Source organism: Chrysemys picta, chromosome 2 (assembly GCF_011386835.1).
Source record: "Chrysemys picta bellii isolate R12L10 chromosome 2, ASM1138683v2, whole genome shotgun sequence".
Taxonomy (NCBI): Eukaryota; Metazoa; Chordata; order Testudines; family Emydidae; genus Chrysemys; species Chrysemys picta.
Window position 1 is genome coordinate 126431109 of NC_088792.1, and position 258989 is coordinate 126690097.

At 45.0% G+C, this 258989-nt stretch overlaps 1 protein-coding gene and 1 long non-coding RNA gene across 7 annotated transcripts; one reads left to right on the plus strand and one right to left on the minus strand.

Annotated features, from left to right (window-relative positions):
- Positions 1-44755: 44755 nt before the first annotated feature.
- LPCAT1 (lysophosphatidylcholine acyltransferase 1) lies at positions 44756-220278 on the plus strand. Of its 6 annotated transcripts, XR_010598503.1 has the most exons (15): positions 44756-45115; positions 78279-78421; positions 79472-79686; positions 97944-98056; positions 102547-102607; positions 105323-105381; positions 110324-110358; positions 113419-113473; positions 132146-132228; positions 156635-156760; positions 174229-174382; positions 180475-180573; positions 184237-184351; positions 193791-193929; positions 218900-220278. XR_010598503.1 is itself a non-coding variant. In XM_065584158.1 (14 exons), exons 1-14 carry the CDS (start codon positions 44780-44782, stop codon positions 200457-200459), a joined length of 1746 nt encoding a protein of 581 aa, XP_065440230.1. In that variant the 5' UTR covers positions 44757-44779; the 3' UTR covers positions 200460-200594. The 6 variants fall into 6 exon arrangements, 5 of the variants coding, with proteins under 5 accessions (XP_065440230.1, XP_065440231.1, XP_065440229.1 ...); XM_065584158.1 differs by lacking the exons at positions 184237-184351; positions 218900-220278 and adding an exon at positions 200332-200594 and having other exon boundaries at positions 44757-45115; XM_065584157.1 differs by lacking the exon at positions 184237-184351 and having other exon boundaries at positions 44759-45115.
- On the minus strand, positions 133798-151959 carry LOC122172297 (uncharacterized). The gene is made up of 3 exons (XR_006172474.2): positions 151840-151959; positions 136438-136513; positions 133798-133925 (listed from the first exon to the last, which is right to left on the minus strand). It is a non-coding gene; the product is annotated as an uncharacterized LOC122172297 (long non-coding RNA).
- Positions 220279-258989: the final 38711 nt, after the last annotated feature.

The following is a 258989-nucleotide window of genomic DNA, read 5'->3' on the forward strand; positions in this document are numbered from 1 at the left end:
GGCATTATTTCTTTTTAATAGGGGTTCAGTCAACTTGATGTTAAATTTGAACATTTGTACTGCATAGTTCTGATTGATTGCTGTTGAACTCACTTGAATGGGAGTAATTTTACCAGGTGTCCTGTATTCAGCATAGGGAAATATGGTCACCCTACTTGTCTACAAATGCTAGAAGTCTAAATAATAAGATGGGTGAATTAGAGAGCCTCATATTAAATGAAGATATTGATATAATAGGCATCACAGAAACTTGGTGGAAGGAGGATAATCAATGAGACACAGTAATACCAGGATACAAAATATATCCGAAGGACAGAGCAGGTCATGCTGGTGGGGGAGGGGTACTATATGTGAAAGAAAATGTAGAATCAAATGAAATAAAAATCTTAAATGAACCAAATTGTACCATAGCATCTCTCTGGATACTCATTCCATGCTCTACTCCTGGGGGAATTCTGCGCCACTGCACACTGCAAAATTTTGCAGAAATTAACATGCAAGCAGAATTTCCTTTCCCCCACAGAAATCAGCTGCAGTGATGCTAGGGGCTGCTTAACCCAGCAAAATCCAATTTGCACATAGAAGACCAGGGTGGAGGGGGAGTGAACTAGAGGGTTTCTGGCACCTCCATTTCTCAGAATGCCCTGAGAGAAGGAGACAGCAGCACACAGGAAAATCCATGCAAGCCTGGGACCAAGCATCAGGCTGTTTCTCCCTCTGGATCCCTGGGCTCGGGACAGGGCGGGTGGGGGTCTGGGCTGGGTAGGCCACAGCTGGACTCTATGGGGAAGAGGGGGTGGGTGTCTGGGTTCTGGGGAGGGGGGCCCATGGCTTGGCTTGTGCGGGGAGAGGGGTTGTGGGTGCCTGGCTCCAGCTGGGCTCAGGGGGGAGGGGGCAGAGAAAACTGGGTTGTCATAGGGGTTTCTTTAACTCTCTACTCCTGGGGGGATTGCGTGTGTGTGTGTGTATTTTTACAGGCCTACTTGCTGGCAGGTACTTTGAAATAAATTACCAAAATAATTAAAACTGGTGTAATTTTATAGTGTTGTTTTGACAAATAAAATTTACAGAATTTTGCAAATTTTAAAAATATTGTGCACAGAATTTTTAATCTTTTGGTGTGGAATGCCCCCAGGAGTAATTCTTGAATAATAAGAATATAGCAGTAGCAATATACTGCTGCCCACCTGACCAGGATGGTGATAGTGACTGTGAAATGCTCATGGAAATTAGAGAGAATATTAAAATAAAAAAAACCTCAATAATAATGGGGGATTTCAGCTATTCCCTTATTGATTGGGTACATGTCACTTCAGGACAGGATGTGGAGATAAAGTTTCTTGACACCTTAAATGATTGCTTCTTGAAGCAGCTAGTCCTGAACACACAAGAGGAGAGGCAATTCTTGATTTAGTCATAAATGGAGCACAGGATCTGATCCAAGAGGTGAATATAGCTGGACCACTTGGTAATAGTGACCAGAATATAATTAACTTTAACATCCCCGTGAGGGCGAAACCACCACAACAGCCCAATACGGTAGCATTTAATTTCAGAAAGGGGAACTACACAAAAATGAGGAAGTTAGTCAGGGCTAGCCTTAGGGGAAATGGCACCCTGGGCAAACTTGCATTTTAGTGCATCTGGCCCCTGTGGGCATGGCATGGCCCCCCAACAGCACCTGGCCCCCATGGGCTCCCCACCCTCCCTTCACCCCTAACTGCTACACTGTGCCTTCTTCACCCCTAATCTCTCCACTCCCCTCCTGTACCCCTAACCTCTGCACTGTGCCCCTTTACACCTAACCTCTGCATCCCCCTCCTACAGCCATGTGAGAAAACTGACCTGGATGCACGGATGGAGCAGCTGGCATTGCTGCTCACTCCCCCACTGAACTGCTGCTCCTCCAACCTGTGCACCCCTAGGGGGCTGTGAGTGGAGAAGTGAGGAGCAACATCAGGGCTCCCTGCATCCAGGTCACTTTCCCTGCCTGGGCAGTGTAAGGACAGGGCAGAAGAGCAGCAACTCCTGTTGGTTGCCTCACAGCACAGCCCAAGTGGGGAAGGTGACCTGGATGCAGGGAGCCCTCGTGTGTGTGTTTGGGGGACTCTGAGTGAGTATCAGAGGAGTAGCTGTGTTTGTTGCTTTTTACAGATCCAGACTGAGTTTTGTGGCACCTTTAAGACTAACAGATATATTGGAGCATAAGCTTTCGTGGGTGAATACCTGCATCTGACGAAGTGGGTATTCACCCACGAAAGCTTATGCTCCAATATATCTGTTAGTCTGAGTGAGTGAGAGTACGAGCACACAGTTTCTTTAAGAAAGCACTCAGGGTCAGATGCCTGAAGGTTTGTTCAGACACAAGCAGCTGCCGGCAGCTCCTGGACCCAGAGACGCAGCAACAGCACACACAGATTCCTCCTATCCTGTCACCCCAACTCAGTGGAGACCAGGTACATGGGTGGGAGGAGGGGGGAGACACAAACATCAGCCCCTCCTGCTCCCCCACAGAGCAGACAAGAGGACGCTCCCAGTCCAGAGTGGCCAGGGGCAGCTCCAGGTAAGGAATGGGGGAGGGGAGGGAGAGAAACAGGAGCAGTGACACCTGCATATGGCAATGGAGCAGAGAAGTCACTTGGCTTGGCTGGTTGTCCAACTGCCCCCTGCACCTTGGGTCTGTGAAAGTAGAATGAATTATATTGTAAAAATAGAATGGATTAAAGAAATGCTGTATGTACCTTTAAGCAGAAAAAAGGGAATGTTGAAATACAGGTATCAGGAAAAGAAACATTAAGGCATAAACAATGAGTCCCCTTAAGCTAATGGTGGAACATTCACCGGAGATCGGTAAAAGTTAGTAAGGAAATTACATATGCATGTCTAGCCTCAGGTAAACTTGTCAGTTCTGCCTTCTTTGTCCTCTTGTTAAGTTTGTGCCCTTTTTATCTGTATAAAATAAGGTAGTGGGGGTCTTGCATGGTGCTCACATTATCTGGGTGTATTAGCAGAGCGCTGTGCTAATAAACAGAGTAGTCTAACAAATTGTGAGTCCTGAATCTGACTTTGACAGGTCCCTCCCCCATCTCCAGATGCTGCTGCTCCACCTGCCTGCCACCTCCCTCAGCCCAGCTGGCTCTCGGCAGGTCAGGTAGGAATCAGGCACACCCTGCGCATGGCACCCTCTTTGACAGGCTGCCCTGGGCTGCCGCCTGGAACACCCATGCCAGTCTTTAAGTTAAAGAGAAATTAAAAGGTCCAGTGCCAAAAAGTGAAATCCCTGCAAACTGCATGGAAACTTCTTAAAAACAACATAATAGAGACTCAACTTAAATGTATACCCCAAATTAAAAAATAGTAAGAGAACCAAAAAAGTGCCCCAGTGGCTAAACAACAAACTAAAAGAAGCAGTGAGAGGCAAAAAGGCATCCTTTTAAAAAGTGGAAGTTAAATCCTAGTGAGGAAAATAGAAAGGAGCATAGGCTCTGGAAAGTAAAGTGTAAAAATATAATTAGGAAGGCCAAAAAATAACTTGAAGAACAGCTAGGCAAAGACTTGAAAAGTAATAGCAAAAAAATAAGTTTATCAGAAACAGGAAGCCTGCTAAACAACCAGTGGGGCCATTGGACAATCGAGATGCTAAAGGAGCACTGAAGGATGATAAGGCCATTGTGGAGAAACTAAATGAATCCTTTGCATCAGTCTTCATGGCTGAGGATGCAAGGGAGATTCCCAAACATGAGCCATTCTTTTTAGGTGACCAATCTGAAGAACTGTCCCAGATTGAGATGTCATTAGAGGAGATTTTGGAACAAATTGATACATTAAACAATAATAAGTCACCAGGACCAGATGGTATTCACCCAAGAGTTCTGAAGGAACTCAAATGTGAAATTGCAGGACTACTAACTATAGTCTGTAACCTATCATTTAAATCAGCTTCTGTACCAAATGACTGGAGGATAGCTAAAAGGGCTCCAGAGGTGATCCTCTGGCAATTACAGGCCAGTAAGCCTGACTTCAGTACTGGGCAAACTATTTAAAACTGTAGTAAAGAATACAATTGTCAGACACATAAATGAACACAATTTGTTGGGGAAAAGTCAATGTTTTTTGTAGAGGGAAATCATCCCTCACCAATCTACTAGAATTCTTTGAGGGGGTAAACAAGCATGTGGACAACAGGGGGGGGGGGTCCAGTGGATATAGTATACTTAGATTTTCAGAAAGCCTTTGACAAGCTCCTGCACCAAAGGCTCTTAAGCATAGGTGGGGGAAGTAAGGGTGGGGGGGTGCTGCAGCACCCCCAAATTTTATGCAGGGCCCTGCACCTGCCCCCAGCCATGGCACCAGCCTCCTCCCAGGCTTAGCTCTGGGGAAAGGAGGGGGGCGCGTGCAAGGTAAAAAGTTTGGGGATAGTTTTGTTGGCTTTCATTACCCCCCCCCACACACACACACACACTATAAAAAGCGTTCCAGTGCCACTGCTCCTAAGCAAAGTAAGCTGTCATGGGATAAGAGGGAAGATGCTCTCATAGATAGGAAACAAAGGATAGGAATAAATGGTCAGTTTTCAGAATAGAGAGGTAAATAGTGGTGTCCCTCAAGGGTCTGTACTGAGATCAGTCCTATTCAACATATTCATAAATAATCTGAAAAATTTGCAGATGATACAAAACTACTCAAGATAGTTAAATCTAAAACAGACTGAAGACTGACAAAGGCATCTCACGAAACTGCGTGACTGGGCAACAAAATGGCAGATGAAATTTCAATGTTGATAAATGCAAAGTAATGCACATTGGAAAACATAATTCCAACTATATACACACACACACACACACTATACATACATATATACACACACAGAGAAAGGTGGAATCTAGATTAGCTGTTACCACTCAAGAAAAAGATCTTGGAGTCATTGTGGATAGTTCTCTGAAAACATCCACTCAATGTGCAGTGGCAGTCAAAAAATCAAACAGCATATTGGGAATCATTAAGGGATAGATAATAAGCCAGAAAATATATTTATTTATAAATGCTTCTAAATCCATGGTACGCCCACCTCTTGAATACTGTGTGCGGATGTGGGCACCCCATCTTAAAAAAAAAAAAAAAAAAAAGATATTGGGATTGGAAAAGGTTCATAAAAGAACAACAAAAAGGATTAGGGGTATGGAACAGCTGCCATAGGAGGAGCGATTAATAAGATTGGGACTTTACAGCTTGGAAAAGAGATGACTAAGGGGGATATGATAAAGGTTTATAAAATCAGGACACGTGTGGAGAAAGTAAATAAGGAAGTGTTATGTACTCCTGCTCATAACACAAGAATTAGGGGTCACCCGATGAAATTAATAGGCAGCAGGTTTAAAAACAAACAAAAGGAAGTATTTCTTCACACAACGCACAGTCAACCTGTGGAACTCTGCCAGAGGATGTTGTGAAGGCCAAGACTGTAACAGGGTTCAAAAAGGAACTAGATAAATTCATGGAGAATAGGTCCATCAATGGCTATTAGCCAGGATGGGCAGTATGGTGTCCCTAGCCTCTGTTTGCCAGAAGCTAGGAATGAGAGACAGAGGATGGATCACTTGATGATTACCTGTTCTGTTCATTCCCTCTGGGGCACCTGGCATTGGCCCCTGTCGGAAGACAGGATACTGCGCTACATGGATGTTTGGTCTGATCCAGTATGGCTGTTCTTATGCTACATTAATAATAAACAAAACTCCAAAATAATCGAAGAGCCATTTTGAGCGACTGCTTTACTTAAATGTAGTTAAATGACTGCTTTTTAAATAAAATAATGAAAAATCTAGGTAAGCAAATAACATAAAACTTACCAATGAGAATTCCTATCAGGCAAGTAGACTAGAAAAGAACATATGCAAGTTAAAAGCTCTAGTGTGTTGGAATTCAAAGGGTTTTGTAATATTTATACAAAGATATAGCTATGAGGTCCGCAGAAAGCTTAAGACATCCTTAAAATGTCCTTATCTAAATTATATAATTTGTTCTGGAAAAAGTAATTCTTTAAGATGGAAAATATTGACATAGTAAATACTATTTCAAGCTGCTGAAATAAATAGGCCAGTAATGTTATATAAGTGCAATTTTAGCTAATTTGTAATTGTGCATGGAGTTCAAACGACACTGAGAAAGCTTCTTTTGATTACATTCTATGGATAAATTTTATATAAGAGAATATATGTTCCACCTCAGTCAACAGATCTTTAGATTTACAAATATTGTTATTCACAGATTCCCAACCAGAAGTTGCTAAGAACAGTATAATGGTACAGTATTTCCAACTTCACAGGTATGTCTACACTGCAATTAGACACCTGCGGCTGATTCAGGCTCGCTGGGCTCAGACTAAGGGGTGGTTTAATTGCAGTGTAGATATTTGGGCTTGGGCTGCAGTCCAAGATCTGGGACCCTTCCACTTCACAGGGTCCTAGAGCCCAGGCTCCAGACCAAGCCCAAACATCTACACCAGTGGTTCTCAACTTTTCCAGGCTACTGTATTCCTTCCAGGAGTCTGATTTGTCTTGCGTACCCTCAAGTTACACCTCATTTAAAAACTACTTGCTTACAAAATCAGATATAAAACACAAAAATGTCACAGCACACTATTACTGAAAAATTGCTTACTTTCTCATTTTTACAATATAATTATAAAATAAATCAACTGGAATATAAATATTGTACTTCCATTTCAGTGTATATAGAGCAGTATATACAAGTCATCTGTATGTTAGTTTGTACTGACTTTGCTATTGCTTTTCAGTAGCCTGTCGTAAAATTAGGCAAATATCTAGAGGAGTTGATGTACTCCCTGGAAGACCTCTGCATACCCCCAGAGGTATGCGTACCCCGGCTTGAGAACCACTGATCTATACAGCAATTAAACAGCCCCTTGACCCAAGCCATGCAAGCCTGAGTCAGCTGGCACAGGCCAGCCATGGGTTTTTAATTGTGGTGTAGATATACCCCAAGTGTTCACTCTTGCTGCAGGATCCCCCACAGGTCTTCTTCTAGGGGCTCTATCTCTGTCCTGACAATCTTCCCCAGCTACCACTCTCTTGGCTCTACCACAGGAGACTTCTTACTCCCTGTGAATCAGCAGCACAGCTTATGGGAGGTGCCACTTCTGGGCTGCTGTCACATGACTTACAGGCCAGTGATCGGGGCCTTTACCTCTTACAGATGAAGCTCACCTTGTGAAAGGAGAAAACTATGGCATTTTTATTTCCCTAGGTTGAGCTTTTCCCTTGGGTCTAGAAGCTTTTTTTAAAAAAAAAAAAATAAACAGAGCCCACAGCTAAGAAATTCAGGGTCATGAAGAAAAGGTAAGGTCTATGAAGAGAAAAAAGGAAAGGCTACAAATAAAGCCAAAAACAGCTATATTAATTTATTGAAAAATATTTATTGTTTAAAATTTTAAAAATTAATTTGCCTTATAGAAAAACTTTTCATAGGCTACATCTACACTATGGCACCGGTGTGTAATTCCCCAGAGCTAGCATGAGTATAAATAGCAAAGTAGCCATAGTAGCAGCAGTGGATACATACCAAGTACATACCTACCAGTTTCAGGCTGGTTTGCACTCAGCATGGTTCAGATGTGCCTCTGCTGCTGCTACTTTTATTTATACTCGTACTAGCTTGATGAGAGCTAGCACGAGTATGTGTGCATGAGCAGTGGTATCACACCCTTATCTTATAATGCAGGACTGTAATAGGTCCTTGCCGGGGCTCGACCCTTCCGGGCAGGAGGGGAGCCACACCGACTCACTACTGTGGGAACAAGCAGTCAGTTAGTCCAGAAGCTCCGGCCCTCTGGTGCAGGGGCGGAGCAAAGCCAACAGCTAGCTCAGGCCCTCAGGTGCAGGGACTGAGCCGACAGCAATTAGTTCCAGGCTCAGGCCCTCTGGTGCAGGGGCGGGGCCGACAACAGTTAGTTCCAGGCTCCGGCCCTCTGGTGCAGGGGCGGAGCCGACAACAGTTAGTTCAGGGCTCAGGCCTTCTGGTGCAGGGGCTGAGCAGACAGCAGTTCGTTCAAGCCTCAGGCCCTCTGGTGCAGGGGCTGAGCGGGCAAACAGTTAAGGAGCCCAGGCCCTGGATCAGGGCGGGGCACACACAGTTATGGCTCAGGCCTTTTGGGACAACTGAGTTCAAATCCCCAATCTGAATCAGGCAGAGCAATAGTTTGAACTTGGGTCTCCTGCATCTTAGGTGCATGTGCTGGGTAGTGGATAGGGGGGGGGGGGGTGCAACACAACTTCTTTGCTGTCTTTTGTGCTATTATATGTGCTCAGAGCATGCCTACCAGATCAGACTCCACAAGCAAGCCAGACCGAGGAACACTTAGTTTGTGAATCTCACCAAGGCTTACACATGAGAGGCTGGTGTCAAACAGCTCAGTGGTGTCTGGAGTGAGGCAGTTTTGTATATGTCCACCAACAGAAATTTAGGTATGCAGGGAATTTAGGTATGCAGGGAATTTAGGCACCTATAGCGTTAGGTGGCATCTGAGCAGGGGTTGAGAGGATCTAAATTTTGGAGCTTAAAAGTAGCAGTTAGGCACCTAAATCCTTTTGTGGATCTAGCCCAGGGGCAGGCAAACTTTTTGGCCCAAGGGCCACATTGGGGTTGCAAAGCTGTATGGAGGGCCGGGTAGGGAAGGCTGTGCCTCCTGCAACAGCCTGGCCCCCGCCCCCTATCCACCCCCTCCCACCCCCCTCAGAATCCCCAACCCATCCAACCCCCCCTGCTCCTTGTCCCCTGACTACCCCCCGACCTCTATCCACACCCCCACCCCCTGACAAGTCCCCCGGGACCCCATGCCTATCCAACCCCCCCCCCCCCGTTCCCTGTCCCCACCCCCTGCCTTCTGACAGGCCCCCCAGGACTCCCATGCTTATCCAACCCCCACCCCTGAACCTCCACCCTTTTCCAATGTCCCGGCCCCCTTACCATACTGTTCAGAGCAGTATGTCTGGCAGCTACGCTGCCGGCCAGAGCCAGACACGCTGCCCTGCAGGAGTGTGCAACCCCGCCGCCCAGAGCGCTGCCCATGCGGCGGCGTGGCTGCGGGGGAGGGGGGACAACAGGGGAGGGGCCGGGGGCTGGCCTCCCCGGCCAGGAGCTCAGGGGCCAGGCAGGACGGTCCCGTGGGCCGGAGTGGCCCGCAGGCCATAGTTTGCCCACCTCTGATCTAGTCCTTCAGTTAGTTCTACAGCAGAAGGCTATAGGATGGATGGGTTAGTGGAGGGTGTGGGAAAGCAAGACAAGTAGAGTTCCTGAGTGGTCGTGGGGGGCATAGAAACTAGCAGCATTGTTTCACGTGCTTGCACTGAGGTAGATGAGGGACAAGATAGAGAAGTGGAGGAAGAGAGAACTATTGGGGATACTACTATAGTTCCCTGGGCAGCTGAATCCACTTTCCTTTTGCTTGCAATACTTTGCATTAAAATGTTTTTGCGCATGCAGCAGCAATTAGCATCTGGTTAATCCTTTACCAAGTGGTACCAGATGTTAGAACCTTGCAGATCAGTTCTCATATGGAGCAGAAATTGGTGATGCATAGTCAGGTATTTTCTTAGTGATATGTTTATATACAAAATGTACCCAAGTCCTACTTCCTTGTACAGTGGTGATAAGAAACAGCACACGAGTTTTTGTAGAAAACTCAGCTAAGGGCCAGTCGCTCAGTCCCAAGAAACAGCTGTCTTGGCCTCTGTCTCCCTCTGAGGCCTCACACACCTCTAACAGCTTACCAAAACAGTTTTCACTACCTGTCCTGAACTTTACCCTTCTTGCTCAAAGCTCCTCCTCAGGGACTATGTAACCTTAAAAGGAGAACCTGGGGATTACCCACCTTTTGTGTGGCTAGGTTGCAATACAAAGGCTCCGAAGAGCTTTAATGCCAGACAAAGAGTGCTTTTACCCACAAAATCTCCTTAATAAGCGTCTGGGTGCTTATACATTAATGACAGGGTGCCCAGACATCCTGTTTTTAAAGGGACAGTCCTGTTTTTAAGCCCTCCTGCAGGTGTCCCAATTTTCTTGAAAACAGGCAAATTGTCCCATATTTTCTGTCTCTCCCCATCAGTACTGGTGGGTCCTGCTGCTAGCCAGATCCTGCTTGCCAGCTGCCCTCCCACCAGCGGTGAGTGGGGGTGCCAATGGGTGACTGAGGGTGGGAGTGCAAGGCTGGTGGCGGGGCAAAGCTGCAGCATGCAGCGCCAGCCGCTGTCCCCACTGCCTGCCATCTCTTGGCCAACAGGGCCCTGCCCCCTGTCCTGTTTCTGGCCGGCACAGGCTGTGCACTGAGAGCTGGGGTGGCTGGTGAGTGAGGGCAGGTACCCGGCAGCAGCTGGTTATGTGTCATCTCTGCTGCCTAGCCATAGGCCCTTTATGTGCTCCCCCTCTCGCTGTCCTCTCCCTGCTTTGCCCCCAGCCTCTCCATCTCCCGCCAGCATGTCCTGCTCCCAGTGCTGTGCAGAGAATCAGTCTCTTGCGGGAGCGCTCAGCTCACCAACAGCCTGGCCAGCAGGCTCCTTCCTTCCCCCACTACATCTGGCTGGGCCGACGCCCTGGGAAAGCCTAAGACCCTCTGGCCTGGGGCACTGGCCAGGAGGAGTGGAGCCCTGCATGTACCAAAGCCACACAGAGCGCTAACGTGGGGAAGCCTCTTTGCCCCTCAGATAAGCTCTGGAGTGGCGGGGGGGAGGGGGAGGGGAAGGGAAGCGATTTCCAGCCTGTTTGTGCCCCAACCCTGCAGGATCCACAGAAGCCCCCCCAGGCAGGGTAGGGTTGCCAACTTTCTAATCACACAAAACTGAACTGAACACCCTAGCCCCTTCCCTTCCCCAAGGCGCCCCCCCCCCACTACATTCACCCTCCCTTGGTGGCTTGCTCTCCCACACCCTCACTCACTTTCACTGGGCTGGGGCGGCAGGCTTGGGGGTGGGGCCAGAAATGAGGAGTTCAGGGTGTGGGAGGGGCCTGGGGTGTGGGAGGGGATGAAGGCTCCAGCTGGGGGTGCGGGCTAGGGCCTGGATGAGAGGTTTGTGGTGCAAGAGGGGGCTCCAGGTGGGGGGTGGGGCTGAGGGATTTGGAGTGTGCGAGGGGACTGTGGGTTGAGGCAGGGGGGTTTGGTTGGAGGGAGTGAGGGCTCTGGGCTGGGATGAGAGGTTTGGGGTGCAAGAGGGGGCAGCAAGTCTGACTCCTAGACAGGGGGGCCAGGAGGCTCTGCAAACTGCTCTTGCCCACAGGCACCCCCACCCCCCATTGGATGCGGTTCCCTGCCAATGGGAGTGCAGAGCTGTTCCTCAGGGCAGGGGCAGCACACAGAGCCCTGTGGCTTCCAGGGCGCAGCACAGTGCTAGGACAGGTAGGGACTAGCCTGCCTTAGCCCTGCAGCACCGTCGACTGGACTTTTAACAGCCCAGTCGACAGTGCTGACTGGAGCCACTATGGTCCCTTTTCGACCAGGCATTCCGGTCGAAAACCAGACACCTGGTAACTCTAGGGCAGAGGCTTAGCATCCTCCCGCAGTGTCCCCCCCCCCCCCGCCCTGGGTCCTGTCCTGCCCCCAGGGAGCATGGGGCTGCTCCATTTTCTAGGCGCGTGTGCACACACACACACACACACACACACACACACACACACACCCACACACACACACACCCCTGCTGAGCTACTTCTCTGGCTGGGTTTGCTGAAGCCCCTGCAGTCAGGTTCCCTGGGCCCTTCACCCCCCTCCTCCTCCCCTGCATCTGGAAGCAGCCCCTGTCCCTTCCCTCCCACACAGTGCTAAAAGGCTGCTGCTGGCAACATTCTGGTGTGAACCCTGGCAGAAATCTGGGGAAGGGGAACATGTGACCCTGCGTGCCCTCCAACATGTTGCCTCGGGAAGACGCAGCGCCAGGTAACAGGAGAGGAGGGTCCGTCCCAGGGGCCCAGCCAGACATGGAGAGCACTGGGCAGGGAGGGTTGGGTCGGTTGGTCACCCCCGTCTGTCTGTCAGTCCTCTCCCAGTGTGAGCCCTAAAGTCTTAAAGATAAAAAGGTAAATAAAAAGAATCCAACTATGCATTATTTCTTTTTAACAGGGGTTCAGTCAACTTGATGTTTATTTGAACATTTGTACTGCATAGTTCTGACTGATTGCCGTTGAACTCGCTTGAGTATGAGTAATTGTACCAGGTGTCCAGTATTCTGGATAGGGAAATATGGCCACCCTATCTATGGAAGAACAACAAAAGTCTCAACAATGTTCTAAGCTTAGTCAGTCAGAAAGGCAGAAGCTAAATAAGGAAAAGTGCATTTTCTGCCTACCTGAAATTGAGTTTTTGGGGCAGACAAACACAGATAGAATCAGTCCTAGCCAAGAGAAAGAAAAATTCATGAGGATTGAATAAATCAACAATTATACTAGAACTTACCTTGCTTGATACGTACAAGTCCTTTCTACAGTGACAAAACCATTGAATGAACTATTAAATGTCCAACACATCATGGCTATCACATCAGGAGACTGCCTTCAAAAAGGTAAAAAAAAAAATTCTCAACAGCTCCAGTCAAGTACTTTTATGTGAACTAACCCACAGTGGTTAGTGAGAATGCAAGCAGCTATGGCCTAGGTGTTGCAACAACATGGATCTAAGTGGAAGCCAATTACATTTTTCTCTTGCACACACACAGAAGTAGAAAAACCAATATGCACAGATTGAAAAAGGTGTGTCTGCCAGCACATGGATATGTGAGAACTTTTACAGATAGCTGAGTAGATTAGATTCTTTTACACTGATAACAAACCATAAATTGCTTGGAACCCTCATCAGTGGAAAAGACCTGGACCAAACAGATGCCCATCTCTTTTGATCAGGTTAATACAATTTAACCCAATTGCTAAATATGTTCCTGGGTAAAATCTGGTAGTAGCGTACACTGTCATAGAGCTTAACATTGCACTCAACTACCCATGAGCTCGAAGATGACATACAGGTGTACATGGACACTGTGGACACATACAGACCACTGTCAAAAGACAACACAAGCTACAAAAAGCAACCTTGACAGACATGCAACTTCAAGAAGTTCTAAGTTACATTAGGGTTGACTGGCCCAGATATCTAAAGGACACTAGGAAGTGCCACGATAATTCTCTGTGTACTGCAAAGTAGTAAGTGAGTCAAACAGAGCCAGGATTAAAGGTGATTGCATTGTAATTCCAAACACAGTGAGAGGAGAAATGCTAAACCTAATCCATAAAGGACATCAAAGATTAACTAAATGCTGTGAATGGGCCAACCAGTCAGTATGGTGGCTGGGCATCAGCAAAAACAAAGACTAAATGATGTACATGTGAATACTGAAGAATTAACAGATCAACACAACAAAGAATCTTTCATAACAGCACCTCTACCAGACAGGCCTTGAAAGAGACTAGCTGCAGATTTATGTGAATTCAGAAGACATCTTTACCTGGTCATAGTGAATCATTTTTTCCAGATATATAGAAATAATGTTCTTGAAAGACATAACGTGTCACAATGTTATCAAGAAACTGAAGTGAACTTTTGTTCATTTCATATTCCTGAACAGCTAGTGACAGACCACTGACCAGTTTACGGCAGTGGAATTTAAATAATGCCAAACATAATATGATTATCATAGTATTACTAGCAGCCCACATTACCCACAGATAGGCTGAGAGAGCTGTACAGACAGCCAAGCCCTACAGTAATGTCTAGGTCTGCAGATTTCCCAGGCAGCAACTCTCTCCATGTCACCATTTAACATCTTTTGCTATGGAAACACTTGACATGAACCTCAAGGATGCATAAACCTAACAGGACATGCTGCCCACAGAGGGCCCAATTGACAGGACATTCCTGATTGGTCCAAGCATACTACTTAAGCCTGGGAAGGATACAGGAAGTTTGACTGTGCAACTAGGTGGAATCTAAGCTAGCTGATGCTAAGACCCTGATTCCTTGCCCTGGTTCCTGACCTTGGTTTTATCTCCTGATGCTGATATCCAGTTCTGACTTGGCTTTGTCTCCTGCTTCACCAAACCCCTCTACATCCAATACCACAGTGAGAGAATGCAGACAGAAGGCATTCTGGCACCCAGTGAATCCCGAGGGGTTCTGGACATGCAGGAGAAGGTCAATCAAATGCAGGTGGAAAATCAGGCCCTGAGGACTCAAATAGCATAGCTGATGGCAGAAAAATCAAGTCCTTTGTGACCAGGTAGCCTATTTGCAAGTGAGAAATGCCATGCTCCAAGCTCAGGGTGCTAATCTGCCCCCAGAACAAGGCCCCACTGTGCTTTTTCCAGAATGGTTTGACAGGGATTGGCAGAAGTTCATAAACTTCTTAAATCAGTGCCACCTACTTTGTATAGATTTCAGAGTAGCAGCCATGTTAGTCTGTATCCATAAAAAGAACAGGAGTACTTGTGGCACCTTAGAGACTAACAAATTTATTTGAGCATAAGCTTTTGTAGGCTACAGCCCACTTCATCGGATGCACGTGTAGCCTACAAAAGCTTATGCTCAAATAAATTTGCTAGTCTCTAAGGTGCCACAAGTACTCCTGTTCTTTCTACTTTTTAATAATCTTCCCTCAAAGTTACCCCACCAACCAGGCCAAAATGGGGCTGGTGATAAGTCTGCTGTCATGAGAGGCTTTAGATTGGCCCTCCCCCTTGCTGCAGCAGCATGCTGACCAACTAGAATGCCTCCCTCACCCTTTTCCACCATCTTTGACAATCCCCACCCTGACCACTCAGCTAAGGCTGCCATTTGGAAACTCCTGGCAAGAACTATGGTTGGCTAGCACATATGTTACACAGTTCCATCAGCTTCTTGCTGATACCAAGTGGAATGAGACAGCCCAGCTGTGCTATTCAGGACAGGAGGTCAAAGAGGAGTTGGCCTGAGTGGAGGCTCCCATGACTTAGCCTCATTCATAGATTTATCTATTCACATTAATGCACAACTGCGTGAGCGAAGAGAAGAGAAGAAGGGAACCACATTGCCACCCTCCCCCCAAGCCCTGTTTGGGACCCGTCTCAGGCTGCCAAGGTGTGACGTTGCACTCTATATGATTTTATGAAAATATGCTAATGTAACTGAAATATGCTTCATGCAAAAGGTCTCTTGTAAGGAATCATTACAAAGCTTATAATCCACTGTGTGATCATCCTGTTCGTATAAATGTACCACTCTTGTATCTGAAACTAGAAATATGAAATATAACTGACAGCCTATTGTAATTATGCAAAGTGTGGGCCATTAATGATGGTTTGGAATCTTGATGACTCCCATTAACTAGGACAATTGACTGCAGATGGCACTGTCTAACCTGTAAGTCTTCCTATATACGTGTTTGCTGGCAAGTGGGTAATGAAGTCTTACAGTGACATGTATCAGAGGGGTAGCCATGTTAGTCTGAATCTGTAAAAAGCAACAGAGGGTCCTGTGGCACCTTTAAGACTAACAGAAGTATTGGGAGCATAAGTTTTTGTGGGTAAGAACCTCACTTCTTCAGATGCATGTAATGGAAATCTCCAGAGGCAGGTATAAATCAGTGTGGAGATAACTAGGTTAGTTCAATCAGGGAGGGTGAGGTGCTCTGCTAGCAGTTGAGGTGTGAACACCAAGGGAGGAGAAACTGCTTCTGTAGTTGGATAGCCATTCACAGTCTTTGTTTAATCCTGATCTGATGGTGTCAAATTTGCAAATGAACTGGAGCTCAGCAGTTTCTCTTTGGAGTCTGGTCCTGAAGTTTTTTTGCTGTAAGATGGCTACCTTTACATCTTCTATTGTGTGGCCAGGGAGGTTGTACAGGTTTTTGTATATTGCCATTCCCGATATCTGACTTGTGTCCATTTATCCTCTTGCGTAGTGACTGTCCAGTTTGGCCAATGTACATAGCAGAGGGGCATTGCTGGCATATATAACATTGGTGGACATGCAGGTGAATGAGCCGGTGATGTTGTAGCTGATCTGGTTAGGTCCTGTGATTCTATAGGCCACTTTCCTCAGATCCCACTGAGGAATACACTAAGAAACTGCACCATCTACTCAGGACACTCCCTACACTAACACAGGAACAAATCAACATACCCTTAGAGCCCCGACCGGGGTTATTCTATCTACTACCTAAAATCCACAAACCTGGAAATCCTGGACGCCCCATCATCTCGGGCATTGGCACTCTCACTGAAGGACTGTCTGGATATGTGGACTCCCTACTCAGACCCTACGCCACTAGCACTCCCAGCTATCTCCGTGACACCACAGATTTCTTGAGAAAACTACAATGCATTGGTGACCTCCCAGAAAACACCATCCTAGCCACCATGGATGTAGAGGCTCTCTACACAAACATCCCACACACAGATGGAATACAAGCTGTCAGAAACAGTATCCCTGATGACACAGCACAACTTATTGCTGAGCTCTGTGACTTTATCCTCACACACAATTATTTCAAATTTGATGACAATATATACCTCCAGACCAGTGGCACCGCTATGGGCACCCGCATGGCCCCACAATATGCCAACATTTTTATGGCTGACCTGGAACAACGCTTCCTCAGCTCTCGTCCACTCATGCCCCTTCTCTACCTACGCTATATTGATGACATCTTCATCATCTGGACCCATGGGAAGGAGACCCTGGAAGAATTCCACCATGATTTCAACAGCTTCCACCCCACCATCAACCTCAGCCTGGACCAATCTACATGGGAGATCCACTTCCTAGACACCACTGTACAAATAAGCGATGGCCACATTAACACCAGCCTATACCAAAAACCCACCGACCGCTACATCTATCTTCATGCCTCCAGTTTCCACCCCGGTCACACCACACGATCCATCGTCCACAGCCAAGCACTGAGGTACAATCGCATCTGCTCCAACCCCTCAGACAGAGACCAACACCTACAAGATCTTCACCAAGCATTCTCAAAACTACGATACGCACACAAGGAAATAGAGAAACAAATCAACAGAGCCAGAGGTGTACCCAGAAGCCTCCTGCTACAAGACAATCCCAAAAAAGAAACTAACAGAACTCCACTGGCCATCACCTACAGTCCTCAGCTTAAACCTCTCCAATGCATCAGTGATCTACAACCTATCCTGGACAATGATCCCTCACTTTCACAGACCTTGGGAGGCAGGCCAGTCCTCACCCACAGACAACCTGCCAACCTTAAGCATATTCTCACCAGCAACCACGCACCGCACCATAACAACTCTAACTCAGGAACCAACCCATGCAACAAACCTCAATGCCAACTCTGCCCACATATCTACACCAGCAACACCATCATGTTAGTCTTAAAGGTGCCACAGGACCCTCTCTTGCTTTTTACAGTGACATGTGATCATGTCACCTGAACTGGAATCATCTTTAACCTAGTGCTTTTCCATTGAGAAGGGGGGGCCAGAGGGACAAAGGATTCCTGCCTTATGCAAAAGATATATAAGTGGCTGGAGCAGAGAAAAGAGAGCCATCATGAGGAATCCCCTAGCTACCACCTGAGCTGGAACAAGGGCTGTTCCAGGGGAAAGGATTGTGCCCAGACTAGGAAGGCATCTAGTCTGTGAAAGAAATGTATCGAAACATCTGAGGGTGAGATCTTACCTGTATTCAGTTTCTTACTGTATTAGACAGACTTACATGTTTTATTTTATTTTGCTTGGTAATTCACTTTGTTCTGCCTGTACTACTTGAAACCACTTAAATCCTACTTTCTGTATTTAATAAAAATCACTTTACTTATTAATTAATCCAGAGTATGTATTAATACCAGGGGAGGGAAAACAGCTGTGCATATCTCTCTATCAGTGTTATAGAGGGTGAACAATTTATGAGTTTACCCTGTATAACCTTTATACAGCATAAAACTGCTTTATTTGGTTTTAGACCCTCATTGGGAGTTGGACATCTGAGTGTTAAAGACAAGAACCCTTCTGTAAACTGCTTTCAGTTACATCTGCAGCTTTGGGGCAAGTAATTCATAACCTGGGTCTGTGTTGGAGCAGAAGGGCGTGTCTGGCTCAGCAAGACAGGGTGCTGGGGTGGCAGGGAAGGCAAGGCAAGACAGGGGGAGAAGTAGTCTTGGCACATCACTTCATAGAATATCACGGTTGGAAGGGATCTCAGGAGGTCATCTAATCCAACCCCCCACTCAAAGCAGGACCAATCCCCAACTAAATCATCCCAGCCACTGCTTTGTCAAGCCTGACCTTAAAAACCTCTAAGGAAGGAGATTCCACCACCTCCCTAGGTAACTCATTCCAGTGCTTCACCACTCTCCTAGTGAAAAAGTTTTCCCCCACTGCAACTTGAGACCATTACTCCTTGTTCTGTCATCTGGTACCACTGAGAACCGTCTAGATCCATCCTCTTTGGAACTCCCTTTCAGGTAGTTGAAAGCAGCTATCAAATCCCCCCTCATTTTTCTCTTCTGTAGACTAAACAATCCCAGTTCCCTCAGCCTCTCCTCATAAGTCATGTGCTCCAGACCCCTAATCATTTTTGTTGCCCTCTGCTGGACTCTTTCCAAGTTTTCCACATCCTCCTTGTAGTGTGAGGCCCAAAACTGGACACAATACTGCAAATGAGGCCTCACCAATGTCGAATAGAGGGGCATGATCACATCCCTCGGTCTGCTGGCAGAGATCTACACAGCCCAAAATGCCATTAGCCTTCTTGGCAACAAGGGCACACTGTCAACTCATATCCAGCTTCTCGTCTACTGTAACCCCTAGGTCCTTTCATGCAGAACTGCTGCCTAGTCACTCGGTCCCTAGTCTATAGCAGTGCATGGGATTCTTCTGTCCTAAGTGCAGGACTCTGCACTTGTCCTTGTTGAACCTCATCAGATTTCTTTTGGCCCAATCCTCTAATTTGTCTAGGTCCCTCTGTATCCTATCCCTACCCTCCAGCGTATCTACCACTCCTCCCAGTTTAGCATCATCTGCAAACTTGCTGAGGGTGCAGTCCATGCCATCCTTCAGATCATTAATGAAGATATTGAACAAAACCTGCCCAAGGACCGACCCTTGGGGCACTCCGCTTGATACCAGCTGCCAACTAGACATGGAGCCATTGATCACTACCCGTTGAGCCAGACAATCTAGCCAGCTTTCTATCCACTTTATAGTCCATTCATCCAGCCCACTTCTTTAACTTGCTGTCAAGAATACTGTGGAAGACTGTATCAAAAGCTTTGCTAAAGTCAAGAAATAACACATCCACTGCTTTCCCCTCATCCACAGATTCAGTTAGAGTCATAGAAGGCAATTAGGTTAGTCAGGCATGACTTGCCCTTGGTGAATCCATGCTGACTGTTCCTGATCACTTTCCTCTCCTCTAAGTGCTTCAGAATTGATTCCCTGAGGACCTACTCCATGATTTTTCCAGGGACTTAGGTGAGGCTGACTGGCCTGTCGTTCCCCGGATCCTCCTCCTTCCCTCTTTTAAAGATGTACTTGTGGCACCTTAGAGACTAACAAATTTATTAGAGCATAAGCTTTCGTGGACTACAGCCCACTTCTTCGGATGCATATAGAGTGGAATAAATATTGAGGAGATATATATACACACACACATACAGAGAGCATAAACAGGTGGGAGTTGTCTTACCAACTCTGAGAGGCCAATTAAGTAAGAGAAAAAAAACTTTTGAAGTGATAATCAAGATAGCCCAGTACAGACAGTTTGATAAGAAGTATGAGAATACTTACAAGGGGAGATAGATTCAATGTTTTTAATGGCTCAGCCATTCCCAGTCCTTATTCAATCCTGAGTTGATTGTGTCTAGTTTGCATATCAATTCCAGCTCAGCAGTCTCTCGTTGGAGTCTGTTTTTGAAGTTTTTCTGTTGTAATATAGCCACCCGCAGGTGCCACAAGTACTCCTGTTTTTGTGGATACAGACTAACACGGCTCTACTCTGAAACCTTTTAAAGATGGGCACTACATCCAGTCATCCGGGACCTCCCCGGATCGCCATGAGTTTTCAAAGATAATGGCCAATGGCTCTGCAATCACATCCGCCAACTCCTTTAGCATCCTCGGATGCAGCACATCCAGCCCCATTGACTTGGGCTCGTCCAGCTTTTCTAAATAGTCCTGAACCACTTCTTTCTCCATAGCGGGCTGTTCACCTCCACCCCATACTGTACTGCCCAGTGCAGTAGTCTGGGAGCTGACTTGGCAGTTCCCAAGGGGGTTTCTGTGATTCAACCCATCACACAAGGCTCTTGCCAAGAAGTACATACATCTCCCATCATTATTGTGTAATGCTCATTTCAGCATCTGCACAAATTGCTCAAACCACTGAGCTATCCTTCCCCAAAAATAGCAGGTAACAAGACTCTCAATTGAGTCTAAATTTGCTTTTTTTATTATATCATGAAGAGAAGAAGGAAAATCAAAGGGTTTCTAGGACCCTTACACAGGGCCCACACCACCAGGTATGGGTAACCCCACCCACCAATCTTTATTAAATACATAATACTGTGACAATGCAGTTCTGGCGGGACCCAACTGAGAGTGCCAATCCAGGACAAATTGCTAAAACAGGGCAGTTACAGCCCAAGGCTGGGGTTTCTCCGCCTCTAAGGCAAACCAAACCAGCCAGACAAAGAGGACTTCGGTCTCACCCTACTGGCGAACCACAAGTCACACAAACAATTCCCTTAGACACTCCAGTTTTCCAGTATCACCACCAGTGCCCCTCGTTATGGGGACAAATGGTTATGAAAACCAATATCCCAATATACTCAAAAAAGGTTCTCGATCCCAAAGGACCAAACCCCAGACCCAGGTCAATATACAACTCAGATCTTTCCCACAAATCACGCTGTTGCCAATCCTTTAGAATCTAAAATCTAAAGGTTTATTCATAAAAGGAAAAAGATAGAGATGAGAGTTAGAATTGGTTAAATGGAATCAATTACATACAGTAATGGCAAAGTTCTTGGTTCAGGCTTGTAGCAGGGATAGAATAAACTGCAGGTTCAAATCAAATCTCTGGAATACATCCCCCGCTGGGATGGGTCCTCAGTCCTTTGTTCAGAGCTTCAGTTTGTAGCAAAGTCCCTCCAGAGGTAAGAAGCAGGACTGAAGACAAGATGGAGATGAGGCATCAGCCTTATATAGTCTTTTCCAGGTGTAAGAACACCTTTGTTCTCACTGTGGAAAATTACAGCAAAATGGAGTCTGGAGTCACATGGGCCAGTCCCTGCATACTTTGCTGAGTTACAAGGCGTATCTGCCTTCTCTCAATGGGTCCATTGTATAGCTGATGGTCCTTAATGGGCCATCAAGCAGGCTAGGCAGAGCTAACACCAGTTTGTCTGGGATGTCACCCAGCAGCATAGCATAAGTTTGAAATACAGACAGTATAGAGCCAATATTCATAACTTCAACTACAAAATTGATACACATATAGACAGCATAATCATAACCAGTAAACCATAACCTTGTCTTAGACACCCCATTTGACCCCCTTTATACAGGATCTGGGTGCCACTACAGGACCTTGGTTGCAACAATGATCTATATGGTCCCAGATTATATCAATAACGTCACAAATACATAAATACATTAACCATTAAATACATATGCTTATTTTTTTCTGTAACGTCAACGTGCAGCCATTTCCATAGGTACCATGGTGCCTTTTCTGGCATGGTTCAATGGCTATGACAGGAGTCTCAATGACTACTTTCAATTTCTGTAGCCTTCCATTTTTATTACCCCTTGGTGCTGGTCATGTATTTCCACTAGCATCCTTTTCCATAAACGTTTTGGTATTAATACTCATAGCCAACAACCATCCTCCATGGATAATTCCAGTTTCCTGAAATGTAAGGGCTTAATTTCTCTTTAGTTATGTGATGGGGCTACCCCGAAACTGCATAATGAATCACCTTAACCAAAATGGGGGTCTTTTATTGTTTCCAGAGTAATTTCTTTACGTATAATAGGGAGCTCATCTAGGAAAGAGACTCTATATACAGAATATTCCTCTCTATATTTCCCTGTGTAAAGGGCCAAACTGGACAGTGCATCTGCATTAGTATGTTTTTCTGATGATCAACAATAAATGTCAAACTGGTAGGCAGCTGTTGCTATTGGTGGAACACCTACTTTTGGGTATTTTTTAACAATTGTTTATAATCAGTGATGAGGGATTCCCCCTCCAAACAGGTATGCATAGAATTTAATAACCCCAAAACTGGTGCCTAAAGCCTCTTTCTATCTGTGAATAGTTTCTCATCTTTTGCAAATGTTATGGAAGTTAAGGGTTTTCACTCCCATCTTTACAAATATATACAATGACAGCCCCAGCTCATATAGGAGAGGCATCACAGGCTATATTAAGTAAAGTTCTGGATTACAATGTCCCAAAAAGCTGAAACTACTCAGTTTCTTTCTCACTTCCTCAAAAGCCTTATTTTCACTTTCTGTCCAAACCCATTTCAAGGTCTGTCCTGATACAGAAAAATATGGACTGATTAATGTTGATAAGTTTGATAATATCTATGTATTTTTTTTCTCTGTGATGCTTTTCTCTTTAAAATAAAGGTGTTAACTTAAAAATAGTTATGAGGTAACTTGTAACTGCTGGGCAGCCAAAGAGTGGTGGCTGCTGACTGAGGGCCCAGTTCTGCAGGCAGCAATGCAGAAGTAAGGGTGGCAATACCATACCATGCTATCCTTACTTCTGCAATGGTGCTGGCGGTGGCTCTTCCTTCAGAGCTGGGCTCATGGCCAGCAGCTGCCGCTCTCCAGCTGCCCAGCTCTGAAGGCAGTGCTGCAGTCTGCAGCAGCGCAGAAGTAAAGGTAGCAGTGCCGCAATCCCCCTACAATAACCTGGCGACCCCCACCACCATCTCCTTTTTGGGTCAGGACTCCTACAATTACAACACCAAGAATTTTCAGATTTAAATAGCAAATTTCATGATTTCAGCTATTTTTAAAATCCTAGAACTGTGAAATTGACCAAAATGGACTGTAAATTTGGTAGGGCACTACTCAGCCTTTGGAGAGAAAGCAACACACAGGTGCTAGCCATTAGGCAGACTGGCCTTCTGGGGATATCACAGTGTAAGGCAGGAAGCAGGGCTGCCTTAAAACCCCTGGTCAGAAATGAGTGGGGCAAGAGTCAGTGCTAACAAGGCCAATTCAATTAAGGTGGATGTGGCCTATTCTTTTGATTTCTTTTGTAGTGCTAATGAGGCCAATGCAATCAAGGTGGACGACGTCCATTTCGACAGTTGACAAAAAGGTGTGAGTATCAGGAGAGGGAAAGTTACTTTTTGTAGTGACCCATCCACTCCCAGTCTAATTTGATGGTGTCCATGCGGCTACCCATAGCAGTGCCTCTGACTTGAAGGTATAAATTGTCCCCAAATCTGAAATAGTTGTGGGTGAGAACAAAGTCACAAAGCTCAGCCACCAGGTTTGCCATGACATTATCGGGGATATTATTCCTGACGACTTGTAGTCCACCTTTGTGTGGACTGTTGGTGTAGAGCGCTTCTACATTCATAGTGGCTAGGATGGTGTTTTCTGGAAGATCACCAATGGATTGTAGTTTCCTCAGGAAGTCAGTGGCGTAAAGTCAGCGGCACTGCTATGGCTGACTTAGAACAATGCTTCCTCAGCTCTTGTCCCCTAGCACCCTTACTCTACTTGCGCTACATTGATGACATCATCTGGACCCATGGGAAAAAGGCCCTTGAGGAATTCCACCAGGATTTCAACAATTTCTACCCCACCATCAACCTCACCCTGGACCAGTCCACACAAGAGATCCACTTCCTGGACACTACAGTTTAAATAAGCGATGGTCACATAACCATCACCCTATACTGGAAACCTACTGACCGGTATACGTACCTACATGCCTCCAGCTTTCATCCAGACCACATCACACGATCCACTGTCTACAGCCAAGCTCTAAGATACAACCGCATTTGCTCTAATCCCTCAGACAGAGGCAAACACCTACAGGATCTCTATCAAGCATTCTTAAAACTACAATATCCACCTGGGGAAATGAAGAAACAGATTGACAGAGCCAGAGGGGTACCCAGAAGTCACCTACTACAGGACAGGCCCAACAAAGAAAGTAACAGAATGCCACTAGCCATCACCTACAGCCCCCAACTAAAACCCCTCCAGAGGATCATCAAGGATCTACAACCTGCCCTGAAGGACAATCCCTCACTCACAGACCTTGGGAGACAGGCCAATCCTCGCTTACAGACAGCCCCCCAACCTGAAGCAAATACTCACCAGCAACTACACACCACACAACAAAAACACTAACCCAGGAATCAATCCTGCAACAAACCCCATTGCCAACTCTGTCCACATATCTATTCAAGGGACACCATCATAGGACCTAACCACATCAGCCACACCATCAGGGGCTCGTTCACCTGCATATCTACCAATGTGATATATGCCATCATGTACATTGGCCAAACCAGATAGTCTCTACACAAAAGAATAAATGGACACAAATCAGACATCAAGAAATGTAACATTCAAAAACCAGTAGGAGAGCACTTCAATCTCCCTGGACACTCAGACTTAAAAATGGCAATTCTTCCACAAACAAACTTCAAAAACAGACTTCAACAAGAAACTGCAGAACTGGAATTAATTTGCAAACTGGACACCATCAAATTAGGCCTGAATAAAGACTGGGAGTGGATGGGTCACTACAAAAAATAATTTCCCCTCTGCTGATACTCACACCTTTTTGTCAACCATTGAAAATGGACAAAGTCCACCTTGATTGCATTAGCCTTGTTAGCACTACAGAAGTAATCAACTGTTGAGAATAGACCACTTCTACCTTAATTGAATTGGCCTCATTAGCACTGACCCCCCACTTGGTAAGGCAACTCCCATTTTATATATGCGCACACACACACACACTCATCTATATCTATATATACACACACACACACACACACACAGCTTACTGTATTTTTCACTCCATGCATCTGATGAAGTGGGTTTTAGCCCACGAAAGCTTATGTCCAAATAAATTTGTTAGTCTAAGGTGCCACAGGACGACTCTTTGTTATAAATAGTACAGTGGCTCCTAGCCTCTTTAGTCACTGATAGCTTTCTCTTGGCACATGGTTTTATGCCATGGTGCACTCTGGCAAGCAGCACAGTGTTCCTTATGGTGTGCTGTCCCTAAACAGTGGAAACATGGCTCTCTCCATTCTGTATCCTGTCAGAGGTGCTGAGCTGTGTCAATATCTTCTTCACTCCCTGCTTAAGTCCTTTCTTCCCAGACATGGCACAATGGGACCAGTTTATTGTCAAATTGTGGCTCATTTTTCTTTGTCGATTCAAACAGATCAGTCTCCTCAGTCCCATTTAGTGGCAGTTCCTTGTTATAAACAACATTCCCTGCCTCTTTCAGAAAATTATCAAAACAATAAGTAGCAGACAGCTTTTTCATGCTTGCCAAAAATTCAGAGATACTTTCTATTTCTATTTGGTTTCTTAGATTAAACTTGTATCGTTCTGTTAAAAAAATGGGTGGTAGGCACAATTTTTTTTTAGAATCTCTATTAGGTCATTATACTCCAGTTCACCTGGTTCTTGTGGAAAAATATAAATTGTTAAGCACTCTAAGTGCTTGTTTTGCCCACCAATGTTAGGAAAACAGCCCTTTGTTTATAAGCGTGTTCTATAGTATTTACATAAAAACACTACTCAAGTCTCTGAATATAGGTCAGAAAAATCTTCCCCTTTTCATTGGCTCTCTAATATAATAATCCTCATCACCAGTTTTCTGTGTTATGTTCACAGCATACACAGAAAAATGAGATAAAAGTAGGTTGCAACATAACACTGTGTAGTGAGGTGGACTGGCCCGCCTCAGACACAGAGGAAGAGGGTAGCTACACCACCTCGTGGGCAGAGCCCTACCCCGTAGCTCCAACCCCCCGGAAGCCAAGGGGTGGGGCTGGAAGTATAAGGGTGGGACCCGGAAGCTCACTTGGGCCCAGATACTGGAGGGGACAGATGCTTCCCCTGAGTACTCGCACTGGGACGTGGCAGCAGGCCCGCAGAGTGCAGATGACAGGCCCGGACCGCCTGGACTGACCTGACCCCGGGGGAAGCAGTCAACTGGCCTGGACCCCTGGACAACCTGGCCCCACAGAAAGCAGATGACTGGCCCGGATCACCCGGACCCCTGGACAACCTGGCCGCCTAGGAGACGGACTGCTGGCCCAGACTGCCAGCTGGTCCAACCCCAGCAGAGCTTCTGCTGGCAACTGAGGCCCTACCAATCACCTCACCTCACTGGATCAGCTGTTACCCTTGGAGGGGCAGTGTGGAAGTGGCCCAGGGATGGTAGACCCCTGTCTGGCTGCAATGCTGGCAGAGGGTAGGGTTACCATACATCTGGTTTTTCCCGGACATGTCCGGCTTTTCGGCAATCAAACCCTCGTCCAGGGGGAATTGCCAAAAAGTCAAACATGTCTGGGAAAATGCTGGCCGGGCACTTCCCCTCCCGCGGCTGCTCTGCTCCTCACCTGACTCTTCGGCTCTGTTTAAGAGCCGAGCTGCCCGAGCGCTATGGGCTTCAGGCAGCCCCCTTGCCTCCGGACCCCAGCCGCCGGCCGGGCACTTCCCCTCCCGGGCTCCGGCGGCGCAGGGTCCGGAGGCATGGGGGCTGCCTGAAGCCGGTAGCACTCGGGCAGCTCGGCTCTTAAACAGAGCCGAAGAGTCAGGGGCAGAGCCGCCGCGGCCGGAGGCTCTGCTCCTCCCCTGACTCTTCGGCTCTGTCCCTGACTCTTCGGCTCTGTTTAAGAGCCGAGCGCTACGGGCTTTGGGCAGCCCCCATGCCTCCGGACCCTGCGCCTCCGGAGCCCGGGAGGGGAAGTGCCTGGCCGGGGGTGCAGGGTCCAGAGGCACAGGGGCTGCCCGAAGCCCAAGCGCTACTGACTTCACGGTTTGCCGGGCAGCCTCCAGACCCTGCGCCCCCGGCTGGGCGCTTCCCCTCCCGGGCTCCAGCTGCGCTGGGGAAGCCCAGCAAACCGTGAAGCCAGTAGCGCTCGGGCAGCCCTTTTTGCGTGGCTGGGAGTGGGAGGGAGGAGGGGGTGGAGTTAGGGCAGGGTTGGGGCGGGGAAGGGGCGGAGTTGGGGCTGGGCTGGGGCTGGGCTGGGGGTGGGAAATGGGCGGGGCCATGGCCCCCGTGGAGGGTCCTCTTTTTTTATTTGTTAAATATGGTAACCCTAGCAGAGGGGGAGTCAGCGTGTTGCAGCTTGGATCCCCACTGATGCGGTGGCAGACCCCTCCACCACCCTTAGGGCCCTGGGCTGGGACACAATGGAGTGGGAGGGCCTGCGTCACCCTCCCTCAGGCTAGCTGAAGGAACCAGAGCCTGGGCTCGTTAACTGCTTGCAGCTCCACTTGAGTACAGGTTGGAACTGAGAGACTTTGTTTACTGCCCTGCTCTGAACCAGAGCCTAGGCTGATTGACTGTTTCATGCTCAGGCCTGTACTCAGGCTGGGCAGCTGACTCTTTACTGTCCTGCCCTGCCCAGGGGCTGGGGCTCCATAACTGTGTTTATTGTTTGGCCCTGACCACAGGCCCGAGCTCATGTCTCCTGTCACCCTGCTGATTCCCCAAGTCAGGTGACCCCCGGAGATGTAGTGGGGCGGATTGGCTGCCCACAGACCTTGTTGGGATCCACTAGGCATAGCTACCAGGTAACTCGGGAGAGTGGAAGGCCAAAAGTGCCGATGAAGCTCTTTTGTTCTGGGTCTGTGAACCACAGTGACTCCATCTTGGGAACTCTCACCTACTTCTATGCTAACTGCTTACATGCTCTGAAGTAGGCTGAAGCAGAAATGTATTGGTCAGCGTTTCTGGCAGATGGCTGCAGTTTCACTCACACTAGCAGAAATAATAGAGATAAGGAGGAGGGAACAGAGAGAGATAGTTTGTAGTTGTTTTCCCATATATCCCCAAGGCATTTAGTGCAAAGGGTCAAGGGATGTACCTTGTTCTCCCTTCAACATGATAAGTGTATCCGCAACAGATGTCTCTTGTATCCCCTTCCCCAAAATAATACATGTATTCTGTGTAACCTGTTATCTATAGGTCAGCATAATGACGTAAAAAGGATGAGAACTGAGTTGTTTGTTACTGGTTATAAAAAGGGCCTATGTTGCCCATGTAAGGTGTGTCTCTTCTGGCATAAGTCGAGGAGCACCCTCTCAGCTGACTGACAAATAAAGGACCTGGTACCCGTCTTCTTGTCTCTCCGTGCCTCCCTGGTGTAATTAGGTAAGCTCCGGGGGGAAACGGGCCCTGTTTGGCTAACAACCTGGAAGAGGGGGAGTGGCTCCCCCTAACAGACTACGCACTACTTTATTCCTTATCATTCAGAATAACAGAACTGAAAGAGAAAGAAAACAGGTTACTCCCCAAGGTAGTGAGGCACAATTCAACCACTTTGCTTTAAGCTAGTTCTTTTCAGACTGACTTGCCTCACATACTTTCCATACAGCCCCTTTGCCTGCAAGCAAGACCAGGAAATCCCCTTGCTTTTAAAGTAATATCTTGCAATTCCAACACAGTCTTCAATACACAACACAAGACACAGAACAAAAGTTAATAAATACAAATTATAACTAGAGTTTAATTCAAACTACAGGATTGTTTAAAATGGTCATTTTTGTTTTTCTTTTTCAATCGTTTTTCCCTATGTTTTGGGCATATTTAATTTGCACAGAAAATGTTGCTTATGTTATTGCATTTGCAAAAAAAGTTTTTGAAGTTTCATTACAGTTAGCACTGCAAAATAGTTTTATCACTACAGAATCTGTTAGCACTGAGCTCAGCTATGTTGTCATTAAGAAATAATCTTAAAAAAAATTAGCTAGATTCTATTCTGCCTCAACAAAATTGCTAATAAATCCTCATTGAAGAATCTATATTACTGATGGCAATGCAAAATAAAAACATTCTGATTTTCTGTTCCCAAACTGAGTTTGCCATTAAGGATTTTTGAAAACACAGCCTTTGATTTATACACTGAACAAATTTGTGATTGGAGTCATTGAGAGAAAATAAATATGGGGCTCTATGTTATCAACTTTGAAAAGTTCACTTTTCAGAGTACACCCTCACTTGAAGGGGATTCTGAGAGGGAGCAACTGGTTCTACTGCATATAAAGAAAGTCAAGAACTACCATCTTAAAAATCAAAGCAAGGACTAAGACTCATTGTTCTCTGGTGTGAATGATATTTCATTTTTGTGCAGTATGGTGGTAAGACTACTGTATTTGCTTTTTATAAAGATTTATTTGATTTACTTTTAAAGACAACACTTTGGGTTCAGATGTTAAATATTGAAGTGTCCTCTTCCTGGCTCTGAGATGTACTTCATTGTATAAAAAGCATACAAATATTGACTTAGTACTATTATTTGTACAGCTTATAAAATCATATGTTAGTGTGGAAAAGACCTATTAGACCATCCAGCCCAGCTTTGTGCTAGGGCAGGACGGCTCCCACAGTATTACATTGGACAAAATAATCTAGTTTTAAAAGTTCTAAATTCCATAGGCTATGGAAAAACCTCCCAGGAGAGACTAATATATCTTATCAGGAATTCAGTCTAATTTTTTAATTTCATCATAATGCACCGAGTTAGATCTCATTTTTGCATGCTAAATATTTGTTCTCTATTCTTAGTGTTTACTGTACATCCTTCAATTATTTGTATTCTGCTTAAGTCATTGCTTAGGCAAACTACATTATTGATAGCAACTCCATATTTATGGTTGCATTGTGATTTCACTTAAAGCAGGACTACAAGCCCTGTTTTATACTCTTATGGTTGCATTCAGTCTTCAATTTTACTTACAAAAAAACTATGCTAAGGTTGATTTAACATGCAGTATTTATATCATGTAACCTTTTAGGATATGGGACTACAAAACATCTGAACTGAACTCCTGAAAACCAGCACAGTTAAAATATTGCCATCCTGGCAGTATACCTGCACAACCTTTCCTCTGCCTGCTTAGGGATTTAAAAAAAAAAAAAAAACCAATCACATCAGGTGAAATCTTGCAGTCCAGTCTAGGGGAAGGGACAGCTAAAATGGCTTTACTGCTGAGTTGACTGTGGACAGCAGCACTCACCTTCTCCTCAAGCCTTCCCCTTGCATGCCCCCTATGCTAGAACTTGTGGAAGAGGCCTTGGCTTACTCAATGCCTGCACTGGAGCAATTGTCTTTAGGGCTTTTAAAGTCTCTCTCTGCTGCCACAAAGTGAAGGGTCCATAACAAGAGGGAGAATCCCTTCCCTTAAATTTAAGAGAGAAAAAAAAAAAAAAAAAAAGAAAAAAAAGAAAATGCACAGTTAATGTCTCCTATAACACAATCTGGTTGTGCACAGTTGGCAGTCATGCTCTGTGGGAGCATTTGAAACTTCCATAAGAGTCTGTGTAATCACATATAAAATCCCAGAACCTTATAAAAACCTCATTTATTTCCTTGTAACAGTCAAAGCAATGACCAATCTCATATATATAATACACAATCATGCTATGAAAATAACAATGAATGCAGCAAAATTAGGGTTACCATCTTTTAATTTTTAAAAAGGAGGACACTCCATGGGGACCCGGCCCTGCCCCTTCCCCGCCCTCAGCCAAATCAAATGTTCGCGGGAAGCCTGAAACAGGGAGGCAGCAGGTAAGCTGGGGCTGAGGCAGGGTGCAGCGCGGCCCAGTCTGGCCCCCCGGCTGAGCAGCTCCCTCCAGCTGCCGGCCGGCCCAGGCCAAGAGGCTCTGGCCCCGGCATCTCCCGCCCAGCTTGGCTCAGGCCCTGGGGCACTGACCCCCGGCCCAGCACCGCGCCCCCGGCTCCCGGCCCCAGCACCACACCGGCCCCAGCACCGTGCCCCCAGCTCCTGCCGAGCACCGCTGGCCCCGGACCCAGCGGCCCCGGCCGAGCATCGCCGAGCCCTCCCTCCCTATTTTCCCAGACATGTCCGGCTTTTGGGGATTTCCCCCCGGACAGGGATTTGAGCCCCAAAAAGCCGGACATGTCCGGGAAAATCCGGATGTATGGTAACCCTAGCAAAATGCTTGCAAATTTAATAATACAAAGAAATATAAGACACACATAGCCTTTCCTAATATGTTGGGTTTTAAAAAGCATGGCCCCTTGAAAACCTCATCCTGAGGGAGAGAAAGTTCTGGTTGTTCCAGGCAGAAGTGGTGCTGATTGTACCAGGGGAAGGACAGTGGAGAAAGTGTGACAGGGGCATGGTGTGTCTGGAGCTCCAGACCAGAGGGCCTTTAGCGAACAACCCCTCTTGTAGCAAAGCAGCCAAGAACTAGCCCAAAGTCCAAGAGGGACAAGAGCTGCCAGCTGAGGACATCCAAGGACAGGAGCCAGGAAGAGCACCGGTGCCAGGCAGGAAACATCTGAAAGGGACAAACTGTACCCAGACTCGATATCACTAATGCCCAGAACTGCATGGGACCATGAGTACTGGGGCTTGTGAATTGCATTGGGATAAGGAGGTAGGCTGTAGCTATTTAAGTGGAGAGATTGTTGCTCTGTGTAGATTGAAGAACAGGAGGACTTGTGGCACCTTAGAGACTAACAAATTTATTAGAGCATAAGCTTTCGTGGACTACAGCCCACTTCTTCGGATGCATATAGAATGGAACATATATTGAGGAGATATATATACACACATACAGAGAGCATAAACAGGTGGGAGTTGTCTTACCACCTCTGAGAGGCCAATTAATTAAGAGAAAAAAAACTTTTGAAGTGATAATCAAGCTAGCCCAGTACAGACAGACAGTTAGATAACAAGTGTGAGAATACTTACAAGGGGAGATAGATTCAATGTTTGTAATGGCTCAGCCATTCCCAGTCCTTATTCAAACCGGAGTTGATTGTGTCTAGTTTGCATATCAATTCTAGCTCAGCAGTTTCTCGTTGGAGTCTGTTTTTGAAGTTTTTCTGTTGTAATATAGCCACCCGCAGGTCTGTCACTGAATGGCCAGACAGGTTAAAGTGTTCTCCCACTGGTTTTTGAGTATTTTGATTCCTGATGTCAGATTTGTGTCCATTAATTCTTTTGCGTAGAGACTGTCCGGTTTGGCCAATGTACATGGCAGAGGGGCATTGCTGGCACATGATGGCATATATCACATTGGTAGATGTGCAGGTGAACGAGCCCCTGATGGTATGGCTGATGTGATTAGGTCCTATGATGATGTCACTGGAATAGATATGTGGACAGAGTTGACATCGGGGTTTGTTACAAGGATAGGTTCCTGGGTTATTGGTTTTGTTCAGTGATGTGTGGTTGCTGGTGAGATTGAATCTGTGTAGATTGTTGCTTCTGCTGCAGAGAGCAGCAGAAGAGGGCACCAGAGGGATTTGTTGGGGAAAGTTTACTGGTGCCGAAGATGACTAGGAGCACCCAAGACTCCCTGCTGGACTGGAACTCTGGCTCTGGATTCCTGAGCTTTAAGTCTAGACACATTGCTCGACATCTATGCTTTTATATTGTGATACCACTAATCCTGTGAGTCCTTGTCGTGTAGGTGACCCTATTTTAATCGCTCTCCTGATCTCCTCCTCCTGTAGTTTTTTCTCCATTCATCCCTCTGTAAATAAATATTTCCCTTTGCTATATTTGTTGCACTATTCAGTGTGTGTATGTTTACTTCGGGGGGGGGGGGGGGTTGGAACGGGTGCCCCTGAGGTGGAAGGGAGTTTTCACATTGTGCTTCTGGGAGTGTCTTTTCTTGGCTGGAGCCTCCTGCAGAGCACATTCCATCTTGCCCATGAGGGTACCGTAGTTACAAACAATTCTAAAAGGAAAACTTTGTATAAATACTAAATAAATAGTAAATGAACTCTAATTATTTCTTGTAAATTTCTATACCTCCTTCACTGGACACCACAATCCTAGAAGATAATACAAATGTCATAAGTATTTATATGAAGAATGTAAAATTATTTCACCTCACTTCAGAAGCATCTCTTGGTTTAGGAAAATTAAGAAATAGATTCATAGATTCTAAAGCCAGAAGGGATCATTAGATTATCTAGTCTGATCTGTTTTTCACAGGCCATGAAATTACACCCAGTTATCTCTGTTTTGAGCCCAACAACTTGTGTTTGACTAAAGCATCTCTTCCAGAAAGGCAGCCAGTCTCGATTTGAAGACACCAGGGAATGAAGAATCTACCACATCCCTTCATAGTTTGTTCCAAAAACCCCCACTGTTAAAAATTTTTGCCTTATTTCCTATTTGAATTTGTCTGGCTTCCAGATATTGGTTTTTGTTATGCTTTTTTCCATGAAGAGACCTTTAGTACCCAGTATTTTCTCCCTGTGAAAATACTTATACACTGTAATCAAGTCATCTCTGAATCTTCTTTTTAAATAAGCAAAACAGATTAAGCTTTGCAAGTTTCTGTTAAGACGTTTTCTTAACATTGTTTTTGTGGCTCTTTTCTGCATCCTCTCAGTTTTTCAACATCCTTTTTGAAACATGACACTAGAACTGTATACAGTAGTCCAATATCAGCCTCACCAATGCTGTATATACTGAAGTAAAATCACCTCCCTACACCTATTCGCTACCTCCATGTATACATCCAAGGATCACATTAGCCCTTTTTGCCACAGAATCACACTAGGAGCTCATGTTGAGTTGCTTGTCCACAGTGACTCCTAAATCCTTTTCAGTCACTGCTTTCCAGCATACAGTTCCCCGTTATGTAGCTATGGCCTGCTTTCCTTGTTCATAGATGCATAACTTTATATTTAACTGTATTAAAGTGCATTTTGTTTGAATGGGTCCATCTTATCAAGAGAGCCAGATCACTCTGTATGACTGCCCTGTCTTCATCATTATCAGTCCAATCTTTGTGTCATCCACAAATTTTATCAGCAGTAATTTTAAGTTTACTTCTAGTTCACTGATGAAAATGTTGAACACTAATCCAATCCCTGTGTAACCTCACTATAATCAACCCTGCTTAATGAGGATATCCCATTGACAGCTACTTTTTGAGATCTGACAGTTCTTAATCCCTTTAATGTGTACTTTACTGATATTGATCATGTTAATTTTTAAATCAGAATGTCATGTGTTACTAAGTCAAATGCCTTACAAAAGTCTAACTATATTACATCTACATAATTAACAACATTAGCACTCTTCCAGTCTTTGGAATTTCCCTGGTTTGCCAAGAAATATTAAAAAGTCACATCTGCCAGCTCTTTTAGGACTCTTGGATGCAAGTTATACAGGCTGCTCATTTAAAAATGTGTATCCTTAGTAGATATTTACAGCCTCCTTGGTTACTAATGGCTTGCAAAGGATTTTATCATTCTTATGTGACAAGCACATCATCCTGCTTCTTTCCAAATACAGAACAGAAATATTTATTGAACACTTCCCCTTTTGGGTATTGTGACAAGATGGTTGACATAGTATGGTGGGGGCTAAAATACCATCCCTTACCCCTGCTCTTGGGGCACTGAGGGCCCCACTAGTGGCCCAGGAAGGTGGTAAAGAAGGGAAGCAGGGGAGGGGTCTGGGTTTGCTCCTCACTCTGAGTCCCAGCCCCTCTCAACCCCTGCAGGTTCTTACCCTCTTCTCCCTTGGGTGGGGTACCTTCATTCCTTAAACACTGAGGCAGGGTCTCCCTTACTCCAGTTTTCTGTTCCTCCAAGTCTAACAGCACACCTCCAAGCTCCAGTTCTCTCTCTCTTTCCCCCTGACTGCCTGAAACGGGGGGGGAGGTGGGGGGGTGGGTATTAGGTTTCTAACAGGGCCTTAATTGATTACAGGTGCACCAATTAACCTGTAGCAACCCTCCCTAGTCTACAGGGAACCACGCCTTAATTAACCTAGGGTTTATATACTTCCCTTCTACCACTTCCCACTGCTCCCTGGCCCTCCTGTATCATCAACAACAATTTTACATCTCTATCTAATTATGGGCCTATATCATTGCTATGATTTATTTTGTTCCTAATATACTTAAAAACTCCTTCTTATTGTCTCTAGTGCTGCCATCCATGAATTTTCCCCCAATTTCTTTAGCTTCTCTTACCAATTTTCTACACTTCATAATGTCAAGAATGTCCTCTGGGCAGCCTAGGAGCTCAGCAGAGTTGCAGCAGGGCCATCTGATCGACCACTCTACCTGATTGACCAAGGAAGTCGGCAAGCTTGTTCTTAAGCCGAACAGCAACAACTGATCTCTGGCTGTTCAATGTACATGCCTGCAGCTGCATTCTCTCCTGTGCTTGCCCCTAGCCTTCCTCCAGCCCTGAACCTGCCTTGTTCCTGTCCTACCCTGACCTCTCCAGCCCTGCTTCCTTACTGACTTCCTGACTCCAGCTCTGCCCTCAGGCTTTGGTTTTTGACTCTGACCCCTTGGCTCTGGTTACTGGCTTCCAGACTCTATCTCCTGCTCTAACCACTAAATCTGACCGCTCACATCCTGGTTTGCAACACAACTTCTAATCTACATTCATTGCTATCTATTTCCTCCCCCCTCCCCAGTATATTTTTCTAATTTCTGCTTTCACTTTGCCATGGAAGCAGGATGGGCTTTTAGACAAAGTTGTCTTCTTTCTTGGGTGTGGAATGATGGCTTTAAGGCCATCCAATAAACAATTCCTAAAGAACACCCAATTTTCATTCATTTTTCTATCTAAACATTTACACCAGTCAATTTCACTCATAATTTTTCTTGTCTTTGGAAAGCATCAAGTATATATATTACTAGTTGGGACTGTCCTCTCTTTATCAACATTGAATGTAATCAAATCTTGATCACCCACCAATCCAATGATTAATTTATCTTCATCCATCAAAATGAGGTCTAAAGTAGTATCATCTCATGTTGGGTGATAACTTTCTAACAGAAAAAATTTATCTATAATTTTTGGCACTCTGATATTTTACTACTGTCTGCCTAGACCTCGAGCATTTGTCTCCCAAATTGAATACTTTCTGTTGTAATTATTGGGCCTACAAATTTACCCTAATTGTCAATTCAACTGTAAAAGGTGAGTGTAAGTTCATAAGATGTCACAATAACCTATAAAAACAGATGTTGGAAAAGGGTGCAAAAGCAAGACAGACTGAATTAGTCCAAACAAAAAGGCCTCCTGATATAATTCAAGGACTGTGTTAAGATCATGGTTGGTAAACAAAACAATGAACCAAAATTGGTGTGTCAGAAATTAGCTCTAATTGGTGGAAAAAATAAGGAGGGGATGGGCTATTCCACCTATCACTCCCTTTTGGGGTCCTTAAAAAGAGACCTTGGGGAGAAAAATGAGCTAGTAGAATGTGTTTCACCATCATGGCTGCCACCCCCACCATCTCCTGGGACCCTTCATCATCCTAATCCTGAAAGATGTCCAGACAGGGCTAGAGAGAGGGAGCGAGATGAAATCACCACCTCCAGCTGAATCCCAACAACCACCTGGGATATGAAACTTTGTCTCTTCCCTCACACAATGTATCCTTTTCCTTCCCTACCTTATTTATCCTATTTCCTATCTCCCTTCTTTTTCCTTTTGTCTAATACAGTGGTTCTCAAACTTTTGTACTGGTGATCCCTTTCACATAGCAAGCCTCTGAGTGCAACCCCCCTTATAAATTAAAACCACCTTTTTATATATTTAACACCATTATAAATGTTGGATGCAAAGCAGGGTTTGGGGTGCAGGCTGACAGCTCACAACCCCCCATATAATAATCTCGTGACCCCGAGGGGTCCCAACCCCCAGTTTGAGAACCCCAGGTCTAATAAGAGTCTATCCTAGCTGGCCAAGACTGCATATTTTGCAACACTGCTATAAGCCTGTGCCCAGAAAAAGACAATTGAAAGCAATGCCCTAAACAGCCCACTACTGGTAAAAGTTTGCCTGGTCTTAGAGTGGCTGAAAAGACTGTGCTGTGCCTATTTTTCCAGCAGCGAGGCTACAAGTTGGGGGTCAACACTAGAGACAGAATCTGAATTTTCTATGTGTGATGGTTCGGTCACAGAGACTCCCTTGTGACTGCCACCTGATGTGCTGAGACTACCTCTGAGCCCATTTTCTCTGCCAGTTTGGGTCTTCAGAACCCTGTCTTGTTGAACCAGACATGCTAGCCTGCTGCAAACACAGACCCAGGTCTGAACCATGTCCCCAAAGCTGCAGACTTAACTGAAAACAGCTTAAGAAGTGCTCCTGTCTCCAGCACCAAGACACCCAACTCCCAATGGGATCCAAACCCCAAATAAATCTGTTTTACTATGTATAAAGCTTATACAGGGTAAACTCATAAATTGTCCGCCCTCTATAACACTGATAGAGAGATATGCACAGCTCTTTGCTCCCCCAGGTATTGAACCCAGAGTTAGTGACTAATAATAAGCAAAAATGATTTTATTAAGTATAAAAAGTAGGATTTAAGTGGTTCCAAGTAATAACAGACAGAACAAAGTAAGTTACCAAGCAAAATAAAGCAAAACACGCAAGTCTAAGCCTAAGTGCCCATTAAGAAACTGATTTCAGATAAAATCTCACCCTTAGAGATGTTCCAATGAGCTTCTTTCACAGACTACAGTCCTTTCTAGTCTGGGCCCAATCATTTTCCCTAGTACAGTTCTTGTTCCAGCTCAGGTGGTAACTAGGGGATTTCTCATGACTGGCAGCCCCCTTTGTTCAGTTCCACCCCCTTTTATAGCTTTGGCACAAGGCGGGAATCTTTTGTCTCTCTGGGACCCCACCCTTCCTTCTAAATGGAAAAGCACCAGGTTTAAGATGGATTTCAGTACCAGGTGACATGGTCACACACATGTCCTGTAAGACCCCCAAGCCTTCATTCTTCCTAGCCTGACTCACAGGAAGGCTTGCAAGTAAACAGAGCCATTTACAACCAATTGTCCTAGTTGATGGAAGACATCAAGATTCCAAACCACCATTAATGGCCCACACTTTGCAGAATTACAATAGGACCTCAGAGTTATGTTTCATATTTCTAGTTTCAGATACAAGAATGATACATTTATACAAATAGGATGACCACACTCAGTAGATTATAAGCTTTGTAATAATACCTTACAAGAGACCTTTTGCATGAAGCATATTCCAGTTACATTATATTCACACTCATTAGCATATTTTCATAGAATCATATGGAGTGCAACATCACACTATGGCCTAGTCTACAATACAAAGTTAGGTTGATGTAAGTTGCCTTGTTTCAACCTAGTTGTGCATGTGTCTACATACATTTGTCTCCCATTGATGTAGGTACCCCATTACAGCAACAACACCTCCCTGAATGGTGTTGAGCTATGATTGACCTGCTGTGAGTGTAGATAGTGTGTGACCTACATCAATCCTAACAGTTCTCCAGCAGCTATCCTACAGCTCTGCTCACAGTTGTGAACTCCACTGCCCAGGGATCATGGAGACCAGAAGCCCCCTAACCTTTTCAAAACCCCATGTATCTTTGAAATGCCTTTTCCTGATTGCCCAGCATGGCGAGCACACCTAGAAGCTCTCCCTTGTTCTGTGCAACTGCCCAACCAACCATGCCAGCTCCGGATATGTTCCTGTCTGGAGTAAATAGGAGATATTGGATCTCTTGGACTTATGGGGAGAAGAGGCTGTGCAGGCACAGCTACAGAGCAGTTACAGAGGTATGGACATCTATAAGCAGATTGCACGGGGAATGCTGGTGAAGGGGTATGACTGGGATCAGCAGCCATGCCGCATGAAAATGAAGGAATCGCAGCAGGCATACCAGAAGGCCAACCATCTTCCACTTTTACAACAAGTTGCATGCCCTATTGAGTGGAGACTCCACTACCAATGCACAGAGCCCCATAGATATCTTCAAGGAGCCAGAGACACAGACCCCCTGCTGTGAACAGCAAGGAGGAGGAAGATGTGAGACGTGACCAGGGAGTCCAGCTATGTTGTGAGTCAGGATCTGTATGAGGCTCTACCACAATAATCTAGTCATTCGCTGCACCTGAGCACAGGCAAGACTGATGCAGGGAAAGGAACTTCAGATAAGTGTGTTCATGCATTTCCAAAGTTTAAATATACAGATGGCACCGAACCCCAATGCAGCAGGCCCTCCCTCTCTATCAGGTCCCAACCAAGGGCCCTGTTGGTGGGAGGGTTGCCTCCCACCAGTTTGGCAGGGATCCTGCCAAAACACACCCAGCTAGTCTGTGCAAAGTTTCCCTGGGTCACTTCCTACCCATTTCTCCACAGCTAGCCATCTCGGGGTCCTCACAGTCTTTCCTCCCTCTGCAGAATCCCAAGCCTGGGGGTCGTGAGTCATCTCCAGCTGGCTGGCATCTGTTTCCTCGAGTACAGGCAGTCATTCCACAGGAGCCAACAGTGCACCTCCTTCCTCTTTAGAGATCAGCCCAAACTGAGCTGCGCTGCTTCCTTTTATATCCTGGTTCCTGCTGGAGTATGCCCAGCAGAGCCGAGGGGGCAGGGCCTCCTCAGCCCAAAGAGACGGATGAACCCCTGCTGCACCAGCATGATGCTGGTACACCCCATCACACTGAGTGTTTTCACTTTTATTTGCTGATAACCATCTCTACCTCTATTTCTTTTTTGTGGTATCACCTAACCTATGTCCTGTTAATAAACTTGTTTTATTTTAATCAAAACCAACCCACTGTTGTATTTGAATTGAAGTGATTGTTAACTCCAACTAATGTGGCAAACTGCTGAGTATTGTCTCTTTAAAGATGCAAACAAATCTTATTATTTCTCTGAATGGTCCAGGAGAGGGCGGGATATTTCAGGGCAGATGGTTTGGGTGAAATTCAGGACTGGGGGTGTGTTTCGGTCAGTTGGCTAGTAGTAATCAAGACTGCTGGAGATCAGAGTGTGGCTGTGGTGTAACAAGCAGGCTGCTGGAGTCAGAGTTGCTGATCCAGGGATGCATATTACAGACATTCAGTGCATGCTTGTATGCTGGCTGGGAGTAGCGAGAAAAGAAAGCTACAGCAATCGAGCATTTTAAGGCAATCAGAATTATAGGGCAGATAGTGATACAAACTCTCACTGGTCTGGATTTCACCCCAAAACATGATAGCATTATATTGGCCCAGCCATCTTCAGGATGCCGTCAGCAACTGTGCTTTCTGTGCCTTTGTTACCCTGAAGAGTGAGATATCAGCTAAAATCACAACTGCCTGTGAAAAAGAGTGCCAAGGCTTCAGTGCCATTGCCTTGCACTCATACCCAGGGAAATAGGGGCAAAGTTTTATTATTTCATGCAACTGAATAATTCCCTCCTCATTCCTTCCCCCAGCACTCTGCCAGAGAGCAGGCTGATTACTAGCTTCCCCCTTTTGTCTGGTGTGTGGGGGTGGAACAGGAAAAGCAGCCTATATTGGTTCAGGAAGCCCCAGAATTTCCAACGATACCCACCAAACCATTCAGAGAGTGACACAGCAGGAACCAGTTCAGGGGATGGGTGCTCTGTTCGGGTATGTAACATCACTGCTTCTCCCTGTGAGTGTGCTAGTTGCTCACATATGGTCTGTGCTTCCTGTGCTAGCAACAGGACTAACTACTCATACAGGCTCTGTGCTTCAATTGCACACTGTATAGCTTGGGTCTTTAGTTCAATGTTCTCCGCCTGCAGAGGAGTGACTTGGTCCTGCACCATCACAGAGCCATTGGTCGGAAGGTCACCTGCCCCTTTCATCATCTTCAGAGGGGAGGAGCTGGAAGCAGTATGAGAAAACTGTTAGGCCAGGGGCAGCTTGTGTGCACAGGTCAGCTGCTAAGTTGCTGTCAGGCTGAGTAGAGGGGTTGGAAGCAAGTGGGTTCAGAATGCCAGGAAGTCAGGGTGAAGCACCAAGTTGCAGGCAAATAGGAGAGTTGGTATAGTGGCAGGTCAGGATATCAAGAAGTTAGGATCAGGTTATTGACAACAAGCAAATAACAAAGTTGAGAACAAACCAGGGTCAGAAACCAGAGTCTAGGGTTTCTAGCAAGATCTGGAGCAAAAGCAAGCAAGCTGGCTACACAGTTGCTCAGACAACTCCCTATAAGGGTTTCCTGGTTTAAATACTAGGATCAGCCAATCAGGGGGCTGTGAGGAGCTGCCATTCAGGCCCTGCTGTGTGGACTTCCTGCACAGGCTACCTCCACTGATTAACTCAGGTTAAAGTAATAACACTGGTCTACAATTTTTGAGAAGTCGTCTGCTTCAGAGATAAAATGTGCTATTTATTATGTATTTTCATGTGCTGAATTCAAATATGACAATTAAAACAATTGGCTACTGTTTCTAAGATATTTAAGTTTTTACATTTTATGTCTATGTATATTGTGTAGATAGTAGAGTTTTAATCATAAATTGTAAACCTAGGTCTTTTCATGTGTTTATGGTTGCTTTACAGGATAATATTTCACCTGTCCTGTTTATGTAACACTTTAAAAATCAGCAAAAGGGTTATATAAATAAAATTTATTATGAAACAAAAGGCAAAAAACTATTATGTACATAGTTTAGTCCTATTCAGCGTCTACTCAGCGCTTCTTGGCTTGTCTCTTGTATTCATTAAATGGAGCATCTCTTGTCACTGTCCAGCAATAGTCTGGAAGCATTGATGGGCTCCATTTGCCCTGATAGCGTTTCTCCATTGTTGCAATGTCCTGGTGAAATCGATCGCCATGCTCATCGCTCACTTCTCCGCAGTTCGGTGGAAAAAAATCTAGATGAGAGTGCAAAAAATGTATCTTTAGTGACATGTAGCAACCAAGGCTTTTGTATGCCTTGAGGAGGTTTTCCACCAACAACCTGTAGTTGTCTGCCTTGTTGTTTCCGAGAAAATTTTGGAAATTTTCCACGGAGGTACTTGAAAGCTGCTTGACAAAGTTCTTCATCAGACCCAGCTTGATGTGTAAGGGTGGTAACAAAATCTTCCTTGATTCAACAAGTGCTGGATGCTGAACACTTTTCCTCCCAGGCTCCAATGACTGTCGGAGTGGCCAATCTTTCTTGATGTAGTGGGAATCTCTTGCACGACTATCCCATTCGCAGAGAAAACAGCAGTACTTTGTGTATCCAGTCTGCAGACCAAGCAAGAGAGCAACAACCTTCAAATCGCCACAAAGCTGCCACTGATGTTGGTCATAGTTTATGCACCTCAGGTTTCCTTCATATGGACTGCATGACCAACTGGAATTGATGGCAAAACATTGCCATTATGCAGTAAAGCAGCTTTAAGACTCGTCTTCGATGAATCAATGAACAGTCTCCACTCATCTGGATCGTGAACAATGTTGAGGGCTGCCATCACACCATTGATGTTGTTGCAGGCTTCAAGATCACCTTCCATGAAGAAGAATGGGACAAGATCCTTTTGATGGTCACAGAACATGGAAACCCTAACATCACCTGCCAGGAGATTCCACTGCTGTAGTCTGGAGCCCAACAGCTCTGCCTTACTCTTGGGTAGTTCCAAATCCCTGACAAGGTTATTCAGTTCACCTTGTGTTATGAAGTGTGGTTCAGAGGAGGAGGATGGGAGAAAATATGGGTCCTGTGACACTGATGGTTCAGGACCAGAAGTTTCATCCTCTTCCTCTTCCTCGTCTGACTCAAGTGAGAATGATTCTGGTGCATCAGGAACTGGCAGTCCTTCTCCGTGGGGTACTGGGCGTATAGCTGGTGGAATGTTTGGATTATGCACAGTCCCCTTTTTCTTCTTTGACACACCTTTCCGAACTGGAGGCACCATGCAGAAGTAACAATTGCTGGTATGATCTGTTGGCTCTCTCCAAATCATTGGCACTGCAAAAGGCATAGATTTCCTTTTCCTGTTCAACCACTGGCGAAGATTTGTTGCACAAGTGTTGCAGCATATGTGTGGGGCCCACCTCTTGTCCTGATCTCCAATTTTGCAGCCAAAATAAAGGTAATAGACTTTCTTAACCATAGTGGTTATACTGCGCTTTTGTGATGCAAAAGTCACTTCACCACAAACATAGCAGAAGTTATCTGCACTGTTCACACAAGTACGAGGCATCTCTGCTCACTTTGGCTAAACAGAAATGTGTCCCTTTGCAAAATCAAACACTGACAAATAAGAGAGCACGACACTGTATGATTTCTAGAGCTGATATAGGGCAATTTGTTCAGCAGAGTGATGTAAGCTTCGTTATGATTGCATCATCCATGACTTCTAGGAATAACATGATGCAATTCATATAATGTATGACATAATACCAGCTTCAGATTGCATCATTCATTGTTTTGCCTAAAAAGCAAGTACTGTCCAAACCCAGTCATAGATTTATTCATAGATCCAGTCAAAGATGTATTTTAGTCATTTCTGGTTTAAATTGAGATCCCTTCCCTTTATAACTTACTTATCCTTCGCCATTCCCAAGTCAATGGTCGTATATACTGACCCAATAGCATATCTTGAAAACTAGAGCCAATCAACAATTTTAAGCATCATTTTCGTTCTCAGTGACCCAGAATTAGTAAAGTTTGACTACATTTATTTCAGAAGCATTTTGGCTGTAGAGCAGTGTAATCTGAGCTTTTGTCCCTTTAAAGGAGCAACAAACCTTGTTAATTCTCTAAGTGTTCTAGGAGAGGGATGGATACTACAGGACAGAAGATTTAGGGGAAATTCAGGACTGGGTGTGTGTTGGGGTCATCCTGAAAGTAGTAACCAAGGCTGGAGACCTGGGTGGGGCTGTTAAATTGTAGGCAAACTGCTGGGGTCAGAGTGCTGAACCAGGCTGCACAGCACACATTCAGGGAACTGCATGCTTGTCTGCGAGCTGTTGGTGTCCAGGCTATGAGAAAAAGCAGCAAAGCATTTAAGGCTCACAGGGTTACAGGACAGGTGGTGACACAACTTGTCTGGGTTGAAACTCAAATCATGACCACGATATACTAAATGCAGCAGCTTTATGTCTATGTAACTTGCGTCAATAAAAGTTGGTAGTGTAGACATTGCCTATGTGTGCTATTCTTCTTTCTCCCCTTTTGTGTGTGTTTGTCTTGTTTTGTCTTTTGGGAAACAGGATCTTTAACAAGAACAGCAACAATGACAGCTAGAGTCCATTCCAACTATCTTCTTCTCTTTTTCCCCAAAAGGACAGTTATTGTCCTATTTAATAACATCTAAGAGACTGCCAAACAAGGAGGGTTTTTTCTTCTGAAAACTCTCTTCAACTAAAGGCAACAAAGGTGGTCCTTGAGTGGGCCTGACTGGTATATAAGGGTAGTCAGCAGTGAACCAGCTGAGGGGCGAACAGCAGAGGCTAACAGAGGGAGTTTGCCTGGGAGCTGTCCGAGAGGAAGTACGCTAAGTGCTGCATTAGGGGGACTGTGTTGGTGAGTATCTAAGTGGACAGTTGCTCAGTTTGACCATGTGCTTGATTGCTTGCTTGTTTGTTTGAAAAGTGTGAATTGGGAGTGCTTTGTTCCAGGTGGGCCTGACTGGTATATAAGGGCAGTCAGCAGCGAGCCAGCTGAGCGGCGAACAGAGGGAGTTTGCCTGGGAGTTCGCTTCGGGGGAGCTCACTGAGGCTTTCATCTGCAGGTTCCTCTGAGTATTTCCTGCAACAGCTGAGGAAGCTCTTAAGAGGACGGTGATATGGAAGGTGAGCGATCAGCTGTTGTAACCTGCACAGGTTGTGCCATGTTTGTCTTTCTTCCACAGGACAGAAGCGACTTTGTCTGTACAAAGTGCAAGCTGGTCTCCATATTGGAAGAGAAGGTTCGAGGGCTGGAGAAACGAGTATCGACTCTGCGTTGCATAAGGGAAAATGAAGATTTCCTGAACAGACGTCAGGAGATGCTTCTACGGCCACAATATTCCGAAGATTCAGAGCAGGCGCAGCAGGGACAGAAGGATTGTGAAGAGGTTTGGCAGCATGTGACCTCCAGAAGGAGAAAGAGGAGCGTCCATGCACCAGCAATGGAGATACAGGTGAGCAATCGTTTCCATGTTCTCTCTACAGGTACTAATGTGGAGAGTGGACTAGATGACCTATCTGAGGGAAGGGAGCAGAAGGAGACTCCACCGATTGGAAGGCAAAAGATGCACTGTCCTAGGGATGCGGGTTCCACGACCACCACTCCCAAGAGGAGGAGGAGGGTGGTGGTGGTCGGGGACTCCCTCCTCAGGGGGACTGAGTCATCTATCTGCCGCCCAGACCAGGAAAACCGAGAGGTCTGCTGCTTGCCAAGAGCTAGGATACACGATGTGACGGAGAGACTGCCGAGACTCATCAAGCCCTCAGATCGCTACCCCTTCCTGCTTCTCCACGTGGGCACCAATGATACTCCCAAGAATTACCTTGAGCGGATCACTGCAGATTACGTGGCTCTGGGAAAAAGGATAAAGGAGTTTGAGGCGCAAGTGGTGTTCTTGTCCATCCTCCCTGTGCAAGGAAAAGGCCTGGGTAGAGACCGTCGAATCGTGGAAGTCAACGAATGGCTATGCAGGTGGTGTCGGAGAGAAGGCTTTGGATTCTTCGACCATGGGATGGTGTTTCAAGAAGGAGGAGTGCTAGGCAGAGACGGGCTCCACCTAACGAAGAGAGGGAAGAGCATCTTCGCCAGCAGGCTGGCTAACCTAGTGAGGAGGGTTTTAAACTAGGTTCACCGGGGGAAGGAGACCAAAGCCCTGAGGTAAGTGGGGAAATGGGATCCTGGGAGGAAGCACAAGCAGGAGAGCGCAAGAGGGGAGGACTCCTGTCTCATACTGAGAAAGAGGGACGATAGATGAGTTATCTTAAGTGCCTATACACAAATGCAAGAAGCCTGGGAAACAAGCAGGGAGAACTGGAAGTCCTGGCACAGTCAGGGAACTATGATGCGATTGGAATAACAGAGACTTGGTGGGATAACTCACATGACTGGAGTACTATCGTGGATGGACATAAACTGTTCAGGAAGGACAGGCAGGGCAGAAAAGGTGGGGGAGTTGCATTGTATGTAAGAGAGGAGTATGACTGCTCAGAGCTCTGGTATGAAACTGCAGAAAAATCTGAGAGTCTCTGGATAAAGTTGAGAAGTGTGAGCAACAAGGGTGATGTCGTGGTTGGAGTCTGCTATAGACCACCAGACCGGGGGGATAAGGTGGACGAGGCTTTCTTCTGGCAACTAGCAGAAGTTGCTAGATCGCAGGCCCTGGTTCTCATGGGAGACTTTAATCACCCTGATATCTCCTGGGAGAGCAATACAGCGGTGCACAGACAATCCAGGAAGTTTTTGGAAAGTGTAGGGGACAATTTCCTGGTGCAAGTGCTGGAGGAACCAACTAGGGGCAGAGCTTTTCTTGACCTGCTGCTCACAAACAGGGAAGAATTAGTAGGGGAAGCAAAAGTGGATGGGAACCTGGGAGGCAGTGACCATGAGATGGTCAAGTTCAGGATCCTGACACAAGGAAGAAAGAGGAGCAGCTGAATACGGACCCTGGACTTCAGAAAAGCAGACTTTGACTCCCTCAGGGAACAGATGGGCAGGATCCCCTGGGAGAATAACATGAAGGGCAAAGGGGTCCAGGAGAGCTGGCTGTATTTTAAAGAATCCTTATTGCAGTTGCAGGAACAAACCATCCCGATGTGTAGAAAGAATAGTAAATATGGCAGGCGACCAGCTTGGCTAAACAGTGAAATCCTTGCTGATCTTAAACGCAAAAAAGAAGCTTACAAGAAGTGGAAGATTGGACAAATGAACAGGGAGGAGTATAAAAATATTGCTCAGGCATGCAGGGGTGAAATCAGGAAGGCCAAATCACACTTGGAGTTGCAGCTAGCAAGAGATGTTAAGAGTAACAAGAAGGGTTTCTTCAGGTATGTTAGCAACAAGAAGAAAGTCAAGGAAAGTGTGGGCCCCTTACTGAATGAGGGAGGCAACCTAGTGACTGAGGATGTGGAAAAAGCTAATGTACTCAATGCTTTTTTTGCCTCTGTCTTCATGAACAAGGTCAGCTCCCAGACTGCTGCACTGGGCAGCACAATATAGGGAGAAGGTGACCAGCCCTCTGTGGAGAAAGAAGTGGTTCGGGACTATTTAGAAAAATTGGACGTGCACAAGTCCATGGGGCCAGATGCGCTGCATCCGAGGGTGCTAAAGGAGTCGGTGGATGAGATTGCAGAGCCCTTAGCCATTATTTTTGAAATGTCATGGCGATCGGGGGAGGTCCCAGATGACTGGAAAAAGGCTAATGTAGTGCCCTTCTTTAAAAAAGGGAAGAAGGAGGATCCGGGGAACTATAGGCCAGTCAGTCTCACCTCAGTCCCTGGAAAAATCTTGGAGCAAGTCCTCAAGGAATCAATTATGAAACACTTAGAGGAGAGGAAAGTGATCAGGAACAGTCAGCATGGATTCACGAAGGGGAAGTCGTGCCTGACTAACCTAATTGCCTTCTATGATGAGATAACTGGCTCTGTGGATGAGGGGAAAGCAGTGGATGTGTTATTCCTTGACTTTAGCAAAGCTTTTGATACGGTCTCCCACAGTATTCTTGCCGCCAAGTTAAAGAAGTATGGGCTGGATGAATGGACTGTAAGGTGGATAGAAAGCTGGCTAGATCGTCGGGCTCAACGGATAGTGATCAATGGCTCCATGTCTAGTTGGCAGCCGGTTTCAAGCGGAGTGCCCCAAGGGTCGGTCCTCGGGCCGGTTTTGTTTAATTTCTTTATTAATGATCTGGAGGATGGTGTGGACTGCACTCTCAGCAAGTTTGCAGATGACACTAAACTAGGAGGCGTGGTAGATACACTAGAGGGTAGGGATCGGATACAGAGGGACCTAGACAAATTAGAGGATTGGGCCAAAAAAAACCTGATGAGGTTCAACAAGGACAAGTGCAGAGTTCTGCACTTAGGACGGAAGAATCCCATGCACTGCTACAGACTAGGGACCGAATGGCTAGGTAGCAGTTCTGCAGAAAAGGCCCTAGGGGTCACAGTGGACGAGAAGCTGGATATGAGTCGACAGTGTGCTCTTGTTGCCAAGAAGGCTAACAGCATTTTGGGCTGTATAAGTAGGGGCATTGCCAGCAGATCGAGGAACATGATCGTTCCCCTTTATTCAACATTGGTGAGGCCTCATCTGGAATACTGTGTCCAGTTTTGGGCCCCACACTACAAGAAGGATGTGGAAAAATTGGAAAGAGTCCAGCGAAGGGCAACAAAAATGATTAGGGGTCTGGAGCACATGACTTATGAGGAGAGGCTGAGGGAACTGGGATTGTTTAGTCTCCAGAAGAGAAGAATGAGGGGGGATTTGATAGCAGCCTTCAACTATCTGAAGGGGGGTTCCAAAGAGGATGGAGCTCGGCTGTTCTCAGTGGTGGCAGATGACAGAACAAGGAGCAATGGTCTCAAGTTGCAGTGCGGGAGGTCCAGGTTGGATATTAGGAAACACTATTTCACTAGGAGGGTGGTGAAGCACTGGAATGTGTTACCTAGGGAGGTGGTGGAGTCTCCTTCCTTGGAGGTTTTTAAGGCCCGGCTTGACAAAGCCCTGGCTGGGATGATTTAGTTGGGGATTGGTCCTGCTTTGAGCAGGGGGTTGGACTAGATGACCTCCTAAGGTCCCTTCCAACCCTGATATTCTATGATTCTATGATTCTATTATAAGGATATTGTTAAAATGAAAGTCTTACTTAATACTTTCCATTTCAAATGCTTTAACTGTTTTCCTTTTTTTTCTGTATCTTTAATAAAAGGTAAAATGATGTTTAATTGTGTGTTTGCCATAGTATTAAGAAGGCTGAGGTCTCTATATACCAAACCCTGCGTAACACAGTTTAATGTTGGACAGTGACTAGGTTATGTAAACACCTTTTACCCTTTGAGTTTGGACCATGTATTCATTCTAAATGAATATAACACCACATTCCTCCCACACACGCACAATATAGACCGGTACTTAAGGAGTACCTCATCCTGATCTCTGGTTTGATTCAGTGGTTTTTAATTACACACTCCTGGGCAGGCGCGTCACCAGCTTTTTTGCCGCCCTAGGCGGCGGAAGGTCCCGCCCCGAACAGAGGCGACGGAAGGTCCCGCCCCCGAAATATTGCCGACAACCGGGGCGGCCGAAGATCTGGCCGCCGCGTTCGCCAACCCCCAAATGTTAGCGCCCTAGGCGATTGCCTAGGTCGCCTAATGGGTTGCGCCAGCCCTGCTCCTGGGCATTGTAAGTTAATACATTGGTGCAGATGCAATAAAAATTCTGAAAATACAGAAAGCATCAGGATCTAATGGGTTTTTGGCCAAATTTCTACAACTCGTTAAGAAATATTTATAGTGAAGTGTTTCCTATAAAATTGACATTCAGAGATGGGCAATGAAAATGATTAGAGGAATGGAAAATTTCCATATGAAGATTGATTGAAAAGATAGAGACTCTACTTTAGAATGGAGATGAGTAAGAGGACCACTAATAGGCATAATGCAACCTTTAACTGAGCTGGTTAGGAAGAAGCTTGCCCTATGGTCAAGATGTGATACACAGATTCCTCAGCAAAGGGTCTCCTTTTCTTTGCAAACAAGTCTCACCTCAGATCTAACAAACTCACTACACCAGACATGTCTTGCAGGATATTTCTCCATAAAGAATAGCATGTAAGGTGTCTAGAGATAGCTTGTAACTTGTTAAGATTCATAATCATTGTGAGATGTATGCATGGGTAACATTTAAGTAATAATGTAATTATGCTGAAAATATACTTTATGGACTTGGAGTAAAAGTTAATCAAGGATAAAATGTCTCAGTGATGGCCCATTCACGCAGGAGGGAGTTGTCACTCTGTCCTGTTCAGCTGATGATGTAATGCAAGGCTTAATGGTCTAGCTTGCCTTGCTCTATCCCAAGACTTAACAATGGAAAACCATCAGAAACAACTGAAACCACTTGGAGATAAAAAAAGTAATATTATAACAGACAATCACCCTGCATAGGAATAAATACAAAGGACCATTTCCGTATAAGAGGGGGTTTGGAAAAGCACTCTGTATCCTTTCATCTTGGGGATTGGGAACAGTCTCACAAAAAATTGGATCCTGGTTCCTGTGAAGCCTGTCTACTTTATTCCTTAAGAAACAGGGGCGGCTCTAGGCACCAGCAAAGCAAGCACCTGCTTGGGGCAGCCCATTTGCAGGAGCGGCAGGGATCCAGCATGGGAGCTGAGAACCAACAGGGGGCCCTGGGAGCTGTAGTTCCTTGGTTAGCTCCCTGCCTATAGAGCCAGCCCTGGAGCAGGGAAAGAACTACATTTCCCAGCATTCCCTTGGCCACTACCAACAGGAAAGAGGGGGAGGGAGTGAGGTAGCTGAGACCTCATGCTGCAGCCTGCCCTGAATGGAGAGCTGCACTGTGAGTAGGGATACCATATTTTAACATTAAAAAAATAGGACACTCCACAGGGAGGGAGGGTAACCTCACCCTGCCACCATCTACTCCCTCCGACTGCCCCCCACAGAAACCCCAACTCATCGAATCCCCCATCCCCTGATCACCCCCCCAGGACCCTACCCCCTATCTAAGCGCTGCTGCTCCTTGTCCCCTGATTGCCCCCTCCTGGGACCCCATCTAAGCCTCCCTTCTCCTTGTCCCCAACTGCCTCTTCCTGAGACACCCCCCACAACTTCCACCCTAGGACCCCACCCCCTACCTGTCCCCTGACAAACCCCTGGGACTCCCATGCCTATCCAACCGCTGCCTGTCCCCTGACTGCCCCCCCAACCCCCTGACCCATATAACCCCCCCTTCTCCCTGCCCCTGACTGCCCCCCCCCCGATTCTCTGCCCCATCCAACCCCCCAGCTCCCTTACCGTGCCACTCAGACCACCGTGTCTGGCTCCGCGCAGCGCCAGACCACCGTGTCTGGCTCCGCGCAGCGCCAGACACACTGCTGCATACATGCTGCCATGCTCCCCCGCAGAGCCACAGCCCCCTTCCCCCCTCCCCCAGCACCTGCCTTCCAGATTTGAACACCTCAAAATTCAGGAGTGCTCAAGCTCAGTTTGGGCAGCTATTACTTCATTTCTCCCAAATCAAATATACTGATCCACTGTAACTTGCTGTAGAAAAAGTAGGATAAATTTGAGCAAGAAATGCTTCCCAGTGGTTATTAGGACTGGAATTGCTATTTTCAACAGCCATTGCCTTTTTTGTTTGTTTGTTTGTTTGTTTGTTTGTTTGTTTGTTTGTGTAAAAGGAAGACAGTGATATTGCATTGGCAAATTCCCCATAGAAAGAAAGAGTGGAACAAAAGAATAATAAAGGCACCTCAACTTTTCCTCATTTATGTAGGACAGTCTTATCCAATCACACAAGCTGAAAATTGTTCCACTGTACTGCACTTCTGTAACCATATGGGAACCAATCCTGTCTGTGTTCTGTGCACATCTAAAATTCCTGCTGAATGACCTGCCATGGGAGCGAGTTACCAGTGACCCAGGTCTGCGGCGGAAGGAAGGTGCAGGTGGGGAGGGGAGAGAGCCCAGGTCTGGGGCGGCAGGAGGTGTGTGTGGGGGGCAATGGTGGGGGGGGAATGAGGGAACCCAGACCTGGGGCGACAGGGGGTGTGGGTGGGGGGGGAGAACCCAGGGCTGAGGCAGCAGGGGGGTGCAGCGAGGAGCCCAGAGCTGGGACTGGGGGGCAGCCAAAATTTTTTTTGCTTGGGGCGGCAAAAAAACTAGAGCCAGCCCTGTTAGGAAAGGTGACTAATTAATAACTGTAGACCCAAGTTTGTGTTTTATTATTTTATTTCAGAGTAGCAGCCGTGTTAGTCTGTATCCGCAAAAAGAAGAACAGGAGGACTTGTGGCACCTTAGAGACTAACAAATTTATTAGAGCATAAGCTTTCGTGGACTACAGCCCACTTCTTCGGATGCATATAGAATGGAACAAGAATGTTCCATTCTATATGCATCCGAAGAAGTGGGCTGTAGTCCACGAAAGCTTATGCTCTAATAAATTTGTTAGTCTCTAAGGTGCCACAAGTCCTCCTGTTCTTATTATTTTATTGTGTATTTAACCATTTGTTTCCACAATTCTCTCTTGTTTCTAGTCAACTCTCCATTTTTTCTTCAATTCTTTCTTTTGTTTTATTATAAGTATTGAACAGTGTTGTGTGTTATACAAGAGCGGTGATTTAAACTGGTAAACTGAGTACACTGCCCATTGGGCAGTGCTGAGGATCTGGGAATTCTGTGAGTAGCCAGGGAAAGGGGCTGGATATCACAAAGAAATGATTCAAAGTGACTCTGGGACTGGGTGCACCTATTGTTAATCTGCAAGAAACAGGTCTGGCATTGCCCAGAGAAGAGTGCTTGAGTGACTGAAAGGCTGGTGGTATAAGGGAGCTTACGCCCAGACACCACACACCACACTGTTTTGCTGGTGACAGGAGGAGGTAACAAGGTGACTCTGTGGCCTGGGTGTCCCAAGAATGGCCACACAGGTTATTCCATAGCTGCCAAATTTAGGGTTTCTTGTACCTTCCTCTGAAACATTTGATACTGGCATCTGTAATACAGGAAACAGGACTAGAAGGACCATGATCCAATGGCTGTGATCCAATGGCAATTCCCTTGATCATATTTAACCATCTTTTATTCTATCCTGTCTCTAGACAGGGCATGTCAAAATCTTGCTGCTTTTTCCTTCACATTTACAAGATCCAGACCTTTTTCTGTCTTCATCATCAAAATTCAGTTTCAAATTATCTTCCATCTTGACCCTAGAATGGGCCAGGTAATAGGCTGGCAGTCCAGCACTTCTTTTTGAGGATGCCATCTTTTTTTCCAGAATCTCAGCTTTCATTTAAAAAATAAAAAGTAAGTTTTAAAAATATGTCTAGCTCTTATGATTGCACAGAAAATGTTGAAAACACAGAACAAATGTAACCAGTTCAATTATGTGTGCCTTAAACTAAACCATTTGAAACAATAGCTCTGAGAGGTGTAAACTGCCCAGTTACCTCAAAACTCCAATACCCCCACAGCAGCCCCCCAACTCCATGCCCCGAAAACAAAACCTTAATCTCCACCTGAAGACAGCCTCCTCTATCCCCCAAAACAAACACCCAACTCCCCAGGGAAACAACCCCTCCCCCGAACTCAAATATCCAATTGTAATTTAAATGTCAATATTAACTATTGCATCGATTTCAAAGTATTTAGACATGTGAAAAGGATCACAGATCTGTATAATCTACCGCAGCGGTTTTCAACTGTCCGTTCATGGCCCCCTGGGGGTCCATGAGCCCTTTCAAGAGGTCCATGGGGCCCTGTGCCTGAAACCCAGACCCCGAGCCTTAGCGCCCCCCGTGAGGCTGAAGCCCCGATCCCCACCAGCACCCTCTGCGGAGCTGAAGCTGGGAGGTGCAGGGCTGAAGCCCCGATCCCTGCCGGCGCCCCGTGGGGCTGAAGCTGGGAGGCACAGGGCTGAAGCCCTGATCCCCACCAGTGCCCTCTGCGGGGCTGAAGCTGGGAGGTGCGGGGCTGAAGCCCCGAGCTCTGTTGTGTGGTGGCACAAACAGCTCCCTGGCAGAATTTCCTATCTAGGCTATACTGATCATGCTCACCCGAACTGAGCAGGCTCTGTAGGTAACTGCTATTGGTGGGAAAATGTGCCTGCTGCTGTTTTTGCCATTACACCGGGCAGTATGGGGCAGCTGCTGCTCTGGCTGGTGCCATGGAGCAGGCAGCCACAGCATTCCCTCCTTTCCTGCTGGTGCCCCAGGTTGAAGCTGGTCCTCAGCTCCCGAGTCCCAGCCCCCTTTGCTCCTGCAGAGGCAGCCAGTAAGAGCCGCCCGGGTGGGGAGACCCGGCTCTGTGGCTGGCAGACCCCTCCAGGAACAGGGACCCAGCACACAGCCCCTAGTACCCCCCTCCCTGTACACAAACCCAGCTACCCCCTTCCCTGCACCCTGAGCTACCTGCACAGCCCCCAGCCACCCCCCTCCTTGCACCCACAGCTACTCTGTGCACACACAGCCCAATACCCCCTCTGCACCTTGAGCTACCCTATCTGCATGCAGCCCCTAGCTACTCTTCTCTGCACCCTGAGCTACCCCACTACCTGAATACAGCCCCTAGTTACCCCATCCCTGTGCCCTAAACTGTTGAGTTGAGTCGGGGGTGGAGGTGGCATTCCCTGGACTGCTGGCCCCTGCTCCCACCCAAAAGAAGTCAAACTATGCCTATGCCCAAAGCCCCTGCCCCCTCCCCCCCATCCCCGTCCCCGGGCCCTGGAGTTTTTATAGCATGTCGAGCAGGGCCTCAGAGAGAAAAAGGTTGAGAACCCCTGTGAATGGTGTCTCATTTTAGTACTACCAGAGGATGGTGATTGAGAGAAGACAACCACTTTTTCCCCAATCTGACCTGTAGAGCCAAAAGTTTAGAAACAGCCCAGAAGGCATCTGAGCCCCCAAGGGAGGGGAAGCCAATCCCACAGTCCCCAGCTGGCAGCATTACCAACCTTGGTAATATTTTGCAGATTGGGCCACATTGAAAGGCTATAGCAACAATTGAATCTGCAATAGCTGACTTTCTGGGCTATAAATTACTTTATGAAATTTGGATGATTTTACTTATAACTTGGCTGCTTCCCTGTCCCTCTGTCTTTGCTGCAACCTGGTGGCCTTTCAAATCAGCAGACACTGAAATGCATGCACAGCTTGATCAAAACCACCTTTGCCAGCCAGCACAAGACATGATGCAGCACATGTACCATTGGGAACAGAGCCCTGCCAGCTATGGCAAAGCAGGGCTTCCCATTGGCCGCTATTTGGGGGGTGGCTAGAGTTTTGTTTTGAGGGGGTTGGGGAGGCTGTCTTCCACTGGGGGTTAGGGTTTTGTTTTGGGGGCATCGAGGGCTGTTCCAGGGGTGGGTTTGGGTTTTGTTTCCCAGGAGTCGGTTCTAATGGGGTTGTGGTTTTTCTTCTGGGAGCGGGTTGGGGGGCTATTCTGGGGGAGTTGGGGGTAAGCTGATGTGGGGTGGGTCTGGGTCCGTGTGTTGCGGGGGGGGGGGGAGGAGGAGCTGCTGCAGGGAGGGGAGCTGATGCTGGCTGGGTCCAGGTGTTGGGGGGGCTGCTGCGGGCTGGGTCTAGGAGTAGCGGGGGGGGGGGGGGCTGGGTCCAGGTGTTGCGGGGGGACGGGGCTGCTGCGAGCTGGGTCCGGGTGTTGCGTGGGGTGGGGGGGTGTCTCTCCTCCCGATTCCCGGCGGGTGTCGGTAGCTGCCTCCCCCACGCGCAGAGACGAGCTCGGCAGAAGCCGCCTCGGCGTCCAGGCGCATGCGCGGATCCCCGGGAGGGCGGGGCAGGCGAGCGGCGGCGTTGGTCCGATCCGGGTCGTACATCCTCTTGCTGCCGTCGCCGCCGGTGGGATCCGGGCTGCGCAGCATCCTGCGCCGCGCCCCCCGCTCCGCCGCGCCCTCGCCAGGACCAGCCCGGCGGTTGCGCGCGCCCTACTCTGCGATGAGGCTGAGCAGCCGCGGCAGGGGATGCTGCGCGGCGGGCGGCAGAGAGCGCGGCCCGCCCCCGCGGAGCCCCTTCGTGCACCAGCTGCGCCTCAGCGCCCTGCAGAAAGCCAAGGTGGGTGCCCGCTTCTCCCCCTCCCCCCCGCCGGAGTGGTTGTGCCTGTCTGGCCGCGCTGGGGCGGGGATTCCCGCTGCTGCCTTGCGGGGCCCCGCTGGGGTCACAGGGCGCATGGCCCGGCTGAACCGCTAACGTGCTGCCCGCCCAAAATGTTGCCGCCTTCCCCGCGGGACCCCACCTGGCTCACCAAGCCCCTGCCGGCCCGGGGCGCTTGGCAAATCCTCTGCACTGCGCTGGCCCCAGTGCGAGCCCCAGAAACATGCTAGAAACATCTAGTTTACGTGAACTGCTTAATAAATGGACTAAAGGGGAAATTTGAAAACAAACATAATTCAACACATCTTTTAACAGGCAAAAAGTCTTGTGTGTGTGCAAGTTTATATTCACAGAAGTTGTGTGCAAGTAAGAATTTTTTATACAACATTTGTCAGCAGTGACTTGGAGGTGCAAGTTTTAACCCACTGAAATAAATACGTTTCATCATCGTTTGGTTTTCATATTTGTGAGGGGCTAGCTACATTATTGCCTACCACATTGCTCACAAATTTCCCTGCGTGCATGGATAATGTATGTATTCTTTTGCATGCAAAATACATCCCAAGACAAGAAAACAGTGATAAGAAACAAATGTTTCCAAATTAAAAGTGACCTTTTTCTAGATTGGGGGTGGGGGAATTGTGTGATTTGAGAAGGACAGTTGGGAGAATTGCCTTTCATAAGCTGTAGACTATGGTGACACTTTGAATGTTTGCAAGTTCTTTCTTGGTTAAGCCTTTTTTTTTTTTTTTTACTTTAAGGATATGGTGTTTGAGTAATGCATTTCACTAAAAAGGAGTGAGCCATCCATGCAGCAGATGGGGCATTATGACATGAAAGTTAATAGATCATGAAAATAATGATTTTGTTTTGTTATTGTAACCACATGGTAACAAAATATTGTCATTGGAAGTAATGAACTTCTACTCTCCTAGTAGAATTTTGAAAGGAGATATTCTTAATTTCCTAAGAAATTATATATTCCTCTTGGGTGCAAGTATAATGTTTTTCAGATGGGAAGTCAAGAATTCAGAAGTAAGTAAATGCCAGAACTAAGGTAGCCTATGCAACTTTAATTCAGTGCCCTTGTGAGCATACAGCTTCTAATAACATGACTGCTTACTGTCTTTTCCACTGGACCCCTGCCTCATTCAGTTCATAAGATGGATGGTGCTCACTGAATGAATAGCTATTCATTATTTCTTTTTATCCTTGTCATTCAGTGTGTGGCTCCAGGCTTTATTAATGGTCTGCCATTCAAACTCTGCACTAAATTAATTTCCTCGTGGCCTTTTCTTCCTAAAGCATTCGTCACTAACATCTGAGTTTTCACAAACATTAGTAAACTACCTGACAGGGATATTGTGAAGATTAAACTGTTATTTTTAAAGCTGGCTGAAAAAGGGAATCCCTTTCTGTGAAAAATGTTGCATTTAAAAAAAAATTGCATTTGAATACTGCTGAAAATGTGAACTATTTTTATGGAATGGGATTTAGAGCAAAATTTTGATTAGGGCGAGTGGAACCAGAATTTTCTGGCTGCCTCTTCTCCCCCCCCAGGCTGTTGCCACTTCCCCTTGTTAAATTGACAAGAGCCTTCCACTGGGCTGCTGAAGAGGCAGAGAACTTCAGCACTTTGACTCCCAACCTCCTCCTTAGGCCTGGGGAAAAAGAGGCAGACCACCTGGTTTCTTTTCCTCTCCCAAAGTTGGAGAGGAGGTGGGGAGGCAAGGCAGAGTGCCCTGGTGTTCTGCCCCTCTCTCTTTCTCCCAGAGCTAGCCCTCCTAGAAATCTTTTGTCAGTTTCACTGGAAGAAAGTGAAATTGACAACAGCAATTCAGGCAGGCAGCCATGGAGCCATCATTTCTATTTTCTCAATGGAAAATTGAAATAGGTTGGCAAAAACTGAAATTTTTCTCAAAGAAAATTTTGGTTTTGACAAAAGGGCATTTTCTGGCAGAAAAGCATTTTGACAAAAAACTTCCAAGGAGCTCTAGGTGTTTTTCCTAATTTATGATCTTGGCAAAGACTCCCATCTTTAAAGTGTTGACTAATTTTGGATGCGCAAGCAGACATGCCTTGGGCTTGATTTTTGTATTTAGGGTTTTTTTTATAGCATTTTATATGTTCAAAATACAGCTCATAGGTACTTAAGTGGTAGATGTGAGGCTCAGCCCTTCTGCAAATGAGGCCCCAAGATGTCCCAAGTTAAACAATCATCAGATGATGCCACTTGTGGAAAAGTTTTTGGTTTAAGTCACTTTCTCAGCATTACATAGAAACTGTGAGGCACTGACAAGGACAGATTTCAATTTAGGGTGGATTCAGATGTTTTAACCAACCTTTTCTTTCTTACAATCTCTGGCCTCGTTCTCTACCTTCTTATGGCTCTGTGGGAGGGATGTCCTGTTCCTGCTGGTGCTAGAGGAGGAGCCTGATGGTGGTGTTGCATGGCTTCTGCTTAGCTGTTGCTGGGAGGGAGAGGAAGTGGTGTGGAGCTCTCTCTCCACCCCGTTCACTCCCCAACTGTTTCTGGTGACTGACTGCATGCCTCCAGCTGCCTGGGGCTATAGCAGCATAACTTCCTGCTTCCTTGCAAAATGCATGTGGGCACATGTGCTCCCCCTTGAACTTTCCACCCCTTTCTTCCCTCAGCCTGCACTGGGCTGGTGGGCCTCCTTCTGCCTGACCACCAGCCCCTGCCCCCCACTTTGTGTTTCACTGTTCTCACCCATTTTGCATTGGTCCCTGCTCCCAACCTTGTGATTTGCTGCTCCCACCTGTCTGTCTCAGGCAGATCTGTCCCCTTTGCAGCTCTCTGCTCCTGCCCATCTGTCTCATGTGGGTCCCCCCCACCTTTGCAGTTTGCTGCTTCCATGGGTCCCCTGCCTCTTTGTGGTTCAGTGCTCCCATCTGTCTATCTCATGAGTCCTCCCAGCCACCCTTGTGGTTTGCTGCTTCTGCCCATCTTGTGTGGTGCCTCTTGTGATCGCCTCTCTCCTTGTTATTGACTGCCATTCCCAGCCAACCTGTCCAGTGTATTTGTGCATGCCTGTGCTTGTTTCTCCCTTCCCCATTGTGATGTTCCCCTCTGGTGTTGTCTGGACCAGTGATCTGCTAGGCCACTCCAATCCTTGACTCTGGGAGCCAGCCTTAACCTGCTCTGCTGTGAGAACCCCCACTCCTGGACTGTTCACGCATAGCCTCTGGCATGTAAGCTGCTCCCAGCTACTTGCAAGCAAATGACACTAGCCAATATCTCCGGTCCCAGACGCAACCCTAGGAATCTCCATCTTGCAGTGTCCAGTAATGCCTGCTGGACGCTGCAAGCTTATATAAGTTCGTCAATTTAGCAAAAAAATTGATATGTACCAGGCTTGTTATCTCAAATAGAGTCTCTGACACACTTCAAACCAAATGCACTGCTTCAGGTAGAATAAACAAACAAAATTATGAAGTACAAAGATAGATTTTAAGTGATTATAGGTCAAAGCATAACAAGTCAGATTTGATCAAATGAAATAAAAGCAAAACGCATTCTAAGCTGATCTTAACACTTCCAGTGTCCTTACAAACTTAGATGCTTCTCACCACAGGCTGGCTGGTTACTTTTCAGTCAGGCTCTCTTCTTTGATCAGCACTTCAGTCGCTTGGTGGTGGTGTCTCTAGAGGTAGGTAAAAGAGAGAAAGCATGGCAAAATGTTTCTCCTTTTATCATGTCCTTTCTTTCCGCCAGGCTTTGCCCCCACCCCCGTTCAGAGTCAGTTGAACATTACCTCATCGCAGTCCCAAACTGCCCAAAAGAAGGGGGTGACTCCCTTGAGGATCTAAGAGATTCTTTTGTTGTTGCCTAAGCCAGTGTCCATTGTTCCTGTGAGGCTGGGTTGGGTTTGTCCCATCCATGCCCTGACAAGGTGTGAACTGCCTCTCTGTTCTTGGAGAGTTTTTGCATGGGCTTGCTTTAAGCCATGAGGATACATTTTCCGCCTCATAACTATTGTGACAGACCCAGACCAGTGGAGTACAGGAGTCTGGTAGAGGGCAAATATACTGGTCACTGGATGAGTAGTTTTCTGTTCCCTGAGTGACCAGAGCAGGGGCTGCATTAGAGTAATCAGGAACCTGCTAGAACCAGTTAAGGCAGGCTAATTAGGACACCTAGAGCCAATTAAGAAGCCGCTAGAATCAATTAAGGCAGGCTAATCAGGGCACCTGGGTTTTAAAAGGAGCTCACTTCAGTTTGTGGTGCGAGTGTGAGGAGCTGGGAGCAAGAGGTGCAAGGAGCTGAGTGAGAGGGTGTGCTGCTGGAGGACTGAGGAGCACAAGCGTTATCAGACACCAGGAGGAAGGTCCTGTGGTGAGAATAAGGAAGGTGTTTGGAGGAGACCCTGAGGAAGTAGCCCAGGGAGTTGTAGCTGTCATGCAGCTGTTACAGGAGGCACTATAGACAGCTTCAGTCCACAGGGCCCTGGGCTGGAACCCAGAGTAGAGGGCGGGCCCGGGTTCCCCCCAAACTTCCCAATTGACCTGGACTGTAGGTTTTTCCAGAGGGGAAGGTCTCTGGGCTGTTCCCCTCCCGGATAGCGAACATAAGGTAGGGTAGTAGGGTGTTCCAATCCTTCCCGTCCCGACTTACCACCTTCCTTATCATAGCCTTGAGGGTTCGATTAAACCTTTCTACTAACCCATCAGTCTGCAGATGGTAGACCGAAGTTCTCAGGGTATGTATGTGGGGCAGCGTACAGAGGTTCTTCATTAGCTTCGACATAAGTGGGATTCCTTGGTCGGTTAATATCTCCTTCAGTAGCCCCATTCGGGCAAAGATCCCCACCAGCTCTTTGGCTATAGTTTTAGAGGCCGTGTTCCGCACGGGGGCGGCTTCTGGGTAGCGAGTAACATAGTCCAAAACAACAAGTATATATTGGTGGCCCCGAGCAGCCTTCTCCAGGGGTCCCACTAGGTCCATGACTATTCGCTCGAAGGGGACCTCTATGATGGGAAGGGGTACTAAAGGTGCCCTCAAGTGGGGACGGGGACTGTGCAGCTGACACTCCGGGCAGGAGGCACAGTACCTCCGCACTTCTTCATGTATTCCGGGCCAGAAGAACCGTCGTAGGACTCGTGCCAGGGCCTTCTCTACCCCCAAATGCCCCCCAAAAAGATGACTATGAGCAAGACTTAATACAGCGTTCTGGTGTTTTTGAGATACTAGGATCTGCTGTATGTTCTGCCCCTGTACTGGTGCAACCCGGTACAAGAGATCCTTCATTATGAAGTAGGGTCCTGGTCCCTGGGTTTTCCTTCCACAGGGACCCCATCTATTTCAGTCACCTCCTTCCTAATGTTGTCATAGCTTGGGTCTTCTGCCTGGTCCCGTCCAAAATTTCCTCTCCCGGGGCTAATCTGCCCAAGATCTAGGGGCCCAGTCTCTGTTGCCTCTACTGGTTCAGAAGCATTAGGGTGGGGGTCAGACTCAGGTGCTTTTCCCTCCTGCGTGGCCTCCTTTTCAGCTGCGTGGGTCCGCCAACCTACAAGAGCGACCCTCTGGCTTTGGGTCAGTATTCGGGTTCCCAAGGCCTTAGCTGCCCTTCTTTCCCTTTTTGTCTTTCTATCCTGTCTGGGAGTGGAGAACAAATCTGGGGATATTTCAGAGAAGATTGGGGGTTGACAGTCTGCTGTGGATGCTTCACTAATTTTAGGGTCCCCATCTTTCTCCAATCCCCCTACTGGGAGTAAGTTTCCAAACCCTGGGAAGTCCCTCCCTATGACCACCGGGTATGGGAGTTTAGGGACTACTGCTGCTACCTCAGTAGTGTTCCCTTGGATCTCGATTTTTACTGGGATGGTGGGGTAGTAACTAACTGTCCCATGGACACATGTTATCCCCGTACGTTTAGCCTGTAGCAGCTGACTGCGCTTCACGAGCTTCCCTGAGATAAGCGTGATAGCACTCCCCGAATCAACCAGTGCCGTGGTCCCTACCCCATTTAGTTTCACTGGTCTCGTATACATATGTGGGTTAGTGAGACCCCCACAAGGTGGATTAGGGAGCATGGATCTGCCCAGTTCCCCAGGTTACACTGCATAGGCTCCTCAGAATTGGGACACTGGGCAGCTATGTGTCCCCACTCCCCACAGACATAACATCTGTATGGAGCCCTAGGCGTTCCCCGGTCTCTTGGTTTGGGCAGTCTAACATCACGATCCTCTTCTCCCTCAGGGCTCCGACTCTTTGTGGCCTCTGATGGGCCTTCAGCCTCTCTTTTTCCACCTGGGCCCTCCTGGTGGCCCAGTCACCCGAACTTTAGGGCTTGGTGCTGCTAGTTTAACCCGGGGTGCCTCTTCCTTAACTGGTCGGGTCAGCTCCCTCGCTGTCCTTCGCCTCTCTACCAGGGCGACAACCTCATCATAGGTGAAGGGTTCGTTCCAGCTTACCCAGGCACGAAGGTCTGGTGGTAGTCCCCTCATGTATCAGTCGATGATCAGAACCACTAGTATCTGTTCCGGACTCCGGGACTCTGTTTGCAACCACTTTCGTGTGAGATGGATGAGGTCATACAATTGGGACCGTGGGGTTTTGTCTTCCTGGTACCTCCAACCGTGATACTGCTGGGCCCGCACTGATGTCGTTACCCCAGATGTGGCCAGGATCTCTGCTTTCAGCTGGGGGTAGTCTGCCGCAGCCTCTTCAGGCAGATCATGGTAGGCCTTCTGGGCCTCCCCACACAGGAATGGGGCAAGGATGCCAGACCACTGATCTCGAAGCCAGGCCTCCCGTAGGGCTGTCCTCTCAAAGGCCAGAAGGTATGCCTTTACATCATCCTCCCGTGTCATTTTCTGCAGCCAATGGCTGGCCCGTATGAGCCGCGTCCCATCATGGCCGCGATTCAGCTCTGTAAGGGACTTTACCTGGTTTACAGTTCCCGCAACATAGCTCGGTCTTGAGCAGCCTGGTCCATCAGCAGGCGATTAGTCTCTTGCTGCAGCCGCACTGCCTCCTGTTGGGCGGCCTGGACACGGGTAGCCTCCTCCTGGGCCGCCGTAGCTTGTATCAGTGCCCGCACTACGTCATCCATTGTGGTGAAAAAAAATAAACCCTCTCCTTTTGTGTGTGTGTTCTTTTTTTTAAATCACCCTCCTTCTTCCACCGTGCTGTGCACCCCAAGATCCCACTCTGACACCAGTGTGACAAAGTTCCTCCTCTATCTTGGTGGGTCCTGTGCTTATTGGCGGATTTTCTTGCCTCAGAGATTCACCAGGTGCCCTGATTAGCCTGCCTGCCTTAACTGGTTCTAGCAGGTTCCTGATTACTCTAGTGCAGCCCCTGCTCTGGTCACTCAGGGAACAGAAAACTACTCATCCAGTGACCAGTATATTTGCCTTCTACCAGACTCCTGTACCCCACTGGTCTGGATCTGTCACATATCCCTCCCCCCTGCTCAACGCCAAGGGTTTGGGCAGCTTGGGACGCCAGACAGTGCACACGTGACAAGCCATCGGCTTTGCCATGACGGCTCCCTGCTCTGTGTTGCACACGGAACTGGAAAGGTTGGAGGGATAAGAACCATCTGGTCACCCTGGTGGTGTTCTCCTTGTTCCGCTGCATCCATTGAAGAGGGGCGTGATCGGTCACGAGGACAAATCTCCCCCCGAGCAGGTAGTAGCGCAATGTTTCCATGGCCCATTTTACAGCGAGGCATTCTCTCTCCAAGATTGCATATTTTCGTTCCCTTGGAAGGAGTTTCCGACTGAGGTATAGAATTGGGTGTTCCTCCTCCCCGACCATCTGGGATAGAATGGCCCCCAACCCTACTTCCGATGCATCCGTCTGCAGGATAAACTCCTTGGTAAAATCAGGGGCTATCAGTACGGGGTTACTGCAGAGGGCAATCCGTAGGTCTGCGAATGCTTCCTCTGCTGCGTCAGACCATCTCACCAGATCAGGTCCACAGGCTTTCACTAGGTCTGTCAGGGGGCTTGCCCTTGTGGCAAAGTGGGGGATAAATTGTCGGTAATACCCCACCACACTGAGGCACGCCTGGACTTGTTTCTTGCGACTTGGTCGGGGCCAGTTTTTTGGATGGCCTCTAACTTGTTCACTTGGGGTTTTACCAAACCTTTTCCCACAATGTAGCCAAGATATTTGGCCTCTGTAAACCCTACAGCGCACTTGGCAGGGTTTGCTGTAAGGCCAGCTCGCCTGAAAGTATCGAGGACTGCCTTCACCTTCTCCAGGTGGGTTTCCCAGTCTGGGGTATGAATGACCACATCGTCCAAGTAGGCAGCAGCATAACTATTATGCGGGCATAATAGCTTGTCCATGAGGCGCTGGAAGGTAGCTGGGGCCCCATGTAGTCTAAAAGGGAGGACAGTATATTGAAAAAGACCCTCTGGTGTAGAGAACGCAGTCTTTTCCTTTGCGTCTTCTGCAAGGGGAATCTGCCAGTACCCCTTTGTCAAGTCTAGGGTAGTCAAGTACCGGGCATTACCCAGACTGTCCACTAGCTCATCTATGCAAGGTATGGGGTATGCGTCGAACTGGGATACTTCGTTTAGTCGCCGGAAGTCTTTGCAAAATCTTGTGGTGTCATCAGGTTTGGGCACCAGCACAATTGGACTGGACCACTGACTGGGATTCTTCGATGATCCCCAACTCCAGCATTCTTTTTTACTTCTGCTTTTATTTCCTCCCTTTTTGCTGCTGGCACCCGATAGGGTCTCATTGTTACTCTGGCCCCAGCGTTCATGACAATGTGGTGATATGTCTCGATTATTCGACACGGTTTTGTCGAGAACACATCTTGGTTCTGGAAGATCATCTCAGACACCTCATTCTTCTGGTCACGTGTTAAATCGGGAGACACTCTCACCTGTTTGGAAGGCTTGTTTTCCTGGGTTACGTCTTTTTGGACTGTTATGCATGCCTCTTGTGTATGCCAGGGTTTCAGAAGGTTAACGTGATAAATCTGTTCTTGTTTTCTGCGTCCTGGCTGCCACACCTTGTAGGTTACTTCCCCCATGGGTTCAACCACCTCATAGGGCCCCTGTCATTGGGCCAGAGGCATGCTTTCTGCCGTGGGTACCAACACCATAACCCGATCCCCTGGTTGGAACTGTCGCACTTTTGCCTGGCGATTGTAATGGGTTCGCTGGGCCTCCTGTGCCTTCTCCAAATGTTCCCGTACAATAGGGGTAATCCGGGCTATCCGGTCTCGCATCTGCATTACATGCCAATAAGCGCAGGACCCACCAAGATAGAGGAGGAACTTTGTCACACTGTATACATGAAATTAAACCTTACTCTAATATTACCTTAACAGTTACTATAACATCACTCTAACAGCCATGCTCAGTGCATCATGAGCCTTCTGAAGACACCCAACATGACAAACTTGCATTGGATACCACACAATCATTTTGTAAAGATGAACATGTGGGTGCTGAGTGTTTCCTCGAGTTACAGAACGTCACGCCCATCTACTGCACTTTTCTGCTTATATATTCTCCCTCACTCCCAGTGCAGCTCGAGTTGATTGTCTTTCCCCACATATTGTTTGCTCTATTCCCTATTGTTTGTTTGATTAACTTTGCATTTATGCCTTCTTTAAGCATACGCAGGCTAGTGGGGAGGAGTGGTTAGCTTCTTCCCCTCTCCTCCTCTGGTGGCTGTTCCCCTCACCTGAACTTGATGGCGGATCTGGAAACAGCCATGGGTGAGGCTTCTGTTCCAGCAGCTTTGTCTGTGGAGGGAAGGGAGGCGCTGCGAGAGAATCCCTGGCCATTATCATCACTCCACTTTGGCTCTCTCCGCCATCTACCTCCAGGTCTACGACCAACACCTTTTCCAGTGTCGTCGTCATCTCCCTGCAGAAAACACAGACAGGGACTCCACTGTCAAAACTGTGACCACCTATGGAGCACCCTCAGGCAGCAAGAAGGACCATGACACAATAAAAGGAAAGAGCCTGCCCAGAAGGCTCCTTCTGCAGCAGTGGTTGCTACTACTGCTGCTCTGCTGTCAGCTGCGGCTCCTCCTCCACCATTCTGTCCCTTCCACCAGCTCTGGGGGTGCTGCCAGAGCTCATGGCTCCTAACCCAGTAACCATAACACCTATTACCAAGGCAGCAAGCACTGAGTCCGTTGTGCTGCCCACGCCTGGTGCTGTGGAGGAGCCCCCTGACTGTGTCCCTCTAATTCCTGTGATTGATGGTGCTGCCCTCAGCAGTATGGCCACTGTTGACCCCAATCTTATTCCTGACCCTTTCCCTTTATGGCACTCCAGGGTGCAATCCAGACCAGTGAGGGGCTATGTTACCCTTATTCTGCAAACTGGGGTTCCTCACAATTCTTTGCTGCTGTAGCTCCCAACCTTGTAGGTAACACCCTGAGTGTCTATGTATAGTTGCATCCTGCCAGCCACACATCAGTCACACTCTGGCTTCCACCAGCCTTGGTTACCACTTGCAGGATGACACCAACCCAGTCACAGATTTCCCCCCAAAATGTGTATTCTGCACTATCCAACCCTCTCCTGGAACCATAGTTTGTTGCAACTCTAAGGAATCAATATACAACAGTCTGCTACTTTTAAATGAAGTTCCCAGACAACTCACAACACTGGATTGATTTTAATTAAAGAATAAAACAAGTTTATTTAACTACAAGAAGTTAGGTTTTAAGTTAGTACAAGTATAAGGCATTACATTCAGAAATGGCTAGAAAAGAAATAAAGATAAAACACTTCCTAGTACTAACTTAACAAACTAGACTTGGTTCAAGATGAAGTCTCTTACCCCGTTTTCCAAGTAACACTGCTGACCAAACTCTCAGGGCAGGGTCTGCTCCCAAAGTCCAACAGCTGTTTATTTTGTCATCCTTGGGGAGTTTTGCCCATTGCTCTTTTTGGTTCAGTCACCCTTTGAAATGTATTTTCCTGAGGGTTATCCCCAGTGGTGAGCTGGAGCTGGTTCGCAGGAACCGGTTGTTAAATTTAGAAGCCCTTTTAGAACCGGTTGTCCAACCGGTTCTAAAAGGGCTTTTAAATTTAAAGTGGCGCCTTAGGCGCCGACTCCGTGAGCTCCGGCAGCTCCCGGTCCCAGCTCACCTCTGCTCCGCCTCCTCCCCTGAACGATCCGCCCTGCTTCTCCTCCCCTCCCCCCCCCCCCCCGCTTCCTGCAAATCAGCTGTTCGCGCGGGAAGCCTGGGAGGGCTGAGAAGCAAGCGGCGGCTTCGCCCAGGGAGGTGGTGACGGAGTGGAGGTGAGCTGGGGCGGGGGAGTGCGAGGAGGGCCACCCATGCCACGGCAGGTAACCCCCTGCTTCCCCCCAGCTACGCTACCCCACCCCTAGGAGCCAGAGGGACCTACTGTATGCTTCCCGGGAGCCTCCCCAGGTAAGAACCGCCGGGACTCCCCACCTTGCCCCCCGGCAGGTCCCTTTGGCTCTTAGGGGCGGGGTGGGCACCCACTCCGGTGGCCCACGAGACCCTCCTGCCCGACCCCTGAGCTCCCGGCTGGGGAGGCTAGTCCCTAGCTGTTCCCCCTCCCCCGCAGCTTCAGCTCGCCCTGGCGCATGCTCTGGGTGGCTGGCTGCGAGCTCGGCCTGACCCGGTGCTCCAGCCGAGCGGCACGGCTGTAGCGCCGCCAGCCACCAGTGCTCCGCGCGGTGGCAGTGGCCTGGCCCGGCTACAGCTGAGCGGCACGGCTGTAGCACCACCAGCCACCTCCAGGCAGCACAGTAAGGAGGCAGGGGGTGGGGGTGGGAGTTGGATAAAGGGCAGGGGAGTTCGGAGGGTGGTCGGGGGTGGATGGGGTCGGGGCGGTCAGAGGGCGAGGAACAGGGGGATTGAATGGGGGCAAGGGTCCCGGGGGGGCAGTCAGGAAGGAGCAGGGGTTGGATGGGGCGGTGGGAGGTAGTCAGGGGCAGGGATTCTAGGGGCAGTCAGGGGACAGAGAGAAGGGGTGGTTGGATGGGGCAGGGGTCTCGGGGGGCCATCAGGAATGAGAGGAGGTGTTGGATGGGGTGGCGGGGGGCAGTCGGGATAGGGAAGGGGGGGTTGATGGGTGTGGGGGGGCATCAAGGAATGCAGGGGGTTGGATGGGGCAGGGTTCCCGGGGGGCGGGGGTGGCCACGACTCCCTCGTGGGGTGAGGAGGGAACCGGTTGTTAAAATTTTGGCAGCTCATCACTGGTTATCCCTAGATAAAGGTAATTCGAGCTGTGAAGTTGGAGTCAAGGAGTCTGATGGTGAAAGAGGTTCCATGCTGCTGTTTGCTAAAATGCAGATCTGTTTTTCTGTCCCTGTCCTTAACAAAGAATGGCCATTTGATGGCATACCCTGAGTCTTTGCAGGTGCCAATTACTCTAGACCTTTGGGTGGGGGGTACTCTGATCCTGTGACATTCCTCAGGAGATTGATGCCAATCCACATACTGAAGCCAGATGGTGGCTGGAGATGGGAGGGCAGGCTGTACTTTAGGCACTCATCGAGTTTTCAGGTGGCCTGACAATCTTGTTGTTCCTAGACCGATGGTCTGAGGTGCTAGGGGTTGCTGATGTGCTAGGTCACCTGCTGCATCTCTAGGTCTGGGTGGGAGGGACTCAACCTCATTTACTCTGGTACTGGGCCTGAAGCGGGTGTGATTCTATCAGCAGGCATCCACCTGCCTCAGCATCTTGGATCCTTGCAAGTGTCTGGTTCTAGGTGGAATTTAACTCCATCCTGTCAAGTATCAGAAGGGTAGCCGTGTTAGTCTGGATCTGTAAAAAGCGACAGAGTCCTCATGCGTCTGACGAAGTGGGTATTTACCCACAAAAGCTTATGCTCCAATATGTCTGTTAGTCTATAAGGTGCCACAGGACTCTTTGTCGCTTCTAACTCCATCCTGAACATGCTGGACCATGTTGGGAGATAGAAGTGCCAAACCACTGTGGATATTCTCATGAAGATCGTTGACCATTACTTCCTGATCCACCCACCCAAACATCTCTACCAATTTGGCTTGGTGGAGGAGACTCTATCATGCCATTTGCAGCAGGATCACTTCTACGTCTCCTGTTTTAACATCTTGTGGGCCCACTTCTCCAGCATCAGCAAGGCCCTCTTCTTGGACCACCACCTGGTGGTTGTGACAGTCTCTTTAACTCCTGAGCAGCCACGGCCAGCCAACTGGCATTTCAACAACAGCATGTTGGAAGCCATGGCTTCATGGCATCCTTCTGGGAATTCTGGCTGGTCTTGTGGGGGCAGAGGCACATCTTTCCCTAGATGCAGAGGTGGTGGGATGTGGGGAAGGTAGGTGCCTAGCTCCTCTGCCACGACTACACCCAGGGAGCCAATTGGAGGAGGGGTTTTGTTATAGAGCATTTGGAACAGGAGGTTTTGGAGCTGGAGGGCCACCTGGCTGCTTGCCCTGGAGATCCATCCATCTGCAGAGTGTGTTGAGAGAAGCGCGGTGGGCTCTGGGCTCTAAATTACCATGGGCCAAAGGTACTTTTGTTTAGTTGCAAATCCATCTCCTTCAGGAGATGGATTCTGATTCCCACTTTTTCTGTACCCTGGAGAGGAAGAGCAGGGCCAAAAATCACATCTCGTGGCAGGGGTCGGCAAGTAGTGATGCGTGAAAGGTTGAGCACTTTCTATGCTAACTTCTTCTCCCCACATCTGACCGATGCTGACGCTTACAGAGTCCTGTGGGGTAAAATCCCTATGGTCAATGTAGGTGACAGGGACTGGCTGGAGCTTTCTCTCACTCTGGCCAAGTTTTTGGAAACCCTTTGTCTGATGCCCACCAATAAATCTCTGGGTGTTGGTAGGCTGAGGGTGGAGTTCTGCCACATGTGCTGTTGTCTTGGACCTGTCCTTTGTTCACCCTGCTGCCAAAGAAGGGGGACCTTGATGACCTGAGGAATTGGCGTTTGATATTGCTACTCAGATTGCAAGATCACGTTGAAGGCTGTGTCGCTGTGGTTGAAGTCCATGTGGGCAGACATGGTCCACTCCAATCAGACCTACGCTGTTCTGGGCCAGATAATCTTCAGTCATCTAGTCCAGGACCACCTTCATGTGGTGTATAGGGATGGTCTGTCACTTGCCCGCCTCTCCTTTGGTTAGAAGAGGGTGTTTGACATTGGCGATCAGGGTATCTCATGGACATTCTGCTGGTGTTCAGATTCCTCCTGTTGATGTATACTTCTGAGGAGTGTTTGGTCACACTCAACTGGATCCTGACCGAGCCTGACATCCTCAGTCAAGAAGTGTGTTCCGGCTGCCTGCTATGTGACCAACTGTATGCCAATATCATTGAGCCCTTCTTCCATTTCCTCTGCTGCTCTCTCGGTGTTCGCTTTTCTGCCACTAATCCCTTCCCACTGTGGAAAATTGTCTGACTGTCTGCAGAAATGGATGGGGCTACTCAGTACCTTTTCCTTTGTTGGAGGGTGCTGGTTATCAACCAGCTTGTCCTGTCCATGTGCTGGTACCAGTTCAACACTGAGAGCCTGCCCCCGGGGACTCTAGCCAACTCCAGAGTAAGATCCTGGAGTTCTGTCTGGAGAACCATTGGAGATCTGTGGGTGTCTTGAGCCTGCATCTAGGGGAGGATGGGCAGGCCGTGATCTAGAGCTGCAGCCAGGTCCACACTTTCGGTTTTCAGGCCCTTCAGAGATTCTTTTATGGCACATGGAGTGTGCTGGCACATGCCTTCCTCTGAGGGCTTCAGTGTCACTCCCAGCTCTTTAATCTGCCCCCGAGAGGTCTCTCTCGAGACTTCAGAGTTGCTAGTCTTTTCTCAGGACCTGGAAACTATTTTCAGTGACTAGGTCTGTAGTGGCCACTGACAGGGAAGACCTCCTCACAGACCCCCGTTACAAAACACACACTTTGGCGTGCAGGTGGTGGAGTCCCTCTTGGTGCACTGAAAGGTGGTTCTGGCTGGCGTCACCAGATTCGGAGACTAGGACTATGGTCGGAGCGACTGGGTAAACCTTGTGGCACTTGGCCAGTGCATTGGGTTACCTGTCCCTTCTATACCCTGTTGTGTTCCAGGAGGTGAGAGTAGCCTTGACCCCTGCCTCTTTCGCTTATCTTGAATAGGTCATTCCCTGCTCATCTCTCACTTTTGGTGCTCCAGAGCTCGTCATTGGGTGTTGCCCTATGAGCCCCTCTTTCGCTCCGCTGAATATCTCTGATGCACCACTTGAGCAAGCTGAAATGACATCCAGCTGGTCTTTCACTGAACCATGCCCCAGGAACAGCTCTGTGCGTTTGTACTCCATACCAAGTGATGGGACTTGCTGCCACCTGCGGAGGGCGGAGGGCAGAGGGCAGTCTGTACTCCACTGTAGTCCTGCGGCTCTCTATGGAGCCATGAGCACGGTTGCGTGGCTGATGTGGTTCATGGAGTCTTCCGACACTTGCCCGTTTTGCAGTGAGAAGGAGACCCTGGCTTTGGCAATCAGGGTCCAGACACCCCAGGGGGAAAACAGGGGGTCTCAGCCCCTAAAAATAAGCAATTGAACCAATTGGTTGTAGACAAAATTATTGTGTATTAAATTTGTTGAGTTAAGTTTATTTGTGAAACTTGTAATGCCCTAAACTTGATGGTCATTACGAGATATGTATACAGGTTATAGTTGTGTGTGTGTGTGTGTGTGTATTTTTTATATATATATATATATATATATATATATAAACATTGTAACTATAGTGAAACTACAGTATCATCTCAAAGCAGTATAGTGAGGCAGTCAGGCAGGGAGGGCACATCCCAGACCAAGTGTTTACACATACCACTAGCATTGTGCAGCCAGAAAGAGAGAATGCTAAGCCATTAAAGTTAATTGGAAAACATTGGAACAACTTGAAACTGAAAAGAACCCCTCAACCTGGGAAACCTGCCCAGCTCTGCGTAACCATGAATTACCATAGTGTGAGGAAAAGGAAAAAAAACCCCTTCAAACCCTGTTAAAAGGGAGGGGATTTGATGTGAAGGCTATCCCGAAACTGAGTGCCAACATCTAAGATAGGTGCTGTCCATGAAATACTGGATTCCCTCCTGTGCTGTAGGGGAATGGCGTACTGGCACTTTTGCTGCACAGTGAGGTCATGCCACATGGAGGGCACTATTTGATACAAAAACAAAATGGCATCCTCCATGTAGCTGCATGGAGGATGCCATCTTTAGAGAAAAACAGCATCCTCTTCACAATGTGACCTTGCATGCTCCGTACATGCTTGGTCACACCGGCAGGGGTGGAATACCTGCATGTCAAATATCAGGATTGCACCACTGATCCCCTCTGGCTCAGAGGGCACACTGGGAAACTGTTCAGAGACAATAGATAACTTGTATTAGAAACAGGACTTAGGTAATATGTAAAGCCTGAGATTGCACCTTTTTTTATTTTATGTATAACTTGTATGTATTTGCTTTTCCTTACTATTTCATCTTTGATTCTATGATTTTTCTATTAAATAAACTTTTTGTTTATTTTTACCTCAAGCTGGTCTCTGTTGTGCGAACTGTGTGTGAACGCCAAAGTGAACTGATAGTTGAGGGCAGGTTTCACTCCTTTGAGGATGACAAGCCAAAGGGGGAAAGTATGAGGATCCGGTAGTTAAGAACTTGGAGACGGGTTTGGGGGTGGGGGACTCGGGACCAGAAGGGATTGTTGAGGTCACCCTGCAAAAAGTAACTATGCTGGTGGAAGCCAGGGTGGGACTGTGATGCTTGTAGGCTGGCTACTGGTGTCAGCATGGTGAACCACAGCAGCTCAGCATTAAGACATCCAATGTTAGAAGGCAGGTAGTAACAGAACCCCCTGTTAGTCTGGGTGATCCTCCAAATGTTATAGTGGCATAATTGTTACAGGACTTGCACCACAATGTCAGTGAACAGAGGTTTGCATATCAAACACTTGTAGTAACAGACCCTAATGGATTCAAAAGTAAGGAAGCAAAGTACAATCTTATAGTTTATTTCCTTTTATTTATTTCACATTAAGGGAAATAGAACAAGGAAAGGGGAAAATGAGTGAGTTACAGTCATTGGACATTACACTGGCACACACTTCTGAAGCGTGTGTTAAGCTGCAACCCCTCTTCCAGCTTCTCTAGAATCTTCTGCTGAGGTTCTGGCTGAATTTTCTTCCCCTCACCTTCTTGTATGTGTACACACCATCCATAACTCCATAAAGTCTTGAGACCTCCTTGTTCTCAACTTGCTGGCACTGGCCAGTATGGCCATCAACCAGGCCAGGAGAAGGAAACTTCATGGAGGAGTTCTGCAACGTTGGGCCCTATTTTTGATCCATCTTGGGCACATCTTGGGCAGAGTTTCTTTGGGGAGTGTCCACTGGCTGCTTGAACTCCTTTTAGGAGCAGTGGGCACTGTCCAGGGTTCTCTGCTCAGAATCCCACTCTGGATCCCTTGTTTTGGCCCTTTGACTTTAACTCCTGTCCCTGGTTTCTTAGTTTTTGTCCCCTGAACTCAGTTGTCATCTGGGCTTTGTGGTTCCCAGGTGATTCCTTCTCCCACCTCAGTTGAGGGAGTGGGCCTTTAGTTTTTGGCAGGCCCAGGCCCACCCATCCTAGTACTCACAATATATACTGACTTTCCAGTTTTCACAACAAATGAGGCAAACGTTTGGCAGACAATAGCTTCTTTCTCTACACTCATTCCCTGAGTGCCATCCATCCATCTTGAGCACTGAATGAGGCAGGGTATCGAGGAAAAATAGTATGTAATCATTTAAAGACCTTATTAGAAGGCATATGCGCAAGGATATTTTCAGTACTTGACTTCACAACCGTAACACTCTTTCAATGTAGTTTTTATATAATTTCTGACATTTTAAAAAAGCAAACAACAAAAACAAATTCTATCAAATGAAACCATTACTGACTACTTCATGTGTTATCAAGAGTGTTAGAACTTTTAAATCCACACTACAAACCTCTCCCACTTTAGCTATCAGAGTAAATGATAAATGTATGAACCATCTACTATATGTGGATGAGACGTGCATTTTGCCAGTGGGTTTTGGAGATTTTTTGCTGACAGCTGAGGACTTTCAAGTCAAGAATCCTGGATTCAGTTCCAGGTTCTGGTGGGGAGTGTGCTCTAACCATTGCATACCCCTTTGAGTGTCTTGTGGAGAAAACAGGCACCTTTGTAATTTTGTCCTCTTTTCTCTCTCACTATTTGTCTGCTGTTTTTAAGGCAGTATTCTGAACAATACATAGCAAAAGACTACAGACCTGTCAATCAGCATGTATTCATATTCATAGAATATCAGGGTTGGAAGGGACCTCAGGAGGTCATCTAGTTCAACCCTTGCTCAAAGCAGGACCAATCCCCAGTGTAGAGCAGCAAAGAGGAGTAGCTGGTCCAAGGAAACAGGCATGTGTAATTCCATGGACAAGTTAGTGATAGAAAGGTGAAGGATTTGTCATTTGAGTAAAAATCTACAGAATCATAATTTCAATGGTGTTATCTTCTGCAGCATGGCAGCGGAGACTTGCTGCCCCCAACCCCCTAGCTCCCAGCTCCAGGTCCTCCAGTTGCTGGAAATCTTATCGGAAATAGGTTATTTGGCATCCTTCTAAAGCCATTTCTCCCATGAACATAATGGTACCAAACTTGACAAACCTAGATCAATTATGTCCTATATATTCAAGAAAATATTTAAAAATCAACTTAGAAGGGGGAAGAGTTGCAGCTGAAAGTGTCTGTGTAGCAGAGCTAGCAGTTTAGCTGAAGTTGTCACAGGAACTGAGTGATAAGCCCGGTTTCTCAGGCTGTTCACCACGTTAAAAACAGCTGGCTCATTGGTTGGAACTGCTGCAAGTAAGAGCTAGGGGGCTCTGCTACCAGCTTTTCCCCTCTGCCTGGGTAATCCTCACAATTTATCAGGAGATGGGCAAAGGGGGCAAGCAGGTGCTTGAGAGCTATTAGGTGTGGAACTTCCTGCCCAGCTCCTTCACCTCCATACAGAGTACCAGTGTAGAATATCAGGGTTGGAAGGGACCTCAGGAGGTCATCTAGTCCAACACCCTGCTCAAAGCAGGACCAATCCGCAGACAGATTTTTGCCCCTGATCCCTAAGTGACCCCCTCAAGGATTGAACTCACAACCCTGGATTTAGCAGGCCAGTGCTCAAACCACTGAGCTGAAGAGAGAGATGCTGCTGTGACCTAATCATCCATCAGTCATGCCAATCATAATACATTTCATGGCTGAAGGTGAATCATTCAAGCTCGTAGAATCATAGAAGATTAAGATTGGAAGACACCTCAAAGCAGCGTTTATCTTGGGAGCTTCTTGTTAAAATTGTTTCAGATTTTCTGCAGACACATCTATCAATTGTAAGACCTAGTTTGCTTTTTGTGAATTTCAGAGAGGGTGCAAATTCAGCTTTAAACAGAAACTTAGCCTCTGTCTTAACTGTGAAAGAGCTAGTGGGCACTCTGTAATATTTTATGTGCATTTAGCTGTCTTGTAATGCAATTTAGCAGCTGGAAATAAAACTAGCTACCTCTTTACAGATTTCCAGTGGTGGTTAGACCACAGTTGGGGTGCTCTACCCTAAATCCACCTATGCAAAAAGCGCTCAATTGTCTGTGATTTTTAATAGTGTTATAAGAGATTGATTATTTAAAGTTTTTACAGAGACAGTGTTATAAAGTCTGTTTTAGAAGTAAATGGTAGAGTTTCTATTTGTGGCAGTGAATAGAGGATGAGTCAGAATATGGATGGCATGCTTGTGCTTGACTAAAATATACTGTGTGGTCTGTTCGTTTGGGGGACCGTGTGCTGATTGTATGTGTGCTGAGTCTAGTGGCCTGCTGGGCAAGGCTGAGAGCTTCTTAATGAGGCTTTGATCCCTAAGCCCTTTAGCGCCTGTCAACCCTTAATCAGAGGGTGGAGCTACTCATGAAGACCAAGGCTTTAAAAAGCCCGCGCCTAAGGAACCAGGAGAGCTAGCAAACAGGAGCAGCTAACGGGCGTTTTGCGAGGGAGTTGTGAGATGGGGCTAAATACACTTAACATTGTTTAAACCAGGGTGGATTTGATTTAAATGAAATTGATTTAAATCATGATTTAAATCACTAGTCAGGAAGACTTGATTTAATCATGGATTTCTACATAAAAGTGCATTCTTGTTGATTGTTATAACCTTAATACATATTCTTCACAACTAAGAGATAGATGTAGGTTTCATTTTTAGAAGGTACACACTATACATTTTTTAAGTGATTTATTTTGAAAACTTTTCAGATTAGTTTTACAGCTATATCAGAAAATGAATGACTGGTTATTTCATTTACTAAAGGTAATTGAAGCAGATATTTATGAAGTCATTGGGAGGTAAACAGGTTAATCATTAATTTTTGGAGGATTTTCTTGCCATGTTATATTAGGAGGAGAACATCACCAGACAGACATTTAAATTGTTTTATTTAACTAAAACAACAATGTTATGTATTCTGGATTTTTTTTCTTCAACAGCAAACACATACTATTTTAACAAAACAAGCATATGAATTTTTGAATTTAGTTAAACATTGAAGTTTTTTAAAATCAGGTTTGTTTTTGTTAAAATTGTTTTTGTTAAAATTGTTTTTAACTAAAATAGTTAAATGAAATATTTAGGAAAAAAACAACAAAAATTAAATAGACTGTGTCAGCCAGGTCAACATGAGAAATTTAAAATATTGGCTTCTGCAGCTAACTCAGTCATCTTTACCTTCATTTTCCTGTTTGTTCATAATCTGGAAAAGAAAAACAAGCTTTCCTGCTTTTTCAGGTCCCAAACGATTTCTCAATTTGGAATGAAGGATGAAAATATTCTTTCTACACCGGCAGAATAAGCTACTGCTGTTAAAAGTGAGATTATCACTTCAAGAGTCTCTGAATCCAAGTGCTTAAGTGACTTCCACCAGTTCACTGGTGTGACTTTCTTTAAAACATGATCATATAATTAAAGACTGTGCCATAATGCATATGCACAAGGGAACCAAATTAATTCTGGAATATTATCATTTTTGAGTGCTTGGCTTTGCAACCATGATGTATGTGACACTCTATACCTTGGGAGAGCTCCCTGTAACCCCCATATGCCTCATCTATATATAATTGTGATATTACATATAAAGGATGCCATGTGAGGTATCATAGAATATCAGGGTTGGAAGGGACCTCAGCAGGTCATCTAGTCTAACCCCCTGCTCAAAGCAGGACCAATCCCCAACTAAATCATCCCAGCCAGGGCTTTGTCAAGCCTGACCTTAAAAACCTCTAAGGAAGGAGATTCCACCACCTCCCTAGGTAATCACTCACTTGCACAAGGCCACACCAGGGGAATTGCTCAACTTTGCAATGCCCACCAGACATGCCTGGACTTCTCTTCTCCAAGCACATGGACTAAGGGTATAAAACAGAACACAATGGCCCCATGCTTTACCTTTTCTCCTCCCCCTACCTATGCTGCAAGCAACAAGGACGCTCAGAAGACTGAAGACTCCAACAGAGGAGACTGGTCCAGGTTTAAGAGACAAACCAGTATACTAAGGACTGTAAGATCCAGTGTGGTGAGAACATTGCTTGATCTAAATACTGTCTAGTGTGATAAGGGTTAAGGTTCAGACTGCATGCTTATATTTTCTTTTCTTTTTCTTTTGGTAACCACTCTGACTTTTTGCTTATCACTTGTAATCACTTAAAATCTGTATTTTGTAATCAATAAATTTGTTTTACCGTTTATCTTTACCAGTGAGTTTGCCTGAAGTGCTTGGTAAATCTGCTCAGGTTTACAAATGCTGGTGTATGTCCACTTTCCATTGATGAAGTGGTGAACCAATTAATAAACTTGCATTACTCAAGAAAGGGTCTTGAACAGTGCAAGACGGTATAATTCTGAGGTACAAGGCTGGGAGCTGGTGGGATTTGGCTGGTGCCTTTCTCTGTGTGATTTTACGAGTGGCTCTGGGAGCATTCATGCAATCTAGCTGGGTGTGGGGCTCCACATGCTGTTGTGCCGAGTGATAAGTGTCTGGAGGGGTTTGCTGCTTGTCACTAGCAAAGCATTGTGAGAGACAGCCCAGGCTAGAGAGTTAAGGGGGCACAGTGGTCCCATAGTCCCAGGCTGCACCCCGGGAATCCTGTCACAATGTACTTTTAATGTAACTTTGTGTGTGTATAATGTGTCATATAATGACAAAATATATTTTTAATTTTTCAAATGATTGACCCTTTTTGTCTCAAACTTTATTTAACGAAAAAAATAGTTAAGAATTCACCCTTACGCATGGAATATTTTTTTTTTAACTAACATTCTTTAAGTTTCAGAATGGTGGACATGTTAGTTTGTATCAGCAAAAACAACAACACCACCTTGTTGTTTATTCTTTTTAAGTGTTTCTTAAAATAGTAAACTTTTTCCCATCAGTCTAGATTACATATTAAAATAACAACATTGTTTGGGTTTTGCAGATTGCCTTCATGACCTTGACTTTGTTCCCCATCCGACTCTTTTTTGCTGCTTTTATGATGTTACTGGCCTGGCCTTTTGCATTCATTGCTTCAATTGGATCTGCTGAGAGAGAACTGGAAAAGCCCCTCTCCTGGTGGCGAAAGTGAGTCACTGCATTCATTGATTCGGTAAAGCATACGCTGAAGTACAATAAATAGATAAGTTATATAATGGTTATCAGCTTCAAGGAGAGAAGTCCTGGAATAACCTGACAGTACTAGACAGTTTTCCTTTTAATATGGGAAAGGCAGATCTGTGGCAAGTGTAAAATCTATCACTTACACATTTTTTCCCTAATGAGAAGTTAAAAATATGTGAATTGACTGAATACATATATGCATTATCAGTTGGCCCTTAGATTGCAGAGACAGAGGGGGATTTAAGTCAGTTTTGTGAAGCACAATTTGTGCAGTTTCGTTTTAATATTTTTTAACTTGCATTATTTCCATAAATATCTATTTCTCCTTACTGCAAAGAAGGTTTTCTGGAAAGATTAGCAAACCACCAACAGTTATGTAATTTTTAAATTAAGGTCTCTGCTAAAGTCAAGATGACACTTTATAGAAAACATTCTTAATAATCTTAAAGGTCTATACCCAGTGATGGTTTTCTTAGTGGTCAAAACCAAAATCAGTTAGTGTTCATTGCTTCAAAATTGGGGACTTCTGTGTAAGAAAGATGCCTTTAATACTCAGGAATTAAATAAAATATAACTGAACTAGGTGCTGTTGGTTTGAAAATGGCTTACACATGTTCAGAAAATGAGAACAAAATAACTTTATTAAATGTTTCTGGTTCAAAAAAACAGAACAGGTTTGGAAGGATTAGATTTTTATTGATACATGTCAGCAGACATCAATTTCACCATATACACACAAATCAATAAAAACATTTCCATTGATGATCAAAATTTGCATGTAAGCAAAGTAAGAAAAGGCTCGATACAAATGGAATAGCAAATGAATAGTAAAAACAGATGTCATTTATTGTTTTAAGGATATTTACTTTGTATATCTTGATGTGATATTGAAAATTTGTGTTTTAACTGTTTAAAGCTTTAATTTCTTGAATATACACAACACGTTTAAAAACAATTTTTGTAACACTTTTACATTACTGAAGTAGTGTAACATTATATCTAAATTATTTACAGAGTAGTGGACTTTTTGCTGAAAGCAATCATGAGAACAATGTGGCTTGCTGGAGGATTCCATTGGATAAATGTAAAGGGCAGACAGGCTTTACCAGCAGAAGCAGCAATATTAACTCTGGCTCCACATTCCTCATACTTCGATGCCATTCCTGTGACCATGACTATGGCTTCCATTGTGATGAAGGCAGAAAGCAAAGATATTCCTGTATGGGGAAGTAAGTTCAGTTAGTCAAATTTTTATTTTCCAAGTAAGATTAAAAATAAAGTCCTAGAAATGTCATGACTGCATATTAAATTTGGCAGATCGGGGATGGACCGTAAGCAAAGAAACAAAGTTAAGTTACAACAAGTGAAGAAGCGAAATTTTACAGGGCTGTTTTGATTATTAAATGAGTTAACTGAAAAGTATGACATGGTTGTTCCAAAACCTGTAGGAAGCAAAACCAAATAATTCCACAGAATCCAGAGGTAAGTCATGAATTCGAGTTTCTCAGAACACAACATCCTGAGGGCAGAGTGTGAACTGTAAGAGTAGAGAGAGAGACAACTATTTAAAGTTCTGATATGTAGGGACACTGTAGAACAAGTCCACCCAGAATTCCTTTCCTGATTTTTCCACTTGAGGAAGCTGGTCTCGTGAAAGGAAGAGACCTAGATGGAATGGAGGGACACATTTCTTCTGATTGAGATAGAGAAGGCTGATCGCACCAAGGAGGTGGTTCTAGGCAATGAGGTTACAGTTTGAGACAGAGGCAAACTGGAGTGGTTTCTGGTTGGTCATTAGAAACATATATGGTTCTGAGATACGACTTGTTTAGCTATCTTGCAAATAGCTAAACAAACTTCTAGTAACTGTGGGAAGAAGCCTGTGGTTGTGGTACATATTGATGACATAAGGAGGTGTAGGAGAGAGGGTGTGGAAGCTGAATTCAGATTGTTAGGAAGATTTAGGGTCAGAGGTCAATGGAAGCATTTCAGAGAAAGCTACTAGTTTCATGCATGGGTCAGCTAGACAGAGCTCAGCATCTCAATGTACGGATATAAAGACCCATAGAAAGAGAATGGGTTTAAATTAGACACTGGATGGGGAACACTTCGGTGTAGAGAGAGCCTAGACAAATGGGATGAATTCCACTTTAATCAAGAGGAACCAGACTATTGACACACATGAATAATAGTTTTGGGGATTTGGTTAAACTAGAAGTTGGAGCAGAACTGACAAGTGTTGAACAATCAAGTCTGATGAAGACATCTGTTAGAGAAGTCAGTGATATGGATGTATCTCTGTATCAAGTAAAGGATAGGCCAGAACTACAACAGAACAGGAAACGTCAAGGTCACAGAGCTAAATTCTGTTAAATCAAGTCAGAATACTAAAGAGTTTTGTAGAAGTAGACACATGGTTAAAACAAAAATCTACAAATTTCTCAATACAAATGAATGAAGCCTAAAAGCAAAAATAGTTTGTCTGAAAGTGGAAGAGGACCTTGCTATAACAGTGATTACTGAAATGTGGCGGAATGACAAAAATCGGTGGGATATAATATCTGCCTAAATTCCACAAAGAAAGGCTAGATTGTGTTGAAGGTGAGAGAGTAACTCTATCTAAAAGATTACGTAGTGAGAGAAGCTCTAAGGAGAGGTGATCATGAAGTTGAATCTGTAGGGATACAGAGATTGCAGATAAAATTCAAATTTGATAGATACAAAGTAATGCACACTGAATAATTCAAATAATTTCCTCTATAAACCTCACTGGGTTCTCAATTAACTGTATTGACTTAAGGAAAAGACTTGGAGCGAAATCCTGCCCCTGTTGAAGTAAAAAGCTAAATTCCCATTGACTTCCCTAGGGCCAGGATTTAATCCCTGAGGATTATTATAGACAGGCCCACGAACACCTCTGCTCAATGTCCAGCAGCCGTCAAAAATCAGTAATGCTAGAATGTATAAGAAATTGGATGGAAAAATATGGAAAGCATTATACCATCATGTAAATCAATGGTACATTCTTATCTGGAATACTGCATTCAGTTCTTGTCACCAGCATCTTCACAACAACAGATTTGGAGGGTGTTTGGACATGGGCAATAAGACTGATTAGAAACATGGAAAAGAGAGAAAAGATTGGAACTGTTCACTTTAGAGAGGAGATGAACAGGTGGAGCATAATAGTGAATAGTAAAAAAGGAGTTTGATCAGTAACGTAGTCACCTTTTATGTAATGACAGATTAAGGAACGTTCAGTAAAATTGAAAGGTAGCAAATTCAAAACTGGTAAAAAGAAATACAACATGTACTCTGGTTGTTAAAGGGACCAAGAGCTTAACAGGATTCAAAAAAGGATTAGACATTTATATGAATAACAAGAATGGCCAATGTTATAATAGCAAGTATTTAAAAAATAAATAAGAGCTTTGAATGGGATGTAAATCCTCAAATTTCAGGGAATAAACCTACTTCTAACCTTTGGGTTTTAGGAGGAAACTTGCCCTGTAGGGCTGCTTCTTCTGAAGGATACTGGAGTAAATGGAGCTACTGGTCTGATTCTGAATGGAAATTCCTGTGTTCCTATCTATAGTCTTACTTTGGATATGCTTTATATTGGAGTTATGTTGTTTATGATCCACCAAAACTGGGTCCCATATATTTTTTGGATTGCAGAGTTGATTCTCGGAGATTATATATTTTTTACATAATCTAGTACATTCACTTGAAACTAATGAATATGTTGAAAGGCTTAATTATGTGTATTTTATCAGTGCTGTGACCTAGAAATAATTTAGTCTGAAATTTGTTTTTGGATTCTTAAGGCTTTGTAGTATGTGATTTTTAGCAGTAGTTTTATTGCAAACAAATTTCTAGCTTTTACAGTTTTGTTGATACTTCATAACTCTGCAGAACAGTAAGAAGTTACATATGACGGTCTTAAGAAGGGTGGTCCCCAGATATCTCTGGCTCTGAGTGACTGAATTTTACATAATTGGTAACCTCAAAAACAAGTGGTTAACTGTGAAGAATTTCAATTTAAGTATTCAGTGTAGATCCCTACTCTTAGGAGGATTTGAACTTCTCACACCCATGGCCAGAATCCTCTGGAAAGCAGTGTATGCTCTGTGCAGAGCTGAATATTGTGATACAAAGAAATGTAGCTCTATTTTCATCTCGTACCTTTTAGACCAGTATGTGAGGCCTCAACCTTTTATCATTATGGCTGTTTCTAGGCTGGGCACATTGCTGTAAAATAGGATGTAGGAGGCATTTTTGGAGAAAAGTAGATAAAGAAGTTACCTTTCGTAATTTGAATGTGCTGAAACTGGAAAAAAAAAATGTTTACCAGGATGAAGTTTGAACATTTCACTTTCTAAATTGGAGATCAAAATTTAAATACAATTTGAAAAATTAGTAAATTTCTATGGTTTTTATTCCACTACATACAGTTGTTGTATATTCCACACGTTGTTTAGACAAGCATAATTTAACAGTTGATACGTATGCCAACATGCTCCTTGCATTTACAGGCTGCAGTCTATGCCAGTGTGGCTTTCTGCAGCTACAGCATTGTGATATGCACTCTTTGACACATCCACAGATGGTAATTTCTGTACAGCTGTCAGGTATTGGCTGCATTGACATAAGCTTGGGTATCAGTTCTCCACTGTGTTTGGTCCAACCCATATTCTGCAGTGGGATTGTTGCATTTGCCTGCCTCCAGACCATGGCTTGAAAGTGAGCTCTTTGGATGTAATAGCATGGTGCATCTCTAGTTCGGGACAGAGCATCTGGTGATAGATACTTAGAGAAGAATATCACCCATGCTTTGTCGCAGTTCTTCCTCATCAGACAATTTGTACGTGTTACAGATTAACTCTTTTGCTGAAATGGGAAGGATGATCTACAGAATTAACCAAGTTCCTTAAAGTCCCTGTTTCTCCATGAATATTGTCAAAGCCATTTTCTTGCTGTGCCCAGCAATATGGGAAACTGTATCACAGCCTGTCAGTACATGGAAGGAGAGTATTGTTCCTATGTCTGCTTCACGAAATACAGGCAGAAGCTTCATTCAGACAGTATGCACAAGAATGTGCATCAAAAAACCCAAATACGACTTGCTGCAAGGCATTTTGTCAGTGTGTCACTAACAGAAGAACATCAGTGTCTTGTGCTGACACGATGACACAATCAGCATCTATATGCATACAGTGCAGTACAGTCCTGGTGTCTGCCTCTTCATGGTCAGTTTTGTAACTCGCTTGTGTCCACAGGTGGGTTTGATGATTTAACTGAACTGTCTTCTTTGAACCCTCCGGATATGAAAATTGTTTTGGTATGTGGAGCATTGGTATGTGGGTAGGAGTTTTTCAGAGATGAAAGAAGCCAGATCAGCTTTATTTTTGGGATGGGTCAAGTGGTCTGGTTAGCAGTTGAGTGGAACAGATTTGTCTTCAATCATAGAAGCTTTGGCGCACATCTGTTGTGTCATTCCTTTAATAGAATCCTGTCTGTACCTGTCAAATATATAGTCCTGCTGAAATGCTGTCCAGAATGATGAACTCGCTCAACAAAAATGTTTGCAAGGTTTCCAATGATTGTATATTGAAGAGGTTTTCCTAGTGCCACTACATGTGCTTGGCTAACCATCACCAGAGAGGATGTACTATCAAGTGTTATCTCACAAGGAGAAGGATGTCTCTGGTTAAAATGTCTATCATAACAGGCTTATTTCTAACTTTAGACACCAATTTACCTCAGCAAGAGTAAATTGAACTAGCATTAGCTCAGGACACAATATTTTGAGCAAATCCACTGTCATTGTAGGCAGTAACTATGCACTTAGTGTCAGAAGATCAGCCTTTATTGTGATTACCTTGTCTTTGCTTTTCATTTCTTTTCCGGCTGCATAGAGGGAGGAAAATGTCAGAGCCCTTGTCCTTTTCAGTAGGTCTCGGAATTTGGTATGGGCACCTCCTTCCTTTGGTGTCATTAGCCTTTCCTGAACAAAAATATTAAGGGCATGTCTACACTACGAAATTAGGTCGATTTTATAGAAGTCGATCTTTAGCAGCCGATTTTATATAGTTGATCGTGCATGTCCCCACTAAGTGCATTAGGTCGGCAGAATGCATCCTCAATACTGTGACTAGCATCGACTCACGGAGTGGTGCACTGTGGGTAGCTATCCCACAGTCCCCGCTACCCATTGGAATTCTGGATTAACCCCCCAATGCCTGATGGAGCAAAAACATTGTTGCGGGTGGTTTTGGGTACATGTCGTCAATCTTCGCTCCTCCCTCCCTCCTTGAAAGCAATGGCAAACAATCATTTTGTGCCTTTTTCCCTGGGTTATCTGTGCAGATGCCATAGCATGGCAAGCATGGAGCCGGTCAGCTGTACACTGCTTTTGTGTGCATTGCAAACACCTCACGCGTTATCCTGCAGTATGTGCAGAGCCTAGCTAGGAGCCACCAGTACAAGGAAGATTGTGAGGAGGACATGGACACAGAGTTCCTGAAAGCACGGGATGTGGCAATTGGGATATCATGGCAGCATTGGGGCATGTTAATACAGTGGAATGCCGATTCTGGGCCCGGCAAACAAGCACAGACTGGTGGGACCGCATAATGTTGCAGGTATGGAATGATTCCCACTGTCTGCGAAACTTTCGCATGTGTAAGGCTACTTTCATGGAACTTTGTGAGTTGCTTTCCCCTGTCCTGAAGCACAGGAATACCAAGATGTGAGACCTGCCCTGACAGTTGAGAAGCAAGTGGCGATAGCTCTGTGGAAGCTTGCAATGCCTGACTGCTACTGGTCAGTCGGGAATCAATTCGGAAAGGGCAAATCTACTGTGGGGGCTGCTGTGATCCAAGTAGCCAGGGCAATCAATACTCTTCTGCTAAGAAGTGTAGTGAGTCTGGGAAATGTGCAGGACATAGTGGATGGCTTTGCTGCAATGGGGTTCCCTAACTGTGGTGGGGCAATAGACAGAACGCATATCCCTATCTTGGCACCGGACCACCTTGCCAAAGAGTGCATAAACCGCAAAGGGTACTTCTCAATGATGTTGCAAGCACTAGTGGATCATAAGGGCCATTTCACGGACATCAACATGGGATGGTCAGGAAAGGTGCATGATGCTCGCATCTTTCGGAACTCGGCTGTTCAGGAAAGCTGCAAGAAGGGACTTTCTTCCCAGACCGGAAAATTACCGTTGGGGATGTTGAAATGCCAATAGTTATCCTTGGGGACCCAGCCTACCTCTTGCTCCCATGGCTCATGAAGCCGTACACAGGCAGCCTGGACAGCAGTAAGGAGCAGTTCAACTATAACCTGAGCAAGTGCAGAATGGTGGTAGAATGTGCCTTTGGGTGTTTAAAACGACGCTGGCATAGTTTGCTGAGTAGGTTAGACTTCAGTGAAAGCCATATTCCCATTGTTATTGCTGCTTGCTGTGTGTTTCATAATATCTGTGAGAGTAAAGGGAAGACGTTTATGGCGGGATGGGAGGTTGAGGCAGATCATCTGGCGGCCAATTTTGAATAGCCAGACACCAGGGCAATTAGAGGCGCACTACGCATCAGAGAGGCTTTGAAAAACAGTTTCATGACTGACCAGTCTATGGTGTGACAGTTGTGTGTGTTTGCCCTTGATACAAAGCCGCCCCCTTTGGTGAACGTACTTCCCTGTAAGCCAGTCCCCATCCCCCCTTCGACCACAGGTGGCATAGGAAATAAAGTCCCTATTGTTCTGAATCAATTCATTCTTTATTTATTAAAAAAAACTTGAGATCACTGGCAACGCTAACTAGTAAAAAGAAGCCCTGGTGTACAAAGGGTATGATAATGGGGTGGGGTCGGGGAGGAGGGAAGGACAAGGCCACATTGCTTATTGTAGCCACACTACAAATCAAAGCTGTTTGAATGACAGCTTTCTGTTGCTTGGGTCATCCCCTGGAATTGAGTGGCAGGGTGCGCAGAGCCTCTCCCTCTCTTCCCCCCCCCCCCCCCCCCCCCCAGCGTTCTTGGGCATCTGGGTGACGAGGATATGGAACTTGGTGAGGAGGGCAGGTGGTTACACAATGGCTGCAGCGGGGGTCTGTAGTCTAGTTGCCTTTCCCGCAGCTCCACCAGATGCCTCATCATGTCCGTTTGCTCCCCCTTTAGCCCCAGCATCTCCTCCTGCGTGTTACGATCATGCTCACTGTATGCTTTCCTGGCCTCTGCCACCGAATGCCTCCATGCATTCAGCTGTGCCCTATCAGTGCGGGAGGACTGCATGAGCTCTGAAAACGTGTCATTGCGAGTGCGTTTTTTTCGCCTTTTAATCTGCGATAATCTCAGGGACAGAGCTGATGCAGGGAGCATAGAAACATTTGCAGCTGTAGGGGGGAAAAAGGGTGAGTAGATGTTACAGAAGATATATTTCTGAGAACAAAAGGGGGACTCTTTCACAGTGAACCAAGCAATTCACAGCAGACGGCACCTGTGTTTTAGGTACAAGGTCGCATTTTGCTTTTTATATTGAGCGCCTGCTGGTATGGTGACACATCACATATGGCTGGGCCACACAATTCGGTTTGCAGGCAGCCATGGTAAGCAAAAGGGCACGTGGGGTTGGCTTCTTCCGTGTTCATAACATGTGGAAATGTTTTCAAACTGCAGCGCCCTCCTTTCCCATAGCAACCAATGCCGGTTGTGTTGGCCGTTTAAAAGGAGGGGCTGCGTTTAAAAGGAGGGGCTGCAGTTGTCATTTAAAAAGAGCGGCTGCGGTTTTGGGGTGGATGTGCAAAACACCCCTCCCTCCCAGCGTGGCTATTTTCCGGGATGATCTCTTTTAGCAAAGCGCAAACAGCCCAGCATGCCCAGGGTCTAATGTGTCGGGGATCACTAAACAGAGGGGATTACTGTTCCCTTACTAAACTTCCCCTATTTCAACCAGGTGACCATGAATGATATCACTCTCCTGAGGCTGACACAAAAAATAACAACTGAATGTTGTATGAATGCGACCCAGGACCATTCGCTGCCATGCTTTGTGCTGCGATGATTCCAGACCACTTACTACTGGCATGGCATGGTAAAGTGTCCTACTGTGGAGGATGAAATAAGGCAGCCCTCCCCAGAAACCTTCTGCAAAGGCTTTCAGAGTACCTCCAGGAGAGCTTCATGGAGATGTCCCTGGAGGATTCCTGCTCCATCCTCAGACATGTAAACAGACTTTTCCATTAGCTGTACTGGCCGCAAATGCATCCCAATTGTAGTGTCATATTGAGGGATACTTCAGGTACAAGATTGCATCCCTCTTTAGAATACCTGATGAATAACTGATGAAAATAAATATAATTAATAACTACCGCATGAAGATTGAATACATAATAAATATTTGCTAGTATGTATCTTATGCCATGCCATGGCATAGGTATCCAAATCAATACTCCTCATTTACACTGTAAGCAAAAGCTGGTTAGGTTAGATTACTGTTTCGGCTAATGATTAGCTAATAATAATTTATATTTTTGAAAGAGGAGAACGTATGGAAATAACTATATCATACTGTGTTGTGTATGATTCTTTGTGTAATCCCTGTCAGTGCATTTAACTCCTTCCTGTATCAAAAATACCTGAAAAGTAGTTTGTTTACTTAGTCGTAAATGTCATTTTTACTACAAAATTCAAGTGCATATCATCACGTGACTAGAAGAAGTAGAGAGTATGATCTTCAGCAGATATCATTCCCTGCATCTTCTGATAGTACAGTATTCCAAAATGGGAATGTATTCCATATTTAGTATCTTTTACTTTCTGTTTATTTTTTTAAGTTACAAATTATAACCATTTTTCTTTTTTGTTTTACTTATCTTAAAGTTCAAAATTCAGTTTGGTAAACATCATTTTCAGATTCAGCCCTTGGTTTTAGGATTAGTTATTTATTTAGTTAAAATTCTTCTTTAGTTCTCCCCTCCCCCAAATTCAGCCGTTGCAACTAAATACTTCCTCTCCACCATCTAGGGCTACTTACGCCTTTGGTGCTGAGGCAAAATCTCTAGACTCGGAGTCCTGTCTATCCTTCTGTGATGTTTTTGTGCCCCTGAATGATGAGCACATCAAGTGCTTTCCTTGTTGATAAAAACCATATCCCAGATCAGTGCTCCATCTGCCAGTCCTCAGAAAGGACACAGATCCAGGGATATTAACCTCCAACTTTTCCTGTTAGAGCATTCAATGAGAGCAGCAGATTCTACAATGAGTGAGATGCAAACAGAAGAGGGATTGTGCCCCTGTGAGCTGGGACTCTGATCACCTTGAGCCACTGCTACCAGTGATGTGGATGTGGCTCGAGCATCTGTTGTCTTTCCGGACACCTCTAAGCCCAGCGCTGGCCCCCAGTACTGCCTTGAGCTTTTCTAGCTAGGGCAAAAAGGAGCACAGCTCCAAAACTGACTCCAGGCATCAGTCTCCCTCTCTGACATAGATTGAAAAAAAGAATTGGTCACCAGGTCCATGACTCTTCTAAAGTCACACCTTCCAAATCAGTCACCAGCTTGGCTCTACAATCACTCCTGAGACCCCCTTACTGAGCATGCCCATAATTATGTTGCCACTAACCATGTCAAGGGAAGCTGTCCCACCATTAACCATATCCAGGGAAGCTCTCCTGCTTCAGTACTGATTTCCTCTGTGCCAGTCTTAGTATTGCAACCATTGATACCAATCATAGTGGTACCAACCACATTTTCAATATCAGTGGGTTCTTCTGAGTAGGCAACAAGAATCCTAAATCTAGCACCAATTATGATACCAAAACTCACAATACCAATACCTATAGTACTCTCACTCCTATGGGCATTTTAGGGCCCCCTCATCCTAGAGCACCAGTAACACCGGGGAAATCTGACTCCACTTTGACATCTACTCCATCACCTCTTCCTTCCCCTCACCCCATTAGGGAGCCATCATCTGAACCCATCCCTTGTTCATCCTCACAGGACCAAGACTGAGATCTCATTCTCTGGCTAGACTCCCAAGCACAACTAAGCCATCTGATCCAACGTGGGTGACAGGAATAGAAGCCCAAGAGGATGAAGGAGAGGGAAGTGTTGCCTACCAAGAGGAAGATGTCCCTTCTAATCCACCTGCAATTCCCTCACTATCGCTTCCTCCATTCTGGAGGATACTGGAACTCCAACTATCCTTTCCCCTCCAGATGACTTGAAATTCTTCCAAGATCACCTGAGCCATAGTGCTGACACTCTGGATATACAACTCAAAGTTGTCTAAGACAATTGATGACATTTTTTGATCACCTTCATTCTTCTGCAGCTGGCAGACTAGCTATGCCAATTAATGGTGGGTTTGAGCCTGTCAAGGCAAACCCATCCTGTATATCTCCCACAACTAAGGCCATGTGTATACTGCTGCAATCGATGCTCTCTCCCATCAACTCCGGTACTCCAGCTGCCCGAGAAGAGAAGTGTCTCCTGTTGACACAGCACGGTGTAGACACCTCGGCTAGTTGACCTAAGCTACGTTGACTTCAGTTACATTATTCACGTAACTGAAGTAGTGTAACTTAGGTTGACTTACCGCAGTAATGTAGACAAGACCTAAGATCAGCATTACCAGCCCTTCTCCCACCCCGCTCACCCAAGAGGCTTCAAATATTTCTACATGAACTAAGTCCTGTGCTGTTAGGTCTTTGCAATACATAAGAGATCTAAACAGCTGGCAGGTCTGAAAATGACATTGTAGGACAAGGACCCCAAAAGGCTGGAACTCTTTTGGCTGAAAGGTCTGTTCTTCCACCAGTCTCCAAATGCACATAGTAAATTATCAGGTGCTTCTAGTGAAATGTGACTACCTCCAGTGGGATAAAGTGTCTCAGTTTCTGGACAAGCTGTGAGGCGAAAGAAGAGGTGGAGGCCAATTTATCAGGACAAGTTCGCTTCTATCACGTCTGCCTGTGCTATGCCTACCTCAATTTCCGTGCACAAGTTACCATGATTTCAATACTCTGGCATTTCTAAAGAAGTCTAGATAATAGAAGACCTGACCTTTAAGGGACTGCAGCTATTCCACAGCAAGACAGATAAGGCTGTCCATATTCTGACTCCAGAGCTACTCTGTCTTTGGGCCTCTATATCTTATCTCTAAAACAAAGACATACAAGTGTCAAATGCTCTTCAGACAGCTTGCTTCTCTTACCAACAACAGAAGACATTTGGCCTTCTTGAAAAGGCCTCATTGTTCAAGAAGTTCAGCCTCCATTGGTACTATCCACATGGCATCATCATCCAGGCATCAGGTTTGATGTACCAATTCTTGTGGATCCATATACTTTCCTCCCCTCCTTTTGAAAATAGCCTTGCCTTTCTTTTGGCAGTATGGGCTGGAATCACCATGGACTGGGTCCTGGAGTTAATTGACAAAGACTATTCTGTGTGATTCCATCTCTACATACTCCCCCACCCACTTTCTAATTCCTTTTCAGGGATCCTGCTCATGAGACATCATTAAGAAAAGCAGACTCCCTATTGCAATGTAAGCAGTAGGAGAGTTGTCACAGGATGTTTTATTTCCCTTATTTTCTCATCTTGAAAAGTTCTACACCCCATTCTAAATCTGAGAAGACAAAACAGATTCATCCACCTCAAGTTCAGAATGCTGACCCGAGTCTCAATTATTCCCTCCGAGGACCCCCAAAATTGGTTTGTGACACTTGACCTTGAGGACACCTATTTTTACCTGACAATTCATGCAGCACACAGAAAATACTTGCATTCAGTAGTAGAGAAACATCCATTACCTGTACACATTTCTACCCTTTGGTCTGTCCACAGCACTAAAGGGGTTCGCCAAACAAATGACACTAATGGTTGCTCACTTACAACATTCAAGGCATTGACATACCCCTCCTGACTATTAGCTAATGTGACACTCTGTCTCAAAGTAGTACCCTGGAACCCCCATATTCACCATTGTGATATAACTATATGTTTTATGCAAAGTTTGCTTTGAGATATCATTTTGTAAGTCTTGATCTGTTGAACAATAATATCCTGTTGGATTTTATGCACTATTGTACGCAAAGTTATGAAGTATTTCTATATGTGTTACTGAAATATGTTGTGAGGTTGGGAATACCCACAACCAGCCTTTCAATTGCAACAAAGGAGGGCTCAGATAGTGTTAATGGCCCATCAATAAAACAATCCACTATCCCGGAGGCTCCTTGGAGAAGGCACACACACAATGGAGACTGCTTGACTAATGGGGACTCACTGACCCACATGTCACAGCAAGGATCTTTCTAGCAGCTGGAAGAAGATATAAAAAGAGAAACAGTGATATCACCACTTAGCCTCTCTACCTCCCTCCTCTCCCCCCGAAATCCCATCTCAATACCTGGAAAAATGTCTGGAGGAAAAAGACTTTGAACTGGGGAGGAATGGTCCCAGCCTGGAAAGGGAGTCCAGTCTGTGTATTGAGGAACAATAACCTGCTTGTACCATCTGTTAGGGTGAGATATTGCTTGATTTAAATCTTGCTTAGTGTGTTAAAGTTAGAATTAAACTGTGAATTTAATTTTGTTTCTTAGGTAACCAACTTTGATCTCTATGCCTGCTACTTATAATCACGTAATCTATCTTTTTGTAGTTAATAAATCTGTTTTACAGTTTACCTAAAATTGTGTTTTGGTGGAAGTGTTTGGGAAATCTCATCTCAGATTACAAAGGCTGGTGCATGTCCACTTTCCTATGAAGAAGAGGCAAACTAAGGGTATGTCTTCACTACCAGCCGGATGGGTGGGCAGCGATCGATCCAGTGGAGATTGATTTATCGTGTCTAGTCTAGTCGTGATAAATCGGTCCCCGAGCGTTCTCCCGTCGACTCCAATGCTGCAAGAGACACAGGCAGAGTCGATGGGGGAGCGGCAGCAGTCGACTCACTGTAGTGAAGACACCACGGTAAGTCAATCTAAGTACGTCGACTTCAGCTATGTTATTCACGTAGCTGAAGTTGCGTAACTTAGATCGATTTCCCCCCCAGTGTAGACCAGGCCTAAGTAATCAACTTACACTGGTCTGGCTTCTGACCAGCACACAACAGTACAGTTTGGGGGTGCAAGGCTGGGGAGTTGGGGGGGAGGGAAATTGGCTTGAGGCTCTCTATTGATGGTTCATGAGTGGCTGCAAGATCATTCACGTAACACAGTTGGGTGTGTCCCTGCATGTGGATGTCTGTGTAAGTGCAGCGCCTGTTAGGCTTGTAGCTTGACATCAGCATCACAGTGTGAGAGGCAGCCCAGGTTGGTGGAACAGAGGGCATAGTGGTCCCACAGTCCAGGTTGCACCCCGGGGACCCATCACAGAGGTGAGATGACCAGTTCTTTATGCACAGTCCTGACCTGATCCCCCTTGGACTCAAGTCAATTAAAGTTAACTCCAGCGCATATCCTAAAGTTTACAGGGGTAGTCATGGACTGAAAATAAGCAAAAGTTTACATCCCTTTGGAAAAGTCTTCAACTACAGCTTCATCTCTAGTCTCCAAAAACAACATCGGGAACTTGCCTCAGATTTCTGGGGCATAAGAACATAAGAATGACTCTGCTGGGTCAGACTAATGGTCCATCTTGCCCAGTATCCTGTCTTCTGACTGGCCAGTGCGGATGCTTCCAAGGGAATGAACAGCACAGGGCCATTATCAAGTGATCCATACCCTATCATTCATTCCCAGGTCATTGATGGACCTATCCTCCATGAATTTATCTAATCCTTTTTTTTAAACCCAGTTATAGTTTTGACCTTCACAGCATCTCCTAGCAACAAGTTCCCCAAATTAATTGTGCATTGTGTGAAGAAGCACTTCCTTATGTTTGTTTTAAACTTGCTGCCTATTAATATAATATAACCAGGGGACCCCTGGTTCTTGTGTTGTTTAAACGGGTAAAATAATACTTCCTTTTTCACTTTCTCCATACCATTCATGGTTTTATAGACCTCTCCTACCTTAGTAATCTCTTTTCTAAGATGAACAGTCCCACTCTTTTTAATCTCTCCTTTTATGGAAAACGTTCCATACCCCAGTCATTTTTGTTGCCCTTCTTTGTTGTTCTGTCCAATTCAAATACATCTTTTTTTGAGATGGAGCAACCAGAATCACAGTACAATAGAACCTCAGAGTTACGAACTGACCAATCAACCGCACACCTCATTTGGAACCAGAAGTGTGTAATCAGGCAGCAACAGAGACCGAAAAAAAAAAAGGCAAATACAGTATAGTATTGTGTTTAAATGTAAGCTATTAAAAAATAAAAGGAAAGCGGCATTTTTTTCTGATCGTAAAGTTTCAAAGCTGTGTTAAGTTAATGTTCAGTTGTAAACTTTTGAAAGAACAACTGTAACGTTTTGTTCAGAGTTATGAACACTTCAGAGTTACAAACAACCTCTATTCCCTAGGTGTTCGTAACTCAGGTTCTACCCAATTCAAGGTGTGGGCGTACTTTTGATTTATATAATGGCATTATATTTTCTATCTTATTATTCATCCCTTTCCTAAGGGTTCCTAACATTCTGTTAGCTTTTGCGACTGCAGCTGCACATGGAGCACATGTTTTCAGAGAACTATTTATGATAACTACAAGATCTTTCTTGAGTGGTAAGAGCTAATTTAGACCCCATCATTTTGTATGTGTAATTGGGATTATTGTTTCCAATGTGCATTACTTCGCATTTATCAGCATTGAATTTCAACTGCCCTTTTGTTGCCCACTTATCCAGTTTAGTGAGATCTCTTTGTAAGACGTCAGTCAGGTTTGGACTTAACTGTCTTGAGTAATTTTGTATCCTCTGCAAATTTTGCCACCTCACTGTTTACCTCCTTTTCCAGATCACTTATGGATATGTTGAACAGCACAGGTCCCAGTACAGAGCCTTGGGGGACCCCACTGTTTACCTCTATTCTGAAAACTGAACATTTATTCCTATTCTTTGTTTCCCATCTTTTAACCAGTTACTGATCCATGAAATCACCTTCCTTTTTATCCCATGACTGCTTCGCTTTCTTAAGAGCCTTTGGTCTGGGACCTTATCAATGGCTTTCTGGAAGTCCAAGTACACTATATAAACTGGATCACCCTTGTCCACATGCTTATTGACTCCCTCAAAGAAAAAACAACTGCAAGGATTAAGCATTAAGAATAGCTTTGTTGAAGTCCAGCTTAAAGGTTACAAGCAAAAGAAAAAAAAACACCTGGGGTTAGCACAGAGGAATCCACAAGCCATAAAGAAATAAACCTAATCGCGTCTTCCTAGATATTTCTTGATCTACTTACATATCTGGGGTTTTAAGTGAGTAGTTTCTAGGTATGATACTGAAGATTTTTCATACCTGGCCCAAAGCTTCTTACAGCATAACTGCAGCCCTCTCTGCCTCTTCCCGGAGAACAACCACAGATGGACAAAAGGGGAGTCGTTTTTCAATTTTAAAAAGTTTTAGCCTTCCCATTGGCTCTTTTGGCCAGGTGTCCACTCACTTCCTTTTACCTATGCATAGCAGTGAAACTTTTTTCTTAACCCTTTACAGGTAGAGCAATTAGCAAAAAGCCACTAAGAGCGGTTTTATAGCTGCTGGCTGGCTGGGTGACCATAAAAGGGAGCTGCTCCCCCCCTTCATTTATCACAGATGTGCTATGCTTTTCCTTTCTACCAAAAGACACAAGATCCGATTAAGTACAGACTGGTGGCTATATTGCAGGAAAAGATATGTTTTCTGGAAGTGCAAGTTTGAACTTGGACAACCAGTTTCAGAAATGCTTGCCACAGACTTCACAAGGGGAAGTCATAAGAGCAGAAGGTGATCACTGATTTTCCAGTCCATTTGTAACTAAGGAGGATATTAGCATCTATTAAGGCAAAATATTCTTAAATCAGCAGGCTTGAATATCTTACACCCAACAGCTCTAAAAGAGCTGGCTGAGGAGATCTTTGGCCTGCTGATAATTTTTAATAAATCATGTAATACCAGGGAAATTCCAGAAGACTGGAAGACAGTTAATGTACCAATATTCAAAAAGGCAAGTTAGGTCAGTTAGCTTGACATCAGTTCTGGGCAAATTAATAGAAAAACTGATGTGGAATTCAATTAATAAAGAATTAAAGGATAGGACTATAGTTAAAGCCAGTCAATACGGTTTTATGGAAAATAAGTCTAGTCAAACAAACCTGATTTAATTTTTTTAGGAGATGACAAGTTTGGTTGATGTAAAAGACTTAAATTTTTGAAAGGCATTTGACTAAATACCACATGGCATTCTGATTAATATTAGCACTATACAGTATCAGTAAAGCATATGTTAAGTGGATAAAGAAATGAGTAGCTCACAGATCTCAAAGAAGCTGTCAATGAGGAATCATTGTTGAATGCAGATGTTTCTAGTGAGATTTCACAGGGATCAATATTAGGGCCAATGGTATTCAACATTTTCATTATGATTTCGAAATAAAATCACTGCTGATAAAATTTGTGGATGACCAACAGATTGGCAGAATGGTAAATAATGGTGAGACCGGGACAGTCATGCAAAGCAATCTGGATCGCTTAATAACCTGAGGCCACCCAAATAAAATTTTTTACTACAAAGTTACATATTTAGGAACAAGGAATTGGGGCCAGAGCTACAGAATGGGGAACTGTATCCTGGAAAGCAGTGACTATGAAAAGGATTTAGGGGTCATAGTGGACATGTAACTCAACACTTTCCCAGTGTGATTCTGTGGCAAAAATGTATAATGCAAGCCTTGTATGTATAAACGGGAGTAGTGAGTAGGAGTAGAGATATGACTTTTTTACTTCTGTATATGGTGTGGTTAGACCAATTGTGGAATACTGCATACAGTTCTGGTGTCCAATGTTTTAACGCCCTTTTAAAAACATGAAGAGAGTGCAGAAAAGAACCCCAAAGTCATTTGAGGGCTGCAGAACAATGCCCTACAGCAGGGGTGCCCAACCTACGGCCTGCAAGCCATACATGGCCCACCAGAGCATTTTCATAAGACCCGCAGCCTGCTTCAACACAATGTATTAACAGCCACTTCATTAGCATTTTGTTGTCATGTTTACATCATTTTAATTTACATAACTGTGTAAATAGACAATACTGTACATAGAAACAACCTACCTAAGTACATACAAAGCAGGTTGAACTTAAAATATAAATCAATACAGGTGACTTTAAATCTTATTAAAATACGTAGAATCTGTTTGGTCCACACAAGGTTGTGCTTAGGTTTATGTGGTGGTCCTGTGTAATAAGGTTGGGCACCACTGCACAGGAAGAGACTTTGGGAGCTCAATCACTTTAGCTTATCAAAAAGATTAGAAGATGACTTAATTATCATGTATAAATTCCTTCACAGGAGAAAATACTGGCTTACTAAACGTCTTTTTAATCTAGCCCAGAAAATAAAATAGATGTGTTGCCTATGGGGAGAAATGCTTCAGCAGCATGTCTTAATGGAGACTTGTAAAGTAGCAACTTGAAGTTCCAAACACCTTTACCAAGCCAGGTTTGGGATGTGTCTTGTGAATTACTGCACAACAGAAGAAATCCTGCTTTCCAGTAGGATTGTGAGGGGGATCTCAATGAGGGAGATGCTCACAGAGGTTCTCCTCCCAGGAGGAAATGTTCTGGCCCATGGGTGGACAAACATAACTACTTTGCCGCCCCAAAAAAGTAAGTGTGCATTAAATGATACAGTCAAATTCATATTTTAGAATCACATTCACATAAAGTCTCCTGTTACAAATAAGGTCTTGTTATTACAAGTCTATTACAAGTGCATTTAAAAAAATCTAATTTACTTTTCATTATTCATTTTACTCTTTGCATTTCTCTCAGGTTAGGTAATGAAAATGGTTCAAGGATTTGCTTTAATTTTACATTGAAATATTATAATATAAGCCAATCAAAAAGAGTCATTATTTGCTTGTAACAAGGACTCCTGTTCGAAGGATGGCCATGATATAACATTAATTTATTTAGCTTAAGAAAGAAAAGATTTAAAGGTGACCTAATTACAGTCTGTAAGTACCTACATAGGGAACAAATATTTAATAATGGGCTCTTCAGTCTAGCAGTGAAAGGTATAATGTGATCCACTTGCTAGAAATTGAAGCTACACAAATTCAGACTGGAAATAAGGCGTAAAAATTTAATTAACTATTGGAACAATTTACCAAGGTCATGGTGGATTCTCCTTCACTGACAATTTTTAAGTCAGATTGGATGTTTTCTCTCAAAGCTATGCTCTAGGAATTATTTTGGGGAAGTTCTGTGGCCCTTTATACAGGAGGTCAGACTAGATGATCACAGTGGTCCCTTCTGTCTTTGAATATTTCATAGATTCATTGATTTTTAAAGCAGTTCTATGAAAAATTCGTGTTTTTTTGTTTGTTTGTTTTGTTTTGTTTTCAGCTTTAATAAAATACATACGACCAGTATTTGTGTCTCGGTCAGACCAGGATTCTCGCAGAAAAACTGTTGAGGAGATAAAGAGACGGGCTCAATCTGATGGCAAATGGCCACAGGTATAGTATAACCTCTTTTATGTGATATTTGACATTTGGTGGCTTTGAGAAGCAAAATTTAGTCTTTTTTTTTTTTTCTTTTTTTCTCCATAGAGGACACATTAGACCTACATGCTTTTTCTCCATGAATGCAAGATTTAAAATGTTTCTTTGCACAACATATTGCTAGCATGATCTTTAAGTTATATTGTAACAATTTTTACTCCTTGGAGAAAATTTCCATTGGACCAAAAATGTTAGTAGCATCTGAAGCCTTTAAATTTAATCAGCAGCTGAGGTTCTTGCACTTGAATTTTATAATTGTTATGATATGGTACGCTTTTGGGGGGAGGGAGGAAATAGAAAAGGAGGGACGGTTATGACTACTGTATTTCAGCCCTAAACTTTCCAGAAGTATGTGCATTTTTATTTTAAAATTTGAAGCATATTAAAAACTCTCCTGTTTTCTGAAGCTAGCCAGTCTCTGGCTTTAGTCTTAGCACTAGATGTGCATCTATGTAATCCCTTTTCTCGGTAAGTGCACATATTAATAAGTCATATTTGATAAGCATATGTGCCAACATAATCGGGCAAACAAGTAGATTTTAAATAGACATAAATTTCTATTAGAGTAGTTCCTGATTTTGTACGGTCCCTCAGTGAGAGAGGACTTGGCATGTACTCCCTTTCCTATACCATTAGCACCCACAACAAGTGAGAAGAGCTTGGAGCCTTACAAAGTACCATCACAAAGTACCTGTGCATTAAAAAGTGCATTCCAATTGATATAAAGAGGGTGGGTGTTGGCGGATGGTCCTTGCCCTTTCTTTCCCATCCATTGCATTCACATTCAGAAAAACTGAACCAGTTTGGCTCAAACTAAAAAAACAAAACCCCAAACTCCAAAACCCTATTTTGGGAGAGACAAGGTACCTGAAAGATGAAAATTCGTGAACTGTTGAAAGACCTATAGAATGAAATATTAAGCAATGCAAATTATAGCTCCTCTTAAGCACACCAGGTATAATCCTATAGTCAACATGAATAAGAAACAGAATACGTCAATGCCATAAGACAGTCACTCACCTCTATAAGTGTTTTAAGATTGGGACCTTAATAGTTGATCCTTTGCCTTTGCTCAGCAACTCAAGTCAAAATATAATGTAATGCAATCTTTTTTACTGCTGTGATTAAAATATAAATGGTATAGTTTAAGCACTGTTTCCCAATCTCTTCAATTCCAAGCTCTGATTCAGGAAAATGAAACTAATTGCACCCGTTGCAACCTCACTGTGTGTTGCTCATAGCCTTCATAGTTTAACTTGCACATCTTCCATGCCCTGTTGGCAAATCCTTTGTGTCCCCTTCCCTTCTTCCTCCCTCCCCCGTGATATACCGAGGGTACAATGCAGACTGAGTAGCTGTGTCACCCCTGCCCTCTAACCTGGGGTGCTCTTTAAACTGCTTTGCGGCTGTAGCCTCCAGTCAGGACTGCTTGCAAACAGCCTTCAACATGTAAGGCACTCCCAGCTATGTTGCCCCACCTTGGCTATGTTGCAGGGTGACCATTTCATCCCAGTCCTAGATTTTCTCCCCAAAATGTATGTCCTGTACCGCCCAGTTCTTTCCTGGACAATACAAACTTATATAAAGTCCCACATTTTATTAATAGAATTGATATGCACACATCTTGTTACCCCAGATGGAGTTTGACAGACACTTCAGTTTAAACACACTAGATAAGATAAAACAAGTTTAACTAAAAAGAGATTTTGAGAGTAAAAATGATGAGGCATTAAAGTCAGAAATAGTTACAAGAAAAATAAAGATAAAGCTTAACTAGTGCCTTATTTAACAAACTACGTTAAGCAAAGTTCATTTCACCACATTCTCTCAGCAGTCTCACTGACCAAACTTCTTAGGTCAGTGTTACCAGATTTGCCTGTTACTTTGGGGTACACTCATTTATTAGGGTTACTCTTCTGAGGGTGGGAAGGGAGGTTCTGTAATTCTATCAATGGACTGCTTGTGTCACTTGTTTTCATATGGAGCTCTACTTCTCCCTTCTGCAAGTTCCCTCCCAAAGGAGCCATCCTGCAGGACCTAGGTTCCCCAGGGCTGGGTTCCTCCAGGCCCAGAATGACTGACATACACTCTCACTCACACTCAGCGGACTGGGTCAATCAGCACTCCCAAGCTGCCACCCTTATATGCCCCTGGACTCAGCAGGCTAGGTCGAGCACCACTTCCAAGCTGCCACCCTCATTTGCCACAGGTTCAGCACGTCCCTATCCCCATTTTCACATTACAACTGTTCTGGTAGTAACCCACTTGATGAGCAAACCCCACAGGATTTTTGGGCGCTACAGGGATCTTCAGCTTGGGTAAAAGGAGTATTGTTGCAGAGCAAATGGGGAAGCCAAAAACATGAGAGGAAGGGAAGGAAGCAACCAGCTTAACCATAAAAGTTATTTATGGCCTGGTAGTAACCATACAAAGAGAGCCAAACAAACAAAACAGTTACAATATTAAATCTAGCTTAAATTTGATTACAAAAGTTAGGTTTAGAAAACTATACCTGATCACCCAAGTCAGGGTTGGAAAGCTATACCTAGAGTAGAAAAAAAAAATATAGCGAGAGGGAGGGAGAGTTGGGTTCTTACCACTCCGTGAAGCTTGAACTGGTCGGGTTTCCCAGGTGGTGGTGGTAGCTGAAGGTCTGGAGTGCTGGAGACAGGCAGAGCCCACAGCATGATCAGTCAGGAGAAGATGAAGTCCCAATGGAACTGATGCAGATTTTGGATTCAGGCATCAGAACCCTTACTTGAGCGTGAGTAGAGGTTTTTGTAAGGAAACAACAATGATTCAAGGGAGAACTCTAGATTTGTTTATGGGTAAACTGATGGTTCAGAGGAGTATACCAAAGTTGTTTTCAGGCTAGACAATAGGAACTGATCATTCCTGGCTATGGGCAGTGTTCCTTCGAGGGAGTTCACAATGCAATTAGGCAGCTTCAGTATTTTGGATACCAATAAAGGATTTATTACTAGATTTGGTCTGATAACTACTGAGCTGGGTGTCTGCAGGCGTGGGTTCATTAACATCTGGAGCAAAGATTCCCCATCATGCAGTGCTTCCCTGCTTTTCTGGTCCCAGAGTTCAGTGTGGTTCTTGCCTTGGAACCTCTGTTCTCCATTCTGTATGCTAATGGCGATGCCTCCATGTTGCATCTTCAATGCTGATAAGGCTAGGGGAGTTGCTTTAATCCTGTCACAGTTGTCCGGAGGGGTTTAGGTGTGTCTCCCACTCTTTAAGTCTTTCTTCTGGTCAGTTTTGGTTCAAGCAGAGGCTGGGGTGGAGGGTCCTTCGTGAGTCCGACAGGCTGGATACTGCACCCTGGTTCCCCAAGAACACAGAACTGACGGGTAACATCGGGACCCCTTCTCCAGTTCAATAGCTGCTTCCTTTGTTCCTTTTGATGTAGTGAATCGAAGGACAGAGAAAGAGGATGGGTGCCTTGGGGTGTTTATCCCTCATGTTTATAGTATCGGTCCCTTTCTTGGAAAACATTTCCAGCTGAGATTCAGGAGACAGTCTCCATAGGAAAGGATGTTCCCTGCTGCTTTTCCTTATCTGTTGGATCCTATTTTTTGTTTCCCTTCCTGCTTGATGACTTTGTTTACTGCTTAAAGGCAAATTAAGCAGATCATACATTCCTTTGTTTGAGACTGACCTGTTTGCCAACCTCAGTTTGGAGCATGTGTTAATAACACCATACGGTGGAATTGTATAACTTCACATACAATGTTACTACACACATTTTATGAGGACAGGATTGGCCAGCAAATTATACGTTTTCAAATGATATCTTAAAAGCATACTTTGTACAAAGATATTAGAATAGTGTCTAGGGAGCGGACATGGGTACATTGTCACCCCTCCCAAATAAAAACCACTTTGGGAAACACTAGTGGTGCATCCTTTCTTACGTGCTCTAATAACTGAAGTAGTTATCAGTGTTGACATTTAAAGTATCGTTGCAAAGTTAGCACCTATTGAAGTGAATGTAACAGTTACATCTGAGAACCATTGGTTGTGTTATGCTCTCTTCAAACTCAAGCAGGCCTCTCTCTATCAGTTACACATGGTTCATGTGTTTTGTTTCCTTTTTTTTTTTTTTTTTTTTTAATGAAACTGAGGATCTGGAAAATAGTTTGGCAGTCTGTTCCCCCTGTTCTCCCACCAGCTAGTCCTTCATGCTACCCTGTGCCATGGAAAACACTGGTTTAAAGAATAAATAAAATATCCTATTCCACAGTTTGTGCCAGATTCCATGCATCTGAAAGTTTTTGTGACTTCAAAAGACCATGCAATCATTTAAACATTTTGTTTAACTTGCTTACTTTTTCTTAAATTACTATAACTCAGATGTGAAGAGTTTTAATATTGTTTTTGAAAAGATGTAAATACAACAAATATTCTGTAACAGTAAATTTTGTTTTTGCTCCAAGATAATGATATTCCCAGAAGGAACTTGCACAAACCGATCTTGTCTAATTACCTTCAAGCCTGGTAGGTATGAAGCATAGCTTTCTTTACAGAATGTTCTCATATTGTATAATTTTTTAAATATATTGATTGCCATTGTAAGTGGTTTGCAGTTATAGAATTTGAATAAAAAAACTGGTAATGAGGTGCGGTTGAAGTGGAATTTTTTGATCCTATAGATGGACTCTAACTGGAATGTGTATAAGAATCTGAAAGACGAATGTTTTTCCTACTGAATTTTTGCATTCCTTATGATGCTGGAGCGGTCTTAGCACCCCTCTGAAACATGCAGTCTAAGGGTTCAATGTACATCTGTGACTATTTGAGGCTGCTACAGTACTTGCTGCTGGGCAGTCTGTAGTTGACTGTCCTCTTCCCATTGGATGCCACACATGTTCTTCAGCGGAGTTGCCCTCTGGCCAGGCCTATGCTAAGACTTTTGGCAATATAGTAATATCAGTTAGGAGGACTTCCCCTTCCTCCCCCCCCAACATTTCTGTACTGCCAAAAGCCCTATTGTAAACACAGTTATAGTAGTACCAAAGTGCTTTTGCTGGTATAGCTTATTTGGAATAAAGAAGAGGAGTACTTGTGGCACCTTAGAGACTAACAAATTTATTAGAGCATAAGCTTTCGTGGACTACAGCCCACTTCTTCGGATACATATAGAGAGAAACATATATTGAGGAGATATATACACACACACACATACAGAGAGCATGAACAGATGGACTCCCGTGTGTGTGTGTGTGTGTGTGTGTGTATATATATATATATATATATATATATATACACAGGTGGGAGTCCATCTGTTCATGCTCTCTGTTTGTGTGTGTATATATATCTCCTCAATATATGTTTCACTCTATATGCATCCGAAGAAGTGGGCTGTAGTCCACGAAAGCTTATGCTCTAATAAATTTGTTAGTCTCTAAGGTGCCACAAGTACTCCTGTTCTTTTTGCGGATACAGACTAACACGGCTGCTACTCTGAAACCTGTCATTATTTGGCATAGTTTGTCAACTCAGTATAAGCTATACCAGCAAAAGCACTTTTATACTAATATAAATGTGTGTATGTTAGGAGAGTTTGCTGGCTCTCCTGCTCCCCGATGCACTCTAGACCACCCAGAAACATGGTACAAAATCCCTTTACTGCCTCAAGTTCCTATTGCGCCCACACTTCCAGTTTTCCACTGATCCGGCCCATTCTGCTCTCCACCCCCATTGCAAATGTACTCAACCTCCCTACTTCCCCTGGTCCTAGCTGTCTTAGTCTCCGCTCCCTTCACCCATTTCCTCTGAAATCTTATTGCCTCTGACTTTCCCACTTGCTTCTTGGTGCCAAAAGTCCTTTTCAGAGTCATTACTTTGCAGAATACATTTCCCCATTCTGTATGGCCTACGTTCTTTGTTCCTAGCTGGGTGACCTTCCAGATGCACTTTAATGCAGGCAAATGGTTCATATGAGCTGTTCTTGCCAGGCACTCCAGATTACTTTGTGTAAGTGATCTATTTATCTGATTTACCACTTGACAGATCTTTATCTGCAAACTTTACTGGTAGAGATTGTATATCTTCTTCCTGACCACTAATAGACATTAAATACCACTGAGACAAGAACAGATTACTGCTTGACCCCCCTCAAAGTACCGTCAGTTGGTGGTGAATCCACATTAATAATTACATTTTGTACAATAGTTTTTAGAGTGCTATTTTTAATCAGAATGTATTGTAGTACAAAGTCAAATGCCCTACAGAAGTCTGTTATGTCAACAGAGTTACCTTTATCAACAAAACTGGTAACTTCATAAAAATATATCAAATTTGTTTGCAAGACTTTTTTACGAGATACTTGACTATCAGATTTTTACAAAATTCACATCTGACAACAACTGTTAAAAGGCAGAAGCAACAAATATATATATAAAAAAATCAACAATCCTGACCATGAGTCAAATTTAGGGATTGGGCTATAATAAAATATGAATTGATATGCAAACTAGACACAATCAACTCCGGTTTGAATAAGGACTGGGAATGGCTGAGCCATTACAAACATTGATTCTATCTCCCCTTGTAAGTATGCTCACACTTCTTAACAAACTGTCTGTACTGGGCTATCTTGATTATCACTTCAAAAGTTTTTTTTCTCTTAATTAATTGGCCTCTCAGAGTTGGTAAGACAACTCCCACCTGTTTATGCTCTCTGTATGTGTGTATATATATCTCCTCAATATATGTTCCATTCTGTATGCATCCGAAGAAGTGGGCTGTAGTCCACGAAAGCTTATGCTCTAATAAATTTGTTAGTCTCTAAGGTGCCACAAGTACTCCTGTTCTTCTTTTTGCGGATACAGACTAACACGGCTGCTACTCTGAAATAAAATATGTATGTCTTCATAATTTATTATGATTTATGTAGGTTTTGGTGGATTTCGAATGTCTATATTTCCATTCTTCTAAATGCTTGTATCTTCTAAATAAGATAGATATATACATTGTTGTCAGTTACCAACACTGCCTTTTTTTAAATGACTTTTTCTGTGGAATATTGATGTATATTTTGCTACTTCCAGATCTTGTATTCTTTCCACTAGCATGCTATGAATTTCTGCTACTGTACACACCAGACTAACGACGTAACCAATAATCACATAATCTTTTTTGTAATGAGTAATTTATTTGACAATAAGAAAATATGCCAAAGAGTAATGATGTGTAATGTGTGCTTTCCAGGAGCATTTATTCCTGGAGTTCCTGTCCAGCCAGTAGTTTTGCGTTATCCGAACAAATTGGTAAGTTTAGCTTGCTCTGTAGATTAAGGGTAATAGGACATGTTACTTTTCTGGATATTGCCAGCCCCATTAGATGGAACTAAAAACAATTAGAGAAGAGGAACTGTCCACAGATTGTACAAGGGAATGTGCAGATCATTAGACACTTGGGGAATGTATGGATGAGTAAAGCAAAATGGCCAAGAAACAGTATTTAGTCCACGGGGTCATTTTCAGTTAATTAATTATGCTTTTCTGGGATGATGGGTGAACATCCTGCCCATAAAAAGGAAGGGACTATAGGCCTTGCAGGAGCCTAGGCATAACTTGCTGTGTGAACCAAAGGTTGTGAACCAGAGTAGGACTGGCCTTAGCAGAATAGTAATTCACTGGGTATCAGCTAACCAAGTAAGCACATTCCTAACTGGAGAGGATGGTACAAAAAGACACATCTCTCAAGTAACTATTTAAAAGCATTCATAAGAAAGAGATGATACAAGAAAACACTGACCCCTTGTAAAGATAAAGAGGGGATGCAGGATAATGGATAAGTGTCTTTTGTTCGAACTCGTGTGTATGAGGATTAGGGTGGTAACTAACACCTACTGGTGTGTAGTAGCTAACTTGTTTGTATCAAAATATAAAAGGAGACGTGATGGGAGGGGGATCTTTGTGCTAGTCTAGGGGACAGAATCCTAGTGTCCTGATTGAACGGGTACCATTGTTGCAGACATACATGAGTTAGTATACTTGTAGCTCCTACGAGGCACTTGTACTGTGCTTTGTCAACAATAAACCTGGCTGAGCGCCTTTGCCATCAAACCGAACCTTGATGTTATTCATAAAGAAAGACCACAAGGGTTGTTGAATCAGCAAGCTGAGCTCTCTGCTAGTGCAGCTAACACTGGAGCTCCAAGGACAGCAGCACTAGTAGCATTAATAACTTAGCAGCCTTAACAACACTCCACAGCACTAATACCATCTGATTTCCTCATGTATTCCTTCATGCTCCTTCATATTCTGCTGCATGAAATTTTCTTTGTTTTTTTGACCCTTGTCCTTACTTAAAGCCTACAGCAACAATTTTGCTTATTCCATTGCTTTGCAGATTTCCATGACTTGTTCTCCAGTCAGCTAACAATTTCTCCGTAAATATGTGCTTTCTCATCACTATAGCCTACCACCAGCTTGTCTCTTACCAGGAAATCCTCAAAGGGGCCTTAAAATTGCAAGACTGTCTCTTGAGCGTTGAGCTTGTGACACATTCTTCAATACTTTCTTGTTCCTTTTGCACTCTTGTGTGGAAGAGGAATCTTGCAAAGGTTTCACTTTCTAGGTACACAAGCTTCAACCTGTGCTATGACCCTATCATAATCAGTGCTATCCATGAGTGAGAGCTGGAAGCTATTATAAATATTTAGAGCATCGACATCAGCCACAGATAACGTCAGTTTTCTGGCACTACTCGTTGTCTGTGTTTACATAACAGGGTAGTGAGAGCCTATTATAAGCTTCAGCCAGTGTGTCTCCTGCAGCCAGGAACCCCACCTTCCAAAATAGAGACTGATTATTGGTCTTTGCAGCCACTGCCCATATCCTTACTTAGTAATGACAGTTAATCTACACATGGGGTGGGAGGGACACATGAGTTACAACTGCTTGAGGTGACTTTTGGGTTGAGAGTTTTTTGCCCAGGAATGTTAACAGATGCAACAAACTGCTAGAATTTCCCAGGTCAGAGAGGTCATATCAGCTGCTTAAAGTGGTGGCCAGAATACTGAGTTTACCTAACAATTACTAATGATATCACTGTCCAGAAAAGAGGTACTATGAAATTGCCCACTTTTGAGAAATGACTGTCCTATCTGCTGGTCAAATAGTGACAATCTAGGGAGGAGGCTTGATTTCTCTGGTATCTACAGGACTATGATTGCTGCTCTAGGCCATAGGTGTACTCTGATTTGAGAGATTCAGGCAAACACTCAGACGCTGAGAGGGTACCTGAAAATGAAAGACTCCTATAAAAGAAACGCAGACTTAATAGGTCTGCAGTCCCAGGGCCTGCAGCTCCAGGATCACCAATAGCAGCCCTTCTAGCAATGGAAGATTACAACTGGCTATTGGAAGTTGCCACATCACCCTAGAAGTAGGATGAGTCTTAAGTCACATTCCAGCGTTGGTTATGGTGGAAAGTGCCCCTTTTTCTTTTAATATAACATATTTTTGTTTTTATCGAGATCAGAAACAGTGTTAAACTCAAGATTTAACTTTAGCCATTATAGGCAATTCACTATTTCTTTTTCTTAGCTGCTGACCTTTCAGATTCATTTAAGCATATTTAACTTTGATTTTTGTGTTTTTTGTACATGCTACTTTCTTTTATTCTGTTTCTGTTTTAAGCAGTGATGAAGGTATTAAGGCAAGATTTTGACATTGTCCATAACTTTCAAGATCCTGGACTCTTAATCTTATTGATTCTGAATTGAGCTTGGGTACCTAGCATCAGATTTAGAAACATACAGTTAGGAAGGTGTAGTGCTTAAACTACTATCTATCTGATATTTCCTTCTTGAAAACTGAACTCCCTATCTTTCTTCCAAACCCTCTTTACTCCTCCATTTTCCATTACCCATAACCTGGAAGTCATTGTAAACTCCTCTCCCCCCCCCCCCTTACATCGCAAATTCAGGTCTTTGCCAAATCTTTCATTTTCTTCCTCCAGCATTTCTAAGGTTCTGTCTTTTTTTTTTTCCCCCCCCCCATCCACACATTTAAAACATTTTTTTCTATAGGCACTCATAGTCTTCCCTTTGGCTGCTGTCACCTGCTCCTTTCTTGCCTCCCTGACACCCATGTTGTTACCCTTTTCCCATTCCTGTCCATTCAGAACATGGGCACTAAGAAAACCTTCCTCACTTGATCTAAATATTGCATCTCCCCATTATTCCTTTCTTCACTGAATCAAGTTTGCTTCTTGTGCTCCTCTTCTAGGCCCTGCATAACTATCCCTTCCTACTTTCTACCCTTGTCTCTTACGTCATGTTTCACTCCTTTTACTCCACCCGTGATAGCCTTGATGCCTATCTTGTTCACTTCTTCCACAATAATTTCTGTGCCTTTTTTTCCAGGCTTCCCCTTACACATGGAACTAGTCTTTTCTGAACTAGTCTGCAAAGGCAGTACCCTCTCCTGTTTCAAAGTCCCTCTTAAAGTCCCACTTCTACTATAATGCCAACAAAAAGGTAGCCAACTCATATTGGCAAAGTTGAAGAGCTATTGAGAATAGCTTTATTTCTGTGTAACAAAAATGGAAGACACTGAACTAATAACATCTGTGCCAGTCATTACCTTGACCATTCTGTATATTGTATCCTTCTCTTCCATCTTTCACTGGTTTTGTCTTTTTAGATTATAAGTTCTTCATGGTACAGACTGTAGCTTCCTATATATCTGTACACCACCTACCATATATTGAATGATTTTGCTATATAAATGAGTGCCTTTCCTGGCAATTCTCTTGTCACAAAGTCAGCGCAGACCTCCAAGATTAAATTAATTAAGGAAAAATTTACAGGGCAGAGTCTGTGGAGTAATTATAATGCTTTTGGTTTTGTTTGTGTGTGTGTGTGTATGTGTATTGCATCTTCAATTTTCTATGGCTGGTTTTCTTCAGAGAAAAAGAAATATTTTGTGTTCAAGACAATACAGAGAGTCGGAGGAGAGGCAGTACTTCTCTCGAGACAGTAATCTTTCGAGACAGTACATCTGTTCCTTTACTGTTTTGTTGTTTTAAGCAAAAGTCAAGGATGCTGACAGTGTTTTTTGTATGTGAAAAATCTGCTAATTAGGGAAACGAATCTGCACCATATTTATTTCTAAGTATATTTTTCAATGTTCTGTTTTTTGAGGGATTTCTGGGTCTGTAAGTGGACTATAAATTGGATTATTTTGTGTGTAAAAGCTGGGCTTAACTGATATTTGTTTTCTAGCTGTATAAAAGGCAGATTGAAGTTCCTGTCTTAGCGGGCTTACTTTTAATGTAAGGTAGATTTTTAAAATAGTGGATTGTGGTTTCCATGAAAATTTAGAGCAGGGGTGGGCAAACTACAGCCTGCGGGCCACATCTGGCCTGCGGGACCGTCCTGCCCGGCCCCCAAGCTCCTGGCCCCTCCCCTGATGTCTCCCCTCCCCCGCAGCCTCAGCTCACTCGTTCTGGCGCAATGCTCTGGGCAGTGGGGCTGTGAGCTCCTGGGGCAGCGCAGCTGCAGAGCCTGGCCTGACCTGGTGCTCTGTGCTGCATGGGGGCGGTGGCAGCAGCATAGCCCGGCTATAGCGCCGCCAACCACCAATGCTCCAGGCAGCGCAGTAAGGGGGCAGGGAGCAGGGGAGGTTGGATAGAGGGCAGGGGAGTTCGGGGTGGTGGTCAGGGGGCGGGGATGTGGATGGTGGTTGGGGAGGAAATGGGGTTGAATGGGTACAGGGGTTCTGGGGAGCAGTCAGGAAGGAGGGGGGGTTGGATGGGGCGGCAGGGGGCAGTCAGGGGCAGAGGGTCTGGGGGCAGTCAGGGGACAGGGAGAAGAGGGGGTTAGATGGGGCAGGGGTCCCAGGAGGGCCGTCAGGAATGAGAGGAGGGGTTGGATGGGGCGACGGAGGTCCGGGGGTAGTCGGGACAGGGAGCAGATGTGTGTGGATGGGGCAAGGGTCCCAGAGGGGCCATCAGGGAACGGAGGGGTTGGATGGGGCAGGAGTCACGGGGGGAGGAGGGTGGGCAGATAGGAGGTGGGGGCCGGGCTATGACCCTCCTCCCCTCACTGGCCCTCCATACAATTTACAAAACCCGATGCGGCCCTCAGGCCAAAAAGTTTGCCCACCCCTTATTTAGAGCATGTGCCATGCATTGTACTGTGAAAGAGTTTACAATACAAATTAATTGAATTTGCAATGTGTCTTTGTTTGTTTTTAGGATACGATCACATGGACATGGCAAGGTCCAGGAGCGTAAGTCAATCCTCTTTTATTCCCTCTGTGCTGCAGTTGCTTTCCTGAATTAGTTTGGTATTGTTATATGAAATTGTAGAAGTGTGCTTTCAAATATTTTAACTCCATTCCCACCCAAAAAAAGTCTGGAGATAGAGGGTTTTGAATAAGAAATGAATGACAGATTTTGAATCTTGTAGCCCAGGGATTGGCAACCTATGGCACGCGTGCCAAAGACGGCATGCGAGTCGATTTTTAATGGCACGCTGCTGCCTGCCCGAGCAGAGTGCCATTAAAAATCCTGCCTGGCCCGGCCCACTCTTCTCCTCCCCCTCCCGCCCCGCGGGGCCAAGGAGGCAGAAGCATAGGCGTGTGCACAGGGTGTGTCCAAGCACACCCTGCCAAATGGCCCCACTCTCCCGGCGCGGCAAGCCGCGGGGTCCGCGCTCTCGGGCCGGAGCGCCCAGCTGAGCGCAGCAAGCCACTGGCCCCTCCCCCGCCTTCCCCCTCTCCTGGAGCCCTGCCGCCGCGCATGCAGCGCTCTGGGGGCCGGGGCTGTGCGCTCCCGCGGGGCAGCGTTTGGCTCCACGGGGAGGCAGATACGCTCCCCACTCATCTGGACCCATGCAGCTGCGCGCGCAGCACTCTGGGGGGCGGGGCTGCCCGCTACTGCGGGGCAGCGTGTCTGGCTCTGCGTGGAGCAGAACATGCTGCTGGACAGGGGGGTTGGATAAGGGGTAGGGGCAGTCAGGGGATAGGGAGCAAGGGGGATTGGATAGGGGGTGGGATCCTGGGCGGGGTGGTTAGGGGCGGGGGGGTCTCTGGAGGGGGCAGTCAGGGAGCAGGGCGGGTTGGATGGGGTATGGGAGTCCCGGGGTCTGCAGAGAAGAAGCAGGGGCTGGGCCTTGGGGAAGGGGTGGGTAGGTGGAATAGGGGCACACACACCCCCGGCCCCTCCACACACACCCCCAGCCCTCTGCCCTGAGCCCCGCAGCCCCACACACACCCCAGGCCCGTGCCCTGAGCCCCGCACACACCCCAGGTTCCTGCCCTGAGCCCTGTATCCCCCTCATACACACCCAGCCCTCTGCTTGACTCTTGCACCGCCCCACATCCCCAGCCCCCCCACACTCCATGCACCCCCCCACATCCTGACTCTTGCACCCCCCACATCCCCACCCCCACCCTGAGCACCAAATTGGAGCTCCTGCGTGCGCACACACCCCACATTCCCACCTGCACCCCTCACACCAAATGGGATCTGCCCAGGTAAGTGCCCCACACCCAAACCTCCTGCCACAACCCTGAGCCCCCTCCCTAATTCTAGCTCCTGGCCAGACCCTTCACCCCCAACCCTGTGCTCAGTGTACTCCCACCCTCAGCTCAGTGCAGAGAGAGGAAGAGAATGGGCCAGAACCAGGGAGAAGGTAGGTACCCACTGTATGTGGGCAGGGCTGGGACCCCAGACCGTCAACGGGCTGAGCGGGTTCGGCAGCTGGGATCCCGGCTGGCAGGAGCTGGTGGATGGAATCCCTGAGTGGCAGTGGGCTGAGCGGTCTGGGGTCCCGACCGCCGGCCTCGTACAGCCCGCTGCCGGTCTGGGGTTCTGGCTGCCGGACCCTTGCCAGCTGGGGTCCCAGCTGCAGGCCCCACTCAGCCCGCTGCTGGCCTAGGTGAACAGAACCCCAGACCAGCAGCGGGCCGGTGGCGTAAGATCAACATTTTAATTTAATTTTAAATAAAGCTTCTTAAACATTTTTAAAACCTTGTTTATTTTACAATACAACAGTAGTTTAGTTATATAATATATAGACTTCTAGAGAGAGACCTTCTAAAAAACATTAAAATGTATTACCTGCACGCGAAACCTTAAGTTAAAGTGAATAAATGAAGACTAGGCACACCAATTCTAAAAGGTTGCCGACCCCTGTTGTAGACCAAGAGGAAAAGTGAATTCTATGGAAAATGCCCTTCCATTAGTCTCCTCCTGTATCTGAGCTATTAGCTTAGTGCCTTAATTGATCTTACCTGCTGTAATATAGCATCAAGATAAGAGGCTGTTTTTCAGGCAGCCAGAACTCTAATCATTTAAAGCTTTGTAGGTTTAAACCAGCACCTCAAACTGAATCAGAAACCAGTGTGGACTAAGGTGTAAGATGTTTTCTGGGAAAATATCTCTAAGTGGGCTGCCACACTCGATACTTCTGAAAGTTTCCTCCATACAGCTCTGTTCACTCAACCTGGTACTTGCCAAATGTCAAGCAAAGAAGACTCTACATTTGTCTGTCCCCCACCAGAAAAGGGTCTGTTTCCTAAAGGCAAATAATCCATTCTGAATCCAGGCAGTCTGTGAAGTACATTGAAAACTCCTGACAACACAAAACACATACAACTCTGCTACTGATTGGAGGTAACTCAGATTCACCAGGCTGCTATGAGACAGAAGTTCTGGTTCTTCTTCAAATGGTAGTGTCTCATTCCTCATCTGCTTCAGTTCCTTGGTGAATTAGTGCCTATGGGACTTCTGTAGCTATAGTGGAAGACAAAATATTTTAGAACCCTACTAAATCATTGGCTGCCTGAAGAATAGTTTCTCAGTGCCGTCTGAAACTGAACTGGTTCTGTTATTTTCCAAGGCTAGACTAATAAAACAGGTCTTCTGCTTTTACACCTAACTTCAAAATAAAGGTGGATAATAGTTTGTTCCACAAGTCAAAACAAAAAGTCTCAGCAACTTCTGACTTTTTTATTTAAATGACATAGGTGTTGACCATGACGCTTTTTTAAAGCAAATTTACTACTTTGTTAAAAGTATGTAAATGTGGACTTGTTACATAATGAATGTCACTTTTTCTACAGCTTCAGATTTCCCACTTTATTGCCTGGCTTTTAATATGGAATCTTGGAATAAACATTCTTAGATGGTCACAGAAACCAGTAAAAACACATAAAGGTGCAATCCAAAAGTAGTTTTATTTTTTAAAGATGCATCTTACCTGAAAAATATAATGTTAGGTGAAGAGTTTGGCATTCTGTGTATTGCTTATTTGCTATATTCAAAACTTGTCTTTTTTTTTTAAGGCTGGAAATTCTGTGGCTTACCTTGTGTCAGTTTCACAATTTTGTGGAAATTGAGGTTAGTATAAAAGCAGTAATGCTTTCTATTTTAGGTAATTCTAAACTTCATTTCTTGTAGACTGTGTATACATGATATACTATTATTTCTGCAGCAAAACAGTGTAATTAAAATGTATAATCAGACTTAAAATGTTAACACTGAATTGCACGCAGACTGAATACGACTCACATTTTGGATAAATAGTTCTGTTGTTTGAAAGCTTGATTCACCAAAGTTTCAGCAGAACTAGCCTTCCTTTCCACTTACAAGATTAACCTCTTAATCACCATGTAGTTCTGTCTCCTAAGGGATCGTTATGCATAAGACTGCTTTCTAAAGGGCTTATTGTCATTCCAGTTAACATACTAATAACTATGTATATTTTATTTTAGATGTTAGTATTGATGTGCAACTAAGGATTTTCTTCAGGAGTAAAAGTAACTGCATACAATTTCTTCTCATCCAAACAAACTCTTACTTCATGCCACAAATGTTAAAGTTGCACAGTTAAGCACACAAGAGTCAGGAAATGCAGAAGTTAAGGTTTCATGTACAACCTTAACTTTGTTCTCTTGTGCATTTTTACTACAATATTCTTCTATTACATGATAACATACTATTTTTCTCAAAAGATACAGTTTAATATACATTTTTCTATAGCATTGCTCATGTATTTTGTAGCACTTTGTACTGTATTTCATTCTTGAATGCTTATACTATTTTGATTGTCATAATTGTCCAGGGTATCTTTGATAGGTTTTTTGTTTTGTTTTTTATGTTTTCTTCTCTCAGGTACATATTTTAATAACTTACCAGCTGTTTCTCTCATAACAACACCACCTTCTTTAGGTGCAGTAGATTCATAGATTAAGGCCTGAAGGCACCATTGTGATCATCTAAATTAATAATTTTGTAGAGGAGATGAGGCAGTTAGTTTGCAGTTAACACTTACATTGTGTAACAAAGCAATAGTATCACTGGTTAAATATAAGTTATTTTTAAAAACGATCTATGGCATAAATAGGGTAGCACACAGTACATGTTGCTAAACAAATTTGTCTCAGGTTGTAGAAACACTTGTACAATATCTTATTGGAGTATTTGCATGCAGTTAACTTCTGCGTTTCCTGATTTTTTTTCAGTGCTTAACCATGTGTTCTTTAATGTTCTCAGCATAATTAAATTAATTTCCCAGGTTTTTTGTGAAAAGATAAAAAGTAGTTCCCCTCCAGGGCTTCAGAACTCTGCTGGATTACAAAAATTGGCAAACAAGTCTGGAACTATTTAACTAGAAAGCACTGAATCTTTGTTCTATGGCATTCTTGTGCACTTCATAGAGAGGTGAGCTTAAAAGTTATGTGGCAGGGGATGACATTTTATTCCTTAAGGTACATTAGAGTGGAGCTCCCTCCTGTACACCTCCATAATGTGCATAGGAACACTACCTCAATTACTTTCACTTTACAACATCTACAGGCTATAAAGGGACTGGTACTGTTACCCTTTGTCATTCTTGCATAGTATCTTATGTTGTCCTTTGTCCAAATGTACGTTTATGTGGTAAATTGAATGGAAAATCAATATTACTGTTTACACAGTAAATTGTTTCTCGGAGAAATTAAGGGCAGCAGAATCAGACTCTTGGCGTGCAGGAGCCTTCTCTCAACCCATGCTCACTTTATTATCTTGAGCTTTATATGTTACATAAAGTGATGCAGGGATAACTACTTTTAAGTCAGGTTTCAGAATAGCAGCCGTGTTAGTCTGTATCCGCAAAAAGAACAGGAGTACTTGTGGCACCTTAGAGACTAACAAATTTATTTGAGCATAAGCTTTAGTGGGCTACAGCTCACTTCATCAGATGCAACAGAGGGTCCTGTGGCACCTTTGAGACTAACAGAAGTATTGGGAGCATAAGCTTTCGTGGGTAAGAACCTCACTTCTTCAGATGCAAGTAATGGAAATCTCCAGAGGCAGGTATTAAATCAGTGTGGAGATAACGAGGTTAGTTCAATCAGGGAGGGTGAGGTGCTCTGCTAGCAGTTGAGGTGTGAACACCAAGGGAGGAGAAACTGCTTCTGTAGTTGGATACCCATTCACAGTCTTTGTTTAATCCTGATCTGATGGTGTCAAATTTGCAAATGAACTGGAGCTCAGCAGTTTCTCTTTGGAGTCTGGTCCTGAAGTTTTTTTGCTGTAAGATGGCTACCTTTACATCTGCTATTGTGTGGCCAGGGAGGTTGAAGTGTTCTCCTACAGGTTTTTGTATATTGCCAATCCTGATATCTGACTTGTGTCCATTTATCCTCTTGCGTAGTGACTGTCCAGTTTGGCCAATGTACATAGCAGAGGGGCATTGCTGGCATATGATGGCATATATAACATTGGTGGACATGCAGGTGAATGAGCCGGTGATGTTGTAGCTGATCTGGTTAGGTTCTGTGATGGTGTTTCTGGTGTAGATATGTGGGCAGAGTTGGCATTGAGGTTTGTTGCATGGGTTGGTTCCTGAGTTAGAGTTGTTATGGTGCAGTGCGTGGTTGCTGGTGAGAATATGCTTAAGGTTGGCAGGTTGTCTGTGGGCGAGGACTGGCCTGCCTCCCAAGGTCTGTGAAAGTGAGGGATCATTGTCCAGGATGGGTTGTAGATCACTGATGATGCATTGGAGAGGTTTGAACTGAGGACTGTAGGTGATGGCCAGTGGAGTTCTGTTGGTTTCTCTTCTGGGCCTGTCTTGTAGCAGGCGGCTTCTGGGTACACGTCTGGCTCTGTTGATTTGTTTCTTTATTTCCTTGTGTGGGTATTGTAGTTTTGAGAATGCTTGGTGAAGATCTTGTAGGTGTTGGTCTCTATCTGAATGCTTCCGCCGACGTGCACAGGCAGAAATTGTGGAAAAACAACATCGCTTGCCTCATAACCTAAGTCGTGCAGAACGCAATGCCATCCACAGCCTCAGAAACCACCCTGACATTATCATCAAAGAGGCTGATAAAGGAGGTGCTGTTGTCATCATGAACAGGTCTGACTACCAGAAGGAGGCTGCCAGACAACTCTCCAATACCAAATTCTACAGGCCACTTTCCTCAGATCCCACTGAGGAATACACTAAGAAACTGCACCATCTACTCAGGACACTCCCTACACTAACACAGGAACAAATCAACATACCCTTAGAGCCCCGACCGGGGTTATTCTATCTACTACCTAAGATCCACAAACCTGGAAATCCTGGACGCCCCATCATCTCGGGCATTGGCACTCGCACTGAAGGACTGTCTGGATATGTGGATTCCCTACTCAGACCCAACGCTACCAGCACTCCCAGCTATCTCCGTGACACCACAGATTTCCTGAGAAAACTACAATGCATTGGTGACCTCCCAGAAAACACCATCCTAGCCACCATGGATGTAGAGGCTCTCTACACAAACATCCCACACACAGATGGAATACAAGCTGTCAGGAACAGTATCCCTGATGATGACACAGCACAACTTATTGTTGAGCTCTGTGACTTTATCCTCACGCACAATTATTTCAAATTTGGTGACAATATATACCTCCAGACCAGTGGCACCGCTATGGGCACCCGCATGGCCCCACAATATGCCAACATTTTTATGGCTGACCTGGAACAATGCTTCCTCAGCTCTCGTCCACTCATGCCCCTTCTCTACCTACGCTATATTGATGACATCTTCATCATCTGGACCCATGGGAAGGAGACCCTGGAAGAATTCCACCATGATTTCAACAGCTTCCACCCCACCATCAACCTCAGTCTGGACCAATCTACACGGGAGATCCATTTCCTAGACACCACTGTACAAATAAGCGATGGCCACGTTAACACCACCCTATACCGAAAACCACCAGAGAGGTCCTTTGGGGCCATCTGCCTGTCCCAAGTCAGGATAAAGGAGGAGGGTTGGGCGTGGGGCTAGCAATTCCACCCCGTAAAAAATCAACCTGCTATAGAAACGCCAACAACAGAGATAACAGAGACTTTTAGCCTGGAAAAAGAAGGGTCTTCGACTCGAAGACGCATGACGCTTGGTGGTGAAAGTCGTGAGGAAGCCACTAAGCCGATTACCCTTCTTGCAACCAGGAGGATTACCATCGGTACATGGAACGTGAGGACCATGTACGAGTCAAGAAAGATGGCACAGGTCGCAGCAGAGATGAGGAGCAACAACTTGACCCTACTAGGCATTAGCGAGACAAGATGGACGCAAGCTGGACAAAGACGACTGTTGACAGGAGAGCTGTTGTTGTATTCCGGACATGAAGAGAGTGACGCACCCCACACACAGGGAGTAGGCTTCATGTTGTCCAAGCAGGCACAGAGAGCACTGATTGGTTGGGAGGCACATGGTTCCAGGATCATCACAGCATCCTTCAGAACTAAAATGAAGAGGATTAAGATGAATGTTGTACAGTGCTATGCTCCAACCAATGACAGTGAAGAGGGGGACAAAGACTATTTTTACAATAGACTTCAGAAAATATTAGAGATTCTCCCAGACAAAGACATTACCATCCTTATGGGAGATTTTAATGCCAAAATTGGACCGGACAACACAGGATATGAACAAGTCATGGGAACCCACGCTCTGGGAGAGATGAGTGAGAATGGAGAGAGATTTGTGGATCTGTGTGCACTTAACAACTTGGTCATAGGAGGTAGCATCTTTCCTCACAAGCGGATCCACAAGAGTACCTGGGTATCACCAGCAGGCACGATAGAAAACCAGATCGATCATGTCTGTATTAGCAAGAAGTTCAGAAGATCTTTGCAGGACGTTAGAGTTAGAAGAGGAGCAGACGTAGCGTCCGACCATCACTTAGTGGTGGCCAGATTGAAGCTGAAGCTGAAGAAGAACTGGATAGACGCGTCAGATAGAAGAGTGAAGTTCAACGTTAGCCTTTTGAAGGATCATAAGATCAAGGAAGATTTTGGACTGATGCTGAAGAATAAGTTTTCAGTACTACAGGATCGGTCTGAGGAAGAGGAAGACAGTGTATCCATCAGATGGCAGAAAGTGAGAGAGACACTTAGGTCAGCATGCCAGGAAGTGCTTGGAATTAAGAAATATCAGCAGAAAGAGTGGATCACAGCAGAGACCTTGACTAAGATAGAAGATAGAAAGAAGAAGAAGGCAGTAGTTAATAACAGCAGGACTAGAGCAGCAAAGGCTAAAGCGCAAAAAGAGTATGCTGAAGCCCATAGAGTAGTGAAGAGGAATATTAGGAAGGATAAGAGAGATTATGTGGATGGACTGGCAGCAGAAGCGGAGCAGGCAGCATACAATGGTAATATGAAACAGCTGTATGACATCACCAAGCGACTGTCTGGAAAGTTCAGCAAAACAGAGCGTCCCGTCAAAGACAAGCAGGGAAAGTCTATAACAGAAATAGAACAACAGATGAATAGATGGGCGGAGCACTTTGAGGAACTCCTGAATAGACCAGCACCATTAAATCCACCAGACATTGACCCAGCCAATGAAGACCTTCCAATCAATTGTGATAGACCAACCAGAGATGAGATCAGAAAAGCCATCACTATGATGAAGAATAGGAAGGCAGCTGGACCTGACGATATTCCAGCAGAGGCCCTGAAAGTGGATCTGGATGTTTCAGTGGAAATACTGTACCCCCTCTTTGAGAAGATATGGGAAGAAGTGATTCCAGCAGACTGGAAAGAGGGATATCTTATTAAAATCCCCAAGAAAGGAGACCTAAGCAATTGTGCCAACTACAGAGGAATCACACTTCTGTCGGTGCCAGGGAAGGTCTTCAACCAAGTCCTCTTAGAGAGAATGAAGGATGCCGTCGACCCACAGCTACGAGATGAGCAAGCAGGTTTCCGGCAAAATAGATCATGCACAGACCAGATAGCAACGCTCCGCATCATAGTCGAGCAGTCTATGGAGTGGAACTCCTCATTGTACATCAACTTTGTTGACTATGAGAAAGCATTCGATAGCGTGGATCGAGAGACTCTCTGGAAGCTCCTTCGGCACTATGGTATCCCAGCAAAGGTGGTCAACCTGATTAAGAACTTATATGATGGCATACACTGTAGAGTGATCCATGGAGGGCAGCTTACAAACAGCTTCCAGGTGCGAACCGGAGTCAGACAAGCATGCTTGTTGTCACCATTTCTCTTTCTCCTTGTCATTGATTGGATTATGAAGACATCCACTTATGAGCGTAGGAACGGAATCCAGTGGACGTTGTGGACCCAGCTTGATGACCTGGATTTTGCCGATGACCTTGCACTCCTTTCGCATAGCAAACAGCAGATGTAAGAGAAGACCAACGTAGTGGCAGCCATGTAATCACAGGTTGGCCTCAACATCCACAAGGACAAGACCAAGATCCTCAAGATTAACTCCATCAGTAACGACCCAGTCACACTGAATGGAAGTCCTCTGGAAGAAGTGCAGTCCTTCACCTACCTAGGCAGTATCATCGACCAACAGGGTGGCACGGACGCAGACATCAAAGCAAGGATTGGTAAGGCAAGAGCAGCTTTCTTACAGCTCAAGAACATCTGGAGCTCTAGAGAGCTGTCTTTGGCAACAAAGATTAGACTGTTCAATTCCAACGTGAAATCAGTCTTATTATATGGAGCTGAAACCTGGAGGATAATTAAAACAACCACCAGGAAGATCCAGACCTTCATAAATAGTTGCCTTAGAAGGATTCTCCAGATCCGCTGGCCAGACACCATCAGCAATATCTACCTCTTGGAGAGGACCCATCAACTTCCAGCAGAGGAAGAAATTAGAAGGAGAAGGTGGGGTTGGATAGGACACACACTACGCAAGCAGCCAACCAACATCACTAGACAGGCATTGCGGTGGAACCCCCAAGGCAAGCGGAAAAGAGGCCGTCCAAGAAACACCTGGCGACGCGACCTTCAGGCTGATAGCATAAAAATGGGCTATACCTGGAACCAGCTAGAGCAAATGGCCCAGGATAAAGGACTCTGGAGATCTGTGGTTGGCGGCCCATACCCCAACTGGGGTGACGGGCATGAGTGAGTGAGTGAGTGATACCGAAAACCCACCGACCACTACGCCTACCTTCATGCCTCCAGCTTCCACCCCGGTCACACCACACGATCCATCGTCTACAGCCAAGCACTGAGGTACAATCGCATCTGCTCCAACCCCTCAGACAGAGACCAACACCTACAAGATCTTCACCAAGCATTCTCAAAACTACGATACCCACACAAGGAAATAAAGAAACAAATCAACAGAGCCAGACGTGTACCCAGAAGCCGCCTGCTACAAGACAGGCCCAGAAGAGAAACCAACAGAACTCCACTGGCCATCACCTACAGTCCTCAGTTCAAACCTCTCCAATGCATCATCAGTGATCTACAACCCATCCTGGACAATGATCCCTCACTTTCACAGACCTTGGGAGGCAGGCCAGTCCTCACCCACAGACAACCTGCCAACCTTAAGCATATTCTCACCAGCAACCACGCACCGCACCATAACAACTCTAACTCAGGAACCAATCCATGCAACAAATTTCGATGCCAATTCTGCCCACATATCTACACCAGCAACACCATTACAGGACCTAACCAGATCAGCTACAACATCACCGGCTCATTCACCTGCATGTCCACCAATGTTATATATGCCATCATATGCCAGCAATGCCCCTCTGCTATGTACATTGGCCAAACTGGACAGTCACTACGCAAGAGGATAAATGGACACAAGTCAGATATCAGGAATGGCAATATACAAAAACCTGTAGGAGAACACTTCAACCTCCTTGGCCACACAATAGCAGATGTAAAGGTAGCCATCTTACAGCAAAAAAACTTCAGGACCAGACTCCAAAGAGAAACTGCTGAGCTCCAGTTCATTTGCAAATTTGACACCATCAGATCAGGATTAAACAAAGACTGTGAATGGGTATCCAACTACAGAAGCAGTTTCTCCTCCCTTGGTGTTCACACCTCAACTGCTAGCAGAGCACCTCACCCTCCCTGATTGAACTAACCTAGTTATCTCCACACTGATTTATACCTGCCTCTGGAGATTTCCATTACTTGCATCTGAAGAAGTGAGGTTCTTACCCACAAAAGCTTATGCTCCCAATACTTCTGTTAGTCTCAAAGGTGCCACAGGACCCTCTGTTGCTTTTTACAGATTCAGACTAACACGGCTACCCCTCTGATACTTCATCAGATGCTTATGCTCAAGTAAATTTGTTAGTCTCTAAGGTGCCACAAGTACTCCTGTTCTGTTCTGTTTTATTTTATTTTTTTTAAGTCAGTGGAATTGATTTAGATTTATACAGTTGTAACTGAGAAAAATGTGCCTTTATGGGGTTCTGAACAGAGAGAAGGTCACACTCCCTGTCCCAAAGAAGGATTAACTATTTTTATATTGGTGCACTTAACTTTAACAGATTAAGAAGGTTTCTAGATTTCAAAGTGGAATAACAATATTTAATCAGTTAGTGTTAAAAAGAAAGAAAGAAAAAGGAAAAATTGAGACCCAAACAACCATCTCTTTCACAACTGGATATTTGAAATAAAATGAAAAAAATTCTGCTACTAATTGAGATAAAGTAACTTTTATATAAAATATATTTCACAAGTTAAATTTCTATGTTAAAGGGTTTTTAGTAAAATCTACATTTTTGTACATTTTGAACAAGTTTAAATAGAATCCATTCCAAATACATTTTCAAGTTCTTTACAGACATTATGCACTGGGTGTCTACTCAAGGATATTGTGCTTCCAGTGTAAGACAGCAAGGAACTCTTAGCTGTCAAAGGTATCTTGGTTCTTTAAATCAGTGTTTCTCAACCTTTCTGATACTATGGACTGGCTTGCTGCCTTCCTAAATGGTGTCAGGGAGATCTCAGGAACCAGCACTGGTCCATGGACCTGTTGTTGGGAAACAGTGCTCTAAATCAGTGGTTCTCAAAGCCGGTCCGCCGCTTGTTCACGGAAAGCCCCTGCCGGGCCGGTTGCTTTACCTACCGGTTCCGCAGGTTCGGCCGATCGCGGCTCCCACTCGCCGCAGTTCGCCGCTCCAGGCCAATCGGGGCTGCGGGAAGCGGTGACCAACACATCTCTCGGCCCTCGCCATTTCCCGCAGCCCCGATTGCCCTGGAGTGGCGAACCGCAGCCAGTGGGAGCCATGATCGTCCGAACCTGTGGATGCAGCAGGTAAACAAACCGGCGCGGCCCACCAGGGCTTTCCCTGAACAAACGGCGGACCGGCTTTGAGAACCACTGTTCTAAATTACTGGTAGCTCAGACACATTTTAACTTGCCCCTGGAATATCCAGTGTTGTCCCAGTTTCCTCTTTGGCTGGCTAAGATTGCCAGCTTCCATTTGATACCTATCCAGGAAGTAGAAATCACTTGATAAGCTTCTAAAACAAATTGTCTCCTTGAACTCTATTTTAAATGGGGTTTAAGAAAACATCATCTCTTCAAACTACTCTACTCTCCCAGTGTATTCAACAGTTCAAAAAACTGAGTGGATTTTCAAGAGTTTAGCTTTGGTTTAACTCTTTTCCCATTGAAATCAATCTGAGTTTTACCATGGACTTCAATAGAAGCAAAGGTAGGCCATTCTGAGTACTTTTCAAAATGCATGGGATTTTGCACAAAGCCCATGGGAGAGTTTGGTGTTTCAGATAGCTTTGGTTAGAAGACAAATTGGCCAAACTTATTAAAGTAACTCCTCACTTAATGTCGTCCCAGTTAATGTTGTTTCACTGTTATGTTGCTGATCTGTTAGAGAACATGCTTGTTTAAAAACAACAAGGAGTCTGGTGGCACCTTAGAGACTAACAGATTTATTTGGGCATAAGCTTTCGTGGGTAAAAACCTCACTTCTTCAGATGCATAGAGTGAAAGTTACAAATGCAGGCATTATATACTGACACATGGAGAGCAGGGAGTTATTTCGCAAGAGGAGAACCAGTGTTGACAGGGCCAATTCAATCAGGGTGAATGTAGTCCACTCCCAATAATAGATGAGGAGGTGTCAATTCCAGGAGAGGAAAAACTGCTTCTGTAATGAGCCAGCCACTCCCAGTCCCTATTCAAGCCCAGATTAATGGTGTTAAATTTGCAAATGAATTTTAGTTCTACTGTTTCTCTTTGAAGTCTGTTTCTGAAGTTTTTTTGTTCAATGATAGTGACTTTTAAATCTGTAATAGAATGACCAGGGAGAATGAAGTGTTCACTTACTGGCCTATATATGTTACCATTCCTGATGTCCGATTTGTGTCCATTTAGTCTTTTGTGGAGGGACTGTCCGGTTTAGCGAATGTACATGGCAGAGGGGCATTGTTGGCACATGATGGCATATATAACATTAGTGGATGTGCAGGTGAATGAGCCCTTGATGGTGTGGCTGATGTGGTTGGGTCCTCTGATGCTGTTGCCAGAGTAGATATGGGGACAGAGTAGGCAACGAGGTTTGCTACAGGGGTTGGTGTTTCTGTGGTGTGGTGTGTAGTTGCTGGTGAGTATTTGCTTCAGGTTGGGGGGTTGTCTGTAAGCGAGGACTGGCCTGCCTCCCAAGGTCTGTGAGAGTGAGGGATCATTTTCCAGGATAGGTTGTAGATCGTGGATAATGCGCTGGAGAGGTTTTAGCTGGGGGCTGTATGTGATGGCCAGTGGTGTTCTGTTATTGTCCTTGTTGGGCCTGTCCTGTAGTAGGTGATTTCTGGGTACCCGTCTTGCTCTGTCAGTCTGTTTCCTCACTTCCCCAGGTGGGTATTATAGTTTTACAAATGTTTGATAAAGATCTTGTAGGTGTTTGTCTCTGTCTGAGGGGTTGGAGCAAATTCGGTTGTATCTTAGGGCTTGTCTGTAGACAATGGATCGTGTGATGTGTCTTGGATGGAGGTTGGAGGCATGTAGGTACGTATAGCGGTCAGTAGGGTTCCGGTATAGGGGGTGTTTATGTGACCATCACTTATTTGCACTGTAGTGTCCAGGAAGTGGATCTCTTGTGTGGACTGGTCCAGGCTGAGGTTGATGGTGGGGTGGAAATTGTTGAAGTCCAGGCGGAATTCTTCAAGGGCCTCCTTTCCGTGGGTCCATATGATGAAGATGTCATCAATGTAGCGCAAGTAGAGGAGGGGCACTAGGGGACGAGAGCTGAGGAAGCGTTGTTCTAAGTCAGCCATAAAAATGTTGGCATACTGTGGGGCCATGCGGGTACCCATAGCAGTGCCACTGACTTGAAGGTATCAGTTGTCCCCAAATCTGAAGTGGTTGTCGGTGAGGACAAAGTCACAAAGCTCAGTCACCAGGCATGCTGTAGCCTCATCAGGGATACTGTTCCTGACAGCTTGTTGTCCATCCTCATGTGGAATATTGGTGTAAAGTGCTTCTACATCCATGGTGGCCAGGATGGTGTTTTCAGGAAGAACACCAATGTATTGTAGTTTCCTCAGGAAGTTGGTGGTGTCTCGAAGATAACTGGGAGTGCTGGTAGTGTAGGGTCTGAGGAGAGAGTCCAAATAGCCAGATAATCCTGCTGTAAGAGTGCCAATGCCTGAGATGATGGGGCGTCCAGGGTTTCCGGGTTTATGGATCTTGGGTAGCAGATAGAATATCCCTGGTCGGGGTTCTGGGGGTGTGTCCATGTAGATTTGTTCCCGTACTGTAGCTGTAGTGGTTCTCCACTTGCGAAGTAACTCCCTGCTCTCCATGTGTCAGTATATAATGCCTGCATCTGTAACTTTCACTCTATGCATCTGAAGAAGTGAGGTTTTTACCCACGAAAGCTTATGCCCAAATAAATCTGTTAGTCTCTAAGGTGCACCAGACTTGCATCTGAAGAAGTGAGGTTCTTACCCACGAAAGCTTATGCTCCCTATACTTCTGTTAGTCTTAAAGGTGCCACAGGACCCTCTGTTGCTTTTTACAGATTCAGACTAACACGGCTACCCCGCTGATACTTGACACCAGACTCCTTGTTGTTTTTGTAGATACAGACTAACATGGCTACCCCCTGATGCTTGTTTAAAGATGCGCAATATTCCCTTATAACGTTGTTTGGCAGCCGCCTGCCTTGTCCACTGCTTGCAGGAAGAGCAGTCTGTTGGAGCTAGCTGGTGGGGGCTTGGAACCAGGGTGGACTGGCAGCCCTCCATCAGCTCCCCTAAGTTCCCTGTGCAGCAACCACCCAGCAGGCTATCAATTGCCAGGCAGTTCAGGTGTCCCTCCCCTCACTGCCATGTGCCGCTCCTGCCCCTCTGCTTGGAGTTGCTCCTGGGAGCCTCCTGTTTGCTGTGCAGGAGGTGTGGGGGAATAGGGGTGCTGATGTCAGGATGTCCCCCTCCTCCCGCTCCTGCCCCCTGCTCCTGTACCCATCTCTGACAGGGTTCAGGATGGAGGGAGCTTGCTGGCAGCAGCTGCTGTCTCAACTTGCTGATCTACTTAAAAAGGCAGTGTACTTAGGGTGGGGTCAACGTACTTAAAGGGGCAATGCGTGTCTTTCACTCAGTCACTCACAGACACATACACACGCACGATGTGTCTCCATCTCTCTTTCACCTGCACCCCCTGGTACTTTGGAAAGTTGAGGGAGTGATGCGCTCCATTGGGATAGTGTGGGTTCATCATCATGTTCAGTTTCCACAGGGAATGTTTGCAGCCACTGCCATGCGTCTGTTGTGTCTCCACCCTCAATTCTTGCTGCCTTGTAGAGTGTGAGGCTACAGTAACAACTATGTGTTAACTCTTGAGGGCTCAACCGAGTGTTTGTTCATCATTTAGCAGCAAGGCATTCCCTGGGAAATATCCCACCCTCTGACTCCACCTTCTCAACCAAGCTTCACAATCATCATTGCTGTGTACAGTATTAAATTGTTTGTTTAAAACTTATACTGTGTGTGTGTGTGTGTGTGTGTGTGTGTGTGTGTGTATATATATATATATGTGTATATATAATCTTTTGTCTGGCAAAAAAAATTTCCCTGGAACCTAACCTCTCTCTCTTCCCCCCCCCCCCCCATTTACATTAATTCTTATGTGGAAATTGGGTTTGCTTAACATCGTTTCGCTTAAAGTAACATTTTTGAATAACATAACGACAACGTTAAGCGAGGAGTTACTGTACATAGCACCCACAAACTCTAATATTGGTTACTGAGACACTCATAATGAAAGGTCTTGCTAGTAAAGTGTGTCAGTACTCTGTTGCAGACTACCAGACCTATTTAGCTAAATAATTTAGTAATGTGGAATGTCTTCAGCAAAAGGTAGTGTTCAAAAAAGTTGCTTTAGCAGGTATAGGCTAGGCCTGGCCTGGCCCAAGATGTTGGATGCCCATTGATGCAGGCAATACAATGGTGAAAGCTGTAATGCCCATAGATACTCATGTCGGTTCGCTTCAGTTTTTGGGAGATTCATATGCTTTTATGCAGCATTTTCCATCACCTTGGCCTCCATATCTGATTCCTAGTTTGGGCAAGCTATCTTGTAGCCTCTTTTATATCTTTTAGAGGAAGTAAAGATGTTGTAATTCTTGTTATCTAAAGATACTAGGCCAGATTCTCCATTACAGCTAAACTGCACAGAACACAAGCCAGGACGGATGGTAGTGCAAAGGATATTTTCAGTTAATTTTTATATGTTCTGAACAACTTGCAATGTGTTTGAGGACTCTTGGGCTACTTTCATCATGCTGAACTGCAATGTCCATGTGGGGCAGAAAACAGTGGAGGACTGAGGTAGCAGTCTGACCACTCGCTTCCCTTGCTACACTGGCAGAAGGGATAAGGGGGTTGTAGATTAAAACCCCCTAGATCAGCTCTGGGCTACCAAAGGATCATCCTTCTACTGGCCTGTTTATTCATACTGTGATTGTTTAGTCTGCCCTTTTCTGTAACTCAGGCCATAGGACATGGTTGTATTAATTTCTGCTTCAGGTCTGATAGCTGTAGTTGAACTAGAGTATTTCTTTTGCAAAACCATCTAATCTTCCTTTTAAAATTGCCAGCAGTGGAAAACTGGAGCTTACAAAGCTGTTCCACTGATTAATTGCCTTCCCTGGTGTGTTTTTTAAAAGGTGAGCCTTATTTCTCGTCTGAATTTTCCTGGCTTCAGCTTCCATCCATTGGTTCTTGTTGTATCTTTGTCTGCTATATTGAAGAGCCTTCTGTTACCAAATATTTGTTCCTCAAGAAGGAACATATAGATTGTGATCAACTCACCCGTTAACCTTCTCTTTGATAAGCTAAATAGATTGAGCTCCTTGAGTCTATCACTCTAAGGCATGTTTTCCAATCTTTTAATCATTCTTCAGCTTTTCTCTGAACCCTTTCCAATTTTTCAAAATCCTTCTTGAACTGTTGACATCAGAACTAGACAGTATTTGAGTAACTGTCACTCCATTGCCAAATACAGATATAAAATAACCTTTCAACCATTACTCAGTATTCCCATTTGTAAACCCAAAGGTCGTATTAGCCCTTTTGGCCAAAGCATTGCACTGTGAGTTCATGTTCAGCTGATTATCTACTATGACCCCTGACTATGACTTTTCAGAGTTGTTGCTTCCCAGGATAGTCTCTACCCTCTTGTAACTATGGCCTAAATTCTTTGTTCCTAGGTGTATGACCTTACATTTGGCCATATTGAAACACCTTGTTTGCTTGTGTCCTGTTTACCAAGTGGTCCAGGTCACTCTATATCAGTGACCTGTCCTCTTCATTATTTGCCAGTCCACCGATCTTTGTGTCATCTACAGACTTTATCAGTGATGATTTTGTTTTCTTCCAGGTCATTGATAAAAACATTAGTGTAGAGCCAAGAACCAATTGCTGTGGGGTCCTGTGATTCCTCATTTACAGTAACATTTAGAGACTTGTCAGTTAGCTGGCTTTTAACCCATTTTATATGTGCCATGTTGATTTTGTATTCTAGTTTCTTCATCAAGATGTCTTATAGTTCCAAGTCAAATGCATTATAGAAGTCTAAATATATTACATCAATATTACCTTTTATAATCAAACCTATCATCTTGTAAAAAGATACCAAGTTAGTTGGAAAAGATCTAGTTTCTATAAACACATAGTGATTAGCATTTAATTATATTCTTCTCCTTTAATTCTTTATTAATTTAATCTCATATCACCTGCTCTGTTGCCCCTAGGACAGGGGTTCTCAAATTTAATTGCACTGTGACCCCTTCTGCTAAGAAACGTTGCTACGCAACCCCAGGACGGGGGGACTGAAGCCTGAGCCTGCCAGAGCCTCGCCGCCCTGGGAGGAGGTGGCCAAAGCTCAAGTCCCACTGCCCCAAGAGCTTCAGCCTCAGGTGACAGAGCTCAGGCTTTAGCCCGGGGTGGTGGGCTTCAGTTTCAGCCCTGGGTGACGGGGCTTGGGCTTTGGCCCCAGCAAGTCTAATGCCAGCCCTGGTGACCCCATTAAAACGGGGTCATGACCCACGAACTGCTGGCCTAGGATTAATAGCAGACTGACAGACCTATAGTTATCCAGATCTTCCTGCTTACCCGTTCTTAATATTGGCACATTATTAGCTTTCTTTCAGTCCCCTGGAATTTTTCCAGTGTTCCAATAGTTACTGAACATCAACATTAATGATCCAAAGTGCTCCTCAGCCAACTTTTCTAAAGTTCTAGGGTGCAAGTTAGCTGGACCTGCTGATTTAAGTGTGTAATTTATTAGTGGCTGCTGTTTAATGTCAGACTGAATTACTGTTAGAATGAAAAGTATTTCTTCATATGCTATATACATCTGTTTCTGTCACAAATACAGAACAGAAATATTTATTGAACACTTCTGACTTTTCTGCATTATGATTGACAATTCTACCATGTCTGTCTAGGAATGGACCAACACCCTTGTTAAGATTCCTTTTTGTTTTTGATATACTTTAAAATAAATAAATACAACCTCCTTATTGTCCTTAACTCTGCTTGTCATAAATTCTCAATGTGTCCCTTTGCTGGTTTAAGTCAGCTTTAGTAACACATTATGTCAGAAGCCTCATTGGATTTGAGAATTTGATCCAGCATATCACTGGCCTCCCACTCTATTTAAAAGTTGAAATGTTATTCATACATCTGGATTTTTTGGTATGTTTGAATTGACTGAAATTTAGGAGCCATTGCTTTCCACTGATAAAGGAATTGATTTAGAAGATTTTAGCAGTAGAAGAGGTACTAATGAATAGTAAGAAAACTGTAGGTTACAGCTACCAGTACCACAGAGATCCCCAAAAAACTTTGTGTGAGGAAAATTTATGGTTTACTGCACCAGTAGCTCAAGAATGAAATCCGATGATATATCCTCAGAGCATAAGCGTTACAAGGTACTTCATTCATAAATTGTATACCTCTGACAAGCAAGTCATTTTCTCATGAGGCGCTTTAATACTCTTTTGTCATGCTGTTAAATTTTCAGTATTAGACACCTGTCGCATCCAGATAAGTGAGGGGTTGTCACCACCTGCCCTGCAACCTTGGGTGCCTCACAATGCTTTGATGTTGTAGCTCCCAACCTGAGCCACTCACAGAAAACCTATTAACATGCAGGTCACACGCTGACTGTGTATAGCTACCGCCCTGGTCCAGGAGCTCTGACCCCAGCAGCCTGTCAGCAACACACCAGTCACACTCTGGCTTCCACCAGCCTTGGTTACTACTTGCTGGTTGACCCCAACACACTCCCAGTGCCAAATTTTCCCAACAATGTGTGTTCTGCACTATCCAGGCCACTCCTGGATAGTTCAGTTATTAAAGGTCAGTTGCCCTTCAGCAGTTTGCCACTTTAAGTGGAATTCCCAAACAGTTCAGTTTAAACACAGCACTGGATTGGTTTGGATTAAAAAATGTTAATTTATTAACAAAAGAAGATAGGATTCTAAGTGAATTCCAGTATCAGGTATTAAAGTCAGAAATGGGGTACAAGAAAAATAAAGATGAAATGTTTTTTCATAGCTAAAACTTAATAATCTAAATATGGTTAAAGGTAAAATCCTTACCATGTTTCCAGCAACATGGCTGATCAAATTCTCAGGTCAGGATCCCCCCCCAAAATCAAAGGGCTGGTTCCTTTGTTGTCTTAGATGAAAGAGAGAGAGCGAGTTTGGGGTTTTCTGTCACTTTCTCGTATAGTCCAGTTAATCTTTTAAGTGGATTCTTCTGAGGGTTACCCCTCAAAGCAAAGTTTATTCAAACAGTAAAGAAGGTGAGTCTGGTGGTGAAGGAAGCTCCCATGCTCTTTCTTCTCACTTGCGTTTGGTCAAATGCCATTTCCTCTGCCTGCTGTCTCACAGACCGTCTTTACTACTTACCATATATACTCGTTCATAAGCCGAATATTTTTGGTAAAAAGGTGATGCATCAAAGAGCGGGGATCGGCTTATAAATGGGTCTACACCAAAATGTGATGATTTTAAACTCTGTGGAATCATTGAATTGAATATCTAATACATTGTCATTTTGTTTACCTGGCACGCCACTTCCCGCAGCTCCCATTGGCTGAGAACGGCGAACCGCGGCCAGAGGGAGCTGAGGGGCTCCATGCCTGCAGACTCTTCAAGTAAACAAAATGTCCCGACCCACCAACGTCTTCCCCTGACGGGCCGGGAGCCAAAGTTTTCCAACCCCTGAAATATAGGGTCGGCTTATGAAAGGATCATACAGTTTTTGCTATTTTTGCCTATCCATTTTGGGGAGTCGTCTTATAGACCGAACGGGGTAATGAACGAGTATATACAGTATATATAAATTGAGGTCAACACACATTTCTTCATTCAGAAAACTTCTGCCTGGGCAAGGCTGCATGGTTTTGAACATGTGCTAAGAACGGCAAGCCAGGAGAATTCATAACTTTACATGTGTTTCTACATACATTTCACCATGATATTATTGACCAGCGAGTTAGTTTTCATAAAGTATCTTTTGTACAAAGATGATTACAGTCGTGAGTAGGATGTGAATACGTGGTGCTTTCGCTCACAGTACCCAAAAAGGGAGAAAAGCCAGAGACTCCATGATGTCCACTAAGATCTTCACTATTCCTAATCTGTTTTATGTGAAAGGTGTTTGGATGTTAGGATAAGCAGCAGTATATAATCCTAAAATAGATAATGAAATCAGTAAGTATGCCTAATGAATTAGAACCATCTAAGTTCTCAAAACAATGTATGGATCACTACCACAATTGGTGTGGTCACTGCTCTTCCTGGTTATCCACACAGCCAGGAACAAACAAACCAGGAACCAGATAATGGAGGATTGAAAGATTAGAGGTATGGGCAGGATCCATAAAACAAATGTTCTCTTATGAAATGGTGTGCAGAATGAAGATGGAGAATCATTGAGTTTGGGGAAAACAGTTAATATCTTCCTGCCCCCAACTCAGAAGAGGAAATCAATCACTTAATCTGTGTCTGTAAGGTAGAAATAAGCAGAGTCATAGCTGTATGGTCATCTATAGCATTTGATGTGGCTTTTCTTAGCTCAGGGTGCGAAGATTTAATTTTCTAAATTTTATTTTTGATTGCTTTCAACTTGATATTATTGTTGCAGTCCTATAAATATAAGTAGCAGTTCTGTTTTATTTTTCACTGTAATGTTATAATACAAATATTTTTGAATGTTAAATACTTTGCTTTAATTTAGTTTTCTATGTACAGTTCCTCCCTGTTTATATACCTTCAGAAGAGGAAAAGAAAAACCCATCTTTGTATGCAAATAATGTCAGACGTGTAATGGCAGAGTAAGTATGCTGATAATATATTGGATTATAGACTAGAAATAGATGCTTGATTTCACTTTGGTAACCTTCAATACTTCTTTTTGATATCAGTATTTGCCTGCCTGCAGATAAATGTAGGTTATATTTCATAATGATATATTTAAAACTTCTTACATATTGTTAACTTTTCTTTCTGATGCATTTTATTATTTGAGAAAAGTAAGAAACTGCAATGATTGGCAGAAAGCAAGTACTATAGCAACACTATACTGACTTTACTGTAGTTCCTTTAGCTGTCTACGTACCTCAGATTTTAACATGGCACTTACCACATTTTGTTATGGTTTAAGAACTTGGCAAAAAGAAATAGTGACTATAACTTGAAGTTTAAGCTTTGTAAGAGAATTTACTTGTTTAAAAAAATTGAGGAAAAAATAGATTACACCTAGGATCATAAATGTGTATATAATTTTTCTGTCTGACATTATTTCAAATCTAAAAATATAGAAATCTAAAAAGAGGTTCATGATAGTGAGCTCAGTCTGCCTTAATGATATAATACTGATTAAATGGGAAACACTATTTCCAAAGGCAAATAATGTTGCACAGTTAAGGATTCATGAAATGCACAAACTTTAACACTATTCCATTATGTTTATGCACTGATAGTGTAGGTACACAATCATATGTTTATTTCTCAAGTAATATATATTGTACAATTTTTGTACTACCTCAGCAATACACACATAGCACCTTATAATTCTTACATAATTTCCCTGTCATAATAGTCCAGTGTTTCTTTTGACTTAAACTTATAATACATGTCTTACTTTCTATATATTTATCTTAATTTGGTCAGCAACCTTGTAATTTACATTTAACAGGATATTTTATGTCCTTATTTTATTTTTTTATTTATATATATATATATAATAAAAAATAATTGGGCTTGCTTAGGATAGTATTGATGTATGTTTTTAATGATTACTTGTTTGACGGTATTGCTAACATAGAAATGTATCTGATATGTATTTTTCCTGTGGCTTATACTCAAACTGTCTTAAGGAAGTTCAAATATTACTTTATCTAAATACTGGATGTGTTCTAAATGTTTCTAAGCTGTTGCTTTAATTTGACATATGAATGTGTGTAGAATTTATACTCAAACACTGATTTAAAGGTTGTATATATTTCTAACTAGACAAAAAATAAAATGAAAACTGATTTTTCCATAGAATTGCCATAAAATGTATGCTTTTCCATGAGATAAGTATAAGAAAGCCATAGTATATTTACAATAAGATGTATTTATTAAACAAAATTGAAGTGGTGACAATGTAGCTGTGAAACCGTATGTATGCCAGCACAGAGGGTTAAATTTCTCTCCCTTGCCCTGTCAATTAACTGTTCTTGAGGATCCCCCTGCCAGGTGTCTCCTGAGGTCCCATGCGGGGGAGACTCCTCCTTCTGCTTCCTGGAGTCCTGCAGGGGTACTCTGGAAGAGGTCTGCCTCCATTTCTGCCTGGTGTGGATGATGCCAAGGGGTTGTGGGAAATCTCTTTTTTCCTTACTCCCCCATTCTGCTCGTCTGGATGGCTGGGAATGGTGGGGGATGGAAGAGTCTGAGCTTGATTCTCAGCACTTCTTTCTGCCTGGCTTTATAGAGAGACTCTTGGGTAAGGTTGTTCTTCCTTGTACTGCTTGAGTTTGCCTTGGCCCTGCAGAAGGGTTAAAGGAAAGATGGAAATCTACTTCTGCAATCTTCTTAGGATACCTGTTACCTCCTCCCAGTGCTGCCTGATATTGCATCTGGTTCCCTGTATTTTTGGGAGAGGGAATTCGGCCATACTGCCCAGTCTCATTGCCCTTCCCAGCCCCACAGAAAGGTATGTTGGGTAACCACTTGTCTCAACTTGCACTGAGAGGGTCATCTTTCCCCAGCACAAGTGGCATCCCTGTGCTTGGTTAACAGTTCTCCCCACTGTTTCTCACAGTCCTGGAGAAGGGAATGAGAGGAGAATCATTTACTTTATCCTTTCCCCTTCCAGTGCCACTTTGTTCTCTACTTTGCCTCCTGTAAAAGAGGTTGGGAAATACAGATTCTCCTCTGCTGCATGTATTCACTGTGTTGCCTAATCCCATGGAAGACTCCTTCCCCTTGCTCAATTCCACTTTTGTCAAGGATGTTCCCCAGAACAGAGTCTTTGTGACTGTGGTAGTCAGTTCCCACTTGTATGTAGCTAGAATACTGTATTAAGGTAACTATCAGGCACACATACTTGTATCAAGGATGTAATACTTGAAGGGGAGTTAATCCAGGCACATTTTTTGTGTTCAAAATTTGAGTGCTGACACCTGGATACATACTTTGCAAGTATTAACACTTGAAGCAATTATCAACTGCTTGAACAGGTGTAAATGCTTGAAAAGTTCAAATAAAGATGTCTGCGTTCTCACATATGCAAATGAACTCTTTAAAAATTGTATATAAGTATTCATAGAATCATAGAATATCAGAGTTGGAAGGGACCTCAAGAGGTCATCTAGTCCAACCCCCTGCTCAAAGCAGGACCAATTCCCAGCTAAATCATCCCAGCCAGGGCTTTGTCAAGCCGGGCCTTAAAAACCTCCAAGGAAGGAGATTCCACCATCTCCCTAGGTAACGCATTCCAGTGTTTCACCACCCTCCTAGTGAAATAGTTTTTCCTGATATCCAACCTGGACCTCCCGCACTGCAACTTGAGACCATTGCTCCTTGTTCTGTCGTCTGCCACCACTGAGAACAGCCGAGCTCCATCCTCTTTGGAACCCCCCTTCAGGTAGTTGAAGGCTGCTATCAAATCCCCCCTCATTCTTCTCTTCTGGAGACTAAACAATCCCAGTTCCCTCAGCCTCTCCTCATAAGTCATGTGCTCCAGACCCCTAATCATTTTTGTTGCCCTCCGCTGGACTCTTTCCAATTTTTCCACATCCTTCTTGTAGTGTGGGGCCCAAAACTGGACACAGTATTCCAGATGAGGCCTCACCAATGTTGAATAAAGGGGAACAATCACGTTCCTCGATCTACTGGCAATGCCCCTACTTATACAGCCCAAAATGCCGTTAGCCTTCTTGGCAACAAGAGCACACTGTTGACTCATATCCAGCTTCTCGTCCACTGTGACCCCTAGGTCCTTTTCTGCAGAACTGCTACCTAGCCATTCGGTCCCTAGTCTGTAGCAGTGCATGGGATTCTTCCGTCCTAAGTGCAGGACTCTGCACTTGTCCTTGTTGAACCTCATCAGGTTTTTTTCGGCCCAATCCTCTAATTTGTCTAGGTCCCTCTGTATCCGATCCCTACCCTCTAGTGTATCTACCACGCCTCCTAGTTTAGTGTCATCTGCAAACTTGTTGAGAGTGCAGTCCACACCATCCTCTAGATCATTAATAAAGATATTAAACAAAACCGGCCCCAGGACCGACCCTTGGGGCACTCCGCTTGAAACCTGCTGCCAACTAGACATGGAGCCATTGATCACTACCCGTTGAGCCCGACGATCTAGCCAGCTTTCTATCCACCTTACAGTCCATTCATCCAGCCCATACTTCTTTAACTTGGTGGCAAGAATACTGTGGGAGACAGTATCAAAAGCTTTGCTAAAGTCAAGGAATAACACATCCACTGCTTTCCCCTCATCCACAGAGCCAGTTATCTCATCATAGAAGGCAATTAGGTTAGTCAGGCACGACTTCCCCTTCGTGAATCCATGCTGACTGTTCCTGATCACTTTCCTCTCCTCTAAATGTTTCATAATTGATTCCTTGAGGACCTGCTCCATGATTTTTCCAGGGACTGAGGTGAGGCTGACTGGCCTGTAGTTCCCCGGATCCTCCTCCTTCCCTTTTTTAAAGATGGGCACTACATTAGCCTTTTTCCAGTCATCTGGGACCTCCCCCTATCGCCATGAGTTTTCAAAAATAATGGCTAATGGCTCTGCAGTCTCACCCGCCAACTCCTTTAGCACCCTCGGATGCAGCGCATCCGGCCCCATGGACTTGTGCACGTCCAGTTTTTCTAAATAGTCCTGAACCACTTCTTTCTCCACAGAGGGTTGGTCACCTTCTCCCCATGCTGTACTGCCCAGTGCAGCAATCTGGGAGCTGACCTTGTGCGTGAAGACAGAGGCAAAAAAAAATTCCTATAGCCAGAATCAACAATGTAGAAATCAAACCAAATCAAATGAAGTTTACCTCGTCTCCATACAAAGGAATTAGCCTCTGTCTCTGAAGCACCCTCCTGCAATAGAGTAACGGTCCCTGAAGTCCCCTGATGTGATTTAAAAAAAAACAATCATATGGTGTGTGTGTATTTGTAACATTTTGACATCTAATTTTATACAAATCAATAAGCTTTGCTTCTTCCTTGTTTTTTCTGCTTTCTTTCGTCTCTTCACATTTTCTTCTATTTTTAATTTTTCCACCGATTGATGTTTATCTCTCCCTTCTTTGAAAGTACTATCTGCACTTTAAAATTACAGGGTTGGGATCCCAATTTTATACCTTCCCCAAAACTGATTCTAGTTCGGTTTTACAAGCATAGGCAGCTGTGAACTGTGATTTAACCATATTCTTCACTTGTCTACAACCCTGCAAAAGTTCAAAGGCTCTAGCACAGTTTAAGGTATCTATACTACAAGACCATAGTTAATTGTCAGGGAAGTTACCATGCTATAAATGGGTTCCCTCCCACAAAATGATGGATTATGTATTTTAAATGGGTTCTAAATCTTTCCCTCAAGCTATCCTGTCTACCTTTACCCCCCCCCCCCCCCACTATCTTCCTCTGTCTTCCTCCTCTCTGTATTTTGCAGGCCCCTTTACACCTTTCTCCATTTTAAACACACTGCAGCTGCCCCTAAACCAGTATGTCTCTATTCGCCAGCCACTACATCTCTTCCCACTCCCTAAACTTCCCTTAGGCGGTTTTTACTGTGACACGTGCCCAAGACTGTGTACCTGTCTGCTAAAACAACGAGGAGTCCTTGTGGCATCTTAGAGACTAACCAATTTATTTGAGCATATGCTTTCGTGGGCTAGAACTCACTCCATCAGATGCATGGAGTGGAAAATACAGGAGCAGGAATAAATACCTGAAAAGATGGGAGTTGCCTTACCAAGTGTGAGGAACTCCCATCTTTTCATGTATTTATACCTGCTCCTGTATTTTCCACTTCATGCATCTGATGAAGTGGGTTCTAGCCCACGAAAGCTTATGCCCAAATAAATTTGTTAGTCTCTAAGGTGCCACAAGGACTCCTCGTTGTTTTCGCTGATACAGACTAACACAGCTACCACTCTGATACCTGCTTGCTGTGCCTCTTCTCTTTGTTAAGAGTGGAGAAGATTAGTAGTTCACAGCAGGCCCTGCTAGTGGGAGAACAGAACAGTGTTTTTAGAAAAATATCCTGTTTAGTGCTAGTAGGTAAGCCTTTGGAGGCTGTGAAGAGTAGCACTTTGTAAATAGCTTAACTGCTTATTGATGTGGAAGTATTATGGAGGACCACCCCAATGGGCAAGCAATGGGTGCTTTGTCATCAGTATTTTAAGTTACTTACAAAGTGGGTAAACATTAATCACATTTGACAGATTTAATTAACACTCAGAGGAAACCTTCCATTAAAATTAATGGAAGATTTGTTTCTAACTCCCCTAGCTAGCTTTCAAAATCTCAACCAGAGATTTGAAGCAGTACACTTATGTGCTCTCTGGTCTAATCTAATAGATATGAAGTCTTGGCTCAAATACCAGGTTAACAGATTCTCTGTATGACTTTGGGTGAGTCACTTAACTTGTATGTCTTAGTTACTCAGAGGGAAGTGGTATTATTTGCATACAGCTTAGTGGAGTGGTGAAAAGCCTTGCTAAATAAGTTTTGTGAACTGTAAAGGAATATTAAAAGCACTCTGTTGAAGAGGTGGGAGCAGTGCTCAAGGCTTCCTGGTTCAGCCCTGTTCTCATTCCATCAGGCCAAGAAAATAAATTTTGGGCAAAGATCAGCACATAAAGAGAATTATCCATTTCCCAAAACTATTCCTGAGCTTGTCTAGAATTTTGGACTTATTTAGAATAGCTTTGGGCACCAAACTTAACATGGCACATACATGCACAGCACATCCAGGCTCCTGCTAAAATGGAAAGGCAATTTTTGCCTGGGTGTCAGTTTTCAACAAATTTTCCTGAAGCTTAGCAAAGCATATGCTGCACACAAAAGATTGTCTTCAGTATCTGTAGGTATTTTTATTGTCAAATTTGAAATGTAAGGTTCTGCTTATTGCAGTATGTCCCCAAAATGATCCTTATAACTTCTGAAAATAGTTATGAGAGGGTGAAAATGCAGTTTTCCTCAGAAAAAAACACTTACTTTTGGGCTTGTGACTCTTAAGGGCAGCTGCTGCTCCTGCAGGAGAGCCCTATTAAATAAAACAAGTTCATTGTTGTTTTTTTGAACGAGAGTTGCTTGGACAAAAAAGGCTTTAACAGGTGTGCCTTGGATAGCAGTAAAATGTCTGGACAATATTTCTTCCGCTGCTTATGTCTTGGTGAGGATCACTTCCTTGCTAAGTGCTTAGTCAGTGGTGGCATCTTCTCATGCTCATAAAGATATAATTGTCTACCGGCCTTCCTTTTTAGAGGAATCATTGAAGGCCCAATCTATGGATCCACCTGCTTTAGAGCTGAGTATCTCTAGAGGTCCAGAAGATCAACTTCTAGATCAGTTCTCAAGTTAACCTTGTCTAATGTGGCTTAGGTTCAGGATGAGTCATCTTGACTGTAATGGCTTCTTCAGTACTTACATAATCTTGAGTGCCAAAGTCTTCAGTGTTGACTGAACCCTCAGGACATTTGGCTACAGGAACTGGTGGCAGTCCCAAGGTTTCTGTGTCATGGACCCATTTGATTAGTTAGGGCTGATGCTTTCCTCTATAGAATCACAGAGAAATCACAATCTTCTTCCTCCCCTTAAGGCAAAAGGAAGAGACATGGCTCTGTTGACTTTTCAACACCATCTGGAAGAATGCTTGTCTGCAACGTTAGTAGAGGTTCCAAGAAGCATCACTTTTGAAGTACTTCAGTGGATCAGCAGTTGCCCCATAGACTACATCAGTGAACTCTATGTCCAGTGTCCAGTCCAGATCCAAGTAGTGGTCAACTCCTGCTATGTCCTCTCCAGTAGAGATTATTTACATGTATTTTCATATTGATTCAGACAGGAGAGTTTTCTGTGCTGAGGCTAGTATCCAAGAGCTATCTGAGTTGGGTTAGCTACCAAGTGGGAAAGACCTTGATATTGCCCTAGGTAGTTCTTATGTCAGAGACTCCTCCACCTATAATGATAGCTCTTCTCCTTCCAGGATAGAAGGGAATGTCTCCAATGAGAACCCCCCCCCCCACTGGGCTTTGATAATGATCTATATAGTTTTGCACATGGGAGCAAATGGCCTTTTGTAAAAGGTCACCTCAAATGCCTGCATCTATTTGCTTCTGCTTTCCATTCTGGCTGCAAGTTCTCTCTCCATCCCTCCACCATCTTCTCCCCTAGTTTGAGAGGCATCATCTCTTCTTCTTAGTATCAATATGGCCTGTAGGATACTGAGGGAGATGTACATGATTCTACTGATGTCAAAATTTGTGTATGTCTCCTGATGATTCTGTGAAAGTAACAAACTTGTCATTGCCAGATGATTGCTATGAGTTTCCCGGGCCATTGTGATACTTGAATGAGGCATTTGGATATGACCACTGTCCTGGAGAAAACTCAAACTCTTAAACTTATTTTAAAATGAACAGAAGGAAAGTAGTATACTTCCAGTTCTCAAAGAACTGTTCGGACCGTTTACAGAGCTCCATCTGACTTCTTCATTGGTCTCTATGGAGGCAAACCAAAGTGAAGTACTTGTCTAAAGTGTTGTAACAGCATTTTGAATGTTTCTACCAACATCCTCTATTGGGTCTTTACGGTTTCTGCTGCTATTGAGTGTCTGAGGGGCTCTGGGACTTGCTGTCTCCAGCTGCATTTATTTTTCAATATAATAATGTGCAACATTCTGCCTGAATAGGAATAAGGACAGAATGATTTATGTATGGGACAAATTGACCTCAAAATCAAAAGAAAGGACCTGGGGGAGCAAGAAAATGGCATTTCTTGTCCTTCTCTCCCTCTCCCTCCAGCTTTAATGATAACAAGATACTACAGTTCTTCTGTCGGATAAACATATAGTGCTTGTATACTTAAAAGCGGTGCTTGTCCGCCTTCTTGATGATGATGAGCTACTTATGAAAATATTGTGTACTACCCCCAACACTTAATAATAACCACTTAATGTACTGTCTTACACATCACAAATCATAATCCTCAGCTGTACTTCTATGTAGTTCCAGAGCTCTTTAGGGTACTGATAAAGTTGCATCACTTAAGCCTTTTCAGACCAGTGTACAAGGGCTGATTTAACATCCTTACTCTTTCCATCTGTTTCATTTTCTGTTCCACATCTTTGCATAGATTGCTGTTCTTCAGAAGTTCACATTTAAGTGTCTGGTAGATGCCTCCTTAAAAGTAGCATCTACTTTAATTACTCTTATTATAATATCCAGCAACACTAATAACAGGAAAGATGTCTGGTGCAGTCAGTTGCAAAGTTTTGTCTTTAGTGGGATGTTTGAGAATTTCATCAGAACAAACATCAAAATATTATGAGTGAGTGATGGATGATAGGTTGAACAATAAAACTGGCTTGATGGCTGGCATGCACCTTATTTTGATTTGAATGCACCCCTTTTCACATAGATACATTGTCAAAAATGTTAAGTATTTCATAGTTCTATTTTGACAGTCCTGGATACTCCATTCATAAAGTAGGCTTGAAATGTAAAATATCATGTTTATAATTTATTTCAAAGAATGTCTTACATTAGTTCTAGTAAGTCCTCTTCTTTATTAGTTAGATCTACAGATATTCCACTTTCAGCATTTACAAAAGGATTCGTAATTCTTTAATCATTAGTAACTTACGAGGGAAAATTTTCACTAAATTCCTCTTTGAAAGAACAAGGGTCATAGATCCTTCATCTTCATCATGTCATTTCACTTAATTTTTCCATAGGAAATCCTTTAAGTGTAGTCAAGGTTCAAATTGAGAAAATGGTGAAGGTACTCTTCCAAGCTCTCTAGTAAGCAGTTCTGGACAATTGCAAGCTTCTTGGAGGGTATTTGCTCTATAATAAATTGAGTTGGGGTGTTGAACAATTCAATGAAAAAAGGTTGTCACCTGTCCTGCTAAGGGCCTGTTACAAGTTTTAATGTTTGTGTTCTTTGACATAAAAGAAAATGAGGGTACAGATTCTCATAATATAATAGCAGTCACAGTGCCTCAAAGATTTGTAAGATTAATTTTCAGGTAACAAACTGGCAGACCACCAAAAAGTTGCCCATGCACCACAGGTTGAAAACCATTGCTTTAGAGATTTCATTCCCAAAACTCTGCTCCTGACAGAGGGTAACAGGGATAGTGTGGAGTGGGAAGAGAAAAGGAGAACTCTGGAGCTTTACACCAACTCTCACATAAGCCCATATATCTCATATGAAAAAGGTATAGAACCTTCAGTCCAAGAAATGAGCATAAGAGGAAGGTTCACCTGGGACTGAGATTTTTTGAGCAAGTGAGGGTGTCGGGGAATTGATTAGGAACATAAAAACTGTCATACTTGATTAGACCAGTGGTCCATCTAGCCCATTATCCGGTTTCTGGCAGTGCTAGTACCAGAGCTTATGGGGGAGTGTACAGAACAGGGCAGTTGGAGTGATCCAATTCTGTCTTCCACTCCCAGATTCTGGCAGTCAGAGGTTTAGGGTTACCCCGAGCATTGGGTGACATCCCTGAACATCTTGGCTAATAGCCATTGATGGATTTATCCTCCATGAACTGGTCTAGTTATTTTTGAACCCTGATATATATTGGCCATCACAATATCCCATGGCAATGAGTTACTTCCTCTTGTTTGTATTAAATCTTCTGTCTAATAATTTATTTGGGCAACTTCTGGTTTTTGTGTTGTGGGTAAATAACACTTCTTTATTAATTCCCCCCCCCACACACACACACACTATTCATGATTTTATAGACCTCTATTATATACCCACTTGTCTCTTTTCTAAGATGAACAGCCCTTGCCTTTCCTCTTGTCGAAACCGTTCCATATCCTTGATGATCTTTTTTGCCCTTCTTTGAGCCTTTTCCAGTTCAATTATATCCTGGATACATTCAATGCATGGGTCCACCATAGATTTATGTAGTAGCATTATGACATTTTCTATATTACTTTCTGTCCCTTTCCTAATGGTTCCTAACATTCTGTTAGTCTTTTTGACTGTAGCTGTGCACTGAGCTGAAGTTTTCAGAGAACTATCCACGGTGACTCCTAGACTACTTTTAGAACTCATTTAGAACCGGTCATTATATATGTATAGTATGGATTTTTTCCAATGTGCATTACTTTGCACTTCTCAGTGTTAAATTTTGTCTGCCATTTTGTTGCCCGGTTCACCCTGTAACTCTTTGCAGTCCCCTTTGGACTTAACTATCTTGAATAATTTAGATTGCCTGCAGACTTTGCCACCTCACTGGTCGTTCCCTTTTCCAGATCATTAATGAATATGTTGAACAGCACAGGTTGCACTACAAATCCTTGGAGGACCCTGCTGTTTACCTCTCTCCATTGTGAAAACCAATCATTTATTACTACTCTTTGGGCATGGCTACACTTGCAGATGTAGAGCACTTTGAGTTAAACCAGCCTTCGTAGAGTGCAGTAGGGGAAGCGCTGCAATCTGGCCACACTGACAGCTGCAAGGACACTGGCGTGGCCACATTAGCAGCTCTTGCAATGGCCACAGAGAGCAGTGCATTGTGGTAGGTATCCCAGCATGCAAGTCGCTTCAATGTACTTTTCAAATGGGGGGGGGTGGCGTGTGACAAGGAGTGTGTTGTGTGTATGTGGGGGAAGAGAGAATGGGTTTTTGGGGGGCTGAGAGCATGTCAGCATGCTGTCTTGTAAGTTCAGACAGCAGCAGACCCCCCTTCCCCCACCTCTCTCTCTCACACACAGCATTCCACAGTAATGGTTGCTTTGTCTCGGAGCAGATAAACATGCTGGCTGTCAGAAACAGAGCTTTCAAAGGGCATATCGGCATGCCTGCAGTGATTCCAAAACAATGACAAGAGTAGCCACTTGACTTAAGGGGATTATGGGATGTTTCCGGAGGCTGATCAGAGCTCAGTAATGCAACACCTCGTTCACACTGACACCCGGGTGTTTCAGCCAATGCGCACCAAGTGTTAATCTTCTTGCCGAGGTGGAGTACCAGGAGCGCTCTAGCCCTGGAGTCAGAGCGCTCTATGTGCCTTGCCATTGTGGACGGGTAGTGAGCTAGGGTGCCCAGGGCTGCTTTAATGCGCTCTAACTCGCAAGTATAGCCAAGCCCTTTGATTCCTGTTTTAAGCTTACAACCAGTTTTTTCAGGAGAAATTAATCAAGTTGGGTAACTGAGAGAACTGGACATATGTTTGCAGTAGGTGGTGGAGCTGATTTGATTTTCTGTGGAGGAAAGGGCAACAGGAATTGTCAGATGCCTTGTTATGAGGAGACAGAAAAACATGTTAGGTTATTGAGGAAATGTGACATAACAGGGTACAATCCAGACTAATGAACAGCTGTGTCATCCCTGCCCTGTAACCTGGGTTGCCCTTTACAATGCCTTGCTGCTGTAGCTTCAAGCATGGACTGCTCACAAACAGCCTCCAGGATGTAAGTCACTCCCAGCTATATCCCTGTGTGTGCTGCAGCCAGCCCTTCCTTGGCTCTCACCAGCCTTGGTTATGCTGTAGAGTGACCCCCAACAACCTCCCCAGTCCAGGATCTTCCCCCAGAAATGTATGTCCTGTATGGCACCGCTGTCTCCTGGACAATACAAATATGGTTGTGTGTTATTCCTTTAAGGGAATAATATGCACACAACTTGTTAGCCCAAATGGAGATACCCAGACACTTCATCTTGAACCCACTGGATTAGATAAAACAATAAAACAAGTTTATTAACTACAAAGATTTTAAGTGAGTACTAGTAATGAGGCATATAAGTCAGAAAGGTTACAAGAAATACAAAGATAAACCGCTTACTGGTGCCTAACTTAACAAATTATATTTGATTCAAAGCAAAGTTTTCTCACCGTGTGCTTTCAGCAGTCTCACTGACCAGACTTTTTAGGTCAGGACCCCTCCCCTAGCATCAAATGGCTGCTTCCTTTGTCTCTTCAGATGCACTGAATGCGATGGACAGGGGGAGAGAGATAAAGGTGCCTCCGGGTGTTTGTCCCTCCTTGTTATAGTTTCAGTCCCCCTCTTGAAAAACATTTCCAGCTGAGAACCAGGAGCCAAAGAGTCTGTGCGGAAGGATATTCCCTGCTGATTTTTTTCACCTGTTGAACTTGCTTTGTCTTCTCTTTACTACTTAAATGCAATTCAGGCAAGTACACATTCCTTTGTTTAGGACAGAAATGTTTCCCAACTTGTTCCTGGGCAGAGCTATGGAGTTTGGAGCATGTTAACACCATACAGGGGAATCTTATAACTTCACATACAATGTTGCCACACACATTTTAACAAACAATACTGACCAGCAAATTATGAGTTTTTAAATACCTCACAAGGCATATTTTGTACAAACATTATTACAAAGGGAGTGAACATGGGTATATTCTGTTACAGGAAGTTGTGAAGGTAAGACATTAAATAAAGCAGAAATTGGTAGCTGGGCAGATCTCTGGGATTGTTTCAGCAGAGAGGGGGGAAACTGAGGTTAACATCCTGATGTTTGAGCTTGAAAGGAGGGAAGTGGTTGCTGCCTAAGTTGGAGATAAGGGGCACTGTAGTATTCATTTCAACTATTTTAAGTGAATAGTAGTCTTCAAACTTGATTAAAATTGACATTTTACAATGAAACAAACTTTAAAACTTGGGTGCCTTAAGCTAGGCATGTAGCTCCATATTAGGGAACTAGATAACATTTTGGTCCTCAACATATATGCAGATAACTAAATATGGATTTAGATGCCTATAAAGCTAAATAAGAGAGCCTGATATTTTTAAGGGTGTTAGGGACATGCGCTTCTTATTGATTTCAATCTATTTTGTGGTCCCTGGCAAGTTAAAATTGATGGGTTTCAGAGTAGCAGCTGTGTTAGTCTGTATCCGCAAAAAGAACAGGAGTACTTGTGGCACCTTAGAGACTAACAAATTTATTAGAGCATAAGCTTTCGTGGACTACAGCCCACTTCTTCGGATGCATCCGAAGAAGTGGGCTGTAGTCCACGAAAGCTTATGCTCTAATAAATTTGTTAGTCTCTAAGGTGCCACAAGTACTCCTGTTATTTTTAAAATTGATGGAAGTTCTGATTTCTCATCTTCAAAAGACAGGCTCCTTTTTAAAGTGCCTAAATATGGATTTAGGTACCTAAAATTAGGCACCAAAGAATGCAGATGTTGGCCTAAATAATAAATAGTGTATTCACATGCACATGTGATTGGATAACAAATTAAGCCTTCTACTAAATTCTGTTTGTTAAAGAAATAGGTGGGAAATGTTGCATCTGTGTGTACAGCACTCATTGAAAACTTCATAGATTCAAAGATCCCAAGCCCAGAAGGGACCATTGTGATCATCTACACTCACCTCCTATTTACACAGGGCATAGAACTTAACCCCAAATAATTCCTAGAGCATAGCTGGATGGATGGATGGAGAATCCACCACAACCCTTGGCAAATTGTTCCAGTGGGTGATTACCCTCGCTGTTAAAAATTTACTCCTTATTTCCCGATTGAATTTGTCTAGTTTCAACTTCCAACCATTAGATCATGTTATACCTTACTCTGCAGGATTCAATACTCCTTTATAAATTATTTGTTCCCCGTGTAGATACTTACAGACTGAAATCAAGTCACTCCTTAACCTTTTCTTCTTCTTGGAGTGCTTGCTCATGTCGATTCCATTCTAGGTGTGCACACGCGCCCATGTGCGCAGCAGCTGGAGATTTTTGTCTTAGCAGTACCTATAGAGCCAGCTGTGGCGCCTTTTAGAGTTCCGTGCTCATGCCGTGGTATATCAGTTGCTGCAGGCCCACACCCTCTCTGTTCCTTCTTACCGCCCGTGGTGGTCAGTCGGAGCACCTATCTTGCTTGACAAGAGCAAGCGGTTTTTCTTCCCTGGGACTGCATGCCTCTTGTACATTTGTTGGTAGCATTAAGTAGTTGTTAAGTATTAGTTAACAGTTAGGGTCCCAGTGGGGACTTTGCCCCACAGTAGGGTATGCCCTGGGCTCCCAGGTTTAAGCCCTGCTCAGACTGCAGCAGGTCTGTCTGTGAGTGACCCCCATAACAGCTGCCTTAAGTACTCGGGGGAGTCACACATTAAGGACCATTGCCGGGATCTGCAAGAACTTTTGTCCCTGCACCCAAAAGGAGTGGGATATTCACCTCAGGGCTCTCCTGATGGAGTCCACCCTCTGCCCGGCTTCCGAGCCTTCTATACAGGCTGCACCTTGGCCTCCGTGCACAGCGCGCCGCTGGCATCAGCCTCTTCCCGACACCGTTCGCCATCGATGGTACCAAAAAAGAGGGCTAAGAAGCACACTCTGGCACCAAGCAAGAAGGCCCAGGGTCAGGGGACATTCAGCAAGGGACCCAGGCCTGCCCGTCAGCCTTCTCCGGAGCTACGTGAGCGTGCCTCCACGACTGGGCACTTAGCCCCCTTAAAGGTCTGCCAACGACTCCTGGGAGCGGTATGGGACCCAGAACCCTGCCTGCACCATCATCATTCCAAGCCCAGGCGCAGAGAGAGCACAGGTCTCCACCTGCCCCTATGATGCCTTTAGTGCCGCAAGAACAGGCTAAGGCTCCCGAGACAGCAATCCCGCCATTAAGACCCCTCAGGGGGCAGGGGAGCGCTGCCAGTCACCGGACAAGAATCAATGATCTCCACTGCGTGGAAGATTCCGAGGCAGGTCCCAATCTCCTCATCGGTCGCCTGGACTCTGCTCCCAGTCTCCTCAGCGCTACTCTCCAGCACAGGGTCGACGCCCCCCCCCCCCATACTATCACCAGCATCGCTCACCCTCTCGCCGATCTACCACTAGATGTCAGTCCTGATCACCGGCACCCTGGGAACACTCCTCATCTTATTGCCAGTCCCCCCGGCACTGGGAGCGCTCTCCCTTGTACAGTTACCAGACAGTTATGCCTGGCCAGCGAACACCGGTAGTTTCGACCAGTAAGCAGACTCAGGCATCAATGGCCCCTTACTGGTCGCTGGAAGGTGGTTCCTCTGGCACGGAGGCCCAGTTCAGCCCATTGCCCTGATCTCAGCGACAGGATTGGGCACCGGAATCTTCTCCGCCGTCCACAGCACCGCAATGGCAGCAAGGCGAGTGGCCAACACAGTGGCCATATTGGAGAGTATGGGGCGTTCTAATGATGATGTGCCCTTCGCAGCGCACCTTGGTGGCTGTGTCGGAGCAAAGGTCGGCGGCTCCACCGGCACTGGGCCCAGTACTGGAAGGCCGTTCTGAGGTCAGGGTAGAGGATCCCGTACCCACCCCTAAACCTCCCTCTCCAGCGGTGGCCAAGTCTTCCTCATCTTCCCCAGATGAGGCGGTTGTGGGGCCTTCCAGGGCTAGCCCTTGGGATGACTTTAGGGAGCATCAAGTCCTTCTATGGCGGGTGGCCAAGAACTTGGGGCTCGAGGTGCAGGGGATGAAGAGCAGGAGGATGCCTTTTTCAATGTCCTCTCGGCCTCCACACCTGCCCAGGTCACCCTGCCCGTAAACGACGGGGTCCTCAAGATTGCCAAATCGCTGTGGCAGACCCCATCCACCTCCCGCCCACCTCGAAATGGGCTGAGAAAAAGCACTTTGTGCCGGCCAAAGGTTTTGAATACCTTTATTCTCACCCACCTCCAGGCTCACTGGTTGTGTCTGCGGCCAATGAAAAGGAGAAGCAGGTACACACTGCCGCTACTCCCAAGAATAAAGAAGCCAAAAAACTCGATTTATTTGGCAGGAAACTTTATTCACAGCCAGCCTACAAGTCCGGGTGGCGAGCCATCAGGCCCTGTTGGGCCGATATAATTTTGAGCTTTGGGACAGTCTCCAAAAGTTCCAGGACTCTCTTCTTCAGGGTCAGGCTCAGGACTTTGGTACCCTGGTAGAAGAAGGGACTGCGGCTGCCAGATATTCCCTGCAAATGGCATGGGAATTGGTGGACTTGATGGCAAGGGTGGTCAAATTGGCTGTAGTCATGCAATGCAGCTCCTGACTCCAGACAAGCGGGCCTGTCTCAGGAGATGGAGGCCTCTATTCAGGACCTCCTCTTTGACAGAATTGGGCTCTTCTCTGATCAGACAGATGCCAGGCTACACCGGTTGAAGGACACTAAAACTACCCTTCGCTCGTTGAGCATGCATACCCCACAGTCTGCCAGAAAGCCATTTCAGCCTCCGCCGCTGTCAAGGACTTGGCAAGCCTGACAGGGATCTGCAAGAAGAAGGGACGCTGGGGTTAGCCATCGCCACCCTTCCTATTCTCGCTCGCCATCTGAGCCCGGACCCACTAAGAATCCAAGGGGGGCCAAAAGCGATGGTTTTGAGGGTGCGCTCGAGAGCGACACTACAGTCATCCGGCCGGATCCTGCCCATCGTTTCCTCAACCGCCTTTCTCCCTACCGCTTGGCCTGGTCGCAGGTTACCTTAGACTGCTGGGTCCTGGACATAGTAGCTCGGGACTATACCCTGCCGGTTTTGGATACCCCTCCTTCCCACCCTGTGCTCCTTTTCCCTCTTCAGGGATCCCTTTCACGAACAACTCCTGGTTCAGGAGGTTGACAAGCTCCTGCAGTTGGGGGCGGTTCCTCGGGACATGGAAGGCAGAGGATTCTATTCCGGATACTTCCTGATCCAAAGCGGGACCTCAGACCCATCCTGGACCTGTGTGGCCTCAACAAGTCTGTCAAGAAGTTAAAGTTCCTCACGGTCTCCCTGGCCTCCATTATCCCCTCCCTAGATCCGGGGGACTGGTACATAGCTCTTGACTTAAAGGATGCTTACTTCCATGTCTCCATATTCCCAGGACACAGATGTTTCCCTGCTTTTCATAGTGGCTGGGCGCCACTTCCAGCTCACGGTGCTGCCCTTTGGCCTGTCCTCGGCCCCCAGGATGTTCACGAAATGCATGGCGCCGGTAGCGGCTTACCTCATTGTCTTCGGTCAAGATACCGAAGCCGTTACAGCGTTCCACCCTCCGCTTCAGAGCAGGTCGGTCTTCACCAATCCCATGACGGGACGATTCCTGAAAGGTCTAAACACCTGTACCTGCACGTCCAGGACCTGGTCCCCCCGTGGGAACTGAATCTTGTGCTTTCGAAGCTCATGGGCCCCTCCTTTGAACCCTTTGCTTCCTGCTCCCTTCTGCTTCTCTCCTGGAAAGTGTCCTTCTGGGTCACTATAACTTACGCCTGGTGGGTGTCCGAGATCAGGGCGCTCACGTCAGAGCCGCCTTATACGGTCTTCTACAAGGAGAAGGTCCAGTTGCGTCCACACCCAGCTTTTCTGCTCAAGGTCATTTCTGAGTTCCACGCTGGCCAAGACATTTACTTACCGGTCCTCTGTCTGAAGCCTCATGCATCAGATGAGGAGTGCAGGTTCCATACTCTGGACGTCAGACGGGCGCTGGCCTTCTACATTGACAGAACACGGCCATTCCATAAGTCAGCCCAGAGAATCTCGTCTTGGATCACGGCCTGCATCCGCTATTGCTACGAGCTGGCAAAAGTGCCCCCGCCGGCAATCGTGACAGCTCACTTGACTTGGGCGCAGGCAGCTTCGACAGACATCCTGGTGCAGGTGCCGATCCAAGAAATTTGTCAGGCCGCCACTTGGTAGTCTGTTCATACATTTGTGTCGCACTATGCACTGACCCAGCAGGCTCGAGATGACGTTGGTTTTGGCAGAGCTGTACTACAAGCTGCACGACGGTGAACTCCGAGCCCACCTCCATTGATATTGCTTGCAAGTCACCTAGAATGGAATCCTCATGAGCAAGAACTCGAAGGAAAAACAGTTACCTACCTTTCGTAACTGTTGTTCTTTGAGATGTGTTGCTTATGTCCATTCCATTACCCGCCGTCCTGTCTCTCTGTTGGAGTGGTCAGCAAGAAGGAACTGAGAGCACGTGGGCCGGTAGCACCTGATATACTGAGGCATGAGTGCCACTCTAGAGGGCATAGCTGGCCCTAAGGCAAAAATCTCCGATGGCTGCGCATGTGGGCGCACGCACACCTAGAATGGAATCTACTTGAGCAACACATCTCGAAGAACAACAGTTACAAAATGTAGATATAACAGATTTTTTTTCCAGCTAAACAGATAGACTCAAAGAGTTCAATCACTATAAGGCATATTTTCTAATCCTTTAATCATTATCATGACTCTTCTCTGAACCTTCTCCAATTTATCAATCTCCATCTTGAACTGTGGTCACCAGAGCTGGACATATTTCAGGAGTGGTTGCAACAGAGCCAAATAGAATAATCTCTCTCCTCATACTCGAGATCCCATGTTTATGCATCTCAGGATTGCATTAGCCCTTTTGGCCACAGTGTCGCACTGAGAGCTCATGTTCAGCTATTATCCACCTCAACCCTTAAATCTTTTACAGATTCATTGCTTCCCAGGATAGATTCCCTCATTCTCTAAGTATGGCCTACATTCTTTGTTCCTAGATTTATATGTTTACATTAGCCTTATTAAAATGCATGTGATTTGCTTGTGCCTAGGTTACCAAGCAATCCAGATCACACTGATCAGTGACCTGTCTTCTTCATTATTTACCACTCCTCCAATTGTTATTGATCTGCTAAGTTTATCAGTGATTTTAGATTTTTTCCAGGGCATTAATAAAAATGTTACAGTCTAGGGCCAAGAACCAATCCTTGGAGGTCTTTAATTTCTTGATCACAAATTTTATTCTACAAGAACTCTAATCATATTTATGTGCAGGCTAGATGGTGTACAGCGGGTGAGGAAGCTGATAAATATTTAGCTCTAAACTGTCTACAATGAGAGCAGCTCAGGGAGAGAAGGTGATCATAATGAGCCTACTTCCGCTTGCCAACCTCCATAAAGGCTGGATATAATTGCAGCCTACGACCACTGAGGAGTGCAGGAACACACATTTTTCAAATGTGATTACTGATGGTTGGGTGCCCAACTTGAGACATCTTAAAAGCGTTTTAAAATGCTTTCTTGGGAAGTGCTTAGCACCTGCCCTCTGAAAATCAAGCTGGTGGCACGACTACACTTGCACTTCACAGCGCTGCCAAGGCCTAAAATAAGAAGAGAACAAGTAAAGAATTATTTAGACAAGACAGATGTCTTCAAGTCACCAGGGCCTGATGAAATACATCCTAGAATAATCAAGGAGCTGACTGAGGAGGTATCTGAGCCCAAGGTCATTTCCGAGTTCCACACTGGCCAAGATATTTACTTACCGGTCCTCTGTCTGAAGCCTCATGCATCGCGATTATCTTGAAAAGTCATGGATTCCAGAGAGATTCCAGAGGGCTATAAAAGGGCAAATATAGTGCCAGCCTCTAAAAAGGGGAATAAGGACAACCTGGGGAATTACAGACCAGTCAGCTTAACTTCAGTACCTGAAAAATAATGGAGCAAATAAGCAATCAGTTTGCAAACACCTAGAAGATAATACGATAATAATTAACAGTGAGCATGGATTAGTCAAGAACAAATGATGTCAAACCAACCTGATAGTTTCCTTTGACAACGTAACAAGCCTTGTGGATGGGGGGAAGCAGTAGATGCGGTAATCCTGATTAAGGCTTTTGATATTGTCTTGCATGACTTTCTCATAAACAAACTAGGGAAATATAACCTAGATGGAGTTACTATAAGGTGGGTGCATAAGTGGTTGGAAAACCATTTCCAGAGAGTAGTTATCAGTGGTTCACAGTCAAGCGGGAAGGGCATATTGGGTGGGATAACCCGCAAGGATTAGTTCTGGGTCTGGTTCTGTTCCATATCTTCATCAATGTTTTAGTTAATAGCATCGAGAGTAACCTTATAAAGTTTGTGGACAATACCAAGCTTGGAGGGGTTGCAAATACTTTGGAGGGTAGGAGTAAAATTCAAAATGATCTGGACAAACTGGAGAAATGGTCTGCAGTAAATAGGATGGAATTCAATAAGGACAAATGCAAAATACTCCACTTAAGAAAGAACAATCAGTTGCACATGTACAAAATGAAAAAACACTGCCTAGGATAGAGTACTGCGGAAAGGAATCTGTGGGTCAGTGGATCACAAGCTAAATATGGGTCGAGTAACACGGTTGCAAAAAAAGCAAACATCATTCTGGGATGTATTAGCAGGAGTGTTGTAAGCAAGACACGAGAAGTAATTCTTCTGCTTTACTCTGTGCTGATTAGGCCTCAACTGAAATATTGTGTCCAGTTCTGGGCACCACATTTCAGGACAGTTTTGGACAAATTGGAGAAAATCCACAGAAGAGCAATAAAAATGATTAAGATCTAGAAAACATGACCTTGACTGAAAAATTGGGTTTTAGTCTGGAGAAGAGAAGACTTGACGAGGGACATAAGTTTTCACCTACATAAAAGATTGTTACAAGCATTGGGTGCTGAGAGGTAAATGGTTCTCATTAACCTCTGAGGATAGGACAAGAAGCAATGGGCTTAAGTCGCAGCAAGGGCTGTTTATATATTAGGAAATACTTCCCAACTGTCAGGGTAGTTAAGCACTGTAATAACTTGCCTAGGGAGGTTGTGGAATTTCCATCACTGGAGATTTTTAGAGCGGGTTAGACAAACACCTGTCAGAGGTGGTCTAGATAATACTTAGTCCTGCCATGAGTGCAGGGGACTGCACTAGAGAACCTCTCAAAGCCCCTTCCAGTCCTATGATTGTATGATTCTACGTTCATGTAACTAAAGAAAATAAGGTTGCACTTGCAATTTAAATTTCTCATGTATTTGCCTTCTGCCTGTCCAGGGAATTGTTGGGTATCTGCTTCTGCTTACCACTGGAGGCACGAATATTAAAATTTGTGTATAGCAATTGCTGCTTGCTTATTAGTCACATGGATTCATGTACTTCATAAAAACTTTGGTTAGATTCCTCTTGTTAGTTAGCTCTAATGTTGAGCAAATTTCATAAGGTTTAGAAGTTAATTTCCAATCATTGGCAATCCATTATAAGTGTGAAAGACTATTGACCAGCCACTCAGATAGGTACTGAGGGATCAGAGTTTTAGCACCTATTTGCTCCCACTGTGTATACTCTGGTTCAGTCTACCAATGCATTTCTCTCACCTAGACCCATCACAAGCTGGACTCCAGACCTTAGAGTTTCCCCCTCCCTCTTTCTCTTGCATCTGTGAGTTGTAGCCATCACATGTCCCTCTGAAGAGGTGGCATTGGGTGCTGAGAGTGTCTGCTGACACCAGACCTTGGCCACCAGAAGCTTTAGTGCAGGGGTCTCAAACTCAAATGACCACGAGGGCCACATGAGGACTAGTACATTGGCCGAGGGCCGCATTACTGACACCTCCCCCCGCCACCCTTGGCCTCGCCCCTTCCATGAGGCCCTGCCCCCATTCCAACCCCTTCTCTGAAATCCCCACCCCAACTCTGCCCCCTTCCTGCCCCCAGGGAGGGCAGGAGAGGTGTGGGGCTCAGGGCAGGGAGTTGTGGTGTGGGGTGCAGGAGGGGTGCGGGGTACAGCAGGGGGTTGGGCTGCAGGAGGGGCTCGGGGGGCGGGCTCTGGCCCGACACGCACCGGGGGCAGGGCAGGCTGCCTGCCTGTCCCCACACTGCTCCGGGAAGTGGCCAGAACCTGGGGGAGGAGGGGCACAGGGGTCTGTGTGTTGCTGTTGCTTCAGGCACCGCCCACAGCAGCTCCCATTGGCCGGGAATGGGGAACTGCCCTTCCCCCCTGTGCGCGTCGGGCTGGAGCCGCTCTAGGTAAACGCAGGGGGGGCGGCGCGAGGAGCTCGCGGGCCGCAGAAAACAACCCCGCGGGCCGCATGCGTTTGAGACCCCTGCCTTAGTCCCTCAGGAGAGGAAATCTAGAAGACCATGGAAAAAAGTTAGGGTCTGTGGTCAAAGGATACTCTCCAGGCATGTTTGAGTTACTTGGGGTAAGCCCCGTCCTACCAGCCAAAATTATTCCCCTTGCCTTAATCAACACAGCTCCATTGGTCATAGCAGACCCATTACTAGCTATTCATAATTTATATCCTGATGAGACCCCTCGAGAAAGGGTTCTCATTTATCATGTGACTCTGTTTACCTGAATTAGATGAATTTATCTGGATATGGCCTCACTGCAAAATCGGTATATGCCAACCTAACTTTGCTTCTTTTTTGATGGCTTCATTAAATATCTGAGCCTTGGCATCTTATCGGTCCTTATAGTGACTGCCTTTGGGGGAGGCCCTCCATTCATCCAAAATAAGAGTTTAGTTTCTCACCCTCACATGTTCAGATCCATCAAAGCAGTGGCAAAACTTACTCTTCCAGTTAAAGTACTTGTTATGAGTTGGAAGCTTAACGTGGAACTGGGATGGTTAAGGAAATAATCTTTTAAATCAATGGTGGGTACTTTATTGTTCTTGTCACTTAAAGTTGCATTCTTTGGGGTCATAATTTGGGCAAGGAAGATCCAGTGAATTGCTTCCCTTATCCTTTAAGAAAGCCTTGAGTTCTTTCCTGACAATGTAGTTCTTTGGAGAACATCTGTATTGCTTCCTAAATCAGTGTTACCTTATCATCTAAAGCATGAGATTACACTGTCTTCATTCTGCTCTAATCCTCCTAAGGAAGTAACAGGGCCGGCTCTGGCTTTCTGACTGCCCCAAGCAAAACAAAAAAAAAACCGCACGGCCAGAGCCAGGGTGCTGGGGGACTTCCTGCGCTGCAAATGTGCCCCTGCTAGTGGGGGGAGGGAGCTGGGGGAGAGAGAGAAGGGGGGCGGCCAGGGCTTTAGCGGGGCGTGCCCCCTGCCAGGAGGGCTCTGCACCACTCCGGTCAGCGGGGAGGGAAGGACGCAGGCTGCCTTGCTGGGCTTGCTGCAGGGCGCTCCAGTCCTCCACGCTGCTGCCCCCTACAGGGCGGCCAGAGCAGAACAACAACAACAAAAAGCGGCCGTGCCGCCCTAGGATTGGGCGGAATGCCGCTTCCTACAAGCTGCCACCCCAAGCACCAGCTTGCTCGGCTGGTGCCTAGAGCCAGCCCTGGGAAGTAAGGTGGCATTACCTAAATCTGTTAAGCTATAAAATTCTACTTAGGCAGAAAAAGTATTTCCAAAAAATGGGTGTTTCTTTAATCACCTATGCTGGCATGAACTGAGGTCTCAAAGCTTTGAAAGCAATTATTGCCACTATGTCTGAGGAGCAATTATTAGTTCTTATAAGAAAGAAAACCTTTCTTCTTAGTCTAAAAGCTCTCTCTACATGACCTATTTTTAACTTTTTCGGGAGTGAGAAAGGAGGGAGAAATATTGTTTTCATGAGGAAATCTGCAAAGCAGCTATATTGAGGTCCTCCACTCTTGCATCCATTTTATAATGTTTTGTGAATCATAAACAGCAAATGTTGCCTTCTTATAGGCTGCCATCATCACTTTCACAAGCATTCTTGTCAGTTTCACCTATGAGTAAGGAGCCTTCCTCAATTTTACCTCAGCTCTGGGATTCCTGGTCAATTTCACCTTAGGACACTGCCCGCCTCAGTTTCTGGGTATGTCTACACAGCAAAGAAAAACCCGTGGCTGGCCCGTGCCAGCTGACTTGGGCTTGCAGGGGATCGGGCTGTGGGGATGTTTCATTGCTGTGTAGAGATCTGGGCTGGGGCTGGAGCTCGGGCTTTGGGACCCTGTAGGTCAGTGGTACTTTTTCCTTGGTCATACTTCAGGAAGCTTTTATGTGAATTTTATTTCCTTATTTTTGTTCTACTTTTATATTATCCTTAGTGTTCTTTTTTTTGTATCTCCTTGGACTTGTATCTGAAGAGTCAAAGTAAACATTCTGCAGCAAGTTTTCATAGAATGTATCTTTTGTTTTTTGTACGTACATTTGCTCCGTTGGCTATTCACTTTTTAAATTTTTGCTTTGATATATTTGTATAGGGTTTAATGCTGTACACAGCCAAGGTAATAAAGAGGTGTGTGTGTGTGTGTGTGTGTGTGTAAATGATAGATTTGTGTGTATCAAAAGAGATTATATTTATTGTATCGGGTTTCTTTACTCAAGGGCCTTGGGAGTTTCAGTAACAGACTACACATTTGAAGACTGCCAGCTAGCTTTGGCTGAAGGACAACTTTGTCTGCCTTCAAACACCTGCCTTTTAGAATTTGCAAAGCTTGTGAGAAGCCTTGGGTGAGCATATAATATGATTTTTATTTACTAACATTTATACACACGCAACTGTCTTAGTTACCTTTATGACTAGAAAATGGAATTTTATATTACAAACAGGAAGCGCTAATGTATAGTTCAAGAAGTACCTCATTAGAGGTCCCCTCCTTGCACCCTTCAAGGTTGGAGAGGTTTTGTCTGGACCAGCAGGTGAAAGAAAATTTTGGCTCCTTTAAGGAAAGAAGATTGCAGTGTTAGTCTTTTGGCTCCTGAGCCATCAGCTGATAGTTTGTAAGCCCTTCCCCCTGCCTGAGGTGTCATTCTTCACCCTGAACAAAGCTCTTCCTCTTGGGATGAGAGTAGGATATCCAGGTTTTGGGGCCTTGCTTTGTGCATCATCCTAGTTACTTTCTGGGAGGCTGGGAAGGAATTTTTCCCTCACTGCCAGATTGTCCTGGGCACAGTATGGGGTTGTTTCATCTTCTCCTGAGCAGCCCAAGGAATTGGTGGGTTCGGTCAGATTGTAAAATTCATGTTGTCACAACTTGGTGAATGCCTCGTGGATACGCATTTGATAGGGGGTCCAGTTCCACTGCAGATTAGAAGGCATCTCCTAAAGGAAGTGGGAAATGGAATTGGGGCCCCTAATGTCTTGTATGGCAAGGAGTCAACCCCTCTTCCCTTAATTTTCATACGAGGGGATAGCAGTCAGAACCTAGCAAACAGTGCTGGAGTCATTGTGTGGGGGATTGGGCTGGGGGCAGCCCTCCCCCTGGTGGTAAAGAAAGATGTGGGAGTGCCAATATGTGTCAACTTACAGAAAGAAGGATGAGCTGCACTGGATGTCTTGTTGCCGGATAGTTCCCAGATGTGTTACTTAGTTAAGGTGTGGCCTAGCTAAACAATATTATTGGTATTTTGTCTGTCTTCCTCAAGTACCTGGAATCATCTCACTGGATTTATTTTTAAAATCCCACACTTGTAACACTTCAGACAAGTCTCAGGTGATCTTGTATTATAAGACAACAAATACACACAGTGCTTCAACTGGTTGCTCCTCTCCCAGTATGCCTAGAAAAAGCAGCTATGGACAGCTTATGGTTCTATCTTCTGCCAATGTTGATTAAGGCTGATGTGTAAGCACTAGGACTGTCAAGTGATTAAAAAAATTAATCACGATTAATTGCACTGTTAATAGAATACCATTTATTTAAATATTTTTGGGTGTTTTCTCCATTTTCAAATATATTGATTTCAGTTATAACAGAATACAAAGTGCACAGTGCTCACTTTATATTTATTTTTATTACAAATATTTGTAATGTAAAAAACAAAATAAACAGTATTTTTCACTAATACAAGTACTGTAGTGCAATCTCTTTATCATGAAACTTGAACTTACAAATGTTGAATTATGTACCAAAAAAACTGCATTAAAATAAAACAATATAAAACTTTAGCGCCTACAAGTTCACTCAGTCCTATTTCTTGTTCAGCCAATGTCTCAGACAAACAAGTTTATCATTGCAGGAGATAATGCTGCCTCCTTCTTGTTTACAATGTCACCTAAAAGTGAGAACAAGTGTTTTCATGGCACTGTTGTTGCTGGCGTTGCAAGATATTTATGTGCCAGATGTGCTAAACATTAATATGTCCCTTCAACCACCATTCCAGAGAACATGCATCAATGCTGATGACGGGTTCTACTCAATAACAATCCAAAGCAGTGCAGACCGACACATGTTCATTTTCATCATCTGAGTCACCAATCTGGCAACTTTCTTTCAAGTTTTCTTGTTTGCCTCCTCACCTGGAAGCATGAAGTGTAGCCTCATGTTTCCTTTTCCAACTCTAATTATTTCCTTTAACTAATTAATCCTTTATCTTCCAGCAGCTGTACATAGGAGGAAGGAAAGGAGAAAATAATTTCTAGTGTAGGAAATACAGAAGATAGAAGAAGAACAGTAAGGATAAGTGCTTTTTCTGTAGAGAGAAAAGGATCTCCAACAGGGCAATAGAGAATGCTACAGGGAGTCAGCAGGAACGTTCTATTCTCCACACCAAATTTACCTCTAAAGGCTCTGAGCTGACCTGTACTCAAAGTAAACCCCTTTCCTTTAGTATGCAGGTGCTAATCCTCGGGCTCATTTTAGTCTCCTTGCAACATTGCTTGGCTTCTGTGCCTGCTCAGCAGGCTACCAATCAGCCTCAAAGCTGTTGGCCCAATTTATGTCCTCTTGAATTTTGGATGTTAGTGGCTGTTGTCAAAACCAGCAATGAAACTCTGCTAAATGGGCATTCTTCCTTGATTTTTTTCAGAGGCTCTGTGACTCCCTGATTTGGGTGTCTATCAGGGTGATAGACTCCCTGAATTAGGTGTTTATCAGGATGGATTGAGTTAAATCACTAAGTGGAAAACATTGATTTAAATAATTGGTTTTAATCAACTTTTCATTTGTACTCCAGTTATTTTCTAAAGAAAGGTGCATTCTCAGTGATTGATATAAGCATTAAAAAATGTTGATTTATAACTAAATAGAGCATTTATACTATATTTGGGACATCTTTTTGCTAGCTAGTATGGTACCCTATAACTATATACATTTATTTAAGCAATGATATGGCTTAATATTTTCAGATTCTTACTATTTGTACAGTTTTAGTATGTTAGAAAATGTTGAATGATATATTGCTTGTTTATTAGACAATTAACTTTTTGCTCATGATTTGTGTCATCCTGTCTTAGGATGGTAACTGGAATTTAATTAAACAAGAAATCACATATAAAATTCATTTTTTTATTAAACGAAACCTTAAATATTTTGGATGAGTACATTTTTCTTATCAAAACATGTTTCACATTTATAACTAAATTATTTATTAAACAGAGGGATTAATTGTAGTCAGTGAATTAAACTGATTATTTCAGGTCAGCCTGGGAAATATGTTTCAAATACGCCTAAGTGAAAGGGACTGAAGTTTAAGTTCCTATTTGCTTAAGTTTTTTGAAAATGAGACAGTCTCCTGACTTACTTAGGCTGACCTGTTGTGCCACATTTATAAAGCTTAACCTCAAAAGTTAGATGTTTTCCCCCAATACTTTGTTTATGTAGAAAAGAAGCCTTTAACTCACAGTTTTGATAGCGGCTTATGAATTCAGCGTATTTATTTTTTATTTATATATTTTAAGAGATTATAATAAGTTTAGGCCATTTGTTTTATATTGAATTCAGATTTAATTTTAAACAGGTTTATTTTTACAAAGAAAAACTTAGATTTTTTATTTTAGTTAAATTATTATTTAAATTTAAAAAAATCTATTTTTAAATCATGGATTTTTATCCATCTTGGCATCTGTACGTTGTGGGAAATCTCAGCTGTTCTTGGCTTTTCCCCACTAATAGGAAGACTGCAATCCTGTTCTTTTGCACAGTGGAATGTAGCTTGCAGTAGGACCCTCAACATACACTTGCTTGAGGTGCAGTCACTATGCAGTTTATTCATTGATTTAAGGGTCAGAAAGGACTGTTGCAATTTTGTAGTTTGACCCCCTAAAATGTCACTCAATAATTCTTAAATCAAGCCCAAAAACTTGTGGTTGAACAAGAGCATGACATCTAGGAAAACATCCAGTCTTAATTATAAAGATTTCAAATGATGTAGAATTTACCACATACCTTAGTAGGTTGTTCCAGTTAAAATTTACACTTTATTTCCAGTATGAATTTATCTAGCTTTGAATTCCAGTCACTTGATCATGTTATAGCTTTGTCTGCTACATTGAATCACCCTGTTTTCATAGATTAATGGATTTTGAAGGCCAGAAGGGACCACTAGATCATCTATTCTGACCTCCTGTATATTATAAGGCAATTGCATTTCACTCAGTTAACCCTAAATCGAGCCCAATAACGTGTTTGGTTAAAGCATATCTTCCAGAAAGGCATCCGATCTTGCTTTGAAGAGATGGAGATGGAGTGTCCACCACATCTCTTGGTGGCTTGTTCCAATGACAAATCACCCTCATAGTTAAAAATGTGTGCCTCATTTCTGATTTGAAATTTATCTGATTCCAGCTTTCAGACATGTTATGCTTTTCTCTGCCAGATTAAAGAGCTTTCGTAGCCAGTATTTTCACCCTGTAAAGGTACTTATACACTAATCAAGTGGCCCCCTGATCTTTTTGATAAGCTAATCAGATTGATCTCCGTAAGCTTCTCACTGTAAAGCATTTTCTCCAGCCCTCAAATAATTTTTGTGGCTCTTTGCACCTTCTCTGGTTATTGAATATCCACTTTAAAATGTGAACACCAAAACTGGACATAGTATTCCACTATCACTCTCACCAATGTCATATACAGAGTTAAAATCACTTCCCTACTCCTACTCATGACCCCCCTGTTTATACATCAAAGGATCATGTATTTGTGATGCTGTGGCAAAAAGGACTATGGGAGATCATATTGAGCTGTTTGTTCACTATGACCCGTAAACCTTTTTCAGAATCACTGCTTTCTCGAACACAGTCCCCTATTCTATAGGTATGGCCTGGATTCCTTGTTCTTGGATGTATGACCCTCCATTTGGCTGCATTAAAAATAATTTTGTTTGGATGGGCTCATTTTACCACATGATCAGATCACCTTGTGTGATTGCCCTGTCCTCCTCATTATTTACCTCTCCACTGTCATTGTTGACGTTTGATCTGCAAACTTTATCAGCAGTGATTTTATATTCCAGATCATAGATAAAAATAGCATCAGTCCTGGAACTGGTACCTGCAGACCCCCTTAAAAACAACCCTATTCAATGATGATTCTTCATTGAAAACTACTTCTTGGGATCTTTCGTTAGCCAGTTTTTAATCCACTTAATGTGTGATTAACTGATATTGCTAGTGTTAATGTCATGTGGTACTAGAGTCAAATGCCTTACAATAGTCTAAGTATACTACGTTTACACAATTCATTTAATTATTCATATTGTATAGAGCTAACACATTTATGCAGTTACCCTTTATCAATCAAACTTGTAATCACATCAGAAAATGAAACAAAGGGGTTGTTTGACAAGACATCCTTTCCATAAAATCACATTGACTGGTATTAATTATATTACCATCCTTTAATTCTTTATCAATTAAACCTCGTAGCAACTTTTCCATTATTTTGCCCAAGATCTGTCAGACTAATCACATGAGGATGATGTACTTTAACATATTTCTTAGTTACTAATAGACTAGAAAGAGCATCAGATAGGTATATTCAGTTTTAAATGCGCAGGCCTGGAAAACTTCCACCCAAGAGACCTTAAAGTGTTGGCGGAGGAGCTCTCTGGCCTGCTGGTGTTCATTTTTAATAAACCTTGGAATATCAGGGAAATTCCGGAACACTGGACAAGTGTTAATGTTGTGCCAATATTCAAGCAGAATGACCTGGGTAACTATAGGTCTTCCTTCCTTCCTGGGCTCTGTTAGTTAGCACGTTGAGCCATATGCATTCAAGATATTGTGGAAGAGTTATCAATAACTCTAAAACAGATAATGGTGTCTTTAATATTGAGTACCATCCTCCTAGAATCATAGAATATCAGGTTGGAAGGGACCTCAAGAGGTCATCTAGTCCAACCCCCTGCTCAAAGCAGGACCAATTCCCAACTAAATCATCCCAGCCAGGGCTTTGTCAAGCCCTCCGTTGGACTCTTTCCAATTTTTCCACACCCTTCTTGTAGTGTGGGGCCCAAAACTGGACACAGTATTCCAGATGAGGCCTCACCAATGTCGAATAAAGGGGAACGATCACGTTCCTCGATCTGCTGGCAATGCCCCTACTTATACAGCCCAAAATGCCCGTAGCCTTCTTGGCAACAAGAGCACACTGTTGACTCATATCCAGCTTCTCGTCCACTGTAACCCCTAGGTCCTTTTCTGCAGAACTGCTACCTAGCCATTCGGTCCCTAGTCTGTAGCAGTGCCTGGGATTCTTCCGTCCTAAGTGCAGGACTCTGCACTTGTCCTTGTTGAACCTCATCAGGATTCTTTTGGCCCAATCCTCTAATTTGTCTAGGTCCCTCTGTATCCTATCCCTACCCTCTAGTGTATCTACCACGCCTTCTAGTTTAGTGTCATCTGCAAACTTGCTGAGAGTGCAGTCCACACCATCCTCCAGATCATTAATAAAGATATTAAACAAAACCGGCCCCAGGACCGACCCTTGGGGCACTCCGCTTGAAACCGGCTGCCAACTAGACATGGAGCCATTGATCACTACCCGTTGAGCCCGACGATCTAGCCAGCTTTCTATCCACCTTACAGTCCATTCATCCAGCCCATACTTCTTTAACTTGGCGGCAAGAATACTGTGGGAGACGGTATCAAAAGCTTTGCTAAAGTCAAGGAATAACACATCCACTGCTTTCCCCTCATCCACAGAGCCAGTTATCTCATCATAGAAGGCAATTAGGTTAGTCAGGCACGACTTCCCCTTCGTGAATCCATGCTGACTGTTCCTGATCACTTTCCTCTCCTCTAAATGTTTCATAATTGATTCCTTGAGGACCTGCTCCATGATTTTTCCAGGGACTGAGGTGAGGCTGACTGGCCTGTAGTTCCCCGGATCCTCCTCCTTCCCTTTTTTAAAGATGGGCACTACATTAGCCTTTTTCCAGTCATCTGGGACCTCCCCGGATCGCCATGAGTTTTCAAGAATAATGGCTAATGGCTCTGCAATCTCACCCGCCAACTCCTTTAGCACCCTCGGATGCAGCGCATCCGGCCCCAGGGACTTGTGCACGTCCAGTTTTTCTAAATAGAATCATAGAATCATAGATTATAGGACTGGAAGGGACCTCGAGAGGTCATCGAGTCCAGTCCCCTGCCCGCATGGCAGGACCAAATACTGTCTAGACCATCCCTGATAGACATTTATCTAACCTACTCTTAAATATCTCCAGAGACGGAGATTCCACAACCTCCCTAGGCAATTTGTTCCAGTGTTTAACCACCCTGACAGTTAGGAACTTTTTCCTAATGTCCAACCTAGACCTCCCTTGCTGCAGTTTAAACCCATTGTTTCTGGTTCTATCCTTAGAGGCTAAGGTGAACAAGTTCTCTCCCTCCTCCTCATGACACCCTTTTAGATACCTGAAAACTGCTATCATGTCCCCTCTCAGTCTTCTCTTCTCCAAACTAAACAAACCCAGTTCTTTCAGCCTTCCTTCATAGGTCATGTTCTCAAGACCTTTAATCATTCTTGTTGCTCTTCTTTGGACCCTTTCCAATTTCTCCACATCTTTTTTAAAATGCGGCGCCCAGAACTGGACACAATACTCCAGCTGAGGCCTAACCAGAGCAGAGTAGAGCGGAAGAATGACTTCTCGTGTCTTGCTCACAACACACCTGCTAATGCATCCCAGAATCATGTTTGCTTTTTTTGCAACAGCATCACACTGTTGACTCATATTTAGCTTGTGGTCCACTATAACCCCTAGATCCCTTTCTGCCGTACTCCTTCCTAGACAGTCTTTACCCATTCTGTATGTGTGAAATTGATTTTTCCTTCCTAAGTGGAGCACTTTGCATTTGTCTTTGTTAAACTTCATCCTGTTTAACTCAGACCATTTCTCCAATTTGTCCAGATCATTTTGAATTATGACCCTGTCCTCCAAAGTAGTTGCAATCCCTCCCAGTTTGGTATCATCCGCAAACTTAATAAGCGTACTTTCTATGCCAATATCTAAGTCGTTGATGAAGATATTGAACAGAGCCGGTCCCAAAACAGACCCCTGCGGAACCCCACTCGTTACGCCTTTCCAGCAGGATTGGGAACCATTAATAACAACTCTCTGAGTACGGTTATCCAGCCAGTTATGCACCCACCTTATAGTAGCCCCATCTAATTTGTATTTGCCTAGTTTATCGATAAGAATATCATGCGAGACCGTATCAAATGCCTTACTAAAGTCTAGGTATACCACATCCACCGCTTCACCCTTATCCACAAGGCTCGTTATTCTATCAAAGAAAGCTATCAGATTGGTTTGACATGATTTGTTCTTCACAAATCCATGCTGGCTGTTCCCTATCACCCTACCACCTTCCAAGTGTTTGCAGATGATTTCCTTAATTACTTGCTCCATTATCTTCCCTGGCACAGAAGTTAAACTAACTGGTCTGTAGTTACCTGGGTTGTTTTTATTTCCCTTTTTATAGATGGGCACTATATTTGCCCTTTTCCAGTCTTCTGGAATCTCTCCCGTCTCCCATGACTTTCCAAAGATAATAGCTAGAGGCTCAGATACCTCCTCTATTAGCTCCTTGAGTATTCTAGGATGCATTTCATCAGGCCCGGGTGACTTGCAGGCATCTAACTTTTCTAAGTGATTTTTAACTTGTTCTTTTTTTATTTTATCCGCTAAACCTACCCCCTTCCCATTAGCATTCACTATGTTAGGCATTCCTTCAGACTTCTCGGTGAAGACCGAAACAAAGAAGTCATTAAGCATCTCTGCCATTTCCAAGTTTCCTGTTACTGTTTCTCCCTCTTCACTAAGCAGTGGGCCTACCCTGTCTTTGGTCTTCCTCTTGCTTCTAATGTATTGATAAAAAGTCTTCTTGTTTCCTTTTATTCCCGTAGCTAGTTTGAGCTCATTTTGTGCCTTTGCCTTTCTAATCTTGCCCCTGCATTCCTGTGTTGTTTGCCTATATTCATCCTTTGTAATCTGTCCTAATTTCCATTTTTTATATGACTCCTTTTTATTTTTTAGATCGTGCAAGATCTCGTGGTTAAGCCAAGGTGGTCTTTTGCCACATTTTCTAAATAGTCCCGAACCACTTCTTTCTCCACAGAGGGTTGGTCACCTTCTCCCCATGCTGTACTGCCCAGTGCAGCAATCTGGGAGCTGACCTTGTTCGTGAAGACAGAGGCAAAAAAAGCATTGAGTACATTAGCTTTTTCCACATCCTCGGTCACTAGGTTGCCTCCCTCATTCAGTAAGGGGCCGACACTTTCCTTGATTTTCTTCTGGTTGCTAACATACCTGAAGAAACCCTTCTTGTTACTCTTAACATCTCTTGCTAACTGCAACTCCAAGTGTGATTTGGCCTTCCTGATTTCACTCCTGCATGCCTGAGCAATATTTTTATACTCCTCCCTGGTCATTTGTCCAATCTTCCACTTCTTGTAAGCTTCTTTTTTGCGTTTAAGATCAGCAAGGATTTCACTGTTTAGCCAAGCTGGTCGCCTGCCATATTTACTCTTCTTTCTACACATCGGGATGGTTTGTTCCTGCAACCGCAATAAGGATTCTTTAAAATACAGCCAGCTCTCCTGGACCCCTTTGCCCTTCATGTTATTCTCCCAGGGGATCCTTCCCATCTGTTCCCTGAGGGAGTCAAAGTCTGCCTTTCTGAAGTCCAGGGTCCGTATTCTGCTGCTCTCCTTTCTTCCTTGTGTCAGGATCCTGAACACGACCATCTCATGGTCACTGCCTCCCAGGTTCCCATCCACTTTTGCTTCCCCCTACTAATTCTTCCCTGTTTGTGAGCAGCAGGTCAAGAAAAGCTCTGCCCCTATTTGGTTCCTCCAGCACTTGCACCAGGAAATTGTCCCCTACACTTTCCAAAAGCTTCCTGGATTGTCTGTGCACTGCTGTATTGATCTCTTCTCCTCTTTTACCCATTCTATTCTTCCTAAACCGGTTATAACCAGCAATTTTAACATTCTAATCGTTAATCATTCCGCCAGGTTTCTGAAATGCCAGTTAATGTTACATTTCTTCTCATCAGTGAGAATGTCCCATTTGGCATAGTTATATAAGTATTTGAGGGGAAAAAAAATTCTCTTCACAGTCTTTGCCACCTTGGTTCAAATTTTTCATGACACGCTGAGTGAGAGTTTGCACTACATTTTGCTCCTTAGCACTCTTTCTTTGAGGTATTCCTTTAATTGCTCCTGGCTGCTCCAGCTTGTCTCCAGTGAGAAAACTAGAAAAACACTCTCTCTCTCTCTCTCTCTCTCTCTCTCTCTCTGTGAGATGCAGATTGTGCCATTCATACATTCCTCTTCCCACTAGAAAGTGTTCCAAAGTTCCACAAAACTAAAATCTTCAGCTTCACACCAGTTGTTCAGCCAACAGTTCACTCCAGCATTTTCAGCTTTCTGCTTCTCTCTCCCATGGAACCAGACATATCCTTGAGGTGATCACTTGGACTTTCCTCTTCTTCAATTTCCTTTCCAGATTCTTGAAGTCTTCTGTAATCTGTGTAATTCCCCATGATGCTGTGTCATTTGGTTGCAATATGGAACCATTCAAGTAGTGGTCTTGCCAATGCCATATACAGGAGAAGTAGAACCTCCATATCCCTATTTGATATTTCCTTGTTTATACATCTGGGGTCTTCTTTGGCCACATCATCAAATTGAGAGCACATGTTCAGTTAGTTATCCACCATGACCCCCCAGGTCACTGTCAGAGTCACTGCTTTTCAAGATACAGTTCCTCATCCTGTAAGTATGGTCTCTGTTCTTTGTTCCTAGACCTTGCATTTAGCTCTGTTAAAGTGCATGTTGTCTGACTGCCAAAGTGATGTAGGAAACTGTTTAAATGGCATGTCCTTTTCATTTCTTAGAACAGATTGGTGGAGTAGTATCTGCAAACTTTGTCAGCAATGATTTTATATATTCTTTCAAGCCACTGATAAAAATGCATAACAGCATTTGGTGAAGAACCAATCCCTGCAAGACCTCATTGAATATACAGTAATTCAGTGATGATTCCCCATTTACATATATATTAGGAGATTTATCATTTAGCCAAGTATCAGAGGGGTAGCCGTGTTAGTCTGAATCTGTAAAAAGCAACAGAGGGTCCTGTGGCACCTTTGAGACTAACAGAAGTACTGGGAGCATAAGCTTTCGTGGGTAAGAACCTCACTTCTTCAGATGCAAGTGGATGGTGTTTTCTGGGAGGTCACCAATGCATTGTAGTTTTCTCAGGAAATCTGTGGTGTCACGGAGATAGCTGGGAGTGCTGGTGGCGTAGGGTCTGAGTAGGGAGTCCACATATCCAGACAGTCCTTCAGTGAGAGTGCCAATGCCCGAGATGATGGGGCGTCCAGGATTTCCAGGTTTGTGGATCTTAGGTAGTAGATAGAATAACCCCGGTCGGGGCTCTAAGGGTATGTTGATTTGTTCCTGTGTTAGTGTAGGGAGTGTCCTGAGTAGATGGTGCAGTTTCTTAGTGTATTCCTCAGTGGGATCTGAGGAAAGCGGCCTGTAGAATTTGGTATTGGAGAGTTGTCTGGCAGCCTCCTTCTGGTAGTCAGACCTGTTCATGATGACAACAGCACCTCCTTTATCAGCCTCTTTGATGATAATGTCAGGGTGGTTTCTGAGGCTGTGGATGGCATTGCGTTCTGCACGACTTAGATTATGAGGCAAGCAATGTTGTTTTTCCACAATTTCTGCCTGTGCACGTCGGCGGAAGCATTCTATGTATAGGTCCAGACTGTCATTTCGACCCTCAGGAGGAGTCCATGTGGCGTTCTTCTTCCTGTGTTGTTGGTGGGAGGGTATCTGTGTATCAGTGCGCTGTTCAGTGTTATCATGAAAGTATTCTTTGAGTCGGAGACGGCGAAAGTATCTTGCATCTGAAGAAGTGAGGTTCTTACCCACGAAAGCTTATGCTCCCAGTACTTCTGTTAGTCTCAAAGGTGCCACAGGACCCTCTGTTGCTTTTTACATCATTTAGCCAGTTTCTAATCCATTTAATACAGTGATAGTCAATAGGTGGACTACAGGCCAAATCCGGACTGCCAGATGCTTTGAACAGACCCCAAAATCTTTTTATTTACTTATTATTATTTTATTATTATTATTTTTCTCTGTAGGCTGGACCTTAACTAGACCTTGACAAAAAAATAATTGACTACCCCTGATTTAATATGTGCTATATTGATGTTGTATAGTGCTAATTTTTGATCAGGATGTCACGTAGTACTGAGTCACAAGCCTTACAGAAGTCTTAATATATTTACTTCAACATAGTACCCTTATCTATGAAATTTGTAGTCAGAAAACAGTATCAAATTTGTTTGATCAGATCTATTTTCCATAAAATCATGTTGAATGGCATTTATATTACAATTTTTAGTTGAGTCTCATCAATCATTCTGTGATTTTTTTCATGTATAGATATCTAACAGGCTTATAATGATCAGGGATATCTCATTTACTCTATTAAATATCAGACTAACATTAACTTTCTTCCAGAACTTCCCTATTATTCCAAAGTTTGTTTAAAAATTAACATCAACGGTTTAGTGCTCCTCTGCCGACTCTTGAGTGCAAGGCATTTGGATGTGCTCATTTAAAAATGTTTAACTTTCAGTAAGAGAAGGTAGATGTAGTATCTTTGATTGCACTATTTGAGACAAGTTTGTGTCTTTCATTGTCTTTCAAGTATCCCAACACAGCTACAACAACACTGCATATATTTTTTTAGCAAAGTGTTTAAATTCCTTCCTAGTTATAGTTAAACTGGATGATGAAATACTTTCTATTTCATTTCCAAATACAGAACCAAAATATTTATTGAACACTTCTGTCTCTTCTGCATCAATGACAGTTTTACTATCTACATTTATAAATGAACCTATACCAGTGTTAGGATTCCTTTTGTGCATTATTATATTTTTTAAATTCCTTCTAATTGTCCTAACTCCACTGGTCATTGACTTTTCATTGATAAACTTCTGTAGCAGTGCCTTCTCCCGGCCCCTCCACAAACTCAGTCGGAGACCACTCCAAAGAACATGCACCAGTGCTCTTTTATTGTTCATGCCTATCCTCACCATCTATTATTTACATATCTTACAGACCAACACCTGGGAGACCGCTAGCTTCTCCTGCCAGCAGGGATCTAGAGCTCCTTGCTCCTCCCTTTCCTGTCTCTCCCCCCTTAGCTTCCTCCCAGCCAGCTTTATACAGCAGGCTGGCCAGTCCTAACTAATCCCCCCTTTAAGTCGAGCTGGGCTAACAGGGGCTTGGCTTGGATCTCCTAACCAGCACCCTGTTACACCCCTCCCCCCTTAAGAGCTGCAAGACCCGGCCGCCCTCGGCCCGCCTGCCCTTCGGGCCTTTTCGCCATCGACCTGGGGTGAGGTCTTCTGGCGGGAGGCCTGCACCTGTGGCCAAGTGGACCCCAGTCACCTCCGCCGGTGGTCGGTCCATCCCCCGCCCGCAGAAGGTACACTGCAGTGGTAGTGGCTGTCCCCATAACTCTGCCTCTGCATGCAGGTCATCACACCACGTGCACAACGGCAGGGCCCCCAACCCCCACTTGTCCCGTACTTCAGGTACGGGGCCGGAACCTATCACCTCTTCTGGCGGGAGCTTCCCTGCCTCAGTTTCCCCTGCGCCCTCCTATGGGTTTGGGGTCTCATCCGTGGGTACCGCATCCACGGGGCCCTCCAGCTCCCAGAGGCAGACCTCCTGTAGGTCCGCCCGCTCTGTGCTCTGTTTAGGAATTTTGTTGGTCTTGATGGACGCTTGCCCGTCCTCACATCTTGCAGCCTTCTGTCACAGGAGGTACGCCCCCTTAACCGGGGTACCCCCCCCCCCCCCCCCGCTCCCTTCTTAGTGCTGGGCCCCAGTCCCTGCCCACCACCACCGGATACGGTAGCCTCTCCACCCGCTTCCACCTGAAGCGGCCCCTCACTTCCAGGGGTACCTGGGCCACCTGGCAAAACTTTTTATCCATTCTCACCCCCCAACCAGCCAATAGGGTTTTACCAGCGCTTGCTGCACAAGCGTACAGCCGGATGCAGTATCCAGCAGGCCGGCTTGGGGTTTTCTCCCTATCCTTCTTATGGGGATGGTGGTCAAGTTACACCTACCTGGGTCCACCCACAGAACTCGGCCCACCCGCACTCCATCCCCCGTTTTATATGTCCTGGCTTTTCACACTGCCAGCAACTTAGCCTGGCCGCTGTTTCAGGTTCCCCTTGGGGCTCACCCTTCCTCCCCTGGGCCGCCTCGGAAACCGGTTCAGATTGTCTCCTCCCAGGCTCCCTCTCCTTCCGGGGCCGGTCCTCCCTCTGAGGTCCCTTAGCCTCGATGTATTCTTCGGTCAATTGGACCGCTGCCTCCAGAGTACCTGGCTGGTGTCGCCTCACCCAGACCCATATGGCCTCGTGGAGGCTTTGTAACAATTGTGCCAGTACTAAACTGTCCATAATCTCTGCTGTGTCACGCGTCTCTGGCCTTAACCATCAGGTCGCCCAGTCCACTAGCCTCTGGATAAATGCTCGTGACCGCTGTCCAGCACACGCCCTGGAATTTCTGCCTATAGCACTCGGCCTACAGGCCCATGCGGTCCAAAATGGCAGCTCGTACAGTCTCATAATCCCGGGCATGCTCCTCACTCAGCGCCACGTAGGCCGCTTTAGCCTCTCCTACCAAGTACGGCGCGAGCCGGAGGGCCCAGGTTGTCTTCTCCCCCCCGGTGCCCGTGGCTACGCGCTCAGATGTTCCCAGGAACGCATCCGGATCATCCGCTGGGCTAGCCCAGGGGTTGGGTGCCTTCGCCCGTCGCAGGACTCACCACCCGCAGTAGGAGCTGTACTTGTGCATTGGTCTGCTCCCTGATAAAGTCCTGCAGGCTCCGTTGCTGTTCCGCCTGCCAGGTCAGGAAGGTCTGCTTCTCCATCTGGTGGGACAGCTGGACATTCCGCAGAGCCTACTGCATTTCCTCCTGCTGCTTCACCAGCCATTTGAGGGTCTCCTCCATGTCCAGGGTTGCCAACCACGGACGCTGGCTCCAAATCCTGGACAAGCCCCCACATGTAGTGGTGCCTTCTCCCGGCCCCTCCACAAACTCAGTCGGAGACCACTCCAAAGTACATGCACCAGTGCTCTTTTATTGTTCGTGCCTATCCCCACCACCTACTATTTACATATCTTACAGACCAACACCCGGGAGACTGCTGGCTTCTCCTGCCAGCAGAGATCTAGAGCTCCTTGCTCCTCCCTTTCCTGTCTCTCCCCCCTTGGCTTCCTCCCAGCCTGCTTTATATAGCAGGCTGGCCACTCAGGTCCCCAGCTACATCCCCTCAGGTGATAAGGGTGTGGCCTCCCCGGCCAGTCCTAACTAATCCCCCTTTTAAGCCGAGCTGGGCTAACAGGGGGTTGGCTTGGATCTCCTAGCCAGCACCCTGTTACAGCTTCCCTTACCAATTTTCTGCATTCTTAACTTCTAATGTATATTCATTGCTATTGATTTCACCTTTTTTTGCATGTCTTTATACATTTTTATGGTTGTTTTCACTTCCCCTCTAAACTAGGATTTTTTTAACCAATTGTATGTGATTGTGGGATTGTAGATTTCTAGGCATGTAGTTAAATCACAATATATGGCAATGGTGCTTCCATCTCCCTTGAATGAAGTTAGAAAAAACTATCCCTATCAACGTAGGCCTCATAATGGTGGTGTCCAGACAACCCTTGAAAGTGCTCTTCTCTAAAAATACCACCTATTTAGGAGTCTCACTTGTAAGATCCTCCTAGTTTTCCAGGTTACCTTTGTGTAGCATGAAACTGACACAATTCCCTTGGCTCTTAAGTTTGGTTCTTACCGTTAATGATTACAGAGTAAGGCACAAGGCAGGCCCTTTGTTGGCCAACACACATCACCCCGCTAAGTATGAACACTGGCTTCCAAACACACTAGTCAATTCCTTCCACTCTAGTCATCAAAGGAGCTGGTTGCGGGAATATCTCGTTGGCAATCACTAGCTGTTTCCTAGATCCAAATAACTCATCAGATATCCTTTTCAGATCCTCCGTTCCAGTCAGGTCTGGTCAGTTCTCTACATTTTTGAGACCTTTGCTTCAAGTACTTTCCTGCAATTACGCATCGCAGCCAAACTCTCTAGATTAGTGGTTTCCAACCTGTGGGTCCACTTATGGCCCATGATGCTCTAAATTGTGGCCTTTAAGACCATGGTGCTAAGAAGGAAATTTGTATTGGATTATGAATTGAAATGTACTTCCTAAATTGCATCCTGTGATTTTTAAATTGAAGTGTTTGAACTAGCCATATAGTTGTAAAGAAGTGGTTAGGGGCACTGTCTCCCCAACTGCCTCCTTCAATTTCAGCTGCAGCCTCAGGACAGTTCTGGTTTGAGCTTAGAGCACTCCGAGTGGCTATTCTCCCTTCCCTGCTGCAGATCCTCCATTGACTGATTACTGCATCATAGCAAGGGAGGAGGGGTGGGGGGTGGGGGGTGGAGGATCAATAGCCTATTCTGATTTCCTGATTGTCTCCTCCAATCCAGGATAGGGGCTGCTCTGACTTGAGCCACTGGGGATAGCCAGACCACAACTCTAAGGCCTGCAAGGAAGAAAGGAGTTGTGTGACCTGACTCTGCCAGCTGTAAACCACCCATAATTGCCCCAACATGGGGAAATCCCCAGTGGGTTTCCTGCTCCCTTTATGTGCTGCCTCAGTAGCAGGAAGGGGAACAAACTAGGGCATAGAAACTGCCCTATTGTATTGATTGCATTTACCTTTTGGAAATAAAAATTTGCCCTCTGACTGCAAAGGTCACATTGTCCTGAGTTAACTTGACTATCCACCATTCAAAACAAATCTGCTGGTTGAGATTTTGTGGATGCTATGGTGGAAGGGCACAGAACTTACTCTTCATGCAACCCAAAGCATAATATTTTATAAGCCTTCAGCTTCCATCATTAGCACTTTAACTATATTACTATTTTTATTAAAAAGTCATACCCTTAACCAAAACACTTATTCCAGTACAAAATTTATGCATAGACCAGGTCTGGCTCTGTAATTGGAAAGGAAATGGGTGAACTCATGATTATATACTAACTAGCCTCAACTGATGGATCTTTTGGTCTCCTTGCTTGTTGGTAGGTGGCCCCAAATGCTGTCAGTAACTGCATTTGCAGGGTAGGATGTGAAAAGTGATGACTCTGACAAACAGGATTAAGAGTGTAATCACTACTAGTAATCTTGGTTTTAAACAACATGTATCAGGTCTTTCTCATTCAGTAACATTAGCAAGAGTGGAAATAATTATTCATTTATGTCACTGTTCTACTAATAGTCTGCAATTGACAGTTGCATGAAAGGGTAAAGAATCAGCAGAGTGGGGTCCTGGTCCATGAATAGCGCTCCTAGACACTACACTTAATACAAATAATAATAATGAATATTAGGTTTTTGAGCTATGTTGGAAACTAAGTGGGTGATTTGTCTTTGGAGCCTTAATTATGGAGCCACAGGTATTTTGGTTAATAGTGAATCAGGATAAGTAAGTGAGTTCTTACATAATATCGTACAGTGCTGTCATTCACTGTTTTACACAATGCAAGGAACATTTAGTGATTTTAGAAGTAGTCAGTAATATTCCTTTTAAAGTAGTCTGAAAATGTCAAATGTTTTCCTTTTTTGTTTGTTTGTTGTAGGCTGAAACCAGAGAAGCTTGAAAAAGATCTTGATAGATATTCTCAAAGTGCCAAGAAAATGAAAGAGAAAAGAGTCAGTCTTAAAGAGTTTGCTGCATACTTGGAAGTCCCAATTTCTGACACATTAGAAAACATGTTTGCTCTTTTTGTTGAGGTAAGAAATACCAGAATGTTATAGAGAATTAAAAATTCATTCTTATGTCTTTCCAGTTGGATTTTAAAAAATGGACTCATTGACTTCAGTATGAGCAGAGTACAGCCTGTGCTGAGCACTTTTTAAAATCCCAGTCTTGACATCCTTGTGCTTTTTTCTTATCTAGTAAGTCTAAATAAATCCAGTTAACTAAACAAAACATGGCTTAAGTGAAAGGTTAATGGTACAGAAATCGGACAAAACCAGTTTTGTTTTGGGGTACCAATTATGAAAAACAAAACTTCGTGTAGGGAAAAAATGAGCACAAAATATTATTCAAACAATAAGATATTTCTAATACTATACCTGATTAGCATATGGAAATATTTTGGCCATATGAAATCTTCCTTAATTGAAACTAGGTGGGGAGGTGCGTGTGTGCATGTGCAATGAGGGGAGGAGTCAGTTTTTATGTTATAGGATGCCATGCAAATGGAAATTCAAAACAGACTTTTCACACATGGATGCATAAAGTAAGGCACCAAACTCCTACTGAGTTGCTTAGATAAATAGATTAAATTTTCAGGTGTCCTGAGCATCTGGAGTTCTTTGACCTTAATGGCACTTGCAAGTACTCAGCACCTTTTGAAAATCAGACTAATAATTGTAGGCAGTGTTGGTAGCAATGCCTACGGTTTATGCTACCAGACGCTTTCCACTATAAGATGCTGTTTTCAGTTGCTTATAATTTTTCCAAATGTAATCTGTTAGGGTTGGAATTTTCTATGCTGAATGTCTGTCTCTGGCTGAATTAATTAAAAAAAAAAAGATGGGGGGAAGTTTCAGCAAAAACACTTCAGCCATTTCAGATAATGAGGCTAGGGAAAAATACGTTTTGTGCATGTTTTATTCTTATAACACCGCCCCCATGCCCTTTCAGTTCCTGCTTATCACCCATGATGATTGCCTGAGCAAGAGGGAAATTCCAGCAGTCTTACCCAATGATTTTTCTTCTTTCTCATGTATATAGTAGTTGTAGTTTGTTATTAGGAGTTTTAGTAGTTAGTGAGTTTTGGACGCCTCTGCACTTTGTTGGAGAGGATTGTCCGTTCCCGTGGCATGCCTCAGTCACCAAGCTTCAAGCCCTGGGCTTCCTGTGGCAATTTGATGTCCTTGAATGATCCGCACTCGAGCTGTCTCAAGTGCTCATCGGAAAGAGCATTGCCAAATCTGCAGGGACTTCAGACCCTGCACCAAGACCGACCAGCAAGTGAGGCTGAAGGTCCTCCTCACGGAGGCAGCCCTAAGATCAGCATCGGAGCCACGCTTAGACTTGGCACTGAGCATCTCCGCTTTGATGCAGAGCACTCCTTCCACTAGTTGAGAGCCCTGCACCGATACTTCTCCCAGTGCATGAGAAAAAGTACCTCAAGCACCAGAAGAGTCGTTCCCCAGTGCCAAAAGGAAGCAGGCAAGGGGATCTAGGTAGAACGAGACCAGTGTCAGGCCGCTATCCTTCTCCAGCACCTCAGCAGCCACCTTCGCCAGCCTTGGTGCCTCTCACAAGTTCCACTAACTCCAGCATGGGAAATGCCATCCTCCAGTGGATAGTGTACTGGTCAGTTCTCAGAACCGTCAACCCCAGAGGCGTTTGCAGCTGCTAGAGACCTACTCAACTCTCCCAGTCCCAGGGTACCCGGAGAGTTAGGACTCGGCACTGCCAGTACCAATGAGTGGCAGAGAACCATCCTCCAACTTTCATGTGGCACCACAGCCACCCTCTAGGCAAAAACCTTCTATGGTAGCCTCAGCTCGACCTCTCCACAATGCCATATGCTGGCACCGAGAGGGCAGCACTGCCTTGGTCTCCCCACCACAGCTCGTCTTCCTCATCGGAGTCTGAAGTGGGGTTTCTACTCTCCTCACCATCAAGACCGCTTGCACGACTCCCCTGCTGGGCCTCAGGCACTATGGTGCCCCCGAACACTTGGCCTCCAGGACCGTGGGGACTGGAACCCAGGCGATGGCCTTTTTGGAACCCATGGGGGTTTCTCCTGAGTCAGGGCACCATTTTGAGGCATTCATATTCTGTGGCCTCAGAAAGTAGGACACTCCAGTACCGCGCCGTGAGACTTATTAAAGCGGGTGGCCTTGAATTTGGGTAGCCAAGTTGAGGTGGACAAAGAGACGACACACGGTTCCTGGACATTTTATCAGCAGCGGGTCCCTCAAGAGTGGCTTTACCCCTCAATGAGGTGATCATGGACCCAGTTTGAGTGCTCTGGCAGACCCCTGCTTGCACTCCCTCCTTTTGGCTGTAGGAGGGAGGGAAATTCTTCATACCAGCCAAAGGGTATGAATTTGTTTTCACACCCTCCGCCAGGATCTCTAGTAGTGTCAGCCACCAATGAGGGGGGCCATCAAGGTCAAACAGACCTTATGCCCAAGGCAAAGGACCCCAAAAAGCTGGACTTGTTTGGCCAAAAAGCATATTCAACGGGTGGGCTACAACTCCGAATAGTGAACCAGCAAGCTTTGCTAGGTCGCTATGATTTTAATATGTGGGAGGCGATGCAGAAATTTAAGGACATGCTCCCTCAAGAGGCCAGACAGGAGTTCTCTTTGCTAGTCAAAGAAGGGAAGACAGTAGCTTGGGCGTCCCTGTAGGCAGCCTTGGATGCTGCCGATTCTGGAGCCAGATCAATGGTTACAGAAGCTCATGGTTACAGTCTTCGGGGTTTCCTCAAGAGGTGCAACAAACCCTCCAGGATCTCCCATTCGAAGGGCCCTCGCTCTTCTCAGAGCAAACAGATGCCAAATTCCATGGACTTAAGGACTCCAAGGCGACCCTAAAATCTCAGGGTCTGTATACACCGGCAGTGTCCAGAAAACACTACGGGCCTCAACAGACAGGACACTATTTTGCGCAACCTGCCAGGTAGGACCAGCGGATGAGGAAGAGCAAAGGATTGTGACGTAGACACCCCTCCACCAGTCTCCTCTTCAGGGTTGATGCATTCTGTCCCTAAACACTCAGGTAGTTAGAAGCACTGGTTTTGACGAAACTCTTGAGGACCACATATCAATTCCCTCAGTTCTGTATCCGGTTACCCCTTTGTTTTCCAAACTACTCTCCTGCTTCCTCATTGCTTGGACCCACATTACCTTGGACTGTTGGGTTCTAAACACAATAGAATTTGGTTATATCCTTCAATTTTTATCCACCCTGCCTTCCCACACCCCCTCCCCATCCCTCTTCAGGGATCTTTCTCACAAGCAACTATTGGAACAAGAAGTTCAGTCCCTCCTTTGGGTGGGAGCCTTGGAAGAGGTTCCACACTATCTAAGAGGAAAGGGGTTTTATTCCCGTTCCTTCCTAATTCCAAAGGCCAAAGGGGATCTCAACGGAACCTAGACCTGCATCATCTCAACAGCTTAAAGTTCCTCATGGTCTCTCTCCTTGGGCGCCATCATTCCTTTGCTGGATCCAGGGGATTGGTATGCCACCCTCTATCTAAAGGACATATACTTCCACATATCAATTTTCCAAGGCCACAGAAGGTTCCTAATATTTGCCATGAACCAGACCCATTACCAGTTTGCGGCTCTCCCATTTGGCCTGTCAGCCACCCCACAGGTCTTCAACAAATGTATGGCAGTAGTAGTGGCTTTCCTCAGGAAAAAGGGAGTTCATGTATTCCCATATTTCAGTGACTGGCTAATCCGGTCCAGAGCTCAGGTGGAATCTCCCTAAAAATATCCCCTTTTGAGCCACTTCTCATTCCATTAAATATGTGCTTTATTAGTATTGTATAGCACTGACTTTTTAAATCAGAATGTTGTGCAGTACCAAGTCAAATGCCTTATACAAGCCCAAGTATATTACATATAGGGAGTGTTTCTAGTGTGTGTGTGGTGGGGGGGGGAGGTGTGTCTCGCATGTTCTTCTCAATACTATCTTTATCAGTGATCTAGAAGAAAGTATAAAATCATTTCATATGACACTAAGATTGGTGGATTTGTAACTAAGAGGACAGGTCAGTTATACAGAGTGATCTCTTTTCAGTTTGAGGGAAACATTACTAGTGCAAGACAATAAACCTGTTCTCATCTCTAGTCCATGAGTTTTACACTAAAGTTACTGACCCACTTGTATATTATATATCTAAGTGATCAGTTGACAAAAGCTGCAGGGGTCAAGTAGTATGATAGTACTATCAAGTAGTAGTATTGGAGGTTTTTAAGAGCAGGTTAGACAAACACCTGTCAGGAATTGTCTAGATAATAATTAGTCCTAACATGAGTGTAGAGGACAGGATCAGAAAGCTCTGGATGGGATGATTTAGTCGGTGTTGGTCCTGCTTTGAGCAGGGGATTGGACTAGATGTCCTTCTGAGGTGTCTTCCAACCCTAATATTCTATGATTCTAAAGGGAGGTAAAGAAGTGATTCCAGTATCAAGTGTTGGTGAGGTTCAAGCAGGGTATTGCATTTTTCAGGAAGGCTAGCAGGTTTGCTTTCTCTAAAGAAAGTGTTAATAATTTCAATAGAATTGAGCTCAGTTCTGTTGGGCTTTCATCAGTTGGGGTGGAAGTTTTGTTTTACAAGTGATGACTCAACAATTTTCAGGGCTTTTTGTAATTCATCATATGCAATGGGACCAAATCTGACTAAGTTTTCTGTTTCAAAAAGTTCATCTTATATTTGTTGAATTTTCTGTGGAATGGGATGAGAGCTCTTTTCAGTGATTTTTGGTCTGATGTTTGGTTTATGTAAGCCAAGTGACTTGCAAGTTCATTATGCAAAATAATTTTGCTGATTTTTGCAGCTGTAAAGGCGGAAGATAGGGACTTTCACTTCCTTTAGCAAAGTGGCATAATCCTGTACTAAACCCATTGTGCTGTCAGCAGATGGGTTCAAATCAGATTTTACAATCCTAGAGTTTGAATCTGACTACATGCTTCATCTGCCATAATTCACTGATGAACCATAGAGATATTTTAGGTCAGTGCAAGGAAAGGTGGGTTGTTGGGACCAAGACATTGATGTCAGTGATTACAATGTTTGCTAGTTCATCAGTACATTGGCCTTGTGGATGGATAATTTAGTTTTCTTGGAACTGCTGAAAAGTTGAAGTATATACCTCTCCATCTCTCTGAGCTGTTAAGTCATATGCCCAGCGATGATTTAAAGGTCAGCTATTTCACTGCTGGTCAGAGAACGTAACAAAGAAGAGGGACAATCATATTATGAAGATTTGCATAATCTACTGTGAGTGATGTTCCATTTGGATGCCAGGAGTGGATTGCATTTGACAGTATCAGCACATTTTTCCAGGATGCTATAACCAGGTTTTAACACAACACATCTGGGTAGGAGTCCATAGCCTCTGCACTATGTACCATCTCCATTACAAAGATGACAAGGTATCAAAATCTACTCTAGCTAATTGAATCTTAACTTGCCTAATTATCCTTCAAAACAAGGTATATTTATCCACTGGAAGAAATAGTGATGTATTCCATCAGATCCATAAGGACATCTTTGGCCATACAAGTGAAAACTTTTGTAGAATAACTTTTCAAAACCGCACCAAACCCTATAATTGACATCCATTTCCAAACAAGGTATTAGGAAAATTACCATTGTCCATACCATGGTAGAAAATAAAATTAAATCTTTTCACTGTTAAAACTAATTTTTTTTGACTGAATTTTGATCATAGTAATTTGAGCTTCATGTTGTTAGTTAGAAAAGATATGATCAGTATATAGTTTCCTTTCTATGTACATTTCATTCTCCAGTCCATGCCACTCCAAGTTAGAAATGCAAATTTTGGCATCGAATTATACCCTCTGATTGGTATTTTTTTTAAAAACCAAGGGAGTCAGGCCCCCCTCTTTCATTGGAATTCAGTGGGAATTGGGCATCTAACTCCTTTAGTCATCTTTGACAATCTCAACCTCTAAATTTTACAGACTTTTTCAGAATATCTTCATGTGGGTTTATGTGTATAGTATATTTAATAATCTTTAACATTCCTTTAATAGCTGTTAAATGTTTATGGAGTTCTGAGGAAGATGACAGAATTCTGATGATTTATTTTATTTACAGAATGAAGACGGTGTAATTGATCTACGGGAATATGTGACTGCTCTATCTGTAGTATGTAGGCCTTCCAAAACTTTAGAAACAATTCAGTTGGCATTTAAGGCAAGTAGCAACTTCTTATAACGTTCTTACAATATGTAGAAAATACAGAACTATTTTTAAAAAATCAATTTGATTTGACTGAATTTTATTGTATATATTCTTCTTATTCACATTTACACCTTTTTAAAAAAAGCATTAATACATTGATTAGTTTCAGAGATCAAGCATCTCAGAAGTAATTAAATACAGATTTAGGCACTAGTCCCATCATATGATTGTAGCATGCTTTCCTCTGCATGAGCTGAGACCGATTGAGTTGGTGGGTCTCTACAGGGATCTGCATTAGCATGTTGCATTGGAGGACTGGGGGCCATTATGTTGAAATCTCCAAACTTACCCCTTATGCTTATGCCTTATTAAAATGTGTTTCTGTTGTAACCTTTTTTTTTTTTTCCACATGATTAAAATTTTCTGAAACACTTACGTTTTGGGCTGAAATTTTACATGTTTGATTCACAGGAGTGCACCTTTCTCCCTCATCTCCTTGTTTAGATTGCTACTGCCCTCTTCATCCCCAACCCTACCACCAGGATCTTGTGCTTCTTGTGGTTCACAGGGGTGCTCTTCTCTGAGATGCCTTTGATTGCCAGTCTCTCTCCTTCCCCCCTCCCCCAACTCCTGTAAGTCACAAGAGCCACCAGTATAGACCACACTAGCACAAGATCCTGAAGAGAGAGGATTGGGGAGGCGGGGAGAGACTTGAGCTGAGAAGGAGCTGGCAAACTCTGGATCACTGTTGGGAGTCTTTCAGGGAAAATAACTTATCTGACTGGAGATCATTGCTCACCTTCTGAGGTCCTAGTAAAATGCATTATATATTAAGCATTAGGGAAATCTTTAATGTCAGATCCACTAATAATGATATATTGCAGGGGTTTAAAAATAAATTCACAGTCTATTTGTGTGCCAAATATGTGGTACATATTTGCAGTGTTGGTGTGACTTTCTCCACTGCATTCTAATTAAAAAGGATAACTTAATACTTCATTTGATATAGTATTGTCTTTAGCTAGCTCTGTGTCATATTCTGATCTTATCAGTCAGAGCCAAGGTACATTAGCTTCTTGAATAGTCACTCGTATTTATGAGGGTGGCAATTAGTGGCTTACGCCATATGTTTGACTTGGCCAGTTGTAACTATCTTAGTTTCTGAGAGAGAGACTTGTCCACACTGGGGTATACTTGACTTTGTTTGGACGGGAGACTGTGGTAAAGAAATAATCCATATGTATTTATTTTACTATTTGTGATTTCTTTGCATTTGTCAGGGGCAGAAGTAGTGAAATTCAACAGGCTTTTTTTATTTTGGAGGGGAGGGGATAGGGGAAATTGGGAGGGGTTAATATTTGTCCTCCATTATCCCAAGGCCAGGTCTACACTAGAAAATATTTGCCAGTATAGCTATGCCATCAATCCCTGCTAATGTAGATGCAGCTAATACTGGCAAAAGAGTTCTTTTGATGGCATCGCTTATATCAGTTCTCCAAGTGAAATACAAATTTTGCAAAAAAACAAAAAAACAACCCACACCCTTAAGCAAGAGATGTTGCTATCCAGGACTTAAATTAATTTAAGATGTACTCTTAGAGTTGTTACTCTGATTGAATTTTGCAAGTCTTGCATTCATAACTAAATGTGAATTATGAGCATGAGTGGCTAAGGAATAAAAAAAGATGATCAGAGTAAAAGTATATTATAGACTTTGTTATATCATTGTAAGTATTTTGCATGACATCTCTATCTTTTTTGATCCTGTTCTCTGTGTAACTGAGTATCTACTTTTAAAGTCTAGATTAATTACAACAGCTCTTCTAGTGTCATATGTTGACCCGTGTAAGGATTACAGCTGTACTGCAAATTCTTAAAAAGCAAAGTGTTTCAGAAGATAAGAAAGAGATTACTATTCCGCACTTGAAGCAGCATACAACTGGAAATAATGTGAACTGGGGGCTATCGGTTTTTTTTAACTTAAACCACTCTCTTGTTAACTTGATGCTTTGCAGCATTGTCTGATTTAGCTGCAATCAAAATGTTGCATGTTTTAGAAAGAGGTATTGTGACATAATTCAGTGGAATAAAGAACGATACCCTTCCTGATACTGTAAATGATATAGTCACCATTTCTTCCATAGCAATAATACACAACAGTGTGCATTAGTAGGCTTATAGTTATAAACCCAAGTTAGCACCAAAGCTAAATGCCAAGTGCCTCCATCCATCTGAGAAATGCACAAGTAGACTACTAATACACATCCTGAAATAGATTATATCTTCAGAAGCATTGCTCATTCATTAAAATGCCTTACTTTAAAAAGAAAATGCGCCTTTAGTTTGGAGAGGGGAATGGAAAATATTTCCCTGCAAAGGGATAAGAGATAATAGTAGGGAGCATGTTAGAAAGTCCTTTTCCCCACTACTTTGAATATTTTTAAATTTATTTTTGTAATCCTTCTTTGCTCTTTTTTTAAGGTTCCTTGACCCTTTTAAACCAGTTCTCCTTCCTCTGATATGAAGCCCCGCTGCCTTTTACTAGCATTCGGTGTCCCAAAAGACTCTGATCTCAGAGCTTCTGTATGCAGTGGAGTAATGTGCTCTACAGGGGTGTGATTTCCAAAGTGTACTGACACGCTGTGCATTAATTGGTCCGTGTAGACCTTGCTGGTATGCACTGAAGGTTCCTTACTACACCTAAACATGGTACTATTTATTCTACGTTGAAGCATACTAGGGAACCTTCAGTGCACACCAGCACGGTCTACACAGACCAGTTAATGTGCAGCACATTAGTGTGCTTTGGAAATCACACCCCTATAGAGCACATAACCTCACCATGTAGACAAGTCCTTAGTTGCTGAATAGAAAGTTGGTAATAAGTGGTTGGAAGCTCCAAACCACTGCTGAAATGGTAGTTTGGCACTTTGAGATGAGGGAGAAGTTGACGACATCTGTACAGTGTTCTCACTCTTAGGTTTGTGTTATCTAGCGCAAAACAGTTCCAACTCCCACAAGTCAGATTTCTTGCCCACTGAGGGCAACAATAGCAGAATAGAGCTTGATCCAGGCCTCTGCATTACGTTTCCCTGCCTTAGACTATGTCACCATTGCTTGGACATTCTATGCCAGTCGTTCCTTGGCTGCAGGCAGTAGAGGAGTGCCCTGCTTCATGGTCATCTTTGTGATAAGCTCAGTGGTATCTATTTCTGTCTAACCTTCCTAATCAGCATCTAGTTTTGCCTAAGCTGATTCATTCAGGGCTCAAGTAGGTTTTTCCATGCCACCTGTTTCAGTGCATCTGCACTTCACTCCCCTTGCTTAATGTTTGGCACTCCAGCAGCTTTGCTTGCAGTACACTGATTCATTACCTTTGCCATGGCACTTTAGCACTGCTGTTTCAGCACTTTGCACTGCTCCTTTGGTATTCTGTAGCTTTGATCTCTTTTTGCCTGCATCTTGTATACTTGATATCTTGAATCTTCAGTACTTTCAGCTTGGCACATCAGTGTCTCCTCACTCCTGTTCCTCCTCAGCATCTTCAGGTGTCACTGTTGCTGCTTTGGGGCATTATTTAATTAGAAAGGTTTTATATTTTTTCTTTTCCAACATGATGTTTTCCAAGAAGGAAAGAGACAAGGTGTCCGGCTTCAAAAATTATCTCATTGACAGAACCAAGTCCAAGAAGGGATAGCTGTACCCATTGTGTTCTCTGGCTGGGAGCCTCATGATGTGCGTGGTTGCAATATACATCAAGAGATACCTCCCTGCATGGCCAAGAAACATGGTGAGCATCTCCATTCCCTGATTGAAACATACCACAGAGATTCTCATAAGTTCCTCACAAAGCTGGTCAAGAATGCAATAAAGGAAGGATCTTTGAAGCATGTATTTGAGTCAGCTCAGACTTGAGTGCCAAGACCAGTGGCACATGTGCAGACTCGAGGTCCTTCCTTGCAAAGTCCCGTGAGGCAGCCTTAATTCCAGAGCACCCAGCACAGTCCCCTCAAAGCTCCTCAAAGTCCTTGGTTTTTATATCCACTATGAACACTTAATTTGAATAGTCCCTTCAAGATGTGCAGGCTCAATACCTTGTGGGCATTACGCCAGGAGCAAACATATTTGAAATACAGGTATAGTACCAATGCTCATAACTTCAAATACGAAAATGATACATGCATACAAATAGCATAATCATATTCAGCAAATCATAACCTTTCCATGGACACCTTACTTGACATAATTTGTACAAGATTTGTTGCAATTATATAACAATTCTAGCAACAATGATCTACATGGTCGTATTTAATCCGATAACGTCACACCCTGCCCTTGCAAAGTCCTATGAGGCAGCCTTAATTCCAGAGCACCCAGCACAGTCACCCTCAAAGCTCCTCAAAGTCCTTGTTTTTTATTTCCACTATTCAAAGTTGATGGTACTGAGCTCAAGTACCTCGGATGAGATGTAGCCTCTGCAAAGAAGACACAGCCTGGTGGTTTGAGACGGTTATAACTATAGGGCTATGCTCAGTGCTGTGCACGTCAGATTTTAAACCTGCAAAACTGAAATCCATTTCAAAGATGGTTTATCAGTCTGCAGTTGCAGCCTCAGAACTGTGGATTACCAGGCTTACACATGTAAACGGTGAAGGACTTCCCTGGGTTAATTCCTTCCCCTAAGGAGAAACAAACACAAAAACTCAAGAATCTTATGGAGGGTGGAGACCTGGCCTAATATCAAGTTTGGATAGCCTTTGATGTCAGTGTGGAAGGGGCTGCTACTTCAGAGGTGGATTTCCACAGGGATGGTCTTGGCTGTAGGCAGTTGGATTATAGGTCCAGAAGAAGCTCCAGGAGCTTTCATATAGCAAGGAGAGTTTCACTGGTAGAAGACAGATGTATCATAACAAAATTCAAAATATGCTAAAGGCTCATTACATCCTTTCGAGTCTGTTTCATCCCTCATGGCTTTCCTCTAAAGGAGAGAAGGGAAAAGCTTTCTCTTTGAAATCCATCCTTCGTATCTATGACTGTCTTCAAGGGAGCTCAGTACCCCCGTTGTCAGGACACTTGGCCTCACCACTAACTTAAGGCAAAGGCTCTTAAGCTCCATTTTTCCAAGCATTAAAATTTGAAGTGCTTTGGAGAGGTTGTGGCGCATATGGACAGCCTGCTAACTCTATCTCAAGATGCAACTTTTTGAGGCTTTTAGCCCCAGTGATTCCCTCACTCTCTGCCAATCATCACTGAAACATGGGTCCTGAGCACTGGTCAGTTGGACAATACATTCAGATTTTTTTAAAATAAAAACAACTCTCCAGTTCTCCCCAGCCCTGCAATTCTCTTAGATACCTCAATATCAGGAAGTGATGTTGCAGGAAATAAATCCTTCCTAGTAAAGACAGCCATCAGGCCTATGACATTGTGCAAAAGAAATAAGGGGCCTTAATCTAGTTACTTCCTGAAAGTCAAAAAGGCAGGAAGGCACTGGCCAATTTTAGATATTGGGGAACTGAACTAGTATGTAGAAAAAATTAAAAAGTCAAGACAATCATTTTAGGAGCCAGCACCATTTTTTTTTAATTTATTTATTTATTTATTTATTTTAAAGAAAGTCAATGTGGACTTTGGACTTTCAGGCACACACATGCAAATAGACTTCCAGTGCTTGGCAAGCATTTCAGATTGTCAATTTTTGTTTTTTTCCTTTTTGTCTAATGTTTTGTTTTCATGAAGTACTAGGAAGCACTCATATCCTAGTTGTCAAGGCTGTAAATCCACGTTTCCTTACTCAGATGATTGAAGGGCAGCATTTGGGAGAGATTAAAAAGATCAGTTATGTCACCATCAAGGTGCTGAAGTCATTAGGTTTCATAATAAACTTCCCAAAGTCCTAATTTATTCCTATTAGACGTTAGGTATGTCTAGTAGAGCTTTGTACTCAAAACTGTAATCTTTCCTGCCCTGGCACAGAATCCAAGATATCTCCATTCTGGTAGAAAGAATAAACAAGAGACAGGAGGTGACAGCTTAGGCCATGCTATGAATGTTGGGACTGCTGGCCATAACAGGGCTGACTTCTTTGTTCCCATGATACATTTCCAAATGGGATGGTTTCAGTGGACCTTTTGGGATTCAAATGGAATCAAGTATCAGAGATTCTTCATGTTGCATCCTAATAAGTCTCAAGGTTTCTCAGGTCTCGTAGCAATCAGGGACAATCTACCACTAGGATTGGATTTCCAAAAAACTTCTGGTCTATATTGTGGTGACTATGGATGTGTCTGGTCTGATGAGATCACGCAGAAAGGCTTCACATTCAGGGGGAATGGTCTTTCCAGGAGTAGCTGCTGCACATAGTAGTTCTGAAGATGAGGCTGTCCTGTACATTCTGAGGACTTTTAAGATACCAGGTCTCTGAAAGGTCCTGAGTCAAAGGACAATTAGGCCACCATGTTTTATAAGAAGGGACGTAGCAGTCAGACTCCTATGTGAGAAACTCCTGCAGCTGCATGAGTGGACTCTGTCCCACAAGTCTTTCCTAGTTGGCATGCACTTGGCAGAGAACGAGAACACAATCTCAGACACTGAGTGAATCCATTATAGTCCCTCGTAAGTAATGCACAGATTAGAGTGTGGCAGATCAGAATTTCCTCTGGTGGGGCAAACTGCAAGTGTCTGTCTGACACCAGACTGAATGAGAAACTTCCAGTGCTCTACTTCTAGTGCTGAGAAAAGACCTGTAGCCCACAGAGCTAGCTTAAAGGTATTTTATGTAGCTGTAACATGAGAAACCTATAGGCCTATATCCTGTAATCTATCTTGAGAAGTTAGCATAAGGCTTTGAGGTCTATGAGCTTTAGCATAAGTGAGTTACCCAATAGAGACCCTGAGTTACTGGGGAACTGGAAATATTACGTTATGGGAATTTTTGTATAAAGTGATACCAGGTAACTGCAGGAATATGAACTAATACCAGCTTTTCGACATTTTAGGATAGGAACATCAGCAGGTGTGTAACCACAAATTTGCCTTGTCAACAAATTGACATATACGATGAGTTGAAATCACTAATATACTAACCTATAGAATAAGGACACCCCAACGTTATTAGGGTAAGTCAGTTATGGACAAAGGAGGCCAGGTGTTTATATGAATATTCATGGCACTCACAAGCCCTATAATAGGCCAAATGACCATGTGAGCTTGTAAATCTTGACCATCAGACTTGTTTGACATGCCAGAGGCAGAGTTAAACCATCATGGAACACAACCTGTCTCCCACTTCTAGGTCTCCTTGTGACTATATGTAAGGGATGGTGCAGGACACCATTCATACTGCACTATAACTATGCCTTCATTTGGGTTGAAGCATTTGGGTTTTTACTCGTTATGCTACTTGGGGTAGGTCTACACTTACTTCCGGGTCCGGCGGTAAGCAGTCAATCTTCTGGGATCGATTTATCGCGTCTTGTCTAGATGCGATAAATCGATCCCAGAAGTGCTCGCCATCAACGCCAGTACTCCAGCTCGGCGAGAGGAGTACGCAGCATCGACGGGGGAGCCTGCCTGCCTGCCGTATCTGGACCCGCGGTAAGTTCGAACTAAGGTACTTCGAATTCAGCTACGTTATTAACGTAGCTGAATTTGCGTACCTTAGTTCGAAGTGAGGGGTTAGTGTGGACCAGGCCTAAATGTTTTTAAATTTTGCTCTGCCCTCAGTATGAGTATTGCTGCTGTGTACGTCAGGGTTTCTAACCAGATATTGAACTTAATTCTGTTGTGCCTGATTCTGGGACTAGAACCTTTTAAAACCCTCAAATTTTAATCAGTGACTAAGTGGAAATTTTTTAAATGAATATAATCAGTAAGAGTGGGGGGGATCTCATGCTGTTTGAAGCTTTATACATGTGTTAAGGTGGCTTTGTAAGTTGAGTTGTGTTGTGAAACTAAGTAAAGGTACCTAAAGTTGAATAAGCAGTAGCATCAGAGCCTGGTGACCCACACTTTGAGATGGCAAGGGAGCTGATTTTATTTTAGCTGCCAATAGGCCGCAGCAATTTGGCACCTGTCCAGATGTGTGAGTAGACTGGCAGAGTTTAACAAAAGTCCCACAGCTCTTCCAGACTGCAGCCCTGAGCCATACATTGTGGAAAGACTGTGCCAGTTTACCCCTAGCAGCCACAGTGCCCGGTGGGCCCAAGCAGGGTAAATGCCTCTTGAGCTGCTAGAGCACGGTAGCCAACAAGGGAAGAGAGGGAAGTAACCCCCATCCTTCTACAGGTTAATTCTGGACTTGCGTACCTTCTACTAGGCATGGAGCCAGTTTAGCTTTTGGGACTGTTCAGAGTTGAGTAAATGTTATAACCGCTTAACTTGGTAAGAGGCTTATCATTTTGGAAGGGATGTCCACATTATGTGCTAAATATTGTGCAGACTTAGAATTCAGCAAGTAAAATAAAGCTTATTAGCTAGGGAATAGGAAAGGGAGTCAGCTGAGACTTCTGGAGACCTAGTGATGGTCACCCTCAACAAGGTGTTAGAGACATGGGGTGTTGTCAGGTGTCTGAGGTTGAAACAGGCAAAAGGAAGGGAAGGCAGGCTAGAGAATTGAAAGGGATACTGATTTAATGTTTGTTTGTGGCATGTAACGTGTTGGCACTTAAGTTAAAAAGGAGGGTGTATCAGCTTAGCCAGACATCACAGGCTCTTGAGGAAGAGAGAAAAGTTACTCAGCAGTTAAAAGACCAGCTGCATTCCTCTACAGGGGAATAGCTGACTCTTTACTGAGAGACAGGAAATGGAGAAAAGATTAGAATGAAGTCAGACTCAAACATAGGATGTTTGGGACGGAGCGCATTGTTGGCAGACTAAGGCCAGGTCTACACTAACCCCCTAATTCGAACTAAGGTACGGAACTTCAGCTACGTGAATAACGTAGCTGAAGTTCGAAGTACCTTAGTTCGAACTTACCTTGGTCCACACTCGGCAGGCAGGCTCCCCCGTCGACTCCGCGGTACTCCTCTCGCCGAGCTGGAGTACCGCAGTCGACGGCGAGCACTTCCGGGTTCGACTTATCGCGTCCAGACTAGACGCGATAAGTCGAACCCAGAAGTTCGATCGCTCGCCGCCGAACTACCGGGTAAGTGTAGCCAAGGCCTAAGGCTTCTGCTTGCTCAAGGTCACTGGAAGGCTACCAGTTACAGAGCAGAGAAGTTCCCCTGCAGTAGGGGAAGTTAAATGAGGAAGTTGATTATTTTGAAGTGATAGGTCACTTGCAAACAGAACAGGGGGGCCCGAGTACAGCAGAAGTGGAGGAGGAATTAAGTGAACCCAACTTGTTCTTTTGGAGGTGGAGACTGCTAGCTAAGAGAGAAGTTCTGAGGGGAGTCAGGAGATTGACAGGAGCTGGAGCTCAGTTCGGGGGCAGAGACACAGACTAAAGAGCAGCATATACTTTCAACCAAGTAAAGTAAAGGGGGGACCAATTGATATCCTCCCCCCCTCCCCCCCCCCCCCATAACCAATTTTGTCATGGGATTAGAAGATGCAGTGTCACAGGCATCCACTGCAAGAGAGGCTGGGATTTCTTGACTAAAACCAATAAAAAAGAAATGTTCCCTCCCTATTGCCACAGGGCAGGACAAAGCTAGGAGCATTATCCTCATCTCTTGAGTTAGGGCCATCCAGCTCAGGAGAATGCAGCCTCTTCAGGACTCACCAAGGAGGGTGGTCACCTGCAGCCACCTGTCCTGCAAAGGATACTGGCAACTCAGTCATAGCCAATACCTACACCCAGACCACACAGGCTTTTCCCCCATCTATTGTGTTTACCCAAACTGTACCCTTTGTACCCACGTCAGCCTCACCCTATCACTGAATTGGAGTTGTCCTTCACTGCTATGGGGATGCTGTCAATGAAGAGTTTGTGCTTAGTTGGGATTATTCCACCAATACTTGCACCTCCAGGAATTATATTTTGAGGAGCACTCTGAGATAGCAATTCTCCTGACACCTCATGCCCCACTGCAGTGGTCACAGACATTAAACATTAGATTTGGTGGCCAAACAGCTTGGCCCAGTGAAAATTCTTCCATTGCTGTGTGGAGGAGACAGGTTAAGTGTTTACGCTGCCTGAAGATGATTGCATTAAAATCTTACAGCTCGCTGTTGACCAAGCATTGTGGAGTACTTTACCCCCAGAGTATAGGACAGGGCAAAAGTCCTTTAAAGAAACAGTAGCCCTGTTGGAACACAATCAGCCCCCAGAGGAGGCTGGGGTAGCAATTTTATCTAACCTAAAGGAAAAGGCAAAGTAATCCTTGCCTCAGTTTCATCTGCGAATGGGTGCTGCATGGCTCAGCCACATGTGAGAAGAAGCAATAGGACCCCAATATGTTAGCCTGTTAGTTAATAATTCTCTTCCCCACTTACAAGAAAAGGTTAATATGCATGCGAATGATCTCACCACCTTAAGGTAGGCATTGGCATGGTTGGCCAAAGCCCCCTCCCAATGTGGGTCGGTGTTTTGGACCCCCGTCGCTGTCAATCAGGATGCATAACCCAACCCAACTGTAAAGGTTGAAGGACCCTCAAGGATACTTCCAGGCCCAGGTCAGGTGGACCTCAATATTCTAGTAAGGAATTCCTTCTCCATTAATTGTGGAGGAACACTCCTGTACATCTTCCCATGAATCCCTCTGGTAACATAGGTTCTGGCAGAAGGGGTTGGAAGAGTCTCATAGCTCTATGCTGGCTCAGACAGATGTGGTTCTCAACTCATTTCAAGTGTGAAGGTTAATACTGTCGGGCTGAGGGGTTGGCTCAGCCTAGATAGATAGATAAATACGCTTCAGATGTAGCTGATACACAAGATTTCTAGGAATTTTGCAGTTTCTGCATTATTGTCAAAATTATTTGGGAGAAAGAAAAGCTTTCATACCTGGTGCTAAATTTCTTAAAGGACCCATATTAAAGTTAATTTTAATTTATAAACCGATTTACTGTAACTTTTCACAAAATTCTCTATTCTCATTCTGTATTCAAAGAGTAAGATTTGGGGAGGATACACTGTTTGTTTGTTTTTTTAAATAACAAAGTGGTTGAAGCCTTGTGTTAAGGGCAAAACTCTGCCTTCACTATGTAACTGCGACCAGTAATTCCATAATATAGCCTAAGAAAGGGTGACATGCAACAGCCTGTAAGGAGCCTGGCTCTCTCACTCCCCTGTTACTGCTGCCCTAGAAGGCCAAAAGACTTGAGCTATGGAAGATCTGCTGGATGTATTCTAGAAAATACAACTCCAGGAGTGAGAGACCTACTAGATGAAGTCTTCAAAGAAGCAGAAATACAGGCAATAATTTCCCCTCTTTCTCCTTCTGATCCTCCCTCTCTCACTCACCTGTTCCTGTCTTCATTCCGATTTCCGCCAAAGCTAGTTATGTTCAATCTCATGCCCCCCTGCCACCACTCTAATTATTTTTCCCAACCTAGGTAATTTAAATGAGGATTTAAATCTTTGCACAGCTTGTTGGGATTGTCAAAATGTTTCAACTGACCCCTGAGTATGTGTCTTTGCACAATTGTCCTCAGCCATGTGCTAACACTTATTAATGTGTGATCAGTTGTGTTACTGATATAATTTAGTTGAATGATCTCTTAAAGTGAAAGGTTTTAATATTTTCCTTTAGGACTTGAAAAATTTATCAGACGCCTACCAGCCAGAGACTGAAACCTGCTAGACACAGCAATTCCAAAAGATGGGAAGAGATTCAGTATTGAAGTCTAAGGGCAGCATGCTAGTATGAATCCAAGGCCCTCTCTCCTTCAGTTTCTAGGGAAAGAGTGGGGTGCTGGAAATCCTGCCAGGATGATATCCCTTGACCGTGCTTGGGACCCGTACCTTCAGTATTGGCTTCTAAGCACTCAGGAATTACATCAAACTAGTTTTTCTGTTGCAGTAATCTGACTCCAGCAGTGGCTAGTACTAATTACTTAGGGGGAAAGTGCAAGAATGCTGTTGTAAATGGCATATAAACTCGGTCATAAGCCGAATATTTTTGATAAAAAAGTGACACATCAAAGAGCAGGGGTCAGCTTATAAACGGGTCTACACCAAAATTTGATGATTTTAAACTCAATGGAATCATTGAATTGAATATCTAATACATTGTCATTTTCTTTACCTGGAGCGTCTGCAGGCGTGGAGCCCCTCAGTTCCCTGTGGCCGTGGTTCGCTGTTCCCAGCCAATGGGAGCTGTGGGGCTCCATGCCTGCAGATGCTCCAAGTAAACAAAAAGTCCTGACCCACCAGCGGCTTCCAACCCCTGAAATATAGGGTCGGCTTATGAAAGGGTTATACAGTTTTTGCTATTTTTACCTATCCATTTTGGGGGGTCGGCTTATAAACGAAACGAGCTAATGAACATGTGTATATATGGTATATATATTCTTGTTATCCATAAAATGGCTAATCCTTTTTGATCCTACTAAGGTCTTAGCCTTTGAAATCTTGCAGCAATGAGTTCTACATGCTAATTTTTGTATGACAAGGTATTTCCTTTTATCCATATAAAGTTTGCCAACTTTTAGCTTCATTGGTTATCCCCATTTTGTTGTATTATAGAAGACTGAAAAGAAGTTTCCAATCTACTTCTCTAACCCATTTGTTATTTTTAATATCTTTAGAATAGGTCTGAAAATTAGGCCCAATGCATTTCAAGCAGGGCTCCAAAGTCTATACCTCCCTTCTTGTAAAATGGGGATAATCAACTACTTTACAAAGTTTTATAATGCTTTATTCATTAATGATTATAAAGTATTCTGAGATCCTCACATAGAAAGCACTGTACGTGTGAAAAGATTTACTACTATTATTAATTTTATTATTATTATTGGCAGTTCTTCTTAGCCATTTTCCTTTATTTCAAGTGGTAGAGCTGTTGTTCTTTATATATGAAAGATCATCAGTTCAGCATCCAGCAGGGAAAGATTAATCACAATCTTTTCACTAAGTGCACAGTGGTTCATAAATGACTTGGCTGTGTCTACCCTTTATTTATTTCGGATAGGCCACCCACAAGCTCTCGCTTGATCATTATCAATTTGAGACTAACTTGACTTTTCAGAAACAAATCTTACCCATAAAAAATTATTTTAGATGTGTTGCTCTTCTGAAAATTAGTACTTGGCTTTGCAATAATTTGTCTTCCTGCCTTATTTCATAGATGTATGAATCACAAAATGGAACCATAATAGAAAACGACTTAGCTTGCATTCTGAAGACTGCCTTGGGTGTGTCAGAGCTTAATGTAACAGACCTTTTTAAAGCTATAGATGCAGAAGAAAAAGGGAAAATCACATATGGTGAGTAATTAAATGGATTTGAAAATCTCTACACAACTATGGATTATCAAGGATGTAGCTGCTAACTTTTTTTTCTTTTTCTTTTGTTTTATAATAGCTAAAAATGTGTCATTTGCAGTGTTTTTGCCAAGTTACTTAGGCCAGAAGCATGTGTCTAAAACATCAAATGCCATAACTAGGTGTTTCAGTTTCAATATTTATTTTATTTCTTTACCATAGGTTAGGTGGTCCTGGATGAGCTCTTAGGCAACACCTGCTCTGTGATTGATTTTCCTCTTGTCCTCTTATTTGTGTTACATTGCTCCCTCTATTTTTTACTTTTGTATCTCTTCCCTGTTGTCTTTGAATTCTCATCCATCTGAGATCTGGGGGCACGGGAATTTCCCTCTTCCCCTCCTCCCCCCAATCTGTTTGTAGACAATTCAGGAACAGGAAAAAAGGTTAAGCTTTTGAATAAATTTGTTGTGAACTATTCGTTCAGCTCTAGTCATAACCAAGATAACCTGGAGAGAACAGTGCAGCAGACAGGCAGTGTAATCCCGTGGACAGAGCACTGCACTGGGAGTCAGGGGACTCTAGTTGTATTCCAGGTTCTACTTGTGACCTGGGTCAAATCACTATCCATTTCCTCTCCCATCTTTTGTCTGTCTTGTCTATTTAGGCTGTAAGGTCTTTGGAGCAGGGAATGTCTCTCGCTATGTGTATGTACATTGCATAATAAAGCCCTAATCTTTGTTGGGACCTTCAGGCACTACTTATATGAAGAAGAAGAATTAATAAATAATAATAATAATTAATAATAAACAGCCCAACCTAGCTGTGACTGATTCAGATAAGGTTTGGATCCTGCAAACCTAAGAGCAGTAGCATCTCCCAAATAGAAGTGATTGTGACTTGCACATATTTTTGCGGTTCTGATTTCTTAATTTCTTAATTAACATAATTTCTTACTGTAATAATTTTTCAAATTGTTTATTTTAAGAACATTTTCATTTTAAAATGTATTGCATTGCTACAGAAATATGGACACTGGAGCAGACTTCATTTCACGTCATACGTCTTTAACCTTTAAATAGGAGTAATCAAAGAAAACCCTAAGATAAATGGCCACTCAACTAGACTGTTATGATGCGACCCAGCTGCTGGGTCTCTGGGTGTTTTTAAGCCTGCAGAGCCTGAATGGAGCCCAGCCATTGCCCTTCACTTGGATCCGCAAGCATAATCTCAGGGCACATACCCATTGTCTGGCACCCCCTATCACTTGAACACTCCCTCCCCCAGAACTCTTCCGAAAGGTGTGAGCCTTCTGGGTTACCTCTTCCAGGGACCACATGGTAGCTGTAAAGCATATAAGATACAGACGCTTTGTACAGATTCTAACACTATTGTTCTTTTACTTACTCACAAGAGAGTACAAATCACTTAGAACAAAACAAATTTCCTAAATGAAATGCCCCTCCCTAGCACACACTTCCCTCGGAAGGCCATCTGTGTTAGGAAGGTAGGCAGGATCCCTGGTCTCATCAAGCACCTATTGCTTCTTCCACTTGAGCTGGAGAAAAGAAGAACAGAGAACAAAAAGAGCAGCTTCTGCTCTTTTTTATAACATTCCAGTCCTTTAGTCAAGTTACTCCCTGGTCATCCTTAGCAGGTGACCAGAGTCCCATCAGGTGACTTCGCTGCGAAGGCAACCTCTCTCCTGATAAACTAGTTCTCCTGATTGGAAGCCAGTCTGTTTAGAGCTATTCCATTTCAATAAGGAGAACGCTTTAAGTCGACGACCCTCATTGGTTGTTCTTTTGCCATGAGCCTCTGGAAGTTCAGTCAAAAATGAAAACAATCAGCCAATAGAGAAGGCAGAGAGGATGCACACTCAAAATAGAATTTACAGTCTGACATAGACATATACAGAGTTCATAATCTCAAACAATTCCTAAACTGTACAGATTCTCCCAAATTGTCACATTTGGATAGAAATATAACAGTGTTAAAATGTAGGAAGAGGACAAAATCAACAACTATCTATAGAACAGATGTTATAATAAGGGATATAATATAGGCACTGACTTTTATTAACACTTTTGCTACTAAACAAACGGATGCCAAACCATTTATCAGACTAAGATGGTCCTGTTCTTTTTTCCTCCATTTCAATTATACGAATATCCCATGACCCATGAAATAATGAAAAAGAAAATTCCCAAATTATATTTCATCATTCAACTGGAAAGCATCTGGTTAACACTGAAAAGGTGGGGAATTAATTGAATACATTTTACTCATAGGCACAGCATTGCTACAGAGGAGAGTGTGATGTGGTATACTAACTAGACCCTTTGTAGACCCCTTCTGGAACGCCTATGGTTCCTTGACTTTAGCAAAGCTTTTGATACGGTCTCCCACGGCCGGCAAGTTAAAGAAGTATGGGCTGGATGAATGGACTATAAGATGGATAGAAAGCTGGCTAGATTGTTCAGGCTCAATGGGTAGTGATCAATGGCTCCATGTCTAGTTGGCAGCCGGTATCAAGTGGAGTGCCCCAAGGGTCCATCCTGGGGCCGGTTTTGTTCAATATCTTCATTAATGATCTGGAGGATGGCGTCGACTGCACCCTCAGCAAGTTTGCAGATGACACTAAACTGGGAGGAGTGATAGATACGCTGGAGGGTAGGGATAGGATACAGAGGGACCTAGACAAATTGGAGGATTGGGCCAAAAGAAATCTGATGGTATTCAACAAGGACAAGTGCAGAGTCCTGTGCTTAGGACGGAAGAATCCCATGCACTGCTACAGACTAGGGACCGAGTGGCTAAGCAGCAGTTCTGCAGAAAAGGATCTAGGGGTTACAGTGGACGAGAAGCTGGATATGAGTCAACAGTGTGCCCTTGTTGCTAAGAAGGCTAACGGCATTTTGGGCTGTATAAGTAGAGGTATTGGCAGCAGATCGAGGGACGTAATCATTCCCCTCTATTCGGCATTGGTGAGGCCTCATCTGGAGTACTGTGTCCAGTTTTGGACCCCACACTACAAGAAGGATGCGGAAAAATTGGAAAGAATCCAGCAGAAGGCAACAAAAATGATTAGGGGGCTGGAGCACATGACTTATGAGGAGAGGGTGAGGAAACTGGGCTTGTTTAGTCTGCAGAAGAGAAGAGTGAGGGGAGATTTGATAGCTGCTTTCAACTACCTGAAAGGGGGTTCCAAAGAGGATGGATCTAGACTGTTCTCAGTGGTACCAGATGACAGAACAAGGAGTAATGGTCTCAAGTTGCAGTAGGGGAGGTTTAGGCTGGATATTAGGAAAAAACTTTTTCACTAGGAGGGTGGTGAAGCACTGGAATGGGTTACCTAGGAAGGTGGTGGAATCTCCTTCCTTAAAGGTTTTTAAGGTCAGGCTTGACGAAGCCCTGGCTGGGATGATTTAGTTGGGGATTGGTCCTGCTATGAACAATGGGTTGGACTAGATGACCTCCTGAGGTCCCTTCCAACCCTGATATTCTATGATTCTATGATACTACACCCTGCTCCAGGAAAGGAACAGCAAAGGTGGGCTCTTCAGGCCTGCCTAGAGAGGCTGCACGGAAGCATTCAATAAGAGCCCAGCAAGCTCAGATAGAGGAAGTTCCAGGGAACTTAGTAGTTCTGTTCCTGGCTGGGACCAAGGAAAAAAATGATGCTCCTCTGTAGCCAAAGGAGTTTGAGGGATAACCAGTCTTTGGGTCTGGCTGCATTTGCTAAGCTGGGAGAGAGAGGACCTGAGAACTTCACTGAGGTAACGGGTGAAGATAATGGGGCCAGGTGGGAAGAGGCTCAGGGAAGCAGCAGTGATGCGTAACTGCTACTTATAACGTCCCTGGGTTGGAACATGGAATAGTGAGAGGGCCTCGGTTCCCCCACTGTCCACCGGTGAAGTGGTGTAAACCCCAAGGAAGAGGGGGGACAAGCCTAACTTAAGCCCTGAGAAGGAGACAAGGCTCATTTGGAAACATGACCAAAGGGCTGAAAACACTGATGAGGGCAGACTGACAGGTTTGTCGGGCTCTGCTATCCTGGAAGGGGTTCGTTTTGATTGTGTGACCCAGCCAGAGAGCCGAGCCGCAAAAGGCCTGGAGCCAGAGACAGATAGTCAGCAAGAGGCACTGGAGCCACTGAAGACCCACCAAGGAAGGTGAACAAGGATTCCGTAACTTCCGCAACCTCTGTGACATAATCTTAGCCTTGCCTATTAGAAGGAATGATACATCTGCTAGTTTCTAGTCTCACATTGCAAATTACCAGGTGCTTATGGCAAAGTATGAATTTATTAAATATAATAAATTGTCATAATTGATGGACAAATTGCCTCAGGACAGTAATCAAGAGTTCACTATATAGCTGAAGGAGGGAAATTGGAGGCTAGATCCACTCTCCAAGTGGCTTTAGATGCAGCAGATACAGCCTCTCACTTGATGATGACTGCAGTCACGATGAGGTGCTCCTCATAGCGCCACTTGTTTGGCTTTCCAAAAGAGATGCAGATGACAGTCGAGGATTTACCATTTGAAGGAAACCATTTATTTAGCAAAAAGAAGGATGTATGACCACACTTTAAGAGACTCTATGGCCACATTTCATTCCCTTAGTGTCTGTACCACTGCTCTGAAGAGGAAGATCTCTAAATCCCAGCCATACCATAAGTAGAGCACTGTTCCAGTTATCACAACAGGGTATACCATCTCTCCATCCCTGTTTACAACCTGCCATCCCTGTCCCATTTGAGACCACTCTCATGACAGGATACTGATACAAGAGGTGGAATAATTTCTTCAGCTGCAAGCTATAGAACCTATGCCTCCTAAGGTCAGTGGGAAAGGCACCTCGAGGTACTTCCTGATCCCCAAAAGGAAGGGAGGTTGGAGGCCTATCTTGGATATCAGGCAATTGAACACCTGCAAATGACACTGAAATACAGGATGATCACCCGTATCCTTGATAATCCCAGATCCAAGGATGGGAGATTGATATACAGGTCTCGACCGGAAAGAAGCTTACTTTCACATAGACATATACTCAGCACACAGGAGTTTCCTAAGGTTTACCATTGGCTTTGGACATTACCAATATACTACCCTTCTGAACACAGTGCTGAGAGTGTTTACAAAGGTTCTGGCAGTAGTGGCAGCCCACCTGTGTCATCGAGGCATATCAGTATTTTTCTTCAAGTTGTTGTCCCTATGAGTGCTCCACTTCAGGTCTGTGAACATGCCTAAACCCCTCTGATTAGAGATTTTGGTACCAGCATCCATATGGTCCACGCCTGAGCCCTGTATATCCTCATGCCCTGATTAGAGGGTATATAGGGTAGGGTGGATCTGCTACAGCCCCAGTTCCTTTTCAACTGCCTGTGGCCTGAGAGAGAGCTCTGTGGTGTCTGTTAGCTAGGCTTCTAGTTAGCTAGTCTGCTTGTTAATCCTTTCTTTATATCTTATTTATTTTCTTTAATTTATTTCCCTGTCACACCTTCTGTGTGTTCTGCCCCCACTCCCCCACCACATTCCAGCATCTCCCACAGTTCTGGACGTCTGGGCTGCTCTCCTCTCTTAGGCTACATCTACACTACGGGGGGGGGTCGATTTAAGATACGCAAATTCAGCTACGTGAATAACGTAGCTGAATTCGACGTATCGCAGCCGACTTACCCCGCTGTGAGGACGGCGGCAAAATCGATCTCTGCGGCTTCCCGTCGACGGCGCTTACTCCCACCTCCGCTGGTGGAGTAAGAGCGTCGATTCGGGGATCGATTAATCCGATAAATCGATCCCCGAGAGGTCGATTTCTGCCCGCCAATTCAGGCGGGTAGTGTAGACCCAGCCTCAGCAACTCACGGAGGCGAATCAGCCTTTTGGCACCATCTAGTCTGGCCACGTCCCTTCTGCTTGCTGCCAGATTCTCTGCCTGCGCAGCAGCAGGCAGTAGTGTCCTCTTTTGGTTCCAGTCTTCCTCCTTCTATTTTAACTTTTTTGCCCCATTTTTTGGGCAGTGGGGAGCAGTGTTCTCTCTCCTCAGCATTCCTCCTCCTCCTCCCTGGCTCAGTTAATCCCTAGAGGGTTTTAACCATCCCTGAGTTTCTGCTGCAGTATCTCCTGCCAGCTCCTCTGCCCCTTACAGGCATAGCAGAGCAGCCAAGAAAACTGCAGGTTAAATCCAAGTGGTGCTGTATATGTGAGGCAGCCTTCCCAGGCTCACAGAGTTATGCCCAGCCTGCACCCACCCTTCTGTCCTTAACTCCATTAGGTCCCAGGGCTACAAATTGGACATGCAAGTGGGTCCCCTATCTATGAAGTCTTGCATTGCTCTTCTTGGGCACATCATCATGCGCATACATGACACTGTTTGCAAGACTCCACCTCTGATGTCTGCAGGTTTGGCCTCAGTGGGTGCTGGACTCCCTCACCAGGTTGAAAAATGTGAAGACCGTTTGTGTTGGAATCCTGGTCATCCTGACTCTACCAGAAGAGAAACGGTTACAAACTCTTCACTGCTGGTTTAGGAAGCCCATCTAGAAGGGCATAAAGCCCCTATCACTTGGATTCAGTGTGGATTTGTTTAAATCAAAGAGATTTAAATCAGATTTTAATCAGCAAGTAGAAAACCTTTTTATCGTGTTTTGCATTTGTACTTCAATTATTTTCATCAGGAAAGACTGATTCTCATTGGTTAGTAACCATTAAAACATTGATTTGCAAATAAATATAGCCTTTACACTAAATTTGGTGCTTCTATTTGCTAATCAGGATACACTATATCTATACACATTTATTTAAGCAATCTAAAAGTAAGAATCAGATTCTTAATTTTAGGTTTTTATGTTAGCAAATGGTGAATGATACATTTATTTACTAGATTATTTTTTTACTTGCAATTGGTATCAAGCTCTATTTGAATGGAAATTCAAATTCAATTAACAGTGCTCTAAAATAGCATTTTAATTTTTTTGAAATTGAGCAAAGCTACATTAAATGTGCTAGATTATCCAAAAGTTTATCAAAACATGTTTTGCATTTAAAACTAACTTTATTAAATAAAGGAAACACTAACTATACTTAGTGAATTGAATTAATTGTTTCTGGTCACCACGTGCTTCCAAGATGTTTGAACCAGTAGATCTCATCCTCTCAGTCTTATTTTTATTTATTCGTGGATTGGAAGGGGAAAACAAGCTTTCCTGCTTTTTCACCTCCCAACTGGTTTCTTAATGTTGAATGGACTATCATCGAACTGAACCAGTTGAAAAAACTGTTCTCTCTGCAAAAGAGGCTACTGCTGCCAAAAGTTGATTCAACACTTCAGCAAACTCTGGTTCTAGGTGCTCAGCGAATTCTACCAGTTCAGTGGACTTTCTTTATAACTTGGCAACAAACTTACTTAATGTAATATGTATTTAATATTATTTGTTTGTGTTTACATGATTTGAATAGATTATAAAAACAAGGACTCTGGTGGCACCTTAAAGACTAACAGATTTATTTGGCATAAGCTTTCGTGGGTAAAAACCTCACTTCTTCGGATGCATAGTCCCAGTGTTGACTGGGACTGGTTGGGTCATTATAAAACCTAAACCTAATTTCCCCAGTACGGTTAGGTTTATTTTCAATCCTTTCTCCTTGCTTAACCTGGGTGACAAGGGGATTTCCCTTCCCCTGGGATTTGTACCCCTGTGGGCCCTTGATACTACATATTGATCAGCAATTTCTGCAGTCTATAAAACTGTAAATTGTTTTTAGTCACAGATGGCTGCTTTTACCTCATCTGTAACTACCCATAACAATTGCTCCTGGGCCATCAGATCAGACTATCTTCCATAATCACCTTCAGCCCCCACCCCCATTATCTGTTTTCTCGTAAAATTACACATTTTATGCACATATTCAACATGAGCAATATTGTCTAATAGGCTGAGGTTTCTATACATCAATCGATAGGTTTCAGGGGTAATCCTAAATCTTTTCAATACAATTTCTTTAAATTTTCAATACAATTTCTTTAAATTTCTTGTATACTTTAGCATCACCCTTCTCCATATAATTAAAAACTTGTCTCACTTTCCCAGTTAATCTGGTTAAGAGGATAGGCATCTGTTTATCCACTGGGATATTGTGCATCCCATATAATCTTTCAAAGGAGGACAGGTACTCTTTTATGCAGTCAGTCTCCCTGATCCGCAATTCTGCCATCAGTCTCTGGTGCTCATGTTCTTCCTTGGCTCTTGGGTTCTGCAAGTGGCCCAGTTGCCTCTGTGGGCTCTGAGATAGGATGGTTCTCACCCTCTGGATCTGACTCCATCTCATGTTCTTCCCTTTGCACCTGATCAAAATTTATGAGCAAAGTTCTCAGCTCCTTTTAAAGGATCTTTCCTGTTGTGAACTCCAGTTCACTTCTTATGTCTATTATTTTGCCTTTAAAAATTCTCCAATATTAAGTTTAAATTTTAACGGCGCGGGGTTATGGTCTCTAAACTTAATTGACCTGTGGCATGTGAATCCTGCCACAACTATGCCAGTATGATGCTCCCAACAGTGACGCAAGTGTGTGAGTACCAGCCTCAAGGCAGGCCGTTCACCAGGGCACAAACCCCAAATTGGTTGTGAGTTCGAGGCTTAGATTTCACCAACCAGTTGCACCAAGTGCAGACTCCTCAGGCACTTGAACAACCTTAACACAGAGGCACAGACAGTATGCTTGGGTACTCCAGTCTGTTTTGCCCCCTTTCCCCCCCCCCCCCATTTTAGTGTATCTCTGTGATAGGTGGCCCCTTACACCAAGAATCACAATAATATTCAAGTTACTCCTAATCCCAAGGGGCCAGTCATTTACCCCAGGTCAGATGTGCTTTGGGTCTCACACCAAAGACAATGCATGCAGCCAATCCTATAGTAAACTATATGAAGGTTTTTAAATAGGAAAAGAAAGTTAGAGAGTTATTTACAAAAACAAGCAAACATAGATACTCAAATGAGTTCCAGCCTTAAATTTCAAAGGTAATGCGGGCTTCTGTAATCAACAAGCTCCATTTGTCCATTAGGCTAAGGCTAAGCAGCTGGGGATATCTTGCTAGATATGGCTAGAAACCCCTTGCAAACCACCACCACCACCCCCAAGTCCACGCAGCATAGAGATCTTTGTTTCTTTTTGGTTTTGATTTTTATCCTCCTCCTGCCATGTCCTCTGAGCTGCAAAATCAGGTGATGGGAAGAGTCCACTTGCATGACTCATCTCCACAGGGAGGAGAGCTGAACAACAATAAGAGTCTTCGGTCCTTTTGTTGATGATTTATTTCTGGAGGAATTCTGCATCATTGTGCATGCACAGAATTCATGTCCTTCACAGATTTCTTTGGTTCCCTGCAGAAAAATGACTTCTGATAGGGAAGTAAAGGGAAGCCGCAAGAATGGTCATGCGCCTCTCCCCCGCAGCACAGGCAAGTTGGTTTGAGCACCCTGAGCAGCTGGTAGAGATGTAAATCGCCGCTGGGGGCTGAGCATTCGTGCGTGAGAGAGAGAGAGAGACACTGTCTCTCTCGATCGCTATTGTGCATGCTCGGCATGGAAGGGCAGGGCTTTGGACTGTTTTGGCGAGGTAGGCATGAGGTAGTCTCTGTCCTCTCAGACAGAGCAGAATATAGCAGCCTGCCTCCTTAGTGAATTGTTCCCTTTGTCTTTGTGAATTCCCCCAGGAGTATAAAACAGATATAAAAGTTCTAAGGCTCCTTTACATTGCCAGAGTGGTGTAAAGGACAGTATGGCCTTATATATGCTTATGGTTCTTTAGTGATTAGAACTGGTCTAAATTTCTGGACCGAAAAAATCTCCTATCAAAATGTGTTCCATGAACTGTTTGCTACTGACATTTCTGGAGATGGTCAGTAGCCAATATAAGTTGTGAGTTTGGTTCCCCAGCCTTCACTTTCTCTCCAGTTGCCTCTAATGTAACACTCAGCATATGGCTGCATATATTTGTTGACTAATAACTAGAAATAAAGGGTCAAACCTAGCTACATTACTATTAGACAGAGGGGGAGGTTGGGGATATCCTCCAGTGCTCCCCACTCCTATTCTCCATCCATTGTATTGCAGTTTAAATACATTACCAAAATAACTGAAACCAGCATGATTATACTATATTATTTTGACAAAATATGTAGAATTTTAAAATATTGTGCACAGAATTCTTAATTTTTTTGGTGCAGAATTTTTAATATTTTGGCACAGAATTTCCCCAGGAGTAATGATTCCTCAATCCAGATATGGGGTATTTCCAGTTGTAAAAGCCACCCGTAGCCTGTTTGATATCAATGGGTGTCCTCTTTTGAGGAGTAACAGTTTCTGAAGAAGTGCTAGTAAAATTCTGTAGAATTTTACATGTGAATCTTACACTGCAATTGCAGCTCATTTACAGGGTCCAATGTAGTCTTCAAGTGTGGAATTTGGACTACATAGAATCTACCCCATTGCCACACAACTAGGCTCCAAATACAAGATGTCTTTTCTCAATGTTTTAGACCTCATTGTTGTGAAAAAAATACTGAAACTGTAAAGGAAATATAGAGTGATTCAGTGTTGTCTTCCTGAATCTCCAAAAAACCTGTAACCATACCTCAGAGAAATATGAACTGTCCCATTCATTTCTGTTAAATTGAAAATAGGACCACATAGAATACATTCAATTTATTGTAATAAATAAATAACATAAGGGTTGCTGTAGAGACTGTATTGTTGATTTTTGTACATAATTAAAAACCTACATTTTAAAATTTAAATGAAATTGCTACAGCTTTTTTGTCTGTATCAGAAGACAGAATTCTGCAGAATTTAGGCTCAGCTTGCCACCCATTTATCTCAGTTTTTGGAAAGAAATGTTGGCAATCTCAGGGCCATGTTTGGAAACATTATTTCCCTTCCTCTTTATGCCTGACTACCCTCACAATAGATTAGCCTTCCTTACTGCCACCTTAGGTGTAGAGTTAAGAAGCTGGGACTAGGCCAGATCGCTTGGATAAACTTCTGCAGAATTCACTTGTACAGAGCTGTCTCTGAGCAATATCTAGGGTTAAAATTTGATAGTTTGTCCCAATAACTTCAAGTTAGTAAAACCTTTTGTGAGGTATTTTGGCTTTGGGACTCTACAGAAGATCCACTCTACATTGAGGTGCCCCAAGATAGTGGACAGAATACAGAGCATAACGAAGAATTGCTACAAGGACCCTTGGTTCAAACTCTCCTTTGAACTCCACTCCCCTCTTCTCCCCCTCCTACTCCCCCCCCCCCCCCCACTGCAGAAGGACATTCTTTAAACAGTTTGATGACAACATTGTTCTTTTCTTGTCCATTTGTTAGAGGCTAGGGATTTTTCTCTCTCCACATCAGAAGGTTCCGGGAACTAATCCTCCCTATTCCCCAAAGAAAAGAGTCTCCAAAGGAGCTCCTGATTCCTCTTATTAGTGGTATACTGTCTTTGAGCTATTGGGTCTTTAGGGTGAGAAGCAGAGTGCAGTGAATGGGGCTTGCTCACTGTGCCAGCTTTAGTTTTAGGAGTTGCAGTTGACAAGGATGGAGAATGAGATTAGACAGTGATTGCCATTTTAGGTACCTAAGTCTAACATTTAGGCATCACTGCGATCCTTAAAACCTTGTTCAGTTGCCAGCTAAGCCTAGAGGTGTCTAAAGTATTGCACTACCTAAATCCCTCTGTAGACCTAGCCCCTTGGACTTTGGGGGCATTGTGATCTTATTTCAGGTAGTGCTTGATACCCAAAATGACAGGAGAACTCAGATACATCCTGAAATTCAGGGACCTTAATTTTTATCTAAAAAAGCAAACACACAATTATATGTTTTGTAGAGATAAGTGACTGACTATGCATGCACACCTTGCTGGTGCATACATTCACAGGATACATCAAAACACAGGATAATATATCAGACTTGTAATAGAGGAATAAAATTACCAATTTTGTGTATTCCTTTTGAGGTTGACAATGTTCATGAATATGTGGTGGCTGTTAACTCTGAACAAGAATGCCATCTTGGAAGGGAATGCAAGGATTAATCTGTGCCACACTGAGTGTGCTATACTTACTGGGGTTAAAATAAACTACCCACATGTCTATCTGGTTCCCCAGGGACATTTGATGTACTTAAAACTTCTACTAGATGCGACTCAATTGAGAGCCTTCCCTTCCCAGAACAGCATCTAGGTCACAGAAGAAATGGTGGGGATTTGTCAGAGCCAGGCTACAGATGTTGAGCCTGGTGACAACTGTATTTATACTACCCATGGTACTTCTCTGCACGAGTCTCTTGAGTGGACCTGATCAGCCCACAAAGGTTTATGTGAACAAACAGCAAGCAACAGGCTTATATCTTCTGCTTTTAAAAGTGTTACAAGAGTGGAATCGGGTAGTGTACCACAGGACATTCCTCTTAGGCACTTAAATGGGAGGAAATTAGTTGATGGACCTACAAGTGGTCACTGGATCAGATATTTCTTGAATGATAGGGAAAGTGGAGATAGATTTGTTTGCAGCACCCTTGATCAGCAGACAACTCTTGAGTGAGGAAAAAATATGGTTCTCAATCTTATTAAGGATTGGTGGTGGCTGAGATCCATCATGCTGAGAGTCTGTCCTTATGATTATGCAGAACCAGAGCATTTTTCTCTCCCAGCCCCAGATCCCTCTTCTTGTCAGCATGCTCCTGTAGAAATTGAGGTTTTTTTTTTTCAGGTTGTCCTGTGATGAATCTAGCATAAAGGCTTACAGCTGTAAATGTAAAAGGTTTGTGGTCTGATCTGAAAAGATCCACATGGCTACGTTATTTTTACATGCATCATATAAACTGCTTGACTATCATGGGGTTCTTATTAAGCTGATGAAAGCTCCAATTTGCTGCGATACATATCTTTAGAGAACAATTACAGGTAACTATCTCATTATGTTCCCTACTAATTAATGTTACAAAATCTTATGAATTTGACAAGTGAAGAATTAAGCTACAGATGAACCCTGTATGGAAGAAATCTCTTCTTTCCGTCCAAAGGAACATAGTATTAAATAAGACATTACTGAGAGAAAGGGAACAGAAAATGACAAGGGCAGAATTGTATTTATAATAGAATATTTTTTTAAGTTTGCCATGGCTTTTCAGCAGGGATTTTAAGGGTTTTTCTGAATTTTTGTTATAGCCACCTTTCTATTTGTGATGTTAATGGTGTTTTCTTGGTTAAAATGCTTTTAGGCACTTACAATTTTCTTTTATATTCAGTTATATGGCTGGGGTTTCTTTCACATGCATTCTACTAAATATTAAAGACCATAGTGCCCCAGAAGGAATGGAGGAAATGCTGCAAATCATAAAATGTACTTACTTATTTTATCTCTGTCTAGTCTGTTTAACAAGGGAACAAGAAGAAAGTTAAAACTACTTCTAGTCTGTCCATGTGGATCCCACTTATGGTGCATATACACCTTATGGGCAATATTGGAATCTTTTGACCAGCAGGGTCCACTGGGGGCTAACAGTGTCGTTGTGTGCCACCCCCTCCATCTGAGGCCATAAAGGGAAGAGCAGACCCAAGTGCCTCTCAGTTCTCTCTTACTTCCAGTGGAAGCAGGACAGAAATTCAACAATGTGACCCTGCTATACTGTACTGACCTTTCATCAAATCAGTTTTGTAAATATTTTTACATGTTAGCATTTAACATAATCGATTTAGTTTAGGGATATTTTTGTGCCCTGTTAACATCCCTCCCTCCCCTTGTTTTTTTTTTTCTTCTGACTACTACTCTCCGCCAGTGGTGCAAGTACGGTGGTACGTCTGGTATGCCGTACCAGTAAGATATATATAGCTGTCATGGTGTAACGGAAAGACGGGGAGGAGCCCGCACCCAGCCCTTCCACGGAGCTGCATCTCCTCAGTCTGTACAGCAGCCCTGCCAGAGGACAGGGCTTGGGGGGGGAGGGTGGAGCTAGGGGCGGTACAACTGCAGAAGGAGCTGCTGGCATTCTGCTCCTTTCCCCGCTGGGAACCACAGCTGTACTGCCCCCAGCCCAGCCCTGCCCTTCAGCAGGGCTGCTGTACAGACAGAGGAGACGCAGCTCCGTGAAAGGGCAGGGCTCTCCCAGGAACTGCAGTGGCAGAAAGAGCAGAACGTGGGGTCGCTGGGCGATCCCATGCCAGCAGCTCATCTGGCGTAGCTGTACCACCCCCAGCCCAGCCCCAGCCCTTCCACACAGCTACATCTCCTGAGTCCTCCTGCCTGGGGTCTGTACTACAGAAGCCTCCGGTGCATCAGGAGGAGGATGGATATGGATCATGGGGAGGGGATGGGGATAGTGTGGGGGCCCTGGGCTGGGGGTGGGGAGGAGTCACATGGGGAGGGCACGTGCCCCCCCCCCCTTTCTGTTTGGATGAGAGTCACGTTCTGGACTGTTGCCCCATATGCTGATCCTTCTTCATCAGAACTCACCACTCCAGAACTGGCTAAAACTCTGCTTACAGGAGCAATCCTTGAGAGGAGTGTCGGATTTGGAAAGACATTCCTCTGACTCCAAAAAGGAAGTCTCATCTCAAAGAACCTGCTCCTTCAGCATCTGTGTAAGCAGAGTCTCTACCCTGAAAGCTCCCATTGCTAATGCCAAGAAAGGATCTTCAACACTTCAATCAGCCATCCACAGTCCTCCAAATCAAGTTTGGCACTGGTTAGGAGTTCAGCACTGAAGCCCACTAATGCTTCCACCACCTCATGTCAGGGCAAATCTGAGCTTCACTCTGTTGGCAGCTCATGGCACTGATCTTCTTCCTTGGAACAGGAGAGATCAGAGAAATTCAGAAAGAGTCCTCACTCTTCTAAACCAGGAGCCCAGAGGAACAAATTCTCTATCCAAACACAACATCTTTACATCTGATGGCTCAGAAGTTGGCTGGCTGGGTACTATGGAGCTAGAAGCATTTTAAAACAGCCAAATGCAAAGGGATCCATTAAGGATTTAGGCCATACCTACAGAACGGGGAACTGTATTCTGGAAACCAGTGACTGAAAAGTATCTATGGGACATAGTGGATAAGCAGCTGAACATGAGCACCCAATAGAATGCTGTGGGAAAAAAGGCTAATATGATACTTATATGTATAAACAGGGGAGTGCTGAGTAGGGAGGTTATTTTACCTCTATATAGGGCACTGGTGAGGCTGATACTGGAATACTGCATCCAATTCTTGTGTCCATGTTTCAAAAAGTGTGTTGAAAAATTGGAGAGGGTGCAGAAAAGAACCACAAAAAAATGCAAGCTTTGGAGAAAATGCCTTGCATTGCAAGACACAAGACTTAAAGAGCTCAATTGTTTAGTTTATCAAAAAGAAGATTGAGAGATGACTTGATTGCAGTGTATAAGTATTTCCATGGGGGAAAAAATAGCAGGTATTTAGAATATACAAAATAGGTCTTTAATCTAAAAAAGAAAGGCCTAACAAAAAACAGTATCTGGAAACCGAAGCCAGACAAATTCAAATGGAAATAAAGCACAATTTTCTAACAGTGAGGGTGATTAACCATTGGAAAAAACTATCAAGGGAAGTGGTGAATTCTTCTTCGAGTGATTGCTCTTGTGTAAAGCAACAAAGAGTCCTGTGGCACCTTATAGACTAACAGATGTATTGGAGCATAAGCTTTTGTGGGTGAATACATGCATGCGTCTGACGAAGTGGGTATTCACCCACGAAAGCGTATGCTCCAATACATCTGTTAGTCTATAAGGTGCCACAGGACTCTTTGTTGCTTTTTACAGATCCAGACTAACACAGCTACCCCTCTGATACTTGCTCTTGTGTATTCCACAATAGGTGTGCATGCTCGCCATGTGCACCGGTGCCGGAAGTTTGTCCCCTAGCGGTACCCGTACGGGAGCGCCCCAGTGACCCCTAGAGTGGCGCCTCCGTGGCATGGTACAAGGGGTGCTGCGCACTCCCCCCACCCTCAGTTCCTTCGGAACTGCTTCGGAATTGCTCTGCTCCAGCTTTGCTGTAGGTCATCCCCAAAACTGCTTGTTCGTTCAGTGTATGGTACCTGTAGTTAGTTAGTTTAGTTTAGCTAGAGCACCCGGGCCAGGGCATGCCCCGTGCCCCAGGTTTTAAGTTGTGCGACACTTGTAGGCGTTCTATGCCACTGAGTGATCCGCACGCGGACTGCCTGCACTATTTGGGGGAAATCCATCTCAGCGATCGCTGCAAGATTTGCAAGTCGTTTAAGCCTCGGACCAAGAGAGAGGGGGACATTAGGCTCTGGGCTATTCTGATGGAGTCGGCGCTGACCCCGGCTCTGGCGCGTTGCTCCGAGTCAGCACCGGGCACCGCAGTATCAGTGCGTGGCGACACTTCGGTGCCATCAACTAGTCGGCACCGCTCCCCGTCCACAGGGCACGCCAAGAAGGCTAGAAAGAGGCCTTCTTCACTGGAGCACTGGAGTAAACCCGGGACAGAGGCTAGACCCATATTGGGCAGTCTTGGTCCCCACCGGCCACTAGGCCTCCAATTCAAGTTGAGTGGAATAGCCTGGCCCATTCGGAGCAGGCCTCCCTGAATGTCCGGGTGCCCTCCACGCCGGAGGCCCTCAGGCAGCCCGGGATGTTATGTCCATGCTGGTACCAAGAGCACCGCCGATGTCGGCCCCGTGCTCCAGAGGTAAGCTGTCGCTGGGATCTCCACAGTTGCCCCCAGCTCAGTACCGGTCTCGGGAACATTTTTGATGCCGTTTGCCGCCCAGCAACCATTCCGGGCAAAGTCCACGTGGATCGCCGTCGATGCCTACCAGGGTGTCTGGTTGGATTCCGTCTGACTGAGCCTGTTAGCACTGCTCCACCTCGAGGGGCGAACACCGATGAGACCGAGGTAGACGTCGCCAACGGCCCTTGTCTCAGAGGGGTTATCGTAGCTGGTCACGGCACGGACGTCGATGTCGTTCCTGTTCGGCGTCCCGCTCCAGGACCCCATCACGGCACCGCCTCTGCAGCTCCAGGTGTCAATCGCCGGCATCTCACCATTGCGGGTCTGTTCACCGGAGCCAATCATGGAGCACCTGTTACTGACTGTACTGGTCCTCCACGTCGGGATCGCGGTGCCGTGGTCGGCACCGCTCCCGGTACCGCCGCTCCTCCCGGTCCGGGCTCAGAGGCAGGTCGTATGTCAACCGGGCCTCCCTTCGTAGTCGTCCATCGATACAGCCATCCCCGCCAGTGCCACGGCAGGTGCAGTGGCACTGGGCCCCGTAGCCAGCCCAATGGTACCAGTGGGAACAGTGGCCTCCGACGCAGCCCCCGGTGGGGTCTCGCTTGGTGGTTGGAGCCTCAGAAGGACTATTGGCCTCCCTCTCCAGACCTCAGAGGAAGGAGTTGGTGGAACGTATATCCTCGGCACCGTGCCCGGAGACCGACTAGGTGGTGGACCCTCTGGTGGCGGTGGACATCCAAAGTACCACGCCGGCCTCCTCGCCCTTCCCAGATGAGGCGATTACGCCCCTGCCTCCCTCCGTTCCACAGGAGGACTTTAGGGTCCACCAAGAACTCTTGAAAAGAGTGGTATCAAGCCTCCACCTCCAAGCAGAGAAGATGGAGAAGCTCTCCGACTCCCTGTTTAATGTGCTGTCCTCGGCACCAGGCAGGGTGGTCTTCCCTCTCCAGGAAGGGGGGGCAAAAATTTCAAATGCCCTGTGGGCTGTATAGGTAGGGGCATTGCCAGTAGATCGAGGAACGTGATCGTTCCCCTTTATTCAACATTGGTGAGGCCTCATCTGGAGTACTGTGTCCAGTTTTGGGCCCCACACTACAAGAAGGATGTGGAAAAATTGGAAAGAGTCCAGCGGAGGGCAACAAAAATCATTAGGGGTCTGGAGCACATGACTTATGAGGAGAGGCTGAGGGAACTGAACTGGGATTGTTTAGTCTGCAGAAGAGAAGAATGAGGGGGGATTTGATAGCTGCTTTCAACTACCTGAAGGGGGGTTCCAAAGAGGATGGAGCTCGGCTGTTCTCAGTGGTGGCAGATGACAGAACAAGGAGCAATGGTCTCAAGTTGCAGTGGAGGAGGTCTAGGTTGGATATTAGGAAACACTATTTCACTAGGAGGGTGGTGAAGCACTGGAATGCGTTACCTAGGGAGGTGGTGGAATCTCCTTCCTTGGAGGTTTTTAAGGCCCGGCTTGACAAAGCCCTGGCTGGGATGATTTAGTTGGGAATTGGTCCTGCTTTGAGCAGGAGATTGGACTAGATGACCTCCTGAGGTCCCTTCCAACTCTGATATTCTATGATTCTATGAAACACTGGCCTCATTGGTCCCATCTCCAAGAGAGTAGAACACAAGTATTTTGTACCCGCTAAGGGGCATGAATACTTATATACCCACCCTGCTCCTAACTCCCTGTGGTCAAGTTGGTCAAACACAGGGAGCAGTTGCCAGCCAGCCGCTACCCCAAAAAATAAAGATTTGCGGAGGCTAGACTCATTTGGAAGGAAAATTTATTCATCCTGGAGCTTCCAGTTACGAGTGGTGAACCACCAGGCTCTCCTGGGCCGGTATGAGTTCAATCTCTGGGGCTCCCTGCCCAAGTTCGAGGACTCCCTCCAGGAGCGTGACAGGAAGGAGTTCAAAGCGCTGGTGGAGGAGGGTACAGCAGTTGCCAGGGCAACCCTGCAGGCAGCTTCAGATGCAGTGGACACGGCCGCACGGTCCATGGCCTCAGCAGTGTCCATGAGAAAGGCGTCATGGCTCCTGCTCTCTGGGCTGTCCAGCAAGGCGCAGACCTTCCGGCAGGACCTCCCATTTGATGGCAAAGCTCTGTTTGCGGAACAAACGGATACAAAGCTGCATGGCCTGAAAGACTCCTGCATGACCCTCCAGACTCTTGCGTCTGATGAAGTGGGCATTCACCCACAAAAGCTTATGCTCCAATACTTCTGTTAGTCTTAAAGGTGCCACAGGACCCTCTGTTGCTTCCTCTAGACTCTGGGTCTCTCTGTTCTGGCTCCGGCTAAACCTAAGTTCAAGCCCCAGCAAACTCCTACTCAGGCCACCCACCCAAAATATGAGACCGCTTATAAGAAGTTGCGGGACTCTGAGAGGTGCCCACAGAGGCAGTCTCGCCCTGACCCCCAGCGTGGGTCCTCCAAGGGCAAGTAGGCGGGGAAAAGACAGTTTTGATGGGACACCTGGGGGTGCCCTGCCAGTTCTCATCAGGGATCTACCCTCAATAAAGCTTCCCTTTTCCAATCGGTTGTGCGCTTTCCTCCCAGAGTGGTCGCGGCTGACCTCGGACCGATGGATCCTCAACACCATCTCCCAGGGCTATACCCTCTAGTTTACTTCCTCCCCGCCCAACAACCCTCCACCCCCATCCCTCCTGGGGGACCCCTTGCACAAGGTCCTGCTCGAGCAGGATGTGGGGTGGCTCCTGGGCCTAAAAGCAGTGGAAGAGGTACCCAGGGAGTTCAAAGGCAAGGGGTACTAATCCCGACGGCCTACCTTGGACCTGCAAGGCCTAAACCAGTACATGGTGAAGCTCAAGTTCCCGCATTTTCTCCCTGGCCTCCATCATCCCCTTCCTGGACGCCGGGGCCTGGTACGCCACCCTCGATCTGCAGGACGTGTACTTCCACATTCATATATTCAAGGGGCACAGACGCTTCCTGCGTTTCACGGTGGGGCAGGAACACTACCAATTTACGGTCCTCCTGTTTGGCCTGTCCACTGCCCTCAGGGTATTCACGAAATGTATATCGGTGGTGGCGGTCCACCTCAGGGGCCGGGGGGGTCCAGATCTTCCTCTATCTGGACAACTAGTTGGTCAAGGGCAGCTCCCAGTCACAGGTGACGGATCACGTGGCGCTCCTTCTGTCCACGTGCACCACTTTGCGTCTGTTGGTAAACAACACCAAGTCCACGTTAGTCCCAGTTCAACGCATAGAGTTAATTGCGGCGGTCCCGGACAGGTTCGAGACCCTGAAGGGGCTCATCGCCACCATCACAAGGTTTCCAGTGACAATGGCCAGAGCATGCCTCCAGCTCTTGGGTCATATGTCAGCATGCATGTATGCGGTTCATCTTGCCAGACTCTGCCCCTCCAGCTCTGGTTGGCCTCTGAGTTCTCCCAGGTCAGGGACAGGATGGACAAAGTCCTCACGGTACTCAAACCAGTGATCACCTCCCTACGGTGGTGGTCCTCCCCGAGAAACATGCTCCAAGGCATCCCTTTCAGGGGCAGAGCTCTGGAGCTGGTGTCTGACGCATCAGACCTGGGATGGGGGGCCCATGTGGGGAATGTTCATACCCAAGATCTGTGGTCAGCTTGGGCTCTGACCCTCCACATAAATGTCAAGGAGCTCAGGGTGGTATGACTGGTGTGCATGGCCTTCTGCTCGCACCTGGAGGGCTGGGTGGTCAGGGTCCTCACGAACAACACAGTCTCAATGTTCTACATTAACAGGCAAGGCGGGGCCCGATCTTCTGCCCTCTGCCGTGAAGCCCTCAGGCTGTGGGACTTTTGTATAACCCACGACATCTGCCTGCAGGCCTTCCATCGGCCGGGCGCCCAGAACAAGAGGGCGGATCACTTGAGCAGGGACTTCTGCTCTCAGCATAAGTGGTCTCTCCACCCAGAGGTGGTGCACAGACTTTTCCAAGTGTGGGGAACTCCCCAGGTGGATCTTTTTACGACTTGCAGAACTGTCTCTGTCCCCGGTTCTGCTCCAGGGGTGGGGCTGGGATGGGGCGCTATCTCCGATGCCTTCCTCCCATCCTGGTCAGGCCAGTTTCTCTATGCCTTTCCCCTGTTCCCGCTGATCGGCAAGGTCCTGGAAAAGATAAAGATGGACAAGTCCCGGGTCCTTCTGATTGCCCCGGCATGATCCAGACAGCCATGGCCGTTGCTGTCCTGCCCGGACCTGCTCTCCCAGGATCAGGGCCGCCTCCTCCCCCCCCCCCCCCCCAACCTAGTGGCACTCCACCTCACGAAGTGGCTTCTCAATGATTAGGTAGGTAGGAAAGGACATGCTCGGAAGGGGTTCAGCGCGTCCTCCTAGAAAGTAGGCGACCCTCCATGCACTGAGCAATCACCGAGACTGAGGCAAAGTGTTCTCGGTTTTCCAGATGGGTGGACAAGTGGGGCATTTCCCCGGTGGCTGCCCCGATCCAGCTTATCCTGGACGACCTACTTCACCTTAGAGCCCAGGGCCTGGCGCCCTCGTCAGTCAAGGTGCACCTGGCGGCCATATCGGCCCTCCATCTGCCAGTGCAGGACCACACAGTATTCTCCCATGCTATGACTGGCTGATTCTTTAAGGGTTTGGATTGTCTTTCCCCATATGTTAGGCCCCCCAGCCCGCAGTGGGTCCTAAACTTGGGTCCTCACAGGGCCCCTGTTTGAGCCGCTAGCCATGTGCTCCTGGTCGCACCTCTCATGGAAGGTGACCTTCCTCGCTGCAATCACGTCGGCTAGGCGGGTCTCGGAGCTCAGGGCCCTGACCTCCAAGCTCCCGTACACAGTGTTTCATAAAGATAAGGTCCAGCTCTGCCCACACCCCTCGTTCCTCCCGAAGGTGGTCTCCGCCTATCACATGGGTCAGGACATTTTTCTGCCGTTCATTTGCCCCAAGCCCCATGCATCCAGTGAGGAGTGCCGCCTGCACACGCTGGATGTGAGACGCGCTCTGGCTTTCTACCTGGAGCGAACTAAGCCATTCAGAAAGTCCTCGCAACTGTTCATGGCCTCGGCCGAGTGCATGAAAGGTCGGCTGATCTCCACTCAGCAGCTCTCCAACTGGATCACCTCATGCATCTGTACCTGTTATGACCTGGTGGGAATCCCTCCGCCACCAATAGTAAAGGTGCACTCAACTCAGGCACAGGCCTCATTGGCTGCCTTCTTGGCCCATGTACCCCTTCAGGACATTTGTAAGGCTGCCACTTGGTCTTCAGTTCACACGTTCACCTCGCACTATGCAGTCATCTCCCAGACCAGGGATGACGCCAGGTTCAGCAGAGCTGTGCTCCATCCCGAGAATTTGTGAACTCCTACCCATTTCCAACAGATATAGCTTGGAATTACCTATTGTGGAATACACGAGCAGTCACTTGAGGAAGAAAAGACAGTTACCTTTTCCGTAACTGGTGTTCTTCTAGATGTGTTGCTCATTTCTATTCCACATCCCGCTCTCCTTCCCCTCTCTTGGCGCTGTCTAGCAACAGGGAACTGAGGGTGGGGAGAGCACGCAGCACCCCTTATACCACGCCATGGCGCTCCCCTACTGGTACTGCTAGGGGGAAAACTTCCAGCACCAGTGCACGTGGCGAGCACGCATGCCTATTGTGGAATAGACATGAACAACACCAGTTATGGAAAAGGTAACTGTCTTTTCTCCAGCTCTTCATGTTTTCAGACCATGATTGGATGCCTTTCTGGAACTTATGCTTTAATTAAACACAAGTTACTGGGATCAATATAGGGGTAACTGGGTGAAATTTAAGCACTTGTGGTACACAGAAGGTCAGACTTGATGATCTAATGGGTCCCTTCTGGCCTTAAACTCTGAGCCTGTGAAGCCCACTACAAAATTATTGTATAGTTCCATGTGGGAAAAAAAAATCCATCTAAGCTTCACTACATTGTGCAAATCTATTAGAAAACCTTACTCCCAAGATTTTGGACTGCAACTTTCAATTCAAGCTATGGGGCCTAACCATTATTTCTATCAGGGTCCACGTAGTTGCAGTTTCAACATGCCACCTTCCAGTACACGTTCATATAGTGTTCGACCTTTAAATTATTTCAGAAATTTTAAAATGACTGCTCCATGCCTATCCCATAGTTTCTGGGCCCCCTCTTTCCTGGGACTTAAATGTACTTCTTATGGACCTTATGGAACCTCAGTCCAAGTATTCTCTCCACCAACTTCCTGGTGGCTATCACCTCAGCCAGGAAAGTTAGTGAGATTCGAAGCACTGATGGAAGACATACTGTCTTCCATGGGGATAAGGTGGTAGTGATACCCTATCCTAAATTTCTTACCAAGGTGATGTCAGATTTTCATTTAAAGCAAACCAACCTCCCCATTTCCTTCCCCAAACCACACTTAAACTAAGGAGACCATGCCCAAACTCCATACCACACTCAAGATCCATATTTTAGATGTTTCCAGAACTCGTCTTTATTATTCAGCTAGGGAAAATGTATTCAGGAAACCACTCTATTTATTTGTGGCATTGGGACAACCTGTGAAAGGTCAGACCATCTCTTCCCAGGGATTATGCAAGTGCATCAAAATTTGTTACCAACTAGCAGATACGCCCCTTCTCTCAAGTATTAGGGCCCACTCAACTAGAGACCAAGCAACCTCCGCCGAATGCCTAAGAAATAGTCCTACAGCAGAGACTTGGAGCTCAGCCCATATCTTTACTAAACACTGCACCCTGGATTCGGCTGCTTGATCAGATGCCAAATTTGGGAGTGCATTTCTGCAATCCTTATTTAGATAACTATAGGTACGACTCCTCAGAACTGCTTATTAATCTGGCAACTGCTAGCTCTTTACCATAAGTGAGATTCACATAGACAAAGCCTTGAACGATGAATGGTTATTTACCTTACCAGTAACGTTTTTGTTCTTTGAGATTTTTTTTTCCATCTGAGTCCCATGACCTGCCCTTTCTTCTGGGTTTATGATTTAGCAAGGGTCAGGGCCACTCTACCATATATGCCCTTGGATCAGAGGGCATGTGGACACGCAGGAGGCTGGTCGAAAAATTCCAGTCATACATGTGAGGCACATGCACTCCACAAGTGGGACATAGACAAAAGGTCTTTGAAAGCCAATAATGTGATGTGCTTGACACATTCTTCTGCCGATGGATACTTCCTTTCTAGGCTGGCATCTCCCTAACCATTCATGTATATCAAGCATTCATCAGCATATATTCCATATTTTAACCATATTTTAATTTACTGTCTCCACCACTTTCGGGGTGTGTGCTAATTCATTTGAGACTCCCGGCCCTTTAATCACAGAGGGTGGGGGTCTGTCCTAGGAGCCGTTGCTATTACGGCTTATAGTGTTTGTTTACATTGTATCAATTACTTCAAGAACAAAGTCAATTAACTTGTTTGTAAGTTTTACATAGTAATAAAGTATCTTTCACAGGATAGATACAATCAATGGTTTCTACAGACAGTGGCTTACAAGTTTTAACAGAAGACCCAAGAGATTTTTGTACTTGGTGAAACTGTTGGATTTTAAAGTGTGGGGGACAAATTATGAGGGGGTCACTGTCACTTGGGGGAATCACTGTTAGTACCTTCTTTAATATCCCTACAGACGATCCCTTATATAGCATGTTTGTATGTAAAATACTATAAGGTATAGTGTGAATATAGCAATTGCTACAATTTGCACCTTGCAGCCTCCAAAGTCAGTGTCCTTTATGATCTGAAAATTGCTTCTTATGACTTGAGCTCTCCAAGGTATTTTACAGTTCGTCATGTCTGAGTAAATATTAGCACAACACTTTGTGGCAAGGTGCCAGTGCCAGTTCATTAATACAAAACAGAAGCTTTTTTGGCATAAAAAGGAAACCCTTTTTCACAAAGAGTTCTTGTTTGTTTCCTTTCACATCAACAGAAAAAATTAAAAATCAGGCTTTTCACAATGAGGAAAACTGTACTTACAAAGTGAAATGTTTTTGTTGAATTAGTAAATGAATACATTATCTGTTAATATACCGTCTTACTAGAGGAGCAGTTGTGGGAGGCTGGATATTGAAAGGGGAGGAGGACAATAGTGACAGTTTTCCTCTCGTAGAAGAGAATTATCAGTGAATGGCTCTAAGTATCCAAAAGTTAGATGGTCTTTGTTTTAGTGGTAGCAGCTTCCATGTAACAAAAATGTCTGTTTTTAGATGACTTCTACAGATATACAGAAATGTATCCAGACTTTGCAGATGAGTATCTGTACCATGATCAGATGGAAGTTGAGAATTGTTTGAAGACTTCTCTTCCAGCCCCTAATGGATTCTGTACTGACTTCAGCCCAGAAAATGCTGACGATAAAAAGAATCCCCTGCAGAAGAAACTGAATTAATACTGCAGACATCCTACTCCTCTCCTGGTGAGAGGAATATTTCCTTTCTTGGAATTGTCATAGTCACTCCAACTATACAGCAACACATAACTTTTGTGTGTGAAAGATTTACTACCTTAATACTGTTCTTTAATTCCCACATGCTGTATTTATCAATATCTTCAAGCTTAATTGTCAGGAGATGGGTTTTATTTTATTTTTTTCAGAAAGGTCTTTGAAAGCCAATAATGTGATGTGCTTCATTATTAATGTGCATACTTAAAGGGAAGCTACATATTTATTTATATTTGATTGGTTAGTTTCATGTACAGAATGTTGCACAAAGTGTGCATGTATAAAGAATTGTAGCTAATATGGTGGTGAGTGCACTTTGGTGATTAGTTTTTTTCCCTGTTTAGGAAGATGTTTATTTAGGGCCAGATCTGTCGTCCTTATTCACAGAGCAGTCTCACTGATTTCAGTAGGATTATTCTCATGAGAAAAGCAAGCACATTTTGGCGCCTTGTGTTGGTTTCAGTAAATAATGCAAGAAACAATTATGAAAAAACAATTTTTTTTTTTTTTACCAAGGATTACTTGCTTTTTATTTTTGTTGTTAAATGATAAAAGTTGTCTGTCTTTCAGTCCATTACATGGTAGAATCAAAAGGGAAGGGGCTTTAGTTCCCATACATTTATTCTCATATACTTATCTGCAGAACACAGTGAAATATGGAATGCTTTCAAAACAGACATGATATGTCTATGTGAACAAATGTGTGGCAAACAAATTATGCTTTCCATGCTTTTCTGTAAAATTATTCAAACATTTCCACTTATTAATTATATGAGGAATTTATTATAAATTAATTCCTTATGTATTTAATTTCGATATTAACCAGGAATCACACAAGTGCAGCTTCTTTGGTAAAAATCTGACGTCAGATACACATGCACATGTGTGCATATACAGTCAAATACATGTTGTAAGGTGGAATAAAGATTTTTATCAGCATGAATTTGGAAAGATTGCATTAGGAGTGGCAAAGCCATAAGTGAGTTATATAAGACATCCCAAAGGAATGCCTTAAAACTTTGTATTACCATGGTGTATATTCTATATGATGCAGAAGTTACCAAAAAAAAAAAATTAGGAATGTTTTACAGAAGTTTTAAAAAATGTTATTGGCCCTATTTCTTATTTCTTTCCTTTTGTAAATGCAGGTACTTTAGTTACAAGGAATAAAATTGAGCAGGGCATCAAAACTAATATAAAAAACTTCCCAAAATGATGTAGTTTTTCTGAATATAAAAATGTCAGAACTTAAAAGCCCAAAATGTGCTTTTAAGGGCTAGAAGTAATGCTGGGTCCCAATGGGACCAAAGGAATTTCTCTCCTTAATGGTAAAACTTCTTAATCCTGCATGGTTAGTAACCCCATTACTAACCCTGTAGAGCTGCACTATATCACACTTCAAAACTCAGGCATTTTTATAATTCGAAAAGCAGCCACTAATTTAGGATTTGAATCTTGTCCATCCTGGGCCAACAAACCATGCTAATTTCAAGCCATAGGTGGAGAGGAGAGAGAGGAGGAGGAGGAAACCTTTCTCTGGCAGGTTGGTTTTTAAAAATGGCAGTTGCTTGAAACTGGTTAAGGTTTAGAATGTGTTCTGGAGAGACATATTAACATGTGGAGGGCAGATGATTTCATTAAAAGTAATCAATAAATTATTGCACATATATATGCAAATTATCATACAAGTAGCACATTGGTGTGTATGGTATGCTACATACTATACATACCACACAGTAGAACCTCAGAGTTATGAACACCAGAATTACAAACTGACCAGTCAACCACACACCTCATCTGGAACTAGAAGTACACAATCAGGCAGCAGCAGACACACACACAAAAATACAGTACAGTACTGTGTTAAACGTAAACTACTAAAAAGAAAGGGAAAGTTAAAAAAAAAAGATTTGACAAGGTAAAGAAACTGCTTATTTCATTTAAATTAAGATAGTAAAAAGCATTATTTTTCTTCTGCATAGTAAAGTTTCAAAGCTGTATTAGGTCATTGTTCAGCTGTAAACTTTTGAAAGAACAACCACAACGTTTTGTTCAGAGTAATGAACATATCAGAGCTACGAACAGCCTCCATTTCCGAGGTGTTTGTAACTCTGAAGTTCTCCTGTATATGTGAAGATGCTCTCTCTATGTGGTATATTGTGTAACAATATGTAAAAGTAACGTAATATTAATTAATGCCTAACCTACATTTTGCTTACTTATTCTCCTCCCCCTCCCACCCCCAGGACTTGCTCTAACATTATAAATTTCTGAGCAGCTTCAACCAGCCACCATTTTTAAAAGGAAATTAACCTGACAGAAAAAAATTTCCTTCTTTTCCCCAAATAGGGAATTCTACCGACACACTGAAGCCACAGTGGACTGAGAAACACAGTGAACAATATTCGTTCCTGGAACACTGACAGATTTAAGATCCAGTAACTTGCAGCAAGACAGGGCTAAAAATGGGAGTTTTTAGATGCTTGAAAAATATTGAAATTTTGACATTTTTAGGTATAATACAAGAAAAAATATTCTGGGTTAATTTTAGATGTTGTTTTGGCACCTTCTGGCACTCTGACATTTGGGCTAATGCTGTCTGCAGCACCTAGATTTACAGGTGGAGGAATATAAAAAAGTTCCAATAATTTTAATCTAAAATCGTTTCTCTGTGACACATGGGATATATAGAATACATCAGTGTTTCTCAAACTGGGGTCGCCGCTTCTGTAGGGAAAGCCCCTGGCGGGCCAGGCCGGTTTGTTTACCTGCCGCATCCGCAGGTCCGGCCGATCGCGGCTCCCACTAGCCGCAGTTCATTGCCCCGGGCCAATGGGGGCTGCTGGAAGTGGCGCAGGCCGAGGGACATACTGGCCCCCGCTTCCAGCAGCCCCCATTGGCCCGGGGCAGCGAACTGCGGCCAGTGGGAGCCGCGATCGGCTGGACCTGCAGACGGGGCTGGTAAACAAACCGGCCCGGCCCACCAGGGGCTTTCCCTACACAAGCGGCGACCCCAGTTTGAGAAACACTGGAATACATGGTGCAATGAGGTTTAACGTTTTTACCAGGAATCATTTGTGATGACCTACATAAATTGCTTATTGCAGGGATCTCAAACTCAAATCACCACAAGGGCCACATGACACCTTTTCATATAAAGATACAAAAGCCCGCCCCTGGCCCCATTCCACCCCTTCCATGAGGCCTCGCCCCTGCCCCACCTCTTCCCACCCCTTCCACGCCCCCATTCCAACCCCTTCCCCGAAGTCTCCACCCCAACTCCGCCTCCTCCCTGCCCCTATTCCAATCCCTTCCCCAAATCCCCACCCCTGCCCTGCCTCTTCTCCACCTCCTCCCCTGAGCGCGCAGCTCCCCGCTCCTCCCCGCTTCCTCCTGGAAAGTACTAAGCACTGCCAAACAGCTGTTTGGCGGTGGGAAGCACTTGGAGGTAGGCAGAGGAGCAGGGACATGGCACGGTGGGGGAGGGGAGCTTGGCGGCTGCAGCAAATAACTCGTGTTTGAGACCCCTGGCTTATTGCTTTTCCTGTTAGTAATCCTGCCATCCTATTCTTATACCAATAAAGCCCTTATAGCAGACTAAATGATCATGTATTATGTATTGAAGATAGCTATAGACTCAGCCAAAGATTCATTAATCTGAAGTTATATAACAAACCTTTTTGGAAAATCCCTAAGAAAAAACAAACAAAAAAAACACTTTGTAAAAAAAAAAAAAAAAAGGTAAAACTTTAGAAACCCAAGCTATCCAAAAATTCCACTTCTAACCTCCCCCCCACCCTGCCCCTGAAAAACAGAAGGTGTAGAAATGCTTAGTGAAGATCTCCCAAAGAATCTTAACTCTAGCCCTCTACTGTTACCAATTTCCATATTTCAGCCTTCCTTCTTTCCTTACATACCTGCCATGTAAGATGTGATCTCTTAATTAGTGCTTTTTCCTGAATGTTGAATTAAAATTTTCATTTTTGTAAAGACTTTTAAAAGGCTATAGTCTGTGTCTGTGATTCTTACATTTGGAAATGCCAACATAACATGGATTGTATAGTCTTGGTTTTATAGATCTAATTCCATGTGTGATTCTTCACCACTAAAGTCATTGATCTTTCCCTTTTATTCCCCTAAGTAAGGGATAGAAGCTGAGGGAGTATGGCTAGATACATAAAGGAATGCCTAAATTTTAGGCCCCTTGAAAATCACAGGAACAACACTGCACTTTGCAAAGTCTGATTTAGGTGGTTAGGCTCCCTATACAGTGCACAGGGAAATCTACAAAAGCCAGCTTACTAGATAGGTAGTGACCTAAGCTAGTCAGCGGGAGATGCCAATGAGAGGGGTGTCCTAAAACCCACTTTTCTCATGGAGATAGGCAACTGAATCCAGGCTACCAGGAGGCACCTATGTCTGCTAGTGATTCACAACTGGGAACTCCTGTCTTGGAGTCAGGCAACTTAGGTACATATGGTATTGCTTGTGAGAATTAGCTAAGCACCTGCTTCACTCCACACAAAATATACCACGTGTGTGTTGCTGCCACCACCACCCATTTTATAACTTGGGATATGGGAGATACATGTTCAATTCCCTCGTCCGCCATGCGGGGAGAAGGGGAGAAAGAATTTGAAGAGGGGTTGCCCACCTCCCAGGGGAGTGCTCTAACTACTGAGTTATGGAATATTCTTATGTGGGGTTCCTTCAGTCTCTCCTGGCGAAGTTATTCCATATTGGATAAATACTTAGTGGGCCAGAGCGTGAGAGAATGACTCTATAGCCTGCTGGTTAGGGCAACCATTTAGGAGGTGGGATAGCCAGGGTCCAGTCTGCCTGCTCCCAGTGACTCTAATTATTTATACACAGTGGAATAACTTTACCAGTAGAGATTGAGGAATCCCTGCAGCAGACTCTCCCATAGCTCAGATGTTAGCTCACTCTTCTGTTCAGATCCTTTCTCCTCATCTAGCAAAGAGGAATGAGAAACCTGGGCCTCCCAGATGAGTGCTCTAACCACTGAGATAAAAGTTGTAAGTTTACCTCCACTAGCCAGATTTTGAATGGGACCCGATCCAGTAGGCAGCTTCTGAGTACACCTATGGGATTAGGCACACAAGTTAGGCAGATAAACCCCTATCTTCCCCATTTTCTGAATTGCTCTGGGGCTTAGGCCGGAGATAGGCATCTAGATGCCTACAGGGAGGCAGCAGTGCTTATGGCCAGAGGCAGAAACTCAGTCAGCAAGGAAACTTTTACCCTGAAAATATAGGCCCTGCGTGAGTTTAGGTGTCTAGAGAATTAAGTGGGAGTTTTGTGAATTGTAGTGGAGCCTAAAACTGGGATTTAGGTGCCTAAACCCAGGCATAGGCACCTAAATCAGGTTTAGGCGCCAAAGTACCTTTGTGAATCTAATCCTTTGTATCTGTAGGAAAATGAGCTCTATGGCTAATCACACACAATTGCTTACATATTAACTTCAGGGAACAGTGGACTATATATATTGTTTATGTCGTCCTGATGTCAGTGATGTAAACAGATCCAGTTTATCTTTGAATAGTACCTTATGTAATCACTGGGGACCAGATTCTATCGCCCTTGCTTATGTTGACTAATTCTTCACTCCACATGCAATCCCACTAATATCAATGGGATTACATACAGAGCGAACTACTATCATTGTAAAATTGATATAATCTGGTCCTGCAAGATCAAAAGTGGAGTAATCTAGTAAGAGATGTTCTTAATTGTTGGGGTCACTGATTACCTATTTGCTCACTGGAAATAATTTCCCCTTGTTTTGATGAGGACGGTTTGGTTAAGATTATTGGCTGGATGACTTTAAAGAGGTATTTCTATACCTTCCACTGATTTTTTTTTTTAATGGAATCTTAACTTGGTCTCTTTCCAAGGACTTCAAAGTTTAGGGGTTTTTTAAATGGTAACTTTATTGGTCTGTTCAATCAGAACTTCAGGTTAAGTTTTTGTCTGACAATTTCCTTAGATTTTTTTTTTTTTTTTAAGTTAAAATGCTCTGGGGAGCGAGGACTTCAGCAGACCTATGATTCTACATGGGACTGGATCCCATTCTTTCCACTTCCATGGCCTTCCTCTTTATCTCTCTCCTCTCTCTATTGTGCTCATCACTTTAGTAACTGAATAATTATGCACCTAAAGTAACCAAAATTATATGTGGTATTCTCACATAATACCTTTGGAAGCCACAGCTAGAGGCTGCATTAACTTTTTGGTAAATTCCCCATGGCATTGGTTGGGGCACAATGCACATCCTCCTTCTGTCCCTTCCACCACATTCAGAGAGAGAGCATATGCCATGTAAAAGATATGCCATATAAAATATGGAGGAAACCAACCATGTCTTTCACTGCAAGCAGTTCTACCCCACATGTGGATCTTCGGGGATTCAGTCAAGTTACATTATGTACTTGTAATAGACTATATTGGCCACAGCAAATGTTTATTCTTCCAATTTTTAAAAAGTTGCAAGAAATTCCTGAGCATGCCTTTTTGAGAGAGTAGTTTGTAAACTAAATCAGAAATTGTCTCATACCATAGCATTTCCAGTGTATATTATAATCTGTAGTCAGAATTTTGTTTCTCTGTGCTCAAAGGGAGTATAGTCTTCTGTCACTGCCATGTTTACTAATCCCATTATAAAATTCTATATTCATGAGCCACAAAATTACTTCTGTGGGGAAACAACTGGGTGATAGGGAACTGATTTGCTTCCTCTCAGGAGGCAAAATAACTACCAAGAGAAGTAAATACAATGCTTTTGCTTGTAGGAGTAGGTTTTGCTTTTGCTTGTAGGAGTAGAGCAAGACCTCAGTTCATATTTAGTGCTCATCACATTTGTAAACTGATTCACCCCCAGAGTTGGTCAAAATTACACATAAATAAGTTTGCAGGTTGTTCACTTCATAGTAGCGTGCAGTAGATATGCTTCTGTAGAAAAAATGGTTGCATTCTGATGTTTGCTTGAAGTAGTTCTAATAAATATTCCAAACAATAAACGTAGAGGTTGCCTTGATCAAGAAAGTCAAATGATCTCTATATTCAGTTGAGGCAGAATCTGTACTGTATCACCTTTGAGAATCTCCTCATTAAAAGGATTTTCACAAATTATGCTATCATATATTAAGTACAGCACTAATTTCCCATCTTTTCATGTGCTGTACTATTTATACTGCTTAGTGTATTTTTCACTCCATGCATTTGATGAAGTGGGTTTTAAGCCACAAAAGCTTATGCCCAAATAAATTTGTTAGTCTCTAAGGTGTCACAAGGACTTCTTGTTGTTTATGTTAAGTACTGTAATTTTATTACACCAAAATACTAAATATTTCCAAAATTAAAACACTATTTTTGCCCCATGCCATGGAAATAAAAATGATTTTTTAATTTTCTGTCCCAAATGACTTACTGATCACTTGATTTTCTTATTCTTCTAATCTGTAGTGACTATAAGAACATACAATACATATTAGATTCAGATCAAATGTGATTAATGTACTGAAAAGAACTCTAAGGCCTCAAAACAATATTGAACATAGCAATTACTGTGCAGCTCTCCTTATCTACCTATGTGTATTATCATTTTCTATAGAGCACATTACAGTAATATCTAAAGTGCTGCAAAGCTAGGAAGATCTGTTTGTTTGTTTTTTAATAAAGGTTTATTTTTTGTAAACATTTCAGCTATGGTGTGGAAGCTTTAACAAATAGTTGGGTCTTGCGGCATGCTCTATAATAGGTCAAGACTTTGACTGTCTTTAATTATTCTCAGGTTGCTCATTCCATTTAAAAAAACCTCTCTCAGCTGACATCATATTACTTCCAGCTTCCATGTACTTTCCCTGTATTTTGTTAGTTGTATCAGCCTAGCGACCACAGCTGTCTTGGCAGGTTGTGGACGGAAAGGCAGCTACTGATGTACTAGGGTCCTGCGCCATTCATGGCTTTGAAGATGAGGACCCAGGCTTTGAATTTAATCAGAAATTTATGGTTGAGCTAATGTAGGATGCAGAGTTCAGGGATGATTTGCTCTAGGGCCCATATTTTTAAAGGTATTTAGGTGCCTGAATCCCATTTGACCATTTTGAGAATCACAGTATTCAGGTTGGAGGTGATAAACACATGAACCAAGATTTTTGAAAACTAGAGTCTAAAGTCGTGGTTCTAAATCCATATTTAGACACAGATAAATGGTCTAATTCTTCTTCGAGTGCTTGCTCATATCCATTCCATTAGGTGTGCGCGCGCTGCGTGCACGATCGTCGGAGAATTTTCTACCCTAGCAACACCGGCGGGTCGGCTGTGGAGCCCCCTAGAGTGGCGCCTTCATGGCGCTGAATATATACCCCAGCCGACCCGGCGCCCCCTCAGTTCCTTCTTACCGCCCCTGACGGTCGTTGGAACTGTGGAGCGCGGCATAGCTGTTCTCCACTCTCCCTAGCTTATTTAGTCATTCACAGTTATAGTTATAGTTCTAGTTGTTTATAGTTAAATAGTTGGTTCTTTCACTTGTTACTAGTTGTATATAGTTCAAGGGGATTAAAGGGGTTGTCTCCCCCTTTTTCCCGCGGCCGCGTGGCCGGGCTCATGCCCAAGGCTCCCGGCTTCAAGCAGTGCGCCTCCTGCGCTAAGCCTATGCCAACGAGCGACCCGCACGACTCGTGTCTGAAGTGCCTGGGAGAGTCCCATCAAACAGATAAGTGCAAGATCTGTAAGGCCTTCAGACCAAGGACCAAGAAGGAGCGGGACTTTCGGCTCCGGCAACTCCTTATGGAGGTGGCACTTAGCCCGGACGCTCCATCAGCGCGTCAGGCCCCGGCACCTAGCACCTCGGTGCGCAGTGCCCCGGCGGCACCGACTATTCCGACCACGCGAGTGGCGTCGGACAAGCCTCCACGGCACCGGACCTCGTCGGCACTGCAAGCACAGCAAGTGCCTCGGCGCCGTTCATTATCCCCGGGACATAAAAAAGCCCATAAGACGGGGACCTCCATGCCGAAGACGCCGGCTCCCCCAGTGCCGGGGGTAGAGCCGCGTCCGCCTGTGGAGCACCGGAAACAGGTGCCTCCAGCACCGTCGACTCCGGCTCCGAGGCCGTTGAGTCCGGTGCAGACAGGGTCTCCACCGAGACCGGCGGTGATACAGTGCCTCCCGTCGACCCCAGAGACCTTCGCGACGGCGAGAGACTTGATCGCTCTCACGGAGCCGGCACCGCCGCAACCACCGGCACCGCCGGCACCGTTGACTCGTCCGGTCCAGTCTAGGGGGAAACCTGCCTTGATGCGCCCTCCATCGCAGGGGCTGGAACCACGGCACCGGTCCAGGTCCCGAAGCAGGTCCCCACGCCGCTCGCAGTCCTGGCGCCGGATATCACCTCGGCACCGGTCGTACTCGCGGCCAAGATCTTCGTCGCGGCACCGCTCTACGTCTCGGCACCGTTATGATCGTCGGCACCGATCAACATCGAGACGTAGTTCTCGGCACCGCCACGATCGACGCTCGACGTCGAGAGGCCGCTCCCGGCACCGGGCCTACTTCAGGTCATCGTCGAGGTCCAGATCCGACTCCCGGCACCGGCGAGGTCATCGGCACCGGTCGCGATCCCGGCACCGATCGCCAGCACCGCGTGGAGATAGAACATCTCCGGACCGGCACCGTGCGGCACCGCAGCCCACGGGATTCGTCTCGGCGCACTCGGCACCGCCATGGCCATCGAGATCGGTGTCTCGCTCCTCTGAGGACTTATCGAGATCGGCATACCCCCCTCAGGGGCAAGCCGAGGAGCAGGACATAGGCCGTTGGCAGGAGATAGCAGAGGACCCTGCTCATGGCCCATCTCACTGGTCGTTCTGGACCCCGTGGGCGTACCATCAGGCGCAAGGGGCTCCAATAACTTCGACCTCTCACTCGGGCCACTCCGTTAGAAGGGCCCCGGAGTCCACCATCTCTCGGCCTCCGCCAGGGGGCATGGAGGCTTCCATGTCCGCACCACCTGACGTCCTGGACCCAAGCGCAGGTGATGCTCCGGCCCAGGAGCAGGGAGACCAGGACCCTCCCTTGGATCCTTTACCACCGGAGGCATCTTCCTTTTCCTCTCCGGATGAGGCAGTGGCGGGCACATCGTGCACAGGTCCACCCCCAATAGATCTTCGGGCTCACCAGGACCTCCTACGTAGGGTGGCCCGTAATATGGACCTGCAGGCGGAGGAGATAGTGGAGGTGCAGGACCCCATCGTAAATATCCTCGCGGCGGATGCCCCATCGCGAGTGGCGTTACCCCTGATCCGCACGATCCAGGCGAATGCAAGTACGATATGGCAAACTCCTGCCTCTATCCCACCCACAGCGAGAGGGGTGGAAAGAAAGTACTTTGTCCCCTCCAAAGACTACGAGTACTTATATACCCACCCCCAGCCGTGTTCACTGGTGGTGGCATCAGTGAATGCAAGGGAGCGCCACGGTCAACAGGCCGCGGCGCCCAAATCGAAGGAGGCTAAGCGCCTCGATTTGTTTGGCCGTAAAGTTTATTCAGCCGGAGGGCTGCAGCTTAGAGCGGCTAACCAGCAGGCGCTCCTGAGCTGCTACAACTTTAACTCCTGGAACTCTATGGGGAAGTTCAAGGAATTGGTTCCCCAAGAGTCCAGGGAGGAGTTTGGGGCCTTGGTAGAGGAGGGTAAGAAGGTGGCTCGGACCTCCTTACAGGCCTCCTTGGACATAGCGGACTCGGCTGCGAGAACCCTGGCTTCGGGTATCGCTATGCGAAGGACCTCCTGGCTCCAAGTTTCGGGTTTGCCCCCGGAATTGCAACAAACCCTGCAGGATTTGCCCTTCGAAGGACAGGGGTTGTTCTCGGAGAAGACGGACTCTCGCCTGCAGAGCCTCAAGGACTCCAGGACAATCATGCGCTCCCTGGGGATGCATGTTGCGGGCCCTCAGCGCAGGCCATTTAGGCCTCAGCCTCAGCGCTTCTACCCCCCCACACCTCGTCAGAGACAGGACTCGGCCCGGAGGCGCAGGCGAGGTGGTAGACGAAGGTGGACCGGCCCTCAACCCGGTCAGAACCAAGGGCCACCAAGACCACCCGCAGGCCCCAGGCAGAACTTTTGAAGGTGTGGTCGAGGACAGCGCCCCAGTCATCCCCCAGGATCCAGCCCCCTCCTTTCGGGATCGCCTCTCCCACTTCCACCGTGTTTGGTCCCTTATAACTTCGGACCGTTGGGTCCTTCGCACGGTGGAGAGGGGATACGCTATCCAGTTCTCTTCAATCCCCCCCTCCCACCCCTCTTCCCCGTCCCTCTTCAGGGACCCTTCTCACGAGCAACTTCTTATACAGGAGGTTTCCACGCTCCTTGCTATGGGGGCCATAGAGGAGGTTCCAGTAGAGTTAAGGGGCAGGGGATTTTATTCCCGTTACTTCCTGATCCCCAAGTCCAAAGGAGGTCTACGACCCATCTTGGACTTGCGCGGACTCAACAAATTCGTAGTAAAGTTGAAGTTCCGCATGCTCTCTTTGGGGGCCATTATCCCTTCCCTCGATCCTGGAGACTGGTTCGCCGCCCTCGACATGAAAGACGCATACTTTCCTATCGCAATTTACCCGCCTCACAGACGCTTCCTGCGATTCGTGGTAAGCAAGGTGCACTACCAATTTGCAGTCCTTCCCTTTGGCCTATCCTCGGCCCCAAGAGTGTTCACGAAATGTATGGCTGTCGTGGCAGCGTACCTTCGTCGGCAAGGGATACAGGTGTTCCCGTACCTAGACGACTGGCTGGTACGCGGTCGCACCAAAGAGCAAGTTCGAGCTCACGTCCACAGAATAGTGCACACATTCAACGAGTTGGGCATCCTACTCAACAAGGACAAATCCACTCTAGAACCTACCCAGAGAATAGAATTCATCGGCGCAGTCCTAGACTCCAGACGTGCACAAGCCATCCTGCCAGACAACCGCTTTTGCACCATCACGAGCCTCATTCAAGGGCTCAAGGCCTTCCCAACTACCACGGTGAGGTCGTGCCTTACCCTGCTGGGTCACATGGCTTCCTGCACATACGTAACCAGGCATGCCAGACTTCGGCTTCGCCCACTCCAGACCTGGGTGTCATCGATATACCGCCCACATCGGGACAGCCTGAACATGGTGGTCACGGTCCCGAACTCGGTCCTGACCTCCCTCACATGGTGGCTAGATCACAATGTGGTTTGCGAGGGGATGCCGTTTCACGCCCCACAACCCTCTCTACACCTGGTCACAGACGCTTCATCTCTGGGTTGGGGCGCCCATCTCAACGAGCACCATACCCAGGGCCTGTGGACTGCACCTCAGCTAGCCCTGCACATCAATGTTCGGGAACTGATGGCGGTGCGCCTGGCGTGCCAGGCATTTCTCAATCTCCTACGTGGCCGCTGTGTGTTAGTTCTCATCGACAACACCACGGCCATGTTTTACATCAACAAGCAAGGAGGAGCACGTTCGTCAATTCTATGCCAAGAGGCCATTCGCCTGTGGGACTTCTGCATCGCCCACTCAATCCATCTCACGGCATCGTTCCTCCCTGGAGTCCAGAACACTTTAGCGGACCGACTCAGCAGGTCCTTTCAAACGCACGAGTGGTCTATCCGGCCGGACATCATACATTCCGTCTTCCAGAAGTGCGGGTTTCCCCAGATAGACCTGTTTGCATCTCGAGACAACAGGAAGTGCCACGTGTTCTGCTCCCTGCAAGGTCGAGCTCCGGGCTCCCTCTCGGATGCGTTTCTCCTTCCCTGGAAAGACCACCTGTTTTATGCCTTCCCTCCGTTTCCTCTGGTCCACAAGGTACTGCTCAAATTGCGCAGAGACCAGGCACAGGTAATTCTGGTCGCCCCAGCGTGGCCGAGACAACATTGGTACACCACACTGTTGGAACTCTCGGTTCAGACACCGATCCCGCTTCCATTATGTCCAGATCTCATCTCGCAGGACCACGGCCGGCTGCGTCACCCCGACCTGCAATCACTCCACCTCACGGCGTGGTTGCTCCATGGTTCACCCAGGCAGAGCAACAATGCTCGCACTCGGTCCAACAGATTCTGCTGAGCAGTAGGAAGCCTTCAACACGGACCACGTACTTGGCCAAGTGGAAGCGGTTCTCCTGTTGGTGCGAACAACGAGCCGTGTCCCCGTTACAGGCACCTATTCCTCTCATATTGGAATATCTCCTCTCCCTAAAACAGCAAGGTTTGGCGATATCTTCAATTAGGGTTCACCTGGCTGCTATATCGGCCTTTCACCCAGGGGAACTCGCGTCCTCGGTATTCTCTAACCCGATGGTCGTTAGATTCCTCAAGGGCTTAGACCGGATGTACCCACAACAACGTCAGCCCGTTCCGATGTGGGACCTCAACCTGGTTCTCTCCAAGCTCACAGGTCCTCCATTCGAGCCACTGGCCACCTGCTCACTTTTGTACCTATCCTGGAAGACAGCCTTCCTCGTAGCCATCACCTCAGCAAGGCGCGTTTCTAAACTCAGGGCGCTTACATCCGAGCCCCCTTACACGGTTTTCCATAAGGATAAAGTGCAGCTTCGTCCACATCCTGCCTTTCTCCCTAAGGTGGTTTCTCCTTTTCATATCAACCAGGATATATTTCTCCCGGTCTTTCATCCTAAACCGCATGCTACTCGCCAGGATCAACGTTTGCATTCTCTGGACGTACGCAGGGCCCTGGCCTTCTATATTGACCGCACAAGGCACTTTAGAAAGACGACGCAACTCTTCGTTGCAGTGGCCGACCGAATGAAAGGCTCACCGGTCTCCTCACAACGCCTATCCTCCTGGATTACGTCTTGCATCCGGACTTGCTATGACCTGGCAGGTGTCTCAGCACCGCACCTCACCACCCACTCCACGAGGGCCCAAGCTTCCTCGACGGCTTTCCTGGCGCAAGTTCCGATCCAGGACATTTGTAGAGCTGCGGTTTGGTCATCAGTCCACACATTTACAGCTCACTATGCACTAGTGCAGCAGTCCAGGGACGATGCTGCCTTCGGATCAGCGGTTTTGCACACAGCAATGTCTCACTCCGACCCCACCACCTAAGTTGGGCTTGGGAGTCACCTAATGGAATGGATATGAACAAGCACTCGAAGAAGAAAAGACGGTTACTCACCGTTGTAACTGTTGTTCTTCGAGATGTGTTGCTCATATCCATTCCAAACCCGCCCCCCTTCCCCACTGTCGGAGTAGCCGGCAAGAAGGAACTGAGGGGGCGCCGGGTCGGCTGGGGTATATATTCAGCGCCATGAAGGCGCCACTCTAGGGGGCTCCACAGCCGACCCGCCGGTGTTGCTAGGGTAGAAAATTCTCCGACGATCGTGCACGCGGCGCGCGCACACCTAATGGAATGGATATGAGCAACACATCTCGAAGAACAACAGTTACAACGGTGAGTAACCGTCTTTTTTCAAAATTGCAGGCCCCACTGGGCTGAGCACTTTTGTCTCTCAGACCACCTATTTTAGGTGCCTAACTATGAATTTAGGAGCCTAACTTGAGCTATTTCTAAAAATCTTGATCATGTATCATTATGGCCAGATCTGGTTTTTCCATGTGGCTTTTCCTTCCTTCCTCTGAAAGGAAGAAGGAAAAGCTCCTAGCAAGTTGAAAGTGAAGGTAAGCATTTCTAACCAGTACCACACTAGGTTGATGAGTCCATCAAGGCCCCATGGTTTGGTTTACTGATGAATGAAGGGTAGACATCACAATGAGGACAGCAACAAAGAGTCCTCTGGAAATTTCCACCACATGCATCTGACGAAGTGGGTATTCACCCACGAAAGCTTATGCTCCAATACTTCTGTTAGTCTATAAGGTGCCACAGGACTCTTTGTCTGGATCTGTAAAAAGCGACAAACACGGCTACCCCTCTGATACTTGACAATGAGGACAGCATGTCAGCTAATTCTTCTAAACTTTTCTGTTTCCAGACAGCGTTACTCCAGTCTTGCCTGTGTCCAGTTTGAGCCAGCTGCTCTTTGCTCAGTTGCCAGTCTCTTTCAGGCATTGTGACATCTTGTGAGGGCAACTTTCTGTGTCTGTTTAAAAGGAACTATACAGCTGGAGGTCATTGAGACCATAGTCTGAGATGTCTCATGTCTTCAAGTAGCCTCATGTATATATTGAAAAGAAGGAGACAGATTAGACCTCTCTGGGATGCCACATGGAAATGTTCCTAAAGAGGTATGACCCTCTGGAACCTAGTGGAAGGAATGACTAGAGCCCTTGTAATGCTGGTGTATGTACTCTAGCCATATCATACAAATAGATCAAAAGCACCTTGTGATCAATTGTGTCAAAAGAGATTTAACAGTGTGAGCACTGAGACTGGATCTCTATTATAGCCATGAGAAGATAATCCATTAGCACTATCAAGGCTTGTGTCCATGTATAAATTTCCTGTATCGAGTATTGGTGAGGGTCAAGTAGACTATTGCATTTTTCAGGAAGGCTGGAAGGTTTGCTTTCTGTAAAGGTGATGTTAATAATTTCAGTGGCATTGAATTGAGTTCTGTTTGGCTTTCACCAGTCAGGGGGACAGGAGTGTTCCTTGTTTTGCAAGTGGGAGCTCAACATTTTTTAGCAACAGAGAGTCCTGTGGCATCTTTAAGACTAACAGATGTATTGGAGCATAAGCTTTCGTGGGTGAATACCCACTTCATCAGACGCATGTAATGGAAATTTCCAGAGGCAGGTATAAATATGCAGGCAAGAATCAGTCTGGAGAAAACGAGGTTAGTTCAGTCAGGGAGGGTGAGGCCCTCTGCTAGCAGTTGAGGTGTGAACACCAAGGGAGGAGAAACTGCTTTTGTAGTTGGCTAGCTATTCACAGTCTTTGTTTAATCCTGATCTGATGGTGTCAAATTTGCAAATGAACTGAAGCTCAGCAGTTTCTCTTTGGAGTCTGATCCTGAAGTTTTTTTGCTCCAGACTGATTCTTGCCTGCATATTTATATCTGCCTCTGGAAATTTCCATTACATGCGTCTGACGAAGTGGGTATTCACCCACGAAAGCTTATGCTCCAATACATCTGTTAGTCTTAAAGGTGCCACAGGACTCTCTGTTGCTTTTTACAGATCCAGACTAACACGGATACCCCTCTGATACTTAACATTTTTTAGGGCTTCTTTCATCATATGCAATGGAACCAGACTTGGGTGGCAGGGTGGTGGTTGCTTTCTAATGTGACTAAGTTTTCTGTCTCAGAAAGTTCGTCTTAAATTGAATTTTCTGTGGAATTGGTGGCATTTGAGAGTACCAGCACTTTTCTCCACTCCAATCTTGACCTATAGAGCCAAAAAGCCAGAGGATGACTTGGTTGGACTTCTGAGCCCCACAAAGACTGAACCAATCTCACAGGGCCCAATACAACATCTGTGCCTCCCCACTGAGCAGCCTGGCCTGGTCCCATAGTGGCAACCTGGTCTGCTAGGGTGCTAATGTGGGGCCCAGACTTCTTCCATCCTGGATCTTGTTGGCACTGTTCAGGCTGAGACATCACTGCAACTGTTATATTCAGGTCATGTTTACAAACTTTTCTTCACAACCATGAGGGTCAGAAACTTTTGAAATGAAAGCTGAGGCTCTGCTGCCATCACAGGACTTTGGGAGGCAGAGCCCTAGGCAAATGGCTAATTGTGTCTATATTGTGCCCACACACACACACACATTCAAGCCTTGCATATGTGTTCAGTGGAGTGAGTCACAAGAGCCTGTAAGAAATCCCTGGTTTCTATGCAAGACAAGATATCAGATGTTAGGATGGCTCTCCTTTGCAAACCACGTCAAAGACATACTGTTAGTTCCTCTCTAGTAAGTTTTCAACTTATTTGACTGGAGACCTTTAGGTTACTGCTATCCTCTATAGGTAGAAACATATGAAGTGTTATTCTGATATATTATTTAAAAAAAAAATGTAGCATTAGGAACAAACAAAATAACAAAGGGATCAGTTGAGAGAAGTTGTTTTTTCTGAAGGAAAATGCCCATTTACCAAGCACCTGAAATTACTCCAAGTCTACAGCTTGCATATAAAGAGGTTTTGTATGATTTAAGAAGTTGGGGATTTTTAAAAAAACACATGACCTACAAAATCTGAGTTGTGTATGTTTTGTAATAGTTACTGATGTTTTTTTTAACATTATCACCCTGGGTGGTGCGTGCCCATTACTCTAAGAGTTGACAATGTAGTAAGTAGTTTGTTCTTGCAGATGCTGGAGAAAGGTGAAGCTGTAAGCCTTTTCATGTTACCATGGTACTGAAAATGGAATTCATCTGACTTCTAAGGAATTTCTAAGATATGAGTTTATATGGGAAATCGCAAATACATGTTTTTTGTCACTAGCATTAAAATAATTTTGTATTTCAAATGCTGAAGAAATAAACTGTAAAGCTCTTGTATGCTGTAAATATATATGCTGGAGGGAAGGTTTAAGCAAGTCAGTGTTGTGACTGTACTTTTCTAACCAGAAAATCAATTTTTAAATAATCAAAAACTGAAACTTTAAAAAAAAAAAAAAAAAAGAGGTAGAATAAAATTCCTTAAAGAAGTTACACTTGAGTCTATTAGCAACCATATATATTTAGGTAGACAAAAAAGCTAAGCTACTGTAGCTGCTTGTCTGCGTAGTAATTTGTGTAGTGATTTGTTTACATTATAATGTTACTGCTTTCTGTAATAACTTTTTACGGGTTTTAAGAGCCCCATTCAAATCAGCAAATGTTAGAATTACAACTAAACAATGTAGTAATCTTTTTAAAGTAGAAGAGTTTATGTTCTGAGGACCAAGGCTATCTACTAACTTTGTATTATATCCTATTTAACTTTAGTGTTGCAACATTCTGCTCAGTGGGACCATTTTCTGACCTTTTTGTAATTCCTAATGTCCCTCCAGGTGTCTAAGAAAGACTTCTAGTTTGATTATTGATACTGGTTTATCTTTTTTGGGAAGAATAAAAGTTGACTGGTCAAGCAAGTTGCAAATATTTCAGAAAAAAATATTTAATGTTTAAAAACTCTTGATTTATGATGTATTGTGACATATTACATTATTAGTTTTTTTAAACAGAGGATTCAAATTGGGATAGAAAACTTAGTATTTCTTTTTCTTTTTTTTAATTTTTGCTACTCCTGCTTCCAGTATAGACTACTGCCATAAATAGAATAATTCTAATTGGACCAATGACCTGTGCCAATATGGCAGTTCCTATGTTCTTATTGAGGAAAGCCAGTTGTGTAGGAAGCCACTTAATCGGTATTAGGGGCCCATTCCACGTCTAGTTGAAGTCAATGGCATAAAACGCTCATAAATTTCAGTGCTGCTGGATCAAACCCTATGTTTAAAGATACCCTGGCAACAAGTTTAAGATGTATCCTTTGAAAATAATACATAAAACATTATATAGTTATAAATGAACAGAAGCATCATAATATTGATGTTTTTTTCTGCTGTAGATGTCCCTACTAGCAAGTTTCTATGGTGTATATGTACATAGACCATTATCTTTGAACTGAACTGAATTATATTTCATAATTTTTTTTTAAAAGGGAAAGGAAAGTAATCAAATGTATTGTTCGGATAGTGGAGGTGCTTTGACTAGATGTTAACCCTTTTCCAAATGAAGTATAGTTTCAGTGCTAAAAAATGATATTATAGTTTTTATTAAAATGCATGGAAAACAGCATATTTAAAAAACTGGATTTGTGTTTTGTATATTTTCTCAATTTTTAAACAGTCTGCGTCTAACGGTACCTCCTAATACCAGTGATGTTCAGTAAGTAATTTCATAAAGGAAATACCTCAACTTGAGCAAATATTTTTTCCTGTTAATTGTCAAGTTAATTGAAAATATGTCTTCTTTGATATTGACTATGAAGTGCTATAAACTGAACTGAGCCAAGCAGCAATGTCATTACATAAATTTAAACCATGCTTCGAGTGGTATGCTGATTTACTAAAAGAGAATTGACGTCAGTATTTATGAATTATTCCAGGGGCTCCTTATGAGTGTTAATGTGCATTATGGAATCACTGCTCATTTTGCTCAATGGGACATTTTCCTTGTGACTCTTTTGCTGTAAATTGAATTTTCAGTGTGAAGCCAAATTAAAATAAACACACAACAAAGTGCTTGGTTTTCTTTTGCTTTAAGTTTTTGATTAACCACAATGGTCACAATAATCAGAAAGGATATAAATGTTAAATAATATGTCAAATTAAATCCCTATACAGCAATCAAAATCCTTTACTGGTATAAACCCTCAAAGGAAACATGGAAGGGAGCTTGAAATGTACATGATTCTTGTAAGTACTGTATAAAAAGGGGAATATCAAGTAGGAGTAAGAAGATGGTATTATTTATATAGAGAGCATTAGTGTGAGCAATACTAGAATACTGTGTTCAGTTCTGGTGTCCACACTTCAAAAAGGATGTTGAAAAATGGGAAAGCGTTCAGAAAAAAGTGATTCAAGGTCTGGAAACAATTCAAGGACTGGAAAATAAGCCTTACAATGATAGACTAAAGAAGCCCAATCTATTTAGTTTATCCAAGATAAAGTTAAGAGGTGACTTGATCACACTCTACAAGTATCTATGTGACTAAGAGATTTCAGATAGTAGAGAATTCTTTAATCTAACAGACAAAGGCATAAAAAGATCCAAGGGCTGGAAGCATTCAAATTGTTAATAAGGCACACATTTAACAGTGAAGGTAAGTAAGCTATTGGCCCCTTACTGAAACTTTGGTTGGCCCTCTCCAACCAAACACGGAGAAAGGGGAAGGGCTGAAGAGAAGTCAAGATCCTGAGACTGACAGTCCCCAGGGCCAATGGGAAGAGTGCTCCAACTCAGCCAGATTGAAAGGGCGGGTAGATCAATGAGGGAGTTGAGAGCCCAGGGCCCATTCTCTGTGAGAGCTGGAGCTGCCAGGACAGAGTAAGGCAGAACCAGGGAGAGTGCTGCAGCCCAGAGGCAGATCTGAGCTGGAGGCAAAGCAACAGCTCAGAGCCAAAGCAGCAGAGACTGGCCACACTGATGGTGAACCAGGACTGAACTACAGTGGGGAGCTGCAGGGCTAGAACCAGGATAGCAGAAGGCTGGTCATGCCACAAGTAATACTGGAGCTGAGCACAGTGAGCGGCTGGGGAGAGCAAAGTGGGGACCCTGGGCAGAGAGGGCCAAACACAGGAAGATATTGCCAGACAAGAGGGCCATGAAACTTGGACTTCTGGGGGCGGGAGTGCAAACCTGACAGGAGAGCCAATACTGAAAAGGGTCTCACCATCTTGATCCTGAGGGTGTGTAGCCACCACCAGAGCAGGTGTCTTACCCCTGGTATCACAGCAGCAAATCCAGGTCCTGGGAAAGAGGCCTGGGACTTGGGACAAGGTAACCTCCCAGACTACTGCACTGGGCAGCACAGCATGGGGAAGAGGTGACCAGCCCTCTGTGGAGAAAGAAGTGGTTCAGGACTATTTAGAAAAGCTGGACGAGCACAAGTCCATGGGGCCAGATGCACTGCACCCGAGGGTGCTAAAGGAGTAGGCGGATGTGATTGCAGAGCCATCGGGCAATCGAGGGAGGTCCTGGATGACTGGAAAAAACCTAATGTAGTGCCAATCTTTAAAAAGGGGAAGAAGGAAAATCCAGGGAACTACCGGCCAATCAGCCTCATCTCAGTCCCTGGAAAAATCATGGAGCAGGTCCTCAAGGAATCATTTTTGAAGCACTTAGAGGAGAGGAAAGTGATCAGGAACAGTCAGCATGGATTCACCAAGGGCAAGTCATGCCTGACTAACCTAATTACCTTCTATGATGAGATAACTGGCTCTGTGGATGAGGGGAAAGCAGTAGATGTGTTATTCCTTGACTTTAGCAAAGCTTTTCATACGGTCTCCCACTGTATTCTTGCCAGCAAATTAAAGAAGTATGGGCTAGGTGAATGGACTATAAGGTGGATAGAAAGCTGCCTAGATCATCGGGCTCAACGGGTAGTGATCAATGGTTCCATGTCTAGTTTGCAGTCAGTATCAAGCGGAGTGCCCCAAGGGTCGGTCCTGGGGCCAGTTTTGTTCAATATCTTCATTAATGATCTGGAGGATGGCGTTGACTGCACCCTCAGCAAGTTTGCAGATGACACTAAACTGGGAGGAGTGGTAAATACGCTGGAAGGTATGGATAAGATACAGAGGGACGTAGACAAATTAGAGGATTGGGCCAAAAGAAATCTGATGATGTTCAACAAGGACAAGTGCAGAGTCCTGCACTTAGGACGGAAGAATCCCATGCACTGCTACAGACTAGGGACCGAGTGACTAGGCAGCAGTTCTGCATGAAAGGACCTAGGGGTTACAGTGCACAAGAAGCTGGATATGAGTCAATAGTGTGCCCTTGTTGCCAAGAAGGCTAACGGCATTTTGGGCTGTATAAGTAGGAGCATTGCCAGCAGATCGAGGGATGTGATCAATTCCCTCTATTTGGCATTGGTGAGGCCTCATCTTGAGTGTCCAGTTTTAGGCCCCACACTGCAAGAAGGATGTGGAAAAATTGGAAAGAGTCCAGCGGAAGGCAACAAAAATGATTAGGGGGCTAGAGCATCTGACTGGGATTATTTAGTCTGCAGAAGAGAAGAATGAGGGGGGATTTGATAGCTGCTTTCAACTACCTGAAAGGGGGTTCCAAAGAAGATGGATCTAGACTGTTCTCAGTGATAGCAGATGACAGAACAAGGAGTAATGGTCTCAAGTTGCAGTGGGGGAGGTTTACGTTGGATAACTTTTTCACTAGGAAGGTGGAGAAGCACTGGAATGGGTTACCTAGGGAGCTGGTGGAATCTCCTTCCTTAGAGGTTTTTAAGGTCAGGCTTGACAAAGCCCTGGCTATGATGATTTAGTTGGGGATTGGTCCTGCTTTGAGCAGGAGGTTGGACTAAATGACCTCCTGAGGTCCCTTCCAACCCTGATATTCTATGATTCTATGTAAGGAATAGGCTGTGACTTTTATTGAGTTCCAGAGACTTTCGTTTATGGTGTTCGCCATGCCTTGATCCTTTAACCTTTATCCCTTATTTTTTACCACTGCTGTCTAATAAATTGCATGTGGTTTAAATTCTCTGTAGTGATCAGGGAAGTGGCCAGTGAGGAGAGAGTACACCAGAGCGGGGACACCCTAGACTCTGTCTTGAGTGACCCACAATGAGACTGGTGGTTAAGCAGCCCAGGGATCCTGGGCCCAGCCTTATTGGGGTTATGAGGACTCTGTCACATGGGGGAGTGGAAGAGGAGTCCTCTGATTCCACCAGGATTTTATAGAAGTCAGGAAAATTAGGCACGATAGCGGGACCATTCCCCTGCTTACATAATTGGCATCACAAACAGGATCCTATCCATAGGATTCACCCCATTCATTTACTGCTTGGGTTCTGGTAGCACTGTCCAGGTCTGATCAAGGACTCTACCATGGCTAGAATTGAAGAACAACAGGCCCAGTTTCTGAACTTCAGCACAAATTATCAGATCAGGCTGAGGAGTTATGACAAGCTGGAACTGCAGAGAGAGAAGCCTTATCACAGGCTAAGACTGTAATAGATCAACAGACAGTGGAAGCTAAGAAAAACCCTACTGTTAATGTCCCACAGGAGCAGAAGGTCACAGAGTTCAGTTATTTCCCAACTAGACCAGGAGACTTTACGGTAGGGGAGAGGATCAAGTCTGTGAAGGCAGCTATGTGCATGCAAAGAGTACCCAAAGAAGATCACATGTACTTCTGAGAGGAGCACCTCAAGGACCAGGCCAATCCCACAGTACAGTTCATGGTGGACAAGAAAGGTTTGGAAAAGATATCTGAACTTCTCCTAGAAGTGTTTTGGAAACAAGGTACCTATAGGAACACGACTAAAGGAGTTCTTTAAGAGAAAACAGGAGTCTGGTGAAACTATCTGGGCATACATATATGACCTCCTGGGAGAGAATAAGCAAAGTGGAGCAGTGAGACCCTAGATGAGTGGCAAATGCAGATACGATCCTAAAAGAGTAATTAGTGCTAGGGCTCTGGGATGACTCCATCTGCCATGAAATGAAAAGGAAGTTTAAAGAAGAGGCCAGTAAGAAGTTCCATGAACTCATGCAAGCTGCCATTATATGGTCTGAAGGAGAGGAAGTTCCTGTGGAAGAGATGGCCATGCCCAACCCCCATACACAAAATGTGGACCTAGTGAATGTAGTTATTGGGGAAAAGCCCCTTGCCACAAACACAGTTAACACTGGAAAATTTAAATGAAGCTGTGCAGAAACTGACAGTCCAACAGGGGAGATACTGAAAATGATGACCAAGGTGATGAAAGAAAATCTCCACCAGTACACCAAAATATCCAAGGGCACCGGGATCCCGAAGATCCCTGCTGCAGGACGACCAGGGAAGGTACATTTGTTACACTTGTGAAAGGCCAGGGCATACTAGCCAAAAATGTCCACTGAGAAGCAGATGAGAGTTCCAGGCACCCAAAACCAAAGGGGCACCAGGAACAAGCGACCTACGGCTGTCCCTAGGAAAAGGGCAGCACATGCCAGCAATGAGGAGAAGACTCTGATGATGCTGGTGTGCTCAGCGACTTCTGTGGCTGAGTATTCAAGGACTGCTTGACAGTGGAGATAACCATAGCAGGGGTGAGGACCCACGGTTTGACAGACACTGTCTCAGAAGTCACCACCATTTCTGAATCATACTGCCAAAATTACTTAAAGGAGAAAGAGATGACCACACACAATACCCAATTTGTACAGCTAATGGCAGTTAATGGATAGTGGGATGTCTTGAAGCTGATGTAGGGTACATGGGCCAAATAATCCTAGGGCAGTGGGCTCCAACCTTTTTACGCACAAGACCACTTTTTGAATTTAAGTGCAACCCAGGATCTACCCTGCCCCTTTCCTGAGGCCCCGCCCCACTCCATCCCCCCTCCCTCTGTCGCTCACTCTCCCCCATCCTCACTCACTTTCACCAGGCTGGGGGCGAGGGGTTTGGAGTGAGGGAGGGGGTAGGGGTGCAGGAGGGGATGAGGGGTGCAAGCTCTGGGAGGGAGTTTGGGTGCAGGAAGGAGTGCGGGCTCTGGGAGGGAGTTTTTTGCAGGAAGTGGCTCCGGGCTGGGGCAGAGTTGGGGTGTAGGAGGGAGTATGAGGTGCTGGCTCTGGGAGGGGGCTCACGGCTGGGGGTTGGGGTTCTGCAAGCAGAGACTCCTGTCCCCCCACCCGAGGGGCGCAGGGGCATGCTGGCCGGTTCCAGGAGTGGTGTGGGGCTGAGGCAGGCAGGGAACCTGCCTTAGCCCTGCTGCAATACCAGATTTTTAGTGGCCGAAAATCACGATCAACTGTCAGAAGCTCCAGGATCGACCAGTTGATCGCAATCTACCGGTTGGTGACCACTGTCCTAGGGAAATGCATCTTTATCCTCAAAGACACAGCTCTAGAGAATACTCTTAATAGTGAATAGGGTACCGAGAATTCTAAGAATGAGTATTATAAAACAGCTGAAAGAATTACTACTGGTAGGAGAAGGAATGCAGGAGATGAACTGTCATGTGCAACCTAAGAAGGATGCTACACTGAAGCAGGCACTGGTCCACTGGTCCAAGCAGATAAACAGGGTCATATCCTGGATCCCATTGGGGAAGTCAGCTATGTTAAAGTGGCAGAAAGATAGAAGATGGTTATAACTCCCTGGAGTGAGATTATTGATGGATGCTGCCAGATACCAGGAAACACTGTCGGGTACCGACTACTTGTAGAGCCGACACCTGGAGCCAGACTCCCTAAGGGGCTCTTCATTGCAAATGTACTCACTAATGCTCCCAAAGGAAAAGTGCCACTAGGGCTGCTAAACTCAAGTGTGAAGGCCGTAAAGGTGTGCCCTCAAACCAAAATTCCAGAGATAGAGTGACCTGAAGGAGGGTGGCACTGGAAGATGGGGATGAACTAAAGGTGGAAAAGGAAGCACAGTTTATCCCTTTGCTAGTGACACAGGGCAGAACGCTACCAGTTCCAGTCCAAATAGATATCCAAGTGTTAACCCCTACAAAGGTTGGCCATTTGTGGGCACCACTAGAGAAACATCAAGAGGTCTTCTCCAGGGCTGAGTGAGACTTTGGTTACACCACCACAGTGACAAACCAAATACTCACTGGAAATGCTGTCCCAATAAAGCAGAGGATCTCACTGCAAGTGTTACAAGAGGTAAAAAGACACATCAAGGACCTAATGGCTCAAAGTGTCCTTAAGGAAAGCCACAGCCTGCATTTATTATAATCAAAAAGGATGGTGGGGTGCAATTCTGCTGTGACTACAGGAAACTGAGTTGATTTTAAGGATGCCTACCCTCTACCCCGGGTGGAAGAATCACTGGATGTGTTAGGAAGTGTGAGATTGTTTTCAACTCTCAGTCTGATATCTGGTTACTGCCAGGTTGCGGTGGAAGACCAAGACCAGGTAAGCACAGCTGTAAAAATTCCTTTTGGGCTATTTAAATGGACCCATGTGCCAATTGGCTTGTGCAATGTGCCCCCTACATTCGAGAGACTAATGGAGGAGGGTGTTGGACATCTTCCTGATAGACATCTTGCTGATATAACTGGATAATGTTATTGTGTTTTCCAAAGATTTTCAGAGTCATACGGAAAAATTTGACACCACATGTCCTTGCATATCTCAACTTTAGCCTGCCAGTGAAAGGCAGTGACAACCAGTGAAAGCCTGCACATGGTGCTCAGGCAAAGGCAAGAGGGGGCCAAGTATGTGATCGCATATGCGAGCCGAGGACTAAGGAGGTCGGAAAGGAATGACAAAAACTACAGTGCTTTAAAACTAGAGCTGCTGAACCTGAAGTAGGCTGTCACTGAAAAATTAAAGACTATTTAGTTTACGCTAAATTCATGGTGATCTCAGACCACAATCCTCTCCAACACCGGGCAATGGCTACCTAAGCGCAGTCAAACACCAGTGGGTGGCCCAACTTACTGAATTCACTTTTGAAGTGCAGTATAAATCTGGAAGGCAGGACATCAATGCAGACTCCCTGTCTAGACTGCCCCAGAAGAGGAATCAGAAGGTGGAGAAGACCTGGAAAAGGACTTCCTAGTCGTTCCTGCAGATGCTGTGCAGACCTGCTTGTGGCTAAAGCATCCAAAGCCCAAGCATGAAATGGTAAAGGGTGCAGTACAAAACACAGTAAAAGGAGATATAGTCCCTCTGAGGGAAGGTGCTATAATCTTGGAATACTCGTGGGAGGAGATCTAAAGTCTGCAATGACAAGCTGACGTTAGATGGGTCTCAGTGGCAGCCATGAACCAAATGAGGTCAGACTGGACATTTGGGGTCAGATACCCCTAGTCTAAGAAGCTGATCAGACAGTGGGAATGAGTTAGATTATGCCATGGGATGCTGTTCCTGGTGCCATGTCATCCCCAAGATGACGAAGAAGTGTGTCAGTTAGTGGTACCCGTGTTGCTAAGCCAGCAAGTTTATGAGGCCAGGCATGATCATGGGGGGCATTCTGGAGACCATATCACTCTAGAGGTGATAAGGAGAAATTATTTCTGGCCCATGATGGGTAGTGGCATTCAATCTTGGATCTGTCAGTACAAATGGTGTGCCCTAGCAAAGGATGTGTTTCCCCACACCTGAGCCCCTTTGACCTGTTCCAATGTGATTCTCCCAATAGAGGTCCTAGCGCTGGGTGGGATCTTCAGAGGGGTACGAGAATATACTGGCTCTTGCAGATATGTTTACCTGATTCATCGTCAGTATTCCAACTAGAAACCAGATGGTGTGGACAATGGCTGAAGCCCTCATAAAACACTGGCCCGTGCCGCTTCCAGCAGCTCCCATTGGCCTGGAGCGGCGAACTGCGGCCAGTGGGAGCCGCGATCTGCCGGACCTGCGGACGCAGCAGGTAAACAAACTGGCCCAGCCCGCCAGGGGCTTTCCCTACACAAGCGGTGTCCCAAGTTTGGGAAACACTGCACTAGACGATAGTTAAATTGTATCAGTGTTCTCAGTCTCACAGAGTAATGATTTGTTGTTTTAAGAATAATATAACCCAAATTATACACTATAGTTTGGAAGGAGCTCTAATTATCTTGTAGACTAAATTGACTCAGAAATATAGTCTAAGGTGCCACAAGTATTCCTGTTCTTCTTTTTGCGGATACAGACTAACACGGCTGTTACTCTGAAACCTGTCAGAAATATAGGGCTGGAAGGAGCAGAGAGAAGTAATTTAGTCCAACCCTCACACACTGTGACAGGATCAAGCAAACCATCCCTGACACGTGTTTGTCTAACCTCTTCTTTAAAATGTCCAGTGATGGGAATTCCACAAACCCATTCCAATACTTAACTATCCTTATAGTTCAAAAGTTTTCCCTAATATCTAACCTAAATCTCCCTTTCTGCAGAGTAAGCTCATTACTTCTTTGTGATGCTGGTAAACCAAGTGCCAGCTCTGGCCAAGGCCATAGGCATTAGCTAAGAACTGACATAGCTGGAAACTAAATCAGCTCACCTGTATGTTAGTTTTGTTCAAGATGGGTATTAGTCTTAGAAGAATGTATTTAGTGTTTTGACTCTATGAAATGGTAGTAAGTTGCTGCATGCATTAATCTCTCTTGTAATACCTGTATTACATGCTGTAAGGAAATATGTACATTTTGCTTTATAACTTTGAAAATATTTGCTCTGAACTTGTGAACCCATGCACAGGAATCGTCATCCCCCACCTCTCGTCCATCCAGGAGGTCTATCAAAAATTAAGTGGGCCATCATAAGACAAAAGACAAAACCAGCTTTCAAGGTTTTCTTGTCTAGCATCATCTCCTTCTGTGAGTCCTCTCTGCCTCTCTACTTTGCTCTCCCCAGCTGCTCACTGTGCTCAGCTCAAGTATTCATTGTGGCACAGGCGACATCTGCTATTCTGTTTCTGGCCCCGCAGCTCCCCACTTCAGCTCAGCTCTAGCTCACCATCAGCATGGCTGGTCTCTGCTACTCTGACTCCTCCAGCTCTGGGAGGCTGCTCTGCCTTCAGCTCATCTTTACCTCCTCTGACTCTGAGCTGCTGCTCTAACTTCCCTCTCCCCAGCTCAGCTCCAGCTGCTGGGTCTGTCTTACTGTGCTCTGGCAGCCCCAGCTCAGACGGAGGACTAGGGTGACCAGATGTCCCGATTTTATAGGGACAGTCCCGATATTTGGGGCTTTTTCTTATATAGGCACCTATTACCCCCCACCCCTGTCCCGTTTTTTTACATTTGCAATCTGGTCACCCTATGGAGGACAGGCCCTGGGCTTCTGACTCCTGTTCTAAATATACACAGAGCAGCTGTACTGAACTACCTTACCTGTAAGGGGTTAATCAGTTCAATTAACTTAGTTCGCACCTGACCAGAAGAACCAATGGGAAAAGAAGATACTTTCATATCTGGCGGGGGGTGGGGGGAGGTTTTGTTTGTGCTCTGTTTGTCCCTCTCTCTGCAGAGGGTCCAGGCAGGAAAAACATCTCCTGGAAACATACCTGAAATGAGCATCTAAGATTACAAAAATTGTAAGTAAGGCAAGGAAATGTGTTAGATTACACTGGTCTACAATTTTTGAGAAGTCGTCTGCTTCAGAGATAAAATGTGCTATTTATTATGTATTTTGATGTGCTGAATTCAAATATGACAATTAAAACAACTGATTGGCTACTGTTTCTAAGATATTTAAGTTTTTACATTTTATGTCTATGTATATTGTGTAGATAGTAGAGTTTTAATCATAAATTGTAAACCTAGGTCTTTTCATGTGTGTTTATGGTTGCTTTACATGATAATATTTCACCTGTCCTGTTTATGTAACACTTTAAAAATCAGCAAAAGGGTTATATAAATAAAATTTATTATGAAACAAAAGGCAAACAACTATTATGTACATAGTTTAGTCCTATTCAGTGTCTACTCGGCACTTCTTGTCTTGTCTCTTGTATTCATTAAATAGAGCATCTCTTGTCACTGTCCAGCAATAGTCTGCAAGCATTGATGGGCTCCATTTGCCCTGATAGCGTTTCTCCATTGTTGCAATGTCCTGGTGAAATCGCTCGCCGTGCTCGTCGCTCACTGCTCCGCAGTTCGGTGGAAAAAAATCTAGATGAGAATGCAAAAAATGTATCTTTAGTGACATGTTGCAACCAAGGCTTTTGTATGCCTTGAGGAGGTTTTCCACCAACAACCTGTAGTTGTCTGCCTTGTTGTTTCCGAGAAAATTTATTGCCACTAACTGGAAGGCTTTCCATGCCGTCTTTTCCTTGCCACGCAGTGCATGGTCAAATGCATCATCTCGAAGAAGTTCACGAATCTGAGGACCAACAAAGACACCTTCCTTTATCTTAGCTTCACTTAACCTTGGAAATTTTCCACGGAGGTACTTGAAAGCTGCTTGTGTTTTCTCAATGGCCTTGACAAAGTTCTTCATCAGACCCAACGTGATGTGTAAGGGTGGTAACAAAATCTTCCTTGATTCAACAAGTGGTGGATGCTGAACACTTTTCCTCCCAGGCTCCAATGACTGTCGCAGTGGCCAGTCTTTCTTGATGTAGTGGGAATCTCTTGCACGACTATTCCATTCGCAGAGAAAACAGCAGTACTTTGTGTATCCAGTCTGCAGACCAAGCAAGAGGGCAACAACCTTCAAATCGCCACAAAGCTGCCACTGATGTTGGTCATAGTTTATGCACCTCCAAAGTTGTTTCATGTTGTCATAGGTTTCCTTCATATGGACTGCATGACCAACTGGAATTGATAGCAAAACATTGCCATTATGCAGTAAAACAGCTTTAAGACTCGTCTTCGATGAATCAATGAATAGTCTCCACTCATCTGGATCGTGAACGATGTTGAGGGCTGCCATCACACCATTGATGTTGTTGCAGGCTACAAGATCACCTTCCATGAAGAAGAATGGGACAAGATCCTTTTGATGGTCACGGAACATGGAAACCCTAACATCACCTGCCAGGAGATTCCACTGCTGTAATCTGGAGCCCAACAGCTCTGCCTTACTCTTGGGTAGTTCCAAATCCCTGACAAGGTCATTCAGTTCACCTTGTGTTATGAGGTGTGGTTCAGAGGAGGAGGATGGGAGAAAATGTGGGTCCTGTGACATTGATGGTTCAGGACCAGAAGTTTCATCCTCTTCCTCTTCCTCGTCTGACTCAAGTAAGAATGATTCTGGTGCATCAGGAACCGGCAGTCCTTCTCCGTGGGTACTGGGCGTATAGCTGATGGAATGTTTGGATAATGCACAGTCCACTTTTTCTTCTTTGACACACCTTTCCCAACTGGAGGCACCATGCAGAAGTAACAATTGCTGGTATGATCTGTTGGCTCTCTCCAAATCATTGGCACTGCAAAAGGCATAGATTTCCTTTTCCTGTTCAACCACTGGCGAAGATTTGTTGCACAAGTGTTGCAGCATATGTGTGGGGCCCACCTCTTGTCCTGATCTCCAATTTTGCAGCCAAAATAAAGGTAATAGACTTTCTTAACCATAGTGGTTATACTGCGCTTTTGTGATGCAAAAGTCACTTCACCACAAACTTAGCAGAAGTTATCTGCACTGTTCACACAAGTATGAGGCATCTCTGCTCACTTTGGCTAAACAGAAATGTGTCCCTTTGCAAAATCAAACACTGACAAATAAGAGAGCACGACACTGTATGATTTCTAGAGCTGATATAGGGCAATTTGTTCAGCAGAGTGATGTAAGCTTCGTTATGATTGCATCATCCATGACTTCTAGGAATAACATGATGCAATTCATATCATGTATGACGCAATACCAGCTTCAGATTGCATCATTCATTGTTTTGCCTAAAAAGCAAGAACTGTCCAAACCCAGTCATAGATTTATTCATAGATCCAGTCAAAGATGTATTTTAGTCATTTCTGGTTTAAATTGAGATCCCTCCCCTTTATAACTCACTTATCCTCCGCCATTCCCAAGTCAAGGGTCGTATATACTGACCCAACAGCATATCTTGAAAACTAGAGCCAATCAACAATTTTAAGCATCATTTTTGTTCTCAGTGACCAGAATTAGTAAAGTTTGACTACATTTATTTCAGAAGCATTTTGGCTGTAGAGCAGTGTTATCTTTTGTTTTAGCTTGTGAATTTTCCCTATGCTAAGAGGTGATTTTATTCCTGTTTTGTAACTAGAAAGTAGAGTTAGAGGGGAATCCTCTGTGTTTTAAATCTTTTTATTTACCCTGTAAAGTTACCTTCCATCCTGATTTTGCAGGTGTGATTCTTTTACTTTTTTTTTTTTTAAATAAAATTCTTCTTTTAAGAACCTGATTGATTTTCAGTGTCCTAAAAACCAAGGGGTTTGGTCTGTGCTCACATTGTATATTATTCTCAAGCCTCCCCAGGAAAGGGGGCGAAGGGGCTTGGGGGAATATTTTGGGGAAACAGGGACTCCAAGTGGCCCTTTTTCCTGAATTTTTGTCTAAATCACTTGGTGGTCAGGGCCGCCCAGAGGATTCAGGGGACCTGGGGCAAAGCAATTTTGTGGGCCCCTTCCATAAAAAAAAGTTGCAATACTATAGAATATTGTATTCCCGTGGGGGCCCCTGTGGGACCCGGGGAAAATTGCTCCACTTGCTCCCCACCCCCCAGGCGGCCCTGGGAAAAATAAACATTTAAAAACCTTCCGCATCTCAGCACAAACCCAGTTTTGAGAAAATTTCTTTTCAAGTCACCTTTACAAGGTATCACTGGTTCTCAGCATCAGCTAGTGCTAAAAGGCACTAAAGCTCATTAAAAGGGTTGGACAAATATTTTCCGTCAAAACTTTTTTTTGGATCGAAAACTAGGGGTTTTTAAAAAGCAGAAAAAATCTCGGACAACATCTGCTTTCCTTCAAAATTTGTTGGTTTTTTTTTTCTATTGAAAAGCTGAAATAAGTCTGCCAAAACCTGAACATGATTTGGGGTTTCAGAAGTGTGTGGCCAAATATTTGCTGCTTGCTGTGTTTGATTGTTTAAAGAAACAATAAAAAAAATTCTGCTTAAAAAAAATCCAAAGCTTTTGAATTTTAATGGAGTTAGATGGCTTGCCTCCTTGATCTTTTCCAGCAAAAGCACACACAACAACAGACAGACAAAGACTTTCCTCCCTCCCAGATTTAAAAGTATCTTGTCTCCTTATTGGTCCTGTTGGTCAGGTGTCAGCTAGGTTATGTGAGCTTCTTAACCCTTTACAGGTAAAAGAGGAATTAATCCTTAACTGTATGTTTATGACACACTCTAAAAGCTTATCAGATGTCACCGCTCAATCTGATGGGGGCCCTAGTAAGTCAAAGTCCTTCCAGCCCTTCTGGAAGGGTTGCCTCTTCGGTCAGAAGGACTTGTCTGCTTGCTGAATCAAAAGAAGGCCCTGAGTCAGTTTAAATGCAGACTTTTTATGCCAAACATACTTTCTTAGTCCGTTGGTCTCTGGAAAACCTAGTTTGAACCGGTTTATGCAAGCGTCCCCAGGCATGGTACCTCTCTGGAGGTCTTTACAACCTGAGTGATTCACCTTAAATCACCATCCACTGCTTTTAGTTCCTGGAGGAGCTGTGGTATCATTCCCCCTCACTCTCCTTCACTGCCCCAAGTTGCATACAGTCTCTGGCCCACAGTGATACCTAAACCATTCATAAGCTTAATACAGTATGTATCCCCAGAGATACTGCACAAGGTTGCATCATATGGCATAACAACCTAGTATGATATTAGTCTCTTTTGTAGCTGCATCATATTGTTGACACATTCTCTTTGTGATTCACTATAATCCCCAGATCCTTTCCAGCAGTACTATTGCCTAGCTAGTTATTCCCCATTTTGTAGTTATGCACTTGATTTTTCATTCCTAAGTGTAGTACTTTGCACTTGTTTTTATTGAATTTCATCTGCTGATTTCAGATCAATCCTCCAATTTATCAAGGGCATTTCAAATTCTAATCCTGTCCTCCAAAGTGCTTTCAACCCCTCCCAGCCTGGTGTCATCTGCAAATTGCATAAGTGAACTTTCAATTCCATTATCCAATTGATTTATGAAAATATTGAATAGTACTGGACCCCTGTGGGACCCTGCTGGACACATTTCCCCAGTTTGAAAGTGTATCATTGATAACCATTCCTTGATTACTGTCCTTCAACCAGTTTTTCACCCACTATTTCACCTACCTGCACATGACTGAGCCATAGAAGGCAGGCCAAGCACATACTTGGCTAAAATAATGTAGAAATATCTTGTGGTTAATCTGAAGAGCAGAAATACACTATTTTTCTTCTTTGACCAAGGAGTGACTCAGTTATAGGTCAGAAGGAGGAATGTGCTCATGCCATCCAGCAAAAGTAACAGTTTCAGCCAGATATCTAGGCACTGGGACAGAGGCTGGGTGAGAAGCTGAGAGTTAAGGTAAGCAAGCTATATTTAGCAGGTGCCCCCTATGAGACTAAACTCAGGCCAGTGGGCCATTCAGGTTAGGCATAAGGAGCATACAAAAGCCTGTGCGGTTACAACTAAAGCTGGGTGATTTTTTTGTTCAATCAAAACAACATTTAAGAAAAAATGAGTAGAAAAATGTTGTTTCATTCAACTTTTGTTTTCCACTTAAATTTAAGTCTTTAAAAATGGTTTTCATTGAGCTTTTCCTCTCTTGGGCTTTCCTTCTCCTTTCCTCCTTTTCCCTCTTGGGGCAGGGAGAGAAAAAGGTAAAGAGGGAGAGAAAGGAGGCAGGGTAGAGGGGTAACAACAAATTGAAAACCTTGGAGGCTTTTTTGGTTCTTGTTTCACCAAGAAGCAGAAAAACAAAAACAAACAAACAAATAAAAACCCTTCTAAACATTTAAAATGAAATGAGAATATTTTAGAATCCCTGACCCATCCTGCTCCTTGTCCCCTGACTACCCCCCGTTCTGTGCCAAGAAGTGACCCGCACGCAGACTGTTTGCGCTGCTTGGGAGAAACCCATATCAGCGAAAGGTGCAAGATTTGCAAGTCGTTTAAGTCTTGGACCAAAAGAGAAAGGGACATTAAGCTCCAGGCCATCCTGATGGAGTCGGCGCTGACCCCGACCCTGGCACGCCGCTCCAAACCGGTACCCGGCACTGCTCCCCATCCACAGGGCACGCCAAGAGGGCCAAGAAGACTCCCTCTTCACAGTGGCACCGAGGGAAATCTGGGACAGAGGCTAGGCCCATGTTGGGCAGTCCTTGATCCCCAGCAGGCCCCAGGCCTCCAACTCAACTTGAGCGGAGTAGCCCGGCCCCTTCGGAACAGGCCTCTCCAAATGTCCAGATACCTTCCACGCCTGAAGCCCTCCAGGTGGCCTGGGACGTCATGTCCATGCCGATGCCCGGAGCGCCGCCGATGTCAGCCCCGCGCTGCAGAGGCAAGCCGCCGCTGGGGTCTCCGCTGTCGCCTCCGGCCCAGTTCCGGTCTCAAGAATGTTCCCGACGCTGATCACCACCTGGTAACTGCTCGGGGCAGAGTCCAGGTGGATTGCCTTCAACGCCACCCAGACTGTGTGTCTGGGTTCCGGTCGGCCGGGACTCGCGGCACCGATAGTCCTCAAGGAGCGAATATCGATGGGACCACAGTGGGCGTCGCTGTCGGTCCTTGTCTCAGAGAGGGTACCACAGTCGGTCACGGCACGGTCATCGACACCGTTCCCGCTCGGACTCCCACTCCAAGTCTCCGCCAAGACATCGCAGCCCCGGGCATCGATCACCGTCTCGCCCTCGCGGGTCCACTCTTCAAGGCCGTTTGCGGAGCAGCTATTACCGTCAGTACCGGTCCTCCATGTTGAGATCGCGCTCCTGTGGCCATCGTAGATCCCGGCACCGCTGCTCCTCCTGGTCCAGGGACAGCAGCGGAGCTTACGCCAGCCCAGTCTCCATCCATAGCTGTCCTTCGATGGGCCAGGCCAGCCAACCTGGACAGCCGGCCCCACCAGTGCCACATCAAGTGCAGTGGCACCAAGTGTCGTGGCCGGTCGAATGATACCAGTGGGCACTGTGCCCTCCGGCGCAGCCCCCGGTAGGAGTTCGCTCGGTGCCCAGACCTTCGGAAGCACCATCGGCCTCCCTCTCCAGACTCCCGAGAAAGGAAGTCCAGATGGTGGACTCTCCGGTGCCGGCTGACACCCAGAGCACCGCACCAGCCTCTTTGCCCCGGCCGGTGGAGGCGATTGCGGCCCCGCCCTCCTCCATCCCGCAGGAGGACTCTAGGGCCCACCAAGAACTCTTAAAGAGGGTGGCAGCAAGCCTACAACTCCAGGCAGAGGAGATGGAGGAGCCCTCAGACTCTCTATTTAACGTGTTGTCCCCATCGGCACGGGTAGGTGGCCTTGCCTCTCCATGAAGGGGTGGCTAAGATTTCAAATGCCCTATGGCAAACACTGGCCTCGTTGGCCCCCATCTCTAAAAAGACGGAACGCAAGTACTTTGTACTCACTAAGGGGCATGAGTACTTGTATACTCACCCGGCGCCCAACTCCTTGGTGGTCGAGTCGGTCAACCATAGGGAACAGCAGGATCAGCCAGCCCCAAAGAACAAAGACTCTCGGAGACTGGAGTCTTTCGGAAGGAAAATTTATTAATCTTCGAGCTTCCAGTTATGAATGGCGAACCATCAGGCTCTCCTGGGCCGGAACGAATTCAATCTGTGGGGCTCCCTGCCTAAGTTTGAGGACTCCCTCCAGGAGCACTCTAGGAAGGAGTTTAAGGCGCTAGTGGAGGAAGGGACAGCGGCCGCTAGGGCATCCCTGCAGGCAGCCTCGGATGCTGCGGACATGGCCACATGATCTATGGCCTCCACGGTGTCCATGACATGGGCGTCATGGCTCCTGCTCTCTGGGCTGTCCAGCGAGGCGCAGTCTTCCATGCAGGATCTCCTGTTTGATGGAAAGCTGTTTGCGGAGGAAACAGATACAAGGCTGCATGGCATGAAAGACTCCCGCATGACCCTCCAGACTCTGGGCCTCTATGTCCTGGATCCGGCAAAACCTAAATTCAAGCCACAGCAGACTCCTGCCCAGGCCGCCCTCCCAAAGTATGAGGCCACCCATAAGAAGCTGCGGGACTATAAGAGATGCCCTCAGAGGCAGTCTCAACCTGCCCCCCAGCCTGGGTCCTCCAAAGGCAAGCAGGTGGGGAAAAGGCGTTTTTGACGGGATGCTATGGGGCACCCCGCCAGTCCTCATCAGGGATCCACCCCCAATAAAGCTTCCCTTCTCCAACCGGTTGTGTGCTTTCCTCCCAGAATGGTCACAGCTAACCTCAGGTCCTCAACACCATTTCCCGGGGTTACACCCTCCAGTTTACTTCCTCTCTGCCCAACCACCTCCAGCCCCCATTCCTCTTGGGGGACCCCTCTCACGAAGTTCTGCTCGAGCAGGAGGTGGGGCGGCTCCTAGGACTAGGAGCGATAGAGGCGGTGCCAGAGGAGTTCATGGGCAAGGGGTATTACTCCCGTTATTTCCTTATCCCGCAGGCCAAAGGGGGGCTCAGGCCCATCCTGGACCTCCGAGGTCTGAACCAGTACATGGTGAAGCTCTCCCTGGCCTCCATCATCCCCTCCCTGGATCCCGGGGACTGGTACGCTGCCCTCGATCTACAGGAGGCATACTTCCACATTCACATATTTGAGGGGCACAGACGCTTCCTCCGTTTCGTGGTGGGACAGAATCATTACCAATTCACGGTCCTCCCGTCAGGTCTATCCACTGACCCCAGGGTGTTTACAAAATGCCTGCCGGTGGTAGCGGCCTATCTCAGATGGCAGGGGGTCCAGATATTCCCCTATCTGGACGATTGGCTTGTCAAGGGCACCTCGGTCACAAGGTTCCCAGTGACAGCAGCCAGGGTTTGCCTGCAACTCTTGGGTCACATGTCAGCATGCACGTACGTGGTCCGTCACACCACACTCAGGGTGAGGTCCCTCCAGCTCTGGTTGGCCTTGAAGTTCTTCCAGGCCACGGACAGGATGGACAAGGTCTTCATCATGCCGGACTCTGTGATCACCTCCCTACAGTGGTGGTCCGCCCCAAACAACATGCTCCAAGGGGTCCCGTTCTGGGACAGGGCCCCGTCATTGGAGCTGGTGTCCGACGCGTCGGACCTGGGTTGGGGGGCCCATGTGGGGAACATTCAGACCCAAGGTCTGTGGTCAGCTCAAGACCTGACCCTACATATAAACGTCAAGGAGCTCAGGGCGGTGCGGCTGGTACGTATGGCCTTCCGCTCGCACCTGGAGAGCAAGGTAGTCAGGGTCCTCACGGATAACACAGCCTTGATGTTCTATATCAACAGGCAAGACAGGGCCCGATCCTCTGTCCTCTGCCGCGAAGCCCTCAGGCTGTGGGACTTCTATATAGCCCACGACATCACCTAAAGGCCTTCCACCTACCGGGCGCCCAGAACAAGATAACTTGAGCAGGGACTTTTCCTCGCAACATGAGTGGTCCCTCCACCCGGAAGTGGCCCATCGGCTCTTCCGAAGGTGGGGAACTCCCCAGGTGGACCTATTCGTGACTTGGCAGAACTGGCGATGCCCCTGGTTCTGCTCCGGGTGGACCTGGGGAGGGGCGCTATCTCTGATGCCTTTCTCCTGTCCTGGTCAGGCCGGCTTCTCTACACCTTTCCCTAATCAGCAGGGTCCTGGAGAAGATAAAGTCCTCCTGATTGCCCCGGCGTGGCCCAGGCAGCATTGATACGGGACCCTGACAGGCCTGGCGGTAGCTCCACCCTGGCTGTTCCCGCTCCACCCAGACCTGCTCTCTCAGGACCAGGGCCGCCTCCTCCATCCCAGCCTAGCGGCTCTTCACCTCACAGTGTGGCTGCTCAGTGGTTAGGTGGAGAGGAAAGGATGTGCTCGGACCAGGTTCAGCGCATCCTCGAAAGTAGACGGCCCTCCACTCGCCGCGCTTATTTGGTGAAGTGGTCCCGGTTTTCTAGGTGGGCGGCGGACCAGGGTGTCTCCCCAGTGACAGCCCCGATCCAGCTTATCCTTGATTACCTCCTCCACCTGAGGACCCAGGGCCTGGCGCCCTCGTCGATCAGGGTGCACCCAACAGCCATATCGGCCTTCCATCCACTGGTGCAAGGGCACACAGTATTTTCCCATGCTATGATTGACCAGTTCCTTAAGGGTTTGGACCATCTTTTTCCATATTCTAGACCCCCGGTCCCGCAGTGGGACCTAAACCTAGTGTTGGCTCATCTCACGGGGCCTCTGTTTGAACCACTGGCCATGTGCTCCTGGTCTCACCTCTCCTGGAAGGTGGCCTTCCTGATTGCAATCACATTGGCCAGGCGAGTCTTGGAGCTCAGGGCCCTGACCTCCAAGCCTCCATACATCGTCTTTCATAAGGACAAGGTCCAGCTCCGCCCACACCCTGCGTTCCTCCTGAAGGTGGTCTCCGCTTATCACATGGGTCAGGACATTTTTCTGCTGGTCCTCTGCCCCAAGCCTCACGCATCCAGTGAGGAGCGCCGTCTCCACACGCTTGATGTGCGGTGGGCTCTGGCTTTCTACCTCGAGCGGACTAAGCTGTTCAGAAAATCCTCACAACTGTTGGTCGCCTTGGCTGAGCGCGTGAGGGGCCAGCCGATTTCCACTTAGCAGCTTTCCAGTTGGATCATTTCATGCATCCGTTCCTGTTATGAATTGGCGGGTGTTCCTCCACCACCCATTGTGAGGGCACACTCGACTCGGGCACAGGCCTTGTCGGCTGCCCTTGTGGCCCACATCCCCATCCAGGACATTTGGATGGCTGCCACGTGGTCTTCGGTTCACACGTTAGCCTCGCACTATGCGATCATCCCCCAGACCAGGGATGACGCCGGGTTCAGCAGGGCTGTCCTCCAACAGATATAGCTTGGAATCACCTATTGTGGAATACACATGAGCAATCACTCGAAGAAGAAAAGACAGTTACCTTTTCCGTAACTGGTGTTCATCGAGATATGTTGCTCATGTCTATTCCACATCCCACCCTCCTTCCCCTCTGTCGGAGTTGTCTGGCAAGAAGGAACTGAGCATGGGGGGGAGCGCGCAGCTCCCCTTATACCGCGCCAGGCAGGCGCTACTCCAGGGGTCGCGGGGGGTGCTCCCCCCCACAGGTACTGCTAGGGGGGAAGCTTCCGGCACTGGTGCATGTGGCAAGCACGCACACCTATTGTGGAACAGACATGAGCAACACATCTCGAAGAACACCACTTACGGAAAAGGTAACTGTCTTTTTGGTTGAACAGGAGCAGTTCCTGACTATGACCAATGATGATGTAAAACAGTGTTTATGGGATAAGAAAATGGACTCAGCAGAAAGTCTTGCTGCTTATGCTGATCAATATGAGCAGACCCAGACCGTCACAGAGGCGGGGCAAATCGGAACAAAATGGGTGGAGGTAGCAAGAGAGGAACAACCCTGGTCGCAGTTTGGGCGGATACCAGAAGGACACCCCGAGACCACACTATACCACCGGGGGCAGCCCAAGGACCCACCTACATTCCAAGGAAAACCCCAGACACATTATCATTCCACCAGACTATTCTCCAGCAACCCACCTTGCCCCAGTGATCAGTCAGCTGGGCAATGTTTTAAATGTAACGAGCTGGGGCATGTAAAGTCTAACTGCCCCAAGAACCCCAACAGATTACAGTTTATTGCACCGGGGTCACACCAAAGATCCTCAGGCCCACATGCCTCCCA

What these genes read in the sequence shown, in the direction of transcription:
- LPCAT1 (XM_065584157.1), top strand. Translation starts at nt 44,780, where the DNA reads ATGGAAGGTGAGCGATCAGCTGTTGTAACCTGCACAGGTTGTGCCATG. An exon ending in CCCCTCTCCTGGTGGCGAAA is followed by an intron (nt 78,422 to 79,471) that starts GTGAGTCACTGC and finishes AATTATTTACAG; the next exon opens with AGTAGTGGACTTTTTGCTGA. An exon ending in AAGCTTGTGAGAAGCCTTGG is followed by an intron (nt 156,761 to 174,228) that starts GTGAGCATATAA and finishes TGTTTGTTGTAG; the next exon opens with GCTGAAACCAGAGAAGCTTG.